We start from the raw sequence: 288,358 nt of genomic DNA, 5'->3' as shown, positions 1-288,358 counted from the left end.
AAATCATGATAATGTTCAAGACAATCCCCTCAAAGAGAATGGCCAGGCTGTTTTATTATATCATAATCTTTATATAAATTTGGACCTCCAATCTCTGCCTTTCATGGTTTGATTTAACTTGTGTGAGCACTGCAATATAATGTGTATACTTTTTGAAAAACAGTATTGATTCACCATTCATAACTAAATTTAAGCACTAGGCAAGATCTAACTGCCTTACAAATTAAAAACAACTATTCATTTAATAGGAATCTTTAGAAAATTGGTAAATATAAGATCTATTGATCAGTAGATTTCTTTTCAAAATACAATTAGATAGATCTGCTTGCCTCATTGCTCAACTTTATTAATATTTTACACGAGAATTATCAGCAATTTGTCTTTCACATAAACACTAATATCTTCCGTGAAACACGAATATTTGTTTCTGGGAAATTCTGCTTCTGAGCTTCTTCTATGTTTTAGACAAGGAATTATATCTTTTGACTCAGTGCTTAGGAAAGAGGCTTTATTTTGCAGTAAATACCTATTCTAAGACACAACATTTGCCTCAGTGATAAGTTCTTAATTCTGTGAAAGAATTATTCTCTGACTTTCTTAAGGACAAAGGAGAAAACAAGAAGACAATACAAATTATTTTTCAATCAATGTTTTGCACTGGCATTTTTCTATTATTTCTTCAGGCATATTTTCTTTCACAATTGAGACTGATCCCAAGTTTCTTTGGCCCTCTTTTGAGGATTTTATATTGTTTGGTTATACATTTTATATTTTGTTATAGAAAATTTAAATAGGCATAGAGTAAATTAAATAGCATAATAGATTCTCGTGTGTCCTTTTCTCACCTGCAAAAATTACCTCTGTTCTACCATTCTTGACTGGTCTATAACTCTCCCCTCTCCCCGCTCCCTAACATGGCAGTGATGACAATGATGATGATTACAGTGATTTCTTTGTAGTAGCATTGATGTACATTGAAATGCACAAAACTTAAATGTGCGACTTTGAAAAATGAATTTCCCGCTAAAGAACACAACCCTGTCATATTTCTATCTTCCAAGAAGTTTACCTTGTCCCTTCCCAGTCAATCTGGTCCTCAGAGGCAACTACTCTTTTAACGGGTTCAAATCAAATGATTATTGTGTACTCTGAGTCATCACATAAATGGATATATAGTATGTATTGCTTTGTGTGCAGCTTTTTCTCCAGCGTTTTGTCCATGAGATTTGTCTGTGTTGATGTGTGCATCATTAGTTCATTCCTTCTTATTGCTGAGTTGCCTTCCATTTTATAAATACACAAAAATGTATTTACGCTATTCTTTCTTGGTGGTTATTTGGGTTGTCTCTAGTTTTGAGCTGTGTATAAAACTCCTCTGAACCTTCTTGAACATGTCTTTTTATAGATACATGTATTTATTTCTCTTCGATAGATACCTTAAAGTGGAATTGTTGTGTCACAAAGTAGATGCATATTTAACTTACTATGTAACTGCCAAATCTTTTAATGAAATTATTGTACCATTTTATTTTTGATGCAAGAGATACTAGTTTCTCCACATTTTCACCATCATTTAAAGTGATTAGTCTTTTGACTTTCAGCCATTCTGATATGTGTATAGTGGTATTTTAACGTGATTTTAATTTGCATTTTCTTAATAACTAATGGTATGCACTTTTTCTTGTGCTTTTTGGCCATTTTTATCTTTCTTTGGGAAATGTCTGCCCATTTTTATTTAGTTTTTTTTATTACACTATAGTTGAGTTAAAAAATTTTTTAATATTTATAGTCTGGTACAAGTCCTTTGTCAGATATGTTTTGCAAGAATTTTGTTTCAGTCTTTGACTAGCTTATTCATTTTTTTCCTAATGGTGTCTTTTGATGATCAGACATTATAACTTTGATGAAATTTGGTTTTTTATTTTCCTGTGTCCTATTTCAGAAATCTTTACCAAGTTGCAAAAAAAAACATTCTCCCATGTTTTCCCCAAAAGCTTTATAATTTTAGCTTTTACAATTTTTTTCATTTTCCAATTGTTTCCTCCTTATATAGAGAAATGCAATTGATTTCATATATTGATTTTGTATCTCACTTATTAGAGACCTTGCTAAAAACTTAGTTCTAAAAAGTGTTTGTAGTTAATTCCTTATGATTCCCATGTAAACGATGTTATCAAATGTGATAGAGACTATTTTCTTTTAAATCTGTATGTCTCTGATTTAATTTTCTTTTTCATTTTCCCTTGTTGCCCTGGATGGGTTCTCCAGTAGCTGATGAAAAGAAGTGGTGAGGGCAGACATCCTTGCCTTACTCCTGATCTTTTGGGGACCGAGTTTAGTCTTCACCATGAAGTATGAGGTTACCTGTTCAAGTGACCTTTTGATTTTAGTAAAGTTCCTTTCTAGTTAGCTGAGACTTTTTATGAATAGTGGGTGTTAAATTATGTCAAATGCTTTTTCTGCATTTATTGAGGAACTCATATGATTATTCTTCTTTATTTTGTTGATGTGATGAATTGCATTGAATGATTTTGAAATATAAACATTCTTATATCCTGGAATAAACTCCGCTTGGTCGTGATGTATTATCCCTTTTCATATATTCCTGAATTATTTGCTAATATTTTGTTTAGGAGTTTTGAATTCTATATTCATGAGAGACTTTTGCATGTAATTTTCTTTTCTTGTAATGTTTTTGTCAGCTTTTGGCTTCAAGATAATGCTGGCCTTATGAGTTGAGAAACATTCCTTCTCTACTTTCAGTGATATTTTGCATTATTATTTCTCCCTTAATTTTTAAGAGAATTTGCTAGTGTACACATCTGTACCTGGAATTTTCTCTTTGATAAGGTGTTTAGTATATAATTCAATTTCTTTGATAAATATAAGGCCATTAATAGTTTATTTTTCATCTTTCAAGAAAATTGTCTATTTCATCTAAGTTGTGAAAGTTAGTGGAAATAAAGTTATTCATAATATTCCCTTTTATCATTTTAAGTTTTCTATGGTTAATAAAAATGTTTTCTAAAATTTCTAATATTGATAATTTATATCTTCTCTCTATCTTTTCATAATCAGTGTTACTGGGAGTTTATAAATTTTTTTAACGTTTTCAAAGAATCAACATTTGATTGTACCAATTTTCTCTGTTGTTTTTTCTTTTTCTGTCTCTTTGGTTCTTTTTTATATCTTCCATTTCTCGGCTTTAGATCCTTGAACATATTCATAGTATGAATAAGAGTTGTTTTAATGTCCTTGCTTGCTAATTCCATTTTGGGATCTGTTCTATTAACTTATATTTCTCCTGATTATAGGTCAGTTTTCCTGCTTTTTCTCACATCTAGAAATTTTGTTTTTTGCATGCTAGATACTGTGAATTTTATGTTATAACTGTTGGATTTATATTCCTCCTTTAAAGAATGTTGGACGTTGTTCTAAGTCACTTACAGGTCAGCCTGACTCTTCTGAGGCTGGTGTCTAAGCTTCTCACAGGTGAGTCTAGGTTACCCTTTCTTCTGGAGCCAGTCTATCCTCAGGACTAACACCCTGGGCCAGCTTCATGGCCACACAACCTGGGAGGTCACGCGGGGTTTGAATGAAGAAGGCCTCGCATTTGATTTAATGTTCTGCTGTCACTGACTTGAAATTTTTAATAATTTTGTTGTTGAACGTGTGCTGCTAGTTATCCAGTATGAAAACAACTGTTTCAGATGATTGTTGCAGTTCTCTTGGTTGTTATTTAGAGCAGGAGGGTATGTCCCATGGGAGATCCGTACACCTTCATGGGAAAAAGCAGAAGTCACAAATATAATTTGAACATATTGAAGATTATTTGTGAAATATAAATATAAATTTAAAAATTAGAAATACAAATTGTGTCATTCACTTTTCTACCACTGCTGAACTTTGAAACGGAAATATTCATATTTTCCTTTGTGCCAAAGTGTTGATGTCAGCTCTGGCACTCCTTGACGTAGTTTGTACTATAAAACCATTTTAGATTTATTAAAGTATAAGCAATATTTATTGTTATTAAGTGTATTTACAGGGTATATTTAATCACAATTATGAGCAAATTCAGATATCTGTAAATATTTTGAGAGCTGTCTTGGAGATACTTGTAGAATTCTAGTATCCCAACTTTGTCCAGTAACTTTCCTTTGAAGTTCTATATATACTTTAAGTAATAATAGTGAAAGATGAATTGAATAATGTTATTTTATTTCCATACAATTAAACATCAAAATGTTTTTAATTCAGCCTATTAGATCATCATTTTGGAAATATAGTTCAGACTAACATTTTATTTTCAGGAATTTGTTTCATCATAGAAAACTCTTCTACTTTATTCTTTCCCAAAGTTGCTGCCTATAGACACAGGTTGTGTGGGAATGAAGAACTTAGGAATCCTCTTGCGGATAAATCCCTTCGACAAGGAGTTATTGGCCCCAATGCCAATAGTGTCAAAGTTGAGAAACTCTGCTGTAATGGAAGTTATCCAAAGGCTGAAGGAGATCAGCATGTTAGAATGGATTTATCAGAAGCCTTGTTCACCCGTTCACTAACCCCACGTCCTGGAAGTGTCCAGAGGGACTCTCTTTACTGCATACATTTGTGAAGGGAACCCCAGAGTCCTTGAAGAGCTCTGTGGTGGCTATGATTCTCTGTATGCCAGGATTGACAAAGGGAACTGCTATTATCAAAATAAGCTCCCTGAATTTGAGGGCGATGATGAGATTCCAGAGTGGAGGGACCAAGGGGCAGCACCTAACTGCCTGAGAGAGGCGAACAACATGGTTACCATAATGAGCAACAGAATGGAAGCACCAGAATATTTGGACCTGCATAGATCTCTAGCTTTGACCAACTGATCATAATGTCTCTAGAACTGAAATAGATGGACGATCTAATAAATTCTTAATGAATTTACGTAAGTAGAAAAGCTCTAGGTTCGGTGAACAGAAGTCTGACTTGTATCACTACCCTCGAAAGCTGCAGTGCTTCACCAGTTCTCCCAGACTTTAGCAATTTACAGGCCCAGAGCTCTTCAAATGAAAGGGAGGCAGGGCTCTCCTGATATCCTGCTCCAAGGCCAAAAATTTCTACTGTGTGTTTTCCTTTCTACTCTCCTAAGGTCAACAGGATAACTGCACATTGGAGAGATGGAATAATCAAAGTTTTCAGATTGCTGGTCACTGGTTCTGAGTTGACACTAATTCCTGGAGACTCAAAGCACTGCTGTGGTTCAACAGTGAAAATAAGGACTTAGAGAGATCAGGTGGTCAACGAAGTTTGGGTTCAACAAGCCCAGGGTGTCCTTAAAACCATCCTGTGGTTATTTCCTCTGTTTCAGAGTGCAAAATTGTAATAGGCATTCCCAGCTCCTGATGGAATTTCCATGTTGTCTTCTTGACCCGTGGAAGAAGGGCTGTTATGATGGGAGAGGTGGAGGCCATGGAACTGCTGCTAGTCAACAAATATTAAACCAACAGCAATGCTATATTCCTCGAGGGAGTTCAATAGTTAGTGTCACCATCAAGAACTGAAGTGGTAGTAAAGCGCAGGAGAACTTGTACCACACACAGCCTGGATTCCTCTCACCTGGGCTGCCTCAGCAGTGAACTGTTATTTCCTAGGTGTATGATCATGATTTCTGCAGTTCTCCTCAAAACAGCAGCACTTCCGATGAGTACAGCGGGTGCACATCATACCTGTGCCACTGCACAATTTATGTTCAAAGCACATCTGCTCAGAGACTCTGTCAGAGCCACAGAGCTGTAGGGTCCGGAAGCTATGAGATATAGACTCCAGCAAATCTTTGCCTCTGTGACTAAAATTCTTTTCCTTGGTCCGTATTATAAACCCCTCCCAAAATCTTCCATGATTTCTCCCCAAAAGTGGATTCGATTAAACTAAACGTGGTTCAGTCTCTAATTTCAGCTTCATTTGCATGCCCATTCTGATAGTACTGTTACAAACATGGAGAATTGTCTCAGTTGAAATAGGGCATGAAAAGTACTTTAGTTTTTCTTTTAGTTCCAGTGTTCTTCACTCGTTTCCTAGGAAAACTCCCATTCCACTTAGATTTTTATTTTTCATATGTGTGAAAAGCTGTGCATGATTCTTTCTTATTTAGTTTAATATGCTCTCTAACTGTGGGCATATTCCCTTCTCTATCTGTAAAATTTTTGTCTGTGTTTCCCCTCTTTATTTTTCCCCTCTTTATTCCCCTCAGGACAATACTCTGGAGAGAACCCATTCTTATATTCATAAATTCCACGAGGGAGGGTGCAGTTATTTTGTTGTTGTGTGGTGTTTACAATTCTGTTTCATGAGTTTTGCTTCTAGATTAATTTCTTACATCTATATCTGGTTGCTTTTGTTGCATTTTTTCCCTAATCTTGAATTGACATCATTTGATTATTTTTAAATTTTTTGTTTATAAAAAAGATAAAGGCTATGATTTCTGATTGTTGCTTAAGCTAAATGCAACAGTTTTCTAAATATATTGTAGTTTCAGTTTTGAGTTTCTGTTCAACAAAAAAGCTATTTAATTTCTTGTAATTATTCAAAACATTTTTATATTTTCTTATGTCCTAAGAGAGCTTTAACGTTTTTAACACATGATTTCCTCAAATGCCACTTTTAAAGGAACAGAATAGAAAGAAGTCAGTTTGCTAAAGGTCCTACAGCCACCTTATGCCAAGCCTTTAGATTCCTAGGACTTTGTATTTTCCACTCGGCTGGAGTGTCTTTCTGTTTCTTATAGCATCTATCATTAATAGTTATGTTTTGCCTAGCTTTAAATTTCCTAGTTAAATGCCTACTTTAGGAATATTATCTCCTATAATATCAACATTACAATTATCTTCCATGAGATCAGTGTTGAAATAACTGATACTTTTACAAAGATATCTTCCCCCACATGCACTCACACATAGTAGGTCCATTCTAAGACCACCAAATCTCTGCCGAAAGTCATTCTATTTACCTAAAAGCAAATAAACAAACAAACAGCAAACAGCCTCCCCTCAGGTTTTATTTTCTCCCAGATGTCTCCATAGTACTAATTCTTAACATAGACTCTCTGTTAAATCTCAATATAATTAGCATTGTTAGGTTCCCAACTGTGATCAGAATAAAGTAATAGCTAAAGTATTAATCTTTAGAATCTCAACAAATTAAGCCTTTTATCTGATGACACATATTTTAAAAATTCATCCAATGTCCTAAACTTGTAAATATTATCTTGCTTTCTTTGATGAAAGGGAAAACATCTATATGGAGAATAACCATATTTCTATTCAGTATTTTTCCAAATTATGGTTGAGTTGTTTCATTGTTGCTGCTGCTGTTGCTGTTTTTATATTCCCTCCTAATAAATGCAACCACAGAAGGACCAAGTGCACAGGAAATGTGGCTGTTTTTCCGCAGTTATTCCTATCCGTAGAAGCAATTGAGCCCTCTGGGGAGAGCAAGCCACACCACTCCCAGCTTTCAGAGACAGGCTTTTGACCAGACAACGAAGAAGCCAGGACACAAGAAGTGAGATAATCACTCCCGTCTCCAAATCTACTCAGTTCCAGTAAAGAGGCTTTTCATTTGGAGTGAAGAGAATATCCTATAATACCACTAATCCTGTTAAAGGATGATTGTCTATTCACATCTTAGACAACTTGGTTCAGCAAGCAGCTTTCCTGCCATTTTCAAGAGCAGAGAGGCAAGTTCATCACCTGAGAAAGGCTCAGATTGAAAAGTGGGCAGACACAGGAAAGACTGAGGTCAGAGTCCCCTGGAGCAAAGACCCCCAGCAGGCAGATTGCCACGTGCCTAGCTAGCAGACTGCGGGGAGGCGGGGCAGCAAAACGCACTGGACTTTGTCAGTAACTTTGCCAAGGGCTCATTACATGTGCTCAACTCGTTGTATAATACAATCAGCTGAGAAGCTTCAAAAAAAATCCCAATGTCTGTGTCCCGTCTCAGACCAATTAAATTAAATCAGGACCTTTGGAAGTGAGGCCCAGCCATCAGTATTTTTAAAAGCTCCCTGGGCGAACCTACTTTGCAGCTCAGCTTAAGAACTCCTGAGCTCAGTTCTGCTCAAGTTACTCTCAGAGATTTGTTCTTGGCAGATGAAGTGAATGAATGATAGCTAACACTAGAAAATTTGAATTGTGTCTCCTCATCTCTTTAGATTGCAATTGGTTTGTCTTTCAAAGAAGCAGATTTTGACTTGGAGCTGCAGGGTTGGGGGCTCTCTTAATTGTTCTAAGGTGAGCTTGGCTTTTTTCTTTCAGTATTTCATCTGACTACACAGTACTGTATTACAGCTCTTTAAAAATACATAGCAGAACCATTTTTGGCATATATCTTACCATCTAGCTTCCTAAGTATATTTTCTGAAATCAAAACTAATAAACGAGGATAATATTATATCTCCAAATTCATTAATTAGACAAGCTATGGGCCAATAGTGAACACTACAAGCCAGGAGATGTACAATGAGACCTCTAGGTTGGTTTAGACCAATAGTGGAAGTCCAATCAGTCAAGTATGGGCCAGTGTCCAATGGATTTGGCAAAAGACTAAGGTCGAAAATTCTCCAAGTAGATTTTTGGTAGCAAGGAAATAAGATATAAGGATGAGATATGATAGCACAGGATATAGAGAAAATCAGCAGAGGATTTGGAGTGTGATATTTAGAAATCCAAATAGACAGAATGTTGATTATGGAAATAGCATGTGTGCACAGCAGATGCCAAGCTACCAGGGCTACACAAGACAAATGCTGGGTCCCAGGAATTAGTTCCAGAAGAGAAGGGTAACTAAAATAGACTTTCAGAGTAAGCAAGGAGATAGATGTGGGGTCTAGCAGCCATGTTAATCAGAACAGGGCATTGCCTGCCATGGAGGAATCCAAAACTAGAATGAAATCCAGAGGATAGAAGAATGCTACTAAAAACATAGCATTGACCTTTTCGTAGGTTTAGCTGTTTATGCAGCAGAATTGTGTAGAACCTAAGAATGCAATCCTTAAAGGCCAGATATCTGAATTTGAATTCCCAAACTGCTATTTAGGGGGAGTTACTCTTTATCTGCTAAACGAGGAAAATAATAAACCCATCTCTTGTTATTTTTACATGAACAAAGTTTTACAATTTAAGAATATCTGAGGATTAAAGTGGTATAAAGACATAGTCTCCAATATCCTTTTATCACCCTGGACATGTCTCTAAGTCTCTTCCTTCCTTGGGGAGAAAAAGACCAAAACACAAATAAAAAATAAAACTTTAAAAAAATTGCTACCGACTTCGAGATTCCATAAGATATTGCTCAATTCAGGACCCTGCGGCATTAAAGACACTGGGTGCTGTAGTGCTTTTATCCGTAGGCAGGCTCTGTAGCGAGTACATCTGTAGGTTTTATTATTTCTCGGGAAAAAAGTACTTTACAGGGTAACAATGTCTAACTTAATCATAGATTTGTATACATCTTGGAGTAAATATATAAAGCATATTTTAGATGAAAGAAGAATTCACTATTATTTTGCTCAAACTAAAAAAAGAAAAATCAAGGCATAAAGGATAGGTGGTATAAAAATGGCATCCAGAATGTTTCGTCTTCTAGTCCTGGCCCTGTTACTAGCTCCCATGTGCTCGAACAAGCCACAGCCCCTCTCTGAACTTCCATTTCCTCATCTGCAGCCTTAATGATCCTGCCCAGAGCCAAAGTTCCATTTCCCTGTATGGGAAATTACCTATCAATAACTCCTTATTTTGTTCAAAACACATAATCTTTATAATTTTTTCAATATCAGAAATGTGGGAGGCTCTGTCCATTATGAAAACAAATCCATCAGTGACACTGGGCCGTCAGAGCCATGTGCAGAGCATTCTGTTCTTCAAGCTCTAATGGCCTGTTTCAACCTGTAGAGATCTACTTTGGGTGGGAAATTATTATCCACTCTTCACAAGCACAGAAACCTTTTCCCTAAAATATAAGAATAAAATCTCAAGAATCTAGTCGTATGTTCCTGTATTGTAAATTTTTTAAACTTCCTAATTTCCCGACACCTCAACATCACCACAAACAGGCTGTGAGCACCCCAGCTAGGAGACCAGGTGCACCCGTGTGATAAGACGGGTCCCTGCCACAAGTTCCCCTTCTTGTCCTCCCTCAACTGTGACCTAAGGAGGCTCAAACGCAGCTATGAAATCCCCTCCCGCCCTCTGTTTCTGTACTCCATCCTGACCCCACCGCATGGAGGCACTTGCCCGTGGTCCTCACTCTCTTTTGGCCCCTTGGGATTCTCTCAGATGGCCCGCTCTGAGGCATGTGCACTGCCCTCCAGGACCTGTGAATATAACAAATCGCTTTCACTTCCACAGCCTCTCTGTGGTGTTATTCCATGTTGGCAGCAGACTGATCAAAAAAAACCCCATTTTTGAATAACACAATTATTCCTTCCAGCCCAGTTCCCCACTCTCCAGTGTCATGAGGGAGCTAAGTCTGTCTGGTGAACATCCCCTCCCTTCACCCCTTTCCCACAGGTTCCTGGCGCCAGCGCCCCACCACCACTTATCCCATGGTTTCTAGTTTGTTGGTGATCAAGAGATGAGGGAAAGTGGCAGTGGCCATGCTCACCAGCCTGACTCCAAGTTCAGTCTCTACAGAATCTGTTTTACTCTGTAAAAGATAACTCTTTCTTAAGTAATTATTGTAAATTTTCATGCTAAAAGAGCCTCTCATTTCTCCACTGTGAGTTGAATTTAAAACAAGCCCCTTCTTTCATCTTAGGTTGGCAGGTGCCCAGGCCAGGAAAGCAAAATAAAAACCCTGGGCTGCCACATAAGACACAGAATTTAATTATTTACCAATTTATTTTCGTTAGAACACAATAAATAATGAAATAGTCTTATTTAACTCCTTTTGCCTCATGTCATGAATGAATTGCAATAGTGAAAATTCCAAGGAGTCTTAGATAAACATGGAAACATAACAAAGAATTTACGATTTTAATACTTTAGTAGTTAGATTGTGATTTTGTCCCTGTTACTATAATATAATATTTAGGCAGAAGTTATTTCTGTTAGCTTAAGGTACTGACATTCCGAGCTCATTAACAGAATGCTTTGTGCTTGAAATCTTGTTTTCATGAAAAATGAATGCAGAAACATAACAATATGGAAGAAAAACCTTGGGACATATTTAGGTGTGAAGAGTTATTTAATAGTGCATCTGGAGTTTGGTGTTAACAAATTTTGCTTCCTTCTTCTAAGAGAAAACATAGGAGAGAAATAGATAAATAATACTTCATTTTTATAAAAAGAAAGAGAAAGAAGAAAAGAAAGGGTTAGAGGTTTATTTTAGAAGAAATGCTCAATTTTTTCACCATTATTTTCCAGCTGTAAATTGTTCAATCAGAAAATATTTTTAGGAGTGGATATGTTTGTAGATCGTTCACATAGAAAAAAGAATATTCTCACATTAAAAATTCTGACCTGTAAGCCTTTAATTCCTTCCTTTAAAATACTTTGTCTCACTTTAGGAAAAATCACTGCTGTAAAGATTTTTTTTTTAGCAGCCATATTCTATCGCCTTCATTTAATCTAATAAACTAGATTAAGTCACTTATTCATTCAATGAACATTTATAAAGTGTCTGCTATGTGCCTGGTATTATCCTTTCTCTGCCACTTTAGTAATGTGTCATTGGGCTTCAAGATGCTGACTGGGGCTAACCCAAACACTGATGGATAAATCTAAATTTTCAACAATAATTTAAAGTGAGAGCCAGCCCTCATGGCCTAGTGGTTGAAGTTCGGTGCACTCCACTTTGGAGGCCTGGGTTTGGTTCCTGGGTGCAGAACCACACCACATGCCTCTCAGTAGCCATGCTGTGGTGGCAGCTCACATAGAAAAACTAGAAGGACTTACAAGTAGGATATACAACTGTGTACTGAGGCTTTGGGGAGAAAAAAGAGAGGAAGATTGGCAACAGATGTTAGCTCAGGGTGAATCTTCCCCAGTAAAAAAAAATAATAATAATTCTCAGTACTTGGTTGTATTCATAACATGCCCTCATCTTTGGCTTCTATTGAGAACAGTTTTTTTAAATGAGATAAAAGACCAAGCATCCACACTGGCCTGTTAGGACTTTCTTTCTGGGTAAGCAAGTTTACAGAGTCCAATCAGGTAGACCCCAAAATTTCTGCAATCGCCTGGCAGAGCAACTCCTCCTGTTGAATGTGGCACAGAGCTACACACAGACCATTTCAAGTTCAAACTGCTTCTTTCAAACCAGATATTTGAGGTAGAAAATAGGGAATGATTCATACACTTTAAATCACTTCTCCCACCCACCTGTAAAAATGCACAGCTTTTCAAGGCGTGCCTCTGTGATTTTTTTCCTTTTCTCTTTGTCTATAGCCTTGAAATCTCTTTCTGAGGACACGTTACATCTATAGACTACTTAATGTTTCAGTTGGATCTTCATCCTATAGCCATTCTATTTTTGTAAGACGACTTGACCAATGGCTGTTCTGATCTATTGCGTGTTTATTTTATATTATATGTCTCCGATCCTTTTTTTCAAGTGATGGGAGGAGTCGTAGTGAGGCATATTTCATTTAGTCTTTGCTCTGATGCTTCTCCTGCAAGCTCTGTTTTACAAATGTGGTAACTGAGAACCAAAACAATTATAGGACCAGCTCACTGGTGTTCACAAACCCCTGAAGGGAATTAGACTCAGAGTATTCCGACCTTGAATTTTGTGATTTCCCTTTACTTCTTGGTATGTCTTCCGCATTGTGGTAGATACGTGAAAACCCAGAGAATAATGCCATCTAGAGATAGGAAAGACCCAAAATGAATGGCAAAGTGAGAGTTCACTGTCTTCCAGCAGCAGGAGCCATCGTGGGCCAGCCCACCTGCTGGTAAGAAGAAGAGATCAAAGACCCAGACCTTTTTCAGCCTGCAGGCTCACAAGATTTCTCACAACAGAGCCTGTAATTCTTTCCAGGCATATTGGTTATTCTAATCCAACGTCTGCAGGGGCATTGGACAGCAGCCAATCTTCAACATACTGACGCTTTCAGAAACCTGAAAACCCCCTTGCCAGTTTAGACGGTTTGGCAATTTCTGAATGAGAACTGGCCTCACTCCTGACAATTTACCAATTATGTAAACTGACAACACACCTTATGCTAACAGCAGGACAATAAAAAATAAACGAGCAAACACATCACCAGGAGCAGGTTCTGCTTACTACAAATAATGTTATACTCACTACAAATACGTTCAAAAAAGATTTACAACAACTTTGCATATTTAGGAAATTCCAAAGAAATGTGATGATGCAAAATCAAATTTGAATGTTGCTTTGCTTTCAGCATCTATTTTCAAATCATTTCTTTAATTAAAAAAAAAATTGGGGGGGCTATAATTTTATGTTTCACAGTTTTTATATCAATTTACAAAGACATTATTTATTGCTAATGAAACTAAAGTGAAGTAGGGGCCGGCCTGGTGGCGCAGCAGTTAAGTTTGCACGTTCCGCTTCTCAGCAGCCCAGGATTCACTGGTTCAGATCCCTGGTGCGGACATGGCACCTCTTGGCAAAAGCCATGTTGTGGTAGACATCCCACACATAAAGTAGAGGAAGATGGGCCCGGATGTTAGCTCAGGGCCAGTCTTCCTCAGCAAAAAGAGGAGGATTGGCAGTAGTTAGCTCAGGGCTAATCTTCCTCAAAAAAAAAAAAGTGAAGTAGAGAAAGATTGTTTTAGGAATGAATACTATAGTTACCTAAAGAAAGTCCAATTTAATTTATAAATTGAGAGTATTTTTTTATCTGCAACTTACTACCACTCACTGTTTTGCAAAGTTGATGCAACATTAGATATGTAGGAGTTGGCCAGATTAGCAAAGAAGTTTGGCTCTAGTTTTGGTGTAAGACTACCTGGGTTTGAACCCCAGCTCTCCAAATGCCTATTCAGAACCTTAGGCAGTTCATTTGACCTTGGTAACTTCAGCTTCCCATCTTATCAAGTTGTAACATGCCAGTTTCTCTACTGTGAGATTATTGTGAGCATTTAATGAGGCTAACTCATGCAAAATCCTAAACCCAGCACTTTTTAGATATTCACTACTATTAATATGATCAGTGTAATTTCTCAATAACTCTTGGTCAACTTGTTTCCTCTAAGGATTCGTCAGTCAACACCATCACTCACCTACTGCTTGGATACTGATTAAAACCAGTCCCTCTAAATACAGGACAGTGTTAATCGAGTTTTTGTTATTGTGAAATGGACCCTCGACATCTAAGAAAAATGATTTTGTGCAAATACAGCAATTTATAATTGATTTTAACTATGTGGTTGTGTAGTTTTAGATAAATTATAAACTGTGTGTAGAAATCATAAAACTCATTTTTAATAAATACAGTATAGCAAATATCTCAAAGTACCTCTGTTGCATATGATCGTCAATTACGAAAAAGAGAGAAAATGAAAGGAGTGATGGAGAGGAGAGATGGGGAGAATAAATTGAAAAATGAAGTGTGAGACAAACAGAGAAAGAGAGGAAAAATGAGAGAAGGGAAATAATCAGAGAGATGGAAGGGAAAAATAGATACAGAGGCCCTTCGGGAGAGAAGCAGGTTTGGAGTGATTGGTCTTCTTGCCCTGGTCCATCGGAGGAACCTCATTGCTTTCTCATGTCACCCCTCAACATCTCCTGAGACCAGGCCAGACTCTTTCAGTGTCCAAGTCCAGAGATTTTTCTTGCGATTTCCTTGTTCACTGTTGGCCAGTTTGACCAAAATTGCTCATCTGCTTGGCAGTGATGACACAGGCACAGGAGGCACACAAACCCTCTCTATCTTTTATTAGTTGTGACCCCGAGTATTGTAACACTGTAAGCTGCTCCACTCTGCCTCTGCCACTGTCAAGTTGATAAAACTGATTCCTAGAGAATGTCATACAATCGTTGACTTTTTCAACCTACTGAGAGCATCAGATCCCTACTGGCACCTTTCTGTCATGAATGAATGCTTGAGTGTCTGTAGATCACTAAAGCAGACCACCCTCGAAGACAGATCTTTGTGTCTAAAAACTCTGGCACTAGAATATAGTTCAAGCCTTCTTGATTGCACAGACGTGGAATGAGATTGCTGGAAGGAGAAAATATAAAGAGTAAGCATAAATTTTATTAACTTTTTATTTTGCTAGGTACGATATTTCTGTTTAAGGACACGAATTTGTCATGTAACTCTCCTGCTCATTGACATCCATTGTTCTAAAGATAGTCTCAAATACTAAACATGGCCCCACAAGCCCTGTAGGATCTGGCCTCCACTGGCTTCCCAGATCCTCTCGATCCACACCCCTCTTTGTTCTCTTCACTTCTGCTCAAGATCTGTGCACGTGCTGAGCCCTCCCCGAGAGAGTGGTCTTCCCTCCTGTTCCTAGTTAATCCTTACACGGTCTCCACAGTCCAGTTTAAATATTACTTCTTCACAGAGCTAAGATATCCCTTCTTCCTAGACATCACCCATCCCCGCCCAGATTAGACAGGTTCCCTGTATTATCTGTTCTGATAGCATCAACTGTTTTTCCTTTGTAGCATTTGGCACAGGATGGTATGTGTATGTGTGTTCATGAGAGATTGTCTATCTGTCTCTTACTTTAAATTATAAGCTCCCTTTGAGGAAGAAATTAAGTCTGATATCTTCCATCCCTTCACTCTGAGCCTATGTTTGTCTTTAGAGCTGAGATGTATTTCCTGGAGGCGGCTATTGTTGGGTCTTGTTTTTTTAATCCATCCAGCTACTTTGTGTCTTTTGATTGGAGAATTCAATCCATGTACATTTAGAGTGATTATTAATAGATGGTGACTTAAGACTGTCATTTGATCTTTTGTTTTCCAGCTGTTTTATATTTCCCTCATTTCTCTTCCATTGTATTTCAGACTGCCATTTCAGTTTGGTGGTTTTCTGTGATGATTTTCTCAGTTTTTCTCTTTATTTATGATTTGTGTCTCTGCTCTGAGTTTTTGCTTAGTGGTTATCATGAGGTTTGTCTAAAAGATCTCACCGGTTGAGATAGTCCAGTTTCTGATAGCCTCTTATCTCCATTAGCCTACCCAGGTTCCACTCCTTTTCTCTTCCCCTTCTAAGTTATCATTGTCACAAATTATTCTGCTTTGTGTTGTCAGTTTGTGACTAAAATGAACTATTCATAGTTATTTTTGATGTTTTCCTGCTCTTTATATTCTATGTTAATTATGTGTTTGCCAACTTGTTCTGATAGAGAGCTGCAGTTTTCTGATTTTGCCTGTCTATTTATCTCCTTGCTCAAGGCTTTGTAAACCTTTGCCTTTTTGTTTCAGGTGTGAAGGCTTGATTATTTCTTGTAAGGGAGATCTAGTGGTGATGAACTCCCTCAGCTTTTGTTTATCTGGGAAAGCATTTATTTCTCCATTGTATCTGAAGGATACATTCAATGGATAGAGTATTCTTGGTTGAAAGTTTTTGTCTTTCAGTATTTTGGATATATCATTCCAATATATCTTAGCCTGTAAGTTTTCTGCTGAGAAATCCACTGAAAGCCTGATACTGGTTCCTTTGTAGATTACTCTCCTCTGCCTTGCTGTCCTTAATAATTTTTCTTTGTCATTGACTTTTGCCAGTTTTACTATCATATGCCTTGGAGAAGTTCATTTTGCATTGATGTAATTAGGAGTTCTGTCTATTTAATATACTTGTAAGTCCAGTTCCTTCTCCAGGTTTGGGAAGTTCTCAGCTATTATTTCTTTGAACAACATCTCTGCTCCTTTGTCCATCTCTTCTTCTTCTGGAATGCCCATAATCCTTATGTTGCATTTCCTAATTGAATCAGATATTTCTCAAAGAATTTCTTTATTGTTTTTAAGTCTTAGTTCTCTCTCTCCCCTGCCTGAAGCATTTCTATTTCTGTCCTCTAAATTACTAATTCCATCCTCCATAATATCAGCTCTGTTTTTTGGAGGTTTCTAGATTGCTTTTTATCTCATTTTTTGAGTTCTTCATCTCCAGAAATTCTATTTGGTTTCCGTTTTTAGAGTTTCGATCTCTTTTGTGAAGAATTCCTTCTGCTCATTAATTTTATTCCTGAGTTCATTGAACTGTCTTTCTAAATTTTCTTGTAACTTGTTGAGTTTGTTTATGACACTATTTTGAATTTTGTCATTTAGATTGTAAATTTCTGTGACTTCAGGATTGGTTTCCGGAGACTTGTCATTTTCCTTCTGCTCTTAAGTCTTACCGTAGTTCTTCATGGTGATTGATGAAGTGACCCTGCACAGAGGCATTTACAGTAGTATCAGGTGGCAGATTCACCTGCCACCTCTGGTTAGAGTGTGGCAGGAGCTGTGTTTTCTGAACTCGCCACATCTGCTGGAAGTTGTGCTGATAGAGCTCGTCTGCTTTTGCCTGCTGTCCGTAGCTGCTTGGTGGATCACACACACACACACACACACACACACACACACACACAGGCACTCTGGTGTGGAACTGCTGGCTTGGCCAAGGACTGGCTAAGCTGGTGCTCTAGGAAGGAGGGGAGTGGTGCTTTCTCTCATGTATGTGGGTCTGCTCTGCACTCACAGATGGTTCACCTGGGCTGCTGAACTTAGTGGGGGTGCCCATGCAGTGACTGAGCCATGTCACTCAGTGTGGAGCATTCTTTGGGGCTGGGCTGTAACTCCTAAAGCAAAAGTGTTCACTTTCAGGCCTGCCTGCCCCGCCCCCACCTCCTGTTCCTGTTTCACGCTGCCACCTGCTGTGTGAGGACCTGTGACCTAGATCACTGCCACTGGGGAGAGGGAAGGCATCTGCTTGTGTCCTTCCATGGCTTCCTGGGGATCCAGTACCCCCACCTTCAGATGGGGTGCTTCCATAGCAGTCTGTGTCTCCAAAAGCTTCTTTTCCCCTTTTTCTCCTTCAGTCTTAGGAGTCAGGAACGGTTTAGATAAGAGTTCCCAGAAAGGTTACCAATTTTTTTAGATAAATAGGGAGATTAGTAGCTGCTTATCAAAGGACTGACATACCTATCCAATTACATTATCCTTAATTTGTTTCTTTCCCTCTGGGTACATAGCTTTATTTTATCTTAGTTGGGGGAAAGCCTAGAAAAGAAAGATTTCTATCAGGCTCTGGATATCAGCTCCCAATTTGGCCAAATTTCTGATTGTAATTTACTAAAGCCTCTCAAATGTTTTGTCAGGTTTCAGCCAGGACAAGCGAAATATTCCTGGCAGTATTAAACAAGTCCATTAATTTTTATTTTAGATTCCCCTTGGCTGTTTAAGGGACTAATGCAGCAGTTTACCAGAAAATTTCTCATTAATTCTGGGAGGAGCCCATATGGGGGCCCTCCTTCAAAGGTAGATATTGGGGGGTTTATAAAGCCATTAACTTAATGGACTTTTGTTTACAGTTGTATAGTGTTTCTTCTTAAATACGTTTTATGTCTGTAATTTTCATTATCCTTTTGCAATGAAACTGTCAATGAAGGTATTTTGGAATTTTGACATCTTTGTTTATAAGTACACTTTCTAAATGATCTTACATAATTGGAAAGTTTCTTCTAATAGTCAGTGTAATTCCCCTGAGGCTGGCAGCAGTTTGGGAGGACCCTAGCTGCAAATGCAGTTTAACCTACATTTCTGTCCGGCTACATCTGACCACAAACAGAGTGCAAGCCACATTTTTGTCCAAACGTATTTTGGGGTCCCCAACCTAATGATTACCAAACCAATCTCTCAGGACACAAAACAAGCTTAGGAAGGTTATTCTGTTCTTGTAAATATTTGCAGCTTCCAGGACCATAGTTTTAAGCAGATGTGCTAGAATGTGGCATGCTTGAATCTTTAGAAATTAGTGATTACATTCAATTTGTGTGTTTTGTGGTTCTCAAGTCGAGTGCATAAAAAGACAAGTTTTAGAAGCTCAAATGAGCCCTAAATTGGCCACTGTAATTTTAAATATCTTTTGTATTATTGGTCCTCTGAAACAAAAATTTGTAAGCCAAAGGACCGTAATTCTTAAACATAAATCCAGCTGGAGTTCCCAAGGGAGAAACTTCTCAGGAACTCTCAGAAGATGAAATTCCCATGTTAAAGCATGACCAGACAAAGAGACAAAGAGAAGCCCCAGGTGTGGCAAGCTCCAGGCTGTTACCTGTGCTTCTGACTCCTGCCTACAGCTGGTTGGACAAATGACACAAAAGACAGAATTTGACTGGTTACCAATAGGCAGCACCAGCCATGAGCTGCTGTGAGCCAGGCAGTGCAAACACATGAAGGTCTCTCTTCCTGATGCCATATGTTGACCTACAAAAACAGAAAACAGTTTAAGAGTCAACACATTTATTTGAGATCAAAGAATTGCAATTTGGGAACACAGATTCAGGTAGAAACTCAAATAGTGTTCCACTAGGGGGTAAAGGTCAGGGTTTTTTAAAAGGAAAGAAGGAAGGGAAGTTGTATTACAAAGAGTTTTAACTGGAGTTGGAGGCAGAAGCTAGTCTTGTCTGAATGCTGGTTGACTATTGATTCGATCCTCAGAAAGAACGCAGTCTTCAGTCTTTGTGATCAAGATGCCCATTCTCCTGCTAACTTCTCGAACAAGTGCTTGTAAAACAATAGTCACTTTGGTCCAGTCCAAAGGTTTAGCCCAGCCCAAGATTCAGGACAGCGAAGCAGTTTCTCTGGACAGGCCCCTCTGACTCCATTTTAAAAGTCAGTTTTAAAGATTTTATTTTTTTTCCTTTTTCTCCCCAAAGCCCCCCGGTACATAGTTGTATCTTCTTCGTTGTGGGTCCTTCTAGTTGTGGCATGTGGGACGCTGCCTCAGCGTGGTTTGATGAGCAGTGCCATGTCCGCGCCCAGGATTCGAACCAACGAAACACTGGGCCGCCTGCAGCAGAGCGCGCAAACTTAACCACTCGGCCACGGGGCCAGCCCCTTAAAAGTCAGTTTTAACTCCACTAATGTCAGTTTTCACAACTAGAAAAGTCTTCATTATGTGCTTGAAATTAATCTAAGATTAAGCCTTTCTCTGCACTTAGGGTTGATTGTCCTAGATATGACATAACCATTTCATAAGAAAACATACTTCTTATGGCACTGGCTACGAATGTCCTGAAATGGTACAGACACCAGTTTTCATTCCTATAAGATCCTGCTTCCTATTAATAAGAACCCTGTGTAAGAGGAACCCTCTCAATTTCTAGTAGTTTGGACTTTGTTCTGCAAATTTCTGTTGTTTCCTCAGACTGTGCCCACAATTTCCCTAAGCCTGTTTTATTTTGTTCCTTGAGATGAAAAGTTATAGTATCTGTTGATTTATTTTATTTTTTCAGTTGTCAGAGGGGTCTGATGGACACTGGAGAACTGAGGTGTTCAGCCTCAAGTGTGCATTTCTTCAGTAAAATTAATTAAAGTTTCAGATTGAACATGATATTAGGAAGTGGTTAATCATATGCCAGTCTATAGGCCCCAAGAAAATGACCAAAACACGTACTTGATGTGATTATTGAACTGCTATTACCCCGAGTCTTTCGTTTTTCTCCTGTTACGAAGCAGACTGAACATTTGATGACCTGAGCTGACTGGCACTGCCTTGCAATGATGTCATTTATTTTATATTGACATCCTATTTGTCCTTGTCAAAGAGGTTCAGACATCTTATGGCAACTAGTATACTCAGAAGAATATGAGATTTACACACACTTAAAAATATATTAGGCCATTTAGGTTATGTGTAAATATTGCCAAAAACATGTAAAACAGAACATTGCTATGAATATTGACTATTAATCAAATAATCTTTCTTTCCTACATCAAAAAATATCACTTTATGTTTTATTTACTCTTGGAACAGGATATTATTTTGGGGCTTAGCTATAATATTTTCAGAAGACCATTCGTACATTTAGATAATTACCAAAAAAGATGTGAAAAATGCCTGATATTGAAGGATTTAGAACAGTTTTGTCATAAATATTCGGACACAATATCTATCACAGTGCAAGTAACTCACCACTGTTAGGCTAAAAGGGTCAAGATAATAATTGTAAGATCTATCCACTCATCACATGAAAGGGTCTATAATCTGTCTGGATTTTGCACCCTATGAAAGATAACTTTTTTGTTTTGGTGAAGAAGATTGGCCCTGAGCTAACATCCATTGCCAATCTTCCTCCTTTTGCTAGAGGAAAATTGTCCCTGGGCTAACATCTGTGCGAGTCTTCCTCTATTTTGTATGTGGGATGCTTCCACAGTGTGGTTTGATGATCTGAACCTGTGAACCCCAGGCTGCTAAAGCAGAGCATGTGAACTTAACCACTGGGCCACCTGGCCAGCCCTCAGATGATTGGTTTTAATAAAATTGGTTTCATGGACTGTGCGTGCTGTTGAGCCAACAGCGGGGGCAGTGGTGTGCTGACAATCTGCCCTCATGTTTATATTTTAGATTACTGAAATGAGCAGCATCTTCCCATTCTAGGTTCTTGTGTTGACACTCTGGGTTTGGCTTTAACATTTTTTTTTATTAAGATTATGATAGATTATAACCTTGTGAGATTTCAGTTGCACATTATTGTTAGTAGTGTTGTGGGTACACCACTTCACCCTTTGTGCCCTCTCCCTACCCCCCTTTTCCCTGGTAACCACCGATCGGTTCTCCTTGTCTATATGTTAACTTCCACCTATAAGTGGAGTCATATAGAGTTCGTCTTTCTCTGTGTGGCTTATTTCACTTAACATAATACCCTCAAGGTCCATCCAAGTTGATGCGAAGGGAACAATTTGGTCCTTTTTTATGGCTGAGTAGTATTCCATTGTGTATATATACCACATCTTCTTTATCCAGTCATCAGTTTCTGAGCATTTAGGTTGGTTCCACGTCTTGGCTATTGTAAATAATGCTGCGATGAACATAGGGGTGCAAGGGACTCTTGGGATTGCTGATTTCAGGTTCTTAGGATAGATACCCAGTAGTGTGATGGCTGGGTCATAGGGTATTTCTATTTTTAACTTTGTGAGAAATCTCCATACTGTTTTCCATAGTGGCTGCACTAGTTTGCATTCCCACCAACAGTGTATGAGGGTTCCTTTTTCTCCACAACCTCTCCAACATTTGTCACTCTTGGTTTTGGATATTTTTGCCAATCTAACGGGTGTAAGGTGATATCTTAGCGTAGTTTTGATTTGCATTTCCCTGATGATTAGTGATGATGAAGATCTTTTCATGTGTCTATTGGCCATACTTATATCTTCTTTGGAGAAATGTCTGTTCATGTCCTCTGCCCTTTCTTTGATCGGGTTGTTTGTTTTTTTGTTGTTAAGCCGTGTGAGTTCTTTGTATATTATGGAGATTAATCCTTTGTCGGATAGGTAGCTTGTAAATATTTTTTCCCAGTTAGTGGGCTGTTTTTTTGTTTCAATCCTGTTTTCCCTTGCCTTGAAGAAGCTCTTTAGTCTGATGGAGTCCCATTTGTTTATTCTTTCTATTGTTTCCCTCATCTGAGGAGTTATAGTGTCCGAAAAGATTCTTTTGAAACTGATGTCAAAGAGTGTACTGCCTATATTCTCTTCTAGAAGACTTATTGTTTCAGGCCTAATCTTTAGGTCTTTGATCCATTTTGAGTTTATTTTTGTGAATTCTGAAAAAGAATGGTCAATTTTCATTCTTTTACATGTGGCTGTCCAGTTTTCCTAGCAACATTTGTTGAAGAGACTTTCTTTTCTCCATTGTAGGCCCTCAGCACCTTTGTCAAATATTAGCTGTCCATAGATGTGTGGTTTTATCTCTGGGCTTTCAATTCTGTTCCATTGATCTGTGGACCTGTTTTTGTACCAGTACCATGCTGTTTGATCACTGTAGCTTTGTAGTATGTTTTGAAGTCAGGGATTGTGATGCCTCTGGATTTGTTTTTCTTACTCAGGATTGCTTTAGCAATTCGCAGTCTTTTGCTGCCCCATGTGAATTTTAGGATTCTTTGTTCAATTTCTGTAAAGAATGTCCTTGGGATTCTGATTGGGATAGTGTTGAATCTGTAGATTGCTTTAGGTAGTATGGACATTTTAACTATGTTTATTCTTCCAATCCATGTGCATGGAATGTCTTTCCATCTCATGTCATCGTCAATTTCTTTCAAGAAAGTCTTGTAGTTTTCATTGTATAAATCTTTCACTTCCTTGGTTAAATTTATCCCAAGGTATTTTATTCTTTTTGTTGTGATTGTGAATGGGATTGAGTTCTTGAGTTCTTTTTCTGTTGGTTCATTGTTAGTGTATAGAAATGCTACTGATTTATGTATGTTGATTTTATACCCTGCAACTTTGCTGTAGCTGTTGATTGTTTCTAATAGTTTTCCTATGGATTCTTTGGGGTTTTCTATATATAAGATCATGTCGTCTGCAAACAGCGAGAGTTTTACCTCTTCATTGCCTATTTGGATTCCTTTTATTTCTTTTTCCTGCTGAATTGCTCTGGCCAACACCTCCAGTACTATGTTGAATAGGAGTGGTGAAAGTGGGCACCCTTGTCTTGTTACTGTCCTCAGAGGGATGGCTTTCAGTTTTTGTCCATTGAGTATGATGTTGGCTGTGGGTCTGTCATATATGGCCTTTATTATGTTGAGGTTCTTTCCTTCTATACCCATTTTATTGAGGGTTTTTATCATAAATGGGTGTTGGATCTTGTCGAATGCTTTCTCTGCATCTATTGAGATGATCATGTGGTTTTTGATTCTCATTTTGTTAATGTAGTGTATCACGTTGATTGACTTGTGGATGTTGAACCATTCCTGTGTCCCTGGTATAAATCCCACTTGATCATGGTGTATAATCTTTTTGATGTATTGCTGTATTTGGTTTGCCAGAATTTCGTTGAGGATTTTTGCATCTATGTTCATCAGTGATATCGGCCTGTAGTTCTCCTTCTTTGAGTTGTCCTTGTCAGGTTTGGGGATCAGAGTGATGTTGGCTTCATAGAATGTATTAGGGAGTACTCCATCTTCCTCAATTTTCTGGAATAGTTTGAGAAGGATAAGTATTAAATCTTCTTTGAATGTTTGGTATAAGTCTCCAGAGAAGCCGTCTGGTCCTGGACTCTTATTTTTGGGGAGGTTTTTGATTACTGTTTCTATTTCTTTACTTGTGATTGGCCTATTCAGATTCTCCATTTCTTCCTGGTTCAGTTTTGGGAGGTTGTAAGAGTCCAGGAACTTGTCCATTTCTTCTAGGTTGTTCAATTTGTTGGCATATAGTTTTTCATAGTATTCTCTTATGATCCCTTGTATTTCTTTGGTATGTGTTGTGATTTCTCCTCTCTCATTCCTAATTTTATTTATTTGAGATTTCTCTCTTCTTTTCTTGGTGAGTCTGGCTAAGGGTTTGTCGATTTTGTTAATTTTTTTGAAGAACCAACTATTTGTTTCATTGATCCTTTCTACTGTCTTTTTTGTTTCAATATCGTTTATTTCTGCTCTTATTTTTATTATTTCCCTCCTTCTACTGACTCTGGGCTTTCTTTGTTCTTCTTTTTCTAATTCTGTTAGTTGTCGTTTGTGGTTGCTTATGTGAGCTTTTTCTTGTTTAGTGAGGTGAGCCTGTATTGCAATGAATTTCCCTCTTAGGACTGCTTTTGCTGCATCCCAAATGATTTGGTATGACGTGTTCTCATTTTCATTTGTCTCCAGATAACATTTGATTTCTTCTTTAATTTCTTCAATAATCCATTGTTTGTTCAGTAGCATGTTGTTTAGTCTCCACATTTTTGCACCTTCTCTGCTTTGTTCTTGTAGTTGATTTCTAGTTTCATAGCATTATGATCAGAAAAGATGCTTGATGTTATTTCAACTCTCTTGTATTTATTGATGCTTGCTTTGTTTCCAAAATATGGTCTATTCTTGAGAATGTTCCATGCGCACTTGAGAAGAATGTGTAGCCTGCTGTTTTTGGATGAAGTGTTCTATATATATCTATTAAGTCCATCTGGTCTAATTTTTCATTTAATTCTATTATTTCCTTGTTGATTTTCTGTCTGGATGTTCTATCCATTGGTGTTAATGGTGTGTTGAGGTCCCCTACTATTATTGTATTGTTGTTGATGTCTTGTTTTAGTTCTATTAAGAGTTGCTTTACAAATTTTGGTGCTCCTGTGTTGGGTGCGTATATATTTATAAGTGTTATGTCTTCTTGGTGGAGAGTCCCTTTTATCATTATATACTGTCCCTCTTTGTCTTTCTTTATCTGTTTTGCTTTGAAGTCGACTTTGTCTGATATTAGTATAGTGACACCTGCTTTCTTTTGTTCATTATTAGCTTGGAGTATTGTCTTCCATCCCTTCACTCAGAGTCTGTGTTTGTCTTTGGGGCTGAGGTGTGTTTCCTGGAGGCAGCATATTGTTCGGTCTTGTTCTTTGATCCATCCTGCTGCTCTGTGTCTTTTGATTGGAGAGTTCAATCCATTTACATTTAGAGTGATTATTGAAATGTGGGGGCCTACCGCTTCCATTTTATGTCTTGTTTTTCGGTTCTCTTCAATTTTCTTTGTTTCTAGTCCCATGGTTTAGTCTGTTCTGATGGAGAGCTGCTATTCTCTGTTGTTGTCCTTCTACTTATCTCCTTTGCTCTTGGTTTTGTAGCCCCTTTCCTTTTTTGGATTTTTCAGGAATGGGGGTTTTCCTGAGCATTTCTTGAAGAGGAGGTTTTGTGGCAATGAACTCCCTTAATTTTTGTTTATCTGGGAAAATTTTTATTTCTCCATCGTATTTGAAGGATATTTTTGCTGGGTAGAGAGTTCTCGGCTGCAGGTTTTTGTCCTTCAGATTTTCGAATATATCATTCCACTCTCTTCTAGTCTGTAAAGTTTCTGCTGATAAATCTGCTGATAGCCTGAGGGGGGTTCCTTTGTAGGTTAATTTCTTCTGCCTGGCTGCCCTTAGTATTCTCTCCTTGTCGTTGACTTTTGCTAGCTTTACTACTATATGCCTTGGGGTTGGTCTACTTGCATTGATAAAGTTTGGAGATCTATTGGCTTCTGTCACATGAAGTTCCATCTCTCTCCCCAGGTTTGGGAAATTCTCAGCCATTATTTCTTTGAATAGGCTTTCTGCCCCCTTCTCCCTCTCTTCTCCCTCTGGTATACCTATAATCCTTAGGTTGCATCTCCTAATTGCATCAGATAATTCTTGGAGAGTTTCTTCATTTCTTTTTAGTCTTAGTTCTCTCTCCTCCTCTGCCTGCAGCATTTCTAGGTTCTATCTTCCAAATTGCTGATTCTTTCCTCCATATTATTGGCCCTACTGTTCAGTGCATCTAGATTTTTCTTAATCTCCTCTATTGTGCTCTTCATTTCCAGTATTTCTGTTTGGTTCTTCTTTATAGTATCTAACTCTTTTGTGACATAGCTCCTGAACTCGTTGAGTTGTCTATCTGAATTCTCTTTTAACTCATTGAGTTTTTTAATGATGGCTGTTTTGAAATCATCATCATTTAGGTTATATATTTCATTGTCTTTGGGATTGTTTTCCGTGTGTTTGTCATTTTCCTTCTGTTCTGGAGATTTAATATATTTTTTCATATTGCTTGATGGTGTAGATTTGTGCCTCCACATAGAGATAGAGTTCAGTTACTGCTTCCACTTGTTTCTACTGGTGTGGTGGGGAGACAGCTGTTTATACTGCACCAACCAGGAACCCTATCAGCTGTTGCTAACTGGGCCTGGGCCCCTCCTCGCAGTCACAGTGATCCTGTGGGTTCCCTCTTCAGCTGTGGGGGCCGTCACAAGGGGGCTTCAGGCTGCTGGTGCCTACTGTTGCAGACCACCTAGACGTGCTCCCTCCTTAGGGTCTGCAGTGGTGTTATGGGCTTTCCCAGTGGCCAGGGGCAGGATCACTTATATTTGCAGCTCTGTCACTGTTGGCGCCCACAAAATCTTACTTGTCCACTATGGGTCACAGCAGAGCTACGGGCATCTTCTGCAGTCTGTGGTTAGCTCACCTAGCTATACTACTTTTGTCCCAGGGTCTTCCAGCCTTGTGGTTGCTGGGTGGGTGCTTTCTACTAGTGCTGTGCAGAGGCTATCACTGAGGCTGCTGTGAGACTGTAGAGTTTCCCCCTGGGCCACCGAGCTGGGTCACTGGAACTCCACCCAGCCCCAGTCCTCTCGCCTAGGATCTCGGGGAGCCCCTTGCCCTGTCTGGGGGATAGCCGGAGACCTTGTGTTCAGTGGCAGCTGGCCGGCTGCTGCCCTGCCTGGGATTCTCCTCTTCGGGAACCTCCTGGCATTGTGGATGCTGGGAAGGGCCTCTCCACTAATGGCAGTTAGAGACTTTGCCTGCTGCCCAGACAGAACTGTGGAGTTTCCCCCCTGGGCCGTGGAGCTGGCTGCTGGAGCTCCACCCAGACCCAGTCCTCTCCCAGGAGATCTCTGGTAGACCTGAGCCCCTCCCAGGTGAAAGCCCAGTCAGTGGAGCTGGCAGTAGCAGCCGGTGGGCCACCGCGCTGTTTGGGATTCTCTCTGGGAGCTTCCTGGCATTGTGGATGCTGGGTGGGGCCTCTCCACTAATGGCAGTTAGAGACTTTGCCTGCTGCATGGACGGAACTCTAGAGTTTCCTCCCCGGGCAGCGGAGCTGGCCGCTGGAGCTCCACCCAGCCCCAGTCCTCTCCCAGGAGATCTCTGGTAGTCCCGAGCCCCTCCCAGGCAAAAGCCTAGTCAGTGGAGCCGGTGGCGTCAGCTGGCGGGCTGCTGCGCTGTTTGGGATTCTCTACAGGAGCCTCCCGGCATTGTGGATGCTAGACGGGGCCTCTCCGCTAATGGTGGGTAGGGGTTTTCCCTGCCACCTCAGGTGTGTAACTCTGGAGCTTCCCTCTGGGCTTAGGTGTAATTGCGGGGGGCTTAGGTAGGGCTCCGGTCACCTGTTTCCACCGTCGCTCCTCTGGTGTGCACTCCCTCCTGCCCTTGTTGTGTGGCGATGTTCTGGGGGCATCCACTGGAAGAAAGCCGCTTGCAGGTACTAGGCTGTTTGGGGGTCAGGGTAGGAGAGTTTTCACCTATCTCCACCTCCTCCCAGAGGGAAGTCCATCCGCCTTCCGATGTATAGCAGCATGGGTCTCTCAGGCGTCCTGAGATGCTATATGGATATCGTTTGTTAAGCGATGAATGTCCAATTAGTTGTAGATTCAAAGGGGGAGAGACAAAGAAGACTACTGACGCTGCCATCTTGGATCTTCCCCTGGCTTTAACTTTTATTTCACGTTCTGCATGAATCTAATCATAAGAAACTTCATAAAAAGTAGTTAAACTGAAAAGAAGACATTGGTCGTAGTAACCTAAATATGAGATAATTTCTCTCGGATCTGTGCCAGTCCTCCCTGGAACAGCCCCGGGTAGCAGCAGAATGCAGCCACTGTTTGTGGTGGATATCCAGTCTTTTATCATCTCTGCGTTCTAATCATATGCTTGGATCTCAAGCCTGAAGTAGGTTGAAATGTCTAAAATGATGTTCCTGAAGGTATTTTAAATCCATATTCTTAGCAGTGAATGCACAGAAAGTCTGGCTGCACACATTCCCCATGTGTGCTACGGAAAGGAAGGTGAGAGCCTCTCAAGGGAAATACAGCCGTGAGTTGTATCCTGCATTCCCTGAGACTCCATCCATCCCTTTCCTCAAACAGAAAAGCTGCAGTGGGACAGAGATGCACATTCTAGTCACCTGCACCTTCCTGGAAACTGTGCCAAGGACAAAGCTGTCTGTCTATGTCCCTGCTCAACACTAGGGGCTCCAGCTTGCTCTGACGCTTACATATGAAGTGAGGGTTAGCAAGTGTTTACTCTAGGGGATCAAACTGTGTGGGCGTCAGAATAACGCTCTATGAGAGTCTCTACACTCCGTGCTTCCATCATACAGAGAAAAACTAAAAACTTGTAAGAAGAACAAATGGTTGAATACTTTCAAATACTTTCAAATTTCTTGAGATATTTCAAGAAATAATAACAGGGGAAGAAGTAGTATTTTGAAGAGAGTAAGTGAATTAAAAAAACGCCTCTGACATCTCTTGGGAACAATGGGAGACTACAAGTTCAAGAGAGTCAGTCCAAAGCCTGGAACCATGATTGGTAATGTGATTATAGAGGTTGACCTCGCTTGACCTCGCTTCACGAGAGTAAACAGAATGCACTGCCAGCTTATTAGCACCTTCACAGTGTTATCTCTGCTACGTCAGGCACTGTGCTGGGTGCAGGAATTACCATTTGCTCCCTGACCTCAAGAATCTTACAGAAGACAGAGACAATGGAAAGATACAGTGTCCGATGAGAGAGAACACTAGAAGGCCTAAGCCAGGGAAGGCTCTGCTCAAGAAATACTATTCTAGCTGAGAGCTGAAAGATATATAGATATTAACTTGATGAATGAAGTTGGGAAGGCTGTAAAAGCATCCAAACAATGCAAACTGCCTGGATAAAAACCTGAGATGAAAATGTATTTTCATTTGTGTACGAACAGAGTTTCCTTTATTCTGAATGGCCCTTGAGCAAAATTCTATAAAAGGAGTTTGAATTTTGTTCTATATGTTTATTTCCTTTCTCTCCATTTCAGTATGTTTGATGTTAGGAATTTCCCAAGCTACCCTTTCCATGAGTAGATGCAATTAAAATGAGGACTTCTGAGTGAAGGCATTTTATAATCCACAAAACACCACCTCGCAGTGGGGATATGTCATGTATTGAGGACTTTGCAGGGTACAGGGGGAGTTGGATATTGTTTTGGATGCTAGAATCTTACTGAGTTCTTACAGGGCACACTGAAAGCACACTTGAAAAGTAACTGTAAATATGGCACTATGCAATAAGAAAAAGGAAAAGCAAAATCCACTGGTCACACTGCCCTTGTATTGGCTTTTACTGAGCATTTTCAAAGAGCACTATTGTAACAGGTTGTGGGGAATTTACATGATAATTCAAGCTAATCTTAGAAAAGGCATTTGCCAACTCATTGACTGAACATTGAACTAATGGGTGAATAAGTGAGTGAACAAGTAAAAGCCTAACTATAAAATATATATATGGAATCAGCTGGGCCAACCATGGACCATCAGAAAATATTTGGATTTTCTCTCTGAAATAGTCAGAATCAGGTATCCTGATATGTTCTATCCACATTCTGCAAAAAGCCATTTACAATGAAGCTAACAAAGCTTATGTCTCAGGCTCCTTTTTTGCCCCAGCCTATTATGAGAGGCCCTAGCAACATGTTCCCATGGGCAAATGCTTTGCAATATTTTTTGGAAAAAAATTGTATTCTTTTTTCTTAAAGAAGACCCTCAAAATTCTGTAAGCTTCTGGACCCACCTCTGCTTACCAGACAGCAGCATCCATACTCCCTGTCAAGAGTGTGGGCTTGGAACTTTCTAGTGGTGCCTTGAGGGCAATGGAGGTGCGGAACCTACTGGGCTAAGCTACGTTTGGCCCTGTTAGACAATGTGTGCTCGTGGGAGGCAGTGAGCTAAAAGAAGTGCCAGTTTTTCAAGCTCTGTCTCAGAGACTGACAGTGAGCTCTCTATGGTACCATGAATGGTTGTTTCACGCGGAGACACACACTCTTTCCCTTAGTTATTTAGCTGTTGGTGTTGCCACCTTACTTCTGCTAAGTAGGAGGCGTATGTCAGAAAAGCGGAATTGAGGATAGAGAGGGCAGACTGGAGGAGAGAGGGAGGGAGAGAATTTAAAAAGTAAGGAAATGATTTCGAGTGAGACATTTTTTATGGGAGAAATCAACTGACATATGAAAATAAAGTTTATCTTACAGAAATCATAATGGACTTTTAAAACTTGATTGCTTTTAAAAATATTTTTTAATTCTGAAAAGCTTTACAGAATTAATTTCAAAATAAGTTAGAAAAATATGAAAACTAAGGAATAAAAATATCCTCAGTATGAGTGACATAAAGTTAAGGAGATGAAATGACAAAAGAAAAACTTTGAATTCCCATTTTAATCCTCATGTTCCTAAAGTCAAGTGAAGCCATTAAAAGTGAAGGAGGAAAACCAAACTCTCTTATTTGATTTTCCTTTTTTTCATTTCAATAAGTTATACAAAAGGTCAAAATGTGCCCTATTAATTTTAATGCCTCCAATTGTCCTGCTATCAGAAAACCATTATCTGCTGACCTAACATCTGGAGGTGATAATCAATCCGTCTACCACCAGGGTGATCAATTAGCTATTGTTACTTGATCTTGACACAGTAGGCACTGACTGCTTAGAGAATTGTTTCTGAACTTCAACCAAATGTTTATCAATAAACTGTTTTCATTATACCTAGCACCAGGACTTAATTACTAATATATTTTAATAGAAAAACAAATTCAATTTCTCATAATAAAAAGCTGTGGAAAATTCAACATGCACTCAAAGCATTCCATAGCATTTGGTGCATCGTTGACTATGAATAGCAAACTTAAAATCATGTTCTACATTCCATTTATTCTCTCTGTTTCTAAACCCCACTGCTACCTCAAATCCAGAAAACTGTTTTTCTGTTCTTTTCCAATATTTGTAAAGGGATAAGCTGACATAGATGATGTATCATTCTTTAAATATTTAATACAATGTCTTTAAAATTAGTCTTTGGGGATAAATCTATTCTTCTTTGGATCTGCTTTGAAGTATACATTTTCTGATGAATCATTGTATCTTAAACGGAGTATTTAGCTGTTATATTTAAACGTCTTCAATTCCCAAAAGAAGTTTGAAAGAGCTCCTTAGGATATGATCTAATCTGACAGTCACTCAGGAATTCATCTGTATGAGTGGTAAGTCTGCTTCAGTAAACAATAAAAGAGTCTACTAGATTTATTGCTTTTAATTTTATAAACTGAAAAGAAAGACATTTTATTAAGCTATATAATTTAAGTACCTAGTTTTTCAATAGTATGCTAACTGGTATATGTGATAAGTGAATCAAATTCTTCAGCTAGTGCCTGATATTAATGAGAAATCTCTTAATTATAGTTTTGTTATTTAAATCTCAGTTAACTAATATTCACGTGAGACAAGATAGATCCAAGGATGAAAAAATGATCTTAGGTGTACAATGAAGAAATCAAAATGCCTCCTTTGAATGGGTTGCAGCTCTCTCTGTTTTTATGGGGAATAACTGATAAGCAGGATAATGCCCGAAGGAGGGCTCAGTTTTCAGGAAGTTACAGTGTGATTTCAGCTGCTGGGATCAACGGCAGACATGAAAGCTGAAATTGCAGAAGCTATAAAACTGTTGACAGCAGAACTCAATTTTATTGCCCTCGCATTCCAGAGTGAGCACGTCAGGAATAGGGTGAACCAGTCACATTCAAGTCTGTATACATTACTACCAAATGAAGCCACAATATTTTGACACTCCTTTTAATTTTTGTTATTTGTTTTTATTTGCATAATAATAGTTACCTTTTATTGAGTACTTATTGTGTGTCAGGTATTGTATTAGATGTTTTACATGTTGCTTATGGTTCACAAATGAAGAAAGTGAAGCTCACAGGAGATAAATAATCTGCTTAAATCCTCAAACTCCTTCCCCACCTACACAGTAGTTTGAATTGGCCTGTTAGATTGGAAACCACATCACAAAATGGTCCCTGGAGCAACAGCAATGGCATCACTCAGGAACTTGCTTAAAATGCAGGAAGTCAGGCACCACTCCAGATCCACTGGATCAAATCTTCATTTTAACAAGTTCCCCACATGAGTCATATGCACATTCAATTGAAGAAACACTACACAATGCTCTACCTCATTGGGAAATAATTTAAGAGATCATTATGGATACGCTTTATCTCACAAGAGAATTAAAGTCAGTGACTTACACATAAACATTTAGGAAAGAAATTCCAGCATTCACACTTTCAAATATAAGTAATGTACAAATTCAGAGAAGGTGCTTGAGAAAAGCATCATGTTGGAGAGCATCACTGGGAAATAAAGTCTGTCATACTTGTCCTAATCAAAATTCAGGTGTTTCATAATTTAATGTCAAAATCTGAACAGTATGCATTTTCCAAAATAATTATAGTAACCATATGTTTTATTTAAAAATCAAATAAATTTATTCATTATTGTTTATCCATGCCTCCATTCAACAAGTACTTGCTGAATGCATACAAGAGTGGGTCGCCAAATTTGCTGGCATCAGAATCACCTGGAAGGTTTGTTAAAACACGACTTGTTGGGCCCCACCCCCACAGTTTCCAAGGCAGTACATTTGTAACAAGTATCCATGTGGTGCTGGTGCTACTAGTCTGGGGCCTACACTCTGAGAACCACTGGCTTTGAAGATTCTGGCATTATACTAGGTATTTGATGAATTAGATACTATTTCTTTCCTCTAGAAACCTACACTCTTCTTGGACAGCTACAATGACTACACAAATATGTGTAAGACACAGAAAGTGATAATCAAAGAGAAATTTAAAAGTAAATACTATTGGTCTTCAAAATGTGAATACTTTCTTTCCAACTGAATGATTGAAGTGGAATTTGGGGAGGAGTTGACATTGTGCTTGTAACAAACTATGGGTAGAATTTGCACTGCTAGAATTTTATGGGGAAGGTATTCTTAGGGTGAAGAACGACTGAGTATAAAATAAGAGAAATATAAGACTATCAAAGGGACAGGTTAGTTGGGTAATTCATTACAGTTTTGAGAATGGAAGAATGAAAATAAGGTTAGAAAAATGGGTTACAGACCAATAGTGAAGGGTGAAACTAAGTGCATTGGACATTTATTATAAGAACTGGAGTGCTAATTAATATTTTAACAAAGTAGACATATACTCATTTCTGTGTTTTAAGAAGTTCAATCTAGAAATTATCTTGCCTAAATTTCTACAGCTAATATGTTCCAGAGGTGGGATTCTAAACACTGGTCATCCTGACCCCACAATTTGCTCTTTGCATTCCTCCATTTTCCAAATGCTTTAGGAAAAGGAAAGAAAAGTGATAAAATGGTAACTCAATGTAGCAAGTTCAAGGGCAGTATGGATAAACAGACCAGCTAGGAGACAGATAGATGGATGAGAAGGCACAGGAGATTAGGCATGCTTGTAAACTGAAGGAGAAAAAATGAAAAAGAAAAAATTAGGAGGAAAACTTGATGGTATGTAGTATTCAAAAAGACAGAAGAGATCAGCAGCACAAGTATCTGGCTGAGCTGGGGAAAGGAAGGTTGTTTATTCTCCCACTGTTAGAAGAGGAAAGAAGAAAAACAAAAGTGAAGATACAGATCCTCTTTACCATGAAAAAAAGATACAGATGAAAACAGCACATAGAAACTTCCAATGTTATTAATCTGAAAGGGTTTTCTATTCTTAACAAGGTACAACAGGAGGACATTTGAAATGGTAAAGAGGAAAGTGTAAAGATTAAAAGACTGAGGAATTTAGAGAATTTAAAATAGAAACGTTTCCAATAGAAGAGACCAATCAGCCAGCACTCATTGGGGTTATTTTTTTTGCTTCAAACAGGAAATTGTGTTCTTATAATTCAGGCATCAGTTTAAAATACCACCCTCTAACATATCACACTCCATACTATCCATCCCCTCTCCTTGATTTCCATCACCCTGTTCCACGCCACTCTGTATTTGAAATTATCTAGTTTGTTCATTTATTTGTTTCCTCTCTCTCTACCATCACTAATTTATACAATCCAGGAGAGTCAATACCACGTATATCTTTCCTACTACATATCCCCAGTGCCTAGAACAATGTTCGGTACATGATATGAGCCCAAAGAATATTTGTTAAAGGAATGGATGCTGTTTTATGACTTTGCCCCTTAATTCAGCAATCTTAATGGAGCATTCTCAAAAGCTGGAGATTGGGATAAGCCAGGATTAGAGAGTGGTGCAGAGTGTGATTAAAGCAAAAAAAAAAAAAAAAAAATGAGGAAGTATTTAAAGTCCAAGAAATATGTCATAAAAATGCCTGATATGGGGGTCAGATTCAGTCAGATAAGAGATGCTAGGAGAGTACAGACGTGGAAGTTACTTTTACAGTAGTAGTTCTCAAAGTGTAGCCCAGGGCCAGCAGGATCAGTATCTCATGGACACTTGTTAGAAATTCAAATCCTTAGCCCCACCTGAGGACTACTGCGTCCAAAACACTGGGGCTCGGGGTATTTCAGCGCACTGCTCAGGTAACCTGTTGCAAACCAAAGTTTGAGAACCACGGCTTTAGCAGTGACGTTAGTGCCTAATGACAAAATTACACTTAGAGATTATTATGTTTACATCGTGAGTAATATTCTATGAAAAGCATATGTTTCACAAGTCTCCCTCCACTGAACGTACTCAGGACAAAACTAGATGACTTCGCGATAAGTTGTTTGTTGAAGACAAACTTGAGTTTGTTGAGTTTGCTGAAGACAGAATTCATAGATCTATAAAATAGGGCTCAGAGTGTATCATTACTGAGTTAAATTCCCAATTTTAAAAGTCAATGATTCTAGAAGTTTTACTCTACATTTAGCCCACTGTAGAAAAATATTTAAAATTGAGTTTCTTCAACTCTGCTCTTTTTATTCCAAAATAATTCATTTCTCTTTAAATTGCAGTCATCCCCATTAGCTAAGAACTCAAAATTGAGGAATTAATCTAGACTTCTCTTATTGTATTTGCATAGAGAGAAAATTGTCACAGACACCATTTATCTCTTCATATTACCTGATTCTTTTCAAGGAAAATTTGTGCAATGCCAATATTTCTAAATCTTAAAATTTTCCAAAAGAAAAACAAAACCAGCCTATAAGGTTTTGCGAGAAAAGAAGAAATGGAACAAAATGGATGCAGAGATATCAACCTAGGACCTGGAAATCAGAAACAAGTCTCCAGAACCTCATCTAACAGGTATTAAGAGTTTAAAATCCTCTGCCAATGAAGCATGGTTTCAATGTCCAAAAAATGTCTGTTTGCGATTCTCAACAGCTTTCCAAATGATCTAAATTGCCACCACAGATGAAATATCTCTGCCAGCCACAACAGACTGATTGGAAAAAATCATAAAGTGCCAAATTGCATTCCCTAATAAATTCTCTTAACAGAGAAATCCAGAGAGAGCAGCCAAGTGAAATTTAAATTGGTGCCATGACTGAGGCAGACAACTAGGGGGATGGCAATCAAAGGTCGGAAGTATCAGATACGGATAGAAACGGGGTGAATGTTCTAATGAATGATCGCATGAGAGATAGACTAAGACTGTGTCTAAGGCCAAAAACTTAAAAGAAAAAGCTTCATTTGGTGTAAATAGTTAGGACAAATGAAGTTTCACAGTCAGATACTTTTAATCATATTATTACTTCAACTTCGCTTATGAGCAAAACTACATGATCTTAAAAGACTATGGTTATAGTAGCTCAGATTTACCAAATATAAATAATCTAAATCATCTAGGACTTTCTCCCTCTGTATTTGAGGAAAGAACTACCTCATCTTGTTTTGTTTGGGAGTGGTAGGATCGACTTTCACAAGGAGGGTTTGAGTTCATCAGAGATGGTACCATAGTCCTTGTCTAGAATGTGTTGAAAGATTTAAATCAATAAGCTCTTCAGAATATGCTCACCTGAACTTAAAAGAGAGTAAAAATGTAAGATGCACTGTTGTGTGCTCTAGTGTCTGCTACATAAAGCTGACCTTAGCATAATTTGTTAGAAAGTTTAATAGATATAAGTTATAAATTATTCTTCTGCAAATGTATTATAGTTAAAACTCACATACTGTATCTATAATCCATCATTCAGCTATGTAGTAGGTTGAAAGACAATGTATTCTGTATAAGCATTCCACAGGTTTTCAGAGTGAAGACTTGTTGCTCACTCTGTCACCAACTGAGATTTACAATGTACTTTGCATGCCCTGTGTCCTACACCCACACATGATGAGATTCCTCAGTATTTATTTTTTTGTTAGTATGCCTATCTATAAGAAAAATATGTAATGCCTTTCCAATATAATTTTCTTCAAAGTACATCCACTCCTCCAAATTCATCTCTCAAAAAACTAAAAGCACTTCAAAGTGTTAAATGCTAACATTTTTGTTGCATTCAGGAGACATTCTTCACATATCGCAGTCATAACTATTATGACAATTTACAGTCCTATTTGCCTATACTAAGACCTAGAAAGAAGAAAGCCCTGGCTGCTGAATTTGTCTTGTGGGCTGACAATGGCCACAGATGTTGATACTAATAATATAACAGTACGGCGTTGTTAGTTATCTAAACGAACTAACAAGAATATGAATTTGTTTCCCAAGTAAAATGAAGTGCAATTTTACAGTGATATAGTGATTGAGTAACATTCTTCCTGTTTTCTCTTGTGCTCCTTCTCTTTCAGGTTTGAGCAATGAACGGGTACCTTTGGTATGGCATTGTCTTTGTTTCCAGAATCCTAACTACCCAAAGCAAGTATGTGTAATGAACTTAAATGTAGGTAGAATTTTTCATCATCTTGTTTATTGTTTAGATAATATTTTCCTTATCCCTAAAGTAATGCATATACTTCTTTGGAAAAGTTAGAGGCAAAGCAAAAAGAATAAATAAGCTGTTAATATTTGAATAAGGAAATGAAGAAAGTCCTCAGATTTCCCTACGGAGAGAAATCAGTTGCTCGATCCCTCTGTCCAGCACTCTCTGGCAGTTAGCTTGCAGACTGCTGTGATGGGATGTACTCAGCAGGCTGAAGAACTTAGTTGGACAGCAAAGAATACGTCTGGTTACTAAAAGCCAAACTCGAATGCATAGGTTGGACATTCCTCTTGTTTGCATTATCAGGTGATACACAGCATAAGACGGTCCCTACAAAATTTCCCAAATTATTAGTTAGATTTAGAGTTCATAATTTCTGGTAATAAGGGACTCCAGATAGATAAGTCACTACAAATTGCTTATTTCTATATTATACCATATTTTACAAAATTTAAAGATTGACCATTTCAAGAAAAATCACAACCTAATATGGACCTAGCATAAGCAGCTGTGTTACTACACACATGGCAAATGTGATAATAGTGTTTTTGAGTTGCATTCTGGAGAGAAGTGTATCAAGAATGCCATGGCAGTTGTCGCAGGTTAGGAAGGGTATATGTATACATATATAAGGCAGAAAGCTAAGTCACGCCCCAGTACTGTCTCTCTCGTCTTGATTATGTGTTTGTGTTCTGACTTAAGCACCTGCATTGATACAGGACTTGCAGACCTTGAGCGGGATTTCCTCAGGGTGTAACCACTTCTCTATTTGTGTGGGAAAAAGAGAGGGAAGGAACAGAGACTTCTACATGAAGAGAATTTCTAAATCCAAATATATGCTCAACATCCGAATACTACAGCAGCACAAAGCAGTTGTTCAGGGAAAACATTGTGGAAGATTAGTTGCTAATTTTTTCTTCTACTTACTTTAGGATTATTTGGTCCTTCTTTTTCTAGCTTCTTATGGTGGAAGCTTAGAACATTGATTTTTCGACCTTTCATAATCTCCAATGCAAGGATTTAGACTAATTTCAATAACGTTTTCTCTGTAAAATTCTTGCAAATATTTTATTAGACTTCCTCTTAAGTAGTTGATATTTTTCCTATGTTACTATCTTTTAACATTTCATGTCTAACTTTTTAGTTGTTGTTGGGGAAATAACTTTCCATTCGATTACATACTCCAATATTTTACTCTTTTTGTTATAATCCTAGGAAGAATCTGCTAATAAACATCCTCACAGGCAATGATGACATTGAAGTAAAAGGAAAGACCCCCCCCAATAGAAAAACATTTGTTTGTAAACCCCATAGAAGGATGCCTTATCATGTAAATGCTTCTCTACTGAAAGAAGCACCATCAACCGAGGAACAAGTTTCTTGTAAGGAATAATCACATCTCCCTTTAGCATAACAGGAACTTCCTCAACCTATTCATAGAGGTGACATCACATTTCTAATAACAATTCAAATTTCACTGGATCTTACCTCCACCTAGTATTGTAAGAATTTCAGCAATTTGAAAATGGCTCATCCCTCCCCAGTACAATTATTCTGCAGGTGGCCAGAAAAGCTCTCACAATTAGTGCATAATGCAGCCGGTTCCTGCCAGGTGCTTCCATTCCTCTCACAAGTTGTGCCACAGTTCTGCAAGGACACCAGCTACCACCAGATACTACCAGAGACCCAAGAAGACTGTTCGTGTGGGGAGACGCTGTGCTCAATCTTGGGAGAATGACTTTCTGACTTGTGTTTTCCACTCTGCTAAGAGAATCTCAAAACCTTGATGCTTGTTCATCAAAATTTTAGAGAGCTTTCCTGTAATTTCTCTGCACTGTATAGAACTCGGGACTGAATCAGAAGGCAAATCTAAATAATAGAAACTGCAATATTCCCAATTAACTATTGAGATTCATCCTAATTACCTATAATTTCCCTTATACATTTCCAATCACACAGATTTCAGATAAATACATACTATATGATACATGTTGTGTGTGTGTGTGTGTGTGTGTGTGTATCAGACATGGTATCACATGAGACTAACATAAGCAGAATTTTGTTTAAAATTTTTATTGATTTTCAAAAGTTTATACAAGTAGAAAGGGAAACCCTCCCAATTAGGCAGAAATTTACACACATGCATGCACACAAAACATATGTTCTTATGGAGTCAGTTGTCACTTGTATTCCATAATTTGAGAGATATTGATATGACTTTCATCACAATTTTCCTCAAACGGCTACCTGAAGTTCTAGCATTTAGATTAACCTGTCCTAAGCTTTTACAGCTCATGGTGGATGGAACTTGAAATGATTGATTAGGAGCATCCTGAGTTACTGTGAGCAGGAAGAATACTTAAAACACAGAGGAAAAGTGATGTCAGCCGTATGTTAGCTCAAAGAGGGGTTCTTTTGCCCTGCAAAGCTGAGTCAGGGGATACTTTCCCTGCAAAATGGTGGAACGCCATCCTGCCCAACACTGGCTTGGGCGGGATGCAGAGGCAATGAGCAGGGACCATGGAGCACTTAGATAAAGTGAAAGGAAAACACTTGAGATACACAAACAGAGGTAAAGTCAACTCTGTGAAACATGCAGCAAGCATTTTTCAGAGCAAATTGGAGGGAACAAATGTCCTCTAGGTTTCCTTGGGTAAAACTCTGGCATTTAAATTGAACTTTAAGTTTCTGCGCTAAATGACAATACGTCACTTTCCCCTGAAAATCCGATAAATCTACAGTAAAGGGATTTTAAAGACATAACCTGATACATGGAAGAACAGCACAAGATATAACAGAAGACAAAGAAGAGAACAGATAATGGATATGGACTGTCCAAAAAACAAAACCTTAATTCAGCAAGTGAAGAAAGCTGAGAAATGACATAGTTTCCACCACAGAAATTTCATGGATCTATAGCACCAGCTATCGCTATAACTGGGGAGCAAGAAAGCCAAAAAGTCAGGTAGATTGGGTGAAAGCCGTGTGAGCAGCATTTAGGTTGCCATTTTATATTCCTGGATAAAGCACTCCCCCACCACTTCCTTCACCCCACTACTTTGTCTGGAAATTTTTTCATTAGCGAGGATATAATGACGAGTCTTTGTGGTAGATATGCTAGATACAGTTGAGGATATGGCTCCACACTGAAAACAGGGGAATTACTGAACATACACATTCTGAATGCTGAAAGCTGAGGACCCCATATCCTTTCTACAACTTGACACTCGAAAAGCTGATGGCCAAACTCTTAGTCTCCACATAAAACATCGGAAAAATTTTCTATGGGAAATCAGACAAGCTCGAGAGAAAATACCTAAAAATACAGACACGAAGAGTTTCCAATAACTTTCTCACCTAGATTTCCTTAGAACAAGTTTCTCAACAGTGGTCATTATCCAAAAAACCAAAGATAACAAGCATTGGCAAGGATGTGGAGATACTGAAACTATTGTACACTGTTGGTAGGAATGTAAAATAGTGCAGCTGTTATGGAAAGCAGTAAGGAGGTTCCTCAAAAAACTAAAAATACAACCACCATACTACCCAGCAATCCCACTTCTGGGTATTCTATATCCAAAGATAGTATTCCATTGTATGTGGATGGGCCACATTTTAGTTTAACTAGTCATTTATCAATGAAAAAATTGCAAAATACTTAGACACTAAGGAATGCTGTCTCAGAAACCCATGTTAAAGAGAAAAAATAGGGCTGGCCCAGTGATGCAGTAGTTAAGTTTGCACATTCTGCTTGGGCAGCCTGGGGTTTGCCAGTTCGGGTCCCAGGTGCGGACATGGCACCACTTGTCAGGCCATGCTGTGGCAGGCATCCCACATATAAAGTAGAGGAAGATGGGCACGGATGTTAGCTCAGGGCCAATCTTCCTCAGCAAAAAGAGAAGGATCGGTGGCAGATGTTAGCTCAGGGCTAATCTTTCTAAAAGAAAAAAAAGAAAAAAGAAAACTATTATGATTTATCTACAAAGACAATCAGCCACTCAAGAAGCAGACACCCAAACAACTAATAATAAACAAAGTGGAAGATGCTTGACCTTGGCATTATTCAGGGAAATGCAAATTAAAGCAACCAAAGCATATCATATTTTAGTTATCAATTCAGAAAATGAAAGCACAATTGCACTTAATGCTGACGAATGAATAGGATGAAAATTGCTTTCTCATACCTTACTGGTGGGACTCCAAATTGATATACTTGTTTTTGGAGAAGAAAACCCATCAGTTCAAAGCCTATCAATGAGAGAATAATTAAATGAATTGTATCACAGTCATTCTATGCAATACTTTGGGCTTATAACAAGATTACTTTGGAAAAAGAACTTTTCTTTTGATTTGCCAGAATATTGACGCTGGTCCATAGAGCTCACAGTCAATGATGCTGGTCCACAGAGCTCACAGTCAGTGATGCTGGTCCACAGAGCTCACAGTCAAAAAGGTGGATGTAAAGCAAGGGAGACCAAGAGCAGGCTGGAGACCACACACGTGAGGTGGGACTCCATGAGGAAGGCCAAAAACACACACCAGCTCTTGTTTCACCAAACAGTGGCCATATGGTGTTCTAAAGAAACTGAGGCCCTGCCTCACAAAGCTAAATACATACACCTTGACTTAGTCGTCACAGAAGTTAAAGAAGGATGCAGGGGATGGTAGGCCACCGAGGTGAGTCTGTAAATCAGCAGCAATGGACCTGAGCACAAAACGACTGTTGCTTCTCTTTTGCCCTTCAAATTTCCCAAGAATCTCCCTTATAACCCACCTAAATGGCAACATACAAGAGAGAAGTCTGGGGAGCGTAATTTGCTTTAGCCTTTTTGCCACATTACAAAGCCTCCACAGAAAGTATACGGTATTAGTTAAAAGCATGGACACTTCCCTGGTTTCAAATCCTATGACCATCACTTACTAGTTGTGTAAATTAGGAAAACGATAGCTTTTCTCTGCCTCAATTTTCTCACCTAAGAAATAATATTACTTCCTCACATTGTGGTGATTGAGTCAGTATGCATGAAGTGCTTGGAAGCATGGCTGATACCAAGTACAATATAACTGTTACATATGATAATATGAAATCACTTTCAGCAAATGGCCTTCAAAGGCCACTTCCAAACTTCCTCAGGAAAAAACAAGTCTAAATGATATAATTTTAATTAACATGAAACTTTCTCTTTAGTTTTGTCAGCCCTATTTTCTTGCCTTTGGGAGAAGAGATGATATTCTAAGCCACAGGTGGGAAAACTATGGTCCATGGATTGTACATATCGTGGAGCCTCTTGTTTTTGGCCCACAAGCTAAAAAGGTTTTTATATATTTAAAAGATCATTTAAAAAAGAGAAATGAAAATATATGTGAGAGAGATTATATATGGTCCACAAAGCCAAACATATTTACAGTCTGACTCTTTACAGAAAAAGTTTGTCAACTCATGCTTTAAAAACAATTGCTGATGAATAGAAATAGAATGTGAGACACAAATATGAGTCACACATATGTTTCTAAATTTTCTAGTAGCCACATTTTAAAAAGTATAAAAGATACAGGTGAAATTAATTTTTATCTATATTTTTAATTAACCCAATTTATCTAAAATATTATTATTTCTACATGCAATTAGTGAGAAATTATTAACAAGATATTTTACATTCATTTTTCATACTAAATTTTGGAAGCCCGGTGTGTAGTTTACATATACTTTAAATTCAAACTGGTCAAATTTCAAGTGCTCAGTAACCATCTGCAATTTGTGACTGTCATGTTGGACAGTACAGTTCAAAATTCATGAGGGGGGTCACCACATGATTCAAGAATATTCAGAGAAATGCAAAAATACATAGGACCCAAAAGGAAAAATTCATATCTAACACCCAAACAAAAATTATTGGTTATACAGGAAAATGTGACCCATAATGAGGAAAAGAACTAGCCAATCAAAACTGACTCAGAAATTAGATGTTAGAATTAACAATCAAGAAAATTAAAATAGCTATTATAGCTATATAGCTATATCCAAAAAATGAAATAGAGATAAAGAATATATAATGTAGAATATTGAATATAGAATATAAAATATACAGATGTATAATCTAGAATATATATAATCTAGTGATCAAAACTATAATGTTGGAGGTGAAAAATACATAGGATGTGATTAATCATTTATTAGAATTTGCAGAAGAAAAAAATTAATGAACTTGAATATGTAGTGATATAAACTAAAAAGAATTACAGAGAGAAAAAAATAGAATTGAAAAAAGGGACAGAGCATCAGTAAGCTGTAGGACAACTTTAAGAAGGCTAATATGAGTGTAATTGGAGTCTCCAAATTTTTTTGTGAGAGGAGCAGTGCATGGAAAACATATGTGAATAAATAATGGACAATATTTTATGAAATTTGCTTAAACTAGAAACCCATAGATCCAAGAAGCTTAACAGATTCCAAAGGAAACTAAATTTGAAGAAAATTAAAGCAAGGCATATCATAATAAAATTGCTGAAAACCAGTATCACAGAGAAAAATTCAAGGGCAGCCAGAGAAGAAAGACATACTGCATAGAGAGGAGTAAAGATAGTGTTGAGAAGAGATTTCTCATCAGAAGTAATGCAGGCAAGAAGCCATTAGAGGAACATCTTTAAAGTGCTGAGAGAAAAAAGTATTGTCAACCTAGAATTCTCTAATAAAAATATATTTCTAAGACAAAAGCTATGTAGACTTTTCAGGTACACAAAATCTGAGAGCAGAACTTCACTACGAGAAATAGTTAAGTAAGTCCTTTGAGCAGGAGGAAAATGATAAAAGATGGAGATACTTACATATACAAAAATATAAAGAAAGAATACTAGAAATGATACCTACATGAGTCAATACATAAGATTTTTTCTTATCATTTGAATCTCTTTAAACTGTAATTGTTCAAACAAAAATAATGACAATTTATTGTGTGGATTACAACACGTGGTAAGTAAATATATGACAACCAGAGCATAAAGCCTGGGAGACCGTATGTGAATGATTATATCACTTGAGGTTTGAGACTGTGATGAGTTAATGATGTATACTATAGTCCTAAAGCAAACAGTAACACAGGGCAAAGACAGCTGGTGATCCAACAAAGGAGATGAAATCAAGTCATAACATACATCTATAGTAATTAATATAAAAATGTTAGAAAAATGAAACAAAAAATTAGATAAGAGAAATGAAAAAGAATAGCAAGATGATAGACATAAATGCAACAATTTCAATAATCTATAAATGTAAGCAATCAAGGATCTAAGCATCACAATAAGGATCAATGAAACTAAGAGCCGGTTCTTTGAAAACATAAGCAAAATTTACAAACAGCTAGACTCACTAAGGAAAAAAGAAGGAAAACTCAAATAAATTCAGAAATTAAAGAAGAAAAATTACAACGGATAGTACAGAAATACAAAGGATTATAAGAGAATACTATGAAAAGAAATATGCCAACAAATTGGATGACCTAGAGGAAATGGATAAATTCTTTGAATCATTAAACCTCCTAAAACTGAATCAAGAAGATATAGGGAATCTGAATAGATCAATCATAAGTAAAAAGATTGCAACAGTAAGCAAAAACCTCCCCCTAAAACAAAAGTCCAGAATCAGAAAGCTTCTCTGATGAATCCTACCAAACATTCAAAGAAGATTTACTACCTATCCTTCTCAAACTCTTCCAAAAAGTTGAAAAGAGCAGGACACTTCCTAACTCATTCTACAATGCCAACATTAACCATAAACAAAATCCAGACCAGGACAACACAGAAAAGGAAAATTACAGGCCAATATCACTAATTAACATACATGCAAAAACCCTCAACAAAATATTAGCAAACCGAATACAACAATATATTAAAAGGATCACATACCGTAATGAAGTAGAATTTATTCGAGGGACACAGAGATGGTACAACAACCACAAATCAATAAATTTGATACACCACATTAACAAAATGAAGAATAAAAATCATATGATCGTCTCAATAGATGCAGAGAAAGCATTTGACAAGATTCAACATCCATTAATGACAAAAACTCTAGATAAAATGAGTATTGAAGGAAAGTACCTCAACATAATAAAGCCCGTATATGACAAACCCACAGCCAACATCATACTCAATGGTGAAAAACTGAAAACTATTGCCCTGAGAACAGGGAAAAAGACAAGGATGCCTACTCTGACCACTCTGATTCAACATAGTGTTGCAAGTCCTAGCCAGAGCAGTTGGCAAGAAAGAGAAATAAAAGGTATCCAAATTGGAAAAGAAGTAAAATTGTCACCATTTGTGGATAACATGATTCTCTATATAGAAAACACTAAAGAATCTATCAAAAAAATATTAGAAATCATTAACGAATACAGTAAGGTTACAGTGTACACAACCAACATAAAACACTCAGTGGCATTTCTATACACTTACAGCAAACTGGCAGAAAGAGAAATCAAGAATACAATCCCATTTACAATCACAATAAAAACAATAAAATACCTAGGAATAAACTGAACCAAGGAGGTGAAAGACCTGTACACTGAAAACTATTGAAAGAAATTGAAGACACAAAGAAATGGGAAGATATTCTGAGCGTGAGCACAAAAGATTGGAAGAATAAACATAATTAAAATATCCATATTATTTAAAGCAATCTATAGATCCAGTGCAATCCCAGTCAGAATCCCAATGACATTTTTCACAAAATAGAACAAAGAATCCTTCAATTTAAATGAAACAACAAAAGACCCCAAATAGCCAAAGAAATCCTGAGAAAAAAGAATAAAGCTGGAAGTGTCACACTCCCTGACTTCAAAATATAATACAAAGCTATAATAATCAAAATAGCATGGTCCTGGCACCAAAACAGACACACAGATCAGTGGAACAGAATTCAGAGCCCAGAAATAAACCCACACATCTATGCACAGCTAATTTTCAACAAGGGAGCCAAGAACATACAACAGAAAAAGGATAGTCTCCTCAGTAAACCGTCTTGGGAAAACTGGAGAGCCACATGCAAAAGAACGAAAGTAGACTATTATCTTACAACATACACAAAAATCAACTCAAAATGGATGAAAAACTTGAATGTAAGAGCTGAAACCATAAAGCTCCTCGAAGAAAACATAGGCAGTACACTCTTTGATATCAGTCTTTGGAGTATCTTTTTGAATATCATGTCTCCACAGGCAAAGGAAACAAAATAAAAATAAAAAATGAGACTACATCAAACTACAAACCTCCTCATGGCAAAAAAACCATCAACAAAACAGGAAGACAGCCAACCATTTGGGAGAAAATATTTGCAAATCATATATCCAATAAGCAGTTAATATCCAAAATATATAAAAGATTCATACAACTCAACAAGAAATAAACAAACAATCATCAAAAGATGGGCAGAAGATTTGAACAGACATTTTTCCGAAGAAGATACACAGATGGACAATGGGAACATGAAAAGACATTCAACATCACTAATTATTAGGGAAATGCAAATCAAAACTACAATGAGATATCATCTCATGCCCATCAGAATGGCTATTATTAAAAAGATGAGAAAATATAAGTGTTGAAGAGGATATGGAGAAAAAGCAATCCTCATACACTGCCAGTGGGAATGCAAACTGGTGTAGCCACGATGGAAAACAGTATGGAGATTTCTTGAAAAATTAAAAATAGAAATACCATATGATCCAGCTATCCATTTCTGGGTATTTATCCAAAGAACATGAAAATACCAATTAAAAAAGACACATGCACTCCTATGTTCATTGAATCATTATTCACAATAGCCAAGATATGGAAACAACCTAAGTGCCCATCAACAAATGAATGGATAAAGATGTGGTATACATATACAATGGAATACTCTTCAGCCATAAAAAATGATGAAATCTTGCCATTTGTGACAATGTTGATGGACCTTGAGGGTACTATGCTAAACAACATAAGTCAGATGGAGAAAGACAGTTACCATCTGACTTCCCTCGTATGTGGAAGATAAACAAACAAACACAAATACAGAGAATAGATTGGTGATTACCGGAGAGGAAGGTGGGAGAGCAAAAGGAGTAAGTAGCAGATAGGTATAGTGACAGATGGAGTCTAGACTTTTTGTGGTAAACACAATGTGGTCTATACAGAAGTCAAAATAAAGTGATGTAAGCTTGAAATTTATGTAATGTTGTAAACCAAAGTGACCTCAATGAAATAAATCAATAAAAAAATACCAGAATCATATACAGCGTTTTCAATTGTGTTGAACCTAAATCATTTGTTTTAAACACAAACTTCAAAACAGCTCAGTTATCATAAAACCAGAATTCTAAGTAGAAAATCCTAGTTTAGGTTTTAGTCATTACAAAACAATATAAATACATTGTACCCATAGGATTATAGCCTCAGAGCACGTCAAAAAATAAACCCTCATATAGGCTTATAACGAAAATCAGTAGTGAGAGAAAGTATGTTTAATTTGCGGGGCCGAACACTAATCTTGGGCTCAGAAATACTTTATTTTCAGACATTTTAAAAGCTAAATTGCTAGTCAGTGTGAGAGAAGAATTTTTTTAAAACATATTTTATTATAAATGTTCCTTATAATTTTGATTGCAAGCGTAGTTTTTAAAATAAATCAAGTCTTTCATGTGATCCTGGGCCACTAGGTACCTGTTGGCTCATTTGTCTATGCCTCTGTTGGTTGGTAAGCTGGTCCCCATACATGGAAGGCAAGGAGAGACCAAAGACAGAGGCAGACCGTTCCAGACTGGCAGGTGGCAGCTTTAACAAGTAAAGGGAACTTCCTCACGAGGCTTGTTCTGGGCAGCTGCAGGACAAACAGATCTCCTCATCTGCCCACCAGAACCTTAAAAGTTTACATGGAGGACTTAACTGGGGTCAGTCATGTAACAAAGTCTGGGTGGTCTCAACAACACCTTGCTCTCCCAGGGCTGTGCCCCTGAGGCAGCCTCTAGTGCAGGGAAGGTCAGCAGTACACACACTGCAAGGACAGAGGAGAGCAGTGAGCAGCCTCTGTCGAGGACCTCCTCCAACAGCCACATACCCCCGGTGTCTTGGATTCTGAATAGTGCAGTGAGAATGGCTGGGGACAGGTAGATTATATGCCCCCTTTATGGCCCTTTTATGCCAGTTGAGGAGATGTAAGCCCAGAGAGGGCAAGAGCAGTTATCAAGTGCACACAGAAAACAGTGATATAGCTAGCAGTCAAACTCAGATCACCTGCCTTTCTCACCGTCACTTCCTGGGGTGGAGTTCAGGAGTGGAGACGCTCATCCTGGGGAGAGTGAGGAAGAGCCCGGGATTCAGGGCCCAGGGCCAGTCACTTCGTCATGAAACTAGTATCTTTTGAAACAGTGATGAGAAGTAAGATTCGAAAAACTCTTAAAACTATGCAGAAAACATGAGAGATGTAATTCTCAGGAGTACAGTGGCTTCTTTAACACCTAGTGTGTAAAAGTTTGATCAGTAATGAACTAAGTATTTTTAAGACATTTTCTCATGTGTAGGAATTTTAGTAGGTTACACTTTCAATTTGTTTGTGCGCTTAGTGTTAAATATTTACCTTAAACAAAAATTTAAGTAGTGAGGTAAGATATCTATGTTATTAATATTAATTAACACATCCACATTCCTGGCTTAACCTATTCAATCTAGTTGAAGTTTGCTTTTGAACACGTTGATGTTTAGTTTAACTATGGATGTCCATATCAATAGACCTTTCATTGATGCACAGACATTGGATCTGCAATCTCCATCTCTCTGAGACTGCATTAATTTTCTTCGTTGATAGTAATGATGTAAGAAATTATCTGGTTGATATACAGAATGAATAATCCTGTTTCTCCTAAAAGATTTAAGACTCATGAGCAAGAATAGTTTGGGAAAAGGAGAAGGGCCATCGTATGTGTATATGGATGTACAATACAGTACAAAAAAGAAGCCATACTATTATTAAAAGGTACATATAAATTTTTGTTACTTTAAAAATTATTACTTTTCTAAGTGCTTCAAAATGCTCAGTTTGTTAGTGGCTTGTATCTAAAGCACTGAATTCAGGTTTACTTTTTACTTTCCTTTATGGTGTTGGTTTTATATTATTTCTGTAATTGCCTTACACTTTCAAAATACAGTCACACTCCACATAACAAAGTTAGGTCAATGATGGACTGCATATATGACAGGGGTCCCATAAGATTAGTAGCATATAGCCTAGATGTGTAGTAGGCTATCCCATGTAGGTTTGTGAAAGTACACTCTGTGGTGTTCGTACAATGACAAAATAGCCTAATGATGCATTCCTCACAACCTACCTCTGTCGTTAAGCAACACATGACTATATTTTTAGCCTAATGTGCCTTAGTAATATTCCTTACTAGAATCAGACAGCAATATTGTATTACTAAGGCAGTTTTGGTAAGGCCAAGGCAACTCTTCTAACATTTTTTTACCAGTAATTTACATTTAATTTGTATCTCTCCATCAAACAATATTGAGATTCATTCTTAGAGTGATAACCATAAGATCTCTTCTCATTACTCAATGAAGAATGCATTTTTGAGTATTCTCAAAAGTACAGTGAAAGGGGTAAACATAAGTAATCAATGCACAATTGTAGCATGATTCAAATAGTTGAAAACAACTATCGGAGTTTATTCACTTAGTTGTACGGTGTCCCTGGAAGTAGATATAGAAACACGTTACAGTTTGGGGTAAATGTGAAACACAGTTTTAGCACAACATTTGTAGTAGTTTCAGAAAGTGAGATTTGTGAGTTTGCCACTGAAAAGGCTCAGTCCTTCTCTAGGCTATCTCTGACGTTGAAATAAGTTCTTCCAACTTGGATAGGTTTGCTCCTGATTTGAGAGTTGGGCTTTACTAATATATAGTGAATTGCATTAAGAAGTCACATGTTTTCCATTGAATTGACCTTTTTTATTATTTACTAAAGCAATGAATATTAAATAATTGCTGAATATTATGTCATAAAGAGACTATGAAGAAAAGAATAGACCTTAGTCTAAAAACTGTCATTAATATCCAATGACTCACTGATTCTTTAACTATGGCTTCCTTCAGGGCTGAATTATTCATAGATAATTCATGCTAAACTCATTACTAAAATCAGAAGACTTTGGGAGATGTACTGGATTGAATAGTGTCCTCCAAAAATCCATGTTCACCAGAAACCTGTAAACGTGACCTTATTTGGCAATAGGGTCTTTGCAGATGTAATCAAGTTAAAATGAGGTCATACTGGACTGGGATAGGCCCTAACCCAATGACTAGTGTCCTTACAGGAGGAGAGAGATTTGGATACAGAGACACACAGAGGGAGAAGCCTGTGTGAAGAAGGAGCCATACATGAGAATAATGCATCTACAGCCAAAACATGCCAAGGATGGCCAGCAACCACCAGAAGCTGAGAGAGAGGCTTGGAACAGATTCTTTCTCAGAGCCTGCAGAAGGAACCAATCACTGACACCTTGGCTTTGGACTTGTAGCCCCCAGAACTGTGAGAGAATAAATATCCATTGTTTTAAGCCAGCCAGTTTGTGGTATTTTTTTTTTATATTGTTTTTTTTTTTATTAATGTTATGATAGATTACAACCTTGTGAGATTTCAGTTGTACATTTTTGTTAGCCATGTTTTGGGTACACCACTTCCCCCTCTGTGCCCTCCCCCACCCCCCCTTTTCCCTGGTAACCACCGATCAGATCTCCATATCAATATACTAAATTCCACCTATGAGTGGAGTCATATAGAGTTCGTCTTTCTCTGACTGGCTTATTTCGCTTAACATAATACCCTCGAGGTCCATCCACGTTGCTGCGAATGGGCCAATTTGGTCTTTTTTTATGGCTGAGTAGTATTCCATTGTGTGTACATACCATATCTTCTTTATCCAATCATCAGTTTCTGGGCATGTAGGTTGGTTCCACATCTTGGCTATTGTAAATAATGCTGCGATGAACATAGGGGTGCAAGGGACTCTTGGGATTTCTGATTTCAGGTTCTTAGGATAGATACCCAGTAATGGGATGGCTGGGTCATAGGGTATTTCTATTTTTAACTTTTTGAGAAATCTCCATACTGTTTTCCATAGTGGCTGTACCAGTTTGCATTCCCACCAACAGTGTATGAGGGTTCCTTTTTCTCCACAACCTCTCCAACATTTGTCGCTCTTGGTTTTGGATGTTTTTGCCAATTTAACGGGTGTAAGGTGATATCTTAGTGTAGTTTTGATTTGCATTTCCCTGATGATTAGCGATGGTGAACATCTTTTCATGTGTCTATTGGCCATATTTATATCTTCTTTTGAGAAATGTCTGTTCATGTCCTCTGCCCATTTTTTGATCGGGTTGTTTGGTTTTTTGTTGTTAAGCCGTGTGAGTTCTTTGTATATTATGGAGATTAATCCTTTGTCGGATAAGTGGCTTGTAAATATTTTTTCCCAATTAGTGAGCTGTTTTTTTGTTTCAATCTTGTTTTCCCTTGCCTTGAAGAAGCTCTTTAGTCTGATGAAGTCCCATTTGTTTATTCTTTCTATTGTTTCCCTCAACTGAGGAGTTATAGTGTCCGAAAAGATTCTTTTAAAACTGATGTCAAAGAGTGTACTGCCTATATTCTCTTCTAGAAGACTTATTGTTTCAGGCCTAATCTTTAGGTCTTTGATCCATTTTGAGTTTATTTTTGTGAATTCTGTAAAAGAATGGTCAATTTTCAATCTTTTGTATGTGGCTGTCCAGTTTTCCCAGTACCATTTGTTGAAGAGACTTTCTTTTCTCCATTGTAGGCCCTCTGCTCCTTTGTCGAAGATTAGCTGTCCATAGATGTGTGGTTTTATTTCTGGGCTTTCAATTCTGTTCCATTGATCTGTGGACCTGTTTTTGTACCAGTACCATGCTGTTTTGATCACTGTAGCTATGTAGTATGTTTTGAAATCGGGGATTGTGATTCCGCCGGCTTTGTTTTTCTTGCTCAGGATTGCTTTAGCAATTCGCGGTCTTTTGTTGCCCCATGTGAATTTTAGGATTCTTTGTTCAATTTCTGTAAAGAATGTTCTTGGGATTCTGATTGGGATAGCATTGAATCTGTAGATTGCTTTAGGTAGTATGGACATTTTAACTATGTTTATTCTTCCAATCCATGTGCATGGAATGTCTTTCCATCTCTTTATGTCGTTGTCAATTTCTTTCAAGAAAGTCTTGTAGTTTTCATTGTATAGATCCTTCACTTCCTTGGTTAAGTTTGTCCTAAGGTATTTTATTCTTTTCGTTGCAATTGTGAATGGGATTGAGTTCTTGAGTTCTTTTTCTGTTAGTTCATTGTTAGTGTATAGAAATGCTACTGATTTATGTATGTTGATTTTATACCCTGCTACTTTGCTGTAGTTGTTGATTATTTCTAATAGTTTTCCTATGGATTCTTTGGGGTTTTCTATATATAAGATCATGTCGTCTGCAAACAGCGAGAGTTTTACCTCTTCATTACCTATTTGGATTCCTTTTATTTCTTTTTCCTGCCGAATTGCTCTGGCCAACACCTCCAGTACTATGTTGAATAGGAGTGGTGAAAGTGGGCACCCTTGTCTTGTTCCTGTCCTCAGAGGGATGGCTTTCAGTTTTTGTCCGTTGAGTATGATGTTGGCTGTGGGTCTGTCATATATGGCCTTTATTATGTGGAGGTACTTTCCTTCTATACCCATTTTATTGAGGGTTTTTATCATAAATGGGTGTTGGATCTTTGGGGGATTTTTAACTACAGTTACTCCTTAGTTAGGAAAACATCAAAAGTTGAGAATAGACCATGTCGTTCACAGATCCACAACCCCTTGGGTTCAATGATTTGCTAAAAAGACTCGTATAATTGAGAAAAGCCATTATACACTCAGTTATTGTTTGTCACAGTGAAAGGATTCAGATTAAAATCAGCGGAGGGAAGAGGTGCGTAGGGCAGGGGCCAAGAGAGTTTCAAGTGTGAGCTTCCAGTTGTCCTCTCCTAGTGGAGGCATGTGGATAGTGCTTACTTGTCCCAGCAATGATGCGTGACAACACATACAGAGACTTTCAGCCGGGGAAAGATCCCCTGAGCATTGCTGTCCAGGGATCTTATTGGGGGTTTATTACGTAAGCACTGCTGACTGCCCACGTGGCTGCCCTAAGTCTCCAGCCCCTCCAGAGGTCCATTTGCTGCTGCATGGTCCAAAACCTCCCCAATAATGACACACTTGACATAGACTATCTGGCATGGCCCAAGACCCCAAGTAAACAAAGACACTCTTAATAGACGGGCTATTCCAGGGGCTTGGGGGTTAGCCTCCAGGAACAGGGGACAATGACCAAACTTTTCATGGGCAGGTTGTGGACCACCCATACTCTGTGAGTCAAATGAGTGAAGAAGAGAATATTGATAAAACCTCTTTTATTATAAGAGACCTATTTCTAATATACCACATATTTCATGAATAGAGAGCTCGTTTTATACCAGACATGTAACCCAGCAAATTTTAGATTACCTTACTTTTGAAAACCTGTTGAAGACTCTGGAAAAAAATGTCAAAACATTTTATTGTCTTATATGCATCTTAGGAAAATTGTCTGAATTATCTACTAAAATTTCTCAAATCAAGACAAATAGTAAATTTGTGCAAAAACTATAGTGACCAACTTCACCAGGTCGTATAAATAAATTAGTAAATGGTTAAATATTGATACTAATATAAATTTCTTTAGAATGATACATGATGGTAAAGACATCAATAAAATGAAGATAGAATAAAACAAACAAATCACTTCTGCAATCAGAATAAACAAAAGACAGACTATGAAAGAACATAGATTGTTTCCTTGCCATAGATAATTATGAATATATCACTATATATCTGCTAATACTCAAATCAAAACAACCTCCTTAGAAGATTTCTTTTAAAAGACCCTTAAGCTATTGTAGGAGCAATAAAGGTCACTGTCCTGTGGTTTTTGCGTTAATGATATCCTCAATTCACACTTCTCAAAACTGTTTTTTATTTCTTAAAACAGCCTTGAAATTTTTGGGTTGTGAAAGGGAAATCAGTGATACAGGGACTCACTTCTCTGTGATAAAAATGCATCTTAGGTTAAATAAATAACAAAATTTCTCCTCTCATATCAACAAAGGGTATATTTCTTTTTTTTTTAAGATTCTATTTTTTCCTTTTTCTCCCCAAAGCCCCCTGGTACATAGTTGTATATTCTTCCTTGTGGGTTCTTCTAGTTGTGGTATGTGGGACACTGCCTCATCGTGGTTTGATGAGCAGTGCCATGTCCACGCCCAGGATTCGAACCAACGAAACACCGGGCTGCCTGCAGCAGAGTGCACGCACTTAACTACTCGGCCACGGGGCCAGCCCCTCAACAAAGGGTATATTTCTTAATTTCTTCTCTATATTCCCTTCTCAATGTTACAAGTCCTGAGATCTGTGGATTTTTTACTGCACTTACTCAAGTCTAATCAAAAAATAAAAACTTTGGGTTTTTGTTATTATGAAATATTTGGAATACATCTTTACACAAAAATCTTTATCCTGGAAAAATTAGCCCAGAAATTTTCCCAGTCACTGATAAATAAGTTATTTCTTAAAAAATAATGATAAAATAGGTTTAAGACTGGTTGTGGTAGTTATTTGTTAACATGGAGATGGAACAATTAATCTTTTCCTAGGACTACAGACAGCCACCCGAAGACCTCTTGAAACAATTTAATCGACCTGCACCAGACATGCTCCAGTAAACCTGAGTCCGAAAGCAGCCGATCACCACCTTCTCTTCTGAGTAACCTCACTTCTAAAGCTTACAATTCCTGAGCACTGTGCTTCCCCCTAACCTCTGTACAAGACGAGATTAATTCCTTGCTTTGTTTGAAAAGACTATGCCAGGCTCCCATACTATCCCTTACTTAAGTGAGCAATAAATTCAGCTTTGTGTGTTTGTTTTGGTTATTGAGCAGTGGGCTTATCCTTTGATACTATTATTTTTTAACAATACTAGCCTATAAACATCATTCTTAACCCTGGTCCCATTTCTCATGATTTTCTTAAATGCAATCTTTATTTCTACAGTATTACCTTATTATCCCTTGTCTATACTTTTTCCCTTTGTTTCTTGAAGAATTTACAATAGCCATCTCTAATTCACGTAATCGATAAAGCTTACTTTGCACTTTTGCCATTCATATTTCTACCTGGGCTAGTTTCTATATGTGCAACTTGCCAGGTCAATTTGAATAACAGCTGCCAATTAAAACTGTAAAATTTTTTGCTTTTACAGAATTTCTTGATTACCTTTCATATCAAAGCTGATTTGTACTTGCACAACCAATACCAACCAGAAAAGAACAAGCACATCCCAGAATATTTTTGACTAAATTTTATTGAACTTTTATTCAACTGAATTGAACATAGTAATACAATTTAACTTAATAAAACATACTAAAAACATTTCATGTTAGCCAAAATTTGCAAGGATTTTTCTTTGAAATGAGGAAAGAAAAGTCAGATTTGATAATCCATCTGTATGTACTTAACTTCTCACTCTTTGAAATGATTCTTTTCTATTTCTCTGAATATAAATTCTTGAAAAGTATAAAGATGTTCTCTTTGGTATGGTTAATATTAAATTGATAAACAAATAAGAAAGGCAAAATAAAAAGGTCAATTTATTCATCGATATTTTAGAAAAAATATAATTCAGTATTTTCCTCAGTATTGGCCTTAGAGCTGGGCAAGACAGATTCTCCGCCTGGGTCCTAACCTTTTAAGAGTCCCACATGTCATATACATTATTCATTAAAGAAAACACGGATTGTGCCTCACAGAATTCAACACTCAATGCTGATAGCAGGCCTTATAACACTAAACACTAGTTCTCACAACTGAAAACTGTTCAGGCCCCAGGAAAAAACTTCTAAAACTCTCTTACCCTGCCTCCTCCTAAACAAAAGGTGATTACACCCAACTGCCAGGAAGGCTGTGGATTGTGTGACTGCCTCACCAGACACAAAAGCTGAGAGTGAGAGGCAGATGTGAGAGGCAGGAGTGCTTAAGTGAAAGCAAAAGTCTAATTACTAGTAAGCTCCTTCCTTCAACATGAACGCAAAAGATCCTCACATAGCAAACAATTTCCTATCAGCAGATAGAACCCCAATAGTTGCAGAAGGTAGCTGAGATGAATTTACTATATTAAACAAGTCTTATTACTCTTAAATTTGTATTTATGTAGATCTAGACTTACCATGATTTTAATACTTCACCTTGATATCAGATGTGCATTAAATACTACACTTGTAAAGAGTTTTATTTTAGGAAAACATTTAATGGGACTTAATTAAATATTCAAAAAGATTAAATTAAACATTTCAGCTTTATTAAAATAATCTTAAACTAAATTGTTTAAGGTTATTATAAATTATATTTTGCATTTTAATTTCAAGAAAAAACTTTTTTGAAAACAAATGTGAAAGTAATTTTACTTTTAATAGATTTGTATTAAAATATACTTAATTTCTCACACTTTGAAAACAGTTATGTTTTACTAGATGATTGAAAATGAATTCAAATTGGAGTCATGACAGACTACATAAAAGTGGAGCTAAAAAAAAGCTGAAAAATGAGGGAAGTCTTCAGAGAGGTAGTCTGTTTACATTTTTTAAAAGCTGAAAAAATGAAGGAGAGTAGATTTTATTTAAGCACACCCAACCTAAATTGAGCATAAGGGACCCTGCAAATGATTAACTTAATGAAGATTTAATTTCTTACGAAAATGAGACAAAAGTGTCTCATCAAATTCAAAACTTGAACAGGTCAGATGAAAACCCCGTAATTTCATTTAATCATTCTTGATTACAACAACATGAAGCATATCACTGACATACAAAAATGAACGTGGGCAATTATTAGAACGAAAAGAAGGCTGAATAAACAGCAACTCATAGTATAGAATAATTACAAGAGAATTCCAAAACAGAATATCAATTTGAAGGCTTGAAGTTATTGAAAGAATAAAATTATATGTCCATTATTTATCAAGTATGACAGTGATTTTGTATACAATATATACAGACAGGCAGAAAATATCTAGATTTAGTAGAAATGATTTCAAAATGTGATGCTTGATTGGCTAAGATGTTAACATGATATTAACAATGAACTAAATAATCACTATCTAGAATGGAGATTTCTAAATGAGATTAATTTATTGGGTAATAAAAGGGGTAAAGAAACTAAACTAAAATAAAAATAATTGAATATTAGTTGATTTAACTGGATAAAACTTGGAACAAGATTCATGTGGAACAGCTAACATTTATACATACTGTTGAACTACCAAGAGAAGAAAACGGGGAGATCAAAATTAACGCATATTTTAAAGATTTTACTCTAATTTTAAAAAAAATGCCCCAGCACATACTTGTATGTCCGAGTTGTAGGTCATTCTAGTTCTTCCGTGTGGGGTGCTGCCACAGCATGGGTTGATGAGCATTGTCCACACCCAGGATCTGAACCGGCGAACCCTGGGCCACCAAAGCAGAGTGCAAGATCTTAACCACTTGGCCTCCGGGCTGGCCTTACAAAATTCAATATGAGACACATCAAAAAACAAAAAATAAATAACAGACCTAAAATGGTTCCTACAACAGCAAACCAAGACTTAACTACAGTTTCATCCTTCCCAAGAATGTGATCTTTAAACAACCTGAAACTTCCTGAGTTGCACTAGCAAGGTAATCTGCAAGATAAAATCCATATCAGTTCCCTTCCCCTCACCCCCCAAATAAGGTGTCCTGGCCCCAAACAGCCCTCTCGTTCCTTTTGCTGATGACTTCCTTGCCCCACCCTCCTTCCTATACATTTTGTACAACGCCTTGGTGCACCCTTCTAGTAGCTATATAGTATGCTGCCTAATTCATCAATCACTTAATACCTCTGCCATCAGGGGTGGCAGATAAACACTGATAAAATTTAGGGCCTTGGAACTATTTGGGTATTCACAACCATCAATTCCTTCAGCAGTTAAGGTCTGCTATCTTTGGCAACGCCCCCTTCCACCCAAGAGGGGCCTAACGTATCCTTGAACTCTGGGTATTGGAGGCTGTATGTGCCCCACTTGAAATTTCTACTTGACCCTTTTAATTGACAGACCTACAAATCAGCTTGATTTAAATTGGATCTGTCAACACAAATAACCAGTAACCATTCTATAGATAAGAGAGATAAGCTGAATTTTACTTGAGCCATGTTGAGGACTAGCCCGGGAAGTCAGTCTCCACAAAGGAAGAAAGTGTTCCAGAGAAGTATGGTTTTCAGTACGGTTTTATACCTTTTTAGAACAAAAAACATGCATCAAAATATCCAGGATACCTATTCAAAGAGATATTTAGTTACAGAATAGCAGGTCAAGATGACCCTGATGTCTAGGAAAGGAAAAATCCTTGGGAGTACTGATACTGGCATCATAGTAGGGGAAGTGTGCATTCTTATCTTCAAAGAGTGCATTCCTTTACTTTGAGATAACGTTTAATGCACCCTTATCTTTAAAGGTTAAAGCAGATGTACAATTTATGTCTGCGAGGCCATAAATCAGGCTGATTTAGTTCAGGTTAAATGACACTTAAACAAGAATAGCTACACCAGATACCTCAATATGTGAAAATTTCTTTTTTTTTAATTTTTAGAATATATTATTTATTTATTTTTTTAACTTGTCTGTAAATCTAAATCTTTTTTTATTTATTTTCGGATGTACATCATAATATATTTTGAATTCTGTGTAGATTACATCATGTTCACCACCCAAAAACTAATTAAGTCCACCCCCTCACATGTGAGCCTATTCACTCCTTATGCCCTCCCACCCATAGGTGGTTCCCTATGGTAACCACCAGTCCAATCTCCAAGGTTATGTGTTTGCTTCTCATTGTTTTTATCTTCTACTTATGAGTGAGATCATATGGAATTTGACTTTCTCCCTCTGACTTATTTCACTCAGCATAATACCCTCAAGGTCCATCCATGTTGTCACAAATGGCCGGATTTCGTCATTTCTTATGGCTGAGTAGTAGTCCATCGTGTATAAATACCACATCTTCTTTATCCATTTGTCCCTTGATGGGCAGCTAGGTTGCTTCCAAGTCTTCGCTATTGTGAATAATGCTGCAATGAACATAGGGGGTGCAAGTATCTTTATGCCTTTGTGTTTTCAAGTTCTTTGGACAAATACCCAGCAGTGGGATAGCTGGATCATATGGTAGATCTATCCTTAATTTTCTGAGGATACTCCAAACTGCTTTCCATAGTGGCTGCACCAGTTTGCACTCCCACCAGCAGTGAACAAGTGTTCCCTTCTCTCCACGTCCTCTGTAACATTTGTTGTTTCCTGTCTTGTTAATTATAGCCATTCTGACCGGAATGAGGTGATACCTCATTGTAGTTTTGATTTGTATGTCCCTGATAGCTAATGATGTTGAGCATGGTTTCCTATGCCTGTTGGCCATCCGTATATCTTCTTTGGAGAAATCTCTGTTCAGATATTTTGCCCATTTTCTAATTGGATTGTTGTTTTTTTTGTTGTTGAGCTGTATTAGTTCTTTGTATATTTTAGATATTAACCCCTTATCAGATATATGGTTTGCAAATACCTTCTCCCAATTGTTAGGTTGTCTTTTCATTTTGTTGATGGTTTCCTTTGCTATGCAGAAGCTTTTTAGTTTGATGTAGTCCCATTTATTCATTTTTTCTATTGTTTCCCTTGCCCGGTCAGACATGGGACTTGAAAATATGCTGCTCAGACCAATGTCAAAGAGCGTACTGCCTATGTTTTCTTCTAGAAGTCTCATGGTTTCTGGTCTTACATTCAAGTCTTTAATCCATTTTGAGTTAATTTTTGTGCATGGTGTAAGGGAATGGTCTACTTTCATTCTTTTGCATGTGGCTGTCCAGTTTTCCCAACACCATTTATTGAAGAGACTCTTCTTTCTCCATCGTATGCTCTTGGCTCCCTTGTCGAACATTAGCTGTCCATCAATGTGTGGGTTTACTTACGGGCTCTCAATTTTGTTCCATTGATCTGTGTGTCTGTTTTTGTGCCAGTACCATGTTGTTTTGGTTACTATGGCTTTGTAGTATAATTTGAAACCAGCGAGTGTGATACCTCCAGCTTTGTTCTTTTTTCTCAGGAATCCTTTGGCTATTCGTGGTCTTTTGTTGTTCCATATAAAGTTTAGGATTCTTTGTTCTATTTCTGTGAAAAACGTTCTTGGAACTTTGATACGGATTGCAGTGAATCTATAGATTGCTTTAGGAAGCATGGACATTTTAACGATGTTAATTCTTCCAATCCAAGAGCACAGAATATCTTTCCATTTCTTTGTGTCTTCTGCGATTTCTTTCAACAATGTTTTATAGTTTGCAATGTACAGATCTTTCACCTTTTTGGTTAAGTTTATTCCTAGGTATTTCATTCTTTTTGTTGCAATTGTAAATGGGATTGTATTCCTAATTTCTCTTTCTGCTACTTCATTGTTAGTGTATAGAAATGTAACCGATTTTTGTACATTGATTTTGTATCCCACAACTTGACTGTAATCCTTTATTATTTCTAAACATTTTTCAGTGGACTCTTTAAGGTTTTCTAAATATAAAATCATGTCATCTGCAAAGAGTGACAGTTTCACTTCTTCTTTTCCAATGTGGATCTCTTTTATTTCTTTTTCTTGCCTGACTGCTCTGGCTAAGACTTCCAATACTATGTTAAATAAGAGTGGTGACAGTGGGCATCGTTGTCTGGTTCCTGTTCTTAGAGGGATAGCTTTCAGTTTTTCTCCATTGAGAATGATATTTGCTGTGGGTTTGTCATATATGGCCTTTATTATGTTGAGGTATTTTCCTTCTATGCCCATTTTATTTAGAGTTTTTATCATAAGTGGATGCTGCATCTTGTCAGATGCTTTCTCTGCATCTATTGAGATGATCATGTGATTTTTATTCTTCATTTTGTTAACATGGTGTATCACATTGATAGATTTGCGGATGTTGAACCATCCCTGTGTCCCTAAAATGAAACCCACTTGATCATGATGTATGATCTTTTTAACGTATTGTTGTATTCAATTTGCTAGTATTTTGTTGAGGATTTTTGCATCCATGTTCATCAGTGATATTGGCCTGTAATTTTCTTTTCTTGTGTTGTCCTTGTCTGGTTTTGGTATCAGGGTAATGTTGGCTTCGTAGAAGGAGTTAGGAAACCGCCTCTCCTCTTCAATTTTTTGGAAGAGTTTGAGAAGGATAGATATTAAATCTTCTTTGAATGTTTGGTAGAATTCACCAGGGAATCCATCTGGTCCTGGACTTTTATTTTTTGGGAGGTTTTTGATTGCTGTTTCAATCTCCTTACTGGTGATTGGTCTATTCAAATTTTCTGCTTCTTCTTGGTCCAGTTTTGGAAGGTTGTATAATTCTAAGAATTTATCCATTTCTTCTAGATTATCCAATTTGTTGGCGTATAGCTTTTCATAGTATTCTCTTATAATCTTTTGTATTTCTGAGGTGTCCATTGTAATCCCTCCTCTTTCATTTCTGATTTTATTTATTTGAGCCTTCTCTCTTTTTTTCTTGGTGAGTCTAGCTAAGGGTTTGTCAATTTTGTTTATCTTTTCAAAGAACAAGCTCTTGGTTTCATTAACTTTTTCTATTTTTTTGTCTCTATTTCATTTATTGCTGCTCTGATTTTTATTATTTCCTTCCTTCTGCTGATTTTGAGCCTTGTTTGTTGTCCTTTTTCTGGTACCTTTAGATGCACTTTTAGAGTGTCTATTTGGGATTTTTCTTCTTTGTTGAGGTAGGCCTGTATTGCTATAAACTTCCCTCTTAGAACTGCTTTTGCTGTATCCCACAGATTTTGGGATGTCATGTTTTTATTTTCATTTGTCTCCGGGAATTTTTTTATTTCTTTGATTTCTTCATTGACCCAATCGTTGTTCAGTAGCATTTTGTTTAATCTCCACATTTTTGTGGCTTTTCTGGTTTTCTTCCTGTGGTTGATTTCCAGTTTGATACCTTTATGGTCAGAAAAGATGCATGGTATTATTTCAATCTTCTTAAATTTATTGAGACTTGTTTTGTGGCCTAATATGTGATCCATCCTGGAGAATGTTCCATGGGCATTTGAAAAGAATGTGCATTCTGTGATTTTTGGATGGAATGTTCGCTATATGTCTACTAAGTCCACCTGGTCTAATGTGTCATTTAAAGCCACTGTTTCCTTCTTGATCTTCTGCTTGGATGATCTATTCTTTGGTGTAAGTGGAGTGTTAAAGTCCCCTACTATTATTATGTTACTGTCTATTTCTCCTTTTATGTTTGTTAATAATTGCTTAATATATTGAGGTGCTCCTATGTTGGGTGCATAGATATTTACAAATGTTCTATTTTCTTGTTTGATTGTTCCCTTTATTGTTATGTAGTGCCCATCTTTATCTCTTGTTACAGGTTTTGTTTTCAAATCTATTTTGTCTGATATAAATATTACTACCCCATTTTCTTTTCTTTGCCATTTGCATGGAATATCTTTTTCCATCCTTTCACTTTCAGTTTGTGAGTATCTTTAGGTCTGAAGTCAGTCTCTTGTATGCACCATATATATGGGTATTGTTTTTTTATCCAATTTGCCACCCTTTGCCTTTTGATTGGAGCATTTATTCTATTGACATTTGAAGCAGCTATTGATAAATATGTATTTATTGCCATTTTGTTACTTTTTTCTGGCTGTTTTAGTAGTTCTTCTCTCTTCCTTTCTTTTTCTCTTACTCACTTCCCTTGTGGTTTGATGGCTTTCTGTAGTAATATGTTTGATTTCTTTTGTCTTACTTATTTGCTCACTTATTAAAGGTCTCTGATTTGTGATGATCATGTCTATCCTATATAATATTCTATTTATATAACAGTCTATATTGAGTTGATAGACTCTTTAGCTTGACCTCTTTTTAAAATCTCTAGTTTTTCACTCCCCTCCTCCCACATTTTATGTTTTTCAAATCACATCTAATCTCTTGTTTTGTGTGGGTCTATCCATTACCATCTTATCATTGAAATAGACAATTTTAGTACTTTTGTCTTTTAACCTTCATATCATTTTCACTGGCTGTTGATCTGTTACCTTTACTATACTTTTACCTTTACCAGTGATCTTATAGCCTGGTTTTGTGATAATTTTTTTATATCTATTTGTGGTCATGGCTTTCCCAATTAAAGACCTTTCACTATTTTTTGTTGAACTGGTTTTGTGGTGATAAACTCCTGTAATTTTTACTTGTCTTGGAAGCTCTTTATCTCTCCTTCCAATCTGAATGACAACCTTGATGGATGGAGTATTCTTGGCTGTAGGTTTTTTTCATTTTAGCACTTTAACTATGCCATGCCATTCTCTTCTTGCCTATAGGGTTTCGGCTGAGAAGTCTGCTGATTGCCTTTTGGGCTTTCCTTTCTGTGTCACTTGTTGCCTTTTTCTTGCTGCTTTTAGAATTTTCTATTTATCCTTAATTTTGGATATTTTAATTATAATGTGTCTTTGTGTGGGCCTCTTTGGGCTTATCTTGTTTGGAGCTCTCTGTGCTTCCTGTACTTGGATGTCTGTTTCCTTCCTCAGGTTAGGAAAATTTTCATCTATTATTTATTCAAATAAATTTTCTTCCTCTTTGTCTCTCTCTTCTCCTTCTGGGACACCTATAATACAAATGATGGTGTGCTTGATATTGTCCCAGAGTTCCCTTAGACTGCTCTCACTATGTTTAATTCTTTTTTCTTTTTTCTGTTCAACTTGGGTAATTTCCTCTAGTCTTTTGTCTAGCTCTCTGATCCATTCTTGTGTATCATTTACTCTGCTATTGACTCCCTTTAGTGAACTTTTCATTTCCAGTATTGTATTCTTCATTTCTGATTGGTTCTTTTTTATATTTTCCACTGCTTTGTTGATGAGCTCACTGTGTTCATCCAGTTTTCTGCCAATATCTGTGAGCATCGTTACGAGTTTTTGTTTGAACACTTTGTCAGTTAGATCACTTATTTCTCTTTCATTTAGTCCTTTTTCTAAATTTTCTGGGGTTTTGTCTTGTTCCCTTGCTTGGAATGTATTCCTTTGTCTCCTCATTATGCCTCTTTCTTTGTACTTATTTCTATATATTAGGTGAGCCAGCTATGTCTCCTGATCTTGGAGAAGTGACCTTATGTAAGAGATGCCTTTTGAAGCCTAACAGTGTGCTTCCCTCTTGTCACTGGTCCAAATGATCCAGGAGTGACTCCTTTGTGGGCTACTTCTGTCCTTCTGCTGTAGCAGGGTTGCTCTTAATGCAGGTACCCAGGGAGTCTAGTCTTTCCTTCCCTCACCAGTTGTTTGTAAATTCAGTTTGGGGATCCTCAGCACCATTGGCTACAAGGTCTAACAGCATGCTCCTGTTGCAGTTTTCCTCTTAATTGGGTAGGTATCCAGTGTAGCTGCTTGCTAGCATCAGAGGCTTACTGTTGCTATAGGCCTCAGGACTACAAGGCTGTTGTAAGTTCTGTTAGGAGTGCAGCTGAGTGGGGCTGGCCCTAAGCATGGAAGCACTCAATTGTTTCAGGTTTTGGAAGGTGGGGCTGATCCTTTCATGGCTATTTGTGAAGCACAGGTCTTCTGCTGCTGATAAACCTCACCCTCCACAGCACCACACACACCATCAACACAGTCCTGGTCCATGCACACTTCCCAACTCCCTGGAGCATACCCCGATGCCCCACTGCAGAGGCCCCCACCTCTCCACCAATGCCCCCCACAGTTCACCTGGTCCTCACACAGGCTTTCCCCATAGAGGTGGACACACTCGCCTGCCCATAAATGATCAAGGCACCCAGTCAATGCAGGCCTGACAAGCAGCATAGTGTGAGAGCTTGCTATTGGGTGGGGCTGGTCCCTAGGTCGGATTGCCTGCCCTGGCTGAACTGGATTAAATCTGTGCTCTATTCGGTGTGGCAGACCCCTGGGCTAACAGGCCAGGGGAAGAATTTCAATGGCATATGCTGGGGTCCGTGTCAGCACACCTGGAATAAGTCACAACAATAGCTGCCATCAATGTCTCAGTCTCTGGAGAGGTCTCTCCTCTCACCAAGATGCACCCAGAGCCTACCAGGTGAGTCTTTTTTCACCAAAGGACTGTCACACTTCTCTCTGGTGATTTTAGGTTGCTGAGATGGGTGAGTTTGCGTGTGGGCCCTTTAAGACCCTGGTCTTTTTTGCTTTCCTCTGATAGCTTTTCTGGGCGTATCCCCACTGAAGTTAATAGCCAGCAAAGCCAGATAGTAAGACCTTCGTCTCAGTTGTGCTGAGTTTGAAGGATGCTTATAGCAGTATTAGCCCTGCTCCGGACCTCACTCCTCCAAGGAGGGCTGCTTACCTTAGAGTTGCTCCTGCCTGGCCAGCTGAGAAAGTCCACTGCTCGTGAAGGTGTATTTTTTCTCTCCAGAAGGAATTTGTGCCTCTTCTGCCTTAGTCAGGACTGTCCCTTGTTGTGGGGGTTCTTTTTATACAGTTTTCAGTTTTCTATCCAGGGTAATTTTTCCAAAAATAGTTGTAACCTGGTTGTGTTCATGGGAGGAGATGAGTTCAGCATCTGCTTACACTGCCAACTTGATGAGATCTCTAATTGCTAATTATTTTTGTAGTTGTATAACATTTAACAATTCTGTAACTGTCTTTTCCATTTTTTACAGGTTGTCTTGAAGAAGTTAAGAACTCTCCTTATTTCCATAGCATTCCAAAGTCATGCACCACTCCAAAGACATAATGACTGTCAGTATAAACATTAGTTACTTGATTCCTAGCTAGTTGACAAGCTTGAGTTAAGGCAACTCATTCAGCCTGCTGTGCTGATTTTATTCCCGATAAATAAGAGCTTTTAATTATGTCCACTGTGGATGTTGTTGCATATCCATCCTGGTAACGTCCATACAAATCCTTTAAATAGGATCCATATGTAAGCCCAATTAGATCAGCATTATCAATAGGAGTCTCTTGTAGTTCATTCCTAGGAGTGAAAAGATAATCTGCTAATAAAATGCAGTCGTGGTCATTTCCCTCCTGTGATGCTGGAAGCAAGTTTGCAGGATTAAGGTTTTACATTAAGCTAAGGTAATATTAGGTGCAGAAAGAAACAGTATTTCATAAAAGGCTAATAAGCTTTCAGAATAGTGCTGAGTGTGATGAGAATTTAGAAGAGATTCAGCTGAGTGTGGACATAAATAGTTAAAGGAGATCATGTTACCATTTCTTCAGTAGCCTTACACAAAAGAGCTGTTGCTGAAACAGTCCTCATGCATGGTGGAAGTCCTTTTGCTCCCAAAACTAAGTGCTGACTATAATATCCCCTAGGTTGATGCTGGTCATCATGTTTTTGAGTTAATACACCTAAAGCATTTCCTTTGTCTTCAAGCACAATGAGGGAAAATGGCAAGTTGGAATTAGGGTGACCTAAAGCTGGGGCCTGAGCCAAGATGGACTTTACGGCACTTATGGTTTTTTCTCCTTCTGATATCTATTCAATCAAATCAGGCTGGTCAGACTAAAGCAGCATATAAAAATGTTGAGCAATGAGCAAAAAGTTAGGCATCCAACTCCTGCAATATCCAGTCTGTCCTATAAATCCCCACAATTGTTTTTTTTGTTTGTGGGAGACAAAAAGCCAAAATTCCTTTAACGCTTTTGGAGTCAATCAATAGCCCATCCTTCGATGTTAGGTGCCCCGGATATTTTACAACAGCCAAACAAAATTAGAATTTATCTTTGGACGTCTGCCACCTATGTCCTTTACTTGTTGTAATAGACAGATGGTGTCCTTTTGGGGGTTTAATTCAGCCTTGGAGCATAAAAGCAAGTTATCTACATAGTGAATTAAAGTAGAGCCATTATAAAAATATGCATTAGCTAAATCAGCCTTAAGTATTTGAGAAAAGTAAGCAGGACTTTCTGTATAGTCCTGTGTCATGACTGTCCAGCTAGATTGGTGATCTTCCCACATAAAAGCAAAAGGACACTGACTTTCTTTTTCTACTGGAATACTAAAAAAGGCTCTGAAAATCAGTTACTGAAAAATAGCAGCTATCAGCTGAAATAGCTGAGAGCAGTCTGTGTGGATTTGGGACCACAGGTTGGTGAGGAATCACAATATTATTTACAGCTCTCAGATCTTGACCAAATCTCCATCCTTTCCAGGTTGGCTTTCTTACTGGTAAGACAGGTGTATTTCAAAGATTAGTTCAAGGAATTATAAGTCCCTTCTCAATAAATTCCTGAAAAAATTTCATTTAATGCCTCTGGCTTAAGTGAATATTATTGAATATTTTATAAAGGCTTAAAGTTGTCAACAATCACCTTATTAGGAGCAGCTGATTTAATTTTTCCAATATGGGAGGACGAAGACCATAATTCTTTAGACACTTGTAATAACAGGTCATCAATTTTCTCTTGGTCTGCTTGAGCCACTGATTTTATAACCATCAATTTTCAGTAGCTAAATTTTGGTCAGCATCCAAATTTTTTAATTCTAGAAGCATTTCACTGTATGCTTCTAAAAGGTCTCATCTTATCAAATGAACTGGGGCACATTTTACTAGGAGAAACACATGTTTCTCTATCATGATTCTTAATTGAAAGGTTATTGGCTCTGATTTAAAAACTTGCATTGGTAAATCAGAAACGTTTACCATTTGAATTGATTGCTTACTCTGAGGGAAAGAGCAATGAATAAGGGTAGAGTTAAGAACAGATAATATAGTCCTACTATCTACAAGGGCCTTCAAATTTTCCCCTCCAGTAGTTATTTCAATCACCCCTAAGGTATTGATAAGGAGGAGGGGAAATGCCCTCCTATAATCCTTGGAGAACTCCTATTCCTTTTTAAGTTTGTCATATTCTTGATCCCATTTAAGTTTCTGGCAATCTTGTTTGAAATGACCAATTTTTTGCAATAGTAAAAAGTGGTCATTCCGTCTTTGGTCAGATTTGGAAAAGAGTATCTTTATCGGACCAATAGCCTGTTGTAATTGTACATTCATAACTTTAGTGGCTCTTTACTTTTCTTTCTTTTGTAGAGTTTTAGAAAGTTTATCTACAATAGTGACAAGTGCACTAGTGCACAATGCAGCCCAGTCCAATTCATGTCTTAAAATTAGTGTTGTCAATTACTCATCTAATCCTCCCAAAAAGATTGAATTTAAAATTGGATCATTTTGATGGTGCTGAAAACTTCTAGGAGCAATCCTGGAGATCTGCTTGAAGGTTTTTTCATACCTTTCAAAATAGTCAAAGATAGTTTCTCCACGTTCTTGTTTACATTGATGGGTCTTTGTCTAATCATCTATTTTCTTAGGAAAAATATTAGGAATGGCTTGGTGTAAACTATGAGCAGCATAGTTTCTGAAGGTCTTCAGGCTCGTGTTTGTGAAAATCTTCCATGGATGCTTTCCAATTTGCCTCCTTTAGCCTTTCCTTAGCTTCACTTTCAGGAGTAGCAAATTCACACACTGATGTAAGTGAGTATCCTGGTCCATATGTTACAACAGTTCAAACTCTTGAGCAAACCCTAAAGGGTCTAGTAAAGAATCTGGAAAGTCCTTAGCTAAATTTTTAAGTTCAGTTCTAGTCCAAGGAGTATACATCAAGTGCATGCTCATCCTAGTAGGTTTCTCTTAAAGGGAGCTGCAATGGTTTTAGGACTTTCAGTAATTAGTTCCTTGGGATTCAGTTAGTTTCTCCTTTGGAGATGAAGGAGGAGGAAGAGATAAAGTAGACAAGTCGGGGTATGAAAGTTCAGAAAAGAGAAGATACAAAAGTGCTGGAGGAGGAGAAGGAAGGGAAGGTGAAGAAGAGGTGGAGGAGGCAGGGCAGCTTCTGAACTTTTCTTCAATTTAGCAATATTTTTTAATAATTTTTATTTTCCTATAAAGATGTCATTTTATCATTACCATGCTTTGAATCTTCTAAATACCACTTAAAATATGCTTCCCATTCTGTTTGTTTGATTTTATAGATAGCTTTTTCCAATTGTGCATGCAGATAAACTAATTTGGGTAAATTCAACATTCCGCATTTTGACCATTTAAGACTCAAGTTATCCTCTGTAAAATTTTCTCACTTTCTTAAGCAATTGCAAGTATCACCTCCATGCATATTGTACATGAAGCCGGCTGGAGTTCCAGAGGGAGGCTGCCCGTTCAGGAGCTGGTCTGCTTTAGAAGCATGATTTCCCATTTTCTTTTAGTTTTGTTTTACTATAAAGTCTGAACAATTTCTAAGGACAGTGTAGAGGGTCAGAAGTGTGCTTTTTGTGTCACTTCCTAAAAGGCCATGAACACTCTCTTACATGTCTCAGTTCCCCTGCCAATTGTCTAAAATTATCATGGCAGCTCAGAGCACTGGATAGCCAATACTCATGTTTGCATCCCTGAATAAGCCTTCAATTACTTAAAGTGAACCATCACAATTGAATTCACTATGGGACCACTGCATGTCATGAAGATCCACCTCAGACACTTCCACTAGGTTCTCAGTCACTTGAGAATGCCTTTTGACTAGAAGGAGCCAGTGTCCTTTCTCTTAAGAGCTGAATGAGTTCAGTCTCTCTCTCTTATTTTTTTTTTGCTTGGAAAGACTCCCCCTGAGCTGACATCTGTTGCAAATGTTCCTCTCTCTCTTTTTTTCACCCTCCCCAAAGCCTCAATACATAGTTGTATATTCTAATTGTAAGTCCTTCTAGTTCTTCTATGTGAGCCACCACCACAGCATGGTTACTGACAGACGAGTGGTATGGTTCCACGCCCAGGAACCTAACCTGGGCTGCCAAAGTAGGGTACACTGACTTAACCACTTGGACATCAGTGCTGACTCAAGTTCAGTCTCTCATTTTACTATCAACTTGTAGACATAATTTTTTTATAGACATAATTTTCTCCAACTTAAAGCCAAATTAAAAAGACCAGCCCTGATCTCTCCAAAGTTCCCCCAGTCTCCCCTGGCCTAGGAAAATTCTCCAGGTTCCTCTTACCTAGGGTATGTACCAATACCCCCTTAAGACACCTAGTGAAACAGCTGAAGTAAAGTCAGGACCTACAAGTTAAATAAGGAGGTCTGGATTTCAGGAGAACTCATCAAGGCACCTGAAGTGTACAGTGAAGCTGGAGGAGCTCAATGGACTCATGCTGGTCCCGAGTGCCAGTTCAAAGTAGATTCCAGGTGGTCTCAGGTGGGTTTCTCTGAAATCCTGCTGACTATGCCAAGAAATGTTGACTCAAAGAACTAATAACCATTTTATAGATAAGAGAGATAAGGTGAATTTTACATGAGCCCAGCTGAGGACTAGCCCAGGAAGGCAGTCTCCATAAAGGAAGAAGGTATTCCAGAGAAGCATGGGTTTCAGGACAGTTTTATACATTTTTAGAGCAAAGAACATATATCAAGCATGTCCAGCATACATATTCAAAGAGATATTTAGTTACAAATTAGCAGGTCAATGTGACCCTGATGCCTGGGAAAGAAAACTGATCTTCGGGAGTACTGATACTGGCATCATAGTAGGGGAAGAATGCATTCTTATCTTCAAATAGTGCATTCCTTTACTTTGAGATAATTTTTAATGCATCCGTATCTTTAATGGTTAAAGCAGATGTACAATGTATGTCTGACAGGCCATAAGTCAGGCTGATTTAGTTCAGGTGGCTTGATGCTTAAATGAGAATAACTACCCCATATACCTCAATATGTGAAAATTTCTTGTCAGATCCAAATGAAAGGCTCTTTGGAAACTTTCCAGCAGATTAGAACATGCCCTTTGCCTTTGGATTTCACAATTCCAATAACCCTTTTGAGCTACAAATTTCTATCACTGATAGTTTTGCCTATTGATGTTCCTAGCCGTGGGAGGTAGTCTCTCCTTGGAGGTCTACTTTAGGGTTTTGGAATCATTGTTACCCTGACACAGTTACTAAATATAGCATTTTTATTAATAACTATTAGCATGCTATTGGGCTTTGTCTGAAACTGAACACCTTACCCAGAAGGGCCTCCTGAATCTCCAACATAACACTTCATTTGAGGACGTGTCAACTCAAAGCCTATGACTAACAAGATGAGGTGTGTTCAACAACACTCACTTGTCAAATGAAAATAGCATATTCATCCTGGTCCCAGGAACATTTTGCCTTTACGTGAGAAAGTGGCAGCTGTACCCATGAGGGACACTTTATTCCCCACTCCATTGTCTGACGCAAAGCTGCCTACTCAATGAGTCCTCATGCCACTGAGATTCCCAGAATGCCTGGGCCTGGTTTACCGATGGCTCTGCTAAACTGAAACCTGATGCGGTATACAGGGCTTCTGCAGGTTCAGCCTCAGGACCAGCTGTGTCAAACTGAAAAGGACTGTGGGTGTTTTACTCAATAGGCAGATCTCAAACCATTCTCATAACTCAGACAAAGAATCCCCTTGATGAATTTTGTTATATTTTCACTGACTCTTGAGCTGTTGGAAAAGGCCTAGAGCTTTGGTCAGCCATATGAAGACTACAGACTGTTAGATTAAAGACAACTTTCCTTGGGGCCATGAAGTATGAAAACAAATCGAGGTTACTAATTAAACTATCTGGGTCACTTGTTTAAGTGGCCATGATAAAAGTCCATTCTCTGATGAGGCCAATTGGAATCACACCCCTGACTGGGCCTACACTGACTAAATTGCCACAATCACTGCATGGATTTATCCCTATACCGGATATAGCACTGACCCTCTGTCATGAACTAGGCTCAAAGGAAAGGATTCTATGTGTCTGAGGTGGAGGCTATCACTGCATGCCAAACTCTTGCCAAAAGTTGACCTATTGTCTCGAGGAGGGGGGAACCAAGTTGCATGAGACTTGGCCCCCACCCAATCCTTACAGACTGATTGCATCAGTCCCCTGATGTCCTTATCGAGGCTGTTAATAGCTGATTCCAAAGCTGACTCCAGTCACACCATTGTGGCCCTTGAAATTAATCTCTATTATGTGTTTGAGACTCTGGACCATTTGCAGTCTGACAATGGTGATCCTTTCATTACAAAAGTTATTCAACAGTCTTAACAATGCCATGATAGGTATTTGATGTATCTTCTACACTGCCCACCTGCTGCCAAGACCAGCTAGGCAGCCAGCTGAAGTGGCGGATGGAATGAATATACAGAACACGTCTATATAATAGACACAACACACTCTATATTATTTAATGGGACAGGAGACCATCACCCTCTAGGACTGAGGTTACATCCCTCTGATCACCACGTATTTATTTGCAGACCAAGAAGTACAAGCATAGTAGGAATTCATGCCAGCAGGAATATGCAAGTCAAAGCTAAGCAGTTCTAGTCTTCCCCTCTTCAATGTACCCCGGCCCTACACAAGGCCATTCTCTGAGGGAGTATCCTGGCAACAAACAATCTGGCAAGTTATGCAGATGGCATTCTGTTCCTGCAAGGGCCTAGCATTCTTAAGCCCCTTGCCTTCATGTTTGATAAGATACTACCTTCCGGCCTTTGATTCCAAAGCACAAACAATCTAACACAGTAATTTATGAGAATCAGCAAGTTGCATATTTCTCAGTCACCAATTTTGTAATTTGTTCTTGCTAAGCTTAAAGCCTTGCAATAATGTTACTATGCTCTCCTGCAACACCTACCAACCCCAGGTATCTAGAAATAATAACTGAAAGCTTTCCTAACCTAAGGAAGTAAACAGACATCCAGCTACAGGAAGCACAAGAGCACCAAACAAGATAAACCCAAAGAGGCCTACGCCAAGACACATTGTAATTAAAATGTCCAAAATTAAAGATAAAGAGAGAATCCTAAAAGCCACAAGATAAAGGCAACAAGTGACATACAAAGGAAACCCCATAGGACTATCAGCTGACTTCTCAGCCAAAACCTTACAGGCAAAAGGGAGCGGTATGATATAACTAAAGTGCTGAAAGGAAAAAAACCTACAGCCAAGAACATTTTACCCAGCAAGGTCATCATTCAGAATGGAAGGAAAGATAAAGAGTTTCCCAGACAAGAAAAAATAAAGGAGTTTATCACCAAGAAACCAGTTTCTCAAGAAATGCTAAAGGGACTTATTTAAATGGGAAAGAGAAGACTACAAACAGGAATAAAAAAATTACTTTAAAAAAAGCAATAAAATCATGGGTAAAGGCCAAAATACAGTAAAGATAGTAGATCAACCACCTATGAAGATAATATGAAGGTCAAAAGACAAAAGTACTAAAATTACCTATTTCCATGATAAGAGGTAGCAGATAGACACACACACACAAAAAGAGATTAGATCTGATATCCAAAACGTTAAATGTAGGAGGAGAGGAGTAAAAGAGTAGAGCTTTTAGAAAGAGGTCAAACTAAAGAGGCCATCAACTTAATATAGATTCCTATCATATATATGTAGGTCATTATATATGAACCTCATGGTAAGCACAAACCATAAACCTATAATAAATACACAAATAGTCAAGAGAAAAGAACCCAAACATAATACTAAAGAAAGCCATCAAAGCACAAGGGAAGAGAGCAAGAGAAGAACTACTAAAACACCCACATAAAAAGTAAGAAAATGGCAATAAATACGTACTTATCATTAGCTACTTTAAATGTCAATGGACTAACTGCTCCAATCGAAAGGCATAAGGTGGCCAATTGGATAAAAATACAAGACCCATACATATGCTACATAGAAGAGACACATTTCAGACCTAAAGACACTCACAAACTGAAAGTGAAGTGGTGAAAAAAGGTACTCCATGAAAATGACAATGAAAAGAAAGTGGAGGAAGCAAAACTTAAGTCACACAAAATAGACTTTAAAATGAAAACTGTAACAGGAGAGAAAGAAGGGCACAACATAATGATAAAGGGGACAATCCAACAAGAGGATATAACACTTGTAAATGTCAATGCACCCAACATAGGAGCACCTAAATATATAAAGCAATTATTAACAGACATAAAAGGAGAAATAGACAGCAACACAATAATAGTAGAGGACTTTAACACTCCACTTACATCAATGGATAGATCATCAAACAGGAGATCAACAGGGAAACACTTGTCTTAAATGACACATTAGATCAGAAGAACTTAGTAGATATATATAGAACATTCCATCCAAAAACCACAGAATAGACATTATTTCCAAATGCACATGGAACATTCTCCAGGATTGACCACATATTAGGCCACAAAACAAGTCTCAATGAATTTAAGAAGATTGAAATAATACCAAGCATCATACAATGGTATGAAACTAGAAATCAACTACAGGAGGAAAACCAGAAAAGCCACAAAAATGTGGAGATTAAACAAAATGCTACTGAACAACAATTGGGCCAATGAACAAATCAAAGGAGAAATCAAAAAATGCCTGGAGACAAAGGAAAATGAAAATACAACGTGCCAAAACTCATAAGATACAGCAAAAGCAGTTGTAAGAAGGAAGTTTACAGCAATACCAATACAGATCCACCTCAACAAACAAGACAAATCTCAAATAAACAATCTAACAGTGGAACAGTGGAATGCCATGCTGTGGTAGGCATCCCACATATAAAGTAGAGGAAGATGGGCATGGATGTTACCTCAGGACCAGTCTTCCTCAGCAAAAAGAGGAGGATTGGCAGCAGTTAGCTCAGGGCTAATCATCCTCAAAAAAAAAAAAAAAAGAAAACAATAGAAAAAAATTAGTGAAACCAAAAGTTTGTTCTTTGAAAAGATAAACACAATTGACAAATCTTTAGCTAGACTCGCCAAGAAAAAGAGAGAGAAGCCTCAAATAAATGAAATCAGAAATGAAAGAGGAGAAATTACAGCAGACACCTGGGAAATACAAAAGATTATAAGAGAATACTATGAAAAGCTATACACCAACTAGATAATCTAGAAGAAATGGATAAATTCTTATAATTATACAACCTTCCAAAAAAATCAAGAAGAAATAGAGAATTTGAATAGACCAATCACCAGTAAGGAGATGGAAACACCAATCAAAAACTTCCCAAAAAATAAAAATCCAGGACCAGATGGCTTCCCTGGTGCATTTTACCAAAGATTCAAAGAAGGCTTACTACCTATCCTTCTCAAACTATTCCAAAAAGTTGAAGAGAAGAGGAGGCTTCCTAACTCATTCTTCAAAGCCAACATTATCCTGATACCAAAACCAGACAAGGTTAACACAAAAAGGAAAATTACAGGCCAATATCACTGATGAACATTGATGCCAAAATCCTCAACAAATTACTAACAAATTGGATATGACAATACATTAAAAGGATCATACATTTTGTTCATGTGGGATTTATTCCAGGGATTCAGGGATGGTTCAACATCTGCAAATCAATGTGATACACCACATTAACAAAGTGAAGACTAAAAATCACACGATCATCTCAATAGATGCAGAGAAAGTATTTGACAAGATACAGCATCCATTTATGAGAAAAACTGAATACAATGCTCATAGAAGGAAAATTCTTCAACATAATAAAGGCCAAATATGACAAACCCACAGCTAATATCATTCTCGACAGAGAAAAACTGAAAGCTATCTCTCTAAGAACAGGAACCAGGCAAGGATGCCCACTTTCACTGCTCTCATCTAACACAGTATTGGAAATCTTAGCCAGAGCAATCAGGCAAGAAAAAGAAATAAAAGGGATTCAACAGTGCAGTGAAATTGTCACCATTTGCAGATGACCGGATTTTAGATGTAGAAAACCCTAAAGAATCCAACAAAAACTTTTAGAAATAATAAATGAACACGGTAAAGTTGCAGGATACAAAATCAATATATAAAAATCAGTTGCATTTCTATACACTAACAACAAAGTGGCAGAGAGAAAAATTAAGAATACAATCTCATTTACAATTGCAACAAAAAGAATGAAATACCTAGGAACAAATTTAACCAAAGAAGTAAAAGATCTGTACACTGAAACTATAAAAGTTTGTTGAAAGATATTGAAGAAGACACAAAGAAATGGAAAGATATTCCATGCTCTTGGAATGGAAGAATTAACCTAGTTAAAGTTTCCATACTTCCTAAAGCAATCTACAGATTCAATGCAATCCTTTTCAAAGTTCTACAACATTTTTCACAGAAATAGAACAAAGAATCCTAAAATTTATGTGGAACAAGTAAAAACCCCAAACAGCCAAAGGACTCTAAGAAAAAAGAACAAAGCTGGAGGTATCACACTCCCTGATTTCAAAATATACTACAAAACTATAGAAACCAAAACAGCATGGTACTGGCACAAAAACAGATACACAGATCAACGGAACAGAATACGGAGCCCAAAAATAAACCCACAGATCTATGGATAGCTAACTTTCGACAAGGGAACCAAGAACATACAATGGAGAAAAGAGAGTCCTTCAATAAATGGTGTTGGGAAAACTGGACAGCCACATGCAGAATAATGAAAATAAACCATTATCCTACAACATACACAAAAGTTAACTCAAAAGGTATTAAAGACTTGAACATAAGACCTGAAACCCTGAAATTTCTAGAAGAAAACAGGCAGTACGCTCTTCGACATTGCTCTTAGCAGCACATTTTCAAGTACCATGTCTGACTGTGCAAGGGAAACTAGAAAAAATAAACAAATGGGACCACATCAAACTAAAAAGCTTCCACACAGCAAAGGAAACCATTAACTAAAAAAAAGGCAACCTAACAACTGGGAGAAAATATTTGCAAACCATATATCTGATAAGGGGTTAATATCCAAAGTATATAAAGAACTCATACATCTGCACAACAAAAAAACTAACAACCCAATTGAAAAATGGCCAAAAGGTCTGAACTGACATTTCTCCAAAGAAGATACACAGATTGCCAAGAGGTACATGAAAAGATGCTCAACATCATTAACTATCAGGGAAATGCAATCTAAACTACAAAGAGATATCACCTCACTCCTGTCAAAATGGCTTAATTAACAAGACAGGAAATAGCAAGTGTTGGAGAGGATGTGGAGAGAAGGGAACTCTCATAACACTGCTCGTGGGAGTGCAAACTGGTATAGCCATGATGGAAAACAATATGGAGATTCCTCAAAAAAATTAAGACTAGAGCTACCATATGATCTAGCTACTCCACTGCTGAGTATTTATCCCAAGAACGTGAAAACATGAATGGATAAAGATGCATGCACCTCTTTGTTCATTAAAGCATTATTCACAATGGCCACGACTTGGAAGCAACCTAGGTGCCCATCAAGGGACAAATGGATAAAGAAGATGTGGTATATATACACAATGGAATACTACTCAGCCATGAGGAATGATGAAATCTGGCCATTTGTGACAACATAGATGGACCTTGAGGGTATTATGCTAAGAGAAATAAGTCAGAGGGAGAAAGTCAAATACTGTATAATCTCACTCATAAGAAGAAGTTAAAAACAACAGTAAACAAACACATAGAAACAGAGATTGGATTGGTGGTTACCAGAGGGGAAGGGGGGAGAAAGGGGTAATTAGGCACATGTGTGTGGTGAAGGATTATAATTAGTTTTTGGGTGGTAAACATGACGTAATCTCAGAGAAGTCAAAATATAATGATGTACACCTGAAAAAAAAACCAAAAATCAAAAAAAGATTTTTTTAAAGTATTTTTTCAAAAACTGATCAATTTTTTATCTTCTTTGTTTTAATGTATGAACACACTAAAGGACATTAGGGAATGATTATATGCCAGAGTGTTGGTAGTGGTGATTTTGTTTGTTTTGCATAGAAACTGCATTTCAGTAAGCAGCAGGACATCAGTAGGAATTTGAAGGAAGTGCTCTAGATTTCCTGATATAATATTTCCAAAATTCTCAAATACCCTGAAAAATGGATACATTAATTTCTCTAGGAAAAATGCTACCGCACTGTTCTCTTGATATAAATAGTGGAAGGGTTTCAGTGAATTGAGGAAGATATTAGTAAGGCATTTATTACATTTCTTCCCTTTAAACTCTGACTGTGGCCTCCCAATCCTGATACTTTCTCCGCTTGTGACTCCATTTCCTGAAAATTTCTCCTCTTTCATAATTTACTTTTCCTGCAGGAGGACTGTGTACTGCCTTGCTGTCCCTTCACAGAGCCTTGTTTGTCAAATACAAACATGAGAGACATTTGTGAGCAAGAATCACTAGGACTTAACGATTTATTTGATATTGCCGGCAGGGAAGATGACGGCATTCAGATACGGAGAAGCTGAAGACTTTGGTTACCAGCAGAAATGGGGTAAGAATTTATTTATTCTTACAAGTGATAATCATCTGTTGCACAGTTGCCTTACTGAAAAGTTTGCTGCCAGCTTGGGTTCTGGAACATTTATTGAAGTTTCCGCACTGTCTCCAAACAATCGAGAAACTGAGAGGAAGAAATCAGAACTGTCCTAACCATCCTTTCTGAGTTTCTGTCTATTTTAGAGTGCTTTTTGCCTTCATTTGCAGAAACAGTTTAGACTTTTTCTCTCTGTGCTGCCTTACCTGAAAGCAGGTCTTTTCTTCCAGATCTTGACTATACACTTGAAACTGGAAACTTGAAAGCTTTTCACTGGGAAACAGTCTCCTTTGAAAGTGACATATGCCTAAAGTGTTACAAGAAATGACATTTCTTGTCCCTGACTCTGAGCCCTACCCACTGTGAGTCCAGACACCGTACCAGCACTGGGGGTTCCATGGCAAATGAGAAAACCTCCCTGTCCCAAAGGCTTAAAATTTAAGCATGCAAAAAAGTAAATACCACACAATATGGCAGGTGCATGATAAAAAGGAACGGAAAAGATGTCCATGGGGAATTCACAAATTCTACCCAGGGAACCAGGTATCACAAATGGCTTCACAGAGGCGATGCCTCTACCCACTGTTGAACAAGGAATAGGTGTTTGCATCTCATACAGAGAGAACAGGTGAGTATAGGTAAAGATGAAGCAAACAGACTCATGTGCTCAAGGAATGGCAAGCAGACCAGTATGTATAAAACAACAGTGCAGAAAAGTATGTTACAAGAGATAAAAATGGATAGGCAGGCAGAACTCACTTTACAGGAGACCTATGACATGTCTGGGGGCATCGTGATTTCCTGTCCTACACCCACCCACCTATCCACCTTACGCGCAGCTGTGTGGTCCGAGCGGGAGTCACTCCACTCCAGTTTCAAGGATGGGCCATGATTGATGTCAACCATCAAGGTAATCCCACTCCCCCTGCCACAGTGATCGATGCAGTGAGAGACAATAACCGCGGCCTAAATGAGCCAATGCACTGAAATTTCCTACCCAAAGGGATTTGTTTGAAGAAGGTCCAATCGGCGTGAAGCTAAAGACCTTTTTTATATGATCGTGGGAATTGACTGTAACCTCCTTTCCTCTGGAGAAGGAAGCTCCTCGTCCCATTTGTAGTCGAACAAGGTCAGTCTAAGAATGCAGCTAATGCAGTGGGAGGGAGAGTCAAAGGAAAAGCAGGAAAAAAGTGCATGAAGCCCGCCTTACCATTTAGTGAGACGATCCAGTCAATTGGCTTTACCATCTAGACAGAGTTCGTGTCAATTTTCTGATACAGTACCCTATGGAAGCCATTGAAACGTTTGGTTAGAGAGGTAATATTACCAGCTTTATGCTTTAGAAAGACCGTTGAAGCCACAGGCATAGAAGGAATTAGTAAAGCACACGATCGCGGTCAGGGCAGTCTGTCCAAAACCCGGTCAGTAGCCCACTGGGACGAAACAACACTAGAAGAAACATTTGAAAGTACAGATAAGGAAGGGAGCAACAAATGTCGCTGGCAATGTCCTAGAAGAGATGGGGTGAGTTTGAATCAAGAGCACAGATGTAGAAGTGAGCCATGAATGAGAAAGGGGACATCAACGCAAGGAGGTGGTTGGACATCCTTGACCCCCGGGCGGAGTGCGGGCTGGGCTCGTGGTCTGGCAGAGCCAGGCACACGCCTCCATTTTACTGCGCTGGTTACTTTTCAGTGCTTTTCTCCCCATGAACCGTGAGCTCTGTGCAGCCGGTCTTGATGTGTGTCATCTGTTTCCAGGCCTGAGAGCCGCGCCTGGGACGTGACGCGCGCTGAAGAAACGTGTGTTCTTAACGGGCGCTCCCAGAGCAGGACTGAGCCCTCCTGACTTAAAGGACGCGCTCTAAAGGTGAAGGAACTTACGAATAACTTCACTTAGCTCTCACTTTATTCCCATGGGGTCTCAGGATTAAGTAACATGAATAAAATAAAACACTTCAAAGTTATATTTGAGTTTTCTTTCTAGATTGTATCGGATTTTCTTACCATCAGAGCTGTAAATAACATTACAAACAGCTCCATATGCCCTCAACCTACTCTCACAATTGTCACCTACCTTCATTGAATAAAGGTCCTCCAAATGGGATATGCTTATTTGCAATTAATTCTTTCAAAGATGTGAAAAATTCTCCTGTTACGTGACCTCAGAATTATCGCTGCTACTTAGACTCCGTATAGCACTATTCTCTCTAAAGCATAAATAACTATAGAAACTCCACAGAGTCCTTTGTACTGATGATAAAGTCAGAACCGTGTTTAGTTAAGCAAGAATTCCCCAGCGACTCACATAATCAATATTCTCTATGAAGGAATGGGGTTTAAAATACAAACGGGGTCTTTCCCTTTATACAAGTAAGCACACAATTGTGATCACCGTTCTTGCCCTTTCTCTCTCTTCCCAAAATGTCTCTAATCATATAAACAAAGGACCATAGTTCATGATCAGTGAACAAGAATAAGATGCCTTACTTTTGAAAATCTTATTTCAGAGAGACCTTGAATATCTTCGAAGTTCGAGTAACTGAACTTTCTTCATCCTTAGTTGATAACTTGGTTTAAGTTCTGAAGGAGAGACTGCAGGAAACAAGATGCGAGTGTGAAGCCGCTGCCATTGACTTCTACAGAAGAGATTACACCTTCTATTAAGAATAAATTCTTGACATTTTGCACCACATTTCAAATGTCATTACAACCAAAGATTAATGCAATATTGATTTCCAAGCTCTTACCAATGACCCACTTAATTCACATGAATGTTAGGAATACAAAATTTGCCCTCTAAGTGTTGACTTTAATTTATGTTACTCTGTTATAGCCCTATTGATCCTTTTGTATATATGTACCTACTAGGAATCTGTTCCACTCTAAGTGACAGAAAACCCAATTTGTAATGACTTACACTAATAGTTTATTTTTCTCACATAATTAGAAGTTCGAGTGAAGGAGGTGGCTGCATCTGGTCGGCTGCTCAGTAACACCATCTGGCTCTCCGCGGCACCATCTTTAATACGTTCATTTGTTTCTCATGAATGCCAGCTTATGATCACAGTGTGTCTGCTACAAATACCTGTTGGTTTTCAAAACGGAAAAAGATGGGGATGGAAGATGCTGGCCGCCACTGCTCTCTATTTCAAGAAAGGAAAAGCCTTTTTGGAAATCCCTCCACATATGGTCATTTCGGTCTCACTGGCCATTCCTAGCTGCAAGAGCGACCAGGAAAGCAGAGAACAGCATTCTAGAGATTGGACTAAACCAAACGTGCACTGCCTAGGGCCATGCTCACTGTTGTTACAAGCAAAACAAAAGAACAACGAAAGAAGAAAAGGGAGGAGATGGATTTGGGGTAGACAACTAAGCATGTCTGCCACAGTACATAATAAAGTTTCTATTATGTTTAGAAAATACAGTTCTACTTTTTCTAGTTACAAAAAGTTTAGGTAGTAACAACTCGACTATATATAAGCCCCTCAAGAGCAGCGCCTGTGATTTTCTCATTACTTTGTTACCACACAGATACAATAACTGATATATAGCAGACATCCAACAAACTTCTGTGGATGAATGGATACATAAATGAATGGACGACTGCAACCATACGTAAATTACTGACTTTCAGAAACTTGAGTGTCATGACATCATTCGGTACTAAAATTACATTGAATAATAGATATTTTATGACACATTATATAATTGTGGTCCCCTCATGTTTTTAACTTCCTTTTAAATTTAATTTTTCCAGCTTTATTGAGATGCAATTGACATATAACATTGTGTAAGTTTAATGTATGCAACAAGTGGATTTGATACACTTATATATGGCAAACTGAGTACCACCATAGCATCAGCTAACACCTCCATCATGTCACTTAACTGCAGTTTCTTTTTTCTGGTGAGAACATTTAAGATCTACTCCCTTAGCAACTTTAAAGTATATACTAAGTATGATTAACCATAATAACTGTGCTGTACATTAGATCCCAGAACTTACTCATCTTATAACAAACTTATTAATAAGTTTGTATGCTTTAACTAACATGTGTTTCCCCCACCTCCTAGCTCCTGGTAACCACCATTCTAGTCCCTGTCTCTATGAGTTCAGCTTTTTTAGATGCCAATATCGGTGATTTCATATCCAGTCACGTATCACAGAATGGCATCTTGGTCAACGACTGACTACACACAGATGGTGGTCCCATGGGATTAGTATCATATAGTCTACGTGTATAGTAGGCTATTCCATTTAAGTTTGTATAAGTACCATAGGGGAGGAAGAAATTTTTCTCTAATCTTCTAGATTCTTCTGGTTAGTCTAAGAATTAAAATGACATGAAACAAATTAACAGCAGAAAAACAAAGAAAAGATTAACAGTATGTATACATGTGAGATGTCCAGGAAAACTGAGTAACTGGCCAAAATGGTCAAAACTCTCACCTAAAATGCATCCTCAGCTGAAGACACAAGAAGATTTTGGGAGTGGGAAGAGTCAGAGACTTCAAAGGGAAGGACAGCAATTCACAGGTAGGGAAAAGTAGCAAATGTTTGGAAAACAAGTGTTTGGCCACAGAAACAGAACATAGAGGGGAACCTAAAAAATGGGCTTTTCTAGGTTCCTTCCAGTCTAACACCTGATTCATGTTATGCTAGGGTGATAACTCCTGAGACAGGATTTTTAGTCTGAATTCTTTTAGGCAGTTAAGGGGAAGGTAACAAGAAAAACTTTCTGAGTCTTTTGTTTCTCAAAAACAATCAGCCTAAAATAATCCTCATGTTATAGAGACAAATTTTGGGGTGGCAAATTTTGGGGTGGCAAATTTTGCTCTCCTTTAGTACACTCTATGATCTTCACATGATGATGAAATTGCCTAACAATGTATTTCTCAGAATGTATCCCTGTTGCTAAGTGATGTATAACTGTAGTATTTGTCTTTCTCTGTCTGACTTATTTCACTTAGCATAATCCCCTCAAGGTCCATCCATGTCGTCGCAAATAGCAGGTTCCTTCTTTTTTTTGGCTGAATAATATTCCATTGTGCATATACACCACAATTTCTTTATCTATTCTTCCATCCACAGACACTGAGGTTGTTTCCATATCTTGCTATTGTGAGTAATGCTGCAATGAACATAGGAATACAGATATCTCTTTGAGATCCTATTTTCATTTTCTTTAGATATATGCCCAAAAGTGGGATTGCTGGATTATATGGTAGTTCTATTTTTAATTTCTTGAGGAACCTCCATACTGTTTTCCATAGTGTCCACACCAACTTACTTTCCCACCAACAGTGCAGAAGAGTTCCCTTTTCTCCATAGTCTCACCAATACTTTTACTCTCTTATTTTTTTGATGATAACCATTCTAACACGTGTGATGTGGTATCTCATTGTGGTTTTAATTTGCATTTCTCTCATGATTAGTGATGTTGAGTACCTTTTTATGTATCTGTTGGCCATTTGGATGTCTTCTTGGTAAAAATATCTCATCAGTTCCTCTGCCCAGTTTTTAAATCAGATTGTTTATTTTTTTGTTACTGAGTTGTACGAATTCTTTATATATGAACATAAATGTTTTATCAGATATATGATTTGCAAATATTTTCACCCACTCCATAAGTTGCCTTTTCATTTTGTTGATGGTTTCCTTTGCTGTGCAGGAGCTTTTTATCTTGATGTAGTCCCACTTGTTTATTTTTCATTTTGTTGCCTTTGATTTTAGTGTCAAATCCAAAGAATCATCACCAGGACTAATGTCAAGGAACTTACTCCCTATGTTTTCTACTAGGAGCTTTATGGTTTCAGCTTTCACATCCAAGTCTCTTATCCATTTTGAGTTGATTTTTGTATATGGTGTAAGATAGGGGTCTAGTTTCATTCTTTTGCATGTGGCTGTCCAGTTTTTCCACCACCATTTATTGAAGATACTATCTTTCCTCCATTGTGTATTCTTGGCTCCTTTGTTGTAAATTAATCTGGTCTTTGTCATTTCTATCCTTTTACTAACTTTGGGCTTAGTTTATTCTTCTTACAAGTTTTTAACTTCTGCAAAGCCAGAAATGTAAAGGCAGTTTCCTTTCTCAAAATGGAGATGCCTGGGCCAGCCTTGTGGCCGAGTGGTTAAGTTCATACACTGCCCTTTGGGGGCCCAGGGTCTCACTGGTTTGGATCCTGGGCGCGAACATAGCATTGCTCATCAGACTATGTTGAGGTGGCGTCCCATATAGCACGGCCAGAGGCACTCACAACTAGAATATACAACTATGTACCGGGGGGCATTGGGCAGAAGAAGAAGAAGAAGAAAAAAACAAGATTGGCAACAGTTGTTAGCTCAGGTGCCAATCTTTAAAAAAAAAAACAACTTGGTAACTTGGTGTTCTTGAGTGTTTAAAAAAATATGGAGATGCTAAGTTATTTAGATATTAAATGTAGATATTAAGTGTATAAGGATAAACAATAGAGTAAACATCCATAGTAATTGGTAGGAAGGAGGGAAGGAGAGGTAAAGGAGGAAGAGAAGCACAGAAAAGAAAAAGGAAAGGAAGTGCTCAAGCTATCAAAAGATTGTCAGGCTTTGGATGACAGCCAGAGGTCCAAGAGTGAAATGCAACATCATCTAAAGTCCTGGAAATAACAACAAAAAAGTATAGGTTGACTTAGCTTTGTCTTTTCAAGTCTAAGAATAAAACTAGGATTAGATTAAGTAGTCTTTGATGATAAAGTATAATAGAAAAAGTCCTTAATTATACCGGGACATTAGAAGCTCTTTAAATAATACTCAGAAAGATACTTCTGTCTTTTTAAACAGTATTAAATAGTATGAGGTAAGCGAGGATTTTCTTCTCCCTGTAAATCCCTTTCTCTATTGTCCAACCCTCTCCCCAGTCTTCCACTTTTGGCAAAAGGGAGTCACTGGTTAGATTGAGAAGAGCCTCCTAGATTGCCCAGTACCAAACTAAGAAACTGCCAGTAGGAAAGGGAGAGAAAATTTCACACTATTTTCTGGACTCTATATGAGCCTATGATAGATAATAGTAAGTGTTTCTTTCTGGAAATAAGCTACCTCCACAACCTTGTAGAAGGTGCAAATGAGAAACTACCCTTTTTTTGCAGCTATTTTTCATAGATCTTAATTTTTGCAGGAAAAAAATAAGGTTGAAAAGTATCCAATACTCTATTTCTCTTAACCGCAAATGAAAAGACTTGTTAAGCTCATGGGACTGTGCCCTCCAAGTGAGAGGTGTTTCAACTGCAAGGCAAATATGAAGGAGGAGACAAATAGCACTGTAAATGTCACAATTCTGTGCAAATACAAACCAATCAAGTAAGGGCAAATTCAACAGAACCATAAAAGTTTAAAGCAAAATAGACCTTCGAGAACAATGAATCTAACCTCCTCATTTTAATGCAGAATAAACTCATATTTAAAGCTATATAAGTGGATGGCAGAAGTCAGACTAAACCTAGGTATCCAACGGCATGAAATTAATCCATTTCATCATGCTGTAAATTTCTGGAAAGTATATGACTGTCTCTTGACTGAGTTTATCATGGGGACCATCAGATATGTAAGCAAATTTATATGTAAATAGCTGAAGTTAATCCAAAAACCAGTTTGACAGATTTTTGTTGACTACCTTGATTTGCCTAAAGGCTAATGTGATTATGAATTTTAAAATTGTCCATATTAAATGAGGGTTCTTGGCTTTTGTTATGCAAAATTATTATGCATATAAAAATTAATGTGTGGAAGTTTGCATACATACTTGCCTGTGAAATTCTAACATGCATAATGTGGACATTAACCCTGGAGTGAAGTCTGTCAATGCTATGCTGCAGCTGGTAAAATCAAAGATGTGGCTACCTGCCTGCAAGTTAATTGCACATAACTTTTGTCTGAATAGAAAAGCATTGCTGCAGCTTTGCATTCATTTAAAATCCATCCAAATTGCGTATGTGGTTGCCACAGACTAGATAAAAAGTTAATATTTCCATTGAAATTGTATGTGCTGATCACAAACACTGCCCTACCATGCCAACTTCCCTAACTGGGTATCGAATGTTTTCTTAATTATGTGGTATTATATGAAGGGTGGCACAATAAATATCATGGCAATGGTTTTATTTAATTAGTAACATACAGTTTCCTGCAGATTAGGTTTTTCTTTGTTTTTTGGAAGAATATCTTCATGTTTTACTGAGAAAATTAGCTGAACGTTATCTTATTGAACATATCAAAGCAAGTCTGATACAGTTTATTATAATGAAACTATAACTATTTCATTTCTGAAGTTATAACCATGTTTTCTGAAAATCCAACATTAGATTTTTGTAAATATTCGACTAATGTCCATTTCCTCAGATTCTATTCACCATTGTATCCCCTGTCTCTTGTGCAATGACTGGCAAAGAGCTGCTCCTCAGTAAATATTTTACGGATGAGTGAGTGAGTGTGTGAACGAGTGTTGATCACAGGGGAAAGGCTAGCCCCTTGTCACAGAAGTGTGATCCTGGGACCAGCAGCAGCTTTGCCTTGCTCTAGGGTCTTAATAGAAAGTCATAATCTCAGACCCATGCAAACCAACTGGATGAAAATCTACATCTTAACAGGATCCTCAAATGATTCCTATGCGTTTTAAAGCTCAAGAAGCACTGGGATAGATTTTGCATGTCCTCCAGACTTTAGATAGGCAGATTCAAAAGAGTTCATCAAAAGTAATATGTGTAATTTTATTACATGAATGCCTGGGAGGGATTAAAGCAACAAATGAAAGTTGGGGAGCTCTAGGAAGTGATATTTTGACTTTAAAACTAATTCTGATGATGAATAAAAGAGTGTGGTATATAACAACAAAAGAAATATCAAAATGATGTTGAACGGGAGTTCTCTGTGAGTTCAGGTTTTCAAAATAACTAGTGTAACAGCTAATATTTAATGAAAGCTTTCTACATGCCAGATGCTGTTCTAGGCTGTTATATGAATTAACCTATTTCTCCCTTAATAATTGATTAATTACATTAAACCCATGCAGTGTGAGGGAATGCTGTCTCCAACATTTAGATGGAAACACTGAGAAACAAAGAAGTTGAACAAATACCCCAAGTATAAATAGCTGATTCATTTTGGAGGCAAGTTTCAAATCTAAAAACAAATCTCTTCCCTATGAAAGTCATAAGACAATTGAACTGATCTGTGACTATAGCGTTTCACAGTCTTAAGACCAAAGTGAGGTTTGTGACGTCTACATATAACACAAAGGCCTTTCTTTTCCTTTCTGTTGAACTGAGTTTGAATAAAAGAAGATCAAGAAAGAGATAGTCTCAGTGTTTGGGCCCAAAAGTATAATTGCTGATGGAGGAAGAAAATAGCAAACTTCTTCAGTTCTGATTTTGTGTCTGTCTTCCCTGAAAATGGCAATAATCTCTTTACTGAAAGTGGTAGAACAAACAGTTTTAGAAAGGCAGATAAACTTGAGATGGAGAAGAGATTTGAAAATCCACTTTAAATGAGTTAGTCACTTGGGCACAGACAAGTTACATCTTAGGGTATTAAGGAAACCTAAAATAAGAAAATGGGGAAACTATAAATGGTAATTTAGAAATATAAAAAGGGAAAAAATCCTAAAATCTAGAAAAAGGGGAAGAAGTGAGTTATCAAAATTAAAAATATAATTTTTAAATATCTTGACAGTGATTCTAATAAAGATATTAGAAAAGTTTGTATTATACAAGAAAAAGGCTATACATACATATGAATGCTCATTTCAGCCCTGTTTATAATAGCAAAAAACTAGAAACAACCTAAATAACCAATGATAAATTATTATGCAAATTATCCTGTCTCCATGCTATAGAACACTTTGCAGTCTATAAAGGTAACTCTGTAGACAACTATATGAGCATGGAATGTTTAATAAATATTTCTTGTTTGTGTGGTGTGTGTTTAGATGTAAATTTGTTGGACAATGAAATGTGTAGAAAAAGTTCATTGAAAGATAAAATGAGTAGAAAATTTTCTAATATTTATAGGAGAATTTGTGGTGATTTTAAACATATTTTTATCCATATTCCATAATCTTTATATAATAAACAAGAATTCTCTTTGAGTTTTTAAAGTCTCGTAAAGCAAGCTTTATTGAAGAGATGGTTTACGAGCAGCCCTCACCACTCCAAATGGGCTCATGTCTAGTAAGGTCCGCTTATGTCTCAGGGAACTAACAGACTAGTAGAAGGGAAAATCATGGTAGGCGCAGAGGATCTATACCAAATAAGCAAATTAAGAATAGAATGTCACTTCCCAAAACTGATAGAAGTATCTCGTTTCAGTTTGCTGAGAGGTTGAATTTTGCCAAAAGATTTTTCTGCATTTACTCCCATGATTATACAGTTTTCTTCTATATACTGCTCATACAAGAGATTACATTCATTCATATTAGAATGTTAAGCCATTCCTGTAATAAACCCTACCTGCTTATGAGGCATTAGCATTATATGATTATGATGCCTAAAGAATGTGCAGTGATAATTCATCTTTCATTCACTAAAAATCTATTAGAACTGTTGAACAAGTTCAGCAAATTAAGGGTTATATGATCAATCCATAAAATTCAATTGTATTTCTAGACATTAGCAGTGAATAATCCAAAAAAAGAGAAATTAAGAAAAACAATTCCATTTCCAATAACATGAAAAAAGAGAAAATACTTAGGAATAAACTAAACAAAAGAAATACAAAATGTATAGTCTGAAAACCACAAAACAGTATTGAAAGAAATTAAAGAAGACATAAATAATTGGAAAGATATTCTTTTTTCAAGATTAGAAACACTAACATGAGTAAGATGGCAATACACCCCAAATTGACTTACAGATTTATCACAATACCTATCAAAAACCTGGTTGGCTTCACTGAATAAATTTACAAGCTCATCCTAAAATTTAAATGAAAATTCAAGGGATTGAGGATAGTCAACACTATTTTGAAAAAGAACTCACATTTCCCAATTTCAAAACTTACTACAAAGCTTACAGAAATCAAGAAAATTTACTATTGGCATAAGGATAAACATATAGATCAATGGAATAATATTGAGAGTCCAGATATAAACACTGACATTTACAATATTGGTTTTCCACAAGGTGCCAGGATAATTCAATGGAGAAAAAAAATAATCTTTTGAACAAATGATGCTGAGACAACTGAATACCCAATTGAAAGTGGACTCTTGTCTCACACCATATACAAAAACTAATCAAAATAGATTAAATACCTAAATGTAAGAGCTAAAATTCTTGGAAGAAAATATAGGAATAAATCTTATTGACCATGGATTAGGTGAAGCCTTCTTAGCTATGACACCAAAGGCACAATCAACAAAAGAGAAAATAGATAATTCGGACTTTACCAAAATTAAAAACTTCGCAGGACACCAACCAAGAAAGTTAAAAAACACCCACAGAATGAGAGAAAATAATTGAAGATCATATATCAAATAAAGGACTTGTATGTAAAAATGTATAAAAACTCTTATAACTCAATAATACAAAAACAACACAACTAAAACTGGGTGAAGGATCTGAATAGATACTTCTCCAAAGATACACAAATGGCCAATAAGCGCATGAAAATAAGTTCGGCATCATTAGTGATTAAGAAAAAGCAAATCAAAACATCAGTGTGATACCACGTCATACCCAGTAGGATGGCTATAATCAAAAAGGCGGATAGCAAGCTTGGCAAGGAAATGGAGAAATTAGAACCCTCATATTGAATGTAAAATGCTACAGATGCTTTGGAAAACAATCTGGAAGTTCCTGGAAAGGTTAAACATAAAATTATCATAAGACCAGCAATTCTACTCTTAGGTATGGAGAGAAATGAAATGAAAACATGACTATGCAAAAACTTGTACATTAGTGCACATAGCACCATTATTCATAACAGTGAAAAATGAAATAAACCAAATGTCATTCATCTGATGACTGGATAAATAAAATGTGATGTGTATACCCCTACAGTGGAAGACCATTCTGCAATCAAAAGGAACAAAGTACTGATACATACTGTAACATAGATGATCCTTGAAAACATGCTAAGTAAAAGAAGTCAATCATAAAAAACTATGTATTGCATGTTCCACTTGCATTAAATGTCTATAAGAGGCAAATTTATAGAGATAGTAAATTAGTGGTTACCTAGGACAAGGGGCTGGGGCTGGGGAAATGGGGATTGAGTGTCAATGGGTATGGTGTTCTTCAGGAGATGCTGTATATATTCTAAGATTGATTATGAGATGGTTGCACCCCTCTAAATAAACTAAAATCCATTAAATTGTAAACTTCAAAAGGGTGAATTTTATGAGACATGAATTACAGCTCAATAAAGTTGTTTAAAAAAAGACTATAACTAAGGTATGAATTGTGTTAGTGAAAGAGCAAAGAAGCAGGGCAGGGGTAGGAGGGAGAGAACAGGCCTAGAGACAGGGCTGAACAATAAAGAAAGGGCTGGAATTGGAGCTGGTAGGATTGTCCCAGAGATTTTATAAAAACTCAAATTCAAACTTTAAAATACTTACTGTAGAGCACTACATAACTATTCTTAGCAGTACCTTTGACTTTAAAATTAAATCAATATACACAACTGTTTTCCATTCATAGTGTTTTGGGAGGAAAAGCATACTTTTAAATCAGTCATAAGATGGATTTAATCCAATATATGCCACTTACTAGCTGTGTGACCCTATGAAAGTTATTTGGCTTCTCTAAGCCTTAGTTTCTCTATTTGTGAAATAGGAATTCACACATTTCTCTTATTCTCACAATACATGTAAGGTGCTTGTGCCTGGCATGGTTTGGACTCAATAAATGGTAGTTGTTGGTGGAAGTAGTAGTAATAATCATTACCATTAAGCGACAATTGCTAAGTTACAGTGACGGTTTGCCATAGTCTACTGAAAGTTTTGCACATAGGATAATCTAAACCTTGATACTTACTGGAGTATTGTTTCTAGGTTCTATAGGAGGACGTAGCTAAAAAAGCTTTTCCTTTCTATTTCATATCAAACAATTATAGAATAGCAAATATTTTTCAATATATACAAGAAAACATTGGAAAAAGACAATAAACATAAATAAGTGACCTGAAGCCTAACAGTATATTATTACACAATAATCTAACTCTCTCACTATGGTATCACTATTTAGAAAAGTAAAGTGAAAGGAAAATAGAGTTAGAGGTATAGAAAATAGGAGACTGATAGAGATTGGAATCTCAAAAAGAACAAGAAAATCATATACACCTAAAGGAAAATAATTCTGTATTATTATTCCATAAACTTAAAAAAAGGACAATTTCACTTATGACAATAACATAGAAAAGGCAAAAATGACATAAATTTTATATGTTGTAATACCATATTGTAACATATTAGAGTATATAATAATATATAATAATTAGGGCCAAACATTTGCCTATCTATTTTACAGAGACACCTTCCTTTAACTTTGAAAGGTTAATTACACATCATGTATTTGTACATTTACCCCTGCTAACATGGCAGTTAAGAAATAAAATTGGTGTTAAGCTACAACAAATGAAAAAACAAGAGAGCACACATGAGATTTCCATATTTTATTAGGAGATGGGAAAACTGAAAGCAGATAGATGAATGGTAGTGGGCTCTCACATCCGTGAAAGGCTCAGAACTGGAACGCACAGGAGTCTTGGAAGGTGGGTGTAGCATAATACCAGAAACAGGTGCACTTGTTATAAGTCTTCTGTGTGTAATGGAAAACTATGGCTAGGTCCCCTGACCATTCTTTGTAGCTGGCCAATAATTTCTCTATCCTCACCCCAGAAGAGAGATTGGATTTATTCTCTAGAAAAATTGCACCAGAGATGTTCTGCGTGGAAAACACTAGACACAAGGCACAGCATAGGAGGATTAAGTGAAAACTTACATAATAAAGAGTGCAAACCTTAGCTCCCTTACTCCTTACTATTCCTGGAACGCCTCCAGAAAACAGACTGAAGGATTCTTGTCTGGAGTAACTGAACAGCCCCAGAGAATAGATTCTGCCTTTCCACGGAATATACAGTTCACTGATCCATCAATTTCAACGAAGCCCACTCTTAGGTAGGTACAACCTGGAACACAGAACTCCTGTGTCCCACTTTTAAATATTAAAAAACATCCAAAGAACATCAGTCATTTGAAGACACCTTCAACATGAAAAGCAGAGCACGACAGTAGGGGAAGAGAGGAGGGTATTTTATATGGCGTCATTGGAGGACACTGTAAAAGGCACTAAATAACTTCTACCATTCAAGAAATGCCAATTTTGAAAAACAAGCGAATAAATTTTATTTAATATAAAAGTTAAAAATATGTACTTTATATATTTATTCACGTATACATTTCAAAAATTACTTAGCATCTTCCAGTTTCTAGGCACAGGGCAAATTACCAAGGGTAAGCAAAAATGATATGCTTTTTAAAGCAATATAAGGAAAATTTATAACTAAAAAATGTTTAGAAATTTGTCTGTCTTTGAAAACTAAAAGATTTATGAATGAGTCCTATTTCAAAGAAACTGTCTACTGCATTGGCTGTTCTTAGTAAGATTCCAGTTATAACACAAGACTTTCCCATATTAATCCACTGCTGCGCTGGGCTCTTTATTTTCAACTTTGGGCTATTATTGCGAAGGCACTTTAAAGGGTGAGAGAATTGGCATGGAGCTTTCAACAAATTGTGTTAAGATTCTTTGAGAATTGTATTTAATTAAGCAATAATAATTCATCAACAGCTTTACCAAGCTGTTAATTAGTCTCATTTCACATTCATAAGAAGAAGCATACACATAAAGATATAACAAACATATTACTTTTAAAAGAATCAAAATTTTTTCTCCATCAAGGACACATATTAATCAATCTCCTAAATACTAATGTTTTGGGATAATTTTGTTCTATTTTAAATACTTGTAGTCTACTTTGTTGTCCTAGTAAATTTCCAAGAGTAGACATTAATTACAGTAAATCCTGTTTTACATATATTATTAAGAACTGGCAATGATCCAGTAGAGGGTTTTACCCAATTTCTCAAAAGCAACCTTGTTTTCATTGGCATTTTCTCTATTAGCACATCGATAGAGAAATAACAAGCAGGACATTGTGAGGATAAAAGAGAAAGACATGTTCATCTCAAGTACATACTAGTTTTCCAATGTTGCCCGTTGGTACCCCAGTTGGTTGAGCAGTCACTGGTACAAATGCATGCAAAGCACCCTATCTGGCCGACCAGGAGCTGTATACAGTAGTCCCCCCTTATCTGCGGGAGATACATTCCAGGATTCCCAGTGGATGCCAGAAACCTTGGATAGCACCAAACCCTATGTTTTTTCCTATGCATAACTATCTATAATAAAAGTTTGATTTATTAATTAGGCACAGTATGAGATTAACAACAATAATAATAAAATAGAACAATTATAACAAATACTGTAATAAAATATATAAATATATATTATATATAATATAATAAATAAAATATATAAATGTGGTCTCTCTCTCAAAATATCTTATTGCACTGTACTTACCCTTCTTCTTGTGATGATGTGAGATGATACAGTGTCTACATGATGAGATGAAGTGAGGTGAATGACGCGCACATCATGATGAACTTCTGTGAACTTCTGACCTTATGTCAGAAAGAGGATCATCGATCCCTGAAGATGTCAGTGGTTGGATGTCAGGAGCAGAGGACTTCTATGGCCTGGGTGATCCAATAAAGGGATGATTCACATCCCTGGCCGGACGGAGCAGGATGGCATGAGATTTCATCACGCTACTCAGAATGCGCACAATTTAAAACTTATGAATTGCTTATTTCTGGAACTTTCCATTTAATATTATTGACTGCGTTTGACCTTGGGTAACTGAAACCTTGGAAAGTGAAACCGCAGATAAGGAGGGACTACTCTAATTGCAAAATTACATTTCTACAAAATACCTTCACTTTAAAATTTGGTGTGTAGTTGACATAACATGATTCTGATGAAAAGATGAGCAACCTTGAAGAATCTCCATAAGGGTCAAAACCTAATGGTTTTGTTCTGATTTCCTTACTAACTTTCTTCACATAAATTTGATCCTATACTGTGTAACACTTTACTCCTTTCAATGAAAGTTCATATACTATACACTTCTATACTCAGGGAAACTTCTGGAGATAGATTTGGCATTATTCCCCTAAGAAATTTCAGGAAGCTGAAATTGGGAGAAATTAAATATCCTCTTTAAGTTACCAAACTGTTTAATGGCTAGATGAAATTAAGAGTTGTTGGTTCAATTCTAATGCACAGCTCCTCCAGGATCTTTATGCCTAGTTCTCTCATGAACGCAGAGAGATAACTGCAATTTTCCTGTTGCCTTACCAAAATTCAGAATAAATGAGAAATTGTGCAATGATATTGAAAATATCAAGACTAATATAGGGGCTGGCCCCATGGCTGAGTGGTTAAGTTCGCACGCTCTTCATCAGCAGCCCAGGGTTTCGCAGGTTCGAATCCCCCAGTGCGGACATGGCACTGCTCATCAGGCCACGCTGAGGCAGCGTCCCACATGCCACGACTAGAAGGACCCACAACTAAAATATACAACTATGTACCGGGGGGCTTTGGGAGAAAAAGGAAAAATAAAATCTTTTAAAAAAGACTAATATAAATGATGACTGTAGGTAAAACACAATTATAACTGAGAATAGTATCAAAATTATTAAGAAACACGGATTTATTAGTATAGACTATCTCTTGAAATAACTAGGGTTTTTAGCTGGGGGGTTTGATTACATAGCAGATTACGTTGTTAGTGTCCCTTTAACTGAATTTGAGCAACAGTTGTTTTTCTATCATACCATCATAGTAGACTTAGTCACTGCTTGTTTTTACGTCTTATAGTCTTCAGCATTTTTGCCCATCCATATTGCGTATCATAGTGTGAAAACACTGTGCACAATTCTTTCAGCTGTGGAACCAGAGAACAAGGTGGCAACAGATGAGAGCATCATTTCAGTGTTTGTGTTCACCTTCGTCACTATTTCTCTACCCAATTTCAGAGACGAACTAAGTGTGGCCCACTTCACCTACAGTAAGATTGTTCTATAGCGACAGACCGGAACTTTCTAGTTAAGTGATCTTTCTGCTACATCATACTACATATTTGGAAAATAACTCATGATTAAGCTAACTAGAATGGGAATTGTAATGATTTATATGAAAGAACCAATCTAAATTGTGAACCTAATTTTTCTGTTGTTATTTTAGATATGGTGATATTCTCTCAAGAGTTGCCTAGGCATATTTTCTACTTACAAGAAAATAAGCATTATTGTATAATAGGGATTATTTTCCAATCCAGTCCTCCCCTGCATATCATGGAATTATTAAATTACATTTACTCAACCTTTTCATACCTTTCTATCTGACTTCCTTGCAAAAGAACTAAGAAATTATCTGATGAACTGAATGAATGAATGAAGTCAGTCTGAATGATTATGAAAAAGTAAAATGCTTTTTCCATAAACTTAGGGAGAGGTTGCTTATTTGATTGCTTTAATTTGCTTTATGAGTTTTCAGTTTACTCTGCAGTATTTTCTCCAAATAGAAAAAAAAAAAAAAAACAGTACTGAACACTTCTAAAAACTGCCTTTTGATGTCGTGGAATGTGTCAGTGGATCTCACCTGTGAGGTTTACGAGGCCAGGTCAATCACCTGTAGTTAGCAACTAACTCAGGGAAACATAAGCCATTGAGGAAGGGCTACATTATTCAGGCCTGCAGTATTTGTACTAATTCTGTCTACTTTCATTATATCTTTTTCCAACTTCTTAGCATTTTCCTTAATTTTTGCCTTACGGCTGGCTTTTACAGTTATCCTAACAATGCAATTGGTTTAATTGAAAGGAATAGGGAACTTCAACTCAGTCTTAAACTGAGATCCATATTATCAAAAGAGGGCAATTTGCCCTCAATGAAAATCTCCTTTCTGGCAAAAGCTCAAGAAATAGACTATTAGTGCCTTGCCTATTAATACACACGTCTCCAAATACTTAAGATTAAAAACAAAACAAGACCTTCAAGCACAGACACTTTCTGGATCTTTTGTCTAAACTTTCAAAAAGAATTTGTGATGATTTAATTCATCCTAAACAAATTAAAAGCCAGGAACTTAAAGACTGACTGAGATCCTGGTCTCTTTCTGTCTGAGATTCAGCCTTCTACCATGCAGTAAGACATCTAAAGCAGCAGACTAGTTACTCATCCTCTGCTTACTGAGAGTAATGCTTGCTGAGTGCTGTGACTGTGTCTTGCCTGCTGGTGAAGTACCTGTATACTGAACAGCAAGTGGAATACACTAGGGCAGAACGTCCCGGTGCAGCAAGCAAGACGGCTTTTCATCACTGTTATCTAAGCAAATTTGTTCGCTGCAGTAGCAATAGCAGAAACACCTGAAACCTTAGATCCCCTTTGCATCCTAAGTGAGGTCTTTCCCACATCCTCACTTAATCTATGCTCTAGATGTAATTTAGAATTGTTAGCTCTAATTGCACAAGTCCAAACATGGCATCTGGAAACATCCTCTAGGTGAGGGTGGAGACATTCCCAATCTGCTTATTGAGGTGGTATAACCTTGGACTCTCTCCATGGTTGTCATCTACAAGATTTGTTGCAAATTACTCCGGGTACAAGTGTAAAATCAAGGTGGTCAATATCATATCTTTTAGGGAAATTACTGTGTTCTATTAGGAAAGTTATACATCTTGACTTCCTCTGGGATTATTTTCATGATGCTTTCCTAAATGAGTAGCCATAACCACAGAGTCACATATTTACAAGGGCACAGGGAATCAAGGTTTCAGAATTACGTGGGAGAATAAAAACGTGAAACAAATGCTAACGATAATCTGAAGTCATTACCCATAATAATTCAGCTAATATTTCTTGAGGACTAAGTGCCAAGCATTATGTTTAGTGTTTCATACACAGTATCTCATTTAAATATATGATGCTAGAGAACAAGGTTGGTCTCACCAACAAAAGAAAGATGGGCTGGAAAATACAGATTTAGTGCATCAGAAAGATTTATATCAGATCATCTCTGGATGACAGAAAGTCCTGGGAGGTGGGAGGGCGGAAAGCATCTTCAGCGACAAGAGTTCCCTTCTGCGAAAAAGAATCTACAACAGTTGGGTCCAGGGTGAAACAGCCCTGGGAGGGTCAACCCCCGTGGGCTGTGGGGGTGGTGCTCTGCACACAAACTTTGTCCTGCCCTTCCCAGCTTTGGAGACCTGCTGGAACACTGCCACCTTCCAATAAGCACTCAAGTTTCTAGGGTCAGTCAAAGCCCCGGTTTGGGGAGTTCCTGGTAAACTACAGCTGAAGGATCTCTGTCTTCTGGGCCATGAAACGTTAATCTGGAAAAAAGATTTGAGGCCAGAAACAGGAAAGGCCAAGTATTTTCTCAAGGCCAAAGCCAGGTCAAAACACTAGATATGTATTCTAAGGCATCTCAAGAGCAAACCGCTATGGATGCCTTAGAATAAAGATCTGAATAAAGCCTGGATCCACAACACTGCCTCTCGCTCTTCTCTCACCGCAACCTCACCTCTTCCTCAGGACACGCCTGCTTGGTGAAACTCTGGGTAAACGGATCTCGGGCCCACTCAAGGGCTGGTTCTCAGTCCCCCTTCGGAACACGGCTGCCTCTGCCCCTTCACTCCCTGGTCTGACCTCACCTCATTCCCAGCCACCCAACCGGATAAAAAGAGCCACTCAGAACACGCAAAGATGAAAAGGAAAAGGAGACTAAAGTCGTTTTACTTTAGATGCTTTCCGAAAGGTTGTCCACGTCATTTCCAGATTCCATGAACAGATAATCTCCAAGGTATCACTCAAGTTAAAGAGACGGGACTTTTTCCCTCCCCACCCGTCTCCACGCATCAGTGGAGGGGAGGGAGGAGACGGCGGACAGAAGAAGGAGGGGGGGCAAAGTGAGAAAAGCAAGATGAGAAAGGGGTGTGGAAGGAAGGATGAGAGGTGGGCAGGGAGAGAGGACGATTAGGGCTGGTGGAGAGCCCGGGGCGTCTGCCCGGGCACGGCACCCGGTCCCGCAGCGCGCAGCCAGCTCCGCGGCCCCGGAGCAGCCGCAGCCCCTGCCCGGCCCGGCCCGGCCCGGCCCGGCCCGCGAGCCGCCTTCCCGCTCCGGACTGCGGCGGGCAGCGCTCGCGGTGAGTGTGCGGCGCCGCGCGGGTCCGGAGAGCTGGCGCCCGGAGAGGGGACGCGGGGGCGCGCGGCGGGGGAAGAGGGGCAGGGGGGCGGGGGCCCCGGGGGCGCGCGGAGAGGGCGGGGGCCCCGGGAGCCCTACGGGCTGGAGCGTCGTTCGTTTCCCACGCTTCTTTGGGGCGAGCGAGCAGTGCTGGCATTCAAAGGTCGCCCTTTTCCGCTTGCTCGCGACCTCTGCTCTCCCCGGGGGCGAAGTCGCGGGGAGCAGGCGCGGTCCTGGGCGGGGCGGTGGTCCAGGTGGGGAAGGAGGGTCCGGCCGCGGCCCAAGGGCGAGCGGTGGCTTTCGGAGCCTGCGACAGCCACTTAGGGCGCAGCTCCCGGAGCTCCTGCCTTGAGGAGCCGCCGGGCGGAGAGAGACGGGCCCGGGCCCGAAGCCAGCACTGGAGGGACAGGAGAGTCTTTGAACCCATCCCTCGGTGGGACCTGGGGAGGATCCTAGGGAAAATGAGAAATAAATGAGGAGCCGGGCGGAGGCGTGGGTCGGAGAAGAGGCTGCAGTTTCCACCCCGACCTGACGCGGGTCCTGCCAGCAGGGAGGCGCCTGCCGCTGTCGAGGGCGGTGGAGCAAGGGAGAGAGGGACCCAGTGAGGCTTCAGCCTCAGGGTTCCTGTCCCCGAAGGGGCTGGGAGAGCCGCGTCTCCGTCCCCTGAAGTTAAGGAATGAACTGGAGGAGGAGAGGAGAAAGAATACACACGGAGATAGCACTTTGGGTGCCCCACAGGGTGGGTTTGGGTTTTGGTTATTTTCGTTTTCGTGGAAGAGGTGGCCTCTGATCGGGCACTGGGTGGAAACAGGAGGTGCGCTGCCCTGCACTTGGAAGAGACCTTGAGAAGGCTTCGCTTTCTGCATGTGAAGTACTTCCCAGGCGCCTGACGGTTGTAAAGAGTTCAGCGGATTTGTTAAGCGAAGATTTAAGATGACACAAGTAGGGAGCGTCACCTGCCCCTCCCCTCAGTTTTTCTGGAATATGTGTGTAGCCAGTGCAGTCTGATGAAATTTTAGTGGGTGTGCTATACTAAAAGCCAGGAAAATGAAACCAGTTCGAATGGGTTCAGTCTGGCTCCATTTCCGTACAAATCTTTGACATTTGATTTGGTGATCAAGTCTAATCACCCCTAAGTTTGAGTTGCCCCGTTTGTGTGTGCGTTGGGGGAGGCGGACTGCACTCAGCTGGCTTTCCCTCCCGCAGCGGGAGCGCCCTGCCGTCCCTCTGGGCTTGCATCGGCCCTTCCTCCGCCTCTTTCCCTTTCTCCCTCGCCAAACCCTGAAGCAAGTTCAGTCGTCATCACTTTGTGTCTGCTCCAAGGAAAGTGCAGCTCTTGCTCCTCTCCCCCGACGGGAACCTGTGTGTCAGGATAATGAAAGTCGTTATTCACTCCTCCAGTCAGATGTGGTTTTCTATGCTTTGGGTAGATTTTTCATTAAACTCAGATGTTTCTAGAACTAATGCTTTACTTGCCTAATATTAGCTTAGGAGTCCCCAGATATGAAAAATAATTTATTTTACTTATTTTGTCCAAGAAGTTTCGGTATATGTTACCTGCACTCCGTTTGGTCAGTGTGAATCATTTGTTACGCCTCGTCGGCTGAGGCTTGTTACAGAGCTAAGGAGCTTAAGTTACATGAACGGATCGTTCCCTTGCCCCAGTGTGTAAAGGTCTCTGTTGAGGTGAAGACTTAAGGAATAATGCAATTTTTGCCACTTTACCTCATTAGGCAAATTGTATAAATGGCTTGGATTGAGCAATAGCACATTTGTAAAGGCAGTTTTTTCATTATTTTAAATAAATAAATGTATTGCCTAAGTTTTGTAAACTTTGTAGGCATAGTGTTGTTATAAAGACTACCATAAAGCTGCTAATAAAAATAATACGAAACACCTTTCTTAGGAAGTTTTTGTTTTTAATTTAAAATTGGGTACATATTTCTTAACAAAGACTTGCAAAATTATAGCTCAGTTCTTAATGGGAAATGAGAAGAGTGATAGTTTGAATTATCTAGTAAGTGTGGTCCCTTTTGAAGTTAATTATTATGGAAATCATTTTTTGAAGGGCGCTTTCTAGTATATTAGTAATAAGTGGCTAATACAAAGCAACATGGATAAGGTAATATTCGAAAGGCCACGGCAGGGTTCCCTTTTCTTCAATATTAATTTGAGGTGGGAGAGATGCTATTTGAGCTGAGTGAACAAGATGCAGTGTGTAGCTTCCTGACTGCCATTAACTGAAAGCTCTGATAACCCTTAGGTGAGGGTGTCCCAAGACCCCCAGGGAAGCATCTCACACAGAACCACAGCTCCTGTGCCCACACTGGGAAGCTTGCTTTTCCATTCCCTCAGCCTTAAATTAGGTAGGCAAGAAATACTAATTTCTGCTCTAAAAGTGAAGAACCCTTGAAGTGCTGTAGGGAAACTTGGAATTGGCATCTGTAACAGAAATTATTGCTTCCACTTGAAAAGGTACAGGGACCTTTCAGAACCTAGGAATAGCATAAATTTAAGCAGAGATTGTATCAGTGAGTGCACATGAGCATTAAAGCGGGGCTGTACTCATCTGATAATTTCTCCACCTCCTTGGCGGTATTTCCCCCTCTCAGAAGCAATAGGTGGCCTTTAACTAACTCATGGTGCAGAGTTTCTACTTTCCTCTGTGTACAATGGGAAGCCATTAAAGTGTTTCTAGGAGTAAACTGTTTTACCAGTTTACTTGCTATCGTTTCGAGGTGATCTGTTGAAAGACAAGAGGGAAAGTAAGCAGGCTGTGAGGAAGCTACTAGTTTCCTAGCCTCGTCTTTCGCCAGAGTGGTAGTGGTGGAGATGGTGAGAAGTGGCCAAATTCTGAATATTTTTGGAGTTAAAGGTGACAAAACTTGCTGATGGGTTAGATATGGTTGCTGATGGAAGGAAGGGAATCAAGACTCATGCCTAGACTTCTGACCAGAGCAATTGGAAGGATGCCCTTGTCAGCAGCTGATACGGGAGGACCAAGGAGAAGCAGCTCAGTTTTGAGCGGCCTCCGCGATATTCAGTTGCAGGTGTCAGAAGGGTGGTTGGGACAGAGCTCAGGGGAGAAGTCAAAGTTGGAGACAACAACGTGCGAGTCATCAGTGTATAAACAGTATTCAGAAGAGTGGGACTTAATTAAATGATTTAAAGACGGAATGTATTTAGAGGATCGGACTGAGAAAAGAGCACTAGAACAGCCCAAAATATGGACAGTGAAAAGAGTAAGAGTCAGAAAAGGAAGCTGAGAAGGAGCAGTCAGTGAATTAGGGGGAAATATGGAAGGTGTAATACCATGGAAGCCAAGAGAAGAAAGTATGTTAAGAAGGAGGGAGTGATGACCGGCTATCTCCAGTGCTGCAGAAGAGTTAAATTACGTGAGGACAGAGAATTACCTTGGAATTTTACTTGACCCTGATAAGAGCTACTTCAGTTGAAATGGTGGTGACAAAAGATTGACCAAATAAAGATTAAACAAAGACTGGTGACCTAGTGATTCCAATCCTGGGAATTTATCTTAAAGATATAGTTGCCCTTAGGAAGCCTATGTACTCAAGTATATACAAAAAACTGGATAATGGTGGTTGCCTACAGGGAAGGAACCTGACTGATAGAGTACAGTAACGGGAGAGAGATTGTCTTGTGTATACTGAATACATTTGAGATACGTGCTCATAGATAAGCTATTCAAAATATTAAATAAAACTTTATGCATGAATCAAAACAATTATAGTTTAAAATAGTTTAATTGTAGAGAAAAGAAAGAATGGGAGGTGAGGAAGTAAATACTCTGTATAAAATAACTCTTTCAAGAAATTTTCAAGAAAAGGATTAAAGGCAGCTGGAGCAGACCATGGAGATTTGTCTTTAAAATGGGGCTTATAATGTCAGAATTAGATCAATGAGAATGAACCAGACAGAAGGAAAAGTTGATCTGGAAAAAAAAGAAAAAAAGGACAACTATGGCAGCAAAATTCTTTAATAAGTGGAAGGGGATGGAGTTCCAGGTGCTAGTGAGGGAGGAAACTAGCATGACTGGGAAGAGAGGCAGTGCCCTTTCCTACAAACCCCCACATCTGGATCAGTCCTTTGGTCAGCTTTCTCATTCCCAAAGTTAGTTGCTACCTGGGACATTTGTAGGAACTATTCCAGTCGATGCTATTGTAAAATCTTAAGTCGAATGTCATTTGGACCCTCAATCTCTCCTCAAATCTCTCCTTACCATCGGGTGGCGTCCTCTCTAGTTCACCTTAGCAGCTGGAGCACAGCTTACCACTCTTCTCAAAACGAAGTCTCTGCCTTGGCCCTTCACTCTCAGGCTGATTCTTCTCTAGTGGAACTCAGAGACTCCCAGGAATGACGCTCCCTCACTGCTTCTAATCGCTGCATGTTTATCTGCTCAGCTGCTCTCCTTCCCTCCCATCCTATAGTCAAGCTGGCCTCCCTTACTGCCCTGGATCCCACTCCAATCTGAACCTTGCTTCAGAAACTTCTTTTCATCACTTGCAGTGTTGTCCTCTGTATTTAATGACTCCATCATTTAGGTGTATTTTTAAGATCATACCACCCCAATACATAAAACAAGCAAACAGAAAAGCCTCTCATGATCCTGAACACCCCTACATCTAGTCTCCCACTCACTCCTTTTCTCAGCTAGCTTCAAGAAAAAAATGAATTTTTACTTCTTGTCACCACCTCCTTCCCTCCATTAACTCCTCTCACTACAGTCTGGCTTCCACCCTCACCACCCCATAAACTTGCTCTGGCCGTGGGCACCACATTATTAAATTAGAGGCTAATGATGACGGAAACTCTAGCTCGCTGAATTATGTAGAAGGATTTGACAGGGCTAGCCGTTAATCTCTCGCGCCTTCTCTCTCCTGCCTTAGACTCAAAGTTACCCTCCTTCCTCTTGAAGAACGTCAGTGGCGGCACTCTCGTGGTCCACTTCCTACATCTTTGAATTTCTCCATTCATTTGGTGTTCCTCCTCCACTGTCCATTCTTAACTCTCTTCTCCATTCACTTCCATTTTTCTTATTCTCTCTTGATCAAAGATCCCTCTGAGAATCTAAAAACAAAAACAAACAACTATGGTATCTCTCCCCAGAAAAAAAAGCACATAGGTACAAATATATGCAGATCATTTTTGTCAACTAACAGACTCACTGAAGCCCATCCTTGGGAATTAGGAATCCTTCCTAGGCCTTGGTATAAAATAATTTCATTAGCTACTGTGTTTTCAGTTACCTCCAGATGAGATGATGAATCCTGGTTGTTCCAAACGTGAGGATGAATCTCAGTTCTAACACTGCCCATTAATGGTCTGCTTTTGTGGTAGCCAAGTCCCAACACCTACGACCTTCCTGACCTTTTCCATATATTCACAACATATTATTTCTTCTTTACGTAATTTCTCTTTAAGTTGAATCACATTTTAAAATATAAATAGATAAAAATAAAATTCTTATCACTGTTGTTAACAGAAAAATCAAAATTACTTCCACAAATAAGAGGCAATGATTTAAAAAGGAATATAGCAAAAAATAGTAAGGTTATAAAATTTTAATCAGATATTTATCGCCAGCTGAGAGCCTTGAGCCTGAGGCCGACTTTCCAGTGGCTTATAAGGGAGATAGCAAAAGCTGAAAACAAATTTTCACCAAACTGAAGCTCTCTCAAGGAGTTAATCCAAGGGGAAGAAAAATTGAAGAGGGAATGATACTACATGATACAGTGATATTTAGGGCCGTGACCTAATACAAGTCAGGTCATGTCGAATACCACCAGTGGGACTGAGTTGGGAAAATTCCCCTCTTCTGCATAGCCAGCCCAAACTTCCTCACTAAGCTGCAGACCCTGGTGATTGCCATATGGACCGATAAACGACCTCCAGGCCCAGTCGAAAGGTTCATAATTAAACTCATTTTCTTTTTCCCTTAAATGTTTAAGCCTCATATATTCCATATCCCATTAGAGAAACTCCCAAATTTCCTTTTAAGTTTTTCTCCATACCCGGCCAAATTCAGTTAGTCTACACTCGATGGTAGACTTTCCTGATCATCCATTAATTTACTTTAACACAATATACCTGGCCAGGACTCTTTTGAATACCTTCGACCCCATCTTCCTAGATCTAGCCTTGCCCCCATGAATCATTTTTCCCATACTGTCACCAAATTAATTTTAGAGATTTGTTCTGTCCCGTGCATAGTATCTTTCAGTGGCTCCCCACTTCCTTCTGGGAACAAGCCAAGCCATGTAGCTCACTCTTCCAGCCCTCCTTTATTTGGATTTCTGTCCAGCTTACTTGTTGCCACTCCACCTTGCCCCCCTGCCAGCTATGCTTCAGCCTTAGGGAACTACTGACCCTTCTCTGACACATGAGGTTTTCCTTCTGTTCTTCATTTGGTTCTGAATGTCCTTCCTTCCGCCTGACAAATTCTTAGTCACTTGTCAAAATTCAAATTTATTTGTTTTCCTTTCCAGACCCCTTCCTTAACCAGAAATGCACCCCTCCTGTACACTAATTATGAACCATTTGCAAGGGTCCATACTGCACTCTCTAGGCTGTTTGTATTTTATTTATCTACATGTGTCTTCTCTCCACTTGGACCACTGAGTCCTTCGAGGCAGGAATTGAGTCTTTCTCATCTCTTTTCCCCAGACTGAATGAGCACAGTGCTTGGCACAAAGGGCATCAAAGGGAAACTTGTCTGACTCTCATGCTGCCGGGGGTAGGTGTGCCTGTTGACAGGCCATGGCACCGAGCAGTCCACAAGCTTTTGGGTGAGAGTGATTTTCTATACATCATTTCAAAAACTTCTCTTTGTCTATTCAGCGGTGGCTCTCTGTATGGCATTTCACTCTTTCAAACTGTTTCATAAAATTAAAAGGCCAAAAATCCCTCAGAGAAGCTTTCTAATGTAATCTTCTATACCTACAATCTTGAAGACAAATGGCTATTTTTCTCATATACTAAAACCTCAAGGGAAGAAAATTATGTGACTTCACTCAATAACCCACTTTTGTGTTCAGCTACCTTCATTTTTTATAGAATATAAATTGGCATTGCTGTAGTCATTTCTGTTCCTTTTTGAAATGGACACTATGCGGTTACATTTTCCTTATATCAATCTTTCATCCATTTCAAAACAATGTCAACTAATATTAAACAAAAATATCTCAATTAAATCAAGAGTTGTTGATATTCATTTATCTTGTGCAAGTGTTTAACTTTCAACCTTATCCAAGATACAGAGGTCTTTGGCTCCAGTTCAACTTGAATTTTCTTCTCTTTTTGTGTTATTTCCCCATCTTGTAATTAGTATATATCAGTGTATTAATACGCTCATAGTGAGAATTATTGGAATAAATTCGTCTTTGAGATAGATGTTTTATATAAATAGAAACTGGTATATGCGTTAAAATAGTCAAGGTTATCTGCAAATACCTACCATCAAAAGCCCTAATTTTATAGTCATGATTTAGTCTTATAATAATTTGCTTTCTGAGGCATTTGTGATATTTTGAAAAGTAGATAAAGTATGATTTTGTTTTCTAATTACCATAGCAACAGGATTCCTTACTACTGCATTAATAGCTATGATAATTTCAGGAGAAGACTAATTTGGCTCATGCTTACAAGCAAGGGTGCTTTAGTTATGGTACAAGTAATAATGATGAGTTAGTCACATATTTTCATACCTTCTTATTAAGTAATGTTTGAAACAATGAGTTCCAGATTTGGCAAGTGGTCATTTCAACATTTTGTCTGCATCTCATCCAGTGCAGCCACTGCAACACAGCACTGATAACTCAAGTCATCTTTTAGCTCTTGTTTGGGATCGTGGAGCTGTGCTTGACAAAGCAAGGACCCTTCAGTCTTTATAATTCTTGTTGAAATAAAAGCAGTGGAGCTCTCTGACTTTACCTTTCATAACTAAAGTCTAGACTGCATGATTTGGAACCTTTCTGTTTTGAGAAAACGAGCCTGGATTTCAAATGCTCAAAGAACCATTTTCTCTCAAATTCATATGTGGATCTTTCTTTCCCCTCTTCTCTGATTAGGTTCAATCAGCCACCATTAGTCCAAGAACGTATCAGAAGAGAGGAACTAATATTCTTGCCATCATAGTCATAATTGTGAAAAGGGCTTTCAAATGAGTAGGACAAAATCCTGACACACTTCATTTTTGTCCTAAAGAAGTTTACCAAGATTTAGCTTAAATCTGTGCACATTTCCTTTGTGTGCTTCTCCTCCCAGAATACCCTCTCACTAAATGCAGATGGACCTTTCATTGAGCATCATTGCTACCTCAGAACCTAAGTGGAGAAAATCTGTCAAGAGTGTCGCACTTTTTAAAAAGTACATAAATGCACCACACCATTGTAAAATTGTAGATAGACAATAATTCTGCAGTGGCTGAAGAAGTTTACATTAAAACCACTGTCAAATGTTGGAACATTTGTTTTCTCAGAAAAACAGATAATTTGATGTAAGATACGAATATGTAGAATTCGTAGTGAAACTGGAGAGAAGTAAGTGCTTTCTGAATGAATAAATTTATGATTATCTGTAGCATACAAAAGTGGTGTTGTACTTCACTAAATGAAGAGTAGAAGGAATGCCTCTGCCGTGGATACAAACTAACTTGAGTAAGTGGAAAAATAATTGACAAAATTAGAACTGTACCTAATTCCATGAGCACAATCATAATGGCTTGAAAACAAACTGTTTGATAGTTTTTACAGTTGCATTCCAATATAGTATTGCCTTTTATCTTCACATCCAGACAGGAATGTTTATCCCCACTTTACAGAAGATGGAAGTGATCCCCAGAGCCTACATGGTTTCCTATAGCTCAGAAATGCAGGAAGTGAGGGGCGCAGATCCATGTTCGCCTGGGGTTCAGTCAGCTGCCAACTATAGGACATGTTGCCCTTTGACCCTAAAGAATTTGAGAAAAAAACTGCATCCTCCTCTGGATTCATTTTTAAGATGCATTTTGCCATTTTTATTGTTAAGTTTAAAGAAAAATGAATTGCAAACTTTACACTTTAAACTAAAAGGTATTTTCTTTCTTATTACTTGTTTTACAGATGCTTCTAATACACAAAATTGGGATTTTACTCTAATAACATTTTCTTCATTGTTAAAAATATGAATATATAAAACTATTTAAAGAATAAAATGAAAATCTCCATAATTCTATCACAACATTATCACAAGAATTATGTATTATATCTTAGTTTTTAACAAATTTTTGCTGAACTGATAGCCAAAATTATACATCTCAATTCTTGTTGATATCATATATTTTTCATTTGATTACCTGTAAGACAATATAATTTTTAATATTCCTATGGTTATTTGAATTTTTCCTTTTAGAATTTTCTGCATTGCTTTTCGGTTCTATTACTATAGACATGTTTATGTTTTTCCAAAGCTGTATCTGCCATATATTGCAAATTTCTCCCTTTGTTACTGTCTTTGAACTTGTTCCATGGTAATTATTAATGGCACATAAGTTTACATTTTATGTGATTCAACATTTCAATTTTTTTTCTTTGGTTTGCTTTTGGTTTCATGAAACCAGAAGTAAGTTTACAACTTTCCATTCCAAGATCAGTGGGATATTTGTTCCTATTTTCCAATTTTAATGGTCTTATTTATTATTTAGTTCTTTCATCAAGCTGTAATTCATTTTTAAATGTCATGTGTGACAAGTTACCATCTTGATCTTTTTTCTGAAGACTTAGCCTATTGCCTTAATGCCATGTCTTGAAAAGTCATTCCATCCCACTGGTATGAAATATTCAATTTATCATCCACAAGGTGCTTCTGTAGGCGGTGATCAGTTCTCTTTAATTGCTCTCTCTCTTAATTGTTGCAACAGACCGGCACTCCTTTTAGTTACTGTAAATTTTACAATATTTTATCAACTGTAGGGCAAGGGTTTTTTACAGCTCTTCCCCAAAATTTTGTTTATTCTTTTCTATTTCTTCCCCCTCAATGAGTATGGGTAATTGTGTCAGATATCAAAAACAAATTTTCCTTGTAGAATTTTCAGTAAAAATTAATGTGAAAGGACTGACTGGGTTTCCCATGGAGGAATGTATCTTTGAATTTATTTAGAACTTATTTTATGTTTGTCAATGAAGTTTTATAATTGACTTCTGGGTTCCACACATTTCTTATGTGGGTTTTTCCATGGTATTTCATATTATAGAATATTAATATGGACAATTATTTCTCATTACATCTACTTGTGGCTATAGCTAGTTCACAGAAGAGTCACATTTTTATTCATTTATCTTTATTTGATTTGCTAAATTCTTATTGATAAGAATTAACTTTTAGTTTATTCTCTTGGCTATTTAAAATAGACAATTACATATTCTGAATCTAAAAATCTTGTTTCATATTTTAAGAAAACAATAGTATATAACTGTATTTATAGAGCTATTGCACTAGAATTACTGTATAGCATTCTCAATAGTGCAAACTAAATAATGTACTATTGAATTCTAGTGTTCCTCTTTGATTCAAAAGTTGTTTCAGGGGCCAGCCTGGTGGCGCAGGTGTAAAGTTCGCACATTCCGCTTCTCGGTGGCCCGGGGTTCGCCGGTTCGGATCCCGGGTGCGGACATGGCACCGCTTAGCACGCCATGCTGTGGTAGGCATCCCACGTATAAAGTAGAGGAAAATGGGCATGGATGTTAGCTCACGGCCGGTCTTCCTCAGCAAATAGAGAAGGACTGGCAGTAGTTAGCTCAGGGCTAATCTTCCTCAAAAACAAAAAGTTAATTCGAAGAAGCTATTATAAATGACAAGATTTGGGGGTTTCGTGTTTAAATATTTTTAGTTGATGTTTATTTTTAGTATATTGTGGCCAGAAAAAGTGGCCAGCACAATTCCTATTTGACATGCTTAAGTAAGGTTTTATTTTTGGTTTACATATGTTTAATTTGTGTAAAATGCCAGCGCACACTTGAAAAGCAATGAATCACGTGCTGTGTATAACACTAAAATTCAACATTATATCCACAACTTCTATATTCTTATGTTGTTTTATATGATTGATATATTAGAGAGATCCATTCAAGTCTCTGTCTACAATTGTATTTGTCTGTATCCCATTGGATATCCAACTGAGGATTATTTGTATATTGTGGTGCTTGATTTGGGGGCACTTAAAGATGTATAATCATCTGGTTTTTCTATGTGAAATTTATTTTATCTTTTCTTCATTGAATTCATCTTGCCTAATATTAGCCTTATTATCCTTCCTTTCTTTAGGTTTGCCTAAAGTTTGTTGGCTTGAGTCATTTTATATTTGGATTTTTCTTACAAGCAAAATATTAGGTTTTGTTCTTACCTGATCTGGGTATTTTTCCCTTTTAATAGATGAACTCACCTTGTTTTTTAAATTAACTACTATAAATATCAGGTTCCATTTTACCTGGACGGAACAATTTTCAGTGTTTTCTTGTCTTTTCTTTCCATTTTGTCACTTCTTTTCTATTTTCTCCTTGTCTTTGGCATTGATTAGTAATTTATTCTTTTGGAGAAAAATGCGTGTTTATTCAATTTGGGATTATAGGCAAATGGAGTTTATATGGATTCTGTAAGAAACTGGTATAGGCCATTGTTTGAATTCCTTATCATTTCCCAGACCCTGTACACTGATAGGAAATGGAGGGAATGCAGAGTTCCCAAAGAAACTTCTTTCATCAAGGTGTCATCATTCCCTCTTTTGATGTTACTGTCCTTGCCACAATAAACTTCAGCAGTGCAGTTCCGTACTTTGCCAGACCACACAATCCTGGATGTTGGCGTGCCTCCCAGGGCTGCAAGCAGACAACAAGCTTAGGAACACCTTCCATTCCTGCCCAGACTGTCTCTTACTGCCCTTCCTTTGCCCATTCGTTTAGAGTGTGGCAGGTCGAGTCAGCGGGATCATCTTTACTTACTCCCAGCTATACAGCTTTATTGAAGGAGGTAAAATTGAAAATTGTTATATTCCCATCCTCTATGTGTTTCCTCAAACTGGTTTACACTTTTAAGCAGAAACTCCTGAAATTTTGGCCAATAAGATGTCAGATATTACTAGTTTCTAACAATAGCTCAGTTGTTTCCTTTATTGGTTTATAAATTATTTCAATAGAACTCAAGTGGGTGATGAACTGTGTGCAGTCTTATAAAGAAATTCCTTGAGTTGTGGCTTTTGACCTAGTTTACATATCATGTGAACAAGGATAAATAGAAACTTTGCACAGGAGATATTAATTTTAAGAAGCACTTAGCCAGAAGTGTAGTTTAGAAAGGCTCCTCGCTTTATACTTCTTAGATTCTCACTTAGGAAATATTTTAAATTACGTATGAACCCTGATCACAAAATGGAATTATCCAATACTCTGGCTCATTGGCTTCTCTAAATGATTACCCATAAATCTTCCCTGGCAGTTAAGTTATTTTCAGAGCATTCAATAGAGTTCTGTTGTGAAAAGAAGCATTCCTACAGACAAGCACTCAAACTACTTGAATGTGATAGCTCTTGGCATGACTACACATTGAAATTGCAATTTTAAAAAAGAGGCAAGGAAGGTCCATGAGTAATTAAGGGGAAAAAGGGAAATTGGTGTGTTTTATTTTGTAATAGTGGGAAGTCTTTGAAACATAAAGGGCACAACAATGATATTTCAAATGTCAACAGGTGAACATCTAGCTCTGAAAGATTTATGATAGCAAAGGAAAGATAGTAATGTTAAAATTATAAAAAGGTGCTTTTAAAGATTCTGTATGAAAGTGTTTTGAGTAGTAGTGTTCTGGTGAATGTTTAACAACCAGCTGGAGGAGGGAGAGCAAGAGCCCTGATTTGTAGCATTTGCCAGTTTTCATGGTGTAAATACTCCTGGCATGAACAATTTCAAATATGAAGGTGAAGTCACTGAACTTATAGTTGGGAAGAAACGTGCCCAATGACTCTCATGAGCCAATGGGAGCCAACTCCAGTGTCCCACTGGTATAATCTTTATAACATTTTAAAAAATGGTTACCAGCCTATGTAAGATCTAACTCATAAAGGTAAAGGATATCTTGTGCCTGGTAGTGTGTGTTTTCACACTTTAAGTAGTGAATGAGGCAATGTGGTACAATTCAGAGTGACTGAGACCATAGGATCAGATATTCGTGGGTTTGAATCCAAGCACCATCACTTAGTGTGTGATTTTGGCAAAATTACCTAATTTATCTAAGGCTTAATATATTCATCAGTAAAATTCTGAATGATGAAAGCTATCTCATGGACATCTTTGATGATTAAAAAACACAACAGATAATGTAGTTGGCATATAAATAGATAATAAATAATAACTCTTTCCTTCCATCTGTATTACTCAATTTCTTCTTCCTGTCTTTACTCATCTGAAAGTAGTAAAATGAGGTCATAATTGATGTAGTGTAATTAGTAAGGAGATGATCAGGCCTCTAGTATTGACACACTTACGTAACTACCTGAAAATTATCCCCGTATAGGAGGGAGAGTTCTTGAGAAATGCAGACACCAGGGAGAATTCGGGAAGAATTACCTACATTTGTTGTTCTTTCTATCTTTGAAGTGTCAAAATAAAATAAGCACAAAATTTTGAAGACGCTTTGGGGCAATGGCACATGGATAACATTCATAACTCGATTTTGTCACTTATCATTTTGCAGTCTCTATGGAAAAAGAAGGAAGGAATGTGGAAGGGGTATTGAGTGGGCTAGCCCAAAAAATACAATTGTGGAAAAGGTAGAAAAAATGTGTCATGACAATTCATAGAAAAAAATAACTTTTGGCTATAATAAACAGGGAAGATTTAAAAGCCTGACATTTAAAGTGATATGTGCGGGATTTTGATGGATGAAGACAGTCAGATTTAGAACATTTTGGGTGAGTCAAAAAAAAATGAGCTGAGACAGAAGTAGATGAGATTAATTTTCTAAATTAAAAAGTAATTAAAGTAATATATTCCAAGTGCAAAATAAACCTAGGGTAAATTAAGCATATATATTACAAAAGTAGGTTAGTACCATATTACCAAATGAGAGTTTGATTTCCTATTTAATTAACACATTTAAAGATGCATATGCTATACTAGCTGCTTTATATATCTTTCTGTTTAATTCCCAAAAACACTAAAAATAAAGCATCATCTCATTTTATAGAAAAAGAACTGCAGCCCAGTTATACAACTTATCACCAGAGAGACACTGACAGTTTTCGACCAGGGAGGTAACACAATGGGAAGTGTAAATTCCTACAGTTATCTCATAATCACTAATTGAAATTCTTAACTTACTCTATGCCGAAGGTGAAGTCAGAAGCTGTTGATTCCTACAGATGTGGAAGGGTTGTTCTTCATGTAGCAGATGATAACGTCTTAGTAGCTTTTCTTATGAAAGCAGGAGTGACCTCTCTAGCATTCACTTACCCCCTTCCCTCTTTGCAACAGATCGGTGAAGGTGCTTTTCCTCTTTCTGTTATATAAAACAAAAGTTAGGGGCTGGCCTGGTGGTGCAGCGTTAAGTGCGCACGTTCCACTTGGGCGGCCTGGGGTTCACCAGTTCAGATCCCGAGTGCAGACATGGCACCGCTTGTCAAGTCATGCTGTGGCAGGCATCCCACATATAAAGTAGAGGAAGATGGGCACGGATGTTAGCTCAGGGCCAGTCTTCCTCAGCAAAAAGAGGAGAACTGGTGGCAGATGTTAGCTCAGGGCTAATCTTCCTCAAAAAGAAAAAGTTACATTGGTGATTATTTCAGACTTTTTATCCAGGCTTTCATTGAGGAATGAGTTAACCCATCTACTCTCATATAATGCATGAGTTTGGATTAATTTTTCAGAGAACTGAGCCTTGAGGAAATTTGAAACATGACAGGAAAATATTGATTATGGAAAGGACAACTTTTGCAAGCATATGATTCTAGTTGAGAGGAAGGACTTAGTAGAATGGCCATGGAGATATCATTCTCCTGTAATTATTCTTACTGAAATCACCAGTGACCTCCAAGTTGATAACTCCAAAAACAGTCTTCAACCCTCATCTTCTCTTATCACTTGGCAGAGTTTGATTATAACTTACAGAAACTACTACTCCTTTTTTTTTTTTTGAGAAATATTAGCCCTGAGCTAACTACTGCCAATCCCCCTCTTTTCTCTGAGGAAGCCTGGCCCTGAGTTAACATCCGTGCCCATCTTCCTCTACTTTATACGTGGGATGCCTACCACAGCATGGCTTTTACCAAGCAGTGCCATGTCTGCACCCGGGATCCAAACCGGTAAACCCTGGGCCGCCGAGAAGCGGAATGTGCAAACTTATCTGCTGCGCCACTGGGCTGGCCCCTACTCCTCCTTTTTTTAAACCACTTTATTGAAGTATGATGGATATGCAAAAAACTGTACCTATTTAATATATGCAACTTAGTAAGTTTGGAGATAAGTATATATCTGTGAAACCATCACCACAATCTATGCCATAAACACATCCATCACTTCCAAGAGTTGTCTCTTGCCCCATTTATTTATTATTTTTTTGTGATAAGAACACTTAACACAAAAGATGTACACTTTTAGCAAATTTTTGAGAGTGCAATATGGTATTATTAAATATAGGCGCTATGTTGTACAATAGATCTCTAGGCCTTATTCATCTCACATGACTGACACTTTGTACTCTTTGACTAACACCTCCCCATTTCCCCCTTCCACTCGCCCCTAGCAGTCACCATGCTACTCTCTGCTTCTATGCATTTGTTTTAGACTCTTCATATGAGTGATCATGTAGTATTTGTCTTTTTGTGACTGGTGTATTTCAGTTAAGATAGTATCCTCCAGGTCCTCCATGTTGTCACAAATGGCAGCATTTCCTTCTTTTTAATGGTGAATAATACTCTATTATGTGTATATGTCACATATTCTTTATCCATTCATCTGTTGATTGGACATTTGGGCTGTTTCTTTATCTTGGTTATTGTGAATAATGCTGCAATGAACATAGGAGTGCAGAGATCATTCTGAGATGAGGATTTTAATTCCTTTAGGTATAGACCCAGAAATGAGTTTGCTGGATCATATGGTAGTTCTATCTTTAATTTTCTGAGGAATCCTCACATTGCTTTCCATAGCGTCTGCAACAATTTACAGTCCCATCAACCTTGTGAGTGTTTTCTTCACATCCTCTCCAGCATTTGTTATCTCTCATCTGTTTGATAATAGCCATCTTAACAGATATGAGGTGGTATCATTGTGGTTTTGATTTGCATTTCTCTGATGAATAGCAATGTTGAGCACTTTTTCATACACCTGTTGGCCATTTGTATGCCTTCTTTGGAGAAACATCTATTCAGTTCCATTTTTAGATCAAGTTATTTGGGGGTTTTGTGCTGTTTAGTTGTAGGAGTTCCCTATACATTTTGGATATTAACTCTTTATCAAATATATGGCTTGCAAATATTTCCTCCCATCCCATAGACTGTCTTTTCATTCTGTTTATTACTTCCTTTGCTGTGCAGAAGCTTTGTAGCTTGACATAGTCCCACTTGTCTGTTTTTGCTTTTGTTGCCTGTGATTTTGGTGTCATGTCCAAGAAATCATTGCCAATCCCAATGTCAAGAAGATTTTACCCTATGTTTTCTTCTAGAAGTTTTGCAGTTTCAGGTCTTATCTTTAAGTCTTTAATCCATCTTTAGTTAATTTTTTGTGTAGTGTAAGATAAGGGTCCAATTTCATTCTTTTGCATGTAGATATCCAGTTTTCCCAATACCATTTATTGAAGAGACTACCCTTTCCCCATTGTGCATTCTCGGCACCTTTATCAAAGATCAGTTGACAATATACATGTTGGATTTATTTCTGGGGTCTCTATTCTGTCCCATTGGTCAGTATGTTTGTTTTTATGCTAGTATCATACTGTTTTAATTACTGTAGCTTTGCAATATATTTTGAACTCAGGAAGTGTAATGCCTCCAGTTTTGTTCTTCTTGCACAAAATTGCTTTGCCCATTTAGGATCTTTTGTGGTTCCATAGGAATTTTCAAAGTGTTTTCCCTATTTCTGTAAAAAATGCCATTGGGATTTTGATAGGGATTGCATTGAATCTGTAGATTGCTTGGGCAGCATGAGCATTTTGACAATATTAAGTCTCCAATCCGTGAGCACTAAATGTCTTTCCAGGTATTTGTGTCTGCTTTAATTTTCTTTATCAGTGTTTTATAGTTTTTCAGACTACAGGTCTTTCACCTCGTTGGCTAAGTTTATTCATAAGTGTTTTGTTCTTTTTGATACTATTATCAATGGGATTGTTTTCTTAATTTCCTTTCCAGATAGTACATTGTTGGTATAGAGAAACACATCTGATTTTGGATGTTGATTTTGTATTCTGCAACTTTACTGAATTCATTTTTCAGTTCCACCAGGTTTTCTTTTCTTTTTTTTTGGAGTCTTTAAGGTTTTCTACATATAAGATCATGTCATCTGCAAACTGATAGTTTTACTTCCTCCTTTCTGATTTGGATGGCTTTTATTTCCTTTTCTTGCCTAATGTCTCTGGCTGGGACTCCCAGGACTATATTGAACAGAAGTGGCAAGAGCGAGTGTCCTTGTTTCTTCCAGATCTTTGAGGAAATCTTTCAGTTTTTCACCACTGAGTATGATGTTAGCTGTGGGCTTTTCATATATGGCCTTTATGGTGTTGAGGTAAGTCCCTCTGTTCCTAACTTCTTGAGAATTTTTACCAGGAAAGGGTGTCAATCTTGTGAAATGCTTTTTCTGTATCTATTGAGATGACTCTGTGACCTTTACTCTTCATTCTGCGAATGTAGTATCTAACATTAAGTGATTTGCCTATGTTGAAGCTTCTTGTATCCCAGGGATAAACCCCACTTGGTCATGGTGTATGATCCTTTTAATGTGCTGTTATCAATTTACATTTAAAGTAATTGTTGATAGAGAAGGACTCACTATTGCCATTTTGTTAATTGTTTTCTGTCTGTTTTGTAATTCTTTTGTTCCTCTCTTGCTGTTGTCCTTTGGGTTGTGATGAAGCTTTTTGGAGTGATAACTTTGATTCTTTTCTGCATATCATTTTTATATCTACTGTAGTTTTTTTCTTTATGGTTACCATGAGGCTTGCATAAAACTTCTTATAATTGTAACAGTCTATTGTAGGCTGATAACAATCTAACTTCAATCACATACAAAAATTCTACACGTTCACTCCCCCATTTTAGGTTATTGATGTCAGAATTTACTTCTTTTTGTGTTGTGTATCTGTAAGCAAATTTTTGTGGTTATAGTCATTTTTAACACTTTTGTCTTCAGAGACTACTTCTTTCTTTTTAGGAATACTACGGTTAATCAACCTTTAATTTTTTGAATGTTTTAATTGAATTCACAATAGTTTACATCATTGTGAAATTTCAGTTGTACCTTATTTCTTGTCTGTTACTACATAAGTGTTCCCCTTCACCCCCTGTACCCACCCCTCACTCCCTTCCTCTGGTAACCACTGAACAAATATTTTCTTTGTCCATGTGTTTGTTTATATTATATGAGTGAAATCATATGGTGTTTGTCTTTCTCAGTATGGCTTATTTTGCTTAGCACAATACCCTCCAGATCCATCCATGTTGTTGTAAATGGAATGATTTCATCTGTTTTAGGGTTGAGTAGTATTCCATTGTATATATATACCACATCTTCTTTATCCAATCATCGGTTGATGGGCACTTGGATTGTTTCCATGTCTTGGCTATTGTGAATAATGCTGTAATAAACATAGGGGTGCATATATTACTTTGGATTGTTGATTTCAAGTTGTTTGGGTAGATACCCAGTAGTGGGATAGCTGGGTCATATAGTATTTCTATTTTTAGTTTTTTGAGGAATGTCCATACTTGTTTCCATAGTGGCTGCAATAGTTTGCATTCCAACGAGCAGTGTATGAGTGTTCCCTTTTCTCCACATCCTCTCCAACACTTGTTGTTTTTTGTCTTAGTAATTATAGTCATTCTAATGGGTGTAAAGTGATATCTCAGTGTAGTTTTGATTTTCATTTCCCTGATGATTAGTGATGTTGAGCATTGTTTCACGTGTCTGTTAGCCACCTGTATATCTTCCTTGGAAAAATGTCTGTTCATATCCTCTGCCCATTTTTTGATTGGGTTGTTTGTGGGGGCTTTTTGTTGTGAGTTGTATGAGTTCTGTATATGCTTTGAAGATCAACTCCTTGTCTGATAAATGATTTGCAAATATTTTCTCCCAGTTTCTGGGTTGTCTTCCCATTTTGTTCATGGTTCCTTTGCTTTGAAGAAGCTTTTTAGTCTGATGTAGTCCCATTTGTTAACTTTTTCTTTTGTTTCCCTTACCTGAGTAGACACAGTATTCGAAAAGATGTGGCTAAGACCGATGTCAAAAACTATACTGCCTATATTTTCTTCTAGGATTTTTATGGTTTCAGGTCTTACATTCAAATCTGTAATACATTTAGAGTTAATTTTTGTGTATGGTGCAAGATAGTGGTCTTCCTTCATTCTTTTGCATGTAGCTGTCCAGTTTTCCCCATAGCATTTATTGAAGAGACTTTCCTTTCTTCATTGTATGTTCTTGGCTCCTTTGTCAAAGATTAACTGTCAATAGATGTGTGGTTTTATTTCTGGGCTCCTGATTCTGATACATTGATCTGTTTGTCTGTTTTTTGTGCCAGTACCACGCTGTTTAGATTATTATAGCTTTGTAGGATGTTTTGAAGTCAGGGATTGTGATCCTCCAGCTTTGTTCTTTTTTCTCAGGATTGCTTTGGCTATTCAGGGTCTTTTGTTGCTCCATATAAATTTTTGGATTCTTTGTTCTATTTCTGTGAATGATGTCTTTGGGATTTTGATTGGGATTGCATTGAATCTGTAGATTGCTGTAGGTAGTATGGGACATTTTAATTACATTTTATTCTTCCAACCCATGAACATGGAATATCTTTCCATTTTTTTATGTCTTCTTCAACTTCTTTCAATAATATCTTACAGTTTTCAGTGTACAGGTCTTTCAACACTTTGGTTAAGTTTATTCCTAGGTATTTTATTCTTTATGTTGCTATTGGAAATGGGATTGTATTCTTGATTTCTTTTTCTACTAGTTAATTGGTAGTGTATAGGAATGCAACTGATCATTTTAAATTGATTCTATACCCTGTAGTTGTTGATTATTTCTAATAGTTTTCTGGTGGATTCTGTAGAGTTTTCTATATGTAGAAACATATCTTCAAATACTGAAAGTTTCATTTCCTCCTTTCGAATTTGGATTCCTTTTATTTCTTTTTCTTGCCTAATTGCTCTGGCCAATACCTCCATTACTATGTTGAATAGGAGTGATGAGAGTGGGCGCCCTTTTCTTGTTACTGTTCTCCGAGGGATAGCTTTTAGTTTTTCCCCATTGAGTATGATGTTGGCTATTGGTTTGTCATATACAACGTTTAGTATGTTGAGGTGCTTTCCTTCAATACCCATTTTATTGAGAGTTTTTTTTTTTTTTTATCATAAATGGATGTTGGAGCTTGTCAAATGCTTTCTCTGCATCTATTGAGATGATCACGTGATTCTTATTCCTCATTTTGTTAATGTGGTGTATCACATTGATTGATTTGTGGATGTTGAACCATCCCTGAGTCCTTGGAATAAATTCCACTTGATCGTGGTGTACGATTCTTTTAATGTCTTGCTGTATTGGTTTGCCAATATTTTGTCAAGGATTTTTGCTTCTGAGTTCATCAGTGATATTGACCTAGAGTTTTCCTTCTTCATGTTGTCCTTGTTTGGTTTTGGTATCAGGGTAATGTTGGCCTCATAGAATGAATTAGGAAGTGTTCCATCTTCTTCACTTTTTCAGAGTAGTTTGAGAAGGATAGGTACTGAATCTTTGAATGTTTGGTAGAATTCTCCAGAGAAGCCATCTGGACCTGGACCTTTGTTTTTTGAGAGGTTTTTGATTACTGTTTAAATCTCTGTACTTGTGATTGGTCTATTCAAATTCTTTATTTTCTCTTGATTCAGTTTTGGGAGGTTGTATGAGTCCAGGAGTTCATCCATTTCTTCTAGGTTATTGGGCCGGCCCAGTGTCACAGTGGTTAAGTCTGCACATTCCACGTCGGCAGCCAGGGGTTTGCCAGTTGAGATCCCAGGTTCAGACCTAGCACTGCTTGTCAAGCCATGCTGTGGCAGGCATCCCACATATAAAGTAGAGGAAGATAGGCATGGATGTTAGCTCAGGACGATCTTCCTCAGTAAAAAAAGAGGAGGATTGATGGCAGATGTTAGCTTAGGGCTAATCTTCCTAAAAAAAAAAAGAAAATTCATTCTTCTAGGTTATCTAATTTCTGGGCATATAGTTTTTCATAGTATTCTATTATAATCCTGTGTTTTTCTGCTGTATCTGATGTAATTTCTTCTCTTTCATTTCTAATTTTATTTGTTTGAGCCTTCTCTCTTTTTTTCTTGTGAGTCTGGCTAAGGGTTTGTCAATTTTGTTTATCTTCTCAAAGAACCAGCTCTTAGTTTCATTAATCCTTTCTACTGTTTTTTTAGTCTCTATTTCATTTATTTCTTCTCTAATTTTTATTATTCTTTCCTGCTGACTTTGGGCTTTGTTCTTCTTTTTCTAGCTTTGTTATGTGCATTTTAAGATTATTTATTTCAGGTTTTTCTTGGTGGTTTGGCTGATCCTGTATTGCTATGAATTTCCCTCTTATGACCATTTTGCTGCATCCCATAAGAGTTGGTATGTTCTATTTTCAGTTTTGTTTGTCTCCAGGTATTTTTTAATTTCCCCTTTGATTTCTTCAATGATCCAATTGTTGTTCAATAGCATATTGTTTAGTCTCCACATATTTCTGACTGTCCCAGTTTTGTTCTTGTGGTTGATTTCTAGCTTCACAGCATTGTGGTCAGAGAAGATGTTTGGGATGATTTCAACCTTCTTATATTTATTGAGGCTTGCCTAGTTACCCAACGTATTACCTATCTTTGAGAATGTTCCATGGGCACTTTAGAAGAAAGTATGTTCTGCTGTTTTTGGATTGAATGCTCCATTAAGTCCATCTGGTCAAGTGTTTCATTTAAATCTACTCTGTCTTTGTTGACTTTTTGTCTGGGTCATCTGTCCATTGATGTGTGTGGGATGTTGAGGTTCCCCACTATTATTATGTTGCTGTTAATTTCTCCCTTTAGGTCTGTTAATAATTGCTTTATGTACTTTGGTGCCCCTGTGTTAGGTGCATATATGTTAATAAGTGTTATTTCCTCTTGGTGGAATGTCCCCTTTATCATTATATACGGCCCCTCTTTGCCTCTCATTGTCTTTTTAATTTGAAGTCTGCTTTGTCTGATATAATTATGGCAACACCTGCTTTCTTTTCTTGGACATTAGCTTGGAGTATTGTCTTCCATCCCTTCACTCTGAGCCTATGTTTGTCTTTGGAGCTGAGGTCTGAGGTGCGTTTCCTGGGGGCGGCATATTTTTGGGTCTTATTTTTTAATCCATCCAGCTACACTGTGTCTTTTCATTGGAGAATTCAATCCATTTACATTTAGAGTGATTACTGTTATATGAGGGCTTAATGCTGCCATGTTACCTCTTGTTTTCTGGTTGTTCTATGTTTCCACTGTTTCTCTTGCTTTGTATTTCTAACTGCCATTTCATTTTGGTGGTTTTCTGAGGTGGATTTCTCAGTTTTCTCTCCTTTTGTGAATTATAGTTCTGCTCTGATTTTTTGTTTAGTGGTTACCATGGGGATTGTATGGAAGATATTAGAGATGAGATAGACCGTTTCCTCTTAGCCTCTTATCTCCGTTAACCTAAGCAGATTCCTTCCCTTTCCTCTCCCCTTCTGAGTAATTACTGTTACAAATTGTTCTGATTTTAATCTTGTGAGTTTGTGGCTAAGTTGAAGTGTTTATCATTACTTTGCATGCTTTCTTTCCCTTTCTCTTTTAAGTTGTAATTGAGTCCTTGTCTCTCTGTTCTGGTAGAAAGCTTCAGGTTCCTGATCATGTCTGCCTATTTATCTTCTTGCTCAGAGCTTTGTAGATCTTTGGCTTTTTGTTGCTTGTGTGAGAGCATCTTTAATTATTTCTTGTATGGGAGGTCAGTGGCAATAAACTCCCTCAGCTTTTGTTTATCTGGGAAAGCTTTTATTTCTCCATTGTATCTGAAGGAAAGTTTCACTGGATAGAGTATTCTGGGCTGAAAGTTTTTGTCTTTCAGTATTTTGAATATATCATTCTATTCTCTTCTAGCCTGTAGGGTTTCTGCTGAGAAATCCACCGAAAGCCTCAAAGGGTTTCTTTTGTAGGTCATTTTCTTTTGCCTTGCTGCTCCTAATATTTTTCCCTATCATTAACTTTTGCTATTTTTACTATTATATGCCTTGGAGAAGGTCTTTTAGCATTGATAAAGTAGAGCATTCAATTAGCTTCATCTATCTGTAAATCTGACACCATCCCCAGGTTTGGTAAGTTCTCAGAAATTATTTCTTTGAACAAGCTCTCTGCTCCTTTCTCCCTCTCTTCTCGCTCTGGAATACCTATAATCCTTATGTTGCTTTTCATAATTGAGTTGGATATTTCTTGAAGAATCTGGGTTTTTTTAAATCTTAGTTCTGTCGTCTCCTCCTCCTGCAGAATTTCTACATATTTGTCCTCTAGAAGACTAATTCTTTCCTCCATAAGATCTGTTTTATTTCTTAATGATTCCAGATTATTTTTTATTTCATTAATTCTGTTTTTCATATCCAGAATTTCTGCTTCATTTTTTTTGTAGTTTCAATCTCTTTGGTGAAGAGATTCATTTTATTGCTGAGCTTCTTGAATTGTCTATCTGGGTTTTCTTGTAAGTCATTGAATTTCCTTATGACAGCTATTTTGAATTCTCTGTCATTTAGATCATAAATTTCTACGTCTTCAATGTTGGTTTCTGGAGAATTGTCATTTTCCTTCTGGTCTGAATTGTTGCTGCAGTTTCTCATGGTGTTTGATGAACTACTCTTTTGTCGGGGCATCTGTGGTATTCTTAAGACGTCGATTCCTCCTGTTAACTCTAGGAGCAAGCAGGGGCAGCATTTCTGGGACCACCCCATCTGCTGGAAGCTGCAGGGTATTATGGGTGCTGGCCCCAGGCTGGGGTGCATTCAGGCACTTGTGTGGGCTGTCCTTAGTGGGCGAGGCTTCCTTGCTGGGCTAGGGCCACTCTTTGGCACCTCAGGGGCACTCTGAGCTCCCCCTTCCTGCCAGAAAGTGATCAACAGTGGGCTAAAAGCTACTGCACCTCTTCCCACAGCCACCCAGGACACATTCCCTCTTTGGGGGCTCAGTGGCACCATGAACACTCATGCACGGGCCTGGGGAATGTTTGCCCTAGCACGTAGATCTGTTGCTGTCTCTGTTTACGGTCCACAGGGAAGCTGTGCTGCGCAGGCAGGGCTTCCTTGCTGGGAAGTGAGCTAGGTCTGCTCCTTGGTGGCACAGGGGCATGGTGGGCTCCCTCTCCTTGCCAGGAAAGTGAACCGGAGTGGGCTCAAAACTACCATACCTCTTCCCACAGCTGTCCAGGACACGTTCCCTCTTTGGGGGCTCAGCAGCACTATAAGCACTTGCATGCGCACCTGGGGAGCATTTGCCCCAGTGCGTAGATCTGCTGTGGTCTCTGTTTACAGTCTTTATGATGTGCAGGGCCACTATGCTTTGTGGGTGGGGCTCCCTCACTGGGACCTAAGCTAGAGCTGCTCCATGGTGGCCCAGGGGCATGGAGAGCTCCTCGTCCCCACCAGGAAAGTGAACGCTACTGGGCTTAAGGGTGCTGCACCTCTTCTCACAGCTGCCCAGGACGCGTTCCCTCTTTGGAGGCTCAGGAGCACTATGACTGCTTGTGCACAGGGCCGGAAAGTCTATCCCCTAGCACACAGATCTACTGCAGTCTCTGTTTACAGTCTGCAGGGCTGCTGTGCTTGGTGGGCAGGGCTTCCCTGCTAGGACCCAAGCTAGGGCTGCTCCTTGGTAGCACAGGAGTGCAGTGGGCTCCCCCTCCCCACCAGGAGAACAAACATGAGTGCAGGCTAAGGGTTACTGCTGCCTCCTCCTATGGTCACCCTGGCATATGTTCCCACTTTCAGGGCATTTGCATCAGGTTGGAAAGTGTTCTTGTGCGTGCACAGGGCTACCAGGGGAGATCAGAGTGTACTCACCTATCTCCGCCACTTCCCAGGGGGCCAGTCCATCCACTCTCAGATGTATAGCTGCATGTGTCTCTCTCTCAGGTATCCTTTTGTGCTATGTGGGCTTCCTCCATTGGTCAATGAATGTCCATTTAGTTGTAGTTCAAAAGGGAGAGAGACAAAGAGAACAGTTCACTCCACCATGTTGCTGACATTAATCCCAGAAACTACTTCTTAAAACTCTCTCTTTAGTTTCTACATCAAAACTCTCCTGATTTTTCTTTTTAACTATTTATTTCTATATTTTTCATAATTTGTTAGTTTGTTTGATTTTGTTTTGGTGGGACTTGGGGGTTGATGGAGTGTGGTGAAAGCAAGGCTTAGAAGAGTGATAGAATCAAGTGCTTTTAACCTGGTGTAAAGATGCTTCACAGTCTGGCCTTATCTATATTTTCAACGTCATCTCTAAACCAGATTAGCTCACCATTCTGGATTTTTCAACTGAGAACCACTTAGCAATCACATCCTCAACAGAATACGCCTAGAGTCTCTCTAGAAATTGTGATTCAATTTATCAGCCTCTCACAGCTCTTATTTGTATATATTTACAGTTGAACTCGTTGCATTTACATATAGTTCATGTATAAAAATATCTCTGCCACCACCCTCACTATACCATGAACTTCTGAAGGGCAAGGAACACATCTTTAATCATTGTGTACCCAGTGACTAGTGACTAAAATAAGGTTTAAAAATATCAACAAATTCATATTTAGTAAGCAATGAAAGCTTGATGAAGTAATCCTCTCTAGGCCTCTTATTAGTAGTGTCATCTTGGTCAAGTCTCAAACATCTTTATGTCTTTGTTTGTTGAGCTGCGAGAAATGTATAATAATTCTTGGCCTCCTTAAAAATCTCACAAGTCTTGTTGTTATCAAAATAAGAAAATGCATTACAGAAATACTTAATAAATATAAAGTATTATGTGTACAAAGTAGACCAACTTGAATGTTATGAGACCATAGTTTTTCTGATCTTCCAAATAACCACCTACATGCATGCAGGTGTGTGTGTGTGCACACAGACACACACACACAAATGAAATTACATGCTACCCAATTTCTTATCATTACTAATTCTTATATTTCCCAATGTGTAGAAAAAATATCAGCTGTGCTGAATTGGTAGCCCTACAAATGAATGCCATCAAGGGGGAGGTATTAACTTCATTCAACAGAGCTTTTTGAATCATCTTAGTCTACGTCATTATTGTTCTCTTAGACTTTAAGTTCCCAAAAGATGATAAGTGCATCTCTATGTAGTACATAATATATCATTATACACAAATAGTCAATAAAGAGGCATTTTTAGGGGGTCAGCCCAGTCACGTAGTGGTTAAGTTTGTGCGCTCCACTTCAGTGGCCCTGGGTTTGTGGATTCAGATCCCAGGCACAGACGTACACACTGCTCATCAAGCCATGCTGTGGAGGCATGTCACATACAAAAAATAATAAAAGAGGCATTTTTGATAGTGATAATGATTTTTTAATGTTTGTAAACAGGATTAGAAGCAATAAATACACAATAAGAAAAGTTAGGCAATGGTTCTTACTGTCCACATTGCAAAATTCCTACACAGATTGTTATGCATTTTAGCTGGCAAAACATGATTTATGAGTCCTTGAAACTGTACCAGTTGGGAATGATACACTTGGATTTCTGGGAGTTCTGGCATTTCATTATTGTTCTGTATATGAACTAAGCAACACTTTTGGCATCCTGCAAACTGTTAAATTTTGCAAATGAGATCACAGCTAGAATGTGTCTTGACTTCTGATTCCAGCAATATTTCAGATGCCTTTACTCCAAGTGACTTACAGGAAGTTTACATTTAAAAAGTTAAAGAAGACAAATGGTAAGATTACCAAGGTGTTTTAAATATACGTCAAGGTTATCATCATTCCTTGGTTTTGCAGATGCTGCCTCGGTACTATTGCTCTCGTTGCTGATGAAGCCATGCTATATAAAGTACACCTCTGTCAGACTCAGGAGGGTTAGTAGAAAGATATTCTTTGAGAGAAATGGAATCGACAAGTACAGATTCTGTGGAAACTGATAACCTTCAGAAATTGCATTCTACTTTCGTAGAATCCCAAGGAGACACCACTATCAGGAAGGAAAACAAGAGTTCTTGTGATTTGTTCTTGGTTGCTCTAAAGAAGTACACAAATGCAGTGTAACTCTGTAAATTCTGCACTTATTTATTTTCTCATGTCTGAAGAGCTCTCAACAGAGAAACCTCAGCTCAGATGTAAAGCAGCCATCTGAATGAATCAGAGAACCTGAAAAGAGCTGCACTAAATACATACATAACCACAAAAATCTTCAGTTTTTTTTTCATTATTGACAGTATTGATACCAATTGACATGCAGACCAGAGAGTTTGTGAGAGGAACTTCCATGTACAAGGCAATGGGGCTGATAGAAGGGTGACAGTGAAGAGTCAAACCCACTGTTGAGAATAGCAAGGCTACATGTTTCCGGTGTGTCAAGGGAAAATCTAGAAGATACTTGTATTTGAGCCATCCTGCCAGCACCCTGCCATGAAGCCTGCTCATGGAGCGAGTCAACTCCAGAAGCAAAAGATGTAGAGAGCAGGAGGAATGGTGGGAGATGATGGCTCAGACCTAAATGTCATCCTGGGCTTCCGCTTGATCTACAGGAGACAGATACCCTGTCATGCCAAATGCGGGGCTTGTAAGCTCCTCCACTGCCGCCCCTCTTTCAGCACCCCATTCCCCACCGCCCTATCTCTGCCTCTCTCTATTTATGGTTTCCCTTGTTTATGTGTCACACAGACATACCATTAAGTCTACAGGCTAAACCAATATCCAGTAGGAAAGAAGCCTAGAGTGCATATTTAAGGAGGCATTTACTCTCAGGGCTGTGCAAGTACCTCCTTCAGTTCTGCACTCCAGAAAGCTTACTTGCCTCACCCTAGACCCAGGTGTGAGGGGAGGGTATAACAGGGTGTCTTAGTTCAGGCTGCTATAACAAAAATGCCATAGACTGGGTGGTTTATAAACAATAGAAATTTATTTCATGCAGTTTGCAGGCTGAGAAGTCTGAGATCAAAGTGCTGGCAGATTCAGTGTCTGGTGAGAGCCACTTCCAAGTTCATAGATAGCCATCTTCTGTCTGTGTCCTCACAGGGTGAAAGAGGAGAGGGAGCTCTCTGGGGTCTTTTTTATAAGGGCACTAATCCCATTTGTGAGGGGTCTACCTTCACGACCTATCACCTCCCAAAGGCCCCACCTCCAAATATTATCACTTTTGGAATTAGGTTTCAATATAATGAATTTGGGGGGACGTAAACATTCGGTCTATAGCACGGGGTAACCTTGGAATCCTCTCCGTCAGCTCTGCAGGAATTTGCCTCAGTAACTAGAACCTTTTTGGTAGACTTTTAAACTTACATATTGGGTTCTTCTTGCCTCCTGTCTTCAGCTTTAGCTGAAATTCAAGGAAACAGAAAAAATATTCTTCAACATCCTGTTACATGTAGAACAACAGAGAATTTTCTTCCAGTTTTTCACTGTTATAAACAATTCAATGAATTGTCTCTTGTGCATATTACTTCATTTAAATTATTTCTGCATGATAGATATCCAGCAACAGGATTACTAGTCAAATGATATGGACATGTTTGGGATGAAAGAATTTTACCAATTGTCACGGTAAATTTGTACGGTTGTGTTCATTTCTCCACAACCTGACACACATATAAATATTTTAATTGCTAATCCAGTTTGCACAAGATGGTAAGATTTTTCTTCTTAAGTCTTGAATATTTTTATATATTTGTGTCAATTATTTAATTTTTTGACTTTTATAGGGCAGTTTTATTTTTCATCTAGTTTGTGAGTTTGGATCTTCTAAATTCATGGAAGAAGGCTAGGATAATTTTTGTAAACTACCTCATGTTAATTAGATTCTTCCTGTTTAATTTTTCTCTTGCCTTTTTTTTTCTTTGAGATCATCATTATAATGCTATTCCTTTTCAAAATACCTTCTGCTTTTAGTTTTCCACGTTTATATTTATGCTGAGATGTGGCAAAGATATATAAAGAAATAAAATTGGGAAATATGGTCATTTATTAATTTAAAAACTTTATAGTTGACCAGTATCTCCATCATGCCAGCATATAAGATTATAAAATTTTAATGTATATAGTAATAAAATAACATTAACTAATATCAAGCCAAACCTTTTTTATATTTTATAAATTCCCCAAAGTGAGATTCAATATTAATCAGTATTTCAAACAAAATTCATGCTTAATATTGACAAATACAGACTCGACCAAAATGAGGAAAAAATTAAATATGGAATGTGAACAGTTTAACTCTTCAACTTATTGAGATTGTTTTCAAGGCTATTGCACTGATATATAATTTCAATTTTTAACTTTAATATTCTGCTTTTTTTACATTTCTACGTGAATATTTACATTTCTTTTTGAGCAGTAGAAATACTTTAACCCAACTTTGAAAGGTAGTAATAATGAGCAAGTCTAAATCCTAAAATCTGATAGAAAAAAGTGAAAGAAATAGGCAAGAGTAAATATTTAAATAACTCTAGTCCACTAGAATTACAAGCCATTTTAACATGATTTATGCTCAAATGCAGAGAGTAGGAGCTGTTGTTTACTGCCAACATCTCTAAGATGTTGAGAAATATGTGATAGGATGGTCATATATCATCAAAGATGCAATTACATGCTTGGAAATATACTAACGTTGTTTTAGAATATTTACTTAATGCTTCATAAAGTAATTAATCATATTTTTGCATTTTTTTAATTCAAAAGGTAAATTCTAAGCAATAAATTTGGGAGTTAATATTGGTACACTTGGTTAAAGTCAATCTCATAAATTTGTTATTATTAATATTACTAGTTTTCTACCTTAATGCAAAGGGAATGAGCCAAAATAAAGTGGCTAAGATTTACGGTTCAACCAGCAGTATTTATGTTTTGTAAAGTTTTTCATGACTATTTGAATATTAACTCAGGTAAAGCAAGTTTTAAATTTATCTTGAAGGATACTAAATATGACTAAACCAGAAGTCAGTATAAGCATTCTAGAACATGTCAAATAAACAGTTAGTTTTCAGTTGAGGGTAATGTGCATTGATTTCCTAACTAACTGATTCAGAGAAGTAATAATAGTATCACCAATGAGTAAACCAATCCTCAGGTAATATTTAACATTTCCTATCAATAGTGCTTTTTCAACATTTTATTCAGGCTTAAAGATATTGAATGATGTATGCTTTTGGTGCACAGAGATTGTTTAAATTAAATTCTATGAAAAATTTTACTTTGGATTTTATATCCACGTTTTCTGCATTATGTTCTTTTATTGAAAGCTACTGTAAAGAATTCCAGGAACTCATAATAAGTTATGTTTATGTAATCTTTATACTTTCCCAAGTACTTCCAAGTACATTATCTCTTTTTATCTTATCAACTCTATGATATAGAACAGGCCAATGTTATGGGTTCCTTTTTTTCATGAGAAATTGATGACAGACTATATAGCCAGTGACCTTATGGCATTCTACCCTTAATCCCACAAAGCATGGAATGTAGTACGCCATTAGCTTATTCTAGATTAAAATGTTAGCGAGTTGATGTCCCACACCTGGTAGAAATAGAGTCTTCCCAGAACCCCTTAAATCCTGAAATATTCATCATTGCCTTTCTGTTATTGATAACACTAGTCCTGCTCCCCATTGTAGAACAGATAGATGAACAAGTCAATGAAACCACTGTCCCAAGTGTTGTAATTCAGTTTACGTCCAGTTCTCTATTTGATCTTTAATCAAATGTCTGATAGATATTGATAAATATTAATTACAAAAAGAACTAGCCAAATGTCCACATTTAGTATGCAGTTCATAACGCAGCGATTACAATTTATCTTCACACACACACAAGTCTTTTTCTTTTCTTTGACTTCTAAACCTGTTGTTTCACTTTAAAAAGTGGCTATTGGTGGGGGAGGGAGGAAGGGCTCCAGTTTCATCAGGACACCAGAGCCGGGGTATCATATGGCTGGAAAAATTTCAGGAGAATAGAAAAGAAATAATTTGTTTCATTCTTTTTTTCTCTTTTAGGGAGGCACTAAGAAGAGAGAGTGAGATTATTGGACTGTGAGCTTTTCCTTAACTTCTCACAAGAGCAGGAGCATGAGGAGGTGGAGTGGTGATGAAAACCAATAAGCCAGTCTATCACAACATGGTGAGCATTCTCAGATTTAAATGATGGAGAAAAATAAGTTGAGAATTAGGGTTAAAACGAAAAGACAATGTGGTAAATCAGGAACGGAGAGCAGAAGTGACACTGAGGGGACAAAAGTCAGTATGAGAACAGTTTCCAGGAAAGGCCACCACCATTGGTTGATTGGGTGACTAATGGCCAGTAGTGTTTAAAAGCGAAAGGAAGGAGGGGCCCAAGAACCTGCTGGAAGAAGATAGGGTGGAAACTTAGAATTTTCCTTGGGGAATGGAGCGTTTAAGTGAGTAAACATGAATTAAGGATAAAGCAAATTAAGAGAAATGCTTCCAAAAAATGAAAAATAGATGTAAAATACTATATCAGAAAGAAAACCTGCAGAATTTTAGATTTAACAAATAATCATTAGTATTTGGAAGATCTAATTTTTCTTTTTAATTATTTGGAGAGATGATAATTATCCCTGATGTGTTGACAAATTGGCTTTAGCTCTTCTCCCTCCATGTTTCTGAGGTTGTTTGAAGTTACAGCCAATGTAGAGTGCTATTTCCATCACAGCCACTGCCAGTGTTGCTCAAGCTACTTGCTGCCCGGTGTGAGGGGACCATACATAGCTCACCATGCAATACACAACTTGCACAACCCACACACATCTTCTGATTCTAAGTGTAAATAAGAAATCGAACTCCATAGTAAATGGTGATCTCGGGGAAAAACAGTGGATTAAGAGTCATAAGATCCTTGTTCGGGTCGCACATCTGCTAGCTCCTAGCTGGATGTCATCCTTAAAATCAATTAACCTCTGAATCCCACTGTGCTTATTAGCAAAATGGTGGTAATAATACCTTCCAAACTTTACACAGTTGTCTGAGTTAATCAAAGAATGTTTTAAAAATTTCTAGTTTTATAGAAATACACCTTATTATTTAGAAGATTAATATACTTGTGTTGCCACATATATGGATTTAATATTTTTAAAGGGACAACGTAGTATACTATATTATGTAAGCTACAAAGTTAGAAGTATCTGTTTAATAAATGAACTAATTTTTTTGTTAAATAGATAGCATAATGTTACCATCTATGAGAAATATTTTTAAGTTTATGCTAATTTCTTCTCTATATTTTAGATTTAGAAATTCCAGTGGTCCCAATTCTGCCTGATATTCCTTTCAAAGGGTTTTTATTTTCCCAGTGCATTGATTTTTGATTGTCATGGAGAATGTCAGCAGTTTACAAGCTGTGGTGGATTGCCAGCTTGAGTTGGAGGGAAGTAACGCAGAGAGCAGAGGTGTCTGGATTCACCACCCTCCTGCCACGCGCAGTCTACTCTGCAGCTCGTCCTCCTCATCAGGACCTCAAGATGCTGGGGTGCTCTCCGGTCTCTCTTCAGCCCTCATCCCTTCTTTATCCACACTCAGGTTGTCTCTACTGTTCCCATGGCTTAAAAAAACATACATATTCATAAGTTCTCCAGATTTATGTAGCCGGCACCCTGAATTCCCATGGCCTCTAGACGTGGCTACCCAATGGCTCTGCCGCATCTTCCTTTGCATGTCTAATCCACATCTCAGAATACACAGGTCCCAAGGCAACTGCTCTATGTTCCATCTGAACTTGTTCCTCCCCAAATCTTGCCTATTTTTCTTATAGTACCACTAAACCCCTGGTTGCTTGGGCCAAAAATATGGATGTCATTCTTGACCCCTCTTTTTCCCTCCCACTTGCATCCAATCCATCAGCAAGTCTTCCTGGTTCTGCTCTAATATATAGCCCTTAACAAGCCTGTGAAATGCTGCATCATTGGATCCTGGCCACTATTTCAAGCTCATCCGTGTAAAACAGGCCTTTTCCCTTATCACTCTTCATAGCACAAAGCCACCCTGGAAATTATATTTATACTTATCTGTTTATCTATTTATTGTCTCTTTCCCCTATTAAGGAAGGACCTTTCCATTTTTATTCTCAGGCCCACACCTAAAATGCTGCCTGGAACACTGTAGACACTCAATAACACTTTGAATGAGTGAATTCATAGCCATCACATGAGTCCCTCAGCAGAAACAGGCTTGGGTTGGCTCGGAATCAGATTGACAGCTGCACACAACTGCCAATGTGCCAGGTGTGCGTTCACAATCACGTTGTTTGTTTATGAAATACATTCTTGGCTTTTCTTTTGAATACAGAAAGCCAAAAATGTCATATTGATTCAAATAAATAATTCTACTTATTTTCAACTCAAGATAATTCTATAAGAATGAAAGCTCTCAAAAATGAGGCAAAGGAAAGTCGTTTTGTTTTTATTTGAACTATCCATCTCTCCAATCATCCTTCTCTACCTCCGGAATTTCTATACTTGGGAACATACTTTGTGTCTCCTCCCATAGTCAAAAATGATGTTCAGACTCGATGATAGTGATCATAGGAAGCATTACTATGCCAAATCATTTCAAATTGTGCAGTAGCCAAAGTACATACAAGTATGTCATGGTAATAAATCTGTCTTATTTACTCTAACAACTTTTCAAGCAATAGCCATAATAAATTAACTTTCCATTGTGATTTTCATATCTATCACCAGAAAAGTAGTGTCTGTTTCAGATCTTTAAGTTCTATTTGATGTATTTAAATGACCCTCAATAATAAACTTCAGAGTTGTCTTGACCTGACTGATAATGAATTATATGTGTTCATTTGCCTGGGCCTGCAATAAATCAACTACCAGGAAATGTATGAAATGTGCTGTTGTAAAATCCTGGTTTCCCTCTCCAGAATATATTTGAGTAATTACTAATGTATGTTTATTGTTTTCAGGCCAGATTTAATCTGTTAATCATGGAGCTTATAGCTCCTCCCATATTCTATACTTTGGTTGATGGTACCTTCTTTTACCTGCTCTCCCAAGCCAGAAGAGTCATTCCGTAATGCCCGGCTCCTCTTCATTTCACATAGTATGGGTCGCTGTATCCTCTCAGTTCTGCTTACAGAACATCTCTGGCATCTATTCCCTTTTCTCCAGCACTGTGGCCCCTATTAAAGGTGAACCCATCCTAGCCTCACAGAGATGTATTGACCTGGCTTCTGACTGTACTACACCTTCCCAATAAAACCAGAGAGCTCCGAATCCTGTCCCAGAGCCCTCTCCCTGAAAGGTGTAGGATTTGGGAATGGCCAGTCATCTGTTACTGCAAGCTCAACTGTGAAGAGGCGGCTTGAGTAAGAGACTACACAAAGAGTGTGAGCTGTGATATCAGACAGGGAGGGTTTCAGATCCTGTCTCTGCCTCTAGCAGGGGTATCATCCTGGGCAAGTTCACCTCTCTGGAACTTAAGTCAGCCATATTTGACTTTGAGGTAATAATTCACACTTCATAGGGTTGCTGTGAAACCTAAATAAGATCATGTGTACTAAAAGGTATTTCCTGACGTGTTGGATGCTCACCAGACATTAGTTCTCTTCTTGCATTCTCCTACCGCTTCTAGGCACCATCATATGTTACCCAGAACACACCTGCAGAAACCCTGCCTTCTTTCCTTGCCGTCTTATACTGATCTCTTTGGGTAGCAAGGATTCCCTTATTTCTCAGCCAGGATAAAGGAACCCGAGTGAGACTCTGTTCTGTCTCAGGGAACCTGTTTCTTTCGATGCTTCTGCAAATCCTCATTCTAGAATAACTAGAAACTATTTCTCTTCAAGCTATTTTCTTGCTTTAATATATATCAATAACTCCCCCTAAGTTACAAACAAAAATACAGATTTCTTAGCCTTCTCTGTCCTACCCTTGCATATTTTTACAAACTCAGCTCTGACACTCATTCTTTTTAGTTGCTTGGCTTCCTTGTAAAGTTCATGGTCTTTCACTTTTGTGTGCCCTACGTTGCCCTCTCTCATGAGAATGCCTTTCTCTGCTTGAATGTCCAGTAAGCACCTCCTATTCTTGGGTGAAGTTCTCTGTAAAGCTCTGTCAACCTTGACCTCATCTCAGGACGTCAGTTTTTCCCAGCTTAGTCTTTCCATGGAACTTTGATATGTCTCTGGTCATATTGGTACTATTGTGTACTGTTTCTCTTACCACTATCATGTAAATTCCTTGAATGGATGACAGTACCACAGCACCTAGTATGCGCTTGAAGGTCCATAAATAATTAATGGATAATGGAAGGTATTATTATCATTATTCCTATTGCCTTTACCTATTTAAAAATTTTTCTTTTCCTAGATTTTTTTGTCAAACTATGCTACCATTTTGTATTCTATGTCATAAACTAATATGATCGTTATGCAAACACTATTTTCATATAATTCTGAACACCAAGATTTGAAAACCTAGGTGAACACTCTGGTATGTATACTTCTCTCATTTGCATAAAAATGACATTCTGCAACTGAGATTTCATGGTTGAGAAATTTCAAAGCCCTGTTTAAAGAAAAAATAACCTTAGAAAAATTAATCATGTTTTAGCCAGTTTGTTAAATAAATAAATTGAAAAGCAAAGAAGCATAATTTTAACAACCTTCAAAATAAACACTCACCTTACTTCCAAAGTTCTTTCATATTGCAAATTAGTGCCAAAAAATACATCCCTACCATTAAAAAGACTCCTTACTTGGAAAAGCATCAGGAGATATAGGAGCAGCTGGCATCCGGTTATCCACCACATTTAGCTCAGTACAAGCAGGCCAAAAGGGACCACACATACCCAGGATCTACATCCTTCTCTCCTAGGGTAACTTCATGGACTTCTGTGGTTCCCTGCATAGGCTTTTCATCACTGAGGTGAAAATCAGAGAGAGGTGAGCACTTAAACATCTAGCCACTGCACCTCCTCTATGGCAGATCTAGACCAGAAGGTGTGAAGATTTCTGTAATGTCATCTGGGAAGGGGGAGGGTAATTGTACCATCCTTTCCCATGTTTGTGGTATGTTTCATATTATTTACATTACTTTAAGATCCTTTTGTAAATTCTGTCCATCTCTTAAGAAATCTGATAGGTTATCATATGTCTTTACATTCTTTAGTTTGCTCATGAGAATTTCAAAAACCTACTTTATGAGATAACTGACAAAGTGAGGAACTTATACTTTCTGACATAACATGAACTGAGACTGTCATTCAAGTTTGATTAGTTAAGCATTAAAAAATATCAGTCTCATGCCTGGGGAAAGATAATATTTTTAGGCCCTTTTTATTACTTTAAAAGAAGTTTTATAGCAAAGTCAGTTTAAGTATAAATACAACTCTTAATTACCTGTGACAATGGGGAATGGAAAATTGAAATCTACAGATAATTCAAAATTTTATTCTAAAGAGCATTATTAAACCTTTTTCCCACTGAGCTTCTTAACATTGCTCAGAGCTGAGCCTTAATTTGCGTGGAGTCTATCTTCTTTTTTTGACACCTCATCATGGAGGAAGGGTTGATGAGCAGTAAATTAGGCTCTAAGTAGAGAAGAGCAGAAAAAGAGCAAAATCAGAAACCAAAGGACTTGAATCAACCAGAAAATTCATATCTAAATCTTGAAAATAGTAAGTGAAATAAATCTTTGTTTTGGTTTTATAATAGAAATAGACATTCTAAGAACTAGATAGAAACCATTTTGAGTGTGTGAATTTTCTAGAAAGGATCATCTCTTGTCATTTGAAAATATAGATTAATACTTTGATTCATCTACATCAAGGAGAGCAAAGAACTATTTCAAACTTTGTCAAATCCATTCCTTTCTAAGCAACAACAACAATAAAAAAAAACACGTTTTCTATTTACTTTATGGATTTTTCAAGTGCTGCTCAGAAAGTCATTTACAGATAGGATTCCATTTTGAAGGCTGGCAAGTAATGTTTTTGGGTATTTTTTTTTCTTTTGGTGAGGAAGATTGGCCCTGAGCTAACATCTGTGCCAATCTTCCTCTATTTTGCACATGGGATGCCACCTTAGCATGGCTTGATGAACAATGTGTAGGTCCACACCCAGAATCTGAACCTGCAAACCTTGGGCCACTGAAAGCAGAGCACGCGAACTTAACTACTACACCACAAGGCAGGCCCCAAGTAATGCTTTTTAGATGTTGTGCAGAGTCAGAATGCAAAAAAAAGAGTCAGTAAGATCTGTTCTGATGCTCTCTTTGGTTCTGCCTCTCCCTTTCAAAATGCTCACCACCCAACCAGCCAGTACCATACAGGAAACAAGCAGCAACCACAGATGGCTTCCTTTGCAGCCTAGCCGACACCTCCTTCTGCCTGTTGCAAAACCTCAGTTTTGTCTCCAAACTCTGATATTTTGGCTGGCTGACTTCATGAGAATTATCCAATAATTTCTAAAAGGGTATTCATTTTCATTTATTATCATTTGAGGATAAGTAATATTCTATACTTGTATGTAACATGCAGAATCTGAAATCCGGCACTGAAATTGTCAAATGAAGCATAAGTGATACGTTAGATGTGCCTAAAGAGATTTTCATCTTTTTAAGAAGCGAAAATCCAAATCCTCCAAAGTGTGACATTTTCAGAAGGCATGCACACCGCCCCCTCATAATCATTCTCTGGGGATTTCCCACTTCCTGAGGGGTCTCTTGGTTCCACCTGCACCTCCACTGGCTGGAGTGAGACTGAGAAGAGCTATGTCTGGATTGGCACACCTACCTCCTAGTCACCAAGTGTGTAATTACCACTGTTCGTTGCCTCAAGTAATCCAGCCACTCATGCAAGACACAGCATTATTCTCATGGAGGTAATACATAGATCCTCCTTTGGAAAGAGAATCATTTATTTAAATTGTTTGTGGAAATAATGATAGAAACTTTGCTATTTAATCAAAGGCGTACACAATTTGTAAATACTCTGGAAATAACTGATATCCTCAGTTAAAACCAATAATTAAAATTGCAATAAAAGTGTAAATGAAATGAACTCAATGAAATGACTAACCACTATTCCTTGTTTAAAATTTTTAAGCTAAAATAGTCTTTAGTATGACATTTCCATTGAGGTCCCCTAATTTAAGCAAACTTAACCATTAGTCTTATTTACACAATAAACTGAGTCCTAATATTTGATTTGAAAATGAATTTTTTATTTTGAAAATAATTTGGCAGAGCATGAAAAAAGGAATTCTCCCCAGGCATTGAAATATTTAGTGTAGACACAAGTCTTCTACAGCATTCTTGCAACTCTAGAGCACCGTACTAGAGGGTCTGTGAGCCCTTTGAAATTATGAGCAAAAACGTGCGTCTTTGTGTATATCATTTTGATGGAAAAGTTAAAACAGCTTTCCTCAGAACCACGGCATAAAACAAAATTCATTCCTTGTGTAAATTCCTCTATGCTTGTGTGTTTTTAAAGAACGAAAAATACCCGTGTGTATGGACTCACTGAAGTGTATGAAGAATATCAATAAGACCATCGGCACATGCACATAGGTATATTTTCAGAGCAACAGGAATATTTCTGGTCATAACATAAATGATATGTATTAAAATGATACAATTTTATTATTCATTAGCTCATTATGATTTCATTTATCATCATAAAGATATTAATTTCTCATGATTTCTCTTGTTCACTTTATGGAAAAATTCCTTTATTGAAAAATAAATATCTTGAAATTAATGGCAGCAAAATAAATTTGAGAAGATCTGTTTAATGTGCATTTAGTGACATCACACTGAACTTTGCTTACTTTAAAATGCAGAAAAATATTTTGGATGTTTAAAAAATGAATTGCAGAGCTGGAGAGCTGCCTCTGTGAGCGCTGACATTAATTGCCACCTGTACCTTGAATTGGGGGACTCTGATGGACTTGCTCCAGATAATTTAAGTTGTGTAAAGAAGTTTCTGGGTAAAAATTGACATCACTTAACAAAAATGCTTTGCCATGGGTCTTTTTGTAATCAATGCCTAGGGCACATGTATTGACATTTGAATTAGAAATGAGTTTCAAATAAATATTCCATATAAATAACTATTAGATACAGTTCCACGGGAGAAGGAGCTAGCTCCTCTTCAGTGCGGTATCTTTAGAGTCTGACATTCAACCAATAGTCAAAGATTGAAAAATCAGTCAATCCATATATGCTGTAAATCCATAGTTATCTTTCTGGTTTCTGTGAGTACTAAGAGTGGTGCATGACTCTGGGATAGTCTAAATACCTCTCTAGATGTTCTTCTATACAGGGGAGGAATTTCCCAATACGATGGACAAGCGTTATGTTACAGTAAAGTGATAAACTAATTGGAGATAACAAAACATTTTGGCCTACAAACTACGTAATAGTGATAAAAACATTAGTAACTAACTTTCATAGCTCCTTTGCATGTTAAATGGTATTAAGAAAAGTTATTTAAGAAGTGTAAACAAGGCAAAGGGGCGTGCTTTTAATGTCTAACAGGTCCACTCCAAATTATTTAGTAATCTAGAGAATGTGCTTGTTAAATTCACTGTTGGCTATTGATGAAAAGTCCAGACTTAATGACATTACATGTTAACTTGTAAATTTTTTCTAACAGAAATAATTTCTGTCCAGGAGAAAAAGAAACTCAATTATTACAGATTATTAGAAACAATTTCTATCCAGGAGAAAAATAAACCCAAGTGTTACAGATTATTATCCCATAAGACGTTAATCAGTTTTGAATCTTACCTAGAAATCTTTACTAGTATTGTTTCAAAATGCCTATAAATACCCAAATCCTCAAAACACTCTGAATCAGCCTTGCCATCTGATTGGTTTATTTGTTAATTAATGAGTTTAATAAAATCTTTGCACATCTTTATTTTATATTTGAATGAGACATGTTATTAACGTTTTGAAAATGATACTTAAAGAATGGATTATTGTAATCTTCACAACCACAGGAAATAGGTACTAAAATTGTCCCATGCACTGTTATTATTACTGATAGTTCCATGGGTCTTATTGTCAACCCTGAAGAGAATCTGAGCATTAGGGAGGTTAAGTGGCTTGTCCGAGGTCACACAGGTGAATGGGATTGCAAACTCTCTAATGCCTTTTATATTTTTAAAGAACCAATACTTAATAAATGTTAAACTTCTGGGGAAAATAGTTACTAACATCTGTATAGATCTTTAGCCTTTACAAAGTAATTTCTATTTCATATTTAACCCTCTTAATGGATATTACTGTTGCTTTTGATGACAGTAATAGTAACTAATGTACATGCTGTCTTCATACTCCTTAGCCCTCCAGTTCCATCCTCCCCTCATATTACTATGTCACTTCATGCAGACTATAAGGTGCATTTATTCTATAGGATGATAATCATCTGTGTAAGTGTGTCCCCTCCATGATACTCTGGGTTCTTTGAGAAATGGAACCATGTCTTTTAATCTGTGATGCCTAGTACAGTGATAAGCACATATCATTGAACAGTGATGAATGAATAAATGAATGTATGAATGAATGAATGAGTAAGAAAACAATGGCTTAGGCTGAGGATCTGCAAACTCTGGGCTGCAGGCCAAATCCATCCTGCCACTGCTTTTTGGGTTTTTTCTCCTTATTAAAGTATAGTTGACATAGAATGTTGTATCAGTTTAGGTATACAACACAGTGATTCAACATTTATTTACAAAACAGTCACATTGATAAGACTAATAACCATCTGTCATCAATAACAAAGTTATTACAGTATTATTGACTATATTCCCTATGCTGTGCTTTTCATCCCCACAACTTATTTATTTTGTGACTGGAAGTTTGCACCTCTTATCCCCTTCACCTCTTTCGCCTCCCTCTACCTCCTCCCCTCTGGCAACCACCAATTCGTTCTCTGTATGTATGAGTCTATTTCTGATTTGATTTATTTGTTCATTTGTTTTGTTTAGATTCCACATATAAGTGAAATCATACGGTATTCTTCTTTCTCTGTCTGGCTTATTTCACTTAGCATAATACCCTCTAGGTCCATCCATGTTGTCACAAATGGAAGGATTTCACTCTTTTTTATGGCTGAATAATATACCATTACATATGTATACCACATCTTCTTTATCCATTCATCTACCGACGGATACTTAGGTTACTTCCATATCTTGGCTATTGTTAAGCAATGCTGCAATGAACATAGGAGTGCATATATCTTTTCAAATTAGTATTTTCATTGTCTTCAGATAAATACCAGAAGTGGTATTGCTAAATCTACTTCTGTGGTTCTATCTAACTACTACTTGAATAGTGGTTCTATTCTTAATTTTTTGAGGAACCTCTATACTGTTTTCCATAGTGGTTTCAACAATTTACATTCCCACCAACAGTGCACAAGAGTTCCCTTTTCTCCACGTCCTCGCCAACAATTGTTATTTGTTGTCTTTTGATAATAGCCATTCTAACAGGTGTGAGGTGATACCTCTTGGTGGTTTTGATTTGCATTTCCCTGATGATTAGTGTTGTAGAGCACGTTTTCATGTACTTGTTCTGCCACCTGTTTTTGGATAACCCAGAAACTAGAAATGGTTTTTACATTTTTAAATTATTTTAAAAAATCAAAAGTATGATAATATTTCATGACACATAAAAATTGTAGGAAATTCAAATTTCAGTGTCCATGAATAAGATTGTGTGTGTGTGTGTGTGTTGGGAAAATCAGCCCTGAGCTAACATCTGTGCCAATTTTCCTCTATTTTATGTGAGATGACACCACAGCGTGGCTTGACAAGTGGTGTTAGGTCTGCGTCTGGGATCCGAACCTGAGAGCCCCAGGCTGCTGGAGTGGAGTGTGCCAACTTAACCACTACGCCACCAGTCAGCCCCATGAATGACATTTATGAGAAAACAAACATGCTCATTTGTTTAGATATTGTCAATGGCTGCTTTTGTGCTGCAATGATAGAGTTGAGTATTAGCAACAGAGATCATATGGCCTGCAAAATTGAAAATATTTACTATTTGGCCTTTTACAGAAAGTTTACTGATTCTCCGGATTAGACAGATTCATTGTCTTACCCCGGATGCTACAAAAAGTAAATGATAGACCTGGAATCAAAGTCAGATGTTTTGACCTCAATTTAATGCTTTTTCCTCCATACTTTGCCGAGCCCGGAAAACTGATTTTAGTTCTAGACCATTAACGCTTGCTTCCAATTCTAGAGTTTCTTGTTAGGCAGAACTGGATTTAAATCTTAACTTTACTCAGTACTGGCTACATTACTTGTGGATCTAGTGCAAAATGAAAATGCCCTGGACCTGCAGCGCCATCCCATGGCAGACAGGAAACCTTCTGCTCTGGGAAATGCTAAGTACAGGGTGGGCCACCCAGTCCCCAGCCTAAAGTGCAATGGAGCTGCCCACCTCAGGCAGGGATGGCCACTGTCTCCCCCCATCTCCCGAGACCCGTGGGACACTTGCTGACCCTGGCCATCCAGGATGGAGGGTGTCAGTGATCATGGAGGGATAGGCAATTAGTTGGGATCCAGAGCACCTGGGGGCCGGGAGAGAAGGCGGGGTGACACATGAGCTGAGACTCGAAGCCCCTGCTTCATGCTCCATTGTCCCATCAGACTTCACTCACAAAATATAAATTTGAAGATAAAATTGCTAAGAATCTCAAGGCAGCAGCCACAGAGCATTAAACCCCAAGCGCAGGCCCTTTCTGAGTGGGGTCACACAGGTTGTACTTCCATGAAGCCAGCCCTGACCCTACCACATAACCAGACAGGATGCCTTCACAAGTTAAAGAATCTGTCTGAGACCCAGTTTACACAGTGGTGCAATGTACTTGGTGGTATCTATCCCAAAAAGTCGGGAAGTCTCAGTAGACCACATATAGAAAACAATTAGCAATGTTCTTGGCTATTTATTTTTCAGTTTCCTATACCTTTTTCCAGGACTGACTCAAGAAGTATTACCCCTATCAAAAAAGATTAAATGTCACTTCACTAGGCTTACGTTGAAACCAAATTCCTTCCCATCGTGAACTTCATCAATGGTTGGATCGTACGTTACCCTAAAGAGATGTCCAGACTAGAAGTAAATTGAGCCATTTTGGCTCCTTGTGAATAAGTCTTTCTCTGGACACTCGTTAGCTAGTCTATACCCTCTGGGTCTGCACCTTGGAAAGCAAATGAGAAACCTTCCCCAGGGTACTTTCGGACCCTTGCATTAGTTGTAGTGTGCCACTGCAAAGGATCCTAGCTTGACACTTTTATGGTCACAAGCATTAAACCTGCACCAACACCTATACTGTTTACCCTGGTTATTCTCCAGGATTCTACCCAGCAGAAAAGGAAGTATCATCATCCCTCTTACTATCAGCAAAGCAGTCAGCATGCATTTTATGGTCTCCAGGGGATATACTGCCCACTTGGTCAGATGGATTCCATACTAGTGTTCAGCTTCCCTTGGGGGTCTTTGGGATTCTATGCAACCAACTCACAGCTTTTTTTTTTTTTTTTTTTTTGAGGAAGATTAGCCCTGAGCTAACATCTGCTGTCAATCCTCCTCTTTTTGCTGAGGAAGACTGGCCCTGGGCTAACATCCATGCCCATCTTCCTCTACTTTATATGTGGGATGCCTGCCACAGCATGGCTTGCCAAGCAGTATGTAGGTCCACACCCGGGGTCCAAACCAGCGAACCCCAGGCCACTGAAGCAGAACTTGGGAACTTAACTGCTGCGCCACCTGGCCAGCCCCCAAACTCACAGCTTTGGGAAAGAAGACAATAATTCTAGTCTGTTACCACAGAGAACTAGGATTGTGAATAAACTCAATGTATTCATAAAAATACCATTAGCAAGAAGATGATCTCACCCAATGAGATGTTGATTCTTTTTAACATGAGGAAGGTCATTTCCTCTTTTAGTTTTTGCCTATTGTCCTAGGAGTCATATAATGATGTATCCTAGTAAATAATAATTTCCGAGAAGATTTTGTTCTTTGTATTGAGACCCACTCGACTTTTATTTGGAAAATAATTTCAGTATTCATAACTGGTTTGTTTTTTCATAAAAACTGGTCATTTGTTTTGAATAATAGAAGCATTCAATAAGTATTCAGTTAAGGTGAAGCTATAGAATTCCTCAATACTTTAAATTTAATTAGTTTCAACTTATTAAGAACTGATATTTATTGCTATGTTATATCAATATAGCCCATCAAATTATAGCTCCAAATTGTATTCGTAATGCCCCCAACTCTGAGAAGCTGACAGCACTGTACAGAAGTAACTCACTGATCTTCAGATACTTTTGCACTCCAATATCTACTCCTTCTTATTCTTAGTGCTATAATTATAAATTAATGATGGTAAATCTTAATTTTGAGTTGTTAACATAGGATCATTACAACAACATAATACTTGGTAGATTGTAGGAAGAACATTTTATACTGTCCAATCAATGACATATTGTGCTAATTTTTTCGTGATAGGAAACATCAATTTTTTTGGATTTGTCATGTTTACAAAAAGTTCGGGAAGATATGGATTCCTTAAGATAATTTATTAGTCGATATTGCCAAAATTTCATGGATATTCACTCTCAAGAGTATTAAATAGGAATTTTTTTAGATACAGTATCAACAACTCAATCAAACGATCTTCTTCTAATAAAGAAGAAAAATTACTTGATGCACATATCTGAACAGGCCAGGGGTTCAGGGCCTCACACAGTGTTGTAAAGGCTGTGTTTTCCTCCATATTCTCAGCTCTGCTTTCCTCCATGACAGCTTCATTATCAAGCCTTCATTATCTTTACAAAAATAAGACAGTCACCAGCAACTCCAGGGTTATATTTGACTAGTTTAGTAACACCACCGGAACAGAAAAATCTCTTTTCCAATAGTTCCAGCAAAACCCTTGGGATTCAGCATCGTTGCATTTCTTTTATAGCCAACCTGAGGCATGTTGACAACCCAGAAACCGAGGACATGGCCAACTTCACTTGAATTACAGTGGAAAAGAGTGAAGAGGAGTAGTTTCCTAAGGAAAATCAGGATGCCGTTACTGGGAGCAAGGATAATGGATACTCCACAGGGAAAAACAAGAGATGTCCTCCATAGTTTAACAATAGAAATAGATGAACGTGAAAGATCCCAACACATCTTGATAATTTATTACTAGATATTTTGAACCCATATTATATATTGGGAAACAATTTTCGAACTTCTTGCCTCACATTGTCTTTTGTAAATATCACATATTTGTGAGCTGAGCAGTTCTTCACCCATTACCCTGGATGAAATCACATTGAATGTGCTCAACTGCTCCCTTGACTTAAGGCAGATAAAATGTTATTACCACATTATAGTCATCGCTATTGAAGAATCTTTTTATTTTACCTTTTACACAAAATCAGTGTGTTGTTTTCTATTTTCTTATTAAGATTTTTCTAGAATTTGTTTTATCTGTGAGAATACTGTCGGGAAATAGTAACAGATTATTGAACAATTTCTTTCAGAAGGTAAAAGGATTATTTATTTTGAGATCTCTGGAAAGAAACCAGGTTTAAGCTTTTAAAAAGGCCCACACAGAAAGAACTGTAACGATTTAATAATTCCTAATAGCAACTGAGCATTAGAGAATAGAGATGTTAAAGGCTGAGTTAGCTGGAATCAATGCTGGAGGAAGTGACTACTAATCAAGACACCATCCCTACAATTTTCTATCTCCTCTTAATGGAAGAGGGACGCTTTTGGTACCAGGATAAACATTTTCTCTTTGCTCTGTATTCCATCCCTTCCAGCCATATCAGGGACCTCCATCCAACTATCCACTATGCCTCTCTCTCTTCAATCTCTCTCTATGATCGTTTCTTCAGCTCATAAGATCTCCCTTACTCTATACGTATACAGTACTTTTTTCTAACTACTGTCCACATCTCTCCTTTCCTTGGCATCTATAATCATGAGAATGATTTCACTTGATATTTTCCAGTTTTTCATCTTTTATTTATTCCTCAGCTGTTACCACCATTAAACTTAAATGACTTTTATCAAAATTAGAGTGGCCACGCATTTGCCAATTCCAGCAGATGCTGTGGATCCTCACACCATTTGAACGCATTAGATATTTGGCTCTTTAGACTGATCTCACATGTATTCTTCAATACTTTTCACTCTTGATTTCCATAAACAAGGATTTAACTATCCATCTGACTTCATTCTTTTTCCTGTCTTCACCCCTCAACCCACTTCAGCGTGGTTTTTACTCTCTCACTCCATTATAATCGATGGAACCACAGCCAGAAGTTGAACTGGTCCAAAGCTCATGCCATTTCTCTTCTGTTATTCTATAGAAAATATAATATCACATTCATCATTTTAAATCCTCAATCTACATAGGGGCTTTAAAGCAGAAGATAAATGGTTGCAGTCCTTTTACTGAATAAGACACAAAGGGTTTTTAGAAGGCTATGCATAAAACCCAGTAACAATCCGTGAAACTACTGTAATCCTTTTATCCCATCTCACTCTCTGACACCTCCTACATCATTTGGCTGGTACACTTATTAGACTAAGTTTTCTGGAATTCTGATTCTTGCCTTTATATTTTGAAATTGTAAATTTGTTACTAAAATATAATATGCAGGGGAGGTGATTGAACACAAGACATTTTCTATTTTATGAAAGACAAACTTTAAGACTTCAAATTTGGGTGTATGTGGTATCTCTAATATATGACAGAATATTTTTAAAATCTATCATAAAAATGATATTCATGGGTGAGAGTTTCAAGTGATTAAAATACCTTGATTATTTTGTAATAATAATGATTCCTTTAAAAATTACTTTGAAATAATTAATAGATTCACAAGAAGTTGCAAAATAGTACAGAGATCCCACGTGCCCTTCACCCAGTAAACCTGATGCTTACATTTTACATAACTATAATATAATATCAAAATCAGGAAATTTGCTTTGGTGAAGTGCCCTTGCATATTTCTATGCCATTTTATCAAAGGTGTAGGTTCACGTAACTACAACCACAAGCAAGATTACAGAACTATTCGCTCACCACAAAGCTCTCCCTCGTGCTACCCGCACTCTCTCTCCCACAACCCTGAGCCCCTGACAGCCAGCACTCTGTTATCCATCTCTATAAATATTTTGTGATTTTGAGGTTATATGTGGAGATTGGCTTTTATCACTCAATGTAATGCCCTTGAGATCCATCAAGTTGTATGGATCAATATCAATCAATCAATCAATATCAATCAGGATCAATAGTTTGTTCCTTTTTATTGCTGTGATTGCCTTTTGTTGCTTTGTAGTTGAAGCATTTTCCATTTAAATTGTTGCAATAGAACTCAGTAATGGACTGAAATGAAAACTGGTTGAACTGTACACACGCATTACGGAAGTAACAGATCAGAAAAGGAATTGAGGTAACTCCACCTTCTTAAAATCTAACAGTCTCTTTGATGGGAAAAACTAGAAAGGACGTAACCCGTGCCTAAGCTGAGGGGGTAGCTTGCTGCATGCAACAATCTGAGTGGACCTAAAAGCTTCCTTCCTTAAAGAAATACTTCTCTGGTTTGCCTTAGTCCCTGAAATCTCCACCATTGATCGGTCCTTTGAATCATGCCTGGCAATGAAAGCTCCTCTCTGCTTACAATTGCATTATATGTGTGAAAGGACATGGAGGAACTAAAATATTAACCCATTATCCCACTAATTGTGATAGCAAAGATATGATTTCTATGAAATTCAATAACCTAAAAAATAAAATAAAATAAATCTCACCTTTTGAAGATTTCCCAAGAACTGCTGCTCACACCTCACTCCTAGTCACTGTTCTTTTCTCTACTCATAAAATTAGAACTTGATTAGATAGTGGAAGAATCTCTGCATTCCCATTAAGGTTACAAGGTATACTCACTCTTCTGGAAATTGAAGAATATTTGAATATTAACAATTCAACAACGCAAAACAATTTTTATAGAGTCTCAACACATTGAAATGAGCTATAACAGAACTTCAAATATCTAGGATTTTGTTTTAATAAAATAGTTTCCTGGCAAACAAACTCTGAAGTCAGAGAACTCATAATGAAATATTACCACATACATGATGGCTCTAAAATTCTTAGAGCAAAACAGTACCCGAGTTCTTTCTGGGGGAAGAACAAGATACTGGCAATCTCTGTGGATTATAGATCAGGAAACTTTGTCAGACTTACTTCTTACGAAACAAACTTGTGGCACTTAGTCGCTAGTGCATCAGCATGTCTGACCTGGGAAAAAATAAATTTTCCTCCACCAGAGACCAGAGTCAAGTAATTTTTAAAAGCTGAAAAATTCCTCAAAGAACCGTAAAACAAGAGGCACACATTCACCTACAGGAGTGAGAGGACGTGCTCTGTAGATGCGGGGTTGGGTCTCACTGAAGCGGGGTGTCACGACCAAGGTTTCCAAGTTCAGACAAGCTTTCCTGACCCTCCGCCTCCGAAGCATGGCTGGCGGACTCCATTATTCAGGTGGACCTGTGTAATTAAGCCCTTGAGGTTTCAGCTCCACCCGTGCTTCTGGAATTATGCCAGACATTTTTCTACAAGTAGTTATAGTTTCCATTCACTCAAGAATAATCTCAGAATTAAAAATATTAATGAAAGCAGAAGTGAAAACCTGTAAAATCTTTTGTTTGTGCTGGTGGTCTCAATAATAGAGGCTAAAATTATTTGATTGATTTGTTTGTAAACATTGATATGTTTACTTGGATTCTGTCTGTGATGTTATTTCTTCAGTATTTTGTATTTTTCATTCTAAGATATTAAATGTGAATTCTTCCTGAGTGTTGTTTATAATTATGTTTCTTGTTTTGAAGTAGCTCGTGACCAAATGCAATGAATTTCTTGCCATAGATATCATGTAAACATATTGCTGGTCCTTCACTGTCCTGACTTTCCTTTTCAAACAAGACAAGGCATGGTGTACGTTCTACTTACCAAAAAGAAACCTGCCTCCGTGCATTGCTCAAATGCTCACTTGTTATTCTTACTATTTGAGTTAATATATTTTTCAAATGGTTGGACATTTTTATATATTTCAATTTTTAAGTCCCAATTTCTTATTTAGAGATGGAATATATTCTCTTCCCTGAAGAGATAATTTTGGCATTTTCACTCAGGAATTCATCCACTGGATTATTAATTCCCTAGGAGCCTTGGTTTTATTCATCATCAAATCCCCGACACTTAGCGTGCAGCTAACTCTTTTGCCGTTTTTTAATGGAGCTTTCACGATGCGCTTCGGCTCCTCTAAGCTCTGAGGATACGCAGGAACAAGTCCTCAGTCCCATGGGGCTGACATCCCACTGGGGAGCAGACGGTCAAGAAACAGATAATTAAATGAACCTGTAGTAAGTTACGTCAAGGTGATATGAGGACAAAGCAGGATACACAAGAGAGAATGCCAACTTTATACAACTTTGTAATTTAATAAATGACAAAAATAAGGCTCATGAAAGGTTAAAGGACTTTTCTAAATCACTCAGCTAAATAGCAACATAGTCAGCATTTGCATTTGTTTTGTGGAACTATAAATTCAATGTCGTTTCCATGCTTAAGCCCTGGCTTTCAGCATTGGACTGGGGAAGACCTTGTTCTGTAATATCACAGCTCCATCTCTTGAGAATGAAGTTTAAATGAACATCTTTCTGTTTAAATATAAATTCTTCAAGGATACAATTGTATCTTAATTACATAAAATGATTTATTGCTTTTGAAACAGAAATTCCAAGTTTTTCATGCTGAAGTTGAATTTTATAGAAGTTTATAGGAATTTTCTAGTGGACGGTGAAATGTCATTTTATGGTTAATTACGCTATTAATTCGCTTTTGTTAAAATTAAAATAATCTCATGGTAAGTGTATTCAAAAATGTTAGTGTTTCCAGATTTTTTTTTAAGCTATATAGCACACACAGCCAAATAAAAATGGGAAAAAACATGACTATAAAATTCACTCAAAAAAATTTACAAATGATCATTTAACATATGAAAAATGTACAGCTTCACTCAAAATCAAAGCAATGCAGGGGCTGGCCCAGTGGTGCAGTGGTTAAGTTCAGACGTTCTGCTTCCACAGCCCGGAGTTTGAGGATTTGGATCCTAGGTGCGAACCTATACACTGTTTGTCAAGCTATGCTGTGGTAGGCGTCCCGCATATAAAATGGAGGAAGATGGGCACGGATGTTAGCTCAGGGCCAGTCTTCCTCAGCAAAAGGAGGTGGATTGGCAGCAGATGTTAGCTCAGGGCTAATCTTCCTCAAAAAAAAAAAAAAAAATCAAACAAATGCAGATTAAAAGATTAATGAAATGCTTTTAGGGGGGTTAGCCTTTCACATTAACAAAGATTTGTAAGTAGTAATAACGATGATTTGAAGGAGGTAATTTTGTGTGTGAGGAAGATTCACCCTGAGCTAACATCTGTTGCCAATCCTCCTCTTTTCTTTGCTTGAGGAAGATCAGCCCCGAGCTAACGTCTGTGCCAGTCTTCCCCCACTTTGTAAGTGGGAGGCCTCCACAGCACGGCGGATAGTGGAGTATGTCGGTGCCCAGTAGCCAGACCTGCGAACCAGCCGCAGAACCCCGCGCAGGACTGTAACCTCGCGGCCAGGGCGGCGGCCCCTTGAGGGAGGTGACTGTATCTTAGGTTGCTGGCAAGACGGTTAATTGGCACAAATTTTCTAGAGTTCTATTTGACAATAAATATCAAGTACCTTAAAAAATTCTGTAGCTTGGACTGAGGAATTCCACTTCCAGAAATGTATTCTTAGGAAAAAATCTTATAAAGTCAAAAATGTTTTATAACTCATTGCAATGTGTTGAGTCCTTTTTTGTTTTAGGATTTTGCATAGTTAAATATTCAAAGATTCCTCATTTTCCAGAAGAGAGAGTATGCAGTGTAACCTGAGTGGAAACTGATTCTTTTCTGATCTAATCAACTTCTGATTTTTTTTAGAAGAGGGGGGAAAAAAGTGACCAGGAATGAGGCATAAGCAGCAGGTCTTAGGAAATTTTCAAGGGATAAAATTTGTTTTATTTTAGTTGTTCAGGTTACTGAGCTTCATAGAAGTCTGGAATTTCAAGTAATATATAAAGAGTGTGTTTTTTTAAAGCAGATATTAGGTTCAAGAAGATGTTTGGAATTTCAAAAACAAATAGTACATATGTTTTAAAATGAGAAAACAGGTTTAAAAATCGATGAATTATGATACATTCATAAAATTAAATGTTATGATAGTAGAAGAAATATTTTCTTCATGATTTCTTCATGATATAGAAAATCCCACAATTTTATTACACAAAAAAATAAAGAAAAATATATGTACTATGAAGATGCAAAATGGCATATATAAGTTTTGTATACACATTTAACTATACACAGGAGCAGAAAAAAAAGCAGAAAAAGTTAACCAAAAATGATGTTAGCAATAGGTATTTCTGTGTTCTGAAATTAAGTGATTTAGTTTTCTACTTACCTAAAGTTTCTATGGTTGTCTGTAATAGGTAGGCACTACCTTTCTAAAATATGTCTTTATTTGATTGTTTTGTAATAAGTGAAAAATAGTTATATTTAAATGCAGTTAACCATTTCTATTTGCCCTCCAGCCTCCCATCTCTGCTCTCATCCCACTGAAAGAAAATATTAACAAGTTTGGGGTACATCTTTCCACATTTTTCTCATAGTTGATACAAACTTACAAATGTTTGTTTCTAATTTCTTTTTACCAAAATAAAAGTCTGTTATGCCCATTATTTTGCGGTTCTTTTTCACTTAACGGTATGTCATGATCATCTGACAAGCAGAAATGTTCAGATTTCTTGATGCATGTGCCATACACAGGTACGATTTTACTGAAACAAAAGCATGTCATGTGCATTTCTTTAAATCTTTTTAACTTCCTCTCACTCAATTCTATAATCCTCCAGCCATTTCATTCCCACTCCCAGATAGTAATCTGTCAAAATCTGCTTATATAATTACCCATTATATACACTTATTTGCATCTTACTTTTATTGCTTAATACCGCTTCAGGAGAATCTTCAAGTCAACTATGCTAATTCACTCTATGCTAATTCCATGTTGTTGATGCACTACAATTAATCCAATTATTTCTCTATAACATTCTTTTTACCATGACACGGTCAACGTCCTTGAGCATTTAACCTAAGGAATTAGGGCTTTCCTGGGGTGGATCTACAGAAGCGGCCTTCCTGGGTCTAAGGATGTGTATCTCTTAAACTGAAATAGATAGTGCTAGATTCCTCTCTCCCATCCCCCAAAAAGCTCTAACAACGTACATTTCTCCAAGCGAGAGATAAGAATATATTTTCCCAATATCCCCCTAGCAATATATGGTATTGCCAGTCTGATAGCTATGAAATGGTATTTTATTGTTGATTTCTTGTGCATTCCCCTGACTGATAATGAGTTTCACCATGTTTATTGGCTTTTGGATTTTCTTTAGTGTGACCTTATTATCTATAATTTTTTTCCCAGTCCAAGTATCTATTGCATTTTGTCGTCATCTTGTCAATTCAACAATTTTTCACTAGATTTTAACCTTTAATCTACAATTCTCATGACAAATTTTATAACAAAAAGTCTCTATTTGTTTTTATAGGTTATACATTTCTGTCTTTAGGAAGTCTCTCTCATCCTTAGCCTTTATATGTAGGCTCTAAGGTTTACTTCTAAAATTGCTGCCCCTTAATCCATCTGGAATTTATTTTGCACATGATGTGAGGTAGAGATTCAACTTAGATCCATCCTGAAATAACACTCAGACATGTTTATTAAATGAACCACATTTTTCCCTATTGAATTGATACTACCAATGTCATGCATTACGTTTTTATGTATTCTAACAATTTGTAGAATATTTGTTCTACTATATTGATTTCTTTTCATTCTTACCTCACAACTATATATTTTTAATATGGACTACTTACTAAAGCAAATTCTTCCTTAGTAATCTTTTTTTTATATTCACTTGGCTATTCTTAGACATTTATTCTCATTGTTCATATTTATAGGTCCCTCAGTAAAGTTTTATAGTTTTCCCATAATCTGACATAGTTTAAGTAATATTTTAATGTCTGCCTTTTAAAAGCTAGTAAAATTTAGCTGTGAATCCATCTTATCTTGGTGGGTTTTTGTGGGGTGTTTTTGGTGAGGAATATTGATCTTGAGCAAACATTTGTTGCCAATCTTCCTCTATTTTGTATGTGTGATGCTGCGCAGGATGGCTTGATAAGCAGTCATAGGGCCGTGCCCAGGATCCCAACCCGCAAACCTCGGGCCACTGAAGCTGAGCACACAAACTTAACTGCTATGCCACTGGGCTGGCCCCCTTGGTGCTTTTTTAATGTCATTTTTTAATATCTTTGCATTTGTATCTATAGTAATTGATCCATTTAAGTTTGTTCCTCATGGAAAGCTTCACAATTTATATTTTTCTTCATAATTTATGTCTTCCAAAATGTTACATGTAATGTTTCCTAATGATTCTTACAGTTTTTCTATAAAAAAATCTATAGTTTTACGACTGCTTTCTTATTCTTATGTTTGTCATTTCTATTTGCTTGAATATATTTTATTAGTGCTTTATCTACTTTGTTGGTTGTTTAGAGTTAGAAGAATCATATTTGAGATTCATTTTTTATTTCTAACATTTTCCTTTTCTAGCTGATTTTAGCTTTTATCTTTATTGATCCCTCTTTTGTTAATTTTTGTTCTTTTTTCTAAATTTCCATTATTTCTTCATCTTTCTTCTTTACTAATTAGGGCAACCATGGCTATATCTTTGTTTCTTAGGATAGCTTTTGTTAGTTTCCATTCATTTTGGTGTAAAGGGTTAAACTTTTCATTAATTTCTTAAAAATTTAATACCACTTTTGATTTCCTTTTCTATCTAAGATGGTCTTTGACGGTACATCTTAATTTCTAAGGCACCCAGTTTAGTATTTATTTTTACTGTTTATAATCAGAAAAAATAAACATTTACTTGCAATAGATAAAATTAACTGCTAATTACACTATCTTTTTGCATTTTTGATCTGTGTTTGAGACATTTTCCCTCTTGAAATGCGAGCCCACTAATTTAAGACTTGAGCTGCCATTCATTCATCTACTGATCTTTTTATGTTTAAACATTGAGTGTTTGTAGTTCTAGAAATAAGGCTGTTTTATTCTTGAATGTTTTAAATATTGTTGTCGTTTGGTCAAATTGCATCATATCTCTTCAAGCAGCTGTTTTCTTAGGACATCTTTTGGAATGGTTCATCCACCCTCCCTGCTCACCACTGCTGCCTCTCCCCCAGAGGCGTTGCTGCTTTTCTGTACATGTTTAACGGGTTCTGCTGTATCTGCTGAGATTCCCTCAAAACTAGAAGCCCAGACAATCAGTAATGGATGCTGCTATGGTCTCTTCTCTTGCAGGCTGGGGTATGTTAGCAGTCAGCTCCTCGGTCTTCCAAGGCATCTGGAGGCAATTCCCCACTCCTCTGTGCCCTTGTGCTCCCCTAGCCTTAGGGGCAGAAGGAATTTAGCCCACTTGTGGAGCTACTCTTGGCCCTTTGGAGACCAACCATGGAAACATGATCAACTCTCACTGTAAATATCAATCTTCTCTTTTGCCTGATATTCCAGGGGTCTCCATGGGTCACACTTTTCCTAGAATCAACTTTGTGCAGATTTGCACCCCAGAGCTCTCCAAGGCTGCCTTTCAGGCCTTTCTCCAAAGCAGAGACTGACAGCTCTACAATAGCTTTTTCTCCAAATCCCTCAGCTGGTCTGAATGGCAGACTCAGAAAAGAGAATGAATTTAACTTGATATTGAGAGTGAGAGAAAGGTGGGATGCGTTTAGTTACCACATTTCGATAATCCTCTTTCTCCATCCATTGTATTACCTGTAATCAGAATAAAGTAGCATGTAAAGTAGGTATGGGGGGCAGGGAGTATATGTAAAACCTCTGTACCCTCCACTTAGTTTTGCAGTGACCCTAAAACTGCTCTAAAAAAATAAAATCTATTTATTTAAAAAATGAAATATGTAGAAGTAAATATATTTGAACATGACTTAAAAGTTTCAAGTATCCAAAAGGACAGCTTAGACCTGTCTTGTATGGCATGGATTTGACATTTGTACGTGTTCTTTGTAGCATACCCAAAATGCAACTGCTTTCTGCAAAGAATTTCTCCTGATGTCGCTGAGGAAGACAAACCTCCAATCAGTTGCTAATACATAGTTAGCAAACCACAAGGGTTAAGTTAAAAAAAACCTTGCAGAATATGCAGCTAACCGATTTTCTCCTCAATATGTGCCAATGTAAATATGTGCATTAAGACAAATGTGATGTTGAAGAGAATAGTGCAGCCTGTGTCGTACCTCCGAAAATGGAATAAAAGTCTTGTAAACTGCTCTTATAAAGCTCAATCTGTATGTCTTCAAAGTAAGATTTTGCCCTCCGAAAATCTCATCACACAGTCCTTGGGGCATTATTAGTAAAAATGATGAGCTTCCATTGATTCTGGCAAAGCTTTCATAGAGAGTCTGCGTGACCCTTGTATTTCTCCAGACAGTGCTTTTTGCGTCCGCCTCGCTTCCTTTGTGGGATTGCGCTACGTGGGACTGTTTGGCGAAACCAAGAAACTATTTTATCATGTTCACTTTTGCTGCTTGAAGGCACAATGAGGCAGAATGGAGACAAGCAGGAGAAATTGTCTCTGGATTTTCAGGAATACAATTTGGCAAATAGTTTTATGTTGCACCAAATTAAAATATTTTCCAATAGAGGGAGAAAATCCTAGGCAAACTTGTCTAGTTCTGGTAGAGAATGAATAACAATTACTAAATCATCATAATTTATATTCCATATGCAGACTATGATGAATAGAAAGAATATCAAGTGTATAATCCATGTTTTCAAAATTAATTGCCCTATCTAAACCTAGCCATACAGTTCATAACACACGACAAGTACCGTGCAAAAGAAACAATGATCCTCGTGATTTTTGTCCATAATAAATAGAGCCAAACTAGAAAACTTGAGGATGACTAATTTTGAAGAAGTTATTTTAATATGTCTTTTAAATATCCATGATCTTTATTTCATTCAGAAGAAGGCAGAACCCCTTAATGCCTTTCAAAATTGTTCTTTAACAGAATAAGATGTCTTGGATTCTGGACTTCAGAGTCATACAAACTTGATACAAACCTGGACTCTCAGGAGCTCTGAAACTGTGTCAGTTTCTCCAGCTCTGTTTCATTGATCGTTGGAAGAGCATTCCTTAGGGTTCTGTCACAGGCACATTTCTTCTTCCTTGGTATACTCTTTCTTTGTCAATGACTCCCAACTATGTTTCTCAAGCCCAGGCCTGTCTTCCAAATTCCATACCCACATATCTAATGGCACTCAGTGTCCTTGCGTGGGTGTCTCCAAGGCATCTCCAACGCAATATATCCAACAGAACTCATAATCATTCTTCTCAAATAAACGTCTTCTGGAACATTGCCCTTCACGGTGGATGGCTCCATGTCTCCTGTTTTCCATGCCAGAATTTTGAAACTATTGGTTAACTCCAAACGCCCCATGCCAAGTCAAGTCCATGCCGATCCTAAATGTCTCTTGAATGTATCGATTTCTCTCTCCTCATTGCTATCACCCTTCCCCGGTCACCACTACAGCCTTTCAATTGTCCAGGAAGACTCCACACTATCTCTTTTCCAATTCATTTATCCTCTTGCAACCAGAGGAATACTCTAAAATGTGAACCATTTTGAGTCACACATTAGCTTAAAATCCTTCAGTCATTTTTCATTGCTATTAAGATAAGATAAATAACATTTTTCATTGTCACTAAGATCCAGGGCCACCGTTTGCCTGCTTCTTCAGCCCCACCCCAAACCATTCCTCCCTTCTTTTAGTCATTCTGTACTTGTTTCAGTTACTAAAATACTCTAAACTTGCCATTATCTCTAGACGTGGTATAGATTTGCCCAGGGACATTTTTCTCCTACCCAGCTTCTCTTGCTTCATCTGATCTAGCCCCTAATTACGTGCTCAATGCCTTTCTTCTCCAACAAAATGTAAGGGCAATTGGGGATAAATTATGTTAGCATCATTCTTTTACTACCATATCCCCTAGCATTTAATGTAGCATCTTACATATTATAGACTATTAATACTTTTTATAGAGTGGATGAATAGGTGAGTGAGTGAATAAAGGCTAGGCAAATTATCCTATATTTCTTCATCTTTAAATTGCGGATATTAATACATATTTCATAAGGTCATTGTAAAAGTCCAGTGTAAATGGTAGGCCTGAAGTAAACTAATTTTGTAAACAATATCAGTTTCTTTTCTTCTTGTCAGACTTAATATATGTGGAAGAAGTGCATATTCATTTTCAATTGTTGCTGTAACAAATTACCCCAAATTTAGCAGCTTAAGACAAACTTATTATTTTATAGTTTTGTAGGTGAAAAGTCCAACAAGACCTCACTAAGCTAGAGTAAAAGTTTTGGCAGGGCTGCATTCCACCTCCACGCTCAGGGAAGAATGTGTTTCCCTGCCTTTTCCAGCTTCTGGAGGCCACCCACATTCCTCGGTTCCAGCGCCTCTTCCTCCGTTTTCAAAACCAGGAACGGCAGCTGAGTCCTCTTCAGACTTCAACTTTCTCCTGCTTTTTCTGACCTGGGAAAGGTTCTGTGGTTAGATTGGGCCCACCCAGATAATCCAGGATAATCTTCCCATCTCAAGGTCTGTCCCCTTAGTCACGTCTGCAAAGTCCCTCTTGCCAAGTAAAGTAACATATTCACAGGATCTGAAGATTACAGCGTGCGCATCTTTCGGGTTATCTTGTGCCTATCACAAAGTGTGATAATATCATTATTATTTTTATTATTAAACTAAATTTCCTCAGCATTCTAATGCTGTAAAGGAGAAAGAAAGGGAGGGAGGAAGAAGAAAGGAAAGAAGAAAAGACAAGAAAAATGATAAAGTGCACTGTTCCTCTGTTTCTGCTTTGGTAAGGAATGCAGTGGTAAAAGGAGACAACTTTCCTTTCCCTCTTTCCGCTTTCACTGAGCAAAGCCCAGTACAGAACACTGTCGAAGTCTAGGTACCTCAGGCCTGTGCCCAAGCCCGAGCAGGCCTATTTTACTGAGGCTTGTGATGCCCTGTGAACATCTGCTCAGTCGTAACTGTCTGTATTGGAGGTGGATCCTCCCTCTCAGCCAGCGTGTCACATTGGTTAGCAGGGAAGACAGCGTTTTTCTTTGTGCTTTGCTGCCTCTTGGGCTGTCTTCCTATGAACATAAAATGCCCTCACATCATTTCACCTGTTTGCCTGTCCATATTTTACCCATTAAAGATTTTTTCCAATCTCATGTTCCCCATGACCTCTTTCTTGAATGTCACTATATTTTAGGACCCTGAAGCACCATGTTTGTGGATGTAATTTCAGTTCTTTCAAACACTGCAATTACCTGTAAAATGAATTTTACCTAAGAAAAATCGATGTTCTGTGTTTTTTACAACAATGATATATTCTGTGTAGACTTCCTCCTTTTTACTAAAACCAAGCATGATATCTTTGTTAAGAATGATAGAGATGATTTATCGCAAAAGCACTTTATAATAGGTCAAACAACTTCTGGTTCCTTTGCAAACCAAGGCTGTGAAAATCATGGATCTGAGACAAGTGGTTACAACACTTAGATTTTGGTGAATTTCCCTCTTCAATGGTGCATTTCCTTCATTGGGTTTACAAGTTTTGTCACAAGAATGTATTGTTGCTGCCCTTTGCTATAGCATGTTATTCTCATGCAAATGGTCAGTCCATGGCAAAGGGACAGCCTGCTGCTTAACTGGCTGGACTCAGCTTTCTGGAGGTGGCCAACCAGTCCAGCTGGTTTCTTAGTATGCTGTGTGTCACTACACAGACAACAGGAATGAGGTACCAACAGAACGTTGCTGCTTCTCCAGTAGAACCCAAAATCACCATCTTTAGAGCCATATGACATTGATTGGTTTTTTTATAGCTACAATCCCATGGAATCACTGGAGCAAAGATTAAAGGAGGCAAATCTTTCCTCCATGCTCTGCAGCTAGGGAATTATGTCACCTACTGCTCTCATATTTACTCCCAAAGCAACACCATTGTTCACGTGCCAGACAGCAGTCTAACTCTATCTTCTACAGAGAGGACAGGCTGGAAAGGGGTTGTGATGTAAATTTCTCTAAAGGGTAGTCTGTGTACCCAGCACCATTGGCCTTACCTGGGAGCTTGTTAGACGGATAAACCCTCCACCCAGCCCAGCCCTGCTACATCAGACTCTTCGCGGTAACAGGATCCCTAGGAGCTTGGTTCAGCACATTAGAATTTGGCCAGCACTGCTCTAGAAAGCCCTTCTGCCATGCATGTCCTTCTGTCAGAGGAACCAGGCCTTTCTTCGCCGGCATGTACTAACCTCTGCCCAGCTCAACAGGTGCTTTAACATCGAAGAGTCTCCTCTTTCTCTAAACTCCTGGAATTATTTTCTGCATAATTACTTTTGCAAGTAAATTACATGCTGTTCTATTGTTTCTACCGACTTCCTGTGTATCTGCTGGTAGTACTCAAAGAGGTATCTTACATATAGTTGACTAGGTAACTGGTACATATGATTGACATTGTTGCTTCATATATAGTTAAATTTACCCTGATTTTAAAACTCTGCTATAACTGGTACAGTTCTCATTGGTTTGGAAGCTACTTGGAGATGGATTATATCACTTTATCTTTGAGCACCCCAGCATGGTTGCCCATAATAAGGCACTTAATATTTACCAAATCTAATTTCATTCAAACACCGCACAATGAAAGCATATTGACTAAACTGTGACCCTCTCAGGAAATTACCTTTGTGTGTCAGAGCAGCCTGGCACACTGCTTGTAGGTCAGCAGTGCTCAGTGAAGTGAAAAGCTGCTGAAGTTGTGACATCGGTGTGGCCAGCACACGAGAGGCACAGGGTTTGCAGGCAGAGTGGGTTCCGTATCGGTCGTGGCTCTGCCTCTCTCACTGCATTTACACAGGCATGCACCACTGAGCTCAAACTTATCCCGTCAGCCGAGGCCTCATCCTGGTGAAAGCAAAAGGATGCTGAATTGTGACTGAGATAAGCTCAATTTCCATTCACATTCCAAGTCTGGTCCCTAATAAACCTGGAAAAAAGTAGATTTCTTACTCTGTAAATTTTCATCCAGAGACCAAAATCATGAATATTTATAATGCTTTGGCCTAAACTGATAACTCTTTAGAAACCCAATAGATTCCAAACCAAACATGAAAACAACAACAAAAACAGAGGAATATGAAGAATTTTCATTAAAAGCGGGGTTATTAAGGACGTAGGCTTTCAGACGGGACCACTTATGTAAAGTACATATTTGATACTGAAGATAACTTAGAAAATTTTTTGCGTAGATATAGAACCTTTCTGAGAATGTGTATCTCAATAATTATTCTGAATATATTATTTTGTGTTAACATTTTAGGTAACATATGCATTTTTAAAGTGAAAAATAGAAAATTTTTTATGAAATATAAGTGATTGTGAAATCAACTCTCTTGTCCAGATTGAAACCAGCAGCTGTATTTTTTAACTTACTATACCAGTTGATAAGGACAAGGGTACTTCTATAATGTGTTAATGCATGAGTGCCACTGAAATAGTGGCTGACAGTTTTCGTTATTATTTAATTGAGGCATAATGTACTTGGGCTGTAATTTTGGGAGAACATTAGGTTGAACTAGGAATTCTTCAGTGCTCTCTCTCTCTTGGGACTCTGACATCAGGCCCCATCTGCTCTCAGACAGGCCTCCTTCTTTAGAATTTTCCCTTTATTCCTCTACTGATTGCTGCTATTTCCTAGATTCAGAGTCATTCTCAGTTGCTTTGATAAACTAAACTATAGATTGAATTGTATATTCAACTTTTCCCTCTAAAGCATCAGTGATGTAATAAATACACAGAGCGAGAAACGCATTTGTTCAGTTTTAAGATCCAGGCTTAGAATCAGAATAAGCTATTGAATTTTTATCTCAGTCTAACCACAGTACAGTCTTGGTTTGATTGCATGAGGGCATGGCATATAATTGCAATATTTGAATGTTGTGCTCAGAAACCTCTGGACTCATATGTAATTTAACTGAGAAGTCAAATAAATAACTGCAAAGAAACTGCCAGAGTGACTTACTCTGACTTACATATAAAATACTATTATCAATTCAGAACCCGCGAAACTATGAAATTTGGGCTTTTGCTTGTGGGCAAAACATTGAGAAGCTGGCTGCACGGGTTTTAGTAGGAATTTGGTTCGCCTATTAAGAAGAACATTTTTTCACTCTTCTTATCACTGTGAATACTAAATCTGTTTTGAATGAAGCTTAAATAATTAAATTTTGAAAAAGAGTCACAAAAATTAGGATGAGGAATTTTACCTCCTGGAAATGACAAGTTTCTTTAATCTTCGGTTAGAAGAAAAAGTCAAAATGATTGCCTTTAAAAGGGCTGCATTGCCATCAATAGACGACAATCATGATTGACTTTTGGTAGCCTCTTAAGCCATTTGCTGTCCTTGTGTAGGGTGGCGGTATTCAGTATGCCTTACAGTCTTTATTATATCAGATTCAAATTTCTCTTGCTAGAGTTTAAGGCCATAGAGCTCATAAATATTTTAGAAAACACGAAAATAGCTCTTTCTTATTGCACTGTGAAAGTTAGATGGCTGATTCCTGTCGACAGATGCTCTAGTTACATGAATTTGTGTTTCCCTAAGCCTTTGGTGAGATTCATTTTTATCTATTGTTTTTTAGGTATACTTCTTTGGATTACTTTTAGATGAGCACTTCTAGGGCCTCCCTCCTTAACTTTTCACCTTCTAGTTCGAGTTAATATAGTACACTGCATGTAAAAGGTCAAAGCCATGTGACCATATAGGTCCATCTACTCCCCTATCCTTTACATTATTCATAAGTGTTACGTTTATATATTACAACCAGCACAATCCAATGTCATCATTTTCCTTTAAACATTTATTTATGTTTTAAATAAATTAAGAGAGGACAGAATAGACTCATATTTACCAACATATTTACCATGTCTGATTTGCTTTATTCCTGTCTAAAGATTAAAGCTTCTATCAGATATCACTTTCCATTTGCCAGAAGAATGTCCTTCTGCATTTTCCTATAATGCAGATCTGCTTGCAACACACTTTCCTGGTTTTTCTTTATCTGAAAATGTCTTTAATTTGTCTTCATTCTTTAAGAATATTTTCAATGGATATAGAATTCTTGCTAGGTCACCAGTCCCGGGCAATTTGGAAATCCAACCAGCAAACTCCATTTTCAATGTGTAGGAATAGTTTTCAGTCTTTCGGAAGGATTAGCAAAAGGTTGTCCAGGCACACTCTCAGTTGTTTGGTTTTTGCTAGAGCACACCTTCCTGACAGTGAATCTCTTAATTTTAGTGTCTGTTGCAATCTGGATAGGCTGAGAATGTCCCAAGTCATCGAATCCTAATTCTTTCTGTTTCATAGTTTTCCATCATCTTATCTCTGTCCTCTCACATTTTACTCTAAGAAGCAAGAAGAAACCAGGCCACAGCTTCAATACTTTGCTTGAAAATCTCCTCGGCTGAATATTTTAGCTCATTACTTGCAAGTTCTACTTTCCATATGGCCACAGAACACAATTCTATTGTTTTCTGCCACTATCTATCCCCTTTTTTCCGGTTTCCAATAACATGTTTCTTATTTCCTTCTGAGTCCTCTTTAGCAAGGTCATTAACATCCATATTTACTAACAGTCTGCTCAAGGCAATCTAGGCTTTTCCTATAATGCTCCTGAAAATTTTTCCAGGCTCAACCCATTGCCCAAATTTAAGACAACTTCCTTATTTTTAGGTATTCGTTATAGTAGTACCCCACTTCCAGTACCAAAATCTGTATTAGATTTCTATGCCTTTTATAGCAAATTACTACAAGCCTAACAGATTAAACAATGCAAATTTATTTTACAGTTCTGGACATCAGAAGTCTGAAATGGTTCTCACTGGACTAAAACAAAGGTGTTGGCAAGACTGCAGTATTTTCTAGAGGCCCCCAAGGGAGAATCTATTTTTTTCTTTTTCTAGTGTCTTGAAGCTACCTGAATTCCTTGGCTCATAGCCCTCTTCCATGTTCAAAGCTAGTTATGGCTGTCTAATTTTCCTCATATTGCATCTCTCAAACAGACTCTCCTGCTGCCCTCTTCCACATTTTAGAACCCTTGTCATTATATTGGACCCACCCACATAATCCAGAAAAATCTCCTTTTTTAAGGTCAGACGACTAGCAGCCTTACTTCCATCTCCTGCCTCAGTTCCCCTCTGGCATGTGACGTAGCATATTCACAGTTTCCAAGGGTTAGGACATAGACGTCTTTGAAAGGCCATTATTCAGCCAACCATAGCCAGTTTAAACTGGCAGCTCTCTCCCTCGCAATGGCAACAGCCCAAATCTCAGTTCATTCCTTCTAGCCTTAGCTGTGCTGCTAGGGGTTTCCCCACAGATGTGTTGTTCAGATCAACCAAAGAACTGATTAGGTGTACATGTAGAATTCAGGGCTCTCTCTCTCATAGGCCCTCTCATTTCTGAGATCTCGCCTTACCTCTGGGAGTGACTATGGTTGATTCAAACTCTGTTCTCGGGTTTTTCAAGCCAGTAAGATTGTGGATTTTCTAATAAAGTTTTAGCTGCCTTACACGGTGAAGTCTGGTGCCTGTTGTCGGTTGAAAAGTCATATATATGGGAAACTCACTTAATGTGATTCCCTTCTACCAAGTGTCTATTTCCTTCCAGTATCTGTCTGCTTTTGGACACTCTCCAGTGTCTTCATGTAGATGCTTTTTTTCTTCACAGAAACTATGTACTTGTTAACTGTGTGAAGATTGGTATGAAGTTTGATCTGAGGGTTGGCCTCAGCTCTCTAGTGATGCCAGACGCCTTGATATTCGTTTTTAAAACTGTTGATGACCTTATTTACTTGCTTCAATATGTTAACTTCCACTAGAACAATGTTTCCTTTTTACCTTGCATCACCATTTGTATGACTTACTTTGAATAATATTAACTTTATTTCTTTATACCTGATGCATTCTCTTTCTATTGGATGTTTTTAGGAAAATATTTTCATTGAAATTCTATATATACATAATGAAATGCACAAATCACGTATCTACCACTTGATGAAAGTGTTCTCTCAAAGTAAACATACCATGGTAGCCAGCATCCAGATCAGGGCATAGAATATTAGTTCCACTGACAATCACCTTATTCTGTCTTCCAGTCACTATAAACCCTTTTCCCTAAAGCTAATAATTGTCTCGACTTCTATCACCAATTAGTTTGCTTCTTCTGGAGCTATGTAAATAGAATCACATAACACACTGATTTTTGTGTGTCTGGCTCCTTTCACCCAACATAATATTTGTCAGAATCATCCATATTGTTTACGTGTAGCAGTAGCTCATTTATTTTCATTGTGTATTGTGTTCTCTTGCATACAAAAATATGCTTTATTTATCTGTTCTACTTTGAGTGGATATTTGGATTGTTTCCAGTTTGGGACTGTTACAGACAAACTACTATAAATATTTTAGTGTGTGGCTTTTAGTGCTGATGCGTACAAATTGCTGTTGCATATATATCCGGGGTGGACCCGCTGTAACCTGGGGTTTGCGGATGCTCAGGTTCAGTTGATGCTGACAGATGGCTCACCAGAAAGTTGATGACAGTCACCAGTAGTGGATGAGAGAGTCATTTGCTCCACATCCATGCCAATACTTAGTTACCGTTATCATGTAAACCAAGAACATTTTTCCAATTAAATTTTCTTTTCCTAGCTTGCTTAATCCAGGCAGTTTCTCACTAAAATGAGAACTAAGAACAATTTTTTAAATAACTCTAATAAATCAATAATCCATTGTCCTGAAGAAGTGTCAAATAATTGCCCACTATTCCTGATTAGAATGTTCAAAGTAAGACCCTCCAATGCAAAAGCAGATCTTTTGCACTGAGATGTTCTGAGCTAGTGCCATCTGACATAGAGTCCGAATGTTTATGCGTTGGGTAAAGATTTAGCTGCTAGTCAGAACATAACTTTGGAATCAGAGCCTGGCTGGAGAAAGACGAGTCAAGGCAATTAATTTTGGTTATAATGCATCCATAAGCAAAATCATAAATACTTTGAACATAAAAACAACCAGCTGCTTCAAAATGTCTTTTGAGCATGTTAAAACACATCCTCATCTATACTGCAGGACATCTCCAGATTTACTCCAACGCTGTATGACCTTCGCATTACAAGGGAATTCAGAAAGTGACCTAGAGGGGCATTTCAAAAACCAAGGTGCTTGCCAGTTTCATATGCTTTCTACTATTTTGTTTCTTATAGCCAAGATTTCTCTGTCTGTACTTGTAAAAAAAGACTTTTATGGTTTTTATGTAAAATATGGGTGATTGACTTTTTACACTTGTTCACTAGAGTTTCTCTTAGGCCAGTGATTTCAAAAGGGAGGGGAAATGTTTGGGTTAGGAGAGGTGTGCACAGGGCAAGTGTGTGTGCATGTGTGCATGCATGTGTGTGTGTGTGTGTCAGGGGGCAGGGTTACTGAAGTGTAAAGTATGGAACGTACATCACTTTTCTAAGTTTCTTTGTCCCCACCCCACTCTGAGCGATATTTCTGTAAAGAATACCAGTTGAACTTGAAGTGAAAGCTTAGACAATTCAGTTTATAAACAAAATATTGATTCAATATGATTGTTGCAAGAAGTGAACACTTGAGAGTTGTTTTAATATAGAATACAACAAAAACAATTATAGTACTAGCTTGTAATATCTCAAGGTATTTTTTCAAACACCAGGTCATGGCATCCTTTATACAAGATGAAATTCCCTTGTCTGAGCTCATCTCAACCGGTGGCAGCACATTAGCACTTTCTGTTGGGTCAGTGATGCTGGCAAAATATACACCAGGATTTTTCCACTTGATGAGAATGTGGCAGTTCTTAGAGAACATAGAGGTACCAAATTTTCTAATTTCTCATTAAAATGCGCATTAAAATATTTTGCCTTAGCCCCTCTGTCTCTCACATTCTCTGTCTTCTCACACACCCACACAGAATCTCCAGAATAGTTAAAATGGAAAAAAAAAATGGAACTCATTTTATCTGCTCTAATATGGGACAAAATGTTTTAAGGGGGCAAAAACTGAAAACACTTATTCAAAAACCTCAAAGTAAAATAGATACTCCAAGAAGATCAATTACACCCTATCTCTAAGTGCCCAGCAGACAGTATTTATGCCCAAGGAGCATAAATGGCTCACTGTGAGAAGCTGGACACGTACTATCCAAGAAAATGTGTCAATTCCTCCATGCTGCTTGGAGTTTCTTTGGTTAAACCATGTCAAATTCTACTTCCTGTTGCTCTAAGTGCTTTAATTCTGCTCACTGGAGGAAATGCAGTATGGTAAAGAATTCAAATGGTACCACTTTGTACAAAATAATACTGGCCTTCATTTGTAGTTTCATCAGAAAACTATTCCACATGTGGATTTTATAGCTGCTCTTTTTTCTTATCTAAATCATTAAATAAAGGCTTATACCTAAATAGCGGTTCTGCTGCACAAGTGGAATAAACTACAGGCCAGAGTAAATATAACAATTTTGCTGTGGTTTATGATCTGGTTTGTCTTAGAAGTCTCATTAGTTCCGTTTCCATTTGGTATTTTCTTCTCTGGTGTTTTTGCTCTAACTCTAGCATTTTGCTCTCTCCTCTCATCTTACCAGATTAATCAGCCACATCAATTCATCAAGCAAAATATGGACAGTTTCTGACACTTTCTGTAGAAGATGAATTGGTTTCCACGTGGCTTTTCGCTTGGAGGTTTCTGACACTTGTTGGATCTCATTGTTTGTTCTAGCTCTTTTTACTTTGGTTTTTTTGGGTTTTTTTTTTTATAATGCAGTAAATGAATTTTGCTCAGATTAACATTTAATAAATTCAGGAAATATTATGAAGAACTAATCAGATTAATCCTGTAGTCTTTTTCTCTTGATGGGATTTGAGTCAGCAGGTGGTTTTCTTTTGCATGTGATAGATAACACATCAAGTGATCTGCTTAGAAAATGAAGAAGACGCAAAGAAGCACTTGGCTAACGAGGATACACATAGAGAAAAGCGCTAGTGTGACACAAATCTTGGGAGCAGCTTTTCTTAAAATATTTTTTTAACCTTACTGATGTTTGATATTGATAGTTTTTATTACATTTTGTTTTCGTACGTGAAATATTATCTACCTATATTATCATAAAATGATTGAAATTTCTCAAAGTATGTATTTTAGGTAAGGAGTAAATAAAATGCAACTCCAAAATAGATAGGCTCACCAGAGAGTTAGAGAAAAACCTCTATCTGGTGTTAAGGCTGTGTCTGTAAAGTGAAAACAAAGATTTTATTTATTATTAGCATTTTCTACTTTAACTAGTGTAGAGTTCAATTAAATGTGTTTAAGGATCTAGCATTCCATATGGAGTTAGCTTTACCTCACTGAGCATCAGTGCACATTTACTTGTGAGAAACATTCTGGTCTATCATTTGATGGACCTCATAGGGTCTTGCCTTTTTAAATTATTAGTAAACCAGAGAAATAATAGATACAAGTATATCTAGCAAATCATACTCTAAAAATGAAGGAGAACTAAAGACTTTACCAGATAAACAAAAGCTGAGTGAGTTCATCGCTAGATTTGTTTTACAAGAAATGCCACAAGGAGTCCTTCAGGTCAAAATGAAAGGATGCTAAACAGCAACATGAAAGCATGTAAAAATACAAAGCTTTCTGGAAAGGTAAACATATAGACAAATACAGAATCCTGTAACACAGTAATGGTGATGTGCAGATCACTTTAATTCTAGTATAGAACTTAAAAGATAAAACATAAAAAAATATAGGCGTAGCTCAGAGATCTTGCAGGCTTGATGCCAGACCACCACAATAAAGCAAATATCACAATAAAGCAAGTCATATGAATTTTTTGGTTTCCCAGTGCATATAAAAGTTATGTTTACACTCTGCTGTAGTCTATTAAGTTGAAGTAGGATTATGTCTAGAAAAACAATGTATATGCCTTACCAAAATTTGACACAGAGACACGAAGTGGCAAATGCTGTTAGAAAAATGGCACCAATAGACTTGCCCAACACAGGGTTGCCACAAACCTTCAATTTGTAAAAAACACAATATCTGTGAAGCACAACAAAGGGAAGCACAATAAAACGAGGTATGCCTGTAACTACAACTATATTATTAGGTTAATGGGTACAAAATATAAAAAATATGTAATTTGTGATATCGATATCATAAAATAGGGGAGATATAAAGGAGTAGAGTTTTTGTATGTAACTGATGTTAAGTTGTTATTAGTTTAGAATATATTGTTACTATAAGATGTTTTATGTAATCCCCATGGTAACCACAAAGAAAATACCTATACAAGATACATGAAAGGAATAAAGTATTGCACTACAAAAAACACAAAGGAAGATAGCAAGAGAGGAAAAGAAAGACAAAATAGCTACAAGAAATATAGAAAATAATTAACAAAATGGCAATAGTAAATCCTTACCTATTAATAATTACCTCAAATGTAAATTAAGTAAACTCCACAATCTAAAGACATAAAGTGGCTAAATAGATGAAAACCAATATCCAAATATATGCTGTCTATAAGACCCACTTTAGATTTAATGACACACAGGCTAAAAATGAAAGAATGGAAAAAGACATGCCATGCAAATAAACACCTAATTTTATACATTAAGGAATTAGAAAAATAAAAACAAAGTAAGCCCAAGTTGGCAGAAGGAAGAAGTAGTAAAGAATAGAGCAAAAATAAATGACCTGGAGAATAGAAAAACAATAGAAAAAATAAACAAAACTAAGAGTTGGTTTTTTGAAAAGATCAACACAGTTGACACACCTTTAGCTAGATTAACTAAGAAGAAAAAGGAGACAAAATATAAGAATTATAAATGAAAGAACAGACTTGACAACTGATGCCACAGAAATAAAAAGGATTATAATTCTCCAGAGAAGCCATCTGGTCCTGGACTTTTGTTTTTTGGGAGGTTTTTGATGACTGTTTCAATCTCTTTACTTGTGATTGGTCTATTCAGATTCTCTATTTCTTCTCAATTCAGTTTTGGGAGGTTGCATGATTCTAAGAATTTACCCATTTCTCCTAGGTTATCCAATTTGTTGGTGTAGCTTTTCACAGTATTCTCTTACAATCCTTCATATTTCTGTGGACTCTGTTGTAATTTCACCTTTTTCATTTCTAATTTTGTTTATTTGAGCCATCTCTATTTTTTTCTTAGTGAGTCTGGCTAATGGTTTGTCAATTTTGTTTATCTTTTCAAAGAACCAGCTCTTAGTTTCATTAATCTTTTCTGTTGTCTTTTTAGTCTCAATTTCATCTATTTCCACTCTGATTTTTATTATTTCCTTCCTTCTGCTGACTTTGGGCTTCATTTTTTTTTTCTAGTTATTTTAGGTATAATTTTAGATTGTTTATTTGAGATTTTTCTTGTTTCTTTAGGTAGGCCTGTTTTGCTATATAATTCCCTCTTAGTACCACTTTTGCTGCATCCCACAAGGTTTGGTAGGTGGTTTTTCATTTTCATTTGTCTCCAGGTATTTTTTGATTTCTCCTTGGATTTCTTTGATTCAATAGTTGTTCAGTAACATGCTGTTTAGTCTCCACATATTTGTGGCTTTTCTAGCTTTCTTCTTTTTTTTTTTTTTATTGGCACCTGGGCTAACAGCTGTTGCCAATCTTTTTTTTTTTTTCTGCTTTATCTCCCCAAACCCCCCCGTACACAGTTGTATATCTTAGTTGCAGGTCCTTCTAGTTGTGAGATGTGGGACGCTGCCTCAACATGGCCTGACGAGTGGTGCCCTGTCGGCGCCCAGGATCTGAACCCTGGGCCGCCACAGCGGAGCGCGCGAACTTAACCACTCAGCCATGGAGCCGGCCCCTCTAGCTTTCTTCTTGTAGTTAATTTCTAGTTTCACAACATTGTGGTCATTAAAGATGCTTGATATGATTTCAATCTTCTTAAATTTATTGAGGCTTGTTTTGTTTCACAACACATGGTCTATCTTCGAGAACATTCCATGTGTACTTTAGAGGAATGTGTATTCTGCTGTTTTTGAATGGATGGAAGCTGGACTTTTGTTGGTGAACATGATGCAGTCTATACAGAATTCAAAGTATAATGATGTACACCTAAAATTTATATAATGTTTCAAACAAATGAAACCTCAATAAAGCAAATTTTTAAAGAAAGGATTATAAAAGGCTACTGTGAAGAATTATACACCAAAATATCAGTTAACCCAGAAGAAATGGATAAGTCCTAGAAACATACAACCTACCATGACTAAAACATAAAGAAATAGAAAATCAGGACAAACCTATAACTAGTAAGGGGATTGAGTCAGTAGTCACAAACCTCTCAATAAAGAAAAGCCCAAGACCAGATGACTTCGCTGGAGAAATCTACCAAATACTTAAAGAAGAATTAACACCTGTCCTTCTCTAATTCTTCCCAAAAATGAAGAGGAGGAAACACTTTCAAATTCTTTATATGAGGCCAGCATTACCCTGATACCAAAACCAGACAACCATATCACAAGAGAAGAAAACTGCAAATCAATATCCCTGATGAATATTGATGCAAAAATCCTCAAAAAAAAAATAGTAGCAAACTGAATTCAACAGCACGTTAAAAGGATCATACACCATAACCAAATGGGATTTATTCCTGGAATGCAAGGATGTTTCAATATATGAAAATCAATCAATGTAATACACCAAATTAACAAAACAAAGGACAGAAACCACATGATCATCTCATCTGATGCAGAAAAATCATTTGACAAAATGTAGCATCTTTTCATGATAAAACAAAAAGACTCAACAAATTAGGAATTGAAGGAAATTGTCTCAACATAATAAAGGCTATATATAAAATAAAGGCTATATATGAAAAGCCCATGGATAACATCATACTCAACAGTGAAACACTGAAAGCATTTCCTCTAAGGTCAGGAACAAAGCCACTTCTATTAAACATAATACTGGAAATCCTGGCCAGAGCAATTAGGTAAGACAAAGGTATTCAAATCAGAAAGGATGACATAAAATTACTTTTGTTTGCAGATGGCATGATCTTCTTTTGGAAAACCCTAAAGATTCCACATGAGACTATTAGAACTAATAAACAAAATCAGTAAAGTTGCACATACAAAGTCAATATACAAAAATCCACTCAGCTTCTATGCACTAACAACAAATAATCTGTAAAGGAAATTAAGAAAACAATCTCATTTGCAATAGCACCAAAAAGAATATAAAATATTTAGGAATAAGCTTAACTAAAGAAGTAAAAGACTTGAACACTGAAAGCTATAGAATGTTGCTGAAAGAAATTAAAGACACAAATAAGTGGAAAAACATCTCATGTTTGTGGATTGGAAGACTTAATGTTATTAAAATCTCCACACTACCCAAAGCAAGATTCAACGCAGTCCTTATCGAAATCCCAGTGGCATGTTTTTCAGAAATAGAAACAACTCCTACAATTCATATGGAATTTTAAAGACTTCGAATAGCCAAAAAGAATCTTGAGAAAGGTAAACAAAGCTGGAAGCCTCAAACTCCCTGATTTCAAAGGATATTACAAAGCTACATTAACCAGAACAGTACGGTACTGGCATAAAGACACACATATAGATCATTGAAACAGAATGGAGGACCCAGAAATAAGCCTTCCAACATGGTGAAATGATTTTCAACAAGGGTGCCAAGGCCACACAATGGGGAAAGGATGTCTCTTCAACAAACGTACTGGGAAAACTAGAGGTCCACATACAAAGAATGAAGTTGGACCTTTACCTTTTACTCTATACAAAAATTAACTCAAAATGGATTAAAGACCTAAATATAAAAGCTGAAGTTATAGCTCCCAGAAGAAAACGCAGGTGAAAAGCTGCATTACATTGGATTGGCAATGATTTCTTCAATGTGAGAGCAACAGCACAGGTAATAAAAGCAAAAGTAGACAAATGGGACTGTATCAAACTTAAAAACTTCTATACAGCAAGGGAAACTACCAGCAGACTAAAAAGACAGCCTATGGAATGGGAGAAAACATTTGCAAACTATATATTTGGTAAAGGGTTTATAACCAAAATATATTATTTTGTTTGTATTGTTTTCTGGGTTTTTTTTTGTTTCTTCTTTTTTTAATTTAGTTCATAATAGTTTACATCAATGTGAGATTTCAGTTGTACAATATTACTTGACTGTCACCACATACGTGGGACAACTCCTACAACTCAATAGAAAGAAAAACAAATAACCTTATTTAAAAATGGGCAAAGGATTTAAATAAGCATTTTCCCAAGATACACACATGGCCAAAAAGCATATGAAAAGATGCTCAATGTCACTAATCATTAGGTTTCTAATTTTATTTTTTAAGATTGGCACCTGAGCTAACAACTATTGCCAAGCTTCTTTGTTTTTTTTGCTTTTTCTCCCCGAATCCCCCCAGTACATAGTTGTATCTTTTAGTTGTGGGTCCTTCTAGTTGTGGCATGTGGGACGCCACCTCAACATGGCCTGATGAGTGGTGCTGTGTCCGCACCCAGTATCCAAACCGGTGAAACCCAGGGCCGCTGAGGCAGAGCACGTAAACTTAACCACTCTGGCATGGGCCAGCCCCAGGTTTTTAATTTTAAAATCATTAAGAAAGTGTCGGTGAGGACGTAGAGAAATTGGAAGCTTTATGCACTGACGGTGAGAGTATGAAGTGATGCAACCACTATGGAAAACAGTATGGAGGTTACTCTATAAACTAAAAATAGAACTACCATATGATCCTGCAATCTTACTTCTTGGTATTCATCCAAAAGAATTGAAAACAGGATCTTGAAGAGATTCAAGATACCATTCATTATTCATTAAATTCATTAAAGCATTATTCACAATAGCCAAGAGTTAGAACAACCTACCGGTCAATGGATGATTTAATGGATAAAGAAAATGTGGTATATACATACAAAGGAATAGTATTCAGCAGTAAAAAAGAAGGAAATCCTGTCATATGCTACAACATGGATGAATCTTAAGGACAGTACGCTGAGTAACATGAGCCAGTCAGAAAAGAGAAATACTACATGATTCCACTTATATGATACATCTCAAGTAGTCAAACTCTTAGAAATCAAGAGTAGAATGTTGGTTGCCAGAAGGGGAAAAATATAGTTGTTATTTAAGGGGTACAGAGTTTCAGTTTTGCAAGAAGAAAAAGTTCTAGAGATCCATTGCACAACAATGTGCACTATACTGTGCACTTAAAAATGGCTAATAGGGCAAATTTTATGTTATGTGTTTTTAACCACAATAAAATAAAAGAAATCAAAGTTTCAAAAGGTAATTCTAGGTTTAGTAATATTAAATATATGTCTACAAAGTTATTTAGCAAGCATCATTTTTTGTTGAGGTTAGTCTATAGATTTCATTTAAAATAGAAAAGCAAATTGCTAGAGTAGAAAGAAATAAAAGATTTGGAATGAGTTAAAATTGCTATAAAGTAACCATAGTTTTTCCATTTATAAATTCTAGGACATGGTCAAATTACATTATGACTCCAAGCTGATTTTTTCATTTGTATTAAAAGAAAATAAAATAATGTTACCTACCACATAGTATGTTGTAAGGATTAAATGAGATAATGTGCCTAAATTATCTATCCCAGTTCCTGACTATATAGTAGATAATGAAATTTCTCATTCCCTTCCTTTTTCCTTTGAATTTACTAAATATTGATTGGGAGTCCACTGATGTATAATACTGGAAAACCATTCCAAAAATATAGATGAAGGATTTTTTAATTGTGTGACAAATTATTTAAGAAAGTATTAATTTTAACATAAAAAGTAATGATTATTAAGTTATTTCCATATACCAGGCTCTTTATATACATTATTGACAACAAATATGTGGAGGGCACTGTTATTATTCCCACTTTCCCAATAAGGAACCTGAGGTTTAGAGAATCTAAGTTGCCTATCCAGGACTCCAGCTGGTGAGAATAGTGCCCGGAACAGACGCCAAGTCTGACTCTGAAGTTCAAGCTCCCAGCTGTACTCTCCATACAGCATAGAGAGGAGGCACTCAAATGTGTGAGCAGCTCAAAGAGAAACACACGAGTCAGTCAAATGGGAATAGTCCTTACCTCTGAGTGAGGATGAGGGAAGGGGAGGTGGCTGGCACAGTTGCTTCCCTTCTTTTATAGTTCTCAATTTCCACCACTCTCCAGACTTCAAGTAAAGTGAATTTTATAGTTTCCTCAGTTTCACTCTCAGTTTTATTATCTTGGTAAGTAAGCCTCTCTAAAATGCTTTACAAATGGGAAACAGCATGGACTCGAACAATCGATACTAGCTCTGAGGAGAGGGAGAGTGAGCTCACCTTGGGAAATGGGTTAAGTGTGAGTAGACTGAGAAAACAGGGGAAGGCTCAGAGGTAGGAATTAACAGGACTTTTTGTGGACAGTAATAAGATTAGACCTTCTAGAGCAGAGCTTCTGCTTCGAAAGATTAAGCTGGAGCATGTACGGAGCTCAGTGTAGAACCTAGACCATTCGTGACCCAGATCATTGCTTATCTCCCAGACGGAGCCCGGTAGACACACTAAGTAACCGCTAAATCATTTGATTCATGTTTGAAAGGTCTAATTGGACCGGAAATGTTGACAAGTATGATTTCCAGCAGGACAGTGACAGAACAAAAGAGGCTTTTTGCCCTTCTCAGCTGAATCCGACTCTCTTTCACTCACAGTTTTGTTTCGTCTAAAAGTGTAGGATGAGGCAGAGGCAGTATCTCTTTAGACGTGCTCATTGTGTCTCTTAGTAGAAATGAGGCATTGTGCCTTCAGATCTCCTCTTTTGTATCAATCCTGCTCTTTACTTACACACACACACACATATACACACACACACAGATTTTTTTGTTGTTGTTGTTATTAATGGACAGGAGTGGAGAGAAAAATAAAAATAAGGAAAATACTTGTAGGCTGTTTCCAAACATTACATAAAAGTAATGTGTTGCTGGCTGGTTTATATCTTGCCCTAGGTCTTTGCTTGAACTTGAGCCTTATTAAAAGTTTATTGTACACTATCACGTTGTAATTGAGAAGAACAATATTCAGTTTGTTAATGCTATGAAACACAGTAGGAAGTCTGTTATTCTTTTCATCTTTCAGTAGAAATATGTAATTAACACCCCCAAAAAACCTGCTACATAGCTAGAGATATAAATATTTTTAAGTAGAAAGTGAAAAATGGTTTTTGATCTGTGCTTTTTAAGTATGCATGCAGTAATCATATAGAACCTTTGAAATCATATATGATATGAATCTGTTCTTGGCAACCTGTAGATTTCAACAAAGTAGTTCCTTTTTTTAAATCTGAAAGTGTGTTGGAAGACAAAAATGGTGATATGAGCTGCAATCTAGGTGGAAATGTGATATACATCATTAATTACTGTTAAATAGAACTGAAATCTTATCACAATAAACATTTCTGAAAATTCTCAATTAAAATATTCACTTTAAGGGGCCGGCTCCATGGCCAAGTGGTGGAGTTAGCACACTCTGCTTCAGTGCCCCAGGGTTTCACCTGTACGGATCCTGGGAGTGGGCCCAACACCATTCATCAAGCCATGCTGAAGCAGCATCCCACACGGCAGAGCCAGAAGGACCTACAACTAGAATATACAGCTATGTCCTGGGGGCTTTGGGAAGAAGAAGAAAAAAGAGAGAGAGAAGATTGGCAACATGTTAGGTCAGGTGCCAATCTTTAAAAAAAAAATTCACCTGGACAGCTATAATATTTTTAATCATATTTTATTTCTTATTTTTACCTATATAATTCTTAATACTGATGTATATCATGATATTAAATGTCACTAACGTTTTGTTATTTCACTAGGTCTTAACCCATAACTTTGCAAGATGCCTTATAAGTGAAATCACTTTATTTTAATGTCAAGTTGGTAGTTCATTTGCCAGCCACCGCTGCCAAGACACAAACCACACATACACACACACACACACACACACACACACACACAATCCCCACCTTGGATAGTATCTTTAATTAAATTTTTCTGTAATAGAATCAGAACAGCATTCTAGTATATGTAGAATTAAAGAAAAGGATGACAATTTCTCAAGATTCCTAAAATTTCAGTTAAAGAAACAGATTTCTCATGATTTCATTCTAGTATATTGTAAAATATTATCATTTCCATAATATGAATTATTCATTTCTTGTAGAGCTTAACCAATACATTTATTTGTAAGTAGAATTTAGATACACAAGATTTGTTTAGCCTCTATGCTTACTTACCATGTCAACTTGTCTTATTACACTCAAACTCCTGAATATTATACTCAAACTCCCGAAAACAAAGATAAAAAGAAAGTCTTGGAAGCAGCCAGAGTAAACAACATTTTACAAACAGGGAAACGATGATTCAAAACCGTGGATTTCTTGTTGGAAACCATGTAGGCCAAAAGACAGTGGGGGGGGGGGAAATTTTTTAAAGGCTAAAAATAAAAAATTTTTAAAAATCCAGTTAACTTAAAATTCTAGTTCCAGTGAAAACATTCTTCGAGTACAAAAGCAGAAAAAAAAACTTTCGATAAGAGGATTTGTTGCCAGCAAACCTACATGACTAGAAATGCAAAGGAAGTTTTCAGGTTGAAGGGAAATGTTTTTCAAGAAGAAATGAACAGCATTGGAAATGATAACTATCCAGATAAAATAAAAGGATTTTTTTTCTTCTTAATTTTAGAAAAAATGTATAACCATTTGAGGCAAAAATTATAGCATTGCATTTTGAGATTTGTAATGCAGATGTAACATGTATGACAATTATAACTACCCAATCCTAGGTTGATGGATAATGCATTTTACAAACGCCAAGATGGTAGGCCTAAATCTACATCAATAACTATATTAATGGATGAAACAGTCTGGTTCAAAGGTGAAGATTTTCACAATAGATATGAAAGCAATACCCAAGTATATTCTGTTTACAAGAGATGTACTTTAAATATAAAAACAAAGATAGTTGACAGTAAACAAAGAAAAAAGATCTGTCATGAGCATAAGAAGGCTGGAAATATGATATTAACATCAGATAAAATAGGCTTCATGATAATGATTACTACCTGAAGTCAAGGTCATTTCGTAGTGATAAAGAAGATCAATTCATCAGAAACACAAAGCAATCATGAAAGTATACAATAATGAGAGCATCAGATTATGTGAAACAAATATTGACATAATTAAAGGAGGAAATAGTTCTGCAATCTTTGCTGGAGATTTTAACTCTTCTTTCAGCAACCACTAGACAACTAGCTAAAAATAGCCGTTAAGACATAGATGAACTGAACAATACTATCAATGACCTTGACGTCATTGGTATTTATAGATTATTATACACAACAACTGCAGGATACACACGTTTCATTTATAAAGCTACAGCATGTGATGGAAAATACGTCTTGTTATATTTAAAAGGACTGAACACATGCACAATACGTGCTGTGACCATAAGAGAAATGACTCAATGAACGTTGGACAAAAGATTTGAGAAGACACCTTGCAAGAGAAGATGATTGACCAATTAGCACATAGTAAGATTCTCAACGTCATTAGTGTTAAGGAAATACAGTTTAAATCGACAAGGAGATAACACCACACACGTATTAGGATGGCTAAAATTAGCAGGCTGACAATACCAAGTGCTGGAGAGCATGTAGAGCGACTAGAATTCTCAGACATTGCTGGTGAGGATGTAAAATGGTACAGTCACTTTGGAAAGTTGTTTCAAAGTTTCTTAAAATATTAAAAATACATCCACTGTACTACTTAACCCTCCCACCCTTAGGTATTTAATCCGAAAACACAGTCTTGTACAGAGTGTTCAGAGCTGATTTATTCACAATAGCCAAAAACTGGAAACAATTTAAACGTTCATCAATCAGTGAATGGATACACAAGTGTGGTATATCCATACAACAGTACAAAGGAGAGACTACTATATGCTCAACACCATAGATGAATCTCAGTGTCACCGTGCTGCATGTAAGAAGCCAGGCACAAAAAAGTCCATACTGAATGATTACATTTATATAAGATTCTAAGAAATGCAAACTAATCTATAGTGACAGAAACGCAGATAAGTGGTGGCCTGAGCCCAGGGCAAAGGGATGGATAGACCACAAAGGGCCTGAGGAAGCACTGGCGAGTGATCAGACAGCTCTGTGTCTTGATTGTGGCGTGGTTTTCAGGTGTATATGTCTGTCAAAATATATCAAATTGTACACTTTAAGGTAATACAGCTTACTGTACATAGATTACACTTCAATAAAATTGACTTTTTAAAAAAGATACAATTTCAGCAAAATTAGCCAACTCCTTGAAAGACATCATCAAAGAAGACAAACGGAAAATACCAAAAATTTAAGTTGAATAAAGAAAAACTCATTTTCTTCTGATAAATAGTGGTTATCGAAAACATGATATGAGTCAAAGTGTTGACTTTAGAAATGTTAACTGGATTGAACCATTTATAGACGAAAGCTCATTTAAAAAAATACTTCTCCAATTTATTTATTAGTACCTAATATTAAAATCTGCAATGAACTTTTAATGGTTCAGCATTAATGTGTGTGTGTATGTGTGTATATACGTACATACCTTGACGTGTATCTCCATGTGTGTGTCGGGAGAGAGAAAAAGAATGAGAGAGAAAGGAAATGTCGCAACATGTGAACAATAGACAAATATAGGTGAGCCGGGACGGGTTCTCATTTTACTATTCTTTCAATGTTCTTCTAGTTTTGAAATTGTCAAAATAAACGGTTAAGGTAAAACTTAATCAGAGACTTATCAAATTTGCTTCAATGAGTCCGCCCACTGAAATTTTAATAAACCAGGAAAAGTAACACTGTGGTGTGAGTACATATGGTGTGCGTAATGTTGTGTAAAGCATTGAAGTAGAAGCATGAAATGACGAAACGCCTTGAGGATGAGAAAAACGCTATGAGACAAAGAACATGGACTTTATGAACTGTCGGAAAAAATCCATCTACTCTCACAAATTTCACATCAGGAGCTCTGATTATTTAACTATTTTAGGAGAATAAAATAATTAATGGCTATGAGCATAGGATTTCTCATCTATTCCTTCTTGATCCCTTACTAACTATATAACTTCTATAAAAATTAATGTCCTCGTATGTAAAATGGGAAAATAAAAGTGCTTACCTCAAGGACATTGTAAAGATTAAATGCGATAACGAGCGTAAAGTGTTTAGCACAGCTCTTAGTGCTAAATAAAATAAGCACTCAAGAAATGTTAGTATCTGGGGCTGGCCCGGTGGTGCAGCGGTTAAGTTTGCACATTCTGCTTTGGCGGCCCAGGGTTTGCCAGTTCAGATCCCGGGTTTGGACCTACGCTCTGCTTATCAAGCCATACTCTGGCAGGCGTTCCGCATGTAAAGTAGAGGAAGATGGGCACAGGTGTTAGCTAAGGACCAGTCTTCCTCAGCAAAAAGAGGAGGATTGGCAGCAGATGTTAGTTTAGTGCTAATCTGCCTCACAAAAAAGAAATGTTAACATCTATAATTAGGATTATTTTAGAAGGAACTGAAGGAGATGTATTCATAAAATTGTGAATGGCTACTTTTTTTTTTAAGAAGTATGTTTTTTTTTTAAAGATTGGCACCTGAGCTAACAACTGTTGCCAATCTTCATTTTTTTTTTCTGCTTTTTCTCCCCAAATCCCCCCAGTCCATAGTTGTATATTCTAGTTGTGGGTCCTTCTAGTTGTGGCATGTGGGACGCTGCCTCAACGTGGCCTGATGAGCAGTGTCATGTCCGCGCCGAGGATCCAAACCAGCGAAACCCTGGGTCTCTGAAGCGGAGCGTGTGAACTTAACCACTTGGCCACGGGGCCGGCCACTGGCTAAATTTATGATACAAAAATAATTCATATTTTCCCTCCTACCACCTGCTGTTTCCCAATTATAATGGAACACTATTTCATTTTTAAATTTTAGGTTGTTCCAAGAAAACACGGAGGTTTCTAAAACACAAAAGACCTAATTTTATTAAAGTCTAGAAAACATCTTTTTTTCCCTCCAAATTAAGACAACTTTTCTGACTGAGAAGATTAGGAGGTGAAAAAAACTCATATTTCTAGGTTAGAGATGATACAAGGAAAATGTTAGGCATTTAAAAGGTCCTATAAAAACAAGGTTGTGCTGTCTGCTGATCCGGACGAGAGCAAAGCTGACTGTTTTCCGTCTCCTTTAAATGAGCCCATATTCAATCATTTGACGTTTAGCATTTGATTATTTAATAACTGGAAGCCTATTGCACTCAGTAATTGCCAGCCTGCTGAGTCTGACAAGTGAACGTATCATATGAAAATGAGATTAATAATTTAACTGTGATTTAGACATGAGAGCCTTTGAATTTAGATCACAAGTCTTACACTAGGGATCTCTGCTGAAACTATCATTTGGATTTCATTGAAGTTACAAAAATATTTTAAATTTTAAATAAAAAAATTTTTTTTTGAGGAAGATTGAGCTAACTACTGCCAGTCCTCCTCTTTTTGCTGAGGAAGACTGGCCCTGAGCTAACATCGTGCTCATCTTCCTCTACTTTATACGTGGGACACCTTCCACAGCATGGCATGCCAAGCGGTGCCATGTCTGCACCCGGGATCCGAACCGGCGAACCTCAGGCCTCCGAGAAGTAGAACGTGGGAACTTAACCGCTGCGCCACCAGGCTGGCCCCTAAATAAAATATTGTATAAATTTTTCCTGGTATCAAATTGTCAAAAGACAACTATAACAAAGGTGATGTTATGATTTCAATGGGAAGTTTGGAATGTTGTGTTACGTTGTGCGGCTTTTCCTTATACATACTTTATGTCCTAAACTGCGCAGCACAGCCTCGGATAACGTAATGCAGTCACAGATAACCACTATGCAGCGTGAGCCTTTGAAGGCCAGTGTCATCCAACAGATGATCCAAAATCTGCATTTTATCCTTGAAAAGTTTGCTGTTTGTGGCATCTCAAGGAAGCAAAAATAATTCAAGGTGATATTCAGGACATTAACACAGTTAGATAAAATTTACTCCTATTTTTAAATATATACTTTAAAGCTTAACCTCAAAATTATACCTGAGGGAATACAATTGCTTAAAACTTTGCAGTTTTCATAAAACTTCCCATCTACTCATATCTATTGTGGATCCTCTTAGCAACCCTTTTAGGAACAAAGGACAGGTCATTTTAGAGATTGGAATTTTTGAGAGATTAATAAATAATTGGAAGAGAAGAGACAAATCTTCCTTACAGAATAATTCCAAGTATATGTGTAGATAAGTCACCCTCCAGGAGGAGAAGCTTAACACCCAGCCCCTTCCTTTGGGTCTAGGCTGGACTTAGACTAGAATATTGAAAGGCAAAAAACAGTAACTTTACAGTGGAGAAACCTGGCAAAACTCCTTTAACTACGTGGTCATGATTGACATCACCAGTAATGTCCTGGATGTCATGTGCCTTCCGATGTGATGCGTTGAGGAGGGCAGTTCTTATTATTTCAGATTATTTCAAAATAAAGTTTAATGTTTTAGGAAAGTACTTACATATTGATGCCAGTGCTGGACTAAAGTGAGTTCCTACTGAAGGTGTTCCCCGACTGCACACAAATCAACGATTTCTTAATGTCCAGGAAAAAACAAATTGTGCATATACAAAAAAGAATGCTTACAGTGGAACATATTTTAATTTGCATTCAATTTATTAAACTTACAATTTAAATTAATTCTTCTTAAATCTTCAAAGAGAAATTTCATCTAATAAATGCACATACAAATCTAGTATTTTTGTTAAAATAAAAAACCTGCAGTTCTCCCTTGTTCTTTGATCAATACTCAATTAACTTATGTTTGACCGATTAATTTCCCCTAAACATTCTGTGCCATTTATAAACCTGATTAATTCAATTTCCTTAGACATTTTAAAGATTGCCACCTGCCCTAACATCTGTTGTCAGTGTGTTTTTTTTCCCTCCTTCTTCTTCTCCCCACAGCCCCCCGGTACACAATTGTATATTCTAGTTGCAAATCCTTCTGATTCTGCTATGCAGGACGCCACCTCAGCATGGTCTGACAAGCGGTACCATGTCTTTGTCCAGGATCCCAACTGGCTAAATCCTGGGCCACCAAAGTGGAGCACACAAACTTAACCACTTGGCCACGGCGCTGGCCCCATCCTTAGACATTTTAAATTACAATTACAAATTTTGACACATCCAAATCTCTCAAGCATTTCAAATGCCTAACAAGAAAGATTTCTAAATCTAATAAACGACAATCTCTTAAACAGTTAACCAATATTTATAAATCCTAAAAAAATCCAAATTTCTAGGGTATTAAAGAATCAAATATTTAAATAATCAAATATTGTATTGTATACAGCTTCTCTTTTCTTACAGTTATCAATTTAAAATCATAAGTACAGAATGTGCATCTCTTAATTATTTCATCTTAAAATCAAAATTCTAACATCAAATAAATAATCCTGAAAAATCCAAACGAAAAACCATAAGTTTAATATCGATCACATTTTCTTAACCGTTTAAATTGAATGACAAATCTAACATGACAGATTCTTTAATGGCCAATTATCTTCAACATTTACAAACAATGAACGAAGCACACACGAGTAATCGTGAGGACTGTAAAGCCTATCCCTAACCGTAACATAAATGTTTTATATGCCTTACTTCCACATTTTCTCTATGCTAATATATAAGCGCTCCCATTGTTGTGAATGACGGGGAGTAGTTTGCAGACCTCAGGGGCAAGAGTGCCAATCAGGCCAGGTTTAAGGTGTTGGTAAGCAAAGATGCCAGCACATGGGAATCTGGGTTCATCTGTCAGAATGATTTAGCCAGCAATTTTTTATAAGGTTCCTTTCTTATAAAAATGGAACATGCTGAACACTGTCCTTTTCTTGCAAAAGCCCTCCATAACCTTTGTCTGAATAGAATTGAAATTTGGTATTTCTGGGCACTCTGCAAATAATCTACTTACTACCTGCTTGGTTTCTGGACCCCCTTTATGTTTTACTTTCTTAACTGTCAGACCCATCATCACTTAAAAGTGGTCATTTTATTGACACACTGCTGCTTCTCAAGATATGTCACCCGTTTAGCTCTTTTTCATGGAGGAATGCCCATAAAATTACCTATGCCAGTCTCCAATTAGTCATTATGCCATGTCTCTCAAATTCTTTTTTCTGTTCATTAAGACATAATTATTTCAGGGAACTTTTCAACTCAGTTATCAACTCCATGATTGTTATCATTTGTAATTAATCTCTCTGTCTACTGTAGAATAGAAGGGGGTGGGGGAAACACAGACCATTTAAGTCAAGCTCACTTTTCTGTTGAACTGCCAACTCAACACATATTTTCGCTCTCCCATACAATATCTTCCCCTCCTCCCCTGATCTTGTACAAACGTAAAGGGGAAGGATTGTGTTAAACTCACATGAGTGTTTCAACCCCATCTCTGCTGCCAGCACCCTTGTTTCTTGTCAGAGCCCACCAACAGCTGTGTGACTTCAATTCAGATGATTGGGGATGAATCATCTCACTGATAAAATTTTATTTAACTTAGATAATAAGCCAAGGATTTGTAACCTGGAGGATGTTGTTATGCTACTTCAAAGACATTGATAAAAAGCATTGAAAATAAAAAATGAAATATACTGCAAAATAGCCAAAGTTAAATTCTGTCTATGGCATTTTCCCTAGAAAAATTAAATGCCTAGATCTCTTTCATCTAACATTTCTATTTCCGGTGATCATTAGAATTTCCCATTTTAATATCCAGATCCACTGTACCATTTGCTTGCTTTATGATTACCACAAAGGTAAGGAAGAACTTGAGCTACAAAGTCACAGACCTAGATTCAGATTCCAGCTCTCTTTGCATAACTTTTCTGACCATCATTTTCTCATCTTCAACCACGGGGTAAAATCTGGCTTGAAACGAGATGACATTTGTAATGCCACCCAGCGTAGTTGCTGGCACATAGTAGGTGTTCCAGAAATATTAGTATTTTTTATAACATTGCTTTTCAACTTAGATTCACTTGTGGTATTAATTGTATAGAAAATATTCAAATACAACATTTTTTTTTTTGCTCGTAAAGGTTCTCTCTGAGCTGATATCTGTTGCCAATCTTCCTCTCTCTTTTTTCTCCCCAAAGCCCCAGTACTTAGTTGTGTATTCTAGTTGTAAGTCCTTCTAGTTCTGCTGTGTGAGCTGCCGCCACAGATGAGCGGTGTGGTTCTGCACCCGTGAGCTGAAGCTGGGCCGCCGGAGCGGATCATGCTGAACTTTAACCACTAGGCCATCAGGGCTGGCTCCAAATGCATTTTTAAATAAAGCACAATTACATTATTGTGCACTTTTCTTTTTAGCTTTCTCTTGTTCTCATTTACACTGCAACGAAGAGCAGTCAGTTTGCTTCTGGATCTCTAGGGCAGAGTTGCAAATATTTTTGTGATGGAGACACTATCACAATTGTTTAATAAAGAAGGATATGCTGTTATCACCAGTCAGCACCATCTTTAGCAAAGATTTTGGGAATAATTGATTAAATCTCTAAAAAGGAGAAGGGTCACTGACATACTAAAAAGAAAAAAGGCCAGTGTTATCATTGCCTTTATTGCAGAACTATGACAGATTATTAGATTATAGGTATTTGACATCTCAAAAAGCGTCTTCCAACTTACAAACTTCACTAAAAAGGAAGCTGGAGATCAGATATGGCGCAGCTCTCTGTTTGCATGGCAAATCAGCGACTGCCGTCAGATCTCCTGCTTCCAGTTTCACTGGCTGTGCATTAAGCCACGCAGCCTTGGTAAGATGCTTCCCTCATCTGTAGTCTCCCCAACCAGAATTCTCCTGAGCAGTGATTAACCAGTCATCCTTTTAACTCCAGATCTTATTAAACCCAGATTTTCTCTTTCGAATGTCCATTTACTCAAGTAGCTGACTCAAGCCGTAAGTGTAATTTCAGATTTATCCTTATTGGTTTAAAAGTAAGAACATTTAACTCTGACTTATTTAAAAGGATTATGAAAAAAACACCAAAATGCAAAGTGCTAACTGACAGAGTTGAAACAGCCATCTTATTTTGTCGTTTTTATGTAAAAAATGTCTCAGGAGGCATTCTTTTGCTGTGAGCAGTGGATGGTATGTAGGCACCATTTGGTCTGAATACTCTGGCACCAACTCTCACTATAGTGACCATATAAATCAGTCTATTGCCCTGTCCAAGCTCCCTTCTCAGACTGCCCCCATAGCCCACCTCAGTGGCTGAGGGACCACAGGATGACAGGACCCTGGACTCAGGACCAAGCCCAACTGACCAATCAGATTCTTTCTTCTCTGTATTTGAATTTGGAGCACAGAATTGTGGTTAGAATGTACGTGAGCTGGGAGGTGGCGATGCTTTGGGGGCAGGATAGCAATATTTATATTCACGTAGAGAAAAAGAAGACAATCAGCCAAGGGAAAATAAAGCAGGTGCTCTGACAGCAAACAGAGTCAAGAAACCACACTGGTTTGTTTTTTGAGGAAGATTGTTGTTGAGTTAACATCTGTGCCAGGCTTCCTCTAGTTTGTATGTAGGATGCCACCACAGCGTGGCTTGATGAGCAGTGTGTATGTCCGTGCCCAGGGTCTAGGCTCAAGAACCTTGGGCCACCGAAGCAGAGCACATGAACCTAACCGCTGCGCCACTGAGCCACCCTGAAGCCACAGTTTGGAGAGAGATGTGAAGGGCTGGCTTGCGTCTTGGGGCTCTTCAGCTGCTGGTTCTCCTATACGCTTCTGCTGGAGTTTCTTTTGCAAATGCCACGAGATTTTCCTTGATCTTCCCCAAAATAATCTAATTTTCAGGTGATCAATGTCAATAACAAGAATGTTTTATGGCATAGGGCTAAAATTAAAAAATTTTCAGTCTTAGAATTATATATTTGAACAGATTTATCTAAATCTCTTTTGTGTAACTTAAAATCTTAGTGTTAGTCACTAAAATGAGCAAAAATAAATTGATCAGGTTGACTAAGTTTATCTACAAAACATCATTCGTACTCTTTAGGCAAAGCCAAACATCCAGGAGCATTGCTGAACTTGGAAATTCTTGGCCATATTAAATTAAATATGATTCTTATAAATATGAAAGAATGTTCTACAATGTGGATTAAAAATATTTGTAATACAGTTGACACATTTTCTTAACTCGTAGATAGAATTGGCTAAAAATATAAAAGGTTTTGATCCAGATGCTCTTTTATTTGTAGTCCAGGAACAGTGCACCTGGGGACTGGGTGATCTATAATAAGCATTAGCAGTGTTTTTCACCTGGAAGTCACTTATTTGGAACCCGCAAACTATCAAGCATAACTAAAAGAAATAAGACAATCTCTGAGCAGTCAAAATTGCTGGTCCCACACCCAAGCATTAATTGTAGCACATGCACGTGTCTGTTCTTCATCATTCCTCAAAAGATATTCAGCATTGTCCTTAATTCACAATGCATAAATTTGAGCAATTCATTAATTCCTTTTAAATAAAAAAAAAATCCTCAAAGAATCCTAATAATCCTTAGACTCCAGAGTTTTGTGGATTTGTATTTGAGAAACACCAACCGATTGACTCATCTTTTTGACACTTCACTCCAACAAACCAAACTAGAAGCCTGCTGGATAGAAACACAATGTCAACAGCAGCAAGTAGCTGCCCCAGCACCTCACCGCTGGAAGGAGTGTTGAAGCATGGTGGCCTGGGACTTTTTAGCCCGTTAGTACAAATTTGTACTTAGTACAAAAATCTGACCCAGGCCAGTGACCCTTTAAGGCACCACTGCTCAGCAATACATGACAGTAACCAGTGCTCTTCTGTGAGACTTGTCCTAAGTCATCTCAGAAAGTTATGCTCTGCATTCTTCCTCTAAGACAAGGAATATGTTCATCCAAAATGATTACAATTCGTGTCATTAATTTTGTTATGCTGTGGCACTCTAGTTCCTTGAAACCAGTCACTTGTCTATACACATCATATTATAGGCATTCCTTCTCCCTGAATCATCTTCCTCAAGGTACTTAACTTTTCTGAATTCTTTGCTCTTCCAAATAAAAAAAGTAAAGAGCAAAGACTCTGGAGCCAGACTCTGGATGTCGATCTCATTTCTGAATTTGCCAGCTGGATTCCCTTTACCAAGATACTTCATGTCCTTGTGCCTCAGTTTCCTCAACTGTAAAATGGGGATGAAATAATCACCACCACGTGAGATTAAGTGAGTTAATATATGTAAAGTGCTAAGGATAGTCACTAGCACACCAGAAGGGATGCACAAATGTTCTTTATTATTAACCACCTCTAACGGTTTTTTAGAGGATAGAATAGGATAGCATGCACAGCACCAGTAGCATCGTTGAGGCCCAATGGATGATAACATTATCACTACTGTAGATTTGAAGTAGTGAATTAGGTATTAGTGCTAAGGGAATAAAGGAAGTTAAATAGTTTCCAAATTCAAAGACTATTTTAAAGAGCATCTACTCAGAAGCTGCAGTGGTGAAAAGGGCACAGACTTGATGTCAAACAGATGTGGGTTTACATTTACTAGTTAGATAACACTGGCTTCTCTATAGATAACGTGAAGTTAAAAATACCTATCCCAAGAGATTCTTGTGAAAATTAAATGAAATAATACATATGAAATATCAGCAGAGAATAGGTATTCCATCAATGTTATTTCCCACCCTTTCCCTTCAAATAATTTTGTTTGTTAGGACTGATTTCCCCACCATACAAAATACATCTCTGGATTTTACCAAATTAATAGCAAGTTCAGTTATTGGAGAAAGAGATCTAAGTTCAACGAAGTGATTCTTATTCATCATAGTTTTTGACTAACTCTCATCTTTAAATTGCCTGTTATTTGCCTGATTAAGTGAGTGAATATATTGTACTTGTAGATAAACAGCTGCTTTTTATTTAGTGAACATTCATAATTTTTAAAAGTTCATTAAAGTTAAGACTTTGATGAATTTTTGCATCTTTCTAACAGTTCGTAAAATTTGGTACAAGTAAGATATATGTTAACAGCACTGGCACTAAAAAAGAGAGATGGGGGGAGAAAACACTGGCTGGTGGTGTGATGAGTAAGTGACTTATAGTAGTAATGAATGGAAGCTTCTTCCAACTACCAGAAGCCTGCTTTAAAAGTCACCTATATTGCTAAATTATAAATACTTTAAAAAATAAAATAGGAAAGAGACTGCTATGAAGCATTTATTTCCTCCACTTTGGGACAATGACATTGGTAGAGAACAGCAGATGGCCTACTGGTCTCTGGATGCTGCTTTCTCCCAAAGCTGCTCAGCTAGGACCTCTTTGACTATTTACCTGTCAATCTACTTCACCCCAGAACCATTAGCTAAAAGGGGACTTAGCTGGTCAATGCCTATGCTAAAGGTTATGGCAGCCACCTGGGCATCCTTCTAGAGCATGGGAAGGGACCTGGAACCTAACCAGGCTTCAGGGAAGGGGCTTACAGTCCATCTACCATTTTGTCTGATTGCCTAATGTGTACCAGGCACTGTGCTAGACATTACTATATTATATTGCCCAAGATAGAACATTCTTCCTATCTTTATTCAAATTAATTAGCTAAAAGAACACTAAGTGATTTAAATTTAAAAGTAGGTTTACGTGACTTAAATTTTTGAACTCTGTAAACGACATAAAAATCATTCGTGGGGGTCGGCCCGGTGGCACAGAGGTTGTTTGCATGTTCCACTTTGGCAGCCCAGGGTTCACCAGTTCGGATCCAGAGTGCGAGCCTACGCACCACTTGTCAGGCGATGCTGTGGTGGGCATCCCACATATAAAGTAGAAGAAGATGGGCACAGATGTTAGCTCAGAGCCAGTCCTCCTCAGCAATGAGAGAAGGATTGGCAGCAGATGTTAGCTCAGGGCTAGTGTTCCCCCAAAAGAAAAAAAATTCTTGGCATCAAAACTGTAATTTTAAAATCTGATCTATTCTCTGCTGGCTGTTGCACATTTATTTTAGAATATCCTGTTGTAGAAACAGTTTGTTCATCTGAAAGGGATCTGGAAAGTAATTTTGATTTTCCAATGAAATTAACAAGAGTTTTGTTTAAATTAGTTTGTGCTGGTTCATCATATTGATGGATGTTTACTCTCATCATTTTAATTAAGCAAAGGATTTGTGTCCTGCCTTTAGATTTCTGAATTCGTATTTCTATAGCAAATAATATTGAACACTCTCTAAGGTGAATTTTAATTAAAATTGTTAAGTGCATAGCTCTGTTACACAGAGGACTCGTGATTGCAGTGCTGCTGAAATTATGAAGGCTACAAGGGTTTCATCAAATAAGGAAAATTTAAAAAATTCTCTGAAATGTAATTAAGCTGAAGTTTCAGCTTTTAGAATATCCCTTTGTGGTAAGTAATATTTTTCTTCAAGCGTTTCCTCAAATCGAAAATAATTTCACTTTTTCTATTATTAAATCAATATGATATTGTTGATATAGAAATATGAATACTATAGGGATGTATAAGAATGCAAAAGTTCTCTATATTCCATCTCCAGAGAAATAACCATGGTCAATCAGTCTTTTTAGTCCAATATTCAGGTTGTTTATTTTTATTAGTTAAATCCCTTAACTTAGTATGCAAACGTATGTGTATGCATACTAAGAATGCTTATATGTGTATGGGTGATTTTTTATAATTCCCTTATTTTAAATAACTTCTTCAATGAACAGACCATATAATCAGTTCAACCTTATCAGACAAGAGGGCCTATTCAGTTTTTGTTGAAAGTAAAAATAAAAAACTATTTTTAATTTCTTAATGAATATAGTGATCCCATGAAAATATTAGTTTTTTGAGCTTATTAGCTCATCTCTGTCCTATAAAGATTTTACCTTAACTCAATAGCACCCAGTATGGCATATACAACCCTTTGTGATCTGATGGCACCAATTTTTCCAGCCTCAATTCCTGTTACTTCCCTCTTTCCTGCCTCCCCCTGGACAACACATATGGAGTCTCATGGAAGCAACAAATTTGCTTTATCTGTGCTTCGTGTTCTTTCACACCCCTGCACATGTCATTTCTTCTCTTCCATTCTATTTTCCCACACCATCCTGAAACTCTCACTCATACCTCTTATTTGACATTTTCCCTATCTATGCCAACCAATTTTTTGATGCACATAATTTTATACAACCTGTTATTATACTCATCTCAGTATGTTATAATTGAATTAAATTTGTGTCTCTCCAACATTGTAAGCCTGGCACAGATTAACTGCTTAATAACTTGTTGATGAGTGAGTGAGCAGATGGATAGATCAGTAGTGGATGATGGGTGCATGGTTGCATAAATGAATAGATGGATGAAAAAATAGATGAAGGTATGACTGGATGCACAACTGGATGGGTGTAAGCAAGACGGAGTGGAACTCCCAGACACAAAGCAACCTCATTTATTTTGAAGGGAGACCACAGAGTCCACTCTCTAAATGAGAGGCAACATGTAGAAGTATGCGTGATAATCAAATGTTTAATAATATCAGAAAAAAGGTCAATACTGATTTTATGCCCTGGAAAAATTTTTGCAAAAGAGGAGAAAAATTATTCTAATTATAGTAATTTGTATGAACTGCTTATTTGTATCTATCTTTCAAGAAAAAATGATTATACACATCATTAAATATGTGCCAGATTAACTGTACTGTATATTTATTAGAATTAAAATAACATGCTTGTGTGTCCATTACTTATAAATTCCATTATGTTATCACTATATTTTATATAATGTTATTATCATTTGTGAATGTTATCCATGCCTCATTGTCCTAAGTGAGGCACTTGGGTTTCTAGAATTAGTAATTATCTATGACTAATCCAGAGACTTCAATATATCAGGAGCCTCTGTTTATCATCTTTTCATTGTTACTTTGCACATGGCAGTGTTGAAATCTACCCTAAAATATCTAGTGACATAGAATTTTCTAATGGCGTTTCCTATACTTAAGGCAACGAAACAAAAATAAACTAAAAAACATAAAACCAAGCATAAAGAATTTAAGAGAGTAACCAACACACTCTGCTGCGAGTGTGGGTTACTGACAAATAACCATGTCTCATGTACCGGGTAAGGCGTCAAGCACTAGGGGCAAGCACGTGTCCGACACTGTCCTCACCTTCCGGGTGGTCACAATCTCAAGGAGAATGTAGACAAAACAAGCTGCTTTAAATTCTTACTGGGAAACAAGATGGGCTAAAAACAAAATAATAAGTGAAAGAGCCCAAATTACAATACAGTGTTATAAGAGCTGTGAGAGAGATTAACGCAGATCTGTATCAGGTGGGTTAACTGCGTAGTCTTAAAATCGTGGATGGTAGAGCCGGGAATTCATGCTAGGTCTTCTAGTCCTACTGTCTCATTTTAAGACATAGGAAAGGAGATGCAGAAATAATAGAGCTCTTGAGGCCTTGGGTAGGTCACTTGGCCTTTATAGGTCTCAGCTCATGGCTGGTGTTTTTCATACTGGCTCTCAGAGAATGGACAGGAATAAACTGGCAAATGTCATAAAGCTAGATAGTAAGTCGTGCCTGAAGACGTTAACTGTTAGTAAGATCAAGGTAGTATATTATTGCAGTATGATTCAGTTCTCTAACGTTCTAGTTTTTACAATAAAAAAAAATTGATTTGATATGGAAGATGAATTTATTTTTTCATTTAAAAACATGAAATCAGTACCTACTATGTGCTAGGATGGCTGATATAACTGCAGAGATACAGTAACTGACCACCTTTTGCTTAAGGCTATTTCATTTTACCTGTTTTTTAGTGCTTTTGATCTACATAAATATCATGTTTTTTATTCATTCTTCTGAGTTATAATTATTTGCCCACTGAAATTATTCTTCTAGGAAATGTTGGTTATTAATAACTCAGAGAAATTCAAATTATATTTAAAAATAGATGTTATATATTTGAAAGCCTGATTCAGCAGTTATTTCTGAAGCAAAACCTTTGCTTACTGTGTGTGTTTCCCCTACCTAAGAAATATGGGCAGTGCCTTTATAAGGAAACTATTTCCCTTTTTTCTGTGAAATGGTAACAAGATTTTGCTGTGAGAAATGAAACATGGACTATGTATAATTAATATGCTCCAGGAAGTAAGCACTGATGTGTTAAATTTTCTGTGAAGGGGTAATTTTTATCTTATATGTTCCTCTTTTAGCCTTATGAATTTTTCATTTCTCAAAATTAATATAAGTATCACAAGTAAGCATTGCCGTCGACAATGCTCACCAAGCCAAATAATGTATTAAAAAAAACAAAGTAACAACAAAAGACCCTAAATAGCAAAAGCAATCCTGAGAAAAAAGAGCGATGCTGGAGGTATCACCCTCCCTGATTTCAAAATATACTACAAAGCTATAGTAATCAAAACAGCATGATACTGGCACAAAAACGGACACACAGAATAATGGAACAGAATTCGGAGCCCAGAAATAAACCCATAACCTATGGACAGCTAATTTTCAACAGAGGAGCCAAGAACATACAATGAAGAAAGAAAATTCTCTTCAATAAATGGTACTGGGAAAACTGGACAGCCACATGCGAAAAATGAAAGTAGACCATTATCTTACATCAGACACAAAAATTAACTCAAAATGGATTAAAGACTTGAATGTAAGACCTGAACTATAAAACTCCTGGAAGAAAATGTAAGCAGTACACTCTTCAACATCAGTCCTAGCAGCATCTTTTTGAACACAGTGTCTCCTCAGGAAAGGGAAACAAAAGAAAAAATAAACAGATAGGACTACATCAGACTAAAGAGCTTCTGCACAGCAAAGGGAACCGTCAATAAGATGAAAACACAACTCATCAACTGGGAGAAAATATTTGAAAACCAAATATCCAGTAAAGGGTTAATCTCCAAAATATATAAAGAACTCATACAACTCAACAACAAAAAAATGAGCAACTAGATCAAAAACTGGGCAGCAGATATGAACAGAAATTTTTCCAAAGAAGAGAGAGAGATGGCCAACAGGCACATGAAAAAGATGTTCCAACATCACTAATTATTAGGGAAATGCAAATCAAAACTGCACTGCAATATTACCTCATGCCCATCAGAATGTCTGTTATTAAAAAGACAAGAAATAGGGGGCTGGCCCCATGGCAGAGTGGTTAAAGTTCCATGCACTCCACTTCGGTGGCCCTGGGGTTCACAGGTTTGGATCCCGGGTGCAGACCTACTCCACTCATTGGCCATGCTGTGGAGGCTTCCCACATACAAAGTAGGGGAAGATTGGCACAGATGTTAGCTCAGGGCAAATCTTCCTTACACACACAAAAAAAGAAGAGAAATAACAAGTATTGGAAAGGATGTGAAAAAAAGGAACCCTCATACCCTGCTAGAGGGAATGTAAACGAGTGCAACCACTATGGAAAACAGTACGGAGATTCCTCAAAAAATTTAAAATAGAAATATCATATGATCCAGTTCTTCCACTTCTGGATATTTATCCAAAAAACATGAAAACACTGATTCAAAGAGCCATATGCACCCCTGAGTTCATTGCAGCATTATTCACAATACCCAAGACTTGGAAGAAACCTAAGTGTCCATCAACGGATGAATAGATAAAGAAGATGTGGTCTATACATATCTACAATGGAATGCCACTCAGCCATAAAAAAAATATGAAATCTTGCCCTTTGCAACAACACAAATGGGTCTGGAGGGTATTATGCTGGGGGAAATAAGTCAGATGGAGAAAGACAAATACTGTATGACTTCATTCATATCTTCAAGATAAACAAACACACACAAAGATAACAGATTGGAGGTTACCAGAGGGGAAGAGGGCAGGGGGAGGGCAAAAGGGGTAAAGGGGCACATATGTATGGTGACAGATGGAAGCTAGACTTTTGGCAGTGAACACTATGCAATCTATACAGAAGCAGAAACATGATGATGTACACCTGAAGTTTATATAATATTATAAAGCAATGTAACCTCAATGAAAAAAGGAAGAAGAAAGGAAGAAAGAAAACCAAAACAACTAATTTTCTCAGTCTCAGACACAAAGGAGAAAATGCCCTATGTATTTCTTTATTGTGGTTTATAGCATTTTGTAAATTTCAGGTGTACATCATTATATTTTGATTTCTGTGTAGATTACATCATGTTCACCACCCAAAGACTAATTACAATCCATCACCACACACATGTGCCTAATCATCCATTTTTCCCTCCTCCTTCGCCCCTTCCCCTCTGGTAACCACTAGTCTAATAATCTCTGTTTGTATGTGTGTGTTTGTCGTTATTGTTGTTGTTTTTATCTTCCACTTGTGCTAAGTGAAATAAGTGAGATACAGAAAGTCAAATGCCCCATGTATTTTTATGTCATCATGTTGTTAATATACCATGGTATATTTTAGACCAACTTTCCTTTCACCACAATAAATACTACCAAAATTCTTTCATTAATAGATCTTTTTAAAAATGACTTCACTTATGTATTCTTGGTAGCCAGTTCCTAAATTTTTGTTTTACTTGTAATAAAGTGAAAACCAGCTGAATACCTGTCAATTTACAAAGGAATTAATTGTATGTTTATAAAAATTAAAGATGATATAGGAAAAGTAAATAATTTTACAATTTTTCACAGTATACATTTTAATCTTAAAAAGCTTAATACAAATATTTGGATTAAGACTGAGTACATCATTTTTAGATGCATGGAATCCATCACTGAATCAAATAAATGAAAGTTCCTATCTACATAGGTCCTACACTGGTGTGCAGAGGACAGATATAAAACAAAATAAATAACTTCCTTGTATAGTATTTCAAATGGTGATAAGTGGTATAAAGAAAAAAGAGGGAATATAGGGAGGAGCATAAATAGCACAGTCAAGGAAAGTCTCATGGAGAGGATGCCATTTGAATAAAGACCTGAAGGAAGCATAGAAACTAAGCCATGCAGATATACGGGGAAAGGACTTTCAAGGCAGGGGAACCACAGTGTTTTCCCTGTCTCTGTCCAGAGAATAGCAAAGGGGCCCATGTAGCTGGAGCTGAATGGGTGAGGGGGAGAGCTGTCAGAGATGAGGCCATACAGGTATTTGAGAACCAACTTTTGTAGATCATTATGCTGGCTCAGGTTTATTGAAATAAGGGGGAAGTCACTGGAGGGGCTGCAGCAATGGACCGGCATGATCTGACTTCAGTTTCAGCAGGATCACCCTGACTGCTGAACTCATGAAGGTAGCAACGGTGGAAGCAGGGCAAACAATGAGGACATCAACAATAACCTGGGCAAGAGGTAAAGGAGGCATGAGCTAGAGAGATTATGGAGGAGGTAGCGAGAATTAGTTTCTGACTATATTTTAAAGTTAGAACCAATAGAATTTGCTGTTGGATTAAATACAAGTCAAAAGAATAGGAAAGGAGTTGAAGAGGGCACCCGAGGGTTTTATCCTGAGCAGCTGGAAGAATAGAGCTGTCACTAACTGATATATGGAAGACAGAAAGAGAAGCAGGTTTGGAAGAAAGGAAAGGAATTTGGTTTTGGACATGTTCAGTCTGAGATGCATTTCAGACCTCCATGGAGAGATTTTGAGTGGGTAGTCATGTTCATACCTAAGGGATCCTGGAAAGGAATTTGGTTTTGGACATGTTGAATCTGAGATGCATTTCAGACCTCCATGGAGAGATTTTGAGTGGATAGTGGTGTTCATACATAAGGGATCCTGTGGAAAGATCTGGAGATATAAATTTGGAAGTCCTCAGGACATATACATACATAGTAAGGAAAACAGTAGAACTGCTATCAAGGAAATGAGTAAAGTAGAGAAGAAAGATGTCCAAGAACCAAGTCTGGGACAGACACACCATTGGAAGAGAGCAGAAGCACAATATCGTGTGACTTTGCAAAAAAGCAATTTTTTTACAATAGCACAGTTGTAGCTGGATTACAGTTACACTGGCACAATAAAAAAAATTAAGAGTATTCTGTTTTTTTACTGTTTTCATACACCATCATTTAAAAAAATTATGGTAAGATACCTGTTCCAACCCGCCGTGCCTCAGAATGTGACTGTGTTTGGAGATGGGCCGTTAAAGAGGTAATGAAGGTGAAATGAGGGGTGGGCCCCAATCCAGTATGGCCAGTCTCCTTATAAGAAAGGGAGACAAGGACACAGACACAGAGGGAAGACCATGGGAAAACAGCAGAGGAAGACAGCCATCAACAAGCCAAGCAAAGAAGATTCAGAAGAAACTGCCCTGCCGACACCTTCATCTCAGACTTCCAGCCTCTAGAGGAGTGAGAAAATAAATGTCTGTTCAAGCTTCCCAGTCCACGGCACTTTGTTATGGCAGCACTAGCAAACTAATGCAATGCCCTAAAAAATTAGTAGTGCCGGAGACTTTCTAGACGTTTGAAGGGGCTTTCTTTCAGCTCTCACTTTCTATTATTAGATGACTATATTAAGACAGATGTGAACAATGAAATTAAGGCAGCTACTTGAATGTGCATTAGATAGGTATGATTGTTCCTTAAATATTTGCAATTTATATATACTCATCAAAAATGGTGGGAGGAGTTCTTTTCTTAGTATTCGAAGAGAATAACTGCTTACATAATACCATGGCTAGTTTCCTCTGTCATTTGTTTCCAGCCAGGAATGACCTTTCTACTGATATGTTTTATTTAGTCTTAAGTGGGCTAGTTCAAATACTTAGAGTTAAATCTAACAAAAGACCAGCAAGTCCTCTATAAAATAATTGCCAAACATTACTGAGATAAAGTGAAGAAGATATAAATAAATGGAATGATAAATAATGATTAGAACCCTCATGACTATAAGGATATTAATTCTTCCCTAAATTGAGCAAAGTAATTTTAATCAAAATCATGTTTCTGTGAGAATGAAAGTAGACCATTATCGTATGCTATACACAAAAATTAACACAAAATAGATTAAAGACTTGAAGGTAAGACTTGAAACCATAAAACTCCTATAAGAAAATATAGGCAGTACATTCTTTGATGTCAGTCTTAGCAGCATCTTTTTGAATACTATGTCTACTCAGGGAAGGGAAACTAAAGAAAAAATAAACAAATGGGGCTACATCAGACTAAAGAGCTTCTGCCAGGCAAAGTAAACCAGGAACAAAATGAACAGACAACCCACAAACTGGGAGAAAATATTTGCGGATTATATATCTGACAAGGGGTTAATATCTAAAATATATAAAGAACTCATATCACTCAACAACAAAAAAAACAAACAACCCAATCAAAAAATGGGCAGAGGATATGAGCAGACATTTTTCCAAAGAAGATATACAGATGGTCAATGAACACATGAAAAGATGTTCAACATCACTAATATTAAGGAAACGCAAATCAAACTACAATGAGATATCACCTTACACTGGTTAGAATGGCTATAATTACCAAGACAAAAATTAACAAATGTTAGGGAGGATGTGGAGAAAAGGGAACCCTCATAGACTCCTGGTGGGAACGCAAACTTGTGCAACCACTATAGAAAATAGTATGGAGATTCCTCAAAAAATTAAAAATAGAAATACCATACCATCCAGCTGTCCCACTACTGTGTATTTATCCAAAAAACTTGAAGTCAACAATTCAAAGAAACTTATGCACCGCTATGTTCATTGCAGCATTATTCGCAATAGCCAAGATGTGGAAGCAACCCAAGTGCCCATCAACTGATGAATGGATAAAGAAGATGTGGTAAATATATTCAATGAAATACTACTCAGCCATAAATAAAGACAAAATCATTCCATTATAAAAATTTATAAAGCTATACACTGGTAATTTGTGCACTTTTCCATATTGTTTTATTCTTCAATAAAAATATTTGTCCAAAAAACAAAGAAAAAGAAATTGGTACCACTAATTAATTTTTGGCATGAGCTTATCTAATGCTCCCTACTCAAAACCTGACAGTTTTCTCTGACTTCTTTTCTCCACTGTCCCTTGATGTTTAAAACATACATGTTTTCTTTTCCCTCATGGGTATATAGGTTGAGATCATTGGTAGTGACAAAAATTTTGTGTGGTCTGCACAAAGAAATAAGTGCTATAAAAAATAAATTACAAAAAATTTTGATTCCTTCTATGACAATATTGACTGTCATTGAAACCTTTTTTAAATGAATTTCTTCTAAAAACTGTTATTACTGATTGTCTCTATTTTGGGTGAGTAGGAGAGCAATGTAAATTCCATTCAAGAAGGACTTAGAGGTATAACCTTTTCTATTTTAAAGATTTTCTATTTAGCAAGAAATGGAAACTGTCACTCTACTCTTCCCTCTGAGAAACTGGCACAAAGATAACATTTTGTAAAGCTTTAACATATAATGTGTAAAGGCTAAATTGTGGATTTAAGGATGCATGTTCGGGGGATAAACCGCAAAGAAACACAGGGATTTGAAATCTGTGGAAACCAAGATAATAGTTATTGTCAGAGGGAGAATGAGGACCATGGTTGGGATCAGAACAATGAAGGGCTTCTGGGATTGCTGGCAAGGTCCTATTTCTTGACCTGGATGATGTTACAAGAGTGTTCACCTTAAAAAAATTCAGTGAAGTATATATTTATTTTTTGTTTTATTTTACAATAAAAAGGGAAAAATAAAATAAAATACTTAAATTATCACTTGGAAAAAAAAGTACCCCAATATATACTTCAGAGAAAAATACCAAGGACTAAGGCTATAGACAAATTTTTCAAAATTGTTCTTCTGTAACTAGCATTCATTGGAACTGTTTCATTATAGGGTCTCATGAAACACCTGCTCTTTTCTATCTGTATCATTATCAAACTGTGTGTTTTGTAAAAAGCAATCACTTTTAGGGAACCAGAAATAATGACCATAGAACAACTCATTGTAGGAATGCCATGCCAAAATTGTTTTTTGACATTCAATTTTGAAGTAAAAATCCTTTTCTGTTGACAGTCTACTGATAATGTTGCTTGGCAAACTGAAGTATTATAGTTTTAATTAGTAGGGAATGAAGTGTTAATGACATTTTTAACCAAATGGTTTGAACACAACAGAGAAAACCCCACAAAATTAAAGCAGCTATGTTTTCATAATAAAAAATAATAAGCTGCATAAAACAAAATTGATTTGGAACATGCTAAGCCATAGTAAATTCATTAGATGTCTTAAAGATAAAAACAACCATAATGACCATTTATTCTGGAAACATTTATACCATATCTACCATGACCATGAGAATGCACTATTCTAGGTTCAAAGGTGTGAAGGAAAGAACGAGTAAGACAAGTAAATACTAAATAACTAGATCAAGAGGCAAGAGAGTAAAACAAATTGTAATACTAGAATTAACTATAGATAAATAATAATGTGGTTTCTGAATGAGGAGGGATTTTCTTATTATAAGAGCAGTGGAAGAAATAGCAAAGAAATACAGTAATTTTTGATAAGATTACTAAACCAAATTAAAGAGCTATCAATAGACTGATTATATATTTCAGTATAAATTAGTATCCGTTTCTGAAAGCAATTTGAAAATGTACATTGAACTTGTTCATTTAAATTTGTTTTCATACCCTTTGAACTAATATTTCCATTTCAAGTTATCTATCATGAAGGAATAATCAGGATTGGGAAAAATACTTTTGACGTATTTCCAAAATTGTTATGCCAACACATTTAGAACATAAAGCATAATTGGCAACTTTTTTACTGAGATATTTTCCATCATAGATTTTTCCCAAGTTGTTATTTAAAATGCTGCCTTATATTGCCATGAATCTGTCATGAGAAATTCTGGTACAGCGATACTTTACTTAGAGCAGCTCAATAAATACCATTTTAAGGAAACAAAATAATTAGCTTGATGACTTTTGAATTAAAATGCCAGTGAATCTTGTATTTTGTGAAAAATTGCCACATTGTCGCATTGTTGTTATAAAATGTTTATGCAGCTAGCTAGCATCAGCTGGCCAGGAAAGTCTTCTCAGGACCCTACCCACAGAGAAATCTTATTTGTATACTTAGATATATTCTTTTTAAAATTCTCCAATTGGGATAAATATCACTGCAATATTTTAATCATGATGATGTCATTAGTTTCCAAGAACTACCTGATAACTTAAATGTATTTGGAGGCTATAATTTAGTTGGTATATTCTGAATAAAATTATATTTTGAGTGAGAATTCTAGAAATATTTGGAGTCACATCCAGTTCCCTTCTCAAATCCTTCTCCGTATGCCTTGGTTTCAATAGGTCTTCTCTGAACTGTACTTAGGAGATGCTCCATCCCTGACTACTGAATGAACAGATGAATAAACACACGTGGGAACCTGTGAATCCTATGGCTTGGTGGTCATCTCCTTCTCAAGCAAAGATATTTGTTACTTTTAGTTAAATTGCCTTACACTTGCCAAAGAGTTTAGTTTTATAGAAATTATCTGGAAATGTTTTATTTTTTTCTTTATACAGGATAATCTTTTTTAGGAAATTAAACTAATTATAATGAACTTTTGTAACCAAAGGTTAAAAAAAAAAGGTATTATTGTGCATTAAACATTTTCATATAGATTCTTTCACGTTTTAGTAGGGCACTAGAAGATATTACCAATGTTCCCCAATATCCACTTTTCTTCTACTTCTGGATACAAGGAGGACTCTACTTCCCTACCCCTTGAAGTCAGTTGTAGCCGTAGAAGTAGTACTGACAATGAAATGTGGGGGGAGATGTGTGTCCCCAGCAGTGAATACTGGTGCCCAACTACCCAGCTCTTTCTTCTCTTTCTGTGCAAAGGTATGAAGGGACTACACGGAAAAGAGCTGCCATAAACCCAAGTTGGACATGTTCTTTGAGCAAGAAATAAATCCTGTGGTTTTAAGGTATTGAAATTTTGGTCTTTGTCCTTGCCACAGTGTAACCTAGCTCATGTGCTTCAGGAAACCTGTGGTCAATCTCTGTATGCAAAGTCTTCCTTCAAGACCACACGTATGTTCACTAACAATGAAAAACAGCTCATGATTGGCTTCGTCTTCTTAATTTAAAGCAGAACAATTCATTGATATGTGTTGAAAAGATTCAAATTATCAAATCGTAGTTTTCCTTTCTCTTTCCCTTTAGAAGCCTACTTCACAGAAATTCAAGGGCTCTGGAGCTACAGAATCAGTCTCCTTTGAGAAGGATTAAGTTCAGCTGTAAACAGAAATGAAAAATAATATTTCCTTAAACATGATAGAACTTTATTTTTATTTTAAATAAAAGAAGATGTGCTTGAAATCTATGGCTTGTATGGCAAATCCACAGTGGCTTCTGAAATCCAGGTTCTTATTTTTCTGTTCTACCTTCCTCAGATTTTATCTTCAAGGTCACCCCTTTAGTCTAAGACAGCTACTATAGTTCCAGCCATTGCACCAGCATCCAGACCTGAAGTAGGAGAAAGAGGAAAATGATAACGCAGTGTCCTATCCAGCTTTCTTTAAGCTGCCTTCCTGGTTCTCCCTAGAAATTCCCCCAACACTCCCTGTTACATCACATTGGCCAGAACTTGGTCACCAACCTGCAAATGTGGCTTGTAAATATAGTCTTTTAGCCAGAAGTAAGAGGGGTGTGAATGTTAGATGGCAACTACAATCGGGGCCACACTAATTGCCAAGGATTCTAGCCTATGTTGGCTATAATTTTCTATGTAAACATTCTTCTAACCCCTTAAGATCTAACTTCTATCCTTAGTCATTCTTCATATACATGTTAACATTACTCTCTTTAAGTTTTATACCTTTTTTCTTTTGTTGATAAATTCAATGATCTTTTTTTACTCCAAATTCTATTGGCATCTATTACAACTTGAAACTCTTCCACATTGAAATGATACTCCTCACTTCTTTTTCTCTTCCCTCTCAGATTGTGCCTTTCCTTCTGTTTTAATTTGCTGTCTCACATGGTGTCCACCACAACTCAATACTTGGTCTTTGGTGTAATTCTATGTATTATATACACAATTGAGTTTTTCATTATCACTGAAAAAGTAAGCCTATCTTTTATATTTGAAGATAAAACACGAATAGAAGATACTACTGCTGGGTATTTGGAGGAATCATTAAAATTAAGAATAAACCAATATAGAGTGACATCAGCATCATGGCAGAGTGAGCTTGCTGGGGACTCTCTCCCCTCCAACATACAACAAAAAGGAGCAACCATATTCCAAAAAAAAATCCTAATAGCACAGGAATCCTTGGAGAGTCACAGCAGCCAAACCATGGAGGGTGGAGAGGCTGGAACCCCCCTCAGAGGAGCTAGAATGGGGTAAGAGAGAACTTCACTCCCTCCCTTAAAGACTGGGATCGTTGCCATGGGAGGCTCCATAAGGGAAGGAGCGGTGGAGGGGTCGCGAATCTGCAGGATCACCCAGGACTCCCTCACACCCTTGCAGCCCAGATGGAAAACCTCTGACAGGCCAAAATCTTTCACGTGGGGTGACCTCATCAAGCCAAGATCCAAGGAGACCAGATAGCGAGAGCTGTTTAGGAAACCCGGGTCTGCGCACAAGAGGAAGTGCCCCAGCCAGTGCACACTGTGCCACACCATCTTGGCTAAAGGTGAGGGGCTAAGAATAAGCATCTCTCAACCCCCAACTAGTGACAACAGGCTGTACCTACAAGCGAATAATATCACTATGGGGGAAAACTGTTCTAGCATCAGACAGTTCATAGAAACTCGAGACCAGAGGGAAAACAAGCACCCAGAATTATGTCCTGAGGACTCAGAAATAAGTAAACTAAACGACAACAAATTCAGAGTAGCTATTATCAAAAAACTCAATGAGGTAAAGGAAAATATAGAGAAACAAGTCAATGACTTCTGGAGCTACTTCACAAAAGAGATTGAAATTATAAAGAATCAATCAGAAATAGTAGAGATGAAAAATACAATGGAAGAAATAAAACATAATATGGATTCCCTGAATGCCTGTGTGGATGCCATAGAGGAGCAAATCAGGATAATCGAAGATAGACAGGTTGAATGGCTCCAGAGAGAGGAAGAGAGAGAACTAAGAATAAAAAGAAATGAAGAAAATCTCTGGGAAATAGCTGACTCAATGAGGAAATGCAACATAAGAATTATAGGTAGCCCCAAGGGCGAAGAAAAGGAGAATGGAGCAAAAAGTGTGCTCAAAGAAATAATAGCAGAGGACTTCCCAAATCTAGGGATTGAGAGAGAAATGTGTGTGGAGGAAGCTTTCAGATCTCCTAGATTTGTCAATGTAAAAAGACCTACTGCAAGGCATATAGTAGCAAAACTGGCAAAAGTGAATGACAAAGAAAGAATACTCAGGGTAGCAAGGCAGAAGGAAATAACCTACAAAGGAACCCCTATCAGACTTTCAGCAGATTTCTCTGCAGAAATCTTACAAGCTAAGAGAGATTGAAATGACATATTCAAAACTTTAAAAGATAAAAATCTTCAGCCAAGAATACTCTATCTAGCAAAGATATCCTTCACATATGAAGGAGACATTAAATCTTTCCCAGACAAACAAAAGCTAAGGGACTTCATAGCCATGAGACCTCCTTACAAGAAATCCTCAAGAAGGCCCTCATACCTGAAAAAAGAAAGAAAGGGTTCACAAAACACAGAGTAAGGAGACTAATAGAATCAGAATAGGATAGCAAATATTCAACTATAGCATTAGGATAAAGGAAAGGGAAACACCAAAAAGAAGACACTCTAGTCACTTTAACCACAAACTCACAATACTAGTTGGAATAAGAGATGACAGTAATAACTTAGGAGGGGAGGAGGAAAGGGACTGAATCAGTTTAGGCTAAGGAAATAAGGGGCCACCAGAAAATGGACTATATTATGCATGATATTCTGAATACAAACTTCACGGTAGCCACTAAACTAAAAAACAAAACAGAGACACAAAAAATAAATCAGGAAAAAACTAAGAAACCCAGCTTAAGAAACTGCAGAAGTCAATGGGTAGGCCAAAACACACAGGACGAGAAACAAAGGAAATGCGGGAAAACCAGAAAATGAGTGACAGTGTGACAGCATTAAACCCTCATGCATCAATAATCACCCTCAATGTAAATGGATTGAACTCTCCAATAAAAAGAAACAGAGTGGCAAGATGGATTAAAGAACAAGATCCAACAATCTGTTGACTCCAGGAAACACACCTCAGCTCCAACGAAAACTATAGGCTTAGAGTGAAGGGGTGGAAGATGATAATCCAAGCTAATGGCAAACAAAATAAAGCAGGTGTGGCAATACTTGCATCAGACAAAGTAGATTTCAAGATAAGGCAGGTAAAGAGAGACATAGAGGGTCAGTATATAATGATCAAAGGGACACTTCATCAAGAAGAAATAATGCTTATAAATATCTATGAAGCCAACACAGGAGCACCAAAGTTCATAAAGAAACTATTAACAAACCTAAAAGAAGACATCAAAAATAACACAATACTAGTAGGGGACCTCAACACCCTACTCACATCATTGGACAGATCATCCAGACAGAAAATCAACAAGGAAACAGTGGAATTAAATGAAAAGCTAAAACAGTTGGACTTAATAGACGTATATAGAACACTCCATCCAAAAACAGCAGAATACACATTCTTCTCAAGTGCGCACGGAACATTCTCAAGAATAGCCCATATGTTGGGAAACAAGGCAAGCCTCTATAAATTTGAAAAAATTGAAATAATAACAAGCATCTTCTCTGATCATAATGCTATAAAGCTAGAAATTAATTACAAGAAAAAAACTGAGAAAGGGACAAAGATGTGGAGCCTAAACAATATGCTATTGAACAAGCAATGGATCATTGAGGAAACTAAAGAAGAAATCAAAAAATATCTGGAGACAAATGAAAATGATAATACGCCATACCAACCCATATGGGATACAGCAAAAGCTGTATTAAGAGGGAAATTCATCACAATACAGGCACACCTTAACAAACAATAAAAATCTCAAATAAGCAATCTCAAATTACACCTAACTGAATTAGAGAAAGAAGAACAAACAAAGCCCAAAGTCAGCAGGAGAGAAATAATAAAAATCAGAGTAGAAATAAATGCTATTGAAACAAAAAAGGCAGTAGAAAGGATCAATGAAACAAAGAACTTGTTCTTTGAGAAGATAAATAAAATTGACAAACCCCTAGCCAGACTTACAAAGAAAAAAAGAGAGAAAGCTCAAATAAAAAAGAATCAGAAATGAAAGAGCAGAAATAACAACAGACTCTGCAGAAATACAATGAATTATAAGAGAATACTACGAAAAACTGTATGCCAACAGAATGGATAACCTAGAGGAAATGGATAAATTCTTCAACTCTTACAATCTCCCAAAGCTAAGTCAAGAAGAAACAGACAATCTGAACAGACCAATCACAAGGAAGGAGATTGAAACAGCAATCGAAAGCATCCCAAAGAATAAAACCCCAGGACCACACGGCTTTCCTGGGGAATTTTACCAAACTTTCAAAGAGGATTTAACACCTGTACTTTTCAAGCTATTACAAAAAATTAGGGAGGATGGAACACTTCCCAACACATTCTATGAGGCCAACATCATGCTGATACCAAAGCCTGACAAGAACAGCATGGAAAAGGAGAACTACAGGCCAATATCGCTGATGAACATAGATGCAAAAATTCTCAACAAAATTTTGGCAACTCGAATTCAGCAATACATCAAAAGGATCATACATCATGATCAAGTTGGATTCATACCAGGGACACAGGGATCGTTCAACATCTGCAAATCAATCAATGTAATACACCACATCAACAAACTGAGAAATAAAATCCACATGATCATCTCAATAGATGCAGAGAAAGCATTTGACAAGATCCAACAGCCATTTATGATAAAAACTCGGAACAAAATGGGGATAGAAGGAAAGTACCTCAACATAATAAAGGCCATATATGACAAACCCACAGCCAACATCATACTCAATAGGCAAAAACTGAGCACCGTCCCCCTGAAAACAGGAACGAGACAAGGATGCGCTCTATCACCACTCTTATTCAACATAGTACTGGAGGTTTTGGCCAGAGCAATTAGGCAAGAGAAAGGAATAAAAGGAATCCAAATAGGGAGGGAAGAAGTGAAACTATCGCTGTTTGCAGATGACATGATCTTATATATTGGAAACCCCAAAGAATCCATTGGAAAACTTTTAGAAATAAACAACTACAGCAAAGTTGCAGGGTATAAAATCAACTTACATAAATCAGTGGCATTTCTATACTCTAATAATGAACTAACAGAAAAAGAACTCAAGAACAGAATACCATTCACGATTGCAACAAAAAGAATAAAATACCTCAGGGTGGATTTAACTAAGGAAGTGAAAGACCTATACAATGAAAACTACAAGGCTTTCCTGAAAGAAATGGATGATGACATAAAGAGATGGCAAGACATTCCATGTACATGGATTGGAAGAATAAACATAGTTAAAATGTCCATTCTACCTAAAGCAATCTACAGATTCAATGCTATCCCAATCACAATCCCAATGACATTCTTTACAGAATTAGAACAAAGAATCCTAAAATTCATATGGGGCAAGAAAAGACCCGAATTGCTAAAGCAATCCTGAGAAAAAAGAACAAAGCTGGAGGCATCACAATCCCTGACTTCAAAACAGACTACAAAGCCACAGTAATCAAAACAGCATGGTACTGGTACAAAAACAGATGCACAGATCAATGGAACAGAATTGAAAGCCCAGAAATAAAACCACACATCTATGGACAGCTTATCTTCAACAAATGAGCTGAGGGCCTACAATGGAGAAAAGAAAGTCTTTTCAACAAATGGTGCCGGGAAAACTGGAAAGCCATATTAAAAGAATGAAAATTGACCATCCTTTTTCACCATTCACAAAAATAAACTCAAAATTGATCAAAGACCTCAAGGTAAGAGCTGAAACCATAAGGCTTCTAGAAGAAAATGTAGGCAGTACACTCTGACATCAGTATTAAAAGGATCTTTTTGGACACCATGTCTTCTCAGACAAGGGAAACAGTAGAAAGAATAAACAAATGGGACCTCATCAGATTAAAGAGCTTCTTCAAGACAAGGGAAAACAGGATTGAAACAATAAAACAACCTACTAATTTGGAAAAAATATTTGCAAGTCATATATCTGACAAAGGGTTAATCTCCATAATACATAAAGAACTCACACAACTCAACAACAAAAAATCAAACAACCTGATCAAAAAATGGGCAGGAGACATGAACAGACATTTTTCCAAAGAAGATATATGGCTGGCCAATAGGCACATGAAAAGATGCTCATCATCACTCATCATCAGGGAAATGCAAATCAAAATGACTCCACTCATATGAGGAATTGAAACATGTAGACAAAGAGAACAGATTAGTGGCTACCAGGGGAAAGGAGGGTGGGTTTGGACACAAAGGGTAAAGGGGTGCACCTACAACACAACGGACAAACAATAATGTACAACTGAAATTTCACAAGATTGTAAACTATCATAAACTTAATAAAAATTAACTTAAAAAACCAAAAAAGAATAAACCAATATAAAATATCAGAACATAATTCTGTTTGTTGTGTTAATAGCATATAACAAATAGAAAATGACAGAGCACCTAGCGTTTAAGTATATGTTGATTGGACTTAACTTACATTCTTTCATGCAAGGAGATTACAATTTATGATAAGAATAGGGTTTTGTTGGAAATTTGCCACAAAGGCAGATATTAAGTAATATTAGTTTAATTCCTGTGCAAGGAAAGTCCCAGAAGGTCATGAACAATTTAATTTGAGTTATATTATTTATTATTTGCTTTTTTAAAAAGCAGGTACAGTCATTTCATATTTTAAGGCAAAGTTTATATGAATTCCTTTCATAGCAATACAATCATATTCATATATTCACATTCCTTTGACATTCCTGAAATGAGGGTGTCTAGGTGGATAAAGCTGGTATTGACAGGTCTTCTACACGAAGTTGAGCCTTGGAGGTTATGGCCAGGATTCCCTGAGAAGGCACCCCAGCAGGTGACCCCGTGCTGACTCTCAAGTTTAGCAGGGACTTCAGATTCACCACATTACCCAGATTGACCAGATTTACCTTTGACAGTGGATCAAATTAGGATAGGAATGTAGACAAGACTCTTCCTGGAACAATATTTTTCCTGTCTGCCACTTGTCAGCACAGCCTCGGGTGGGTGCCTCTTCTGTCTGCTCCCATAGCACCTCATTTTTCTCTTTATCAGGAGATTTATAACATTTTAATTATTAGTTTATTCACATGTCCCCTAATCTATGTATGGACCGTTCATTGATCTTTGTATTCTGGACTATTTGGAAACTCCAAAAGGTATATTATGCTTGGAAATCTCAAATGCTACATTTTATAAACTACATGCTCTTTGAATAAGGAAATAAAAAATTAATATGAGCCTTTATGTTGCAAATTTATTCTGATTTTTCCTTCTAACCACTTGTGCTATTTGTACACATACCAATCTGGATTTACAAATACCTCAACTGAGTTCTTACATTGACTCATTTATTGTGTAGCAGATGTTTATTGATGCCTACTTTGTGCAGAGCATAGTGCTGGATACTGGAGACACAAAAGCAAATGAGATGGGGCACAGTGCACAGCAAACAAGCCCTCAATGACCTGAACACACATTAACATAGTTAATTTTACAAGTGGTGATTCTACAGTGCATTAATTTTAAAGCATTTTTTAAAAATTTGCATCAGAGGTAATCATGAAATGTGTAAATAATCTCCACTAATGCCTTAATAAGTGCTTTTCTAAAATCACTCTCTGTGCCTTGAATCGTGTGTGCAAATATCAGTAGTTCAGGTAACCTTCATTTACTTCTAATGGAAGAATACAGATACTGTTTCTTCAGCTATGTGGTGAAATATGTGATTCAAATATGCTTTATTTGGATGGCTCTAATTCACATCGGCCCTGAAAGGAAAGTTAAGAATTTACCTTAAGAAGCACAAAGTTGGATTAAAAATTCGGTACGTCTGGCTTTAAAGCTCATGCTCCTAACAATTACTTCACAAAAGTGGAACCCTAACGGCAGAGAACAACAAGGTGAGAGCTACTGACTAGGAGCCAAAAACCTAACAGAAAAAAGAACAGGAATGCAGGTAGCACCTGACTCCTTTCTCATGTCACTGCCTGTCAACAGCAGACTCCACCAGGAGGCAGCTTGCCATCACCCCGACTGTTCCTTAAGAGCCAACTTCACCGTCTTCTCCTCTCCCAGAAGAGAGGAGGGCAGGAAACTTATCTCCATGTCCCCCAGTTTTCACCTAAATAATTCTGCCAGGGTGAGGCTCCTGCGACTGGCCTATCCTCACTAAGGATTTCCCACCATGTCAAATGGCTCTGCTTTGTCAAAAGACCTACTCTGGAACCGGAAATCTGCAACCTGAAAATTCCTGACTGGGTTAAAATATTCTACCAAATGTACTCCAATTAAAATTTAGAACTATTGAATAATCTAGAAATAACCATTTTGGCACTTCATTAATTTTCTGTTTTGTTGGAAAATATTCTCAAGTCATAAAATTGTGAGAGATTTCATTAAATATCTCCACATTAGAAATTGATTTAATGGCTGCAAATGAAAAGATTTAGGCAAAAACATTACCATCTTTAAGAAGTTTAGGCTTAATAACAATATCCCACGTTTGTAGGGTTTTTCAATGTTTGCTGATGTGCCCTGTCTAGTGCATACTCTAAATAATGTGTTACTACTCTGACAAGTTTTACACAATGGAGAATTTTTTAAAAGAATACAGTTGTGCATTCAGTATGTAAAATTAAATGTCTTCTCTTCTGTTATAACTTTTTCATATGGCAAATTAAGCAAATAAAAGTGAACAATTTGTAATTGACGCCATAGAATACACTGTATTTTGATTGACAGATTAATAATTTTTTTTCTCTCAGCAATCTGAGTCTCCACGCCCGCTTGAATTCCAGCTTTGGATGTTTTCTTAATTCATCGTCTAGTCACTGATTCCACTGGAGAGTGTCATAGGGATTTACTGTATTTAAATAAATCCATGAATGACTTAGAAAAAATTAATAATTTTCCTTTTATATAACACTCCAGCAAGAGACGGACCACAGAATGGAGGCAAAGCCTGTGATGTTTCCGACCAAACTTCTGAAAGATAACAAAACAGCAAAACTTCTGAAAGATAGTAAGTTATAAAATATAAAACAAAGAAGAGCTAGAGTGAATTTCGAGGCACAAAAATACATGATTTAAAGGCGGTGTCATGCACCAAATCATGGAACAGAAAGAACGGAAATGTTTTGTGTGGGGTTCAGAGCAGCCCGTTTACGACAGGAGGACATGTAAACACATAAATCTGTTCATGTGACTGAGATGCTCATTTCGTCTTGAAAGCAAATCATAACGTTGATTATGAGAAATTTATTTCTTCCTTCCCTTGATCTGTGATTTCCATACTTTTTATAATAAAAATATCTTTAAGAACCAGAAAAAAATACTTGTAAAAAATGTGAAGTATGATTGACTGAGTCACAAAGTTAAAAAGAGAAAAGACTCATGGAATATTAATTTATTCATATTTGGGGAAATTCTTTCATATATTAGTTCATATGAACTATGCAAATATCAGCATTTGTATAGTATTTGAATGAGAAGCAAAGAAATGCAACTTGAAAATATTGAACATTAGCACCAGTGAGATTCAAAGGATTATTCTTGATCTCATGTAACAAATACTCTGTTCTAATGTGCTACTTAGAATTTGAAATGTCTCAAAGTTATCATTGTAAAAATCAGTTACTATTATATTTTTCTGTAGATACAGAAAGTAAACAAAGATAAAGCTAAAATTGCGATGCTCATTTTTTATTTATCTTTCCTAGTCTGCTGATTTATTCTGTTCTTACTTTAAGTTCCAAGAAGAATTTTGAAAACTACTAAAGAAATATAATCAAATAAAATAATCTGTAGTCTTGCCACAAAGAATACAGCACACGAGAGGAGCTGCGTGCAGTTCACTGTCATCTACAAGAGTAAAGCAAATGCAGATTTTTCTAACTTTTCTAAAATAAATGTTTATTTACACTAAAAACAAAATGTCGAATGTTCCTGATAAACGTGGACAAAAGATAGAGATCATTCACATATATACTAGTACGCCTAAGAGGAGTGAAAAGGAAAGAAACAATATAGTTCTGCCCCTAAATATTCTGAATTGTTAATTTTATAATTGAATGGCTGTGTTGAAAATGGTCATGGACATTTTGACTCTAGGAACACATTTGGCTTTTCTCTTCAAGCATTTCTTTCAATGAGTATCTTTGAACCTCTTTTAAAATGAAATTTGTATTTTAAAATCAGCAGTTCACAGTATTATTTAATACAATTATTTTTGCCCTCAAAGTATTATTAAGCCATCACAATATTTCCTGTTATTCATTCAGAGTAATTTGAAGTTTTTTTCACTGGAAAGACTGCGCTAACTGGAGCTCTTTCAGTTTCAAATTGTGTTCACGTTAGATGTTAAAGTACAGGAAAAAAACATGGTTTGGGTAAACTTAAGATAACATGATTGTGTGGAATCCCAAATAGTTCTCTCTTTTAATTTCCAAATGAAAAATAAATTCATCCTCTCAGATTATTGCATTATAATTGTAAGTCTAAGAGGAAATTATTGATGCTTTTCTTTTTTTCCATGAATTTTAGAAGAACTATTTTCACGTATGATATTACATAAAATTGCAACGTTTAGAAACATGGAAATATTTTTGCTGGCTATGAGCACCAACGTCAAAGGTACAGAAAATATTAGAGAAGCTCTATAGGATGGTGTTTAAAAGCTCGAGTTTTGGAGCCTAGAAAGCCAAAACAGCCGCTCCGCGCTGCAGGCTCGGGAACTACGTACATAGACTTTGATCTGCGTTTATTTATTTACTCCATCTGTAAAATAACGACTACCCCCAAGAATTTTGGTGAAAGTTAATGGAGATAAAATATGTGAAAACTAAAATGTCTGGCACAAAGCAGCTGCTCAAGAAATATTAGCCATCTTTATACTTATTATAATTATTATTATTATTATATTTATTAGTTATCAAGTATAGTTACCAGTGAACTTGATTAATGAAATGCTAATGTCTGTCCTTTAATACACTCAATTAGAATAATGATGTATTACTTTAAATTTGCCTTAATACTGCAAAATTAAAGTTTGAGGTTATCTGCTATGTTTTAAAATTTATTAAACCACTCATACATATGGTTTGTCAAAGTGTGAAAAAAAATTCTTATCTAGTAATATTAATCTTGTTAGATCCTTACTTCCCTGAAAACAATTACATTCAGAAAAACATTATAAAACATTAAGGCTTACCCTAACATCTTAGAGAAATAAAGAAAGTAAATACAGCTGACCTTCAATTTTAAAGACTCTGAATTTCAGGTTGACTGTTTTCACTGCTTCACTCATTTTGGCTGGTCTGCCCCCAATTTTTAGAGCAGCCTGGTTAATTATTACAGTACCTTCTGTTAACAAAATAGATTCGAAAAGCCAAAAGGCAGCTCCTGTTACTTAAAAAGGAAGCCATGGCTGGGATAAAAAGTTTCCACGACATTGTACTGTGTGTGTAAAACTTCTTATCTTTGTCCTGTTAAATTACTTCTTTGTTAAGGAAAGTCACATTTCAGCTCTTCTGCCAGCTGGCATCCTTTTTTATATACTACTCTTTTAACATCATCATTTTAGAGCTATGGTGTAAAGACTTTAACTTTTAATATTATGTTTCCTTTTCAACAGCAATACTGATAGCCATGTCATAAAACCTTACTTTAGAAGTACTTAATAAACCACAATCACAGCACTCTCCTTGTTGTTGAACACCAAAACCTCACTCTGAGCGTATTTGCTAAGGTCTCTAAAAGAGGAAGTACATATATTCTCAGATTGGTCACATAAACTATTGTTTTAAACCAAATTTCATATTTCTTTAAATTCGATGAGTGTTTACCTTAGCACTGCTTAGATTTTGGAAATGACAGTTTTTAAAGACACTTCTCAAACCATATTCCTAACTTGCTAAAGTGTGTTTGTGAATTTGTTCTTCAGAACCAAAAGAGTTTGTGTACACCCACACACACACACACAAACAGAAATTAATTGTTTTGCCAAGTAGTAATACTTTGGGGTCGTTTCTAACACTGACTTACAAATAACTCCACTCAAAATACTTAGGAAATAATTAAGAAATTAAGGGCCTCTACTACTGACGGATCAGTCAGTTACTAAGTAGAGCAGCAGCCTGAATATACGAATCCACATTTCAAGAAATGAATCCATGCCTCTTTTGCCCCAGTCCTTGGGGAAGGAGAACTCCTCAGAAAGACAGCCTCCTGTAAAGGACTGCCAAATTCCTTCAAACCTCATACATGTGTGGAGGGAAAAGTGATATTGGGAAAAGTAAACAGTTAAATGGCAGAACATAAAGTTCAAATGAAAGCCACAATCCTCTTTCTTCTTTCTCAAGGAGCCAAGAGGAGAGGCTGATGTTCTCCTCGTTTCTTACTGCCACTTCCAGACCATTACATCTGACTCCAAAATTCTCTCGCTCTTGAAGTCCACACCATCTTCTTTCTATCGCCCTTCCTGTAACCTCACTATTACCTTCTACTGACCTAAGTGTCAGAGGTCAGAGGGCTTTAGAATTTGGTTTATGTAAGTCTTCTTTTCCTCCCATTCCTGTCAGAACTCCCGGGAATTCAAAACGAGGCCCTCCAGCCTCACAGTTCCCAGTTTGAACAACTTTCCTGTACGTCCTGGTTTATCCCCTCGCAGGACTGCATGCCTGGACTGCCATTCCTCCAATGAGCTCCGCTGGAAAACCTTCTAATTCCCAAGCCTGGTGTTCTGAAACCATCTGGCCTTTCTTCCTTTCGATGCTTCATTCATGCGTGACCAAATATGAACGTCTCTGGTCTTTCAGTTCATCGGAATGCCCCTGGGTTCACTTACTTTAGAGTTGATTTTAGACCTCAGGGTGTCAGTTTTGCTCTCACAAGCCCCCGGACTATCTCAGATCCCCCCACGGTGGTCAGCCTCCAGAACCCGGGAACCGTACTGCTGAGTGCAAGACTATAGGCTTTCACATACCATTTCATCAAAGATGTCTGGCATAGTGTCTGGACCATCATATTATTTACAGTAACAATAACAATAATAATATATTAAAGTTCACTATGTGCTAAGTACTCTACAGTTTAGATATATTTTGGTTAATCCTCTCAACAACCCCAGGAAGCAGATACTATTACTATCCTCATGGTAAAAATTATAAAGGAGGCACAAAGAAGTCGACACTATTTAATAAATATTTGCTAAAGAAACTAATTCATGTGTATTGGTACATTACCCCAGACCTTTTTTCTTCAGTAGACTTATTTATTAGAGCAGTTTTAGGTCCATACAAAATTGAGTTGAAGGTACAAAGATTTCCCTTATTCCCCTCTTGCCCATGCACATATCCCCCTCCATTATCAACATTCCTCACCACGGTGGTTCATTTCTTATAATTGATCAACCTATATCGACAAATCATCATATCCCAGAGTCCACAGTTTACATTACAATCCACTCTTCCTGTTGTACATTCTCTGGGTTTGGACAAATTTACAGTGACACATATCTACCATTATACTATTGCATAGAATAGTGCCATTGCCCTAAAAATTCTCTATGCTCCACCTGTTCATCCCTCCCTTCCCCTTCAACTCTGGCAACCATTGATCTTTTTACTTTTTACTGTCTCCATAGTTTTACCTTTTCCAGAATGTCATGCAGTTGGAATGATACAGTATGTAGCCTTTCCAGATTGGCTTCTTCCACTTAGTAATATGCATTTAAGATTCCTCCATATCTTTCATGGCTTGATAGCTCATTTCCTTTTCATACTGAATAATATTCCATTGTCTGGATGGACCACAGTTTATTTATCCATTCATCTACTGGGGTGATGTCATCAAGATGGTGACATAGGTCATTCCAACGTTGCTCCATTCACCTGCTAAAGAACATGTTGGTTCAGAATTTTTTTCAAAGTAGGATTAAATCATATCCTTTCAAGTCAGGTCCCAATATCAGTTCTTTATTTATAGGAGACAAGGTCACATTCTAAACTGACTCAGATGAGATTTGAATAAGACGTGGTTTATATTTTACTAAGATGTAACATCAAAATTTTATTACTTTATTTCATTTTTTAAAAAGCAATAATATACCTTTAGTATTTATCAGTTTTTATACCTGGTTTTTTAGTTTTTAAAGTATTTGAATCCACCCCAAAAGGACAACCCAAGGCTACCAGCATTTCAGAATCCACTAATTCAGTGGAGATATTGATATGGAAACAGGCAGACTTTGTGAAACCACTCAAAGCTTAAGTTTTCTCATCTGTAAACTTGGGATTAAAAATAGTATCTTCCTGGGCCAGCCCCCATGGCCTAATGGTTAAAGTTCAGCATGCTCTGCTTCAGAGGCCCAGGTTTAGCTCCTGGGCATGGAACCACACCACATCAGTGGCCATGCTGTGGCAGTGGCTCACATAAGAAAAAGAAGAGGAAGATTGGAAACAAATGTTAGCTTAGGGCAAATCTTCCTCAGCAAAAAAAGAAAAAAAAAATGGTACCTTCCTCATAAGACTATTGTCAGGAATAAATGACATGACGAGAGCTTACAACAAGTGCTAAAACATTTCTGGAGAGGATCAGTAAGATGTAATGGCTCTGAACCTGATAAAATAAACAATATCTTCAATAGAAATTTTAAAATTTGTTTCCCAATTTCTTTTGCATATTTTGCAACTTACACATGCGGTTTCTGGATGACATTCTGAAAATGAATAGTGCATAGAACAGAGCTAATTACCAGGAACCGATATGTTGTTTTTGGGTTTTTCAAAAATATGTATAATCAACACAACGTGTGCTTTAGGACGGTGAAAGCAATGGTCTCCACCAACCTCTTCTCAGTCCCAATATCTTTCTCCAGAGGCAAGTACCCACACCTCTTTTAATGTTTTTTTCCTGGCAGTTACACTATTACAAGGGCACAGAAAAATGACCTCATACATATATTTTATAAAAAATTGTTTATATTCTCCACCAGAATCATCACTAAGAAATGGGTTCCTCAAAACCATATAACCAACCCTTGAAAACAGCTATTGGAAGGTCTGGGGTAACCATTTGTAGCGAGATTGGAGAACAAATATCCTGTATTGGAGCAAGAGGCAGAAGCAGGGTCCCTAGAAGGTCATCCATGAAGGAAAAAAATGACTAGATCCAAAATTTGATTGGGTGGCTAAGTCCAGAAAAATAAGGCCATCATGAAGCAAGTTGTGCAAGAAAAAAGTAGGGAAACTAGAAACTTCAGGAAAAGCAAAAGCTGAAATAAAAGAGGCATAATATTGGTAGCCATTGGTTCTGTAATAAATAATATTTACATATATGTAAATGTATGTAAGTCAAACACATAGCCACAATTATGCATTTGATTTCCAACTCTTAGAATCAACCTGTTCTACGCTCTGTGAACTTCATAATGATAAAATTGAAATGCAATGTTAGAAACTTCAATAATGTAACAGTAGAAGTCATAAAGTGCAGGGTGAAAGGAAATTTAAGGGACCAATAGAGGTGTGAATATCCTCATTTCACACAGCAGTGAGTCAAAAAATATTTTTTGTTGTTAATGAAAACAAAGAGAAAACTGATGGCATGTTACTGAAAGCCACAAAGATAACCAATGAAAATATATCAAATAACTGTATAAATATGTAGGGAGAACAGGGTTAGAAGATTGGATAATGGAGTGAATAAACTAAATCACAATCTATCACAGCGAAAAATCAATTGGTTATTTCTGACCTGAATCTTTAAAAAGTGGTGGGAGAAACTTACTAAAGTTTCAATTAATTTTCCTGTCTCAGCCCCTCATCTTACTCCCATCCAACATCAGTCTTTCCAGGTTCTCCGAGATAAACTGGCTCTACTCTGTACTATAATCCACATGGTGAACATCCCGGGCTGTGGCTATGTCTGCTACGCTGTCTCAATTATCATGCCTCTATCTATTTTTTGTTTTATTTTTGCCTTATCTACTTTATTGAGGGATAATTTGCATGAGATAAATTGTATCAATTTAAAATGTAAAATTCTAGGAGTCCTAATGGTTGTGTGTACCCTAAACTACCACCATGATCAAAATGCACATTTAAACCACCTTCAAAAGATTTCTGTGCCCTTTTGCAGTCCTTCCTTCCCTTTGTCTCTGGACTCAGGTAACCACTGATCTGCTCTGTGACACTTATATTAGTTTGCATTTTATATAAATGTTACACTACAAATTGAACCTTTCTCATTTGGCTCCTTTAGCTCAGCAGGATTTTGAGATTCATCCGAATTGCTATGTGAATCAGTAGTTGTTGCTTGATACCAATGAGTAGCATTCAATTGTATGAATGACATGTCTTGTTTATCCATTCACCTGTTGATGGATATTTGGGTTGCTTCTAGCGTGAGGTTATTATGAACAAAGTGGATTGAACATTCATGTACGAGTCTTTTTGTGGACATAATTTTCATTTCTCATGAGTAAAGACCTAGCAGTGGAGTGGCTGGGTCATGTGACTTGTACATTTTTAACTTTAAAAAAAAATGCAGATAGTTTTCCGAAGTGGTTGTATCATTTTATACTCCTTTGAATAGTGCATGAGAATTTCACTTGCTCTGTATTCTCACTAACAATTGGTATATTTCATCTTTTTTAGTATTAACCATTCTGATGATAATTTCATTATCATTTTACATTACATCTCTCCAATGTCTGTGATGTTGACGGTATTTCATGGGCTAATCAAATATTTTCTTTTGTGAAGTGTCTGTTTAAACCTTGTATCCACTTTTTAAAATTTCTTTGCCTTCTTATTATAAAGTTATAAGAGATCTTGACATATTCTAGATACAACTGTTTTTGTCATTCATGTATGGAATGGATATTGCCTCTCATTCTGTGGCTGGGCTTTTTATTTCTTGACAGTGTCTTTCAGGAATCAAAAGGTTAAAACATTGATAAAGCCCAATTTAATGATTTTCTTACACCATGGTTTATACTAATTTATCCTAGCTAAGAAAGCTTTCATTAATCTAAAGTGACTAAGATTTTTCTCCTATGTTTTATTTAAGAAGTTTTAAAGTTTGGGCTTTTACTTTTATGTATGATCCATTTCCAGTTTTTTTTGTATATCTGTGAATGATCGATATTCAATTTTTTTTCCACATGGATAACAGGTATTTCAACATGATTTATTGAAGAGACTTTTCTTTCCCCAAATGAATTACCTTGGCACTTCTTCAAAAATCAATTGACCACATATGTCTGTGTCCATTTCCAGACTCTTTAAGGTATTCCTATGATCTATATGTCTATCTTTTCACCAATACTACACTGTCTTTATAACAATAACTTTAGAGTAAGTCTTAAAGTCATGATCTGTACATTCTTAAACTATATTCTTTTTTAAAATAGATTTACTTTCCATATAAATTTTAGAATCACCTTGCCAATTTCTAAAACTGATCCTACTTGAATTTTGACCTGGACTGTGTTGAATCTGTAGTTAAGTTTGGGGATAAATAACATCTTCATTATACTGAGTCTTCAAATCCATGTCTCTTCATTTATTTAGCCTGTCTTTAAATTTCTTTCAACCATGTTCTGTAACTTTTAGAGCAGATGGTTTGCACGTCTTTTGTAAAATTGATTCCCGAATACTTTATGCTTTTAGTGTTCTTGGAAATGACTTTTTAAATTTTCACTTACCAGTATAGAAAACTACAATTAATTTTATTAACTTTGTATCCTGCAACTTGGCAAAATTAATTTATTCTAATAGTTGATTTTTGATTCCTGTAGATTTTCTAAGTAAACAACATGTGCCATCTGCAAGTAAAGAAAGTTTTACCTCTTCCTTTCAGATCCTTAGGAATTTTTTTTCTGGCCTTTTTTTCCATGTCTGTGACATACAATATTGAGCAGTGTGAGCAAGCCTCTTTGCCTGTCCCCAGTTTCAGGAGAGTAATATTCAGACTTGCACAAGGAAGTATGATGTCATCTGTAGATTTCTTACAGACACCTTTTATCAGATGGAGAAATGCCGCTTCTATTCCTACTTTTCTGAGAGTTTTTACCATGAATGGGTGTTGAGTTCTATCAAATATTTTTCTGTTTCTATTGAAATGATAACATGGTTTTTCTCCTTTATTCTGTTAATATATTTAATTACATTGTTTTTTTAATGTTAATGTAACTTTGCATTCCTGAGATAAATCACACTTGGTCATGATGCATTTTCCTTTTTACATATTGCAGGATCCAGTTGCCAGTATTTTGGTAAGGATTTGAACATCTAGGTTGATGGGGATGTTGTGGGGGTTTTAGTTTCACATTTTTCTCTGGTTTTGGTTTCAGGATAATGTTGACTCTATGAAATTGTTTGAGAACATTCCCACCTCTTCCATTTACTGAAAGCATTTTCATTAAATTTGTATTATTTCTTCTTTAAATATTTAGTATAATTTACCAGTGAAACCATGTGGAATGAGAGTTTTCCTTGTGGGAAGTGACTAATTCAATTTCTTTCACTGATTGAGGGCTTTTTGTGTTATCTATTTTTTTCTTAAGTGAGCTTGGGTAATTTGTGTCTTTCAAGGAATTTGTCTAATTTATCTGAATTGTCTAATTTGTTGACATTATTGTTTCTACTATTCTTTTATCTTTTTAATATCTGTATGATTTATATGGAAAACCCTTCTTTCATTTCTGATATGGCTGATTTGGGTTTAGTCTTTCATTTTCCTTGATCAATCTAGAATTTTATCACATTTGTTGATCTTTTCAAAGAGCCATCTTTGACTTTAATTGTCTTTATTTTTGTCTATTTTTGTGTCATTCGTTTCTGCTCTTACATGTATTATTTCCTTCCTTCTACTTACTTCAGTTTAGTTTGCTCGTCTCTAATTTATTGAGATGCAACCTTAAGTCACTGATTTTTAATATAAGCCACAAGCTCTAAAGTTTCCTCGAAGAACTGTTTAGTTGTCTCCAGAAATTTTGATATATAGTATTTTTATTGTCATTTAGTTCAAAATGTTTTTAATTTCCTTTGCAAATTCCTCATTTGACCAAGGATTACTTAGAAGTGTGTTGTTCAATTTCCAATACTTAGGGTGTTGCTGGACACCTTACGTGTATTTTGCAGTTGTTGGGTGCTCTGTAAACATAAATTAGACCAAAGTAGAAAATTGTGTTGTTTAGCTTCTCTGTGTTCTTACTCTTTTTCTTTCTTTTTTTTTTTTTTTTTTCGTCTAATTGTTCTATCATTTGCTGAAAGAGGGGTTTTTTAAGCTTCTATGTTGTCTATTTCTCTCTTTAGTTCTTTAATTCCGTGTGCCCATGAGCTCTTGAGCACACAGAATCCCTAAGTGGGGTTAACTCATTTAAAAACATGCAAACCCTTTGATAGTGCATGGTCCATCGGAAGCACTCCACAAACATTAGCTACTTCTGAACTAACACTCTTCATTTACTCAATAAGCTCACACAATCTCTATTCCAGCCCTACAAAGATACTAAAGTCATTCCTTGGAAGATTGCTAATAATTTACTAAAAGTCAAGTCCAGGATCCCTTCATCTATACCTTATTCTAATACATTTCTGCTGCACTTGACACGGGTAGTGATTAGTGATTTCTTTCTTAAAATCTCTTCCCTTGGTTTCTGAATGATGTATTCCCAGTTATTTCCAGTTATTTTGCCATCCTTCTCCCCAGTCCACCTGTGCTTGGTCTGCTTCACAATTAGAGGTGTTCCTCCAGGATCCAGTGTTCAAGCCTCTTCTTATTTTATACTTCCTCACTTGGTTATTTCATCCACCACCACTTTCTTAACCACCACCTCCATATGTATAGTACCCACATCTTCTTCTCCAGTCTCAGCTTTCTCCTGAATTTCAGACCCCTTTTGTCAGCTGCCTGATGAGTAAGTACGTACCTCAAGGTAAAATTCCAGCACCCCAAATTACATATATCTAAGTACAAGATCATTACCTTGACACCTACCCTGAAACTATTAATTTACCTTAATTATATGTGTATGTTGTTTGACATAACCAACCTCTCAGTCGCTAAAGCTGAAAACATTAACATTTTGAGGAAAGCAATAAAGAATAGAGGTTAGGACTACAGGCTCTAGAGCCAGACTCTTCGAGTTCCAAGCCTACTGTCTGAGACTCAATTCCCCCATCTGTATAGTCGGGATAGTATCTAAGTCCTACTACCGATGGGAGGGTTAAATGAGATCATGACTGTGATGCAATTAGTGCACCATAAATGTTTACCAGCTTTATTATATCCAAATTCTCCCTTGCTTCCTATATCCAGTCAGTGTCACGGTTTGGCAATTTGGCAATGGGTCTTTTCAATAAAGACTCGTTGTTATTGTTACTATCACTTTAGCATTTGCTTTTAAAATAAAAGTTATACTATATTGTTTCTAGAAAAAATCTAATAGAATCTTTTTTCTTCCATTTTTCAAGTTAGAAAAGAACAAAATAACATTCAAAATTAAAGAATAGTTTGAAAACTGTTGTAGTTGCATTAGAAGGCAATAGTTTGCTTAAGTCCACTTTATGAGATTTCTAACAGTGTTGGTATGAGAGAGACAAATATGAGATGAAAAGAGTGCGTTAGTAAAAAGATTTAAGACACTGCTGTGGGGACATTTCCTGCTGTTGTGATAATGTGATTTTCTTAGTGCGATAATTAAATCTATACTGAGATGTGATGTGAGACCATCATGGTTTGGGGAGGATTATGAGTTTTATAGATTAAGTGGGAATGACTCAGTAACCTAACTAATGAAATAAATACATATTTTACACAGTACCCCAACTGATTACAAATATGATTTAAATAAGAAAACATACCAAGTTTCCACTTGCTCATGTGTATTTGAAAAAATTCTTTGACTCAGCAGGGATTTGAAAAACTGAGTTTGTCAAATAAAAAGTATCATTAATACATTTCCTTTTTTATTTATGGAAATGCTTATAATGTTCACCTTGATCCCTAAAATCAGTGGTTTTCAGCCTGACTGCACATTAGAATCACCTACGTAGTGTTTTAAAATCCCAATGCCCATGCCACACCCCAGATCAGTTAAACCAGGATTTCTGGGGCTAAGACCTAGACACCAGTAGTTTTGAAAATCCCCAGGTGATTTCAAAATGGCAGCCAGCAAACTGAGAAGAGCTGCCTTTTCCCTACTTGATGAGCTTTTACGTACCTCGTGAATGGTTACTGATCTGCAATTTGTAAAACATCCCAGATTAATCAATCACAAAAAGAGGAGGTCATTGCAAGTTACCAGAAATAGCAGCTGCCCGGGTGATTCATAAAGAGAAGAATCATTGCTGCCAGAGAGTGGTAATTCTCAAAACTGAAGGAGTAGTCTGAGTAGTTTTAGGCACAGCAGAAGCCAAAAGAAACTGACTTTAGGTAGATTCCTATGAGTAGGGAAAGCGTATGGGATTGAAGGCTAAAAAACCTATATCAGATGACAGTTGTGCCAACTTAACTAGATGTGACGATAAACAAATCACTAGACTTCTCTGAGCCTGTTTCTTCATCTATAAAAGGGTATAACGCTATTGTTGTGAGCATATTATGAAAATCATGTAAACAAGCCATGGAAGGCATTTCGTGTGGTTTCTACTACCACAGTAGGCGTTCAGCAAAAGTTATTTCCAAATTTCCTTTTCTCCAATCCCTATGCCTTTCCTATTCCCTATTCCCTGTTACTTGCTAATTGAGTTTATTCTGTTTAAATTGACCCACCAATGATCACAGTGGACTGTTTGAAATCTGCCCTGTTGATGCAGCCTTACGGAGATTGTGCTGGACTGGTTTCTAGTGGCAAACCACCTGTGATCTGGAAATCAGATGAAAATGAGTTTAAACCTTCTCCAGAACTCCCAAACTGTGTTTCCAGAACTCTGGTGTCTCACAAAACGTACTTGGTGTGCCAAACACACAGAAAGGTCTATGGTCAAAACAATTAGGGAAAAGCAGTATACTGCGGTCCCCTCTTACAGATGCACGAAACAGCACACTGAAGCTTCAGAGAAGTTCTGCAGTAGACGTGTGCCTTTAACTCAGAACGCCCTAACTGGATCGGACCACCCTTCTGCCCCAGAGACACCCGTTAGCTTTAGTGGTCCACATCCGAGGAGCAGCGCTTGAGAAATGCTGCTGAGTGAAGTTACTGATGACAGTCAGAGGTCAGAAAACTAATTCTAACGTGCCCCTCCTTGTCACTGGAAGAAAGCCCATCTCAGCCAACTCTGATCAAGAAAGAAAGCCTAAGAGCTGTCGAGGGGGTTTTAAAATAAATTCTGAGATGAAATTTTAAACTAGAGATTTAGAGCTGAAAGTGTCATCAAGATTGTGGCTACTTGTACTATTGAATTTTTTTATAACTTTAATGTATGTTGACACAAATAATCAATAACCAATCCATAGATAAGAAAGATAGAACGATATTTATTGGGCCTAATGTGAGGAGTAGTCCAGAAGTGCTCCCTTACCCGGGGAAGGAAGCACTCAAGGGAAGCGTGGTTCACAGCATGGTTATAGGCCATTTCAGGGCAAAGAACACACATCAAGCATGACAGGAATATAATTTTTTTTCCCAAAGTCACAGGAGATGTTTTGCCAAAGTTCAGCACGTACACAGCAGGTCAACTTGACCCTAGTTCTCTGGGAAGAAAAGCTTATCTTCAAAGAAGTACTGGCATCAGCATCAGAGGGGGAGACACTGCATCCCCATCTTTAAAGAGGGCATTCTTTGCTTTGGGAAAATGTTTGAAGCAGATGTACATACATGTTTGGTGGCCATAGGTCAGGCTGCTAAAACTGGAGCAAATTCAAACCAGAATGGCTTCCCTGTATACTTCAATATATGAAAATTATTATTCTCATCATGTATTACATGTAAACATAGTATCTAGAGTCTTACCTAGCAAGACAACTTCACTGTATGGCAAAAATTACACAACTGAATTTACTGTTTTTTCATTTTGTAATCTAAAAAATGAGAAAGAAAGGAAATAGTATAAAAGAGAAGAGATAGGATCTAAAAGGTAATGGAATGTTTACACAAATCCTGCCAAATATGGTAAAATGTGTTAAGGTTGCCTGATAAAATACAGGACACCAAGTTAAATTTGAATTCCAGATAAACAACAAGTATTTTTGTCAGTACAAGTATTTTAGACATACTAAAAAATACTTCATTATGTCTCTGGAATTCAAATTTAACTGAATATTCTTTCCTTTTTTTTTGCTAAATCTGGCAGCCTAAATGTGCTAAATATCTAAATTGCATCAAAAATGACATGCACAGAATGCAAGCAATGAAAACAGATGATTTTTTAGCTGTCAAATATTGACGTGCCACAGTGAAAAAGAGACAAAGAGAAAGAAAGAAAGACAGCTTTGATTTTTCTCAAACATATGATATAAATTAAGATCTGTCTAGGAATTCAGAATAAGCTGATTTGGCAACTATTTAGGACAGCAGTGTGAAAAGGGAAAAAGATGGAAAACTAATAAGCAAATCTTAATTAAACTTTGCAGAAACTGCTTTGGGAAATGAAGATTGTAGTGTGAGAAACAGCCACAAAGGCTATTTTAAATTGCAATTTTTTTAAGTCATAAAATAAATGTAAAATTCCTTCAGCATAAAACTAAAGATAAACCAAGAGAGAAATTTTTATCCGAAAAGAAAACGAGCACTTCATTCTACTTAAGTCAACATATGAGAATTGTACTCTCAGAGAGCTGTTTCTGAAAAGAAATATGGAAGCTAAATACGTATCTGTATTATGAATTAATTCATTACAACCATAATTGGTTTTCCCTTTATATTCAAATTAGTAAGATAAGAAATAATCAGAAATTCTTTTGCAAATGATTATGTCAATTGCATTGGTTGGCATTTTATTTCAGTATTATATTATATTCAACACTCCTCAGATTTATATCAACAGAATCTCTATAGTATCTAACCAATAGGGGGAAAAAAACCAGAAACACAGAATATAGCTAAGAATTTGATTTGGCCTTGTTCGGAAAGATCATTTTAAAAACAATCAAAATTAAATTGCTTCCAAGTAGCTCCTAAGGAAATGCAGACAATCCCACCACCAAATATTTTCTCTTCAGTCCTACAGTTTAACCTACTGATCCTTATGCACGAGAAATGTCTCTTTAATAACACCAAAAAATTATGTTTCCTTTTTTGACTTTCTTCACAAATTCCTAATCGATCCAATAATTGTGTGTGATTTCATCTTTTTCTGTAGTTTGCTCAAGGTTAATTACTAAGTTTTCAATAAATAGAAAATGAGTAGTCCTTGGTAAAAGTTAGTGACACATTTAACCTTTCTAACCAAATAAATCTACCAGTGTGAATTATTGGTCTTCTTATTCATTGAAGCATCCTTGTTTTCTCAACTTGTTTTTCATAGTTGATTATTTAATGAATAAGCTGAATTTACCCTAAGAACATTTTAATTCACTTCAAACATTTGGAACATATGTCTAGAATTAACATGCAGTGGCTCCTCAGTAAATATTGTTTTTGGACAATATTCAGAAGCATTTATACTATTTCTGAAAAAATACTGCATTATGGAAAACCAGTTCCTGCCACAAGTCTCTGGAAAGCTCCCCAGAACACAAAGGAACATCAGGCAGAAAGGAGGTGCCGATTTGTCCTGACCTGCCCGATTACCCAAATACGAGGAATTTGAGAAACCTAGTCACCCTCACAAAATCTTGTTTATCCTTAAAGGGAAGCTCACAGAGAATCAGCCATGGCCATGTGCTGCATCCTCCAAGGTGACACTGAACTCTCACCTTTCCCCTCAAGGCTGCAACCCCCAGACTCTGTGCTTTTTGATATTTCTGTCAGCCTCAATGCGTTATCTACAACACTGGGTCCTGTGTAGGCAGTCCCTGATTCTGTAGTTTAGATGAAGATCTTCTGGGTTTATGGCTCCTCAAACTCCATGGAGCTGAAAGGATTTGGGAGAAAGCATCTATACTTGCCCCCCAGAGCCAGAGATCTTAACTTTCTCTAAATTCATGGTACATCTCAGCTAAACCTATCTAACAATAAGTTGCTTTGTCTTTCAGACTGAATTGTAAACCATTTGTTTTTTAAATCATATTACCTCTTTTTTGGTGAGGAAGATTGTCCCTGAGCTAACAACTGTTGCCAGTCTTCCTCTTTTTTCCCCCGCTTCTCCCCAAAGCACCAGTACATAGTTGCACATCCTAGTTGTAGGTTCTTCTAGTTCTGCCGTGTGGGACGCCGCCTCAGCACAGCTTGATGAGCAGTGCTAGGTCTGCACCCAGGATCCGACCTGGTGAACCTCAGGCCACAGAAGTGGAGCATGCGAACTTAACCACTCACCATGGGCTGACCCCTGAGTTGTGAACCCTTTGAAAGCAAGGTCTATAATTGGTTCTTAGTTTTCATAACCCCAGAGCTCCAGACTTCGTGCTTGCTAGGAGCTCATTAAGCATTCAGAGATTACTACTCAGGAGTCAAGGTCATCTTTCTTCTGTTTACCTCCAGGACCGGCCCCCAGTCCAGGCCAGTTTTCTTGGCTTTTCTTTCCTTGCAGTGGGCCCCAGGAACTCAAACCAACGCCTTTTACCCCAACGCCCACACCAGCTCCTTGAGGTTCTTTTCCCCTAAAATTGATTGCGCCGTAGGACACAGTCATCACAGTGCTCTGCTCACTCTCTTCTACTTCAAGTCTCAGATTAACTCTTCCCAAAGAGCAAGACAGGGAGGGAGGGCAGGCAAGAAGGCTGGCACAAAGCAATTTAACTAGAGTGGTTTCCTCTGGCGCTGCCTTGATACAGTCTTGCAAAGACCTAGAGAGGAAGAATAAGCCACATCTCAAAGAGATTGGGCAGCATCTGTACCAACTGCCCAAAACATCGTGGCCATCAGGTACAACTCAGATCTGGTTCCTCCCTGCCTTGGAAGTCTCTTTCAGGAATCTTCTAATGGCAGGTAAGCATTAAAATGCCATAAAATTGTCCACAAATATTAGAGTATAAAAATGCAATATAGCCCTGACCCTTATCTGAATCTTCTCATCTTCAACTCAGTATACATTAGGCCAAAGTCAGTCACTCCTAGGGTTCTGATCTCATTTATTTTCCCTGGCCATAAACATACCAATAAAAATTACCAACATAGAGTAATCAATAATTTAATTCTTCAATGCTATTTAGCATTTAGATTTAGTTTACATGTTTTGGAGTAATCGCCCAAATGACACCTTAGTCTAAAACCGATTCAAACTCTCTCCTCAGAATGTATCAGTGGGGCAGTTAATTAACTGCTGGATGAAGGAGGCACTTGAATGGAAAGGTTGTACAACCCTGGAGCCAGGACTCATGTTGGTTGACATGCAAGCAGAAAAAGTTAGTAAAGAAAAGAGCAGAGAAAATGCAGATGGGAGAGACCACTTGAATCTGGAAAGAAAGTAAGATGGTCCTCTCTCCCCTTTCCCTCTCCAGTCCCCTGTGTAGCCCAGCTATATGTCATCTCCTGACCTCATGTGGTATAAAGTCACTTGTTCTAATGACCCCCTCTTCTTAAGCTGACTTGATTGATTTATTTTTTTTGATAAGCAGTTATGCTCTTCATCAACCCAGATTAATCCCTTTAATAATAAATATTGATTCAGTTAATGACATGAATTTGCGGAAACTCTGAATTAGCAACATATGTTTCTATGCAAATAATATGCTACATTATATGGCCTTTAGAAAGATGTTCCAAGAGCTGTTTAATAGATATTTCTTATCAGTTTTTGCACTACTCACTTACTTTTTCATATATATCACAAAAGTAAACTTCAGTCCAAATGAGGTGAGTAATGTCAAATTATAAAATAAGAGAATGCAAATTATAAGACTGAACAGGACTATATAAAACCAAGGCAAGACTTGAGAGAAGACGTCATTTCATTCTGGACCTTCCACACAGACAAAAAGCATTTTGATCATATGCTGCCTTCTTAAAAGTAAAGTCAATAGGCACATTCCAGGGACACTAGATAATAATGATATCTTTAGGAGAATAACTGGCAATGTACCTGTGAATAACAACTTTTGGAAGGCATTTTGAGGATACTAAACAAGCATAGAATTAACACAAATGCCAAGGATTCTACTCGCAAGACACTAATTTTAGCTGGCTCGCGCAATACAAAATTTAGCCAGGAATGATCAAGGCAGGAATATCCACGTTCCCATGAATTGTTCTTCAGGTCGATGCCAGAGGTTAGTGACCAAGGCTGTCCCTGCCCAGGTTAAAGCTGCATGGGGGGAAACTGCTAACATCCCACTCTTTCCTCCAGTTCCCCTCATCTCAGACGACCTTGTGAAATCTCCACTAAAACAAACGTCCTTTCAGGACTTCGCATTACGTCCTCCTCTCCCTACACAAGAGTTGGACACCAAGAGAAGCATTGGAACAGCTGCGCAATTAACTTCTGAATCATTCTTTCTGCCACTTTCGTGAGTTTTTTCATCCAAAGGAGAAAATTAATTGGTAAATATGGTGTTTCTTTTCTACTGCATGTTAAACTTCAGCTTTGGTAGAAAAATAACAGTCTGTCACATGGACATCTTTCGCATTGTAATTTCTTTTCATCATTTTATAACAATTGACATCTGACAGAAAATGGTAAATAAGTTAAATTTTAAGTTGATGATTCAATCCAAATTACAAAAAAAACGAACTTTATGAGTGATGTAAGAATTAAAATAAATGTTTGTGGAATGATAGGATTATTTTATATGCTTTTAAAACTCGTAAAATACAACTCTGCTTTGACAGTGCTTAGAAAAATCTTTCCAGTACATTAACTCATATACTCTAATTAATTATTCTGCTTGCTGAACCTGGAAATGGGGTTTGCTTCCAGAATAATTTACATGCTGCATTGACTTTGAAAACTCCTGTTACAACCATTAAAATGTTAACCTAAGTCTATCCTAGTAATAATAAAATTTAAATAGAAATGTGTTAAATGGCATTTATTTGTTTATAGTACACATGTTTGTTGTTTTTAAAACCTTTTTGAGCAAAAAGATCAATACTTTAATAATCAAGTGTGCTGGAAACAAACGTCTAGGAAATAAACAAATTTTAGACTATTAGTTTCCTGAGCATTACAGACGTTCTATCACAGAAGAATTTCATCACACGGAAGTGGACAGAGTCTGGAAGACAAGGTTACCTGGGGTCCCATATCGACACCAGGCCCTTCAGACAGGGTAGAGGCACCAGAAATGAGAGAAAAGGCCACCTTCTCCTCCACCCAACTACCTCCTTCCCTCTGCTCCCGGCGCTTTTCATCCTTCATTCAGCTCTACTTGAGAAATCAGGAAACGGTCTCTGTACACTGAAACCCTGCCCCACACCCTCTGACCCCCAGGTCCCCACTGCCAGATTGGATCTGCTCTCTACTCTGGTAGAACCCCCTACACTTTGCTCTTACGTGACACCTATCAGACCACATGAAAATCTGTCTCTTTTCTTGTCTTTCTCCCACTCTAACTGAAAGTTTCTTACGGGAAGGGGCTAAGTTTTTTTGCGTCAAAATCATGTTACCAGCTTAGAGCCTGGCATCTATCTAGGGGGCATGCATTAACATGTTTGTCAAAGTATTTGTTGAAAGCTTACATACTCGATGTTATTCCTGGAACTGAAGTTATTGAACCAAATGATAACCAAGTTATCATTGAACCAAAAAGTCTAGAGCCATGCTTTCATGAATCTTACGTTTTAGTCGGGGAAGAAGAAAATACACAAGTAAAAATCTCTCAGAATTTCAGAGAGTGATAAGTACTATAAAAAAAAATAAGATAATATGGTAGTGTCTGAAAATTTAATGAGGAAAAGAGCCAGTTCTCTAGGAGAGAAACTTCCAAGCGGAAGAAAGAGTAAATCCGAAGGCTACAATTTAAGGGGCAGTTTGATTTTATCAAGTAGCAAAACTAAGAAGGCCTGTGTGGCTGAAGGACAGTGAGAGCGCGGAGGCTGACGCCGCAGAAACCTGACAGGTGGACAAGGAGCGACTCCCGCAGGGCCCGGAGGGCGTGGTTAGGGACCAAGACTGTACTCTAAGTGCAGTGAGAAGTCATTGAGAATTCTGAAGGGCACAGCAAAATCATCTAGTCATGTTTGTAAAGGCTCACTTTGTCCAGAATAAGAAGAACGAACTACAAAAGCCAAGCAAGAAGACCATGCAACACATAATAAAAATTAAACATTCTGGTTTGGGCTGACGCCCTAAGCAAATAGATGCCAACGCCCCCACATTCTAGTACGAGACGCTATGCTGAACCCTGCCCCCGTCGGGACCGAGACAGCAGGGGGAAGCCATGTTATGTCTCCTGGCCTTCCCCACCTCTAGTTTGCTACAGTGGGGAAGTCGCAGAGGGAGGAACGGGAAGAGGGTGAGGATGATCTCTGGAGAAAGCTGCAGGTGTGCTGAGAGCTCACACCCTTTTCTGTATAGCAGTGTGTTTAGAGGGGAAGGTGGTTAGTGCTTTCCCCTCACCTCACACTGAGAGAGAGGAGTTTCAAGGAAATTACTCAAAGAGCACAATTTATGAATCCTAGAGTCTGGAGAATGGGGGTGGTGAGGGACCTACACCTGGAAAGGCCTAAGACTAAGAGCCTGTTGCTGGCCAGGTGCTTCATCACAATCCAGCAAAGGTGACAGACTGCTTTGGAAATGGCTCTTTGTTGAGATAATGGACAAATATTCATTCAACAAACATTTATTGAGCTCCTTCTATCCATCAGGCCCCGTTCTGGGAACTTGGAATATGTCAATGAGCAAAACAAAGATCCCTGCCCTCGAGTCAATTACAAGCCTAGTGCGTAGAGACAGACGAAACATTCATGTGAAATAAGTATATAGCATAGGAGATTATACAAAATAAGGAAAAAAGAAAATTTAAGCTGATTAGGAAGATGGGAGAAGTGGTACTGTAAGGAGGAAGAGAGGTAAATATGGGTTGAAATATTAAGTAGAGTGGTGGGAATTCAAGCAAAGACGTGAAGGAGGTGATGGAGTTAATTAACCAAGTGGTTGTCTCAGGTAAGCCTATTTCAGGCAGAGGGAACAGCCCCAGCAGTTGGGTCTAACTTGAGCGTACCATCCCGGACTGTGGGCTGAGCAATAGAAAACCATGGGCTCGGGAGAATTTTCAGGACCAACTGGGCAAGATAAGAGCTCTGCCTTGAAATTTTCACTTAATTAAACTCACCCCTTCTTTCAAGACACTACTTCCTCCACCTGTAACCTAAACTTATTTCCCAGTTGGGGTCTTGATCATTTGACTCTAGCTACTTTTCTCCTAATATCCTCAACCCTCTTTCTACCCTGTGCTTCTCCCACTACAAGATATATGATCCAACAGTTCGTTTTCCACTCTTCTACCAAGGCTCCTGAGCATTTCCAACGAAAAATTGCACTGCAGTCAAGACTGATGCTGTAAACAGTACACAGAATTCTTTTTCTTCCTTTGATCACCTCCCTCCTACTCTCTATAGCAACCGTGCCAAATGTTGATCTCACCCTTCAGGATCCCTGCCTCCTCCTCCTCAACAGATGACATGGTCTCCTAGTCAAAGAGAAAACAGTCTGCGACACATGAAAACCTCTAAGTTCTTGCCGTTTTCCACCCCCACCCCCCATGCACATGTGCTCACATGTTCACTGGCTACAAACACATTTCCTTCCTTTATCTCCTTTCCCTTGTCTCAAATAAGACCATACAGACAAAGTATTTAGGTAAGTGTTTGACACAAACTGATGTACTCAATAAGTTTTGTTTATTTTGTTAGTTTTAATTTTATTCCTTTTAAAAGCAGATAACAAATTCATAATGAGTGTAAAATTTTCGAGCCTCTTCCCAAACCCCATCTCCCTATTTCTATTCCCCAGAGACAACCACAGTTACTGTTTCTTCTGTATCCTTCCAGAGACAGTCTATGTGGAAATCAGCAAGTGTATTCATAAATATCCTTTATGTTACAAGAGCAGTAATACTATATATACTTTTCTGCACTCTGACTTTTTATTTTAAAATATGCTTTGGAAGTTTTTCATATCAAAATATAAAGAGCTTCCTTGTTCATTATAAGCATATACAATCATTTATTTGTATCTGATGATGTACATATTCATTTCTCACATATAGAACTACATGCATAGGTTAAACTCTTAGAAATAAAATGATTGTATCAAAGATTATGGCCATATGGTCTCCATGGGGTTGTACCAATTTACATCAGCAATGTGTAAGAGTCCATGTTCCCTCATCCTCAATTACATAGAGTGTTTGTTATTTGTTCATTCATCAAATATTTTCTGAGTGACTATTGTGAGCCAAATTTTCTCCTAGGCCCTGGTATTAAAGTTTCTGCTTCTATATAGTTTACACTCTAATGAGGAGACGCGTCATAAATAAATAAATGTCAGTTAAGTTTATAATTTAACTTTTTACTCTGCTTGGGAGCTTTAGCTTCCATGCTGCATACATACCAAACTATCTTTGTGTTTTAAAAAAGTCAAATTTCTCAACTTAGAGTTTTCATCTACGTTTTGTCTTTTAAAAGTTTCTAAATTTTCAAGTTTTGCGTTAGTGATCAAACCTCTTAAATGAATACTTCACACTGACTTTCTCCAATTCTTCATCTTCCATTCGTTCTTCAATGCATTGTCTTTACCAATCTCTGGTGACTTTATAGATCTACAGGGTGTCAACTATAACGCATGAATTATAAATTAAATTTTAAATCCAGATGTGCCTTCTAGACAACTAAATATGGGCTGTCTGATATGTTAGTCTCAATGTGTTAGAAACTTTCACCATCTCCTTATCCTTTGCAGTCCCTACAAACCTCCTTTTCCTGTGTTCCCTGTCGCATATGTGATGTCATCTTCCAACTGCTTGCCCATCACAAAACATAGGAGTCACCCTAGACTCCTCCTCCTCCCTCCAGCTCCACCTTCTCCCAAATCAAATTAACTGTCAAATCCTGTCATACACTAAAAAAGGGTTGAAAATTGCTTTCTCTCCTCAGCCCTTTGTCTCATTCCTCGGCTGGAGACTCATTATCTCTAGACTGCTTAATCCTCGCCTCTCGTGGCCTCTAATCTTTACGGATTCTGCTTCGCATTCCCCAGCAGCTCTCCGTAGCCTCCAGGATGTGGTATATAAACCTCTTACTTCCTGTCCGGCTTTTCAGCCTCAACTGTCATACCCATTCAAATTATTCTCCTACCGAATTCTTCCTGCTATTGTACCTTTGCAAATTCTGTTTCCTCTCTCAAAAGGCCTTCTCTGCAGCCTACTCTCCCCAAATGTCTGACAGCCCAGTAAGCTCATTCTTCAAGTCTTAGTTGAAATTTCAACTTGAGTATGAGGTCTTTTCTGATCTTCCCAGGCAGAACTGCTGCAACCTCCCGTGAATAATTATGGCTTCGTTCTTACACATTTACAAATCACGTATCACAGTGCTTTTCAGGTTCTAAGTACTGGCTTTATTCTCAGGCTTCATGTGGTGGCAAAAGCATTTCAAGTAATCCAAGCTTAAATAATCACAGCTATATATCCAGTGGAAAAATAAAAATTCCCCTTCCCAGGGGCTCCCACAGAATTACTAAGATTCACCTGTCTTTGGATATATGCCCACTGCCAGACTAATCATTGTTAGCTACAATCATTGCCAGGGAGTTACAATGTTTATTAGCAGTCAGGTTCCCAACAGGAAATAGATGCACAATCAAATTAGGAGAATTCAAATAGAATTCATTTACAAAGGGACTGGGTACAAGGGGAAGCATGATCAGTGCACTAGGCATCCTGTCTGTGCACCGTGGCCGGGGATGAACCTAGATGCTAGATTCTCACGTGACCTGGACCCAGAGACGGGTCTCAACGACAACAATGCCACCAGTGCCACCTTGGCATGCTGAACAGCTGTAGAGCAGCAGGAAGCAATTGCTCCTGTCCCTGCTGCCACCTCGGTCTGCTCAGCAGCCAACCAGGGGAACGAGCGGCCTGTAGAAACCACCTCAGTGGTGCCAATGGGCAACATCTTTGCCAAACTTGTGGTCTCAAGAAGTAGAAGAGATTTCCTAACAGCAACAATATTGTTCATCATGCCGAATCCTCCCTCAACTTCTGCTCAACTAACAGCAATTATATTCAAAATCCTGCCTAAGATTTTTCCATATTTATTACCAGTATTATCAATTCTCGGTAAAATGAGAGGACAATTTTCGATAGCTGTCTTGATTGCTTTGAACTAATGAGCTTATGTTAGAATGTATGTTTTAGATATTCTGCTTATCATAGTTTTTGATTTTTATTTGCCAACTGGTATAGAAGCATTTCAATATTATCAATTTTGAATTTCCAACAAATATGGCTGTTGACATCACTCTTATTATAAGAAAGAAAAGGTTAGGATGCCTGAAAAAATTTTTTAGATGACTGCCATAATGTACTTATTTCCCATAGTGCAATGATTTGTGTAACCTGATAGTAAGCTCTTTGAGAAAATGTTTATGACATATTCGTTTCTATATCCAGAGTGCCAATTGCAATGCTGAAAACAAATAAATGTTTGTTGAATAGGTCTCTTATTGTATGTCTCTTCTCCCTAACTTCTGATAAACAATGTACTCCTTTGTGGTATGGGCTGCATCTTTTATGCATATGTATCACATGTAGGATCTAACACACACTGCGTTGCTTAATAAATATTTATTGATTGATGTTTAAAACTTAGGAAACAAATTAAGAGGTTCAGGCATTATATTCTCCAATATTTTGTCATTCTGTTCAAATGACAGTTCAGATTTGTTTTATGCTAAGTAACCACTAGGTAATATATAAATCATCATCAGTTAACCATGTCATCTCTGAAATACCCAACACACTCTTTACAAGTTTTTTATAATTTTCTTTAAAATGTCTTGACTAATATCAGTTCCAGGCACATTTATTAAAGTGAGATAATAATAGCCACTACTATAGTAGTCACCATAGCAAAAGAAGGATAGGAGTAATTGAAGTTACTGAATGAGAACTTGTTTTTTAAGTTATAAAAAAGTGGCCCAAAAATCTTGGAGAATATAAAAACTATTTGGTAGTAATTTCGACATTCTCAGATGGAAAAAAATGTTAAGTCAAAGTGCGTTAAGAAGAGTTCTCCTTCCTTGTCATTCAAATATGGACAAGTTTCTCATAATTATCTTGGGATTAAATCACAAAATGTCACTATCTTAACCATACTCTGTGCTTCAATTTGTATCTTGGCATTCTAGGATAAATTACTGTGTAAAACAGACACAAACAAGATATGATATTCCATAGCATTAAGTAGAGCCAACTAAATAAAATAAAAATAAAGAGATACCCATCTTATTTAAAATTGTGGATACTTTACACCTTATATTTATATAAAGCCAGTATATTTAGGCTAAATATGTCTCAGTCAATCACTGCCTGTCTTATCCAAATTTAAAAGTTAAGTTTTTCTTCATATTTTAGTTACTAGCCTTGGTTAACCAGTAGCCTGGAAGACAGATTGCACTTGAGCAGAGCTCCAAATCATGGCTATATAACATCCGCCCTGTGTTTCAGTGCTGAACATTCCATAATGTCATTAATTTAAGGCGATAAATCAACTACCCAATTTCAACTGGCAGCCATTCAGCACTCACACGATGCTGCTAGACTTCTGCTTTGTATACCAGGCCTAACAAGCCAATGGTGCCCAGTAAATATCAGTATTAATCATTTGTTTTATTTATGATACTGAGTTAATCAGTTAGTACTTACTAAACCTATTAGATGTAAAGATGTACTTTATAGAGCTTAAGGGGGTCAAATGAGAGAAAGTGAATTAAAGATGAAAGAAAAGGAAGAGAAATACTTTCAATATAACATATTTACAAAAGAAAAATAGAAAAAAATGGAGGAGCATATATCACAATTAAGTGCAATACCTTTCATTCCATTAGCTACATTTGCATAAAATATAAGTAATAGTCTAATGCCTTTCAAGTGCTGGTAGGAAAATAAAAGGTAAAGAGAGAAAAAAGGAGATTGCTGTTCTTGACACTGCTTGACCCTGGTGACCTTGGCTTGGTTAACTAGTTATTACACATAAAAAAATAAAGTTGCTAAGTGAGATATCATCACTAAAATTAGATCTCTTTTAACCTCACAACAACAGCTTTTATTGAGTTTTAACACAGCCTAAGCACACAATATTTTTTTTCCAAATAATTTACCATGACGCTTTTATTCATGTTTAGGCGAACTTAGATACTGTCTCCCCAAATTTTAAGATAGACTTTGTCCAATCCAATATTTTATTCTAGATTAAGAATTAAAAAATAAGCATCTAGATAAGATATTTACCATATTGTTAATAATTAACTAACTTGAAAAATAAATTTATCTAGTTCCTGGCAATAACCACTTACACAGGACATTATTATAGCCAGCGTCACTATGGAGTGAACTATTTGCCTTACTGAATACTCAAGGAGAGGGAATGTTCAACAAGGAGGAGAGAGAGATCATGAACGTGTTCTTTCAAAATTTCCATCTCTGGCTTGCTAACATATTACTCATTTTCCATTTTAACTCAAATATTGGGAGAGTACCTCATTTCTCATTGATGATAATTGTACATGTCTCCTCCCACCACCACCTTCTTATAGTGGAATTAGAAAACTTGGTATTAGACAATGGTGGTCCTATAGCTACTATAAAATGAAGACTGAGGTAAAAATAAACTTTTTACCCTGTTAGACCCATTTCATGATTTCTCCAATGCTTACAATGATCCTAAAGGTAGAGGTTGCTAGCCTCATGCTACAGATGACAGATAGACATACCGAGTTTACTAGCTGCTGGGCACCTACAGGATTTATACTTATCCTTCAACAACGCTTTCTAAGGTTTGACTCTTACCATCTTCACTTCATGGAAGAAGTTGAGTCTTTGAAAGTTGAAATGACTTTCCCAAGCTCGTGCTAGTACGTGGGCAAGATAGGCTTCACGTGAAGTTCTGTTTAACTCCAGTACTTGTGGCTTTTATACACAATACCTGATAGTCTCTTAACAAACCAAGTCCCAGTATCAAGACTAAGCATCAGTTCCTACTGCGCTCACAACCCCACTCCTCCCACATCCCACATCCCTCCTCCCTTCACACATACTCAGCTTCCTCCCTCTTTAGATTTCAGCCTCAAAGGAAGTGGTGCAGCATACCATTTGCACATGTGTGTTTGCTTCCTTTTCCATAGCAGGTGCTTCTACAGCTCATTTCACAGTGTTCATTGAATGTAGTGCAGTTTTCCCTAAGATTTTCATTGTTGCAATTTAATTATTTTCCCGACTTTAGTAGACTACCAAACAGATGTCCCTTGAAAACAATAACCAGGATTGTTGGAGCAATGAAATGTGTGAATACATAAATTTCACTTAAAATCAGAATTTCTTTCTTCTTTCTAAATATTTTTAAGATTTGGTTAAAGTTGGTAAATGCTTTAATGGTTAAAGCTGCTTTCATCAATGGTTTTAAGGAAAATATTGCTTAATATTTTTAAGATTTGGTTAAAGCTGCTTTGGTTATTAATTTCCAATAGTCACTTAGCAATGTGTCTGCTTGTGTCAGTCTGGGACTGGTCAGGGAAACAGAGACTCTCAAAATTTTCCTGGAATAAAGAGATTTAATGAAGATATTGGATTTTACATTGTTTGAAAAACTAGGGGGAAAAAGTCAAGAAAGTCTAAATTCAATTCAATTCAATTGTTGCCCCAAATCAAAGAAGCAGACTCTAGAGAACCTCAGCCTATAGCCCCAAAGTAGATAGTGCTCAAAGACTTACTTGGAAATTGTTGTGGTTATCAAACATACCTGAGAAAATTCCCAGCAACTATTTCCAAGAGCACACAGAAGCTGCTGTCAATGTCTGCCCACACATCTGGCTGCAACCACCTTGAGAGAGTTATCAACTCTCCCCCTCTTCTGCCTTGTGGGAATTCCTCTCATTATCAAACTCTAAAGCTGACTCTCTAGAGAAGGCGATTCTGGGAGATGTAGTTCCCTACTTCTCCTTTATGTTGCAGGGATTGGGAGCTCACAGTGATGCTGAATTGACAACAAAGAATACAGCACAGTCCATCCTTGTCAATTTAGCATCAATAGATATGACATTGGCTTTGGGACCAGGTGGCATGCAGAGACTGAAAAACAATGAGGAGAGTATAGTGAGCAAACTTAGTGGTGGCTGGACAGGAGGTGATGAAACTATCTTGAAGCCTAGAAATAGGGCAGCCCATATTTCCCAGTAGCAAAACAATCTGTAAAAGTGTGGCCTCCAGTAACTTGAAAGATAAAATGAGTTTGATGAACTCGTGGATCTGACCAAGAAGATTTCCAGGCAGAATGCCGATTAACAGTTTTTTAGTTGTGTATAATAAGGTGTGGAAAGAAAAAAAGGAATTAAAGTTTGCAAGCAAAATTTAGAAGAAATATATAAGAGCTAGGACTTCCTAGATAGGAAAACAAAGCTATTTCACGTCACCAATCTGTCCAGATAGCAAAAGATTCTCAAAGTAAAAATGGCCTCGGGGGAAAGAACAGATAAAAGATATGGCTGTAAAATCCTTTATTAAGACTCCGCCAAAGATCTTATCCTCTCACTTAACTTCGTTAAACATTTTGAAGACTTCTGATTGCCTGTAAAATAAAACCCTGTGCCCTTATCATGGTATGACAGCCCCTTCATTATTTTCCCTAGGTAACTTTCATCCCCTCACCTCCAACCCTGGGCCGAATGCACCTTCGCAATATCCACATCCGACTACTTACTTCACATGTCTGAATGCATCCTACATTTTTATGCCTCATATTTTTCCCCCCACCTGGAAAGGCTTTCACTGTTTCACCATGGTGGGATACTTCTCCTTTACCAGTATTTCTGGGACACTTTATACATACCTCTATAATGCCCTTATTGCATCCTATTACTGTATCATAGTTACTTGTTTAGCTGTCTCATGACCATGCTGGTTTCTTAAAGACAAGAACAATGTGTTGCTTTGCTGTTTGGTTTTGTTCAGAGGTGGGTTGGTTTGTTTGTTTGGCATCTTTTACACGTAGCAAATTAATCAGAACATAAATAACACACAGTAAATAGTTCTTAAAGGAATAAATGGGAACAAAGAAATATAATAAGAGCTGAAGGGAAGACTCAGAGTTGGAAACGTAGTGAAAAAAATTTTGGAAACATGTTGAACATGTTCCTACCTTTACAATTTACATATTTAGACCTGTTCACCATCTTAAACATTTCCAGCAAGAAATAAGCAATTCATTCTATTGGATATTTGCCTCAATTTAAACACATTTCTTACTCTATAATATAATCTTTTTTACAGAAAAAGTAGTTATTTTATAGATCTCGTGAAATGGGAGATAATAACTGTACCCACCTTGTAGATTAGCAGTGACGATTCAATGGGTTAAGATGTGTAAAGCGCTTAGCACAGTCCATACAGAAGTAAACACTCAGAAAAGATAAATATTATTACTCTAATTGAAACAGGCAATTTGTAGGTTCTCATGAGGTCTCAACAGAATTGAATTTTACTTTCTTGCCTCTCTACAATGTTATTATTAAAACTATTTGGGTATGACCCCCCCCCAGGTTATTTACAATATATAGTAAATTAAACTATGCCCCTATGAGCTTATAGTTTAATCTGAATGGGAACAATTTAATTGGACATCAAAATCAAACAGACACCTGAATATAAATTAACGTTAGATTAAGAACACTGTGTATAAGCAGAGGAGTAAAATGCATTGAGTGGCTAGTCAATAAATTGGTAAATATTCATGCTGAGTAAAGCCTGGGGAAGTTTTTTTCCCTCTGTTATTATCAAGAAGGCTACATTTAATTGATGGGGCTACAGGCCCTGCTTAAAGAAGAAGCCTGGCTATTTCCCAGTGAAGACATTCAAACTACAGAAGGCAATCTGGATTCTAAGAGGAGGAGAACCATGTGTGACACGGCCTATGTCCAGTAACCCAGAGGTGGTCCCCAGTACCATGAGAACTCGCAGTGGGAAACGTAAAGGATATGAAAGAATCTGATTAGATGCTATGTCTGAATTAATGAAGGTAGATGTTTTATTGAAATCCTAATTATAAGTGGCAAGGAAAATAAGACAAAAGAAAAAGAAACCCAATTGTGATTGACTGTATTTGTTCTCCAATTTCTTTGTTTTCTAGAAACACAACTATCAGCAAATTAATTAGTTTTCTAAATTTAATAATGAGAGATTTCTTGTAAACTGCAATAGAATTATATGATACATTTAGACTTTTCCTTAGCATTAGGTACCATTTTACTGAGGCTAATTTAAATGCTAAAGTGTAATGTTTAGAGAAATCAGATGAATTATCAAATAATTTACCTTCTAATTTTAAGCTGGCCTATTTTCCTACAGAATTTATTTTTATTATAAAAACCCACATAACTATTTCCAAACAGTTTCTCTTGTTTAATAGTCTATTCAAAATGTAATTTCAGGATTATCTCTTCAAGAGGCTCTTATGCCAAACCTGTTTACAGGCAAATTAAAGTGGAAAGTTATTTTTTCTTATAATATGGAAAGTGTCAGCACTTTTAAATCAATTCCCATAAAGATAAATAAACATTGCTGCAAAGGAATTAACCAATTAAGACAAAAATGCTAAATTTATGATGAGAGAATGTGGAAAAATTGGAAGGTATAAATTACTTAACCTGCCACGTTTCTAATATGTCTAATTGGCTTTGCAGTATTTCACCCGTGACCACTGATGCCCTAAAGGATGTTTCCAGGGAAAATAGCTAAAGAGCGCAAGGTCCACTAATGTTGACAGCACATATCGAGGATCTTTCTGACAGTCCTGACGGTGCTGACGAGCACACCCCTGTGTCACAGGCCCTGTGATCCAACATTGATTTAGGAAATACAGTCATAATGCATAGCTCCCATAATAGGCTGAAAGAGTGGAAACAGTGTAGGAGAAGGATGTTAATAGACCTAAGCCAGAGGTCCAAGAGCTGCATGAAGACGACAGTAAACATAGGAAAACATCAGAAGCAAAGCTAGAGTAAGATCATTTATTTGAGAAACTCCAAGACACAAGTTAAGAATGTGAGAAGAGGAGATGCTAAGAAAGTTGTACAGCAGAAACGTTTGAGCTGCTCTCAATAGAGCGGAACTGATAAGGCCATAGCAGTGACAGGAATAGACAGACAGCTGAGGAACAACCATGTTGATTTCTCCCGAAACCTGTGTCCTGGGACCAATGGCATCAGCATCACCTGGGGTCTTGTTACAAATGCAGATTTGAGGGTACCACCCTAGACCTACCAAATCTCACACTCCGTTGGGTGGGACTGAGTAGTCTGTGTTTCCACAAACCCTCCAGGTGATACTGAGGCAAACTAAGGTTCAGAACCACTGGTTTAGAATTTCTAAGGAGACTTTAGCCTCCATTCCTTATCTGGAGTTGTCTTAGTTGCCCTTTACAAATGGGCAAGTGTCGATATAAATAACATAGATATACAACTCCTTTTCAAGTACACACAGGACAGCTACTTATTTTCTGGGTAGCGGGTATTCAAATTTCTTCTGCCACTCAATTTGTTTAGGAGCAAGTCATCAGCACGTGCCTTCAATGAATATGAGAAAATAAAAATTAAATTTAGTACTGGTAACCCAAACACAAGTAGAATATTAAATATGCTGCACTCCAAGGTTTTATAATACACACACACACATACACTTCATAGAAAGCACTTGACATAAAAACATCAAGTATTTAAAATTATTGTTCTATCAGTTCCAACAAATGAAACATAACCACTTTAAAGTAAAAATAATTTAAAGATTGTGGAGGTATAATAGTAGTTATAACTAAGAATGAATTTTCAGTTTTCTATCTTCTCTCTGTCTTTTTCCAAGATATTGGTATCTGCCAAAAACTATTAAAGAAACAAAGAGCTGATGCAAAACAAAAGCTATCACATAAAAATGATTGATCTTATTTCTTTACACTCCAATTGCTCTTATTTGACTTGTAATTAAGTAATAACATGGACTGAAATAAAAATTATAAGCCATGTTTGTAGGGTCCTCTTTCAGAAGTAAGGTAACATGGTCATCACAATGATGACTTGTAAAGAAGAATAATTTCTGTTTCAGTGTGAGGCCATTGCGAGCTCTCCTCACTGGCAAGCTCACCTTGTTAAGTGGGTTATTTGGTCATATATGTCATTGTAATAAAGGGCAGTGTCTTACGGTTATTTGACTCCAACTAATTTTATTTCATCTTTTTAAACCAAATGAACTGCTTATATCCACAAAGACTGCTAAACATTCTGACATTTTCCTAATTTCATAAAATGATCATGGAATGCTATGATATACTAAAACTATTTTATTTTTGTTTATTTCCTTTTTTACAACCTTTATATCCTGACATAAAATACATTGAAAGTTCCTTTAGTATCCACAAGCCCAATGATAATGTTCTCAATGTAACTTTGAAGCAAGTACAAAATTGTTTATGATTTTAAATACTGCCTTAAGTATGATACTTTCTTATATTGCATTATATAATGCACAAATACACATTAACGACGTGCTTTTAAACTTTTTCTCCTGTAGACAAAGAGAAAACATAGCTAGGGTTAATATAGTTTTTAAACATAATTCTATAATGGTAGAGAGTTTACTGAGTAAAAGGTAGTTTACTCATAAAAATTGTTTTGAGCCATATTTTTTTAAAGTTGCTATTCTCATTGGATTTATTAAATTAAATGAAAAGAAAAAGAAAATCTGCAATCTGAACTTCATTTTTTCAATCCGTAGAATCTCCTTGGAAAACACACACACACACACACACATATATATATACTTTTAAAAAAATTATTCCGAAAGGAAAGAAAAATCTTTGAACCCTTCTCTGAATTGTTTTTTCCCTCCTTTATTATAGGTATCCATGTTTTCAGCTAAATTAATCTTTCAAAACAAAAAAGATGGATTTCTTAAACTCATCTGATCAAAACTTGACCACAGAAGAAATGTTATACAGAATGCCATCCAAAATCCTGGTGTCCCTCACTCTCTCTGGTCTGGCACTGATGACAACGACCATCAACTCTCTTGTGATAGCTGCAATTATTGTGACCCGGAAGCTGCACCACCCAGCCAACTATTTAATCTGTTCCCTTGCAGTCACAGATTTTCTTGTAGCTGTCCTGGTGATGCCTTTCAGCATTGTGTACATTGTGAGAGAGAGCTGGATTATGGGGCAAGTGGTCTGTGACATTTGGCTGAGTGTTGACATTACGTGCTGCACATGCTCCATCTTGCATCTCTCTGCTATAGCTCTGGATCGGTACCGGGCAATCACAGATGCTGTTGAGTATGCCAGGAAAAGGACTCCCAAGCATGCTGGCATTATGATTACTGTTGTTTGGATTATATCTATTTTTATCTCTATGCCTCCTCTATTCTGGAGGCACCAAGGAACTAGCCGAGAAGATGAATGCATCATCAAACACGACCACATTGTTTCCACTATTTACTCAACATTTGGAGCTTTCTACATTCCATTAACATTGATTTTGATCCTCTACTACAAAATATATAAAGCAGCAAAGACGTTATACCACAAGAGACAAGCAAGTAGGATTGCCAAGGAGGAGCTGAATGGCCAGGTCCTTTTGGAGAGTGGTGAGAAAAGCACGAGGCTGGTCTCCACACCATATACACTAGAAAAGTCTCTATCTGATCCATCAACAGACCTTGATAAAATTCATAGCACAGTGAAGAGTCCCAAGTCTGAATTCAAGCATGACAAATCTTGGAGAAGGCAAAAGATCTCAGGCACAAGAGAGCGCAAAGCAGCCACTACCCTGGGGTTGATCTTGGGTGCATTTGTAATATGTTGGCTCCCTTTTTTTGTAAAAGAATTGGTTGTTAATGTGTGTGAAAAGTGTAAAATTTCTGAGGAAATGTCCAATTTTTTGACATGGCTTGGATATCTCAATTCCCTTATAAATCCACTGATTTATACAGCCTTTAATGAAGACTTCAAGAAAGCATTCCAAAAACTTGCGCAATGTCGATGTTAAAGAAAGTTCATTATTAAAAGGTTGGGAGCTTTTTGAGGTGAAGTAATTCAATGAATGCTGAATAATAAAACATTTAACCTTTTGGAAGAAGAAATAAAACTGCTAAAGTGATAGAAATATGATTTATATTTTAATAGCAACATGAATATAAAATTTATTGATTAAAAGATGTTTCTTTTAACCATCATTGTAGACGACTCCAAATTTGAATAATTTATTGTTTATAAACAATATTTTGCCTATGCAAATTTCCTAAAAGGCTATCTAGAAATGTATATATTATTAAGAACAGTAATTTTCCAAGCTTATGTCTTACAACCATTACAGAAGAGTGTTCAATTAACAACATACCTCCATCCATAATTTCTATATAATCCTATTGTTTTATTAGGTAATTCTGTTATTTTATAGAAAGGATATAATTCACCACAGAACACACATTTCTGCTACTAACCACTCTTGTCCCTTCTCCATCTCACCCTGTGCAAAAGGGGCGGAGGAAGGAGCTCACAAAGATTGTTACTTAGTATGACAGGAGGAGACATAAAAGTCAGAAGTTGATACTGTTTTTGTATTTAGCTAGGAAAGAGTACTCATAAAGTAAGTTAGGTACTGCAAAATAATTTTGGATGCTGTACTTGTGCGTATTTAACATATTCTTTTTGTTTAATATGAATTCCTAGAAGGATATTTTCTTAACCATATGTTATCAACATTTGAAATCAAGGCCTTACCCTAGTAGCAATAACTCAGGGAGTGGGGTGGGGGGCATGTTATAACTGCCCCATGTTTATTTAGGAATCAAATTTAAGGCACCAAGTTCCCTGAGTTACTCACCATAGTTATTATGCTCCTAACATCTTTTTAAGAGCGTAAAATACACTTCCTCTTTTGTAACGTAATTAAGCTCAGCTGCTAACTAAAATGTCCGTGGTGCTTTGTACTTCAGCAGCTCCATAGCTTCAGTTTACACATAATTTCCTTTTTATTAGAGAGAATGTGATAGAAACTCTTAGAACTTTCCTCTGACTTCAAAAATATCTCTACTTTTCCAACTGGTAGAAATGAATAGGCAGATTCATATTATGCTAATTACATTGTATTATATATAGTATAACTTTAATATATATAATTATATGTATATATCCCAATCACACCACTAGTTCAGTGAGCCAAAGCAATTCCATAAGTTTCTCTTCCATCTTTGTATAGGGATTTAAAAATGGAAGAATCGTGCTTCTGAGATTTCATTTTCTTTAAACCAACAAGGTCATAGACCACATTTTGGAAGGCATACCATTGACCAAGATAATTTGAAAAACAATACATTCCTTTTTGTTTTTAAGCTGCACTTTTACGTGTATTCTAAATATTCTTTCCTAGTGGGGTGCTTAAGAGTTCATTACATCAATTTTTTATGTATCTATGACACATTACTCTCAATCTAACAAATATTTACAGTTCTTATTTTATATAAGGCATTGAGACGTACTACACAGAAGATACGGGAAATAATAAAATACAGTTTCTCCCCTTAACATGTTTACAATCTAAAAAGTGAAACAAAAAAATGAAAACGTTAATAGAAAAAAAACACAAAGATCTGGCATGGAAGTTGTTTACACAGCTATGATGGTTCAAAGGAAAAATTGATCACACCTGGTTGTGAAAAAATCAGCAAAATTTCATAAAGAATGTACATAAAATAGATATTAAACAGCATTTGGGAAAGAAGTGGTGGTAACATCAAGAGTTAAGATTGAATTCTGCAAGATTTGGTGGAGCATGTTCATGAAACAGCAATGAGTTTGGCAGCCATTTAGAACAATAGAAAAAGAGATTAAAAGAGAAATTGGCCATTATTGTGGCTGACTTTGAATATCAGAAAAAGAATTCTATAGTCAATTTGGTTGTTACATGTCAACGGATTATCATTGATGCTTTTTAGCAGAAATATTACAAGTTTAGGGTAATTCTAAATATATATATATACATATATATATATGAATGGATTTGAATAGGGAGTGCTAGAGATAATGACTTCTTGTTAGAGAGCAAATCAATAATCCAGGCAAGAGGTGATGAAGTCTTGAACTTGATTCTGGCAATGGGAATGTAAAGGAAGAAATGAATGAGAAATAGTATGCAGGCCAAATCTACAGGATAGAGCAAACACATTAATAAACAGACAGAGAAACATGAGATGGAGAGACACTGAGATAACTAGTCCTCAAATGAAATGAGGAACTCGAGAGAAGTGACCTGTTGGTGAGCTGGTGACTTCTGCTTTGGGTGTGTTACACACGTAAAGACGTCAGAGCTCACAGGCACTACTGAGCAGTCTGGTCCAAGCAAAACCAACCAGTAATGAGATTTATCTAAGGCTCCTGCCACCTCTTTTGTCCCCTTCTCCTCTCTTTATCTCCCAGGGCCTTTATGCTGTGTTGACAGTCCAAAGGCTGCTCATCGTTCTCTGCTGACTTCTCTTTCCCCTCCTCATGAAAATCTGATTCTTTGATTTATTCATCCAAAGGCCTTGCTAAAATGAAAATAATCTGTTCAATTAATTAATTTACACCCACCTCAGAAGTATATATACTTATATTGTAGAACTCTAAGCAACAGCCCACCAACCCAAAGGAACGAATCTCAAGCAGGGTGAGGCTTGCACAATGCACATTCTACCCTCTCCTCTGAGTCGGGAAGAAGCTCAAATCCAGGAAAATAATACTGCTAGTGACAGGGAAGTCAACTCTCCCTTCATAGCTCCGGGGAGAATCAAGTCTATTGTTTCTGAGTGTACGAAGCATTTTTTAATCCAAAGGGGCACAGCACAGCACAGCAATTATTACTGCATCCACGCGTCTCCCTCACGTGCTGAAGGCACTGGTCCCGCCAGCCCTCAGGAGCAAATACGAGTGATTTCCCTCTAATTTCTTTAAACGGTATGTAATATGGGGCTAATAACCTACAATTTGCACTTTCTTGGAAATTTATGAAGAACAGATTATGCGTAACATGAGACAATTCCCTGAATACAGAGGATTTATTCTCTCACTGAAAATTGTCGGAGTAACTAAAAGCTGAAAACCTGTACAGAAAAAAATACAGTTTCACATTTATTGTTACCTTCATTTATAACAAATGTAACAATATAATGATGATAACTGATAAGGTAGAGGGAGAAAACATAAATATCACAGAGAGTGGGTAAATGTTATATAATGAAGGTTAACTTCCTGCTACAATTTTAAATATGCCAGCACCAGCAAAGTAAGTAGGGGTTCATTTTTGCTCTGATTCTTCTAAATATTTTCAAGTGAAGGATGTGTGAAAGGTGAGGACAAAATACCAGAGAAAGAAAGTCAAAGTACTGGATACTAAATCCAGTCCAATACCCCACCATTCAGCATAGCTATGTACACATCATATTTGAAAACCCACTTCTGCTATGAAACATGGTCTTTGTTACAGGACTGCTGTAAGAATGTGGATTGCCTAACCTAAGAGTTTTGTTTGTTTGTTTCGTCTCCCAATAGGCCCACAGGGTCAAATCCATAGCACGCGCAGGCCATCTAGGTAGTGGCAGTGGATGGGGCAATCCTTATGTAGGACCAATTTCCATACTGACACTCCAAACCCACTTTTTCTCTCCCTTTTCTGGTGAACTTGAGCCCCTCCTCCGTGCTCAAGGGCGCCCACGTTCCCTGCTTGCAAGTGAAGAAAAGCTTCTTGAGGCCTCTTTTGAATTCTTGCTTATATCAGCTATGTCAGCTCTAAATGTTAAAAGTCCCTTAGCAGAGTATAATCCCCATATCACAGGCTCAGTCGTAAGCTTGCCCCTCTGTATCCAAGAGTTTTGTGTCAAAAAGAAATGAAGAATTAAGTGGAAGCCAATTACTAGGAAATGTGTTGACTTGCTCCATCAAATTTCCTTAATACATTCTAAAGTCTTTCAAAAATAATCTGCTCAATTCTAAATGTGTCCACAGTAAAGTAATTTGTTTAAGAAAATGTGTTTCTAACATCCTCCTAATAACTAAATGATTATATTCAGACCTTTATTTTGCCAGAACATATCTCTGTCTTGAATAAAGTAAATATTTTCTTACGACATTGTGATAATTTTTCGTGGTCTTATGAATCAATATGTTTTCTCCCATTATTTAAAATGAGGAACTTATTGCTAAGAGAAATATTTTCCAACATTATAATAAATATCTGGTTATTGATATGGAAGATCTGTGTACAAAACATTAGTATTTGAAATCCACCTGAGAAGGATAAAAATTTTTCAGAGAAGTTACACTCTGTGGTTAGGCCACAAATCATAAAAATTCTGAGAAAAAATATTTAATATTATCTTTATCAACAGCAGCAACAATAAATCTTGTCAAAGCAGCCTTCCAATAAAGCTTGTGTCTAGTCACAGTTCCAGTTCCCACCATGGAACCTTTCCACTTCTGCAAGGGCAATAAAATGACCTTGTTCGTTTATGCAGACAAAGCAAAGCTTTCTAGGTCTACCTTCCTATGCCTTCCAATATCCTTTTCATTATATTCAATTAATATTTCTAAACTATATGTAACTAATATTCATTCCTAAAAATTATACTTATTATATCATTATATTATATTGTATATATTGTGTCATCATTATTATTATATTATACTGCAATCCAATTAATAAGGGAAAATTTTACTCATGCCCACCCCATCCTCCCAGACACACACACATTTCCTCTTTGTGTTAGTTGGCCTGGCTAGGATTCTAGTGGATCTGTGACCCTAAGAGAGAGAGTGTGTCTGTGAGAGAGAGAGTGTGTGTCTGTGAGAGAGAGAGTGTGTGTGTACCTGTGAGAGAGAGAGAGAGAGTCTGTGAGAGAGAGAGATTTTGCAGATATTAGGAAGCACTGAACTGGAAAAAGAGACGATCTTCTTAGCACAGCACACTGTGGAGCTTGGAGATGAAGGAGGAAGAGGAGGAGGAGGGGGCATTTTCAACAGGAAGGAAGAGGAGTAATATCAGATTTTAAAACCAGTGTCCAGAAGAACCCCCTGAGACGCTGGTGACAAAGGCAGATGCCAGAGATTCTGAGTCTGTGAGTCCAAAGCGGAGCCCCGGAATCAGAGTCTTCAAGGTTCTCCCGTTCCTTAACAAAGGTGGAGTTTGGAGCCTTTCTACCGAGCATGGCTTGAATGCTCCCAGCTAGCTAGTTAAATGTTTTGTGGGACATAGTTATAACAACTGAAAATGAAATTTCACCACCATTTTACTAGCAGAGTCCCAGTCAGAAACCAGAAAATTATTTTGCTACTAAATGAAAAGTGCTTAATGCAAAACTGAACAGAAGTAAAAATCACATCAACATTGCTGAGTGGATTACAAAGCATTTATTAAAAAAAAAAAAAAACCTACTAAAATCCGTTTTCAATCCGTATATTCTTTAAGTTTTGTTAGGGCAAAGAATAAAAGCTTTTCATCACATCTGAGGCAGCCATTTGGAGTAGAGTTCTCCAGATTTGAGATCAGAAAGGCTAACTAGGAGTCCTGACTCTGCTAAACATTAACTTGACGCTGAGCAAGTCTCACGGACCCTGCTTGCCTCAGATTAGAGCTGAAAGACTAAGGAGATAAAGTGAGATAAGGCAAACGCTCTTGACAAACGCCAAAGGGCTACAAAATGTAGGTGAGCACTGTTATTATTCTTTACGGTAGGTCTGGAATGAGTCAGAGTGCACCTGACACCGAAGCTGGTGCTCTGCATCATGCGCTGTCTTTTTCCGAGCCTGGAGAGAAGCCAAGCTGTTGATGGCCTCCCGGGCTGCCTCTCTCCTTGGTGAGCAGTAACTCCCAAGACCCCTAGCGGCAGCTACAGTCATGGGGCTGGGCGCTCGCCAGTCTCTGCCCTGCTCTGTCCTGCCTTCCCTGTTAGTAAAAGCCTGGCTTATTCCAAGCTTTTTTAGCTTTCTGGAAGGATGCAGTGCAATCCTCCTACTCTATTAAAATCATAACTGCAATTAAGTCCAGCATTAACGTCTTCCATCGATATATTCAGAGGTGATTTCCCATATGTTTCAGGATTAGGGTTTTATTTTAATTCTTTAAATATTAAAGGGGAAACTTCCATTTGAAATGAGAATTCTAAGTTGATGAAAACAAGACTGGAGGCTTACTTTTAGGCTGTATTGAGTGTAAGAACAAAACAGTACTAATTTATACAAGAAAATTAATATTCAAGGAAACTACTCAATGATGGCTCCCTATTGCTTATTCTTTGCATCCAAACTCTCTGGCTTGGCTTTTAGGGCCTAAATGTTAATAACAAAAGACATCGATCTGGAAAGTCCTATTTCCCACTATCCTCCCTCGCTCCAACAAATGCTCTCTCCAGTCTGGCCCCTCTCTTCATTGTCCTCACAATATACCTTGCTCATTCATGTCTCCATTGCTCTTTTCACTTTGTTTTCCCCTCCTACCTGAAGCGCCCTTGAGGTTTAAGCAACTTATCCTCCAAAACACAGATTAAATTCTACTTCCTTGAAACTGAATCTGCATTCAGCTTCACTATTGCAAAGACACAATATTGTCTTCAATATTCCCTACTTATTTTTAATATCTCTAATTTCTTCATGAGCGTTTGGTTTTTATGCCAACTAAAAATAATAGTGTAAGTTACTTAAAGGATATATGTTCTCTCTATTCCTTCCATACCTATCTCTAATATTTTTTAATACTGATCTCCTTGTCTAAGTGAGCCTGGTCCATTTCACTGTGTTCTAGTAACTAAAGTATAGTTACAGTTGATTTATCTTTATTCCTAAAGTCAATATAAAGAAATACAAGTGCATTATTATCAAAAAGGAAACTGAGAGGTAATGTGTGTTTTGCTAAAAGTAGAAAACTAGTCCTTATTTTTCAATGATTGGGGACTATTTTACTGACAATGAAATACATGAGATTCATAGAACATTAATTTTTCAGAAATGTTCTTGCATAATGATAAATTTCAGTAAGTTGTTTGGTAATTATATATCATATATGCACTATATAAAAATGCTTTAAATTGCCTGTTTCTAAAGATAGGATTTTGATTGCTATTCTAAAACAGAAATAAATAAATACAGTTGGTCATATTAAAATATTGGCTATTGGCTGTTGGCCTCCTGCTGTGAAATCACTCCTCCTTGCACCCGCTCGCTGGCCCCAGTCTCCGTCTGCTCCACAATTTGTATGTGGATGAAAAGAGGACAGCACTTTATAGCAGGAAGTCTCTCTGCCATGAACTAGAAAACGCAAGATGTTCTTCAACTCAGAAGGAACAGTCCTTGCATCCTGGGGAATTCTAGAAATCATTCTAAGTATATTGAAAAGCTGGAGAAAGAACATTTCTTATCGGTTTCATTCAGCTCAAGCATCTTAAAAGAGGTAATAAGGAATCCGGGCCCACACCCAGCTCACTGTCCCAGGTGACTGTGTTGGTACAAGCACTCTTCGGCTGACCACAGATGGAAATGCCAACTCTTTAAAACTGCCTGACTCTGCAGCAAGTACTTCAGACTCTCTCCAGTGTGGGAGACACAGGGTGTAAGCTCTGGGAACCAAATGAACTCCCTTTGTTCTCCAAAGGACCTGTCTGTTATGATTGTCCTCTAATCCACAAACTCAGGTTCCAATTACACACTCCTAATAAGAGGGAATAAAAGGTGAATTGCAAGTTCATATTTTTATCTCTTGTGTTTTCATTTATGTTGATGCTTCAGAATATAAAACCTGAATTCAGCAATGACTTTTTGTGTTAAGCCTGATTTTCTTTTCTATTATATCTTCCTACCAATCTAAAACTTTAAATGCTATTTGTTCTACTTGCCATACTTATACAAAAATAACTCAGATTATAAATGCATGCATCCTTTAGGAAGCTTCTGTCCTTTTCCCTGTTCTCACGGTATGTCATAAGCCAACATGTGGAGGTTCAGGTTAGATAACCAACTTCTTATGTTTGTATTTTCCATTGACAATGGCTGACCTAGAGTTGTATGTGAACCTGAGCCAAAACTTTAAATGTAAGATCCTTTAAGACCAGTGTCAAGATGTGATGTTAGCATCTATATCTTCAAAAAGCAAACGTGGTATTCCCAGTGTGCTGGTATCACAAAGTCTTCCCATTAATGAAAAATAACATATAGCAATCACCTTTAGTAAAAGAAAAACAAAAAGACATGAAAAACCACTTAACAGTTTTAATAGCAATTGCCCAAACTATAGAAAACATTCAAGCATGAATTTTAATAGTCTGTGAAATATGAGAATCTACTCAGTTTGTTGCTGCTAAGAGCATAATAAAAATAAATGTATGTTAGAATTTGATATTGCTTAGCCCAAAAACATAGTAAAATGTGAAATAAACCATGTCCTTCAAATAATGAATGTTGGCTTTAATTTTATCATTTCAAAATATCTATAGCATTCTATTAAAAAAAACTATAAAAAAAAAATTTAAAAAAACTATAAAAGAAGAATAAAAATATGCAGCAGACATGGATTTTAAGTGTCCACGTGTTTTCCCACAGTGTTTGTGGAAGCCTGAGCTGTAAAATGAGTCTCTCTTATTTGACTGTATGAGCTACCATCAGTTCACTTCTGGTCCTTCACCTCACTTCACTGAAAGAGTTTACATTCTCAGTTTTAAAATTCCATTTAGAACAAAGACAATTCCTTTTACTTTCCTGAATGAGAAAGAAAATCAGTAAAAAATAGTTATTGAAATACTGTTACTAAATAATATTCAAGTGCACATGGAAAAGAACGATGGGAGTTTTCTTCATCCTGCATTGTTTTATTCTGAGGTCCAATCTTTCAAGAACAGTTTTGAGTGCAATCACATGGAATTATGTACTAGATTTTGAGAAACAGCTTCTTTGAACTTTTCCCTCTCAAAATAAATCCTGACAGAGACGAAATGAAAGAAGTGTGGGCACCTGAAGAGGAAGAGAAGAAAGGGTTATAGATGGAGTTAAACAAAATGTTTGCACATATTCTACAGAGAAAGATATATCTTCATTAATTAAGGAAACTATTCGAAGGAAACAGGAAAACAAACATTTGCATCTATTCCCAAATGTCTGTGAATGGATACTGTATTACCTGGAGAGACGTGAGTTTGTTTGGTTTTATCGGGTTCTTCGTCTCTCCTTCTCCTCCTCCCCTCTCTCTATGCTCCTCCTTCTTTTGATTATAGTATCAGTTGAGTATATACAACTGCGATTTAGACAGTGGAGCTCTAGAGAGTTTCTGCCACTTGATTGCTGAGGCTTAAATGGAAGCCGGAGCCAAAGATCCGTCTTACCTGGGCAGACAGAAAGCCTGCAGCCGCTTCTGCCCTCAGCGTTCGCTTTGGGGGTTGGCCCCATTCAAGAAGAATGCCCATTTGGAGTTGGAGCATGGGCAATCACAGAGGATGCTGACCTGTGCTGGGCATCAGCGACAGGGTTCATGCAGAACTAACTTAACTGTCCAAAGAGTGGGGTGTTTATCTCCTACTACTCAGCTTGAGGTAACCATCTTGCCACACAGTGGACCTTTTTGTTGAATCTTCAGAGCAAATTGTATCTTGTACTTTGTAAGCTTAACTCAGCTGAATTAGACTTTGTGATACCAGCACACTGGGAATACCGTGTTTGCCTTTTGAAGATATAGATGCTAACATCATGTCTTGACACTGGTCTTAAAGGATCTTACAGCTGTCAACTAAAATAGAACCTTTCCAAAAAGAAAGAAAGAGAGAGAGAGAAAGAAAAAGCCTCACTCAGGAATAGGATTTACAGCATGGGTTTCTCTAAGCTCTTTTCCAAGTATTTGGGGAAGAATAAGACAAAGTATTTCTTAGAGACATGGCAGGAAATGAGACTTGGATAAATTTCTTCCTCTGAAAAAACTGCTATAGAACTTTTAAGAATTTCGTTTTTTTCTTCTTCTTTAAATGATCTGCAATTTAACTAGGGTGGATCTTAAATTTGGATTTATTTTGTTACCTTCCTTGGTGTTCATGGAAGTTCCTGGATCTAATGCCTGCTTGCTTTCCCAAGTTCTGAAAACTTGTCAGTGTCTTCAAATACAACCCCTACACTCCATTCAGCCCCCCCTCTCTTTCTCCCTCTGTCTCTTTCCTCCTTCTAGAATTCCAATGAGATATATGTTAGACCATCTTATTCTGTCCTTCATGTCTCTTTCATATTTTCTACTTCTTTCTGTGTCTGGACTTCAGTTATAGCCAATTTGATGTAAACCATCCATTGAGTTTTAAATTTCTATTAATTGTTCATTCCTAGAAGTGCCGGGTTTTTCACACATCTATTTATTTATGCTTTACTCATGATTTTATACCTTTTTATATTTTGAAGCATTCTGAACCAACTTATTTTCACTCTTCCTGTCTGACAATACCCATACCTGAAGACTTTGAGCCTTCATGTTGTTTACGCTCGCCCTTATTCATGGCGACTTATTTCCCCAGGTGTTCATCTATTTTGTTTTTTCCGTTTACTTTGAGCTTTCACTTTCATTTGAACTTCGTGGAAATTCCTTGAGGCATGGGTTGAAGTTGGATTCCTTTGTAGAAGAATTAGCCTTTGCTTCTGTTAAGTACCTGTGGGTGTTATCAGTGCTGTACAACTTAAACTAAATTATTGCCTTGAGGTTGTTTGCTTTTGTGTGTGTGTGTGTGTGTGTGTGTGTGTGTGTGTGTTTCATAATACCAGGGGATATGAATTTAGGACACAAACTAAATGGAAGCGAGACTGTGACTATGAATTTTCAGGAGAAATCATTTTCCACCTTCAATCAGAATCAAGATTCAATGTCCAAGTTTCAAGATAGGCAATTTTCTGTTTTTCTCAGTTTCAAATTGGTGTCAGGGTGTGTTTCTAGTTCATTTTTAAACTGGGAGTATGACAGTTTGGGGTCTAGTGTTATTTAAAGGCATCTCCTAATATAATCCGTAACTCAAGTGGGGTGTAGGCTTTGTGTCCCATCCCTGAAACCTTAAAAATTAATTCATGAGATCATCTGAGCTCAGGAAGTGCCATTAAGGCAGAAAGCCAACCTCAGGGCTTTACTTACCTCTCAGAGTCCCTGACTTTATTTTTGGCCTAAGTAGCATTTACTCTCTTTTTTTGCAGCATTTGCATGCATTTAAGATGTTTAAAATATTTTTCTCAGCCATTTTAGTTGTTTTCAGCAATAGGATCAGTTCAGGTACTTAGTTCACCATGTTACCAGGAACGGAAGTAAAATTGCTGTAAGTTTGCTTTTTCTTCTGCATTCACTACAATTATCTCAAGCCTTTTCTCCATTTTATGATAATTTATATTTTCCCCTTGCTGCTTCTGTTGCAGGTTTCCTCCGCTATCCAGAAGCAGAGTAGTCCTTTGAAGCCTTTCCTAAGCCGAAATGGCAAAGCAAAAGCAATTACCATTTATTTATACGGGAAAATTCTTCGAGCGTTTTAAGACCCAAAAAATAATCTACCAAAGAAATCGAGATAAAGCACAGGTGCTGGCAGACACAGTTCAAAGCCGCGGCCGCTGGACGCGGAGACGCTGAGCATAGCCCCGTGCGGGCCACTGAGCGGACTCGCCGCGAGACACGCAGGGCGCGGCTTCTGCTTCGCAAAAAAGCCAAAATCTCTTCCAATTTCTTACAGTTAGCGAAAACAGGTACCAATATAGGTCCTTCGTAAAAGCAAAGTGGCATAAAGCGAACTTTCAGATAGCAGGGGAGCCTGTATTATGATTTAGTTTTTAGATCTCAATTGAGTCAGTTCTCAGATTTTCTTACCCTAAAATCTCCTTTTAACCTTTTAATTTTAATCGTTTTGGTTTTTAGCTCTGCTTTTCTTGGATTATCTATTTTGTTATGTTATTGCATAGCCTAAAACACTCCTGGAGACTCTCCCTCTGAAGTCTGTTACACTTTCTTCCAGACTTGCATCTTATGAACCATAATTCTATCCCTCTTCCTTCCTTCCTGTTTCTTCTTTTTCCTCTACTATAGTCTCATAATCACCATGTGATTTATTTTTACCTGGATCACATTCATCATTAGGCATTACCGCCCAGTTCAAAATACAACCGATGGTTGCTTGCCTCGCTGCAGTCCTGGCCGTAAGCGCTGGTCTCCCTGCGAGCCCGTGGGTGCGGGCCCGGGGCGCGGCGGCGGGACCCAGGCTCCGGGCCGCCCCCGTGTCTTCTGAGATCCCGTCGCGGGCGGGCTCTAAGACGGGCTATCGGTCCAGCGCTGCGGAGTTCCATTTAGGAGAGCAAGCCTATCGGTGCTTCTCATCTCGGATGAAGGAAGCCTCAAGTCAGGGTTGTGTTTTGGTGGGTCTCTCCTTTATTTTTCTCAGAGCTACCTACTTAAATCCTCAGTCTACATATTTCCAAATTATATGACGTTAGTGAGAATTTTCAAGATACTCTAGACTCATTTTTCCCAATAATTCTTCGCGGAAGTGAAGGTCAGGTTAGAAAGTGTGATTACAGTATGACGGTGTTTTCTGCATCTTGCTTCAACCCCATTCCTCTAAGGTATTAGGTTGTGACCCTTTATTTGTTTTGTCGGTGCTGATAAATTTTAACCTCGCCCCCTTTTGTAGGTTTTTGTAGTGATTTATTTGATCATTGGCTTAGGTATTGAGGAATCTTGCTTCATTCCCCTGTCCTCAGCCAAGTAAAACTTACCTTAAAAATACCATCCTGCAATAAAAATTATTTTTTATGAATAGCTCCATTTTAGATATTTAGATTTCAATAATATATATCTGTGAAGAATAGTATGCATGTAAAAAGAGTATTTATTCTGTATAAATTAGCACTACCCATAGAAGAAAACACAAGTAGGAATGAAATACAAGATGATTATTTATGTGGGAGGGGGTGTCATTCTGGGTGCTGGACTTATGTGACAGCCCACTGGGACAGCCAGGGTTTCCAGCACCTGGAGCCAGTGAGCGGGTCTCAGTTGTCTGGAAGAAAGATCTAGAAGTACCAGAGGAATAGACTACCAAAAACAAATTTGACTACTTCTTTTTCACTAACAATCAGCCCAACACTTATTTTTATTAAAAAGAAAAAAAAGTAGCTACAAAAATCTGCCTATATCAAGAAAATTTTTCAGTGTTGACTTTAAATAATGTGAACTAAGTAATATTCATGCTTATTTGTAATCATCTGCTACTGCGAGCCTGAGGTTTAAAACCCAGGGATTTGCACTACTATTTGCTGCCCTCTGCAGGCTAATTTAAAACTCACAGATCATATTGGAATTCTGGAAAAAACAAAACCCCCTATATTCCAATGTGGATGTACATTAGTGAACTTAAAACATGAATGCTCATGAAATCTCAAACTATTTCTGTTTCTTTTGCAGAGATGCCTTATGACTTGGAACTATTACTCATTAGATGATTGAGAAATGGAGACCTCTTTTGAGGAGTTTAGCATTAAAAGGAAAAGAGAAATACGCTTGAGGTAGGAGTAAGGTGTCGGCTTGATTTTGATTCTTAAATAACAGCAGAGTTGAACATAGGGGTCAACATGTGAAACATGACACGTTTTTCCCTGCATTTTCTTTCATTAGTTGACCCTCCCTCATGCAAGGAAACTTCTCTGGAACAAATGTTAAATATTGGCCTTCAGATTTGGAAGCCTTGATGCAATTATAACATAGAAGAAATTTAAAAATATATATTTGTCTCATTCAGTCCCTCCAATGATTAAGTTGCAAAGTATGGGAGTGGATAGTAAAAAACCCAGACAGTATTGAGGGAACTCTGAAAGTGAAGGGTTTCTGAGCTTGCTTTCCTCTGGGTCCTGAGCAGCTAAGAGTTCCCACAGAATTTTCTATTCTAGAAGGGTACAGTAGCAATATTGTAAATATAGTTGCATAAGATACGGGGACAGAAATGGGGCTGATGGAAGCCCAGTGAACATCCTGTGGCCTGTGGTGACATGAGAGTTTTCCCCAGAGACCCCAGATAGGAGGCAGAAGTTAGAGAGAGAACTGACTGCCCTGCAGGGCCCTTCAGGGCACAAGAAGACACAACAGCAGATGGCATCTTGGTTGCAATCATATCTTGATGATGATAGCAGCATGGAAAGAGAACATGTGAGTTCTGTATGAAATAAGTTACATTTCAAAGATTGCAACACAGCATTGAGATGGCTCAGACAAGAGAAGTAGATGTGCTTTCCCAAACCTGGGAAGAAAGGGTGTGCAGAGGGCAGATTCTGAATTTGAATAAAGCATGAAATACTCAGAAATCCCTGGAGCAATAAAGCGTATTGGAAATAATTAAGCTTTACCTTTCAGACAGAATAGGTTCTTAAGATAGAGATTTCATCCAGACATAAGAAAAACAAAATTACATTGTTCACACCAGCATTTGCGCTTGGAAAAAACCAGTGAAAGATTCCAAAGAAGCTCCTGAAGAGATCTCCCCAGGGCTGAGACTCGGCGTTCATCCCCTCACAGCATCTCGCTTGCTGTTCACGCCCAGAGTTCAGAATTTCTCCTCTTCTCATCTACCTCGAGCCCTTTCTCCATGTGGCAACTTCCCAACTAAAAGGACAGCAGCGGGAGGATGGGGAGCATCAGTTTTGTCGTTTGTCGTTTGTCCTCAGTATCCAGAAGGGCTCCTAGCTAGGGTGCATGCTCCATAAATACTCATTCAAATGAAATGACCTTTTTAAAACACTAGATGACTAAAGCTCAGATGAGAAGCTTGTCTTTTGTGAGAAATGCAGAATTAATACAAGATATTATTTTCACCCTTTCCTTCTCGGTAATGCCGTAGGAATAATTTTTGTGGCTACTTACCTTGGTATATGCAGTTACTAGGACCCAACTCAGAAATCATAAGAGACTCACCACTTGTCAGCACAAAGGGCTGGCAGATGGTATCCTTGTTCTGGAATTGTAATTTAAACTTTAGCATTTACTCTTTTCCCTTTTGAGTGTTGCTTTCATCCTCAGTCTCTCTAACTTAGCATCACTAGGGGGAGTGGGAAAGGGGTCAGAGATGTATGCATTGAACAAAAGAACTGGAGGACAAATTCCAAATTAACTTCAGGTAATAGCTTAGTATTTCGAACAAACATTGTTGTTTGCTGCCCCTTACTGGTTAAATAATAAAATTGCTAAGTCACATCTTAAAAGTGTACTTCCTGGCACTGAAATACGATTTTACAGGAAATAGTCCCTTTACTACAACAAGAATTATACAAGTGAACCATCGCAAATATTGAACACCATATGAGAAGAGTCACTGAATGGAAGGCAGGTTTTGGGGTTTCAATTTGGATAATTGTAGAAAAAAGTTAAGTAGGAAAAATGCTAAAACAACTCCCATATGTATAAGGTGCTCTGCCTTGCTTGAAAACTTAAAAGTTATCATTGGCAACAAATACTGTCAGTCACTTTCCTTGAAGTGACAAGTTCATTTCATTCATTACTGAGAAGAGATCTGCCGAATGCCCACATCTGAATAACCATGGTTTGTCTGCCAGTCACTCTTGCCTCTAAAAATGTCATTCCATGAAAAGCAGCAGCTATAATGGTTAATGAGTTCAAGGAGTCCAATTACCAACGTTCTACCTCTAGTGCCAGGTTGGCTTGCCATGGAGGACTTTCCTCTAGGCATGAAATGGCCATGGCTTTACCAAGGAGGTGATCCAGAACCGCAGGGTAACAACCTCACGTGTGGCTTCCTCTGCTACAGCTTCAATAAGCACCATGGGTCCTGTGGCTGGGTTGAGATAAGCAGCCCAAGGCAGTGTACAGAAGGGACCTAGTTCTTGATAAACAAGTAGACAAGATTATAGATAAGAAAACAATGCTGAAAGTCTAGTCTAAAAGGCAAGGCAAGGTTGAAAGTGGAAAGTGAACCAGGAAGTCAGAAGTCAGGAAAGGGGCGAACAGACAGAAGGAGGAAGCAATTGAAGAACGAATCTGTGCAAAAGCTGAAGAAATAAAAGCCTCCAACAGCACAAAAGTCCAGCAATCCCCTCTATGTGGTATCTGGTATGTGACATGGAGTTCAAGGCAGCTCCCTAGAGATCTGTGCAGGGCCAAAGAGGACCGCTAGGCAGGAAAAAATCCACTTGAAGCCAAAAGGAAATAGGATCAGAAAAAGCAGCCTCAGAAAGTGAGCTAAGGGCCAGATGGTAGCTCCAGCAGGGACAGAGCGGGTCCTGTGCTGGCTCAGATATGCCTCGTGTCCTCCTGCTCAGGGAAGGGAGCTGCCGCCGGCTCTCCTCTTCCTTTTCAGCAAGCTGCTGGGAAGAATAGTGCTGTCTCCTCTTGCTCATTGTCAGTCAGGACATTCAAACTTCATCCCCCACACTCCACCAAAAATAGTAAAGGCCACCAATGGCTTCCTAACTGAAACATCCTATGGACTTACTTGTTTTAGTCCTCATTTCGCTGCTTCATTCCTATGGAGCCTCTTCTCAAGAGTCCCTAAGCGAGGCCTTCCCTGATATGCCTAAGAAAATTGTGCTCATTGTCTCACACACACTCTTCCTGATGTTATCCTCTTTTTACTTTTATTACAGAAAATTTCAAACCTAGGAAAGTAGACAGAACAGCTTCAAAAATTACCAACCTAGGCAAAGTGGTTTTATCTCGATAGACACCGCTTTCCCCTCCCACAATATTTTGAAGTAATTCCCAAACGTCATAGCCTGTCACCCATAAATATTTCATATGTATCTCTACAAGAGAAGGACTCTTTTTGTTGAATAATCACAATACCATTGTCACAACTGAGAACAAAATAATAATTCTTTCATATAGCAAATATCCAGTCAGTATTCAAATTACGAGTTTACTCATGAATGTCATTTTCTTCCTAGTTCAAATCAGTATTTAAATGAGGTATATAACTGACTGGTTATAAGTTTCTTAATTCCCTTTTAATCTATAGGCTCCCTCTCTAGCGCTCTCCCCTCTTTTTTCCCCTGCAATCTATTTATCAAAAAAACTTATCCATCCCATAGAGTTCCCCACAGTCTGCATCTTACGGATGAGTTTCATGACTGTGTTCCCATTTTCCGTATTTCCTGTGCGGTGTTGGTTGGATCATCTGAGGTCTTCATGGTGAAACTGCTTATAGGGGGTGGACCATTCTTCCAACAGAAAGTGTACTATCAGCTTTTGTGATGTAGGCAGACATTGGCAGGCGTTGCCTAGATGCATTAATGCATTAGGAGTTGCAAGATGATATATTCCAATTCTGTTGTTCCATCTTAACTTATTAACTAGAGTATTTCTATAAACAGAAACTTCCCCTCATCAACCGTTTGGTTACCCAGTAATAGAGTTCATATAGGAAAGAAAAGATAAATGCTTAATTGGCTCCCCTTTTTTAAATTAAGTTTCAAAATAATAAGTTAACTAGCACCCTGCAACAGTGGCCAGTTAGTGTTGTTATTGGTCTCAGTTAGTTATTGTTAGGTAAAAAACTCCCCATCTGCTACCCCTACAAACTAATAGCTTAAAACAATAAAGCACTTCTGTTTCCTGTCAAGATGGAGCAGTGAGGCCCAGATTACCCTCCTGCCTAAAATAATTTTTTAAAATATATGAAATAACAGTTTGCAAGAGACTGGACATTAGGCAACAAGGGACAGCTATGCCTGAGAGATGGGAAGCAAGCAAGGCAGGCCCAATGCCTGCCCCACCACACTGACGTGAAGGAATTTATAGCCATGGCCCAGGGAGGGGGCCCTGAGGCAGATCCCAGAGCACTGCCTGAGTTGAAGACATGTAGTGGAGATTCTAAGGAGTCCTGAGAATCTAGAGTTCACAGGACACAGTACCAGAGAGGAGAGAACTGCTCATAGAGACAACCCTAGAGATATGCGGAAGTACCTCCTCAAGTATCAGCTGAGTACTGATTAGCAAATGCACGTGAGAAAGCTACCTGAGGTTGGATTAGAGGCAACAGTGCCGGCCACTCACATAGAGCCAGGCATAGTGCTTGTCCCCACTAGCCAGGTGAGAAAATCCCATGATTCTAAAGCATTGGGAATAGTACATGGAAGCGTCTTATCTCCACAGTAGGGATTCATTAGTACTGGACTAAGCACTGAGCTGGTCCCACCTAAGAATCTTAAATTCAAGAGTCAAAAGGTCAAACTGGGAGAGTTCTCATCAAGATGGCATTGTGAGCAGACGTTGAACTCGCCTCCTCCCACAAACACAACCAGGTTACAACAATTTTAGGAAGAATCACTCTGGATTGAAAACTGAAAACTGGATAAAAAGAACCCCCACAACAAGGGACAGTCCTGACGAAAGCAGAAGAGGCAGTAACTCCGGCCAGAGAGAAAAAAAGCCACCTTTGGGAGCAGCAGAGCTTCTCAGCCAGCCAGGTGGGAGCCAACCTAAGGATATCCAGATTGCATCTTGAGACACCTAAGAGTCTCCTGCTGCTATACATCGGAAGGTGGATGGACGTCCCCCCCAAGGAGGAGGTGGAAATAGGTGAAAACTCTCTGACCCCCGACCCCCAGACAGCCTAGTTCGTGCAGGAGGCTCTCTTCCAGCAGACTCCCCCATAGCATCGCCACACACCAAAGGTGGGAGTGTGCACTCACCAGCGGAGCGACGGTGGAAACAGGTGACAACAGCCCTACTCAAGCCCCCCGCGATTACACCTAAACCCAGGGGGAATCCCCAGCAGGCAAGGCCTCCGCTCGCCATTAGCAGGGAGACTCCGCCCAGAATCCAGTACAAAGGGAAGCTCCTGGCGGGCAGATTCCCTGGCACGGCACCAGATCACAAGCTGCTGCTGGGCCCACGGTCTCCGGTGCACGGGTCAGTGCAGGGGGGGCACCCGGACTTCCCGTGGACGTGCTTGGGGACACGGTTGGAGGTCCAGTGCCCAGCTCTGCCGCCCGGGGGGATGCTCCAGGGTCCCACACCCCTCTAGCAGGGAGGGCCTCTGCTCGCCATTGGCAGGGAGGCCCCGCCCAGCATTGAGAACACCAGGAAGCTCCCTAGAGCAGAATTCCCCACAAGGCAGCAGCTGACAAGCCACCGCCAGGCCCACGGACTCTGGCTGTGTCCCAGACGAGGCAAGGGGCTCCCAGAGATCCCGTGAGAGTTGAATGGGGCAGAGTGGAGCTCCAGTGAAACAGCTACATAGCCCAGGGGGAACTCCAGGTTCCTACAGCAGCCTCAGTGAAAGCCTCTGCACAGCACTAGTGGAGAGGTTCCGACTGGCAATCGCAAGGCGGGAAGGCCCTGGGGCAAAAGTAGCATAGCTAGGTGAGCTAACAACAGACTGCAGAAGATACCCATAGCTCTGCTGGGACCTATAGTGGACAAGTGTGATCTTGTGGGCTCTGTTAGGTACAAAGCGGCAATTATAGGTGATCCTGCTCCTGGCTGCTGGGAAAGCCCGCAACACCACTGCAGACCACAAGGAGGGAGTGCGTCTAAGTGGGCTGCAACAGTAGGCACCAGCAGCTTGAGGTCCCCTTGCGATTGCCCCCACAACTGACGAGGGACCCCACAGGACCACTGTGACTACGAGGAGGGGTCCAGGTCCAGTCAGTAACAGCTGACAGGGTTCCTGGTTGGTGCAGTCTAAACAGCTGCCCACCCCCCCACACCAGTCATAACAAGTGGAAGCGGCAGCTAAACTCTATCTCTATGCAGAGACACAAATCCACGCCATCAAACAGTATGAAAAAATGTATTAAATCTCCAGAACAGAAGGAAAATGATAAGCAACCAGAAAACAACCCCAAAGACAATGAAATCTATAACCTAAATGACGATGATTTCAAAACTGCCATTATTAAAAAAAACTCAACGAGTTAAAAGAGAATTCAGATAGACAACTCAATGAGTTCAGGAGCTATGTCACAAAAGAGCTTCACACTATAAAGAAGAACCAATTAGAAATACTGGAGATGAAGAACACAATGGAGGAGATTAAGAAAAATCTGGACTCTCTGAACACTAGGGTCGATAATATGGAGGACAGAATTAGCAATTTGGAGGATAGGAATATAGAAATGCTGCAGATAGAGGAGGAGAGAGAACTAAGACTAAAAAGAAAGGAAGAAACTCTCCGAGAATTATCCAACTCATTTAGGAGATGCAACATAAGGATTATAGGTATACCAGCGGGAGAAGAGAAGGAGAAGGGGGCAGAAGGTCTGTTCAAAGAAATAATAGCTGAGAACTTTCCAAATTTGGGAAGAGAGATGGAACTTCATGTGACAGAAGCCAATAGATCTCCAAACTTTATTAACGCAAGAAGACCAACCCCAAGGCATATAGTAGTGAAACTAGCAAAAGTCAACGACAAAGAGAAAATACTAAGGGCAGCCAGGCAGAAGAAAATAACTTGCAAAGGAAACCCCCATAAGGCTATCAGCAGATTTCTCGGGAGACCTTACAGCCTAGAAGAGATTGGAATGAAATATTCAAAACTCTGAAGGACAAAAACCTGCAGCCAAGAATACTCTACCCAGCAAAAATATCCTTCAAATACGATGGAGAAATAAAAACTTTCCCAGATAAACAAAAGTTAAGGGAGTTCATCACCACAAAACCTCCTCTTCAAGAAATGCTCAGGAAGAACCTCATTCCTGAAAAATCAAAAAAAGGAAAGGGGTTACAAAATCCAGCACAAAGGAGATAAGCAGAAGGACAATAACACAAAGTAACAGCTCTCCATCAGGACAAAATGTAAAAGAACCGGAAAACAAGTGATAAAATGGCAACAGTAGGCCCCCACGTTCCCATACTCACTCTAAACGTGAATGGATTGAACTCTCCAATCAAAAGTCACAGAGTGGCAGGATGGATCAAAGAACAGGGCCCAACAACATGCTGCCTCCAGGAAACACACCTCAGCCCCAAAGACAAACACAGACTCAAAGTGAAGGGATGGAAGACAATACTCCAAGCTAATAATGAACAAAAGAAAGCAGGTGTTGCCATACTTATATCAGACAAAGTAGACTTCAAAGCAAAACAGATAAAGAAAGACAAAGAGGGGCAGTATATAATGATAAAAGGGACGCTCCATCAAGATGACATAACACTTATAAATATATATGCACCTAACACAGGAGCACCAAAATTTGTAAAGAAACTATTAACAAAACTAAAATGAGACATCAACAGCAATACAATAATAGTAGGGGACCTCAACACCCCATTAACACCAATGGACAGATCATCCAGACAGAAAATCAACAAGGAAATTATAGAATTAAATGAAAAATTAGATCAGATGGACCTAATAGATATATATAGGACACTTCATCCAAAAACAGCAGGTTACACATTCTTCTCAAGTACGCATGGAACATTCTCAAGGATAGATCATATCTTGGGAAACAAAGCAAGCATCAATAAGTTCAAGAGGGTTGAAATAATATCAAGCATCTTTTCTGATCATGATGCTATGAAACTAGAAATCAACTACAAGAATAAAGCTGGGAAAGGGTCAAAAATGTGGAGACTAAACAACATGCTACTGAACAAACAATGGATTATTGAAGGAATTAAAGAAGAAATCAAACATTATCTGGAGACAAATGAAAATGAAAACACACCATACCAAATGATTTGGGATGCAGCAAAGGCAGCCCTAAGAGGGAAATTCATTGCAATACAGGCTCACCTCAATAAGCAAGAAAAATCTTACATAAACAACCTCAAACGACACCTAACGGAATTAGAAAAGAAGAACAAACAAAGCCCAAAGTCAGTAGAAGGAGGGAAATAATAAAAATTAGAGCACAAATAAATGATATTGAAACAAAAAAGACAGTAGAAAGGATCAATGAAACAAAGAGTTGGTTCTTCAAAAAAAATTAACAAAATCGACAAACCCTTAGCCAGACTCACTAAAAAAAAAAAGAGAGAAGTCTCAAATAAATAAAATTAGAAACGAGAGAGGAGAAATCACAACAGATACCGAAGAAATACAAAGGATCATAAGAGAATACTATGAAAAACTATATGCCAACAAATTGAACAACCTAAAAGAAATGGATAAATTCCTAGACTCATACAACCTACCCAAACTGAATCAGGAAGAAATAGAGAATCTGAATAGACCAATCACAAGTAAAGAAATAGAAACAGTAATCAAAAATCTCCCCAAAAGTAAGAGTCCAGGACCAGATGGCGTCTCTGGAGAATTCTACCAAACATTCAAAGAAGACTTAATACCTATCCTTCTCAAACTATTCCAGAAAATAGAGGAAGATGGAGCACTCCCTAATACATTCTATGAAGCCAACATCACCCTGATCCCCAAACCTGACAAGGACAACACAAAGAAGGAAAACTACAGGCCAATATCACTGATGAACATAGATGCAAAAATCCTCAACAAAATTCTGGCAAACCGAATACAGCAATACATCAAAAAGATTATACACCATGATCAAGTGGGATTTATACCAGGGACACAGGGATGGTTCAACATCTGCAAGTCAATCAACGTGATTCACTACATTAACAAAATGAGAAACAAAAACCACATGATCATCTCCATAGATGCAGAGAAAGCATTTGACAAGATCCAACATCCATTTATGATAAAAACCCTCAATAAAATAGGTGTAGAAGGAAAGTACCTCAAAATAATAAAGACCATATATGACAAACCCACAGCCAACATCATACTCAACGGACAAGAACTGAAACCCATCCCTCTCAGAACAGGAACAAGACAAGTGTGCCCACTTTCACCACTCCTATTCAACATAGTACTGGAGGTGTTGGCCAGAGCAATTCGGCAGGAAAAAGAAATAAAAGGAATCCAAATAGGCAATGAAGAAGTAAAACTCTCGGTGTTTGCAGACGACATGATCTTATATATAGAAAACCCCAAAGAATCCATAGGAAAACTATTAGAAACAATCAACAGCTACAGCAAAGTTGCAGGGTATAAAATCAACATACATAAATCAGTAGCATTTCTATATGCTAACAATGAACTAACAGAAAAAGATCTCAAGAACTCAATCCCATTCACGATCGCATCAAAAAGAATAAAATACCTTGGGATAAATTTAACCAAGGAAGTGAAAGAGCTATACAATGAAAACTACAAGACCTTCTTGAAAGAAATTGACGATGACATAAAGAGATGGAAAGACATTCCATGCACATGGATGGAAGAATAAACATAGTTAAAATGTCCATACTACCTAAAGCAATCTACAGATTCAACGCTATCCCAATCAGAATTCCAATGTCATTCTTTACAGAAATTGAACAAAGAATCCTAAAATTCATATGGGGCAACAAAAGACCCTGAATTGCTAAAGCAATCCTGAGAAAAAAGAACAAAGCTGGAGGCATCACAATCCCTGACTTCAAAACATACTACAAAGCTACAGTAATCAAAACAGCATGGTACTGGTACAAAAACAGATGCACAGATCAATGGAACAGAATTGAAAGCCCAGAAATACAACCACACACCTATGGACAGCTAATCTTTGACAAAAGAGCTGAGGGCCTACAATGGAGGAAAGAAAGTCTCTTCAACAAATGGTGCTGGGAAAACTGGACAGCCACATGTAAAAGAATGAAAATCAACCATTCTTTTTCACCATTTACTAAAATACTCAAAATGGATCAAAGACCTAAAGATTAGGCCTGAAACAATAAGTCTTCTAGAAGAGAATATCGGCAGTACACTCTTTGACATCAGCTTCAAAAGAATCTTTTTGGACACCATAACCCCTCACATGAGGGAAACAATAGAAAGTATAAACAAATGGGACTTCATCAGACTAAAGAGCTTCTTCAAGGCAAGGGAAAACAGGATTGAAACAAAGAAACAGCCCACTAATTGGGAAAAAATATTCACAAGTTATTTATCAGACAAAGGGTTAATCTCCATAATATACAAAGAACTCACACAACTCAACAATAAAAAATCAAACAACCCAATTACAAAATGGGCAGGGGACATGAACAGACATTTCTCCAAAGAAGACATATGGATGGCCAATAGACACATGAAAAGATGCTCATCATCACTAATCATCAGGGAAATGTAAATCAAAACTACACTAAGATATCACCTTACACCTGTTAGAATGGCAAAAATATCCAAAACCAAGAGTGACAAATGTTGGAGAGGCTGTGGAGAAAAGGGAACCCTCATACACGGTTGGTGGGAATGAAAACTGGTGCAGCCACTGCGGAAAACAGTATGGAGATTCCTCAAAAAGTTAAGAATAGAAATACCTTATGACCCAGCCATCCCATTACTGGATATCTATCTTAAGAACCTGAAATCAGCAATTCCAAAAATTCCATGTACCCCTATGTTCATCGCAGCATTATTCACATTAGCCAAGTCATGGAACCAACCTAAGTGCCCAGCAACTGATGATTGGATAAAGAAGATGTGGTATATATACACAATGGAATACTACTCAGCCATAAAAAAGGACAAAGTCGTCACATTCACAACAACATGGATAGACCTTGAGGGTATTAGGTTGAGTGAAATAAGCCAGACAAAGACGAACTCTGTATGACTCCACTCATAGGTGGTAGTTAACATATGGACAAAGAGAACTGATTGGTGGTTGCCAGGGGAAAGGGGGGTGGGGGGAGGGCACTAGGGGTGAAGTGGTGTACCTACAACATGACTAATAATGATGTACAACTGTAATTTCACAAGGATGTTAACTTTCATAACCTTAATAAAAAAAGAGTCAAACTGTTTTCACGTAATATAATTATAACTCAGAACAAAGCTCAAAAATCCTTATAAGAATGTAAAAATATCCAACAACCAACCAGGTGAAATTTACATAGTCTAAGATCCAATAAAAAATTACTGAGCATGGAAAGAAGCTGGCGAATAAGAGCCATTATGAAGAATGAGCTGCTCAATCAAAACCCATCCAGATGGACACGTGTTAGAATTAGCAAACAAGAACATTAAAAACGTTATTATAACTGTAGTTCATTCATTTCAAAAAGTTAAGTAGAGACATGAAAGATATTAAAAAAGACCAAAGGCAAACTTTTAGAGATTAAAACTACAATGTGTGAAATGAAAATGTTGAATGGGATTAATGGCAGATTAGACATTTCAGAAGAAAAGATTAGAAGATTAGTAAACTTGAATACACAGCAACGGAACTACCCAAATTAAAACATACAGGGAACAGGGAATTTTTAAAAAATGAACAAAGCTGTGAGCTGTGGCACATTCAAGCAGACTAATCTACACACACTTGTAGCTCCTGAACGAGAGGAGAGAGAGGAGAGGACAGAAAAATTGTCTGAAGAAATACAGCTGAAATTTTTTCGAAATTTGATAAAAACAATAAAGCCACAGGTCCAGAAAGCTCAACAAACCCCAAGCACCAAAATTGTGAAGAAAACTACACCAAGGCTCACCATAATCAAATTGCTCAAAACCAGGGTAATCTTAAAAGCAACCAGACAAAACAGACACAATATATGCAGAGGGAGAAAAATTCAGATGACAGCAGATTCCCTGTCAGAAACAACGCAAGCAAGACCGTGAAGCAACAATTTTCAAGTGCTGAAAGAAAAACACTTGTCAAGTCTACACCCAGTGAAAAAGTTTCAGAAAGGAAGGTGAAATAAAGACATCTTCAGACATACAAATGCTGAAAGATCTCCAACATACCCACACCATGAGAGACATGAAAGGAAATCCTTCAGTTAGAAGAACAATGATGGAAATATAATCCATACCAAGGAATAAAGAGCTCTGGAAATCGTAAATTCGTGGGTAAATATAGGATTCTCTCCTGATTATTTAAATCTTTTTGAAGATAATTCAGTGTTCAAACAAAAATAGTATCAATATAACACGGAGTTTATGGCATATATAAGTAACGTCCTATGGCAACAATAGCACGAAGGTCAGGAGGGGAGAAAGGCGAGTATTCTATTTAGAGTTCCGTGACCTATTTGAAGGTAGAGGGTGATAGAGAAAGGTGTATGCCACGGAACCTAAAACAACAACTAAAATAACACAACAATGTTACAGCTAAGAAGGAAACAATGGAAATAAAATGAAATCATAAAAAAAATATTTAATTAAACCAAATAAAAGGAGAAAAAGATGGAAAAGGGAGCAAGGACCACATGAATCAAATAGAAAACAACAAGATGATAAATTTAACCTACCCACACTAATAATCACATTAAATGTAAATTGTCTAAATATCCAAATTAAAAGGAGGAAATTGTCAGATTGGATTAATAAACCAAAACCCAACTTTATACTGCCTACAGAAAACACACTTCAAATATAAAGGTACAAATAGGCTAAGAGTAAAAGAATGGAATGAGATATATCATGCTGTTTCTAATCAAAGAAAGTTATAACAGCCATATTAGTATCATACTAAGCAGATTTCAGAGCAAAGACGTTTACCAGGGTGAAGAATGTCATTTCACCATGGCAAAGTTGTCGATTTATCAAGAGGACAAAACATTCCTAAATGTTTATTCGCCTAATAATAGAGCTTCAAAATACATGAAGCAGAAATTTATAGAACTGTAAGGAGAAATAGGCAAATCCACGAGGATATTCAGAGAGGTCAATCCCATTCTCTCAATGATTGATGGAACAGGTAGATGGAAAATCAGTAATGCCTTCTGTTCTCAGAGGTCAGCAATGGAGGGCCTGAGAGCTCAATCCACCCTTCCCCCTGTGCCACCTGTCCTTGTAAATAACATGTGACTGGGCGAGAGACAAGCTCATTCACTTATGTATTGTCAGTGGCTGCTTTCACATTGTAACAGAAAAGTAGTGTTTAGGGAGAAATTTATAGCACCAGGTGCTGATATTTTGTGCAGAATGAAAATAAAAACCGACACATCAAACTTGTGAAATATCACTAAAGCATTACTTAGAGGTAAATTTATAGCACTAAGTGCCAATATAAAAAAGAAAAAATATCTCAAATAAATGACTTCAACTTCCACCTTAAGAGAGCATAATTGTGACCGAGATTCTATGGCCTCCAAAGCCTAAAATGTTCCTATCTTTCTCTTTAAAGAAAAGTTTACTGTTGTATAACATAGAAGATTGACAGAGTACAACCACTTTGACCTAACAGACATTTATCAAACACTCCATTCAGCAGTAGCAGAACACACATTCTTTTCAAGTGCGCATGGAACTTACCAAGAAAGACCATATTCTGATCCAAAAAGCAAGTCTCAATTAACTCAAAAGAATTAAAGTCATACAACTATGTTCTCTGATCACAGTGGAATTAAATGGGGAAGATGCGCACATCTGTCGAAGCCTCATAGTGATGGTATCACGTGTGCACACATATGTCAAAACTTACCAAGTTATCCATGTTAGATATGTGCAGTTTATCATATATCTGTTGTACTTCAATAAAACTTTTTTTTTTAAAAAAAGGCATTAAAAATAAGCGAGGCAGTTTAACTTCTCTGAGCTGAGCTTTGTTGGTCCGCAGGTGGCTGGCTGGTCTTGAATGCCTTTAGCTGAGATGACTTCCTTCTGTTCCATGTAATCTCTCATTGGCCAGAGGGCTGGCCTAGACTTTTTTACAGTGTGGTAGCAGGGTTGCAAAAACGAGAAAGCGCAACTGTGTAAGGAGCAAGCAGAAGCACGTAAGGCTGCTGCAGGGCTAGGCTCTGCACGGGCATGCTGACGCCTCTGCTGCATTCTGTGGGTCAAAGCAAGGTACGGGCGAGTCCAGATTCAAGGGATGGGTGAAACACTCTGCCTCTTGACGAGAGGAGCTGCAGTCATGTTGTAAAGGGGGAGAGATACAGAGAAGGGACTAACTGAGGCTATTTTTGCAATTAATCTAACTTAGAATGATTATTAAACCATAGATTTAACCATTTTGATGTATTGTAGTCAATAGCAGTTATGCTTACTGATATTCAAATTGCCCGTTTTAGGACAGTGGGAGCCAGTGTTTACTTGGAAACACTTTGGAGCCATCGTAGGTAGATTGACAGCATCTCAAACTCTTCTAGAATTCTTGCCTTTCAAACCACTCCAAGCTTCAAGCTGCAGACATTAGCGATGTGATCCTCTGGCTTCTGTCCCAGCTTTTCCACACTCAACATAAATTCAAATTCTTATAATAAACCCTTTTATCTCTACAATAGTTGTTGTGGCTCTTCTCTTGTTTGAATCCAGGCCGATAAAGAGTTTCTTCAAGTAGGCTCCTGAGTCCTTTTGACACAGCATGTGCAGTCTTTGATAACTCACTTACTTTCTGGTGTAAAAAGATATTCTAAAGTCATCTTTTACTCTTACTGCCCAAGATCTTGTTCAGTCGTTTCTTCAGGGACCTCTTGTTTTTCTTAAGTCACTTGGAATGGTTTCTCTCTGTCTGAGTATATGGTTTATTAATAATAGCTCCTATCACTATTTGACATTAATCATCTATTTTTTTGCTCATAGTCTGTCTCCTCCATGAGAATACAAGTCCAATGAGAGCAAAGACTTTGCTTCGTGGACCACTGCATCCCTAGCACGTTTCCTGTGACTAAAAAATTTTTTCTTACTCTTATCAAGGGATTTCTTACAATTTCTGTTTTATTACCAATAGCTTGAGCCCCTTTAAGGCAGGATTAACTCCTCCACCAGAAATTTAAAAGCTTACTTTCTTACTTTATTTATAAAATGTATCCCACAGATTTCTGATGTCATTTTTTAAGTCTATACGCAATGAAGAAAATGTTGGCAAAATAAATAAGTTTAAACCTTTTAGGTTAAAAATTACTTTGCAAGGTGACAAGCTAGTTGCTAGTTTTTTGTTTTTATTATACTGAAATTAAATTCAACATTTACAATTTCAAAAAAAAGTGCCTAGAAAAGTGCCTGTGATGCGCCAGGCATTCTTCTTGCCGGGACAAGGCTTCAGATACATAGAGGAAGAATCCACTACCCCAGGACAAAAGTAAGTGTGGCTTCCAGCAAAAATTTCCTGCAATGCAGCTGTTATGCAACACCTGGTAGCTCTGTGGTTTTCATGGACACAAAAAATAAACAGCGAACTGAGAAAATCACTAGCCCAGTAGTCTGTTCTGTATAAGTACACTGATACCAAACGTTTGATGCTAACTACAAAGCCAGATAGTCAGTATGCAGATCAATATATGGTACAAATTGAAATGTGAATAATCATAATCACACCACTACAAACCATGTTTTTCATAAAATGTCTCCAATTTTCATATTGACAGGCTGAGTACCTGTAATTGGAGAAAGGCTTCAGACTAAAGAAATATAATCTTTCTACCATAAACTTCAGTAATTTGAATTGATTGAAGTAAAAGAGTAGCTATAAATTTGTTGGTGTTTTAACAAATTCAAATTACCACAGCTAAACTAAAATAGTATAGCTGGAAAGCTTCTTTACATTTTACCAAGCAATATGCTTTAATATAAAATTTAACATTTGTATTTGTAAGAAGTGTTTCCAAAACCAATAGGTTTTTAAAAACAACTCTCATCTTCTTATTTTATTATTTTAAACATGCATTCTTCTGTGTTCTTTATAAACTTGTTTGTACAACCTACAAAGACATTCTAAATTATTGATATCTGAATTCTTAAGTTTTAGTGTTTTGTAAAGTAGTAACACACTAAAGATGGAAAATGTTCACTCTAAATGAGTTAGAAACCACTCACAGATTTCTTAAAGCCAGAAAAGTAAACAGGAACGACCTCATCAGTACTGTGAAACCAACATCCAAGTTGTGGTCTACTGTGGCAAATTGCATCTGTTTGGTAAACTATGAATGGGTTAATGAGATCATAGTAAGAATTTGTATTCTTTTTATACTATAAACGTAAAATATGTTGTCTCAAGCCAGGGAAGGCTATACAAAAGAATCTATTAATCTATAATAGAAACATATCTATTTCTGAGAGCCCAAAACTCATTTTACTGTAAGTTTTGATGAGGCAGGAATAGGAAAAGCGGAGCATGCTGGGTAACAGTAGTACACTCCCACAGCAGCACGAAGAGAATGATCAGATTGCAAGTCTTCCAGGCTTGCAATGGTTTTCTACTTAACTAAATAACACACACACACTCATTCTTTCCTCTCAGCCTGGATCATCCTGGAAGCAGACACCAAGATAGAATTAGAAATACAAGAGTTCCAGTAGAGGTAACACCTGCGCAAGATCAAGAGCAGACGGAGCGAAAGTGGGCCGAGAAAGCCTACAGCCCACAATGCAAGTCTGACACCTGTGACAGTGAAAGGGGAAGGATGAAAGACTGAGGAGGAAGAGCCTCAGACTATGCTGCAGCTCTGAGGAAGTCTCAGTCAGCCCCAGAGCACGGGTGCAGACTGCCCACAGAGGAGTTTCAAGTTGGGAGGAAATTGCCGTGCTTAGAACCCTTGCTGTGCTCGATCTCTCCAGGGAGCTGCTTGGAGAGAGCTTGACCTTGATTTGAACTCTGGGGCAGATCCTGAAGGCACTGCTGTTGGAGACTGTCAGCTCACTGCCCTCCTTGTGCCTGCTTGTCTCTTGAGGGGAGATCTAAGCAGCACACTGTCATGGCTGCCACACTTCCCATTCAAGTTATAGTGATCCGTAAATCTCTCTTTCTCTTTAATGATAAGATAGATCATTTTTAAATGCCAAATATAATAAATGCTATCTTAATAATATGTCATATGGACTATTCGACCTCTCAGTTATTGTGAAAATAAAATGTTTGCAAGGAAAAAAATATTCTAAAAGGTTTCAGAGAGATGGACCAAGACATCTACAATGGAGCAAGAATAAAAATGACATCTGGCTTCTCAACAGCAGCCGCAGAAGCAAGGAAACAAAAGAGTACTTATTTGAAAGTGCTGAAGGACCTGTGAGTTAGAATTTTATATCTAGGAATCATTTAAATGTGAGGATAAGATGAAGATGTTCTCCAGCATACAACGTCTCAGAAGTTTTATCACACATAGCCATTATCAAAACCACTTTTGGAAGAAGCATTCCAGAAAGAAGAGGAAGGAACAATTAATAATATTTACTGTTTTTTTAAATATAATCATTATCCCAAAAAAGAGAGAGAAAACAATAAAAAGAGAGAAAAAGATGCATCGATAAGGATTCTGAGATAAATTAATAACAATGTCAACATGGTTGGCGAGTGATAGACTGGTGGGAGCTGAGAGAGGGCTAAGATGCTAATCTTCTTTGAAGGGAACATATCAATATTGTTTTAGACTGGATTTTCCAAAAATCAGAACCCGAGCCAATGATTTGAGTGAAATATTTTATTTTGGTGGTGACCCAAGAAGCGTCAATAGGGAAACACAGCAGTAAAACAGGGAAAAGAAGAAAGTCAGTATAGGATATGTATGTTAAGGAATAGTTGTCACTTTGGGCAATGAGACTTAACCACACTGGGGTCCTCTGAGCCTCAGATTTGTCCCATTCAAAGAGCAAAAACGCTGGAGTGTTTACCTACCAACTCCTACCCCTTACTAGTTAACTGTTGCCATAGGCATTAGCTCCCTGAAGATTCTAATCTGCCCCACATATGGCCAGGCACCCTCTTGCGAGCCAGGAAACCCTATAGCTAAGGGTCACAGTGCGTGGAATAAGAAGCTATTGGCATGTATGGAAAACATAATTGCACCAACAGCAACTGCTGCAGTCTACCACTTGCACTACATGGATCTACTTATGCCTAACATTAAATTCCCTCTGTCTAATCACAATTCTTCAAATTAGTGACCAGTCACAATTTTAAAATAAAATAAAATGAAATACTAACAATAGTAAGCTAATGGGACAAACGCAATCTCTGTTGCTGCAGTTGGTCCTGAGGCCATGACTGCTGGTCATCACCTTCCTTCTTTAGCAGCTGTTTACATGCCACAGATCCTTGGCTAGCATTTCTGGTAGTCTAGGCTGCTTCACTTTGATGAAACTCAGACCCTTATCCCTGAGGGATCTGATTCCCTTTTTACTGTTTTCTAACCCATCCACAGTTGCTGCAATTTCCTTTTCACTTTATCATTAGAAATAGAAGCACCAAGGGGAATCCAGTGAATCTTCTAAGTTCCAGTCATATGTCTCCTTGTCCCCATTAGGTGGTAGTAGTTCTATCTCCTCATGATAATAAGTCAATTACACCTTCCTTTGTAATAAATCCTTCTTTGCTTGCTAGCCTATTGGCCCAACGAGTCAAAAATGACCAGGCAGCTGCCACAGCTTCAGATTTAGTAGAACTTTGCTGGTCCCCTGGAGTCTAGCATAACCCAAGTTTTACAGATAAAGGTACAAACATCCAAACTGGCTCATTGTGAGTAATGATAAGAGCCATCCTTCTTCTAGCCTTTGATTCCTGGCCCCTCATGTTCTAGCTGTCAGTCACAGCACATATAATGACCCTTGGTTCAAAGTATACATCACATCCTGAAGGATAGCACTCCAATGCCACAGTGTCATACACAAGCTGAAGCCTTAGCTTATAGCTGTAAAGATGCCATTTCAACATTCTATCACAGTGGCAGATTCAGATAATGTGGTGTATGGTAGGACTGGCGGTTCCTGGTCATCTGCATATTGTTATGCTTCCTTTGCTGTAAAGGGGTCTGATGCGACCAACTTGCCACCAAGTTGTTGAGTGATCTCCTTGAGTGACAGTACTATTTTAGGGCTCTGCATCAGTCTCTGTGGCTGGCAGATCTGGTATTCAACAGCAGTAGCAGTTGGGTTAGCATTGGTAGGAAGAAGCTATGCTGTTGAGCTATATACAACCTCCAACTCTACCACTATGATTACTATCTATGAGTCCATTGTGAGCACTGGCATGGCCAAGGACAGAGGCTAGCTAACCTCCCTGGATGAGTTTTCCCATATACTTGGTTGTTCAGTTCCTCCTCTTCATTTTATGCTCATTCCAAAGATCTATCCACATGTCTCTTTCTGAGTCTTCCTTGATTCTGTTCTTTCAATCTTGTTCCTTCTAGACTCCTGACCCACCAGCCAAGCCATGTGGCATTTCTCAAGATCTTATGTCTAGTCTTCTTTCAGACTATTCTTCTGTCCACACAAAGGTGGTGACCTAGTGGGCTGCTTAAAGCTCTGTCCTCTGGGAGGATTTCCCCTCACCACTGTAGTAAAGTAGTTAGAAATAATGAACTAACTGTAACCAAAGCCACACAGACAGGTCTTGCAAATATGATAAGTGAAAAAAAATACATAGTGTGATATCATTTGTGTAAATTAAAAACCATGAATACAAAAGAAACATTGTGCGTTTCGGGGATGCAAAAGTTTTCTAGGAGATAAAACACATTAGTATATACTGTGGGGGAAGGGGAGCAGATATGAATTGGAATAGGATCTGAAGAGGAAATATAATAAAATTAAATTAGGCGAAATCAAACAAGAGAAGTGCTATGCTAATAATAGTAATGTATCATGAACCAAAAAGTGAGACTGGCAACTATTTTCACGTGAAGCTCAGAAAAATTGTATGTCACTATTAACTACTAATTGTATGACATGGAAGCTGTCTTTTGTATAATGTAGAGATCACATTCTTTCATAGAACCAAGTAGACACCTCTCTGAAAAATTTGGAGATTTAATTTCTGATTCACGTTTTATCTTGCAAGTTTGGCTGTAATATTCTCAGTCCCTAAGGAGTTCAAATATTTATCCAACTTAAAACTTCATAGAATATTGGCATTCTGGATGAGTTAATTAAAATAATAACATTCAGAGAAAAAAGGTCAATAGTATGATTCATAAATAGAAAATTTCAAAAATGTCTTGTACTTAAAGGTACCTAAACAAAACATATTTCTTCCTATGTATCAAATATTCTAGGCAGAAATTTCTAGATTTTTGAATTCTCAGCATTTAGTCATGTAATCAGAGAGGAAATATGTTTTTAGTAAACATCAAAATAAAAATCTAAAAATAAGTACTCAGCAGAATAAAACATTCCCTAAATAGGATCAGAATCAATTTTATCATTACACATTTTTTAAAAATTTTGTATCTAAATATGAAAGTTGGAAATCGTGGAAAAGTATATAGTTAAATATCAAAATATCCTAAAAATAATGTATTGCATTACCTGATCCTAAAATCCTAGTTTTAGATTGACATTTTTAATGTTTTGATTACTTTTTTTAACCTTAAAATATTTCAATGATTTTTTTAAAGTTGATGTACCTTAAAAGAGTTTTAGGTCAGATCTAAATATTAATTTACTTATGCTATAAAGAATACATTTTAAACAATACATTTTATAACTATAAAGATCTTTAACAGAGATATTAATTTATCTCTGTTTTGGATACTTTGAGAACATAGTAACCAAATTCATGCATTTTCCATTGTTTTGAATACTGATAATAGCTTTGTCCTAAGCCAAACAGATTTGTACAAAAACAGACATTTTAAGTTTGGTGGTCAGTTTTGGAGTGGAGGTAAAATAAAAGGATCTTCTATGCGAAAATAATTGTCCCAAAGAAATCTTGGCTCCAGAACCACAGGGTATTAAGGCTGGAAGAGGCCTTAAGATAGTTCATGAGAATCATTTGCTAAAAGAATCATTTGTGTTAAAAATAAAATTTACATGATTTAGTATACTGGAAATACAGCTGGTACTCAGTTAATACTTTTGAATGAATGAAGTGCTAGCATATATTACCACAGCATGTCTTTTCCTTTGAAATACCTTTCATTGAACTCCTTTGTCTGGAGAAGAAACAGGAAGGTTCAGGAGGCAGGAGAGGGGCCTGCAGGGTGGTGCAGATGGGCCAGTGAAAGTTTGCCTGCTCGTTCATTTTCCCTAGTAATGCTCCTCGTGTTGCCTATAACAGGCCTCTGACTATGTATCAGGAAGTGTGGTATCTCCTTGAGAGGACAGACCCACTGCCTTTTAGCGCTGTTGTAGATAAGATGTAAATATACATATGCATGCACTCGTGATACTAGGTGGGCCACTGGGAGTTTATTCAGATTAGTTTCATTTGCAGTTTCTCACATGTAATGGTCTGCTTTGGCAATGTGTGTTCTACCACCTGAACTAACTGTTCAAATTTACCTTTCTTTAAACCTCTCTAACAAAAAGCAGCATCCTGTACCAAGCTTTTTACACAATCCCATTCAAAGGCTTATGCTAATTCTGCATATTTAATTCACTTGGGGTTTTGTTGTTCAGATTTACCAATATTTCACTTGTTCTCAACTTTGATTGTGATTTTGAGAATATGATTTGTCTCCTGCTTCACTCAGTGCTTGTAGAGAATCTTTCCTGCTGAGTTTCACATTACTTCTGGATCTTAACAACTTCCCTGGATTCTGCATTCTGTTCTTTTAGCTGTCACAATGTATAAATGAGCCCTTAGAATTCCTCAGGTGTGAGCTATATGGTTTTACATAGCTGACAACGTCCAAATTCCTCCTTGATCTCTGAGCTCCTCAAGGCCAGAAGCTGTGACTTACCCATCTTTGTATCTCTAGTATCTAGATCAGGGCCTGAAATAAGGCAGACGCCCACTAATTGTTGAAGTGAGTAGAAAGAGAAGCAATCTCCCAGAGTTGAATCTGGGAGAAATTTATTCTAATCATCAAATTTATTCCATGCTATACTGTATGTCATATTTTATGGCTGAGTTATTTTATAGGAGATGCTTTTTGTATATATACTTGCTACCAATCTTACAACAAAATAGGAATTATTGTCCTCATTTTATTTAAATACATACAGCAAATCTAGTGCTTAGAGAGTTTAACTTGCCTGAAGTGAAACAGGGTTAAGATAAGTAGTAAAAAATTCTCTTTCAAAAAGTCAGAGCTTTTCCATCCAAATCCAGCAATGGAGTTTCTCCCAATCCCAACATGGTATCAAACACGGAAGGCAGAAATATTTGAGGGTAAATTGCTTGTTTAAAACAAGAAGTTGTTGGATCTTACCTATTAGAGGTTGGATTACCATTCAACAGTCCTAAAGGAATTCTGGTGCTTTAACTGGCATGCAGCCACCCACAAATAGAACGGAGAAGGAGCAAGCAGTGTAGGAGTAACACAGTCCTCTCTAGGTGTGACATTCAAGAAGTCATCGAAAAGATCCAAGATTAGAAGTTCTGATTTTAGGGCCGGCCCAGTGGTGCGGTGGTTAAGTTCGCACCTTGTGCTTCTCCGCGGCCCAGCGTTCGCAGGTTTGGATCCCGGGTGCGGACATGGCACCCCTTGGCAAGCCATGCTGTGGTAGGTGTCCCACATATAAAGCAGAGGAAGATGGGCATGGATGTTAGCTCAGGGCCAGTCTTCCTCAGCCAAAAGAGGAAGATTGGCAGCGGTTAGCTCAGGGCTAATCTTCCTCAAAAATTTTTTTTAAAAGTTCTGATTTCATAAACTGTCTCCCCAGTATATCACAAACCAAGTAAAACTTCAGGGAAGAAAGACCTACTTCTAAGAATCTTTTACCATATTGTTTCAGTTACCTGTTGGTGCATAACAAATTACCCCAAGATTCAGCAGCATCAAACAACAATTTTAACGTGTCTCACAATTTTGTGGGTAAGGAAGTAGGGCAGGTCTCAGCTGAGAGACTCATCTGTCCCAGGTTGGATTGGCTGAGATCATCATTGTATAAACAGGTGGGTGGGATGGTCTGGAAAGCCCAAGACCTTTCACTCACATGACTGGTACCTTGGTGGGAAAGTCTAGAAAGCTGAGTTCAGCTGGAACTGTTGACCAAAGCACCAGCTTATAAAGTTTCTAGCATGACAGTTGCAAGGTAGTCAGATTTCTTACAAGAAAGCCCAGGGCTCCCAGAAAGAGTTTTTCAAGAAACGGGAAATAGAAGCTTCCAGTTTCTCAAGATCCGGTCCTGGAAACTGGCACAATGTTGTTTCTGCTATATTCTATTGGTCAAAGCAGGCACAGAGTCCGTTGTGGTTTTAAGGTGAGGGGACATAGACCCTCACTTCTGGATGGGAGGAATGTCAAAGAATTTGGGGCCATTTTTAACCCACTACACAGCACAATTCTGTTTGTAAATGACATATTTCAATATATTTTTTTCAAAATCCCAAAGGAGGAAACCTCTTTGTTCCTGTCTTCTCAGATTACTGTTCCTCACCATCTCACATGCTACCTTATATTATGGCTACTGGAAATGTTTTATCACCACGTCTAAAGTTTACACTAAGATACTTTTACATTTATGCCCAGTTTGTCTATACAACAATATGAATGAATAGTTCAGGCGGAAATTTCACAATGCTTCTTGTTGCGCCCCCCCCCAGTCTTCTCTTCTTGACCTCTAACTGTTGAAGTATTTCTAGACTGCGCTCTTCCAAGAGCAAGCTGAGTGCGCTGCTATTACCAGCATCTCAGTGTGCACGGAATTTTTCTCATTATCATTAAATAATAGAATGTAAAGCCAAAAAGTATTTGGGGGACCAAATATAGACCAAACTTCACATTTCACAGAAGTAAAAACCGAGGTTCAAAGAAGTTTATATAGCAAAAAACATCATGCAAATAGTTTTTAAGTTGGCCAGAACTAACATCCAGGGCTCATTGATCCTCTTCAGTTGTACTGATGGCATATGTATTTGTGTTGGTATGTTTTCAAGAGGAATTTTATTAGGAAACTAAAAAGGAGACATTATTTTTAAACTGCCAAATTAACCAAATCCAAAATACCAAACCATAGAAACTATTGAATTTCCCAAAGGCAGGTTTTTAAAAAAACTTAACCAAAACTATTAATCATTGGTTAATAAGTGTCTTATGGCTCATTCTAAATACTGTTCATATCTCTTTCTTTTGTTTTTTGTTTTTGTTTTTGTTTTTGGTGAGGAAGATTGGTCCTGAGCTAACATCTGTTGCCAATCTTCCTCTTTTTTTCTTTTTTCTCCCCAAAGCCTCAGCACATAGTTGTATATTCTAGTTGTAAGTCATTCTAGTTCTTCTATGTGGGACACCACCACAGCACGGCTTGATGAGCGGTGCATAGGTTCACGCCCAGGATCCCAACCGGCGAACCCCAGGCTGCCCAAGCAGAGGGCAAGAACTGGCCACAGGCCAGCCCCCTGTTTCTTTTTAAAAACTAACTTTCTTTTCCTCACTCCATCTCCTTCCCCTTCTTCAAAGGCATCTTCCTAGTCCTTTGTCCTTTCTCTGGTTGCTGTTCTCGGCTCTTTCTCTCTCCAAGATAATTCTGGGCACTTTAGCTTAATGGGACCACTGGCTCTTAATTGTTTACAAGATAATTTGTTGTAAAAAACAGAATGCATTCCCTTGTGTCGGAATGTGCTAACATTTTAGTCCCTATCTCCAATATGTGATAGAGAACCTATAAAAGCCAAATCAACTTCAGATTCCGTCTTAACTCATTGGCAAACACAGCTTTCCCGAACTTCCTCAAACTGCTTATGTGATACTGAGGATATAGGAGATAAATAGCACTTAACTAAATAAAATTACAACGCCAAGGTTGGTAATTAATACATATATTTATTTAATTGATTTTATAAATAACTAAAAGAAATTCAGTCCTTGTGGCACATCACACTCCAAGGAAACTATAAATCCCATTCAGTCAAGTTGACAGCCAACCCTCTCAAATCACACAAGGAAGTTGAACAATTTTTTATAGTGCTTTTCCTGTAGTCTATTCTCCTGACTGAGGAACTAACACCTGCCTTAATGTGATCACTGTAAATAAGCTCTAGCTGTTGTACTACTGAAAATGCAGACAAAATTCATTAAATAAATCAGTGAACACACCACTCCACTTGCCAAAGCTGTTAAGCACCAGACACATGCTGGTGTGTCTTTGTGGCAGTCAGGTAAAGAGGGAGGACACCAAAAGGTTATCAGGGACTCCTTAAGGATCAGAGTATCAGGCACACAATGAAACAATTGACACTTTTCACACACATCCTAAAGATTTTAACTCTAAATTAATATGACCAACATAACCTGGGCATCCTCACACTCAGGAAAGTAGCACATACAGAACAGAATCTCTTTGTGATGGGTTTGATGGGCTCTCATTTCCCTCTGGTCAACTGCTTGCTCCAGGGACATTAACTGCCTCACATTTCCAGGTTAGAAAGGATGAATATGCATATATTGGAAAATAACAATCCCTGAGATTCTGTTCCCTAGACACAAACACGAAGACCTAAGGATGGATGATTTTGTAATTTATTTTTTCATTTATTATAAGAATAATGTGAACATTTTTCAAGTCTAGGTCCTCTTCTTCAGCATCTTTTTCTAAGAGCTGTGTAGCATTATGCCCTATGGCTGGTTCATAAAAATGTACTAATTGTTGAGCATTTAAATTAATCCCAATTTTTTGCTAATTAAAAAATGCTGTCATGAATATCCTAGAAGCATATCCATTGCAGACATTCATGACTATATCTTCATGGCAGAATCAAAGAAGTGGAATCTCTGAGCCAAAAGGTTTACACATTTTAAGGTTTTTGCTGCATATTCCCAAATTGTATCCAAAATCTAGCAATTTTTATTCTCTTAGCATTGTCTGAGATATCCATTTTTCTCAAACACTGACTACATTAAAATATAATGGTCATATTTACTAGCCAAATAAGTTATCTCACTGATATTTCAATTTTCATTTATTGGACTAGAGTGAAGTTATTATACTATACGAAGATTTTTATTTTTCCCCTATTAGCACCTCTTGAGAACAGGAACCTAGTCTTGTGTCTCTCAGGTCTAGAGCAAAGAGTGTCTCTCACGAATCCAAACCGGAGTTTGTACCCAATAATGTTTGTTGAATAAATGAAGGTGACATGAGAACAAATTAGACGGCAAACATAATAGGTAGTGAGCATGTGTCACCCATGATTAGGAATTGGTTACACACACATACCCACACAAATACTCAATGGAACAATTCACACATAAATAAATAATACTAATAAGAAATTCATTCTCTCATAAGCGTAATACTTTATTTGGAACTAATTAGTAAAAGATAAGTCTAAAGTAGTGAAAATCCTTAACTTAGGAATTTTTAATATGGTTTTACTAGTTTATGAATATACCCTCACAACGTGAACTAGGAGCTTCCAAATCCTTTCAAGGCCTATTTATGGGCTTGCTGCAATGAACAGATGAGAAGATATTCTTAGAGCTTTCCCTTGCCCATGTAAAATTCATTACCAAAGCCTCAAAAAAAAAACGTATATTCTCTTAAGTAATATGAATTCTGTTGATCACCCAAAAGCTGATAAAAGAAAAAAATCTAGTTATCATACATAATATAACAAAAACCTTATTTAGATCAAGGAAGATAATTCAAACCAGCAAAATGCAATGTATATGTATGTGGAACCAGTGGGTGTGTATCTGTATGTGTGTCTCTTCATGATACCACGACTGATTGAAGGAAAGAAAAAGTTCATTGCTCTGAAGACCTTCTAGAGGGAAATATACCTTGATGACAAAGCAGAATCTAGAGTTTTTATCATAAATGGATGCTGGATCTTGTCAAATGCTTTCTCTGTGTCTTTTGAGATGATAATGTGGTTTTTATTCCTCATTTTACTAATGTGGTGTATCACATTGATTGGTTTGTGGACCATGAACCACCCCTGCATCCTTAGTACAAATCCCACTTGATCATGGTGTATGATCTTTTCAATGTATTGCTGTATTCCATTCGCCAATATTTTGTTGAAGATTTTTGCATCCATGTTCCTCAGTGATATCGGCCTATAATTTTCATTCTTTGTGATGTCATTGTCTAGCTTTGGGATCAGAGTGATGTTGGCCTCATAAAACATGTCAGAAAATGTTCTGTCTCCTTCAACTTTTTGGAATAGTTTGAAGATAGGTATTAAATCTTTGAATGTTTGCTACAATTCTCCAGAGAAGTCATCCGGTCATGGACTTTTATTTTTTGGGTGGTTTTTGATTACTCTTTCAATCTCTTTACTTGTGATTGCTCTATTCAGATTCTCTATTTCTTCTTGATTCAGTTGTGGTAGATTGTATGAGTCTAAGAATTTATCCATGTCTTCTAGGTTATCCAATTTGTTGGCAAATAGTTTTTCATAGTATTCTCTTATAATCCTTTGTATTTCTGTGGTATGTGTTGTAATTGCTCCTCTTTCATTTCTAATTTTAATTAATTTATTTTTTTGAGGAAGATTAGCCCTGAGCTAACATCTGCTGCCAATCCTCCTCTTTTTGCTGAGGAAGGCTGGCCCTGAACTAACATGTGTGCCCGTCTTCCTCTACTTTATATGTGGGACACCTACCACAGCATGGCTTGCCAAGTGGTGCCATGTCCACACCTGGGATCCGAACCGGTAAACCCCAGGCTGCCAAAATGGAACGTGTGCACTTAACCACTGCGTCACTGAGCCAGCCCCTCTAATTTTATTTATTTGAGCCTTCTCTCTTTTTTCCTTAGTGAGTCTGGCTAAGGGTTTGTCAATTTTGTTTATCTTCTCAAAGAACCACCTCTTTGTTTCATTGATCCTTTCTACTGTTGTTTTTCTTTTTTGGTTTCAATTTCATTTATTTCTGCTCTAATTTTTTATTATTTCCCTCCTTATGCTGACTTTGTTTGTTCTTCTTTTTCTAATTCTGTTAGGTGTAGTTTAAGATTGCTTATTTGAGATTTTTCTTGTTTATTAATATGGGCCTGTATTGCTATAAATTTCCCTCTTAGGACTGCTTTTGCTGCATCCCATATGAGTTGGTATGGTGTATTTTCATTTTCATTTTTGTCTCCAGATTTTTTTTGATTTCTCCTTTAATTTCTTCAATGATCCATTTGTTGTTCAGTAGGACATTGTTTAGTCTCCACATATTTGTGACTTTCCCAGCTTTTTTCTTGTAATTGGTTTCTAGTTTAATAGCATTATGGTCAGAAAAGATGCTTGATATGATTTCAATCTTCTTAAATTTATTGTGGTTTGCCTTGTTTCCCAACATATGGTCTATCCTTGAGACTGTTCCATGTGCACTTGAGAAGAATCTGTTTTCTGCTGTTTGTTGCATTGAGTGTTCTATATATATCTATTAAGTCCATCTGGTGATAAACTCTCTTAGTTTTTGTTCATCTGGAAAAGTTTTTATTTCTCCATCACATCTGAAGGATATTTTCACTGGATAGAGTATTCTTGGCTGAAGGTTTTGTTATTTCAGAATTTTGAGTACAGCCTTCCACTCTCTGCTAGCCTGTAAGGTTTCTGCTTAGAAATCTGCTGAGAGCCTGAAAGGGCTTCCTTTGTAAGTTATTTTCCTCTACCTTCTTGCCTTTAATATTTTTTCTTTGTCATTGACTTTTGCCAGCTTTACATGCTTTGGAGAAGGTCTTTTTACATTGATATAACTAGGAGTTCTGTTAGCTTCTTTTACTTGTATTTACAGCTCCTTCCCCAGGTTTGGGAAGTTCTCAGCTATTATTTCTTTGAACAAGCTTTCTGCTCCTTTCTCCTTCTCTTGTCCCTCTGGAATACATACAATCCTTATGTTGCATTTCCTAATTGAGTTGGATATTTCTCAGAGAATTTCTTCATTTCTTTTCAGTCTTAGTTCTATCTCCTCCTCCATCTGAAGCATATTTCTGTCCTCTAGACTGCTAATTCTGTCCTCCATAATATCAGCTCTGTTATTCAGGAAGCCCAGATTTTTCTTTATCTCATGCAAGGTGTTTTTCAGCTTCAACATTTCTGATTGGTATTTCTATATAGTTTCAATCTCTTTTGTGAAAAATTCCCTTTATTCATTAATTTTGTCCCTGATTTCATTGAACTGTCTATCTGTATTTTGTTGTAACTCATTGAGTTTTATTTACTATAGCTATTTTGAATTCTCCGTTATTTAGATTATAAATTTCTGTGACTTCAGGATTGATTTCTAGGTACTTGTCATTTTCCTTCTGGTCTGGAGTGTTAATATATTTCTTTATACTGTTTGATGGTTTGGATTTGTGGCTTCACATAGTGATAGTATTTGGTCCAGCTTCCACCTGCCACCACTCGGCAGGGGGTTGGGGTGGGGTTTTAAGAGCTGTGTATTCTGAGCCTACCATGATCCCTAGTGTCTGTGCCTGTCCTTTGGAATATATGCTCACATGTCCCATCTGTGATTGCTAGTTCGCTTGCTCACAGCTGTTGCTTTTCTAAACTGCATGCAGTCGCTCTGGCTGACTGGCTGAGCTGGAGCGCCAGGCTGGGGAGGGGTGCTTTCTTTCCTCTGTGTGATCCCAGGGGCATTCTCGCTCTACCTTCACTATCTGCTCTCCTGGGGTGCTAGATTGATGAAGACACACTTGAAACAGCTTAGCCATCTCTGTGTGGGGCTTTCTCATGGGCTGTGAGGGAACTTGGAGAGCACAAGTGTTCCCGTGGAGAGCCACCCCTCCCCCATCTTTTCTCAGAGCCACACGCAGTCCTGCACCCTGGGCCAC

At 37.5% G+C, this 288,358-nt stretch overlaps 1 protein-coding gene and 2 long non-coding RNA genes across 12 annotated transcripts; 1 reads left to right on the top strand and 2 right to left on the bottom strand.

The window, feature by feature from the left end:
- The first annotated feature begins 98,611 nt into the window (after positions 1–98,611).
- On the top strand, positions 98,612–248,959 carry HTR1F (5-hydroxytryptamine receptor 1F). 10 transcript variants are annotated; one of them, XR_011533814.1, is made up of 4 exons: positions 98,990–99,325; positions 130,805–130,928; positions 165,834–165,992; positions 166,761–172,178. XR_011533814.1 is itself a non-coding variant. In XM_070597366.1 (3 exons), the coding sequence occupies exon 3, from the start codon at positions 243,748–243,750 to the stop codon at positions 244,846–244,848; it is 1,101 nt and encodes a 366-aa protein (XP_070453467.1). In that variant the 5' UTR covers positions 98,990–99,325; positions 130,805–130,928; positions 243,705–243,747; the 3' UTR covers positions 244,849–248,959. The 10 variants fall into 10 exon arrangements, 3 of the variants coding, with proteins under 3 accessions (XP_070453467.1, XP_070453468.1, XP_070453469.1); XR_011533812.1 differs by lacking the exons at positions 98,990–99,325; positions 165,834–165,992; positions 166,761–172,178 and adding exons at positions 98,612–98,982; positions 132,118–133,598; XR_011533813.1 differs by lacking the exons at positions 98,990–99,325; positions 165,834–165,992; positions 166,761–172,178 and adding exons at positions 98,697–98,982; positions 132,053–133,598.
- On the bottom strand, positions 103,343–130,809 carry LOC139079848 (uncharacterized). The gene is made up of 2 exons (XR_011533817.1): positions 124,654–130,809; positions 103,343–104,451 (listed from the first exon to the last, which is right to left on the bottom strand). It is a non-coding gene; the product is annotated as an uncharacterized lncRNA (long non-coding RNA).
- LOC139079847 (uncharacterized) lies at positions 201,553–212,936 on the bottom strand. Its single transcript, XR_011533816.1, has 3 exons — positions 212,813–212,936; positions 208,471–208,606; positions 201,553–201,758 (listed from the first exon to the last, which is right to left on the bottom strand). It is a non-coding gene; the product is annotated as an uncharacterized lncRNA (long non-coding RNA).
- Positions 248,960–288,358: the final 39,399 nt, after the last annotated feature.

The sequence above is a fragment of the Equus przewalskii genome, chromosome 27 (assembly GCF_037783145.1).
Source record: "Equus przewalskii isolate Varuska chromosome 27, EquPr2, whole genome shotgun sequence".
Lineage (NCBI taxonomy): Eukaryota > Metazoa > Chordata > Mammalia > Perissodactyla > Equidae > Equus > Equus przewalskii.
The sequence above is the reverse complement of the archived record's forward strand: the minus strand, read 5'-3'. Positions and strand labels throughout refer to the sequence as shown.

Coding starts and splice junctions, on each gene's coding strand:
- HTR1F (XM_070597366.1), top strand. CDS start 243,748: ATGGATTTCTTAAACTCATCTGATCAAAACTTGACCACAGAAGAAATG.